The sequence below is a fragment of the Pan troglodytes genome, chromosome 12 (assembly GCF_028858775.2).
Source record: "Pan troglodytes isolate AG18354 chromosome 12, NHGRI_mPanTro3-v2.0_pri, whole genome shotgun sequence".
Classification (NCBI taxonomy): Eukaryota; Metazoa; Chordata; class Mammalia; order Primates; family Hominidae; genus Pan; species Pan troglodytes.
The window spans coordinates 108,099,291-108,387,648 of NC_072410.2; the positions used below are offsets into that span (position 1 = coordinate 108,099,291).

At 39.5% G+C, this 288,358-nt stretch overlaps 2 protein-coding genes and 1 long non-coding RNA gene across 4 annotated transcripts; 1 reads left to right on the forward strand and 2 right to left on the reverse strand.

The window, feature by feature from the left end:
* Positions 1–50,635: 50,635 nt before the first annotated feature.
* Positions 50,636–183,755, forward strand: LOC134807833 (uncharacterized). Its single transcript, XR_010149190.1, has 3 exons — positions 50,636–50,978; positions 57,351–57,463; positions 183,660–183,755. It is a non-coding gene; the product is annotated as an uncharacterized LOC134807833 (long non-coding RNA).
* Positions 126,174–128,189, reverse strand: LOC104004886 (uncharacterized). Its single transcript, XM_016947484.3, is given in 2 exon segments — positions 126,174–127,795; positions 127,797–128,189. Coding segments are annotated over 2 exon segments (669 nt in total). The 3' UTR covers positions 126,174–127,519.
* Positions 126,174–130,976, reverse strand: LRATD1 (LRAT domain containing 1). Of its 2 annotated transcripts, XM_009442023.5 has the most exons (3): positions 130,450–130,923; positions 129,559–129,801; positions 126,174–129,444 (listed from the first exon to the last, which is right to left on the reverse strand). In XM_009442023.5, the coding sequence occupies exon 3, from the start codon at positions 129,406–129,408 to the stop codon at positions 128,530–128,532; it is 879 nt and encodes a 292-aa protein (XP_009440298.1). In that variant the 5' UTR covers positions 129,409–129,444; positions 129,559–129,801; positions 130,450–130,923; the 3' UTR covers positions 126,174–128,529. The 2 variants fall into 2 exon arrangements, with proteins under 2 accessions (XP_009440298.1, XP_001161182.1); XM_001161182.8 differs by lacking the exon at positions 129,559–129,801 and having other exon boundaries at positions 130,450–130,976.
* Positions 183,756–288,358: the final 104,603 nt, after the last annotated feature.

A 288,358-nucleotide genomic window follows, 5' to 3' on the forward strand; every position in this document is an offset into this window, starting at 1 on the left:
GATACAATACAAGGCAAAGTCTGAGAAGCACTGAGATTCCCTTCAGCTCTTTCATGATTCTGTAATATTTGGTTGCTTCCTTGCTCAAAAATCTTCAATAGCTCCCCATGCAATCTAAATGCTTCAACTAGATAAGTGACCTCCTATGATGTTTCAGACTCATCATAATCCAACCCAGCCTTCTTTCCAGCCATTCCTTCCTTCGCGTCCTGTTCTCTGGAGACCGCTGTTGTCTCACGGATTCCTGAGCAGCCCTCAGTTGTTTTTGCCTGGCTGGCACGACTCCCCAGTTCTTCCCGGTCATAGACTTCAAAGTCCAGCCCAGACCTTAACTTGCCCCAGCGCACCATGCAATACTAGCTCATATCTTTTCTGCTCTGATTCATTACCTTTGGATTTCTTTTTCTTACCTCCCTACTTAGATTATAAGGTCCTTTAAGACAAGGACTATATCCTACTTAACCTTAAATCCCAAGTGCACACTCAAAAAACATGGTGGACATCCAATAATTGTTTATTTTCAGGGCTTGCTGGAATGAGAAACCAGTGACATGGGAGTCAAATGACATGGATTTTGTAACTGATGCTGTGACTTTCCCTGGGTCTTGGTTTTCTCATATTTAAGGGACTTTGGGGGGCCTTCCAGCTGTGATAGTCTAGGGCTTCGCTGGGGACCCAGTTTTAACCAAGTAATGGTTTCTGAAGATTGAGTCCTCAGCCCTCAGGTATTTTACCAGCAACTGTTTGCACATGTGAAGAGTTTTTAATGTTTGCAATTCTTCATGGCGGCTACAGATATGCCATTTTAGCCTGTCTTTGAAAATAAGCACTGTCCTGTGGGTCTGGAATATAAAGAAGTTAGGGCAAATTCAACAAGAATCAGACAACTGAATGAATGAGAAATTGCATAAATTTGGCCTGGTCTTTCCATTTTCCTATTTGGTTTTCAAGAAAATTTGTTTTTCTTTTTTTTCTCTTAAAATATAGCTTGGGATCACCTGGAAACATGATTTTTGTCCTGTGATTCTTTATGCTCTGAGTTACATAGCTATCTGGTTAACCATAAAAAACATAAAAACCATAAAAAACATCTTTTACAGCCCTTTGCAATTTACAAATTAGTGTTCTCATTTGGCCCCCACATAGCCCTGTGACAGAGACATACAGGGAGTAGCATCGTTCCAATTTGCAGTTGATGAAGCAGGCTCAGAGAAATGATTTGACAGTAATTTGCAGTGTGTTTGGGGGGACTGGTTTCTGTTGCGTCTCCCTCTGAGGCACCTAGGGATACTTAGCAGTCCTGCAGAGTCCTTGGCCCCACCTTAACTGGAATGTCTGGGGAATGAGGCCCAGGATCCTTCAAACTTCATAACACTCTGGGGAAATTCTTAAGCATAACAAAGTATGAGAAATGTTCCCTGCCTCTACAGAAAACGAATCTTAGTCTCTGGATGGCCAAGCTTTCTGGTTTCCACAGGCAAATGCTCTGAAACTGGGTGTATTCTCATAGCCGCCAAGGAGATTTTAAGAAAAGTCACACCACTTTTAAGAAAGAACACACCGCTAAGTGCCACCAGACCAATTGACAGTTTCTCCTCAGAGCAGCCCTGGAATCTTTATTTGGAAATGGTGTGTAGAAGGCCCTGATATTCATTAAGGCTCCTACGGCTCTGTTGAAACCAGACTGGAATGGATTTTCAAAAGGCTGCTGTCAGCAAAGAGAATAAATTGTAATTATATCATCTGACACATTCGGAATGGGGTCTCAGGGCTGCCTCTGTCTGACATGCAGTTTATCTCTGTGGAAAGGCCTCATTTTCCTATCGATAGCAGTGCCCTGAAGCACATCTGAAGTCCTTCAGGTCCTTAGAGGAGAGAGGAAGTCTCAGGGAGAGTCCTCAACATTCTGGTTTTCTGTCTGAGGCCCTGCCACTCACTGATGCTTCCACCTTAGCACATGCCAGGCTATACCTGGCCGTGGCCTTCACCGGTAGCTTTTGAGATAGGACCACCAGAATCCACTAGGAACAGCATCAACGTTAGATAAAGCAGAAATAACAAGCCTCGCATTTTACAGCACTTTTCCATTTGCAAGGCACATACACATCTTTTTATCTCATTAATCCTCACGACAAACCTGTGCGGTGGATGTCATTACCCACATGTTACAGATGATGAGATTGACGCCGAGAGAGATAAAGTACTCTGCTCAATCACGGCTAATGAATCACAGGGCTGAGCAGACACCCACGGGTTCTGATTTCAGACCTGCTGCTCTTTCCACAGTGCACATTAACTCGCCACATTCTCACAAGAGCCCTGCTGAAGCAGGTGTTTCACACTCACTCTCAGATGGCAGACTGAAGGTGGAAGCGGCAAGCCCGAAGTCATACAGTGAGCAAGTGGGGAGGTCGGGATTCAAACCCACTTATCTCCAATTCTAAGGTCAGCTGCTCTTTTATTTCATGATTCTGTCATTTTCTTTGAAGGCTAGAATCATAAATTGTGTTTCTCAAACATTTTTGACATCAACCTATGGTAAGAAACTATCATGGTTCAATGCATTCACACACACACACACACACACACACACACACAAAAACAAAACAAAAGCATTTCAAACTGATGACTCTACTGTCATCCATGCTGTTCTAATCCTTTCATTTACAAAATGCTGGTTATGACCCATTAAATTTGTTTCAAATTTGAAACAAATTTTCATAACCCACTGAAGGCCACAACTAATGCAGTTTGACAACCGCTCTTCAGAATGCTCAAATATTCATTTTTGGTATACTATTTGGTATATATATAAAATACTGGTATATAAAATACTTTGATATATATTTATTATATATATACACTTTGGTATATATATATTTGGTATATATATTTTATATATATATTTGGTATATATATATTTTATATATATATTTGGTATATATATATTTTATATATATATTTGGTATATATATATTTTATATATATATTTGTTATATATATATTTTATATATATATTTGGTATATATATATTTTATATGTATATTTGGTATATATATATTTTATATGTATATTTGGTATATATATATTTTATATGTATATTTGGTATATATATTTTATATGTATATTTGGTATATATATATTTTATATATATTTGGTATATATATTTTATATATATTTGGTATATATATAATATATATATATACTTTGGTATATGTATTATATATACACTTTGGTATATATATATTTTATATATATTATATATATATACACACTTTGGTATATATATAATATATATTATATATATATACACACTTTGGTATATATATAATATATATTATATATATATACACACTTTGGTATATATATAATATATATTATATATATATAAAATACTAGGTCAAAATCACAAATGTGGAGACTAAAACAAATTCGTTGGTGGTAACCATGAGCTTGACCAGCTTGGGCACTGCTGTCTGGTTCCACCTGCTTTTCTCTGGCCCCTGGGGTTGCCTCAGGCTCCTGGCCACCTCTGAGGCCGCAGTGGGGCTGTCAGACTGGCAGTGAGGCCAGCAACCCCGGGGATCCCTGGTAATGAACGCATTCTTCAGCGTTTACCCTTTCCTGACTACCGTGAACAGTAATAAAAATGTGGGCAAACAGAGAGAGTTTAGTGTGTTTATTGCTGCTATTGAGAAAATAATGTGATGATAAACAGGGCCAGTAATGGAAATTGCTTCTAAGAATAAAATTATGTTATTATGAGTTACACACAGCCATTGGAAAGCATTTCGTCTCTCCAAGTGGGAGCTGCCTGGCTGCTTGGAGCTGTTCCGGGGCCTCCCTCCTGGGACCATGATCCTTGCTCCACTTGCCAATTTGAACTTTTAGCCTCATTGACTTCTTGGCTTTGCTGATCTTTGGAAACCAGGTGGCCTGGGGGGCATTGCATTTTAATTAGTGCATTTAATCCCCTGGCTGGTGTGTTGAAGTCTGTTACCTTCCTTCTCAGAGTGTCATTAGGTCTGGATGAGGAAACTCTTCTTCAGTATATGATGAAGGAATTAACTGAGAGCAGAGTTTAAATGCTCTATGTGGAGGAGAATCAGGTTTGACATCAGCTAATAGCCAATCCTGTCATTAACACAGGCATAGGAGTAAAATTAAGCCTTGAGAGCTTAACTCCTGTACTAATTAGAAAGAAAATGACAGAAAAAATATCAGGCTTGAAGAGCTGCGTTGACTTTGATGATGCCCAGGCATTTGCAGGCTAAGCACAGAATGCCCTTGAAACCTTTTCTTTACACTCCATGCATCATTTTACCTTATATTCCTTTGTAAAAATCATGTTTGCTCACATTCACCTTTCTACTGGGAATCTTTCCACTTTCAGCTTCACCTGTCAAAATCTTGCTCATTCTTCAATGTCCATCCCAAATGTGGTGTCCTAGAGGAGGCCATGCTAACCCCCATGGAGCAATTCCTTCCTGTGTCATTCCCACATACCAAGGACCCTCTGTTAGGGAACTTGTCATGGCCTTCTGAGTATCAAGCTAATTGCATTACGTCCCTTGTCAGATCATAAGCTTGTCAGTTCAAACTCTGGTCCTGATTCATCTCTGTTCCCTTTACAGAGGCTGGCTCAGGCTACGTCAGAAGCCAGCTGGGTGTGTGGTAGGGCAGCTGATCTAAATCAAATGTAATTAACTATAGCATCTCTATTATGCATGATGGGGTTCGGACTGGGGCTAGGGTAAGGCAAGAGACGCACCTAGCATGCGAAATCTACAGAAGCACTTGCAGGACTCTGAGAGCATCTCCTTAAATTTTACACCCTAGGCATCTCTCTTGCCTTACCCCAATCCTGGCTTTGGTGAGTGAAGTGGGAAAAGCATGGCAGTCTCCCTTGAAGAGGCATTTGCTGGACTCCTTTTGCAATGATGGTGTACTCTTCTATTGTGAGGATTCTTATAATCAATTGAGAAGAGCCCCCTTGCCTCTGCTGTTGTTCTCTTATAGGCTGTACTTCTGCAGCTTCCCTCCTTATCCTAATCCCATGGGGTGGAAGGTAGTCAATTAGTCAGGTCCAGGTTTGGCAAGAGCTTTGGACTTCATTCCTAGTGGAACTGTAACACTTCACAGTTGCTGACCAGGAAGGCAACATGATTTGATTTGCATTTTCAAAGATCACTCTGGCTTATGTGTAGCCTGGATTGTTCACGACCCAGAATTCTGCGTAGCACTATCCACCCCTCACATATGTAACTACCTCTTTTAGACAAAACACAAATGTTTGTAACATACAGAGTGTGTAGAGAACTCCTCAGTTTGTAGATATTCATGTATTTTTTTTCTTGGCTAAAAACTTACCTTTAACTTGTAAAAAAGGTTCTGATTTTTGTTTGGAGCAAACATTTATGATGCTCTTAATAAGAGTTGTAAATTGTCTCCTTTTCCTCCTCATTGGTCATCAAGTTCATAGCACTTCCATGCTGTTTTACGTGCACACATTAAGTATTTTGGTTTTGGCTGTGCCCTTTCCCAAGAAAATTAAATGTACGTCAAGTGGCTGTAGGAGCAGGTGCCATTTCTTTGGATTTGTCACAGAGGAAAACATGTTATATACGGGTGTTCAATTTTATTTGATGTTTGGAATAGAAAACATCTTTAGGGACAAGAACAAACTCTCACAGACCTTGAACATTATCCAATATAAAATCCCCTCTTGGGGACTGTGATCTCTGGATCTTACTGCAGCCACAGTGGGGAGCCAGCAGAGATGGGTTTGGATGCCCTCCTGAATATGTTCCCCCTTCATAATCGCCTTCTGTAGAAACCTCAACCCCCAACCCCCAATCTTCTTTTCTTTCTCTTTTGGTCTAAGAAAGTAAGTTGAGCAAAGCAAAACTGAGTTATTTGGGTGGTAAGAGAGGAGTAAGGGGAAAAAAAGGCATATGTTTTGTGTGTGCATGTGTTTTAATTTCTTTCTGTGATGGAGATGAGTTTACCAAAGGGTGAGGCTTCTACTCTAAGATAGTGGTTATCTAACCAGGTTGACATTATCACCTGGGGAATTGGTTGAAAGGACAGTCCCAGATGGTTATGGGATTGAATTGTGTACCCTCCAAATTCTTATGTTGAAGTTCTTCTACCCCCCAGAACGTCAGATGTGACCTTGTTTTAAAATAGGGTCTTTGCAGATATAATTAGGAAAGTTAGTTTACGGTCACACTAGATTTAACTCAGCATGACTGGTGTCCCCAGAAATAGGAAATTTGGAGACAGGCATGCACTCAGGGACAATGCTTTGTAAAGACCAAGGCAGTCATCATGGTGTTAGAGCAGAAGCCAGTGATGCCGAAGACCACCGTGAACCCGGTGAGGGGAGAGGCCTGTGGGATGAGGGGAGAGGCCTGTGGCAGAGGCTTCCTCACAGCCTCAGAAGGAAATGAGCTGCAGACATCTTGATCTCAGGCTTCCCGCCTCCAGAACTGCGAGACAGGTTTCTGCTTTGAAAGCCTCCCAGGGTGTGGTGCTTTGTTTCAGCAGCCCCAGCAAATCCATACACCCTGAGCACAATCTCTGAGGCCAACCATCTGAACTCTTCAGGAGCCCTTCAGTGGCATATGAGGATGGGGGTGGGGGTGTCCATTCCTTCTGCCCTGGCTGCTGTTCCCAGGCAGCTGCAGACACCCTCACATTGGAGCTTCTGCGTCCTCCCTGACTCACTCAGTGTTTTCAGAGGTCTTGTGGGATGTGTGGACATTTTGCAACCAGCAGATGAGTCAGTCAGTCAAGATGAGATTGTTCACGCATTAAAATAGACTTTGTTGACATTCCTCTGGTTACCAAGAAAAAAAAAATGCTTGTGTACCATCCTACTACATAATGTCATGTACGAAAAAGCAAACGTACCACTTTGTTCTCAGCACCTAGTTTCCAAAGTTTTGTAAAGACAGTAGTATTTCTAATTTCAAAGAATTTGAATGTACTTTGAAAACTTATGGCTTCCTGGGTTGCTAGTTAACCACAAATGCCCATCAATCAATGAGTGAGTCGATAAAGAAACTGTGGTATGTATATATGATGGAATACCACTCAGCCATAAAAAGGAATGAATTAACAGAATTTGCATGACCTAGATGAGATTGGAGACTATTATTCTAAGTGAAGTAACTCAGGAATGGAAAACCAAACATTGTGTGTTCTTACTAATATGTGGGAGCTAAGCTATGAGGACACAAAGGCAAAAAGAAACTGCTCTTCATTCTAAAATCTCTACTAAGGCATTTAGTATTCTTTCTGACAAACAAGTCCCACCAGGCCCACTTTTGTTTCTTCTAGGACTCAGTAAGAAAAGGAGACAAACTTCTTCCCAGACAAGGCCAGTTAACAGTGTATACATAGAAACCGAAAGCTGGAGGGAGATTTTAATTTTTCTGCTGGCCAATCTGACCTCTGAGACCAGGCTACTTGTCCGACAGCACTGGCTTTGCCATAGTTATCATTGCAGTCTTTTTTCGTAAGTCTGTCCCAGCACATTTCAACATTCTTTGACTCACCCTTTAGGCTGGAATTTATCAGGCTTGTTCTGAGCCCAAAGGTGATTTTTTTTTCTGCTAAAAGTTTGGTAAATTTCTGCCCAGCCATTTTTATCCTGCTGAAGCATGAAACAGAGTTATCATGTTCTGAAAATTGTTTAGATGCTTTCCACCCACCTCCAGCCACATAACAGGAGCTGTTTTCCCTTTTTTTAAGCAAAAATTTTCCATGGCCTCTTCTGAGTACAAGAACTGCCTCACTGTGACACTGGGAGACTTTTTCCCTTGCCTGAAGCAGCCCAGGAGAAGGCGCATGGGCTTGGTAAAAGGTAGGCTTGAGTTTGAGTCTCACTTTTCCAGTCGCTAGTTGTGTGATCTTGGGCAAGGTATTTAACCTTTTAAAGCTTGGCTTTCCTTACTTATAAAATTGGATAATAAACACTTTTCAGACTGATCTTGAGTATTCGAGTTTATATATGTAAAACGACTGAGGATGTGGTTCTCAAACCTGTATGCCTGGAGAGCTGTTTTATGTTTCTGTTTTTGTTTTAATGGACTTTATTTTTCAGAGCAGTGTTAGGCTCACAGCAAAATTAGGTGGAAGGTGCAGAGATTTCCCACACACTCTCTGCCTCTACACATGTACAGCCTCCTCAGCTATCAACAACCCCCATCAGTGTGCACTTTTGTTGCAATGGATGGACCTACACTGTCACACCATTATTACCTACAGTTCATAGTTTACATCAGGGTTCATGTTAATGTTAATGTTCTGTGGGTTTAGACAAACATATAATGACATGTATCTACAGTATAGTATCATACAGAGTGTTTTCACTGCTCTACAAATTTCCTATGCTTCACCTGTTTATCTCTCCCCACAAATCTGGCAACCACTGATCTTTTTACTGTCTCCATAGTTTTGCCTCTTCCAGAATGTTGCAGTTGGAATTATATAGTACGCAGCCTTTTCAGATTGACTTCTTTCACTTAGTAACGTGTATTTTTGTTTCCTCCATATCTTCTCATGGCTGGAAAATTCATTTCTTTGTAGCCCTGACTAACATTCCATTGTCTTGATATACCATAGCTTATTTATCCATCCACCTACTGTAGGACATCTTGGTTGCTTTCAAAGTTTGGCCAGTATTCATAACACTGATATATATATCCACATGCAGGTTTTTGTGTGGATATAAACTTTCAGTTCCTTTGGGTAAATACTAAGGAGCATTAATGCTGGATTATATGGTAAGAGTATGCTTAGTTTTGTGAGAAACTACCAAAGTGTCTTCCAAAGTGACTGTACCATTTTGCATTCCCACCTGCAATGAACCTGAGTTCCTGTTGTTCTGTATCCTCACCAGCATTTGGTGTTATGCTCTGGATTCTGGGCATTCTAATAGGCATGTAATGGTATGTCACTGTTGTTTTAATTTGCATTTCCCTGATGACATACGATGTGGAGCATCTTTTCATATGCTTATTTGCCATCTGTCTGTCTTCTCTGGTGAAATGTCTGTTAAGGTCTTGGTTGGTTGTTTTCTTATCATTAAGTTTTAAAATTTCTTTGTATTTTTGGTCAGCAGTCTTTTATCAGATATGTCTTTTGCAAATATTTTCTCTCAGTCTGTGGCTTGTCTTTTCATTCTTTTGACAGTGTCTTTTGTGAAACTGAAATGTTTAATTTTAATAAAGTTTAGCTTATCATTTCTTTCTCTCATGTATCAGGCCTTTGGTGTTGCATCTAAAAAGTCATCACCATACCCAAGGTCACCTAGATTTTCTGTTAGGTTATCTCACTAGGGGAGCTTTTAAAACAAAACTGCCCTAGACAAGATGAATTTCATTTTCTGGGTAGTGAGGCTACACATCTGAATAATTTTTAAATGCCCCGAGACTCTGAAGCTCTGTGAAGGTTAAGGACTAGTGGGTGTAATAAAGATGAACTTCAGAAGCGTTATGCTAAACAAGAGAAGCCATATAAAAAAGACCATATTCAGTATGATTCCATACGTGTAATATTCTAGAAATGAAAAAACTAGTGACAGGAATCACATCAGTGGTTGTTGGGGCCAGAGTTGGGGAAAGGGATTAATGTAAATATACATGGGGAAATGTTTTGGGGTAAAAATGTTTATAAATTGATTTGTTAATACTCATTTACCTATATATCTCAAAAAGGTAAATTTTATTGTATGCAAATTGTGTCTCAATTAAAAAATGAGCTAGTAGGATAGGTTCTCCGTAGCCATTGTTTTGATAATGATGATGATGATGTTGCAGGAAGAAGGTAGCAGGTGTTTGAAAACAATTTCCGAAGGTGGTAATTTTGATGAGGACCAGCTTGAAATTCCTGAGGCATTACAAGATAGGTAGCTATAAATCCATAATTTGAAATGTGCACATTAAAATGAATGCTATTTGACATGTTTTAGTTCCAGATGTTCAGGTAAGCATGTCAAATGAGGCTTGCTGACTCTTTCACTGCTAATGAAGAATAAATATCAGATGACTGGAAGGAGTGTTAACATGAAGATGAACACTGGGGACATATTTGAGCCGAGTTATCTGAACTCCCTGAGGCTTCCAAGAAAACAATCACAGAGAGGCTGAGACTCTTGGGCAATGCTTCCTAGGTCCCTTTTCTGCTGGGACCAGAAGAATGGAGCTTTTAAAAACTCAGATTTGCAAAAAAAAAAAAAAAAAAAGTCTTGAAATGTGACATGTCTGAAGTGCAGAAATGTAGGAAGTGGAGATCAGCAAAGGCCCCTGGTGGAGGTTTCAGGCGGAGATGTGTCAGAGCTTTTGCTCAAGTGCTATTATCCAAACACAGGGTCCTGTTCTGCTGGTGACTAAAACTTGTGTTGCATATTGGCTTGCTTCTTTGGAATTGTGGTTCTCTAGCACAAAACAGGCCAAAGTGGTTCTCACCTCTTTTTTTCCAGTCGTAGCCTTTGACAAGTGATTTAAACTTTCAGAGTGTTAACTTCCTCATCTAAAAATGAGGAGGATGTTACCTACTCTGCAGGTTTATTTGAAGAAGTAGAGCTGATGAAGTACAAAGTGCTTGGCACTGTGCCTGGCACATGAAAACAACATTTTATATTTAATGAGTCAAACCATGTCCCAGGCACTGTTTCTCTTGGTTTACCTGAATTATTAATTAATTTTTTTACCACAACCTTATGAGGTATGTATCATTGTTATTGTCCCATTTTATTAATAAGGAAACTGACGCATAGGGAGGTTGGTAATTTGGCCAAGGGTGGATGGAAACAGCATAGCTCCACATCCTGTGCTCTTAACCACTCAACTTTACCCTCCTGGTGCATGTTGTATGTTTGCAATAAATGGTGGGAATATGCAGGAAGCTCAGTATCATTAATCTATCTTTGAGTAGGACTGATGCATCACGATTTGCTAGATACCATGCTAATCTGTGTACATGCATGCGTATGTAGTAGGTGCAGGCAGGAAGTTTTCACAAATGAAATGCATTGAATGTCACAGCAAGGCATAAAAACCTAGCTTGAATCCCCATCAGCCCTTCCCAAGGTGTGACATTAGGCAGGTCACTTGATCTCTTTGAGCCTTTATTTCATGTCTGTGAGACAGGAATATTTCTACCTATCTCTCCAGAGGGTTGTGAGAGTTAAATAAAACAATGTATGCAAATGTACCTAGCAGATTGTCTAATATACATAGGAGATTGGCAAATATATATTTTTAAGATTAAAACTTGAAGAAACTCTCAAGAGAAGCTTGTAGCCTAGCAAGATGAAGAGAGATCATATTTTGGGTGTGGTCTCGCAGTTTCTATTTGACTGCTGATGCTTCACAGTCATAGCTCTCATCCCTGTTCTGCTTTCTGTCCTCCAGAGTAAGGGAGGAGGATAGCACTCACTTCTAAAGTGAGAACCCTGGGCTTGCAAACAGAGTGGCCTTGCATTTGGTCACTGAGGCTCTGAGTCCCCTGGCTCTGTGCCCAGGATGATGCCTTGCATTGAGGATATGCCAGGGAAGGAGGAGGCATGATCCCTGTTCTCAAGGAACTTGTCAACCAGCTGTGGGTGGCAAGGCTCAGACTGCATTTGAGGATGGTTAGGCAGTACCAGTAGTTGTTCATCCTTGTATCTCCAGCACCTGGTCAAGTGCCCAGTATATAGTGGATGCTTCATAAGTGTTGAACAGATAGAGTCCTGCAAGATAGGGTGTCAGGTGCTCAAGAGGGCTGCAAACTGGAGATGCAAGATGCAAAGTGGGCTAAATGACTAAGCGTTTGGGTTTCTGGGCTTTGGGACTTCTCTTTATGGGTACAACCAAGTCTCCTCTCTCCTTGCCGGCTGCTCTGAGGTGCTACTTACTGCACTGGGTGTTGGCAATTTCCTCTAGCAGATGCTTCAGGAACAATGGAGAGGAAGTTTCCTTTGCGTGCTGGAAGAATCCCTGTCAGTGAACAAAGAAAACACACCCAGGCTGGTGACATCTGATTTCATGAAAGCCTTCCAGGCTGCACCTGTGGTGCTTGGAAAGGCCAGTGGGCAGAACGCCAACACACATTCAGAAAACCTGCATGTCATCACCTAGCTCTGTGACCTGAGGCAAGCCACACTTTGCAGGACTTCAAATGCCTCACCTCATAAATCCTGATCTTCCAGTGCTATGACCAGCTACCACATATTGTGGGCCTGCTATGTCCCAGGCCCTGTCCTAGGGCATTTGCCTGTGTTATGTCTAAGTTATTCTTAGACCCACCTCACAAATTTGGGGCCCCCATGTAGAAGGTGAGGCCTCTGGACTCAGGACAGAGCTCTTGGAGGAGAACCTGCCTCCTACTTCCCTGCTCAGCTTCCCACACCTGCAGTGGCCTTCTGAGATGACGGCTCTGCTGACTACGAGGGGGTGCTTCCTACACAATGACCTGTTCCTTCTCTCTGATTCACATACTCAGCTATTTATTAATGACAAGATATATCCATTTTGTGCATCAGAAGAAAAGCAAACTTTCATAAAACTTGTCATTCAGGACATCCCCGGGGATCAGCTGAAGAAGCCACTGTGGGGGGCTGGGATGAGGCCCTGGCCAGCCCCTGGCTCTGTGTTCCATCTTCTATGTGACTCTGGGTGAATCACTCTCTCTCTCTCTCTCTCTGGGCCTCAGTTTTCCCATTTATAAAGTGGTGATGATAATCTTTGCTTAGTTTTTAAGACTTCCAGGTTAGCAAAACTGAGACAGTGCTTCTGAAAGGTCTTGAGGTTTTAAAATAATTCTTGTGACATGAGCAGACTTTGGTGGCCTGGAGAAAGGGTCTTTGTTCCTTAAAATGCACCCTTTGCTCGTTATAGTCTGAAGTCTCCTTTCCAGAGGCCCTCATCCTTTTCTTTCCTCTCTGGGGAGAACTCACTCTTTAAGTGCCAATCTCACCTCCCTCATGCTAGAGGTGGGAATTGGGATCCCTGGAGGAGATGATTCTTGAACTGGGATTCCAAGGCAGCTGGTAGTGGCCTGGAGCAGAGGAGAATGCTGTTTCCCACACACTGAAGCTGAAAATTCTTAAAAAGCCATCCATCCACGACCACAGCAATATGTCTGTCTCTTTCAATTAGAATGTGAATTCCTGGAGGCCAGAGATGACATGTCATCTATTCCTGTATCCTCAGCACCTAGCGTAGGACCCTGCACAGAGTAAGCACTTTATGAAAATGCACGGAAAGGAATTAAGTTGAATGAAATCATTGAAACACCAAGACAGCTGCTGGACCGGGCAGTAAAAAAAGCCCTGCCAAGCCTGGGTGGAGATCATTCTTGAAAGCTGGTGCATGTGGGGGGTGGGAAGTGGAGGGAGGCTTATTCTCTCTGACAAATAGATGGAGACTGTTTTCCTATACCCTTGGGGTTTAATCTTTTCTTTTGAATCTTGCAAGCCCATGGCATTGAGTGCTGAAACCCATTACAGAGCAATTGTCCTTGGAGCTCAAGTTCCCTTACAATTCTTTTCATGGGAGGCTCATATGATGGGTGCCAACATTACTCCATGAATCATAGACACTCCTGCTTGAGGCTCTTAGAAATGTTTTTCACCTGCCTGGCTCCACCAAGCAATAGAACTTTATTCCCCTTTGTGCACTCTGAATGCCCTCATCTTCAAGAAAGGGGCTTTCCTCAAAAGCCTCCTTCTTAGAGGAGGAGTTTTTAATCAAATACAGAAAAGGCCATAGACCTGAGTTAGAGACACTGTGGGGACTGATGTAATTGAAGTAGTGCAAGAATCTGATTCTATGAATCACAGATTCAAGGCGTGCGAGGTCAGGAGGCAACTGTGGACAGGACTCGAGTAGCTGGAAAGCACAGCCATGCAGAAGTAGGTTTTAGCCAGTGCCTGAGATGAACCCACTGCAGTCCTGGAATCATGGGATTGTAGGGGTCCCTTTCTTCTCTGCCAATCCCATTCCTCACCATTTCCCCTATCTATGAGCCCCTGTTCCAGTGTTTCTAAGTGCACAGAGCTCCCTGAGTCTGGGCGCTCCTGTCATGAGTCCTTTCCTCCTGCTACAGCCTGGTTTGAACACCCTTTCTGGTGGTCCTTTGCCTGGAGAGCTCTTAGAAATTCTTTATTATTTAGATAAGATATCAGCCTGACTGGAAATTCTCTTGGACTTCCAGCCCGTCAGGGTGTTCCATCTTTGCACCTCTGTCTATCAGAGCACATTAAATTTATTAATTGGCTATTTGTTTCCCATAGTGAGTTCTGAAAGAGCTGGGAATGATGTGAACAAAGTTGATTTTTCAGAAAGGTCATTCTGCTGGCTTTTGCAGGAAGTATTGCTGCTAGGGTGAAGACCCAGGGCAGGGAGAAGAGATGGGAAGCTATTGGAGTAGTTCAAGGGGAAGAGCGAAAGTTTGCCATGAGGATATAAAATGAACAGCAGTGTTTGTTTGGAGAATGGTGCAGGATGAAGGAAGAACCTAAACACCTCCTACATGACGGAATGTTTTTAGGAAGCCTGCTGGATGTGCTACAGAGAACAGAATGGAAGGGACCTAGGGACTTAGGGGGTTTTCTACTGACAGGCAATGTGGCTGCAAAAGTTCTCAACAAACAAAACGAAAACACTTTATCTGATTTTTGCTGAGGAGTTTCTCTAGCCGAGCATAAAGCCCTGGCATAGTGAGTACCTTTGCTCTAAGGCTGCCGATCTCCTTTACTCTCCCAAAGTTCTCTTGCTTGTCCAAGCCAGATACACTACCATTCCCTTCCCAAGAGATGTGGGTGGACAACACGTTCCATCCAAAAGCCTCTGCTCCCACACTTCCCATGGCCTCTAGGGATCTATGATCAAGTTCTGCTTGTTCTTAAAGGCTCAGCCCAAATGTCTCCTCTTCTATAGGATTAGAAGTACTCCCTCTCCCCTTCCTGTGTCCATGTGTTCTCATTGTTCAATTCCCACCTATGAGTGAGAATATGTGGTGTCTGATTTTTTGTTCTTGTGATAGTTTACTGAGAATGATGATTTCCAATTTCATCCATGTCCCTACAAAGGACATGAACTCATCATTTTTTATGGCTGCATAGTATTCCATGGTGTATATGTGCCACATTTTCTTAATCCAGTCTGTCATTGTTGGACATTTGGGTTGGTTCCAAGTCTTTGCTATTGTAAATAATGACGCAATAAACATACATGTGCATGTGTCTTTATAGCAGCATGATTTCTAGCCCTTTGGGTATATACCCAGTAATGGGACGGCTGGGTCAAATGGTATTTCTAGTTCTAGATCCCTGAGGAATCGCCACACTGACTTCCACAATGGTTGAACTAGTTTACAGTCCCACCAACAGTGTAAAAGTGTTCCTATTTCTCCACATCCTCTCCAGCACCTGTTGTTTCCTGACTTTTTAATAATGCTAGATGACGAGTTAGTGGGTGCAGCGCACCAGCATGGCACATGTATACATATGTAACCTGCACATTGTGCACATGTACCCTAAAACTTAAAGTATAATAATAATAAATAAATTAATTAAAAAAAAGAAGTACTCCCTCTCATAGTGAAAAGTTGCATATATAGAATATTGACATTTTCACCTGCCCTGTGATCTCAGCAAGTTCCTTCAGCCTCAATTTCTTCATTTGTAAAATAAAAATAATCAAGAACTGCTACTTCATGGGTTGTCAGGATTAAATGGAAAAATATGGAGCATTTAGCACTCTGCCTGCTTATAATGGGCATTGAATAAGTTATCTACTTTATAAATATCGGATATTAAAAAAAGACGTGTTTTATTTCTTTCTTTGGTATCCTCAAAGCTGATTTTAAGCAGGTGTTAGTTCTTCCATACATTGGAGTTGTATAGGCATGTGCTTTAAGCTATTTCTTCCTCTTTGATAATTATTTTTGCACCCCACTCTCTAGAGCCCCAACCTGACAGAACACTTTTTTTCTAGTAGATATCTGGAATTACTCTTGAAATGAGTGACATAAAAATCTCAAGCCCAGCCTCTCTGTAGGAATGAGGGAAGATCATTGTTTTAACTCCTTTTTGCTAAGAAGAGCTACGGGGATTTGAAAATGTGACACATAAACCCAGATATACTCAGGGACAAGAGAACTAACAAAACAAATTAAAGAGTGGGAGTGAGGTGAATGTGTGTGAGAGATGTGAGTGTGGCTGTGTATAAGTGTGAGTGTGCACATGTGCATGTGTGAGATTGTGGGTGCATGTGAGCGTATGAGAGTGTGGCTGTGCATGAGTGTGGATGTGTGCACATGTGTGAGTGCAAGTGGGTGTGTGAGTGCATGAGAGACGTGAGTGTGTGGCTGAGTGTGTGGCTGTCTGAGAGTGAGTGTGTGCACGGGCATGTGTGAGTGTGAGTGTGCAAGTGTGAGTGAGAGTATGTGGGTGCAGCTGTGTATTTGTGCACACATCCGTGTGTGTGTGTATGAGAGCATGTGAGTGTGCATGGGTAGCTGTGTATATGATCGTGAGTGTGCACACGTGCACGTATGTGTGTAGCTGTGTATGTGTGCACATGCATGTGAGAGTGTAAGTGTGCATGAGTGTATGAGAGTGTGGGTGTAGCTGGGTATAAGTGTGTACACATGCATGTGTGTGCGAGTGTATGAGAGTATGTGAGTATGTGGGTGGCTGTGTATGAGTGGGAGTGTGCACACGTGCACATGTGTATGAGTGTGTGTAGCTGTGTATGAGTGTATGCACATGCATGTGAGAGTGTAAGTGTGCAGGAGTGTATGAGAGTGTGGGTGTAGCTGGGTATGAGTGTGTGAACATGCGTGTGTGTGCAAGTGTGTGTATGAGTATGTGAGTGTGTGGGTGGCTGTGTATATGAGTGTGAGTATGCACACATGCACGTATGTATATGAATGTGAGTAGCTGTGTATGAGTGTGTGCACATGCATGTGTGAGTGCAAGTGTGCAAGTGTGTGAGTGCATGTGTGGGAGTGAAAGTGCATGAGCGTATGAGAATGTGTAAGTGTAGCTGTGCATGAGTGTGTGTACATATGCATGTGTGAGTATGCAAGTGTGTGTATGAGTGTGGATGTTGCTGTTTATGAGTGTGCACGTTTATGTGTGTGTGTGAGTGTATGAGAGTGTCGGTGTAGCTGAGTATGCACATGTGTATGTGTGAGTATGAGTGTGCGTGAGTGTATGAGAGTTGTGTGTGTAGCTGTACATGAGTGTGTGTGTACATGCATGTGAGTGTATGCAAGTGTGTGAGTATAAGAGTGGGTGTAGCTGTTTATGAGGGTGCACATGTGCATGTGTGAGAGATCAAGTGTATAAGAGTATGGGTGTAGCTGTGTATGAATGAGTGTGAGCACATGCATGTGTGGATGTATGCAAGTGTGGGAGTGTATGAATGGGTGGGTGTAACTGTTTATAAGTGAGTGTGCACATGTGTGAATGCGAGTATGTGTATGAGTGTGTGGGTGTAGCTGTGTATGAATGAGTGTGCACATGTGCATGTGTGAGAGTGCTAGTGTGTGTATGAGTGTGTGGGCATAGCTGTGTATCAGTGTGTGCATATGCACGTGTGAGAGTGTGAGTATATGAGCGTGTGGGTGTAGCTGTGTATGAGTGAGCACATGTGCATGTTTGCGAGTGTGAGTGTGCATGAGTGTATGAGTGTGTGGGTGTAGTGTAGCTTTTTATGAGTGTGCACAGGTGCATGTTGAGTGCGAGTGTGTGTGAATGTATGTGTGTGGGGTGTGTGGAGGAGGAGGGACAAGAGGGTACCACAGGGAGCACGTGATCAACAGCACAGAGCTGAGCACAAAAGTGGCCCTCAAATACTTGTACATTGTCCTTCTTCCTCCCTCTCTGGGTGGAATCTTTAGGACTGTGAAAACAAAATGCCCTGAAAATACCTCAGCAGGAGAGCTGCTGATACAAGAGAAATTCAGCTGATAAAACGTGGCTGGGCAGCAGAGAAGCCACTTGGCGGAAGTCCTTGGATTCTTGCTACCCACATTGGTTCCAGAACTAGCCTCCTGTCCGAAGCTAAGATCTGACTCACTCTGGAATGGCCTCCAGTGACCTGTTCTCTGAATGTCATTATCCATTTTTGGTGCCAACCCTAGTTTTCAGAGGTCTGTTAACAGGCCTGGCCCAGCGCTGTTCTGGTTCTGCCAAATCACAGTGTGACACTTCCTATTTTCTTTTCATCTTTGACTCCTCCAAACTGTTACTCCCTTAGGAAAGTGGTCTTGGAGGAGCTGCTTAACCTCTCTTGACTTTAGTTTTTGAAAGACGGTGGGATGACCTCCAAAGTTTCCTCCTGTTCTGATAATCTTTGGCTACATCATGATCTCCACCACTGGAAGACTTTTTCCCACACAGAGCTCCTTTTCAGAGCAGAGCAGATGACTTCCCTCTGCAGAATGACCCAGGCCACCACATCATCCCCTGGGAAGCCTCTTGGCTTCATGCTGGAGAGTTTCTTCCAGTCTCGCAGTCCTCTGGCAAGGCTATGATGCACACCCACGGTCTTCTTCACTACCTGATTGCTCACAGGTTCTCTTTAGGAAATCTCATAATCCTGGCTCCCACACTTATAATGAGAAAATGCTTTCCAAGACAGAGTCTTTCCTTTAACCTTTACATGAAAATAAGACAACAGATGTGGGACGATTCTGAAATTGTCTCTTTGCCCTATGAGAAAAAGTGTGTGGCACAGATTGAAAACAAAGCTCTCTAACTGAGGCAACATAGAAAGTATTTCATTCTGGCTTCAGAGGCCCCTCTACCAGCAGAAAAATAAAACATCTTAGGAATAATTCAGTCATGTTTTTGAACTGCCTCTTAGCATTGCCTGGAACAAATATCCTGGATATCTTTGAGAACAGGAAAGTGCAGTGGGAGGGACTATCTTGAAAGGAGATCTAGTGTCCTAAGGCCCTTCTGTCCAGCAACTGGAGCCTGGATCCTGTGGAGATTTTGCTTTCAGAAGTGGTAGGTATTTTCTCCCACTCAAGTCAGATTTAGAGCAATAGAGAGTGTTCCAGTTCCCACATTGTACTCCTGCCATTAACCTATGATCACTTGGAATCCATTCTGCATCCCTTCCTCCATAGGATGGCCATGAGATCCTGAGAACTGCCTTTATCCTCAGCTTGAGGAATGGGCCCTAAGTTGCCTAATTCCAATACAGGCAATATTACTGCCTTAGAATAGTAATTGATATGTGCTACCCAGGCCTAAATCAATCAATCAGTCCATCCATCCATCCATCCATCCATCCATCCATCCATCCATGGCTGTCTTCTGGCCATGGGGATTAATTTTCTAATCACCTCATGATCCATTTCAGATCATTGAGAAGTGAGGGAGAAATGTGTTGGAGAACTTGGGGAGTTGCTTCCTTCTCTCTTTTAGCCTCTGGGAAATACCACAGTGATTTTGCCTCTGTGAGCCTGAAAGTGAACTCAGTGCATAGAGGAAAAGAGCTGAGTGACTCGCAGAAAAATAGCCCATGACGCTAGGCTCAGACAACCAGGAAGCCTGCTCTGCTTCTGGGCTTCCCATTATGCGAACCAAAACATTTTTTCATTATTTAAATTAGATATATTGTTTTTCTATTATATGCAACATAAAACAAATTAACTGATATGGGGGGATTATAAACTTTGTGGGGAGAAGGAAGAGTGAAATAAAGAAGACTTCCAAGGAGAGATGTAGGCATAGTGTGTTTTGGGAAATTGGAGGTGGTTCTACAGGTAGGAGTAATTCCAGTCATTCCAGAAGGACCGATTTGTACACTGAACATTGTGCTCCTTGAAGGCTCTGTGTCGTCATCCATGAATCTCTAGTGCGCAGCACAGGGCCTGACATACTTTGTGAATGAATAAATCAATGAATCAATCAATCAATGCATGTATGCCTCTTCTGTTGCCCCAGGCCTTGCAGATCAGCAGTTACATGAAAAGTTGAGAAAAGGCAGCAGTGAGTACATCAGAGCAATCAGTTGCCAATTTCAGGACAGTAGAGGCCAGAATGAGGTAATTCATAGTCCTCTCTGATGACAGAGACTGATCTGGAGAGACCCTGAAGAAACTGGAACATGATGGGACCTACAGTCAGAAGAGCAGAAGAGCAGCATGGAATAAATATTCGTAGAAGTAATGCCTGTTAAACCTGTTTTAGACATGTTTCATTAAGAAACTTGCAGGCTTGAAAGAATTGCAGATCTGCCTGGTGGGTATGTTTCCCTGGGGTGGTGGGATGGCTCAAGCCCTGTGAAGAGTGACAGTCCCATGAGATTTCCCAGAAGGTGGCTCCAGGAGAGCTCCGGCCCAAGGACTCCCAGAGTAATTATAGTATCAACTGCATTATCAGCATCAGCCAAGCCTCCTGAGAAGAATGAAATCAATCTCTATCATTTTGCTTTTCTATCTTTACCAACTGCAAGTGCAGAAACCAACTGGGGATAGCCTAGAATTTAACATGTGCTTACCTCTTTTGTGGGCATCATTGAAATTGGAGAGCTCAATTAAGACATCCAGTTGCCAATATAAAATTCACTGATTCCTGGAGAGAGGATTTGAGATCTTACACTTCCCTTCCATCACCTTTGGCATCTAACTCCATCAGTCATCTATTTTCTCTTCTGTTTCTGAGCCCTGTGCTCTGTACTAGTGCCTTGCTTTCAGTGCATGGATACACCTGCATCTCTATCTTAGCACACCACAAACTCCAATATTTCTTCAACCACATTTCCCTCTCGTTTATGCCTCCTTTTCCTCCTGTATATCATCATCTAAATTCATGGATCTAGCCTGGACCTAGACTCCAGGTGCATTGTCTCATTCCTGTACCTTCAAAGACTGTCTGCCCTTGAGCTTTTATTCCAACCACTCCCCAAAACAGCTCTTACCTGGGACAACCATAACCTCTGGGTTGCCTGGCTTACTGTGTATTAACATTGCAAAAAATATGTGGATGACAATACAATCATTATCAAACTGGGACACCTTTCAAAACCTTTCTCAGAGCAAATGAGGGCGGGCTCTGTAACATGTATAACATGACTCTCCAAGGAGAACTGGGATAAGGGGTGCTCTAACAGTGAAGTAAGTTTACAAATGTTTGTTCATTTACGGGTTATAAAAATGTGGCTGGGAGAGGCAAAACAACTTGTTCAAGGTCATAAGGCATGGATTAGGACTTGAAACCAGACCTCTGGACTCTAATCATTCATGTAGAGCTCACTGTATACCAGGCACTGTTCTAAGCACTTTACAACTATAACCCTCATAGCAACTCTAGAAAGTAGGTGCCGTGCCTCACATCCACATTTTACAAATAATAAAACCGAGTTAGAGATCAGTAAGTGTATTGCCCATGGCCACAGAGCTAACAATGGAAGAAGTTAGACTTGACTATAGAACCCACTGGTTAACTACTATGCCATGCAACCTTTCCATGGTCTTACTTTTTACTGTTTATCCTGGATCTTTCCAACCAGGGTATGTGATATGCCCCAGGTGGTTAAAGGTGTTCCCAGGTATTAATCATCTTTGTCCCAGGGACAGTTAGGTGGCGCTTGAGGTAGTTATAGCTTCTAGATTGGTCCCCTGTCCCTGGGAGCTGCCTTTACCCTTTACTCCAGTGGGCCACAGACATTTTACGTGTACTACCTGATGTGCAATAGTTTGGTAAGTATTGTCCATGGAATGGCAAAATTAAGATAAATGCTCTGCAAATACTTGTTGATTTATCCAAACAGTATGCTATTATGTTGTATAGGAACCTTTCAAAAATCTTATCATAGTCACTATAAAGTTTGCAATAGCAGTGGGATGAGGTGTAGGTAGGTATAAGGGAAAGAGGGGATGGGAATGAAGGAAGAGATTCTGAAAGAGTGTCCATTGCAAAGGAGTTTGTGTTCAGTTTGTTTTTATGTATACACCTCCTGCTGAATTTCCCATAAGAATAACCTTACTTTAAAAATGTTCCATTGAGGTCAAACTCACAATTAATTGTATAGAATCCCAGTATAAAATAAGATAAACATGCTTCTAAAACAGAACTACTAAATGCAGAAAAGGGGTCATACCACGTACTTATTTTATAACCTGGTGTTAGCTGATTTCCCCCAAGACAGAGATTTTAATAATTAAGAGTATTTCTGAAAGCATAAATTGTTGCTAATTAATATAATACATAATCCCCTTAATTCTCCCACATTCTATGCTAATATTACAGTAATAATACCACTTAATAATACTTAAGCCTTCAACAATGCCAACAGCACCTACATTTGCATGATAATTTGTAAAATACTCTCCTATCTAATATCTGAAATGAGGTTTTGGCATTAATGGGGATATCCTCCAATGTCCCCTGAAATCAGTAAGATGAACCTTTCTCTAAACCTTTCCATGAAATGAGAGTCCACAGATGCAGGGCTCAGACTAGCTCCAGGGACATTCCCAGGGCTCACTTTCCCAGAATTTTTAGGATTTTTCACTCAAACAAATTGAAGTAGCCTCCAAAGGAGGGCAACAGGAGAGCTCCTGGGGTATTGGCAGGAAGAAAGGGGATCTAGAGAGTCCAAGGGGAGAGAAAGGGTCACATGCTCATTCTTCTGTCTTCAAGCTTTGTTCCTCATCTGCCCACCCCAGCAAGAACTTTGCTCCTTTTAGAAGCCCTGCTATTTCCTTAACTGATGAGGATAATTTTTTGATGAACTACTCTTGAGCTTACTGAGGGATCATAGCCCTGGGCTTGGGGTTGGCTGGGATGTAGTTCAGTCTGATTATTGATAGATAGATAAGTTTCCTATGGCTGCTGTAACAAATTACCACAAATGTAGTGGCTTACAACAACACAAATTTATTATCTTACATGTCTGGAAGTTGGAAGTACAAAATGAATTTCCCAGGGCTCAAACAAAGGTGTCAGTAGAACTGAGTTCCTTTAAGGAGGTAATAGGGGTTAACTATTTCCTCGCGTTTTCCAGCTCCTAGAGGCTGTCCACATTCCTTAGCTCATGGCTCCCTCGCATCTTCAAAGCCAGCAGTCAGTGGTCAAGTCTTTTTCACATTGCATCACTCTGGGTTGACTTTTGTGTCTCTTTCTTCCACATTTAAGGATCCTCGTGATTATACATGGCCCACCTGCATAGTGTACACTACTTTCCCTATTTTAAGATCGGATGATTGTCAACCTTAATCCCATCTTCTACCATAATTCCCCTTTGCCATATAACATGACATATTCCAGGTTCCTGGAATTAGGACATGGACATCTTTAGGAGGCCATTATTCTGCCTGTTAAAGTGAGTGACAGGTATGGCAGTTGCAGCATGACTTCTGGCCTCACATGGTCCTGATACCATTCAGTCTTTTACTTGGGATAACTGGCACAGTTGAAAGTGACTGGTAAGCTTGTTGTCAGTTGACTGACATTCTTGATACATCCCAAAAATTCAACAAAAAGACTTTAATCTGTGTCCAGTTTGTTACCTGTACTGCATTCTCTGCTGCTAGCCATGTCTCAGCAAGGTAACCTGCAAAAAGCATTACTGCTACCTCCACTAATAATAATACCCTCCTCCTGCTTCTCTTCTTCCTCGTCCTCCTTCTTCCTTTTCCTCCTCCATCACTTCCTCTTTCTTCTAATACCTAACATTTATCAAACACGTACTGTGTAAAAGGAATCAGGTTAACTTCTTTAACAGAATTAGCTCGCTTAATTCACACAGTAATCCTGAGCTAGGTATTACTTGCCCATTTTATATACAAGGAAATTGAGGCAACAATGCATGTGCCAAGGATAGGGTTGATGTTGTCATCTAGATCCACACTCTTGCACAAAGAGATTAGGGACTGGGAGAAACTGACACGTGAGCTTAAAAGAAAGACAGAACCTTGCTGATGCTCTTCAACTGACTCTTTGAAAGTGCTACAAGAGGGGGACTTGCAGGGTCCAGGGGGCTTTCCTGCTCTTCAGCCACATACCAGTGGACATGCTTAGCTAATCAAAAAGGACTGGCAACCATGCCTCCTTAAACGAGACTTTCCTTTTCATATGTAAAGAAGGAATCCCAAATATTCAGGTAGATGGTGGTATAATTCTCAGTTAGTAAGCCTATAAGATCTACCTGGCATAAACTACTGTGGGCAACATAGACAAATGTAGGCAAACCACCCCAAAAAACAGTTTGAAGGGACCTCTCTAAATAGAGATGATTCGGAGCTGAGACTGAACAGTCAATGCAAGACCACATGCCAAAATTTATTTTCTGTAATAGCAATATTACAGGTGCCCTGAGCTCCTAACTCCAACACATTTGGCCGTGGGGTTATATAAGTTTAGGTTTCTAAATTTATATGGAACAGACGGTTCAGGTGGTAATGAAATGCTCTGGGTAAGTATAATTTTCTTTTCAAAAGAAAAGTGACAAAGAATTGCCAAGGTTTGGCGAGGATAATAACAGACTTTATATTTAGCTAGTGACAGCTCTCCAGAAAGCTCCAATTTCTTGGACACATATTACGGAGATACGAATCTTCGGGATGTCCTTGAAAGGTAAGCATTAGGTAACGCTCTCCTGATTCCTTCCTGGTGCAGTGAAGCATAAGGAGGCCGCCCTTTCTAAGGCAAATCTGCCATGTCCTCGTGGCAGGACATGGAACAGTGAAAATCTTCCAATGGCAGAGCATGGGCTCGTTGTGCATTTGATGAGGTTATATCATTACTGTTATTAATAGCATTATATTTAATAGTTCATGCTGATCTCCAAACAGTCATGGGCTTGCAAAAAGTAAATTCTGCCCAATCTCAGACACTTTCAGCTTCTCCACTTGGACATCTCTTATACTTAAAGTGCTATAAGGGGATTGTAGGAGCTTGCTAGCACTGCAGTGACAAAGTACCACAAACTCGGCGGCTTGACACAACTGAAATTTAAACTCTCTTGGTGCAGGAAGCTAGAAGTCTGAAATAAGTCTGCCAAGCCATGTTCCCTCTGAAGGCTCTAGGGGAGGGTCCTTTTTGGCCTCCTCCAGTTTCTGCTGGTCACCAGCAATCCTTGGCCTTCCTTGACTTGTAGCTGCGTCACTCCATTCTTTGCCCCCGTCTTCAAATATCATCCTCCCTGTGTGTCTGTGTCCAAATTCCTCTCTTGTAAGGACACCTTAATTGGGTCTACCTTAATCAACTATGACCTTATCTTGACTTTGTTACATTTCCACAAAAGGTCACTTTCACAAGTACTAGGGGTTAGAACTTCAATGTATCTTTTTAGGGAACACAGTTCGCCACTTTAAGGACTGTCTGACTTACTGAGACTCACTCATTTCCAGTTTCTCTTTTATGATAATTTGAGAGAGACAGTGATTGTAATAAACACGGTAAACTTGAATTATTTTGCCCAGTAACTCAAGTTAACACTCCAGACTCCATTCACAGAGCCAGTTGAGGCCTCAGAAGGTGCCAGCTTTGCAGCAAGATTCCAGCACATGTGGCAGTGACGTTTCATGGCAATGCCTTCAGGGGTGATGATGTGCCTAGGCAAAGGAGAAGGTTAAAAGAAAAGATGCTGGAGAGTTAAAAGGCTGAGAGAAGAAAAAAGAGAGAAAAGAAGTCCATGGAGTGAGGATTGCCCAAGAGAGGGCTCAGTTCGTGTAGTCCAGATCCCTCCCTGAGCCCTCTGTCTGGAATTCATGAACCAAGTCTTGTCCCCAGCCCTGCCGAGGAAACAAACAGTATTCGAGACAGCAGTGCAGCCTCATCTCTTCTACATCAATATCAGCAACCTAGTCCCGTATCAGATCAGATCACCAAAAGCTTAAGGTCTAAATACCATTACTCTCATACCTGTAAAACTGCCACCAGGGAATGGCTATTTAAGAGGATGTCATTTTCTTTTATTGAGGGGCCATATAAAAAATGACCAAATAAAACATGTTTCTATGCTTTCTATGAAAATGCTACGAAGAGAGTATTCCTTCCATTATTCCACATCCCTTACATAAAGATATCTGTGATGATTGCCTCTTAAAAGTTGCTGCTAGGAAAAAGTTTGCCTTTCCTGTCCCCCTATTTTTCTTGTTAGCAGGGAATGATAGCACTGACAATTTTGATGTTTTATGGTTGTTGTTTGATTTTTGCCTTTGTTGTCAGAAAAGCACAAGGATCTTAGTTTCTTGCTTTCTACCAGATGTTATGCTAGTTGCTTTGGTCTTGCAACCCAACTGTCAGAATAAAAGCATCATCTTATAAGGGGATTGGATGGAGAAAGGCCAATGGCATCAGCCTCTCAAGCCACCAGAGCTTGATTCTGACAGATAGGAGCTACCAGGTCCAGAAACCTCCATGGAACAACACCCAGAGTGGTTCTCTAGTATTCTAATATGACTAGAGCATTTGTTGAAAATGGCCTAACCCAAATTGTGGAACAGTGTACCCTTTTGGCACATAATTATATGAATTATAAATGACTTTTAAAAAAATGTATAAATAATGAATATAAGACTGACTAGGCCAGCAGGATTTTGGCCAAATGTCCTTGTGACACCAATTACCAAATGACTGATCTCTTGTTTATTCTTCCCAGATGTAATGACTTCATGCTGTCCAAAAATGCCCTGCCATTTAATGCCTCTAACTGTTCTTGTAGGCAACATTATCTCTACTAAATCTCAGGGCATCCACACTTCAGGACAGTCCCTTATGAGTACACACTCTTGAGGTGCCCTCAAAGAGATGCCCATAGGTTGGCTGCATAAAGACAGCCCCATGCCTGAGGCAGGACCTAAATCAGGCATCTACACTCACCCTCCTGTTTATAATTTAGAAAGGAAGTTTGTATTTGTGTATGCTTGTGTGTGTACATTTCTGTGTGTCCACTCACAGGCCATTTTCTCCCTGGTAATGAAACATCTTCAGAGTTTACCATATACAAGTTCATTACCTCCACTGTAGCTCACACATTGCATAGTATATAACAAAATTTACTCTGTCTAGAAAATGAACAAAATATGTTCTAAGTCCTCTGGGTTTGAAAGTGTGCATTTTGTAAAGAGCTATTTGGAAAATATCAATGAGAAGCTGAAAAAGGGAATGTTGAAGAAGAGAAAAACATCAAATGTCTTTAAAATTAAAGCAGTATAGATAACCTAGAATGTTTCATTCATTCATTCATTCATTAAACCATAATTTTATTGAGCATGCAGTAAGCACCAAGTGCTGCATTAAACATTGGAATTTAATAGGGAGCATAAATAGACACTTAATGAGGATGACAGATCTTGACTAATTAATAAAATATGATTAAATAATTGCATACATATACAACTACAACTGTAAATAGTCCTAGAAAGAAGAAAATGATATCAACAGGAATCACTAAGAAGAGAAGCGATTTACAAAGTGAGTTTGAATTAGAGCCTAAAGTGAACATGATTCTTACATGAGAGTTCATTCAAATGCTTTAGAAAGCATTTAAGAATGAGCCAGTCCATAAGCAGATGAAGTGTGTTATAGTCTCAAAGAATTCCAGAGATGAAAGAAACCTCGTGGAAGCCCTTCATTTCACAGATGAGCGGCTGAGGCCAATGAGGACACAGCAGGGGAAGTGTCAACCAACACCTCATCTCCCTTCCTTATAGTGTACTGCCAACATGTAAACATTATCAATATCTAATATATACATGTGTATATGTGTGTGTGCATATATGTATTTGAATATAAAACTTGTTTGGATGTTTATGGTTTACCTCTTCTGACCTGCATGTAAGCTCCACAAGGATAAGGATTTTTGTAGGTGGTGTGTGTTGCCTGTGACCTCCATGGCTACAGTAATGCTTGGCACACACTTGGCACTCACTAATATTTGTGGAATGCATGAAAATACTGAACACAGCTTGTAGTAGGTGTTTAATAATTGTGATCTCCCTGCCCTTTGTCATATCTTTGCTGAGATGATTGGGTAATGCCTTGTGTTTAGTTCTCGGTTATCTGGTTATTCCCATTAGTCCCCTGGGCAGTGCTGACCTCTCCACCTTTCAGTCTGAAACCAGTTCAGCGAGCCCTGTGCTGACGCTGGGAAGGTGGAGCCTCATCATTGCTGAGTCAGTCAATACAAAACACAGCATCCAACAGCATCCACATTAGAATGTCCATTTTTTTTTTTTTTTTTGACGGAGTCTTGCTCAGTCGCCAGGCTGGAGTGCAGTGGTGCAGTCTTGGCTCACTGCAACCTCTGCCTCCTCAGTTCAACGGATTCTCCTCCCAAGTAGCTGGGACTACAGGCGCGTGCCACCATGCCCAGCTAATTTTTGTATTTTTAGTAAAGATGGGGTTTCACCTTGTTGGCCAGGATGGTTTCAATCTCTTGATCTCGTGATATGCCCTCCTCATCCTCCCAAAGTGCTGGTATTACAGGTGTGAGCCATGGCACCTGGCCAGAATGTTCCTATATAAAGAAAGCATCAGCGGAGCCAGAATGGCCAGGACCCAGAGCCAGCTCTCTCCCTCAGTCCTGGCTTTGTAGATGGAGATGTGAGCACTCAGAATCACCCATCAGAGTTTGGGTTTCCTTTTAGATAGCACCAGAAAACAATAGAAAAAGCCAAACAAAAAACCAAACTGCAGTGGCAGAAAAACATTCATGTTTCTTGCATAGCATGAACCCCAAAGGTGAGTAGCCTGGGAAGGATGTTGCCCAGTGAAGTCCTCAGAGATGCAGCTCCTTCACCTTTCTTCTCTGTCATCCTGAGATGGGTGGCTTTTCTCCTCACTCATGCCACCTTGTGATTATACACTGGCTACTGCTCCTGGTGGCATCACATCTACATTCCAGGCAGGAGGAAGAGGGAAGGTCAAATAAGCAGAAGGCCCACATCAGACAAATCGGCCCCATTAGCAGGAAAGCAAAGCTTTTCCAGAAGATCTATCCAGTAAATGTCTGGGGACATCCCACTGCCAGAATTTGTCACGTGGCCACCTCCAACTCAGTCATAACCAAGTAATCATGATCCATCCCTAACTGGGGATGGAGTACAGGCCACTCTCCTGAAGGTCAATAGATCTTTCCAGCAATCTGAACAAATCATGGCACCATTAGAAAGAAGAGAGGACAGAGAATAGATTCTGCGCAGACTCTGATGGGGTCTGCCACAAGGCTCTGGCATCAGCCCCCACATCACCCTGCTGGTTCCTAACTCTGCCCCTCAACAGGGTCCTTACAAAACTTCTGCAGGCTCTGGACAAAACTCTGTTGCTTGTTGCATAGAGGACACCAAAATGGTCATTCTCATCTGTCTCCATAACCTCTTCTGAGGTTAGCTCTGGCATCTGTTGGATGTTCTCATTCTGAATGTCTGCATTGGGCATGATGTCATCTATTGTCTTAGTCAAGTTGCAATTTATATAAATAATTCTGTGGAGACAATATGGAGCTATGGGGTGCCCACTAGACTGGGGTAAGAAGCAAACCCACAAACCTGGGCAAGAATTCTACATGGGCCTCTTGCTGGCTTTGTGATACTGCACAACTAACATTCTTTCCGATTCTTGGTTTTCCCCTCATCCAATGGGGATGTTTTGAAGGATCAGATGGAGTAATGAGTTGGAAAGTGCTTTGCAAACTGAAAACACCATCATACAGTTGAAATCATATTTTACCTAAGTGTTGTGGTCTCAGTTGTAGTCTCCCTTATTTCACGCATTGAAGACTTACCTAACTCCCAGTACCTCAACATGTGACTGTGTTAGGAGAGAGGCTCTTTAAAGAGGTGATTAAAGATATGCACAGAGGGATGGAGATACTGAGAGAAGGTGTCCATCCAAGGCCAGGGAGAGAGGCTTCAGGAGAAGCCTACCCTCCTGGCACCTTGACCTCGGACTTCCAGCACCAGAACTGTGAGGAAGTAGATTTCTGTTTTTTAAGCCACCCAGTCTGTGGTATTTTGTTATGGCAGCCCTAGCAAACTAATACACCAAGCAAATAATTCTAGTTTCATACTGTGTTTCTGAATTGAAGTGAGCTGTTGGGGTGTGGTAAGGGCACTTGAGACTACTGCTGGAAGAGTGTGGGAACAGAACAAAGTGCTGAAGGGAAAGAGTGCTGGATTTGAAGTCCGGAAACCAGGGTTCAAGGCCCAGGTTTGCCATTTGAGGCAATGTGACCCTGAATGCATCATTATTCTCTCCAGGTCTCAGTTGCGTCCTTTGCAAGATAACCATGTCTTGCAGTAATGATGATGATGAAGTAAATCAGATCACATGAAAGCACTTTCGTAGGGCCTAGCACACAGTAGGTGCCCAATAAATATTTGTGAAGCTGCTGCTGACACAATGGGCCAGTCTGCAGCTTGTTATGGCTCAGAAAGTTAGAATATATCACTGCAGGTTCAGTGAGGTAGAGGAGTACAGGGAAAGTCATCTCATAGAGACCAGTCTTAATTATTGGGAGGAGAGGCTACCTTGAAAATAACCCACTTGTAACCCTGTGCCATAGTGGTTGCTGCTACTGCTTCCCGCTCCAAAAGACTTTAGTTTCCCTAGGTAGATCCCACCTTGTCCCCACATTTGTCTCGGCTGAACAGGCACACTTAGCAGATCCTGGACTCACGTGGTTGCTGATGACAATAAAACGTATGACCTCAGGGTCCAGTGAGGCCCTGTATCCCCTACTCCTTTGCACTTTGTCTTTATTCAGCTTATGAATTGTCCACACGTTGAGTATCATCTGTTCCTTCAATAGCAGCAGAAACAGTCTTCCCCATCATCACTTGCACTGCTGGGTTTCATTTTTCTTTTTCTCCTGTTGCTTTCAAGCAGGCCTTGCTGAGCTCCAGAAATGTGAGCCTGTTTCATAAATTGGCCACATTCTTTCTCTGCCACATATAGAATTAGCCTTCCTTTATGGACCCAATATCTTGTTTCCTATCATATTCCTCTAGATTCTACATGAGGATGCTTCTACTCTGAGATATGTGAAGTTAATGAGTTCTGGGTCTATGGAAGTTCTACCCTTCACACAAATCTCAATTACTCTCACCTTCCTTAGTCAGAAGTCTCCACCCAACTCCTATCCTTGCTTCAGTCAAAAATATAACATAGGACAAAACTCAACAGATATTTAAGAAAATCTAGTCTTTTCTAATGAAATCATTGAAACAGTAGAAGTGCCCTGGAAATACTAGTTGAAAGCCTGTAAGTGATTGTAATTTTACCTCAAAAGGAAGAGATGGAGAGTGGGGGGGCATTAAGTCTTGTCATCTTGAAATATACCTAGTGGTGTTTGACATTTTCTACACTGAGCTTCCCAGTCTTCTTGGTTGAGTTTGGCTCGCTCTATCTACATCTACCTGACATGGCTATCTTAATATTCAAGGGCTGATTTCCTAATGGTCTTTACCATGTGCCCTCTTTTACAGCTTTAAGAAGCATCTCTTAATAGTACACTGGATGTGGGCTCCTTGAGTTCTTGTCTCCTGTTAGGGGGACAGTATCATCCTGTCCTTTGTTGTCCATGAGGAAATGTTGACCTCAGAGGCATGGTTAGAATAGCACTTATAGGCTCCCTGGCCATTCCTCTAGGCCTTCCTACATTGGGGAAGAATGATTGAGCTCATTGATGGGATGTTGGGAGTCTGACATCCTTTGGTTCCCCCTTCTCATGTAGGCAAGGTTAAGGTGATTAATAGTAACACTCTTTCCAATACCTAAGTCTCATTATCTCTTGAGGAGCTGTCTTGACAGTAATGAGTGTTAGTTTTTGTTCTGTTCTTCCTTGTAAAAAACCTTGCAAGAGGCAGGTTCTGTCCCTGCAAGAGAGGGAAGGGGACAGCAGGACACGTTAATTTATCCAGATGCACTTCCTGTGCTTGAGTATGTAAGTTCAATTACTTAGCGTGTGGAGCAGGAATATAATAAAGAGAATGTGTGGCCAAGCTCAAAGCTGTATTCTCCAATCCAGATAATTTAGCAGTAACACTAATATTTTTGTATTTATAACTAATTTCTGTTTCACTTTCTCAGTTGGCTTCGAACTCAGAAGACGATAGAGGTATGATATTTTTACCATTTCAACCATAAGAAGTCTTTTATTTGCTAGGTCTCTTTGGATCTGAGTCTCCCATGCTGCTAGAGTAATGGCCGCAATGCCTCCTTTTCTATTTTTAAGAGAAGTGCTGTCCGAAGACTATCTCTTCTCCCTTTTCATTTCTGTTGAGCCTGGCCTGAAAGCTTACAACCTTTCTCAAAAGGAAACTGCTCTGTCCCTCCAGCTCAATCAAAATGTCACTCTTCATTTTTCATTTACTCTCCCACAAAAATTGTTCTGAAGCGGAGACAGAAAACCTTTTCCCCTCCTTTATGAATCAATATCATTCTTCTTTGAATCTGATTAAATCTTGTTTTTAGAGACTGAAAAATTCCAATGTTTACTTCCGTTGAGTTTCTCTCTGTCTTAGTTCAAGAAAGTGTTTTATTCTTTTATATGATAAGGTTCTCTATAATATTTGGAAAGCTCTTGAGTGAAAGCAACGCAAAACTCAACTTAATTTGCATTAAATACATTTATTGGCTCACATATCTGGAAGTATAGAGGAAAGATAGGCTTCGAAATTTGCATAAGGTGTGGCTCCAGCTCCATTCTGCCTCTCTTGACACTACCTTTCTCTTCGGATTGGTTTCTGTCTCAGTCTGTTTTCAGGTTGGGCTCTCATATCCATGTTTGGCAATGTCTAGAGAAAGAATAGAGTCACTTCCAGACATTTTTCCAGAAGAACAAGGAAGAACTTTTCTGGAAAGTTCTAGAACTTTAAACTTTTCTTTAGATAAAATTGCCCTGTATTGAGTCTTACATCTATTTCTGAACATTTTGGCAAAACCACTCCTGGACTTGAGAATGGGCTTTCCTTCTCCTGGGGCACATGAGGCTAGTGGGAAGAGTGAAGAGCTGGAGAGGGATTCTGCTTGGAAGGCAGGGAATAGGAACTGAATATAGGTAGGCAACTAAAAATCTCTGCCTCAGCCTCATTCCTTTAGAAGCATTTATTGATAAAATTCCCTTTACCTCAGTGGCTCAACACACAGTCAAGGCCACTGAAGTCTGTATCAACGACGAGCAGTTATGTCCAGGGCCAACCTTGACACCAAATAGTGGCCAGCAGCTTCTAAGAGGTCGTGGACAAACCATATATATCCAAGGGGTCCCAAGATACACTTCTTAGCATTGGAAGTGGTTTAAAATATGATGCAAAAGAATCTGTTTGATGTTGCTCACCTAGTCTCTTCTTTGTAGCACTAGTATTTTAAAAGTAAAATCTTTATGCTAGTGATAAACTAGTGATTAATCTAGATATTTGTGGTATATAGTCCTAGCTGAGAAATGCAGTCCGTTCATCAGAAAACAAAACGCCAAAACTCTGCTTTAAAAAAGGCTTAAATTTCCAAGAAGACATTACCATTTGAAACTTGTATGTACTATACATGTATACATACATACATACATGTGTGTTTTGTATGTCTATGCACCCCCCACCCCCCACCCCCAACACACACACATGCACATGTTTATCTCAGAGCTTGGACCCTGACTCAGAAAAGTCTCCCTCTATATGGATAAGTAAAGACAGAGAATATTGGCCCCTTCAGGCAGGCAGGTTGCCAGGCCCTGCTTGGGTAGTAAATGTTAATTTCAATCCTACCCTTAAGGTAAGAAATACTTTTTCTATTTTTGTGTTAGTCTGGGTTTTTTAAGAAGGAGACACAAAGAGAGGATTAAATGTGAAAGCATTTTATCAGGAGAAATGCCTGTGCAGAAATGGGTAGAGCCAGGGAAGGCCAAGATAATAGACCCCTATGCAAGTCTGACTTGGAATGAAATAGAGAAGAGAAGGTGGGGTGGAAATGTACAAGAATGCTATGCTATCTAAGGGAGTTTCAGCAAAGCTGACAGTCCTTGGGCCAAAGTCAGCTGACACAGTGTCCTGTGTCTCCCAGGAACTGTTTGCCATAGCAGCCCTGCTGCACTCTGCATCCTTGCAGAGCCAAGTGTCAGCTTAAACAAAAGGAAAATTAGTAATACCAACATTTATTTTAAATTTTAATATTTTTTCATTATAGATTTTTTTTGCATTAATTTTGATTAAATACCATCTATACTAATTATTGAGTTTTTTTGCACCTCCTTAATTTTATAGCCCTGGTGCAGTCCAAAATTTGTGCATAGCAGCCCTGAGGAGTTTTGGTCTCAGTGAAAACACTGTGTTGCATTTCAAGGCTCAGTGACTGAGTCTTTGGGTCAATAACTCTCCCTATAGCTGGAGGCCTGTAAGATGCATTCTTGTGGCCACCATATCTTCTCTTTTGGAGGAAACATTGAGAGGACTGGAAAATCACCCACCTGGAAGAACATTAGTAGCAGTAACCATCACTTCCTTAAAAATCAAAAAGGGTTAGTGACACTTCCCTTTGGATGAGGCAGGGCAGAAACGCAGGAAGAGACAGTGAAGAGGGGCGGGGATGTGGTATTTTGAAATACCTTTAAGAGGTTTCCAAAGGGGAATAAAATAAATTAGATACATATAATACTAGTATAGATTTCACTTTTGGATTTTTAGGAAGTTATCTATAATTAAAATCAGGTGCCTAGGTAAATAGAATCCATATTCAAGGGTTAACCCTTCTTTGTAGGGTGATATGCTCTCCTGAGAATGGGCCAGTTGACTTTTCTTTATAGGCAGTAGGATGATGCTGAAGATTTTTTACTCTGAAACTCTAGGATGGGCTAAATAGCTCTAATTTGAAGTTTGGAGTAAAAAGCATTTTGGGAGTGCAGCAAAATCAATGTGTGTGGTTCTTCTTCAGAAAAGTGAGCAATGACTTCTTCCTGGAAATCAGAGTAAGAGAAAACACTTCCTTCGGGGAGACATCATCTACTTTTGACAGCTACTCATGTGTATGGATTTGTTTTTCTTGTTTCTGATTGATATCTGTGTCACCAGTGCCCAGAACAATAGAGTGGCAATCACTAGACAATAAATACTCATTTACTGAATGAATATATGACTATGTGGACATTTGAAATGAATTTTAAATGGGTAAAGATTCTGGGATGAAATGCCACACAGAGGCAGCATTATGAGCAAAAGCATTGAAGTGCAGGAACATCTACCCATGTGGAACATAGTGACTAGTTAAAAGCAGGAGCAAAAAGAAAAGTAAGTGGAGGAAAGTGGTGCTAAAAAGGAAGCCTAGGCCAGATTGTGAAGGATCTAGAATGCCCAGGTTGAGAATTTTGAACTTTGTCTTGCAGAGAATGGGAATGAGGGGAGCTTGGTAGATTTCTGCCAGATTCATTCTTAGTGGTATCCCTTCAGTGTTGACAGTCTGTCTTGTCACAGGCAAGACAAGAGTCCTAGGTGGCTGTCTTAGTTCATTCTTGTTGCTATAAGGGAATACTTGAGGCTGGGTAAAAATTTTTTTAAAAGGAAGTTTATTTGGCTCATGATTCTGATATCTGGAAAAGTTCAAGATTGGGAAGTAGCCTATGACCTTGCTACTTCCACTCATGGCAGAAGGTAAAGGGGAGCTGGCATGTACAGGGATCACATGACAAGAGAGAAAGGGGAGGTGTCTGGCTCTTTTTAACAACTAGTTATCTTGGGAACTAATAGAGTGAGAACTCACCTAACCCCAGTCTCAAGGAAGAGATTAATCTATTAATGAGGGATCTGGCCCCATGACCCAAATTCTCCCATTAAGCTCTACCTCCCACAATGGAGATCCAATTTCAACACAAAATTTGGAGGGGTCAGATCAATCAAACTCTAGCAGTAACTGTAGTGAAGTCAAGTCAACTCTTCCTTCCCTAAACTTACAGAATGAGATGCCATATTCCATCTCATCTTGAAGTTTAGAACCCTGCTTCTTAGTCAACCTAATGTGCTCAGACTATGGACGTCCCTATACTGATTGAGCAATTTGCTGGAGTTAAGCAATCTTTGGATTAGAACTATAAAATAGACTTGAACCAAGCGAAGATGCCCTGTTTCCAAGTGATATGTCATGTTGCTGAATGATTTGTTCATAGCTGAGCATGCATCAAAACAAGGAAGAAAAGATGTACATATTTCTAACAGGTGTTAATACATATTCTTCCATTGTTTGAACTTGAAACAATTAAAAAAATACTTTAATTCCGTTTGAGAAACTAAACATTGAAAGAATCCTACAGCAAATTATTTGGCCTATTTTATGTCAGGATTGGCATGCTGCTCCCTGGCCACTCAATTTGTAGGTATCTGAAATAAAGTCCTGAAGCTTCTCTTCTCAGCTTCTGCCTCCTATTTAGCCCTCAGTTCAAACACTTATATATCCAGTCTGATCTCTCCACTTTTCATAAGCTTGATATCTAACACACTCAGATTGACAAGCTGTGTGGATAGTCTGCTTAGTTACTTAAACTTGACTTCTTTACATGGCATTTCTTTTCAGATCACTCCCTTGGTTTTGTATATCATAATCTGTGGGCAGGCGATGATTGACCTTTCATATTTTCAGATATCCTGGACATGACAAGTTATTTGGGTCCTCAGGACTACCAGAAATTTTTCATCTGGGAAGAGGAATTTAAAAAAGTGAAATGAAGTTTCTTAAAAATAAAGAATCAAAGAAATAATTTAGAGTTTCTCTTTTAAACACGATCCTAATTTCTAGATTTAAAAAAATAAACCTTTTTGGGGGAGCATGATACCAAAGGACATGAGGTGTTATAAACAGCCTTACTGAAAACTCCAAAAACTCCATTTGCTCATAGGGTAGTTGTTTTTCTCCTCAGAATTGAGCTGAGATGTGTCAGTGGATACTATATGTCAAACAATGGGGAACAGGGAATATATTGGTTCTAGTCTTTCCAAAAGCGGTAGAATACAGTCCTATTTCCTCTCATTCATGAATATAAAAACTGAGGTTCAGGAAAGATTTGTAATTTGTCTCAGGTCATTCAGCTGGTAAATGGTGGTTTGAGAATTTCAAGCCAAGGGTTTGACTTCTGAGTCTGGCTCTTTGCTCTCCTCTGTATTTCCCTCAACTGATTGACAATGAGGGACTTATTTTTCAGGGAAAGTTTTTCTATATATAAATTTATGTACACCATTGCTATGGTTTGAATGTGTTCCTCAAATTTTCATGTACTAGAAACTTAATCTCCAATGTGGCAGTATTGGGAGGTAGGACTTACTTAATAAGAGGTGATTGGATCATGAAGGTGAAGCCTTCATGAATGTATTAATATTGATATTATGGGAGTTGGTTAGTTTTCATGACAGTGAGTCATTATTAAAGGGACTCCCATGGTGTTCTCTCTGTCTCTTGTGCTCAGTTGCCCTTCCACCATGGGATAACACAGCAAGAAGGCCCTCACTAGATACCAGCACCAAGCTCTTGGGCTTTCCAGCCTCCAGAACTGAGAGAAATAAATTCCTTTTCTTTATAAATGATTCACTCTGTGGCATTCTGTTTTAGCAGCCACAAAGCGAACTAAGACAACTATTTTCTGATCACTAGATTTGAAGCAGTGAACATCCTTGTCTGAAGAGCCTACCTAAATAGTATTGGGGGTGGTTTCTTCCAGGACAGAGTAGTATTTGCTCCAAATTTATTGACCAAACACCACTCAATCAAGTTTTATAATTAAGCTAATTAGCACTACTGTGGCTGCTAATTCTTCTTTTTTGTTTCTTTTTTAAACCTGCAGCTGAATGTTATCTAAAACTGTTCAAAGGCTTCCTTTACCTGAAAAGAATAAAGGATAGACATTTCCAATTTGATTATTGCTAGTAAAACTCTACTAAAAAGGCAAGGCAGGAAACTAACCCTGGAAGTCACATGGAAAAATTAACTTTGTGTAACATAAATGGACTATATACAGGTTCTTGTGACAAGAGATGATAGATTGACCTTGAATTAAGACTAATTCTTAAGTCTTTCAGAATGGACTTTATTTTTTCATTTTAGAATGTTGCTTTTATGATCATTTCAGACACAGAAAATATGTCTTCCCTTGGGCTTCATGTAACTGGTGAGTAGTGTCATTTATATGAGCTGATAACAGTGTAATATATTGTGCTATTAAAAACGATATGTTCCAGCTAACCTCATGTTGTGCACATGTGCCCTAAAACTTAAAGTATAATAAAAAAAAGCAAAAAAAGATATGTTCTTAAATATGTATAATGAGAAAAATAATATTCAGCATCTTACATGCATTATTAACAACTTCTAAATACATCTTCTAGATCAATTACAGTGTGTATTGTACCCTTGCCATTGAAATTTACCTTCCCATTTAAGTTATTATGTTTGAGACCAAGAAATGATGGGTCCCCAAGGAATATTGTGACCCAGATTTAGTTTCCATATGTTCAGTGCTTTCCTGGGGTTTTCATATCCGTTCCATTGCTGACTACTAATATGTGTATTTATAGTCATATAAAATTAAAGTTTTCCATTATTGAGATTTCAGGAACATATGAAAAGAAAGAGAATGCTTGATTGGGATTTAGGCAACCTGAGTTCTAGTCTGGGCTTTGCTGTTGACTTGCTGGGTGCCTTAGACAAGCCCTTTCTGAGCTTCGTTTTCCTCACGTGAAATAAGGACTTTGGAATAGACAGCCTGTTTTCCCCCTAGAGCATGGTGAAAGTCAGGCCACATATCTCTCAGGCTGAAGGAAAGGCAGCTACAAGGAACTGGACTGAGTATGGCTGATGCCACATGGTGCTGTGAATGGACAATCCAAACTTTTGAAACTTTAACATATGCAAGTGCCATTTTCCTATTTAAGTTAGGGACAGTGGTCAGATTACATCTCTCTGGCTGAGACATACATAGTAGGAATGGATCATTTCATTTTTGATCATCCTGGAGCAGGAAATGAAATGGTTCTTAGAAGCAGGGAGGGAAGATTTCCTTATCTACCTGTGGAGAAAGAGTTAGGCCTAAACTGACAGATGTGGAGATGCTGAGAAAGTGTGTTGAGTAAAGGGATAATTGGCTCCTGACAAGAAGTTAGGTGAGAGTTGAGCCTAATTCTGAGGCTCTGTTTTTGTTTCGGGACCTAAGAGTGACCACTTCTAAAAGCTGCTAAATTATCTTCTTTGTTTATTTAGATCCTTGATCTTCAGTGATATCTTCTTAAGAAAATGGGGGTCTAAGTTCTGCTGGAGGAAATTAAGGAGAATGATCCCTCCCTCTGTTCCAGGTGAGGGTACCAGAGAGGCCAGTGATGTTAGTAGACATTATTGGCTGCCGAGGAAGAAGCAGTGAGACTCACCCAGGGGCCAGAATGGAAGGTCAAGAGGAACTTGTCCTAGTGTCTACGAGAGTCAACCTTCTGGGAAACTCTTAGACATTAAGATGAGGGGCAGGTGTATATCTAGGGTAGGCTAGATATGTAAGACCAGCTTATACCCACGCTGAAAATGTTAGCTTTGATCTAGGAAATGGGAGGCCATTGATGTCTTTTGAACCTGTGGTGATATGTCTGTCCTATTTGTGTTTCATGGAAGAAACCTTGGAGGAAATGTGGGGATGTACTTAGGGATGAGAGATAGAAAGTAGCTTCATGCCACTCTTTGCATACTATATCAGGCTTATTCAATGCCAGAAACCCAACTGGGGGCTTCAGATGTCTGGAGTAATTAGTCTGCGTATCTCAATCTCTTATCTTGGACTCTAAGTGGTTTAAAGCCTCTATTCCCTCTTAGCCCCTCTGTAGAGCAGAGATCAGTTATATCATAACTTTAGGTTTTCAGTTAACAGGTTGGTAACCATGACTATTTGAAGTCTTCTGAAAAGACAAAAAGGCAAAATGCAGTTAAATGTATGTCTGTGTGTGTGTGCATGTGAGCATGCCTGCAAGTCTGCACACCCCAGTGTGTGTATATTGATTGGATTTTGCAACATAAAATCCCAAGTGCGTGATGAAGAAAACACCAGCGCAAGAGTCAGCATGCCTGTGCTCTTGGTCTAGCCCTGTGTTAATTAGCTGTTTATTTCTGGGTAGATCACAGTTTATTTGGTCTCCATGTCCTTGTCTGTCAAATGAAGCTGGGAAGGGAACTAGAGCCCCAAGAACCTTATATCTAGTAAGATATAACTTTTTAAAAATAAGTAATCATTTCCAGCATTCCTTAGAACTGGTGCACTCTTTATAGATATTGTGAACCATTTAAATTCTGAGGCATGCTGTATGTTTTTATTCAAGAAAAAATGAGTAAGAGAAAAAGAGGGAAGAATATATTAAATTTGACCTTGCCAGTTTCATTTTTAAAAGTGTTTTCAAAATGGCATGAACAAGCAAAAAATGATCTAAGCAAACAGCAGATAGACCTTTTACCATGGAAACCATGAGACTGTAGACACTGTGCTGCGGAAATGAGTGAAACTGACAGTATGAACATGTAGCACACTGTGGGAAAATCTCTGCCTTGCAGAGGATTAGAAAAATACAGTCTTCTGGTGCCTGCTCATCAATAAAGAATGAACATCTAAATTCAGAAGTATGAGGATATTACATTCACTTATATTAAAACAAGACCAATTTTGATAAATGCCAGAGGAGAGATTTTCAATAGCAGCACTATTGACATTTTGGACTAAATAATTTTTTGTTGTGGGGGGCTGCTGTGTGCCTTGTAGCATGTTTAGCAACATCCCTGGCCAAGCACTAGGTGCCAGTAACATCACATGCCCCTCTCCTCTCAGTTGAAGAAATAAAACACATCTCCAGACTGTTGAATATCTCCTGGGGTATGAAATTGCCACTATTTGAGAACTGCTGTGCTGGAGTGAAGATTTTTTAAAAGAATAAGTAAGCATAGGCTTCAGAGACAGACAGACTTGGGTTTGATTCTTGGCTCTGCTGTTTACCTGCTGTTTGACTTCAGGCAACATACCTGTCCTTGGTAAGCCTTAGTTTCTTCATCTGTAAAATGGAGATAATGCTGACAACCTCACAATGTAGCATAAACGGGATAATAAATGTAAAGCACTTGGAATATAGGTACACATATCATGAAAATTTGTTTGCATTTATATATGGTTGAGAGAAACAAGATTATGACACAAAAATGTTCATTGCATCTTTAATTACAGAATAAAGAAAGAGCAGAGATAGTATTTACTGAGTAGCCACTGGGTATCAGATGCTGCTGGCCCTTTTAAATACACCACCTCCTTTAATCTCTCAATGCCCATTCAATGTATGACCAGTTTTAAGACATGATAACTGAGGTTAGAAAAATAAAGTATTCCATCCAGTGCAATATAGTAAGGTCAGGTTTGCTCAGTTTCAAAACCCATAATTTCATTTTCCCCAAAGATGAGATTGGCAGCCAGGGATACCTGAATTGAAATTATTATGTTTGAAGCAGGGGAGAATTAACATGAATCTGAAAGGCAATGACTTTGCCAGCAACAAATCTTGCTGGGATATAATAATTGTAGCAAAGTGAGTTTATTTCCAGACACTGAATTACAGGGACCGTTACAACTGGCCGGAGAGGTATGTGACTCAGTTTTCAGAATAGAGAGTGTGTTTTGTAGCATGTGAGCACAGCTAGTGTCATGCATTTAATTTAATCTAATATTTAATTAAAATTCAGTTAACGAGATTCTTCTTTGTCAGCTGTCTTCTGCAAAATCTGTGCCTGAAAGAAATCTTCCTCCCAGTTCTCCCTGGCCCCAATCTTTCATGCTGGTAGAAAGGAAAACTGATTCATGGGTCAGAGAATTGGGTTGTATTGCTTTTGAAATATTGGTGCACGGTAGGAACAGTTTCCAATTATGGTGGACTGAGTACACAATCCCCACACTGTTCTATTTAAATAACTGCTGAATTGCTAGGGCTGCTTTCCTGTTTCTAGCTCCCTGAACAAGTAAATAATGGAAAGAGAGAAAAAAAATCAGCATTTGTAATAAATAACCATACAACCTGGTGACGGGACCTCATTCTCTAGTCATATTTCCTCCCACACCCTATTTTTTTTCTTAATAGCAACTCTGAAAATAAAAGTGGCCTTTATATATAAAACTTGGAATCCAAACTTAACTTCTGGCTATACATTTAGGAATGTTTGCAGCAGCATATTGCATGGAGAATAAGACCATCTTTAGAGTCAGACAGACTTAAGGTTGAATTCCAGCTCTATTGTTATCAGGGAACATAATCTCTGTGAACTTCTGGAAAATGGGTGGGGCACCCTATAACTTGTGGGATGAGAATTGGTATAATGTATGTAAAGTTCCTGGCATAGGGCCTGATGTACAGCAGGCAATTAGTAAAGGGACAAATAATGTTCCATCGTTCATATAAATTTCTTTGTTTGACATAAACATGTAATAGATTATCATTTAATTTTTGTGATAAAAGGTACAGAACTGATAAAACACAAGTTCAGTTGATGTTATCAAGCAAAGCAGGCTTGCTGCCCAATGAACTAGCAGCCAATACTGTGACATGGAGTTTGTGAGAGAAGAAAAGCTTTATATTAAAAATTGACTTACAAGGAGACAGGAGTGTCAACCTCAAATCTGTCTCCCGGTGCTAGCTTTAAGTCTGTAATTTTATTAGAAAAGGTTTAGGGGGTGGTTACTGGGATTAGCAGGTGACTGGTGGAAGGAAAGGGGAGGTCTGAAATGTCTTTTGGCATATACAGTTATCTCTTCATGTTAACTCATGGGTCACATGTGTAAATTCATCACATGTGGAATTTACATTTTTTTCCTCTTTCTATTATGTAGATTATTTTTCCTTCTCTTGCAGTGACATCAACAAACTGTTCTGCACAAACTTCAGTCAGCCATCTTGGTTCTATCGGATTGCCCCCAGCTCTTTTATCTCATAAGCAGATGGAGTTTCAGTGTTACAGCAAGTTGTCTTTTCTTATCTGCCATCCTGCAAACTCAGTAATTTCTGTTAGCCATTAGTTTCTTTAACTCTTTGAAGCCAAGGTGAATCAATAGCAGATATATATATATATATATATAGATATAGATATATATATATAGATATAGATATAGATATAGATATATGTTTTAATTTGTTTGTTTTTGAAACAGAGTCTCGCTCTGTCACCTATGCTGGAGTGCAGTGGCACAATCTTGGCTCACTGCAGCCTCTGCCTCCCGGGTTCAAGCAATTCTCCTGCCTCAGCCTCCAGAGTGGCTGGGATTACAGGTACCGGCTACCATGCCAGGCTAATTTTTGAATTGTTTTTAGTAGAGATGGGGTTTCACCACGTTGGCCAGGCTGGTCTTGAGCTTCTGACCTCGGGTGATTCACCCAAACTTGGCCTCCCAAAGTGCTGGGATTACAGGCTTGAGTCACTGCACCCGGCCACATATGAGTTTTAAAAAGCAGGAGAATTATTTGTGGACCAGAGGCTGATATTCTTTTAGGAATGACACTGAGTTTGTGAGCTGTTTTATAACATGTGGGTGATGAGGCTTGTTGGTACCTATATAATCCAACACTTGATTACCTGGGGGAGATACAGGAGGGGTGTGTGTGTGTGTGTGTGTGTGCGCGCGCACGCACGTGTGTGTGTGTGTGTGTGTGTGTATGTGTGAGAGAGGGAGAGGGAGGGAGGGAGGGGGAGAGGGAGGGAGGGAGGGAGAGAGAGAGAGAAAAAAAAAGAACATGAACATGGAAGGATGGCCTTGCTGTCCACCTGCCCCTGGAGTCACCAAGATAGCAATAAGAGGAAAAGGCTTTTTTGATGACTCCTCCTCTGACTGATAGGCCCAGGAAGGCAGAGGCAGTTATATTCCACAGGCAATAGGTTGTAACAAAAGGACCCCAGAAGCCCAGTAGACAAATGGATTTAAAAAGAGTGCATAGTCCAGGCCCAGCTGATGCTTGAATCCCAGGTACAGGATGCCTGGGCATCTCAGCAGTTTGAGCTGGCTACTTGTCAAAGTCATTGGCTGTAAACATAGAAGAGACTTCTCTAGGTGGAGCTCAGCCTTGTCTGCCTGTTACTGGTTCCTAGGTTCTAGTTTTAGCCTCTGAGGGCACAATAAGTCAGTCCGTTTTCCCTTTCATGTGAGGCCTTCTAGATCTTAAAGGCATCTGTCATTTCCTTGGGATATCAGCACCTCCAGTTCTCCTTGATGGCTTGTAGGGACAGCACTGGAAGTGAACTTTTACTTGGAAATATAGTGAAAAGTTAGGAAGCTGTAGCTTTGGGTGACATTGGGTGTTGCAAGAAATCGGGGATCTCTGTATTCTGATATTCACTTTTGCACAAGGAGTGTGTTCAGCTTGCAGAAAGTGCCTGGACTATGCAGCTGTGTAGCCTTGCACCCATCACTTCACCTATGTGTCACTTCCTGTAAAATGGGTATAGTATTTTTAAAATTTGTGAGGTTCAAATAAAAAGAGGTGTGTGGAAATACTTTGTAAATTGTGAACCATTGTACGCATTATAGTGTATATAATGACAATGGCTGAAAATGTTTCATAGTTTGTTTGTCATTGTTTTTAATCAGTCTCAGAAATTTCATGGAAGCGTTGTTAGTTTGAGGAGTGAGTCTCCTGAAACTTTGGCCCTGGCTAAGATATTTGTATAAGATGTCATTCTGCGTACTTGTCAGAAACCTGCGGCTACCCAACCAGACCCGCACAGATAGATGGCTTTATCAACGCCCTTGCCAAGTGTGGCGTGAAATCAACTAAGCTGGAATTTAGGTCGATCTCCTTCCTTAATGATGAAACAAACAGATTTGCCATTTGAAACAGAAAAGGGTGTTTCTGTCATTGGCATTGGTCCATTTTGCTAAATATTGTTGCTAATGTAACAGCTTTTATCTTGACCTGGAGGTTAGCTAAAGCCAAGTGCCAGTTCTGTTACCATTTTAGTCCCCAAGGGACTCCCTGACTGCCGAGGATAGAATATCCTGCACCATCTCACACTCAAGCACACTCAGACCTTATGTTGGGGGGCCAGGGTTCAGAGGGACACACTCCAGAAGTTCCAATATCTGTGAGGGAATCAGTCATATAAACAATCACAGTAATCAAGTCAGTGCTAAAAGGCAGTTTACACAATTCTGTATTAGTCCATTCTCACACTGCTATGAAGAAATACCCGAGATTGGGTAATTTATAAGGAAAAGAGGTCTAATTGACTCACTGTTCTGCATGGTTATGGAGGCCTCAGGAAACTTACAATCATGGCAGAAGGCACCTTTTCACAGGGTGGCAGCGGAGACAATGAGTGCAAGCAGAGGAAATGCCAGACGCTTATAAAGCCATCAGATCTCATGAGACACACTCATTATCACGAGAACAACATAGGGGAAACAGCCCCCATAATTCAATCACCCCCACCTGGTCCCACCCTTGACATGTGGGGATTATAGGGATTACAATTCAAGGTGAGATTTGGGTGGGGACACAGAGCCAAGTTACGGAAAAAGAGTGACAACGTTCATTGCCAGCCCAGGCAGAGTTTTCTCTCCCTCCTCTGGACCCCACGAAGATAACCTGTATATGTTTCCATGGTGGTATTTACCATGTGGCATTTGATGGGCTGACCACATTCTCCTGTCTGGCATCAGACTTGGCACTCTCAAAAGCTGAGATGGGTGATTAATTTCTATATTCCTATTAACAAGCATGGTTTCTGACATAGCAGATAGTCAACAAATGTGTAGTGGCACTGAATGGTGAACGGATGAATGAAGTGACAATTTAGCTTGAGAAAATATTTCTTGAAGAAATTACTTGAAGCTATTTATTGAAAAAATGGGATTTCTGTGAGTGATAAAGGACAGTGATGACATTGCAGGGGTGAGAACTTTGAACAAAGGCTGGGAAGTGAGAGAGCTTGGCTTCTGTGGGGAAATATGGCAGCCTAGGAAGGCTAAAATAGGGTTAGTATGAAGGCGGCATGAGGGCTAAAAGATTTTAAAAGGATTTTGCCATATTATTAGGTTTTGGCTTTATTTTTTAAGCAGTGGAAAACTAGTGAAAAGTTTTAAGGATAAAAGCACACTTTGGGAGATTGCTATAGAGAAGCAGTTGGGTTAGGAGGGAGCTTGGCATTGGTGGGGGGGGGCAACTAGGAGGTTAATGCTATGATCCAGGTAAGAGGCAGTGAGCACCCAGACTACAGAGCAGGCAGCAGAGTGGGAGAAGGGGTGGACACAGCACTGAATTTGTCATCATTAGCATTTGTTGAGGGCCTGTCATGTGACATGGGCCATCATTCAAAACGCATTATCATCATACAAACCTTGGAAAGTATGCAGTATATGATGCCCATGTTTAAGATGAGTTCACGGAGACTCAGAGAGATTAGATAAATTTCTAAAGTTCACAAAGGAAATAAATGGCTAAGCTGTGATCTGAATCCAGGTCTGCCTGGCTCTGAAGGTCATGGCATCGCATGGTCACTGACAAGGCATCTGAGCTATATTCATTGGGAGTTCACTGCCCTCTCTAACTCCAAAGTTGGAGAACATGGTGCTAAGTCACTGGGTGATTCTAGGAAGGCTGCACCCAAACTGCATACCCTTCTGAACCCTGCCTCCCCCGAACACACACATCCTCCCTAACTCCCACATACACACCCTCATACTCCACTGCAACAGTGACATGCACAGGATCTTTCTCTGAAGGTTCCTCTCTTCTTCAGTCTCATCTTTATGCAATGCAGTATATTTTAGTCAGACATTGACTACACAGAGGGTGTTAAAAATCATCTAGTTGTGCACTTGTACACAAGAAAATAAGGTCTGGAGTGGAGAGTGCGCTGTCAGAGCCCCTTGCTGAGAGCCAGGGCAGGGTGAACCACAATCCAGGTCTCCTGACTTGTTGAATTCCAATTGCCTTAACATACCAAACAATTCTGGAGAATGTACAGTTTCACTTAAAAGCTGCTACAAAAGAGACTTTAACATATGGCAGGTATTTTTAATTGTAGAAATTAAGAGTGCTATCCTTAGATGGGGAAACTCACTTTGGGAAAGTGATTTCTATGTTGACAAAATATCTAACTCCACCCATCTGTTACTACATTTATTTACAAAAGCACTCATGCCTGGGTTTCCCTAGATTCTCTTCTTCAGAGTCATGCAGGGTGTCAGATCAATCCTGTTCCAGTGGGTCCCAGACCACATGTGCAGAAAAAGCAACCTATTGAATGAATAATCCTTGAGCATCTCTCTATGGGGGCTTCTGTTCAAGGACCATGGAGGCTGCATAATTCACCTGCTGCCCTCCAGGACCATGGTGTGTGCACTGAGCACTACAGGCCAGACACTGCAGTGATGGACATTCTCATATTTGTTATCTAATTTAACTCTCGAAGTGACCCTGTGAGATAGAGATTAGTTCCTCTATTTGCAGATGGGCACATGGCATTCAGAGAAGCTAAGAGATATGCCCAAAGTCAATAATCTAGCATCTGGCACTTTTTAACAGTTTGAAACAGGGTGAACAGAAGGTCAAAACCATTAAGATGGAACAGAAAGTGTAAGAAAGAGTAGGCAGGGGGTAAATTCAACTTCTTGGAAATAGGAAATAGGATATCAGGATGCTTCTTAATGCTGCTGCTTCTTACAAAGTCACTAAGAACATTGTTTCTATTACAAAGCAATCTCTGATAAAGTTTGCAAGAGAGGAGGTGGCCCTCTGTGTGGCAGAGGGGACATGAGGAGGAGAAGGCAGGCCACCTCTCTGGGGGCATTGCCTCAATGAAGTTGACATCACCTGGGTTCTGGTACCTAGGCTTCTGGGGCCAGAACCTATACTTTCTTCATATATCCACAGATAGCTAACACTTGGGGCCAAATATTCACTCATGTACTGAAAGACTGGTGTACAAAGGAGATGCCAAATTTTAAACAGATAATCAGAGATGTCCTTTTCCATGTAAGAAGGTGGCTGTCCCTTTAATCCATAATACCCCTTCATCTCAATATTAAGGTAATGTGAGAGCTACACTTGGCAAAAAGAGAGTAATTGATAAGCTTGGAATTAATGCAAAAGAAAGTAAACTGTGCAGGTTAGGGGCTGGAAAGTTATGGACTACAGGCTAAATCTGACCAGCCATCTGTCTTTGTAAATAAAGTTTTATTGAAACATAGCCATTGTCATTTATTTACATATGTCTGACTGCTTTCATGTTACAGCAGCAGAGGTGAGTAGTTGAAGAGAGATCGTATGGCTTTCCAAGCCTAAAATACTTACTATTGTCCTTTACAGAAAGAAATTGCCAAACCCTGATATACTCTATATTAAGCTTGATGCACCAGCCACATTTCTTGTTTCTGTGTCCCATAATTCCATTTTTTCAGGTCTCCCAGTTCTGTCCCACTTCGTCTCATTCCCAGTATTTAACTTAAGAACCTAAAAGAGTTGCAAATGACTAAATCCCAAATAAAAGAAACGAGCAGAAAAGGAGGGTATAATCAGCCTCGATGGCATGCCCAAGGCTGATGTGGTTTTATCGTACCTGGGATTGTAGAATCTGAATCCAAAAAGTTTGTTTTCCATCTCTGGACCCTTGTTGTGTTCAGTGTGTCACTTTTATTCTCACCTACTGTAATGAGGTCACTTCTCATTGGGAGAAATGTCTGCTGCCTGCTGTAGGTCTTAATAGGTAAAGGAGTTTCTTTCCCCCAGCTCAAGGCTGAAAAGTCTTGCAGAAGCCTTCTGACTGGTTCAGCTTTAGTCAGGTGCCCATTCCTGGCATGGCTCACTGTGGTCCAGGATGGAAGATAGTGAGGCAGCTCAGTGGGCCCAGTTTGGCTTCTGTGGATGTGGTCTGAGTGCAGAAAGGACACAGCAGAGCCTCCAGGCTGGGTGGCTACACCACACTGTCACTCACTCACAGCCGCTTTCCTCCATTGCTAGTGCAACCTCCTGATTTCAAACCTGCAGCGTATCTCTTCAGACCTGCTGCAAATAGCCTCCCAATCTCACCCAATTCTAGTCATCCTAAGTGCGCTGCTAAGAATATTCCTAAAAAGCAATTTGATGATACCCCTTAAATTTAAGCTTAAAAGGCTTAACTTTTGTCCATCCCCACCCCTTCCTCCGTGCCCGGTGTCCAGTAGGAAAACCTCATGACCAACATCAGATTATCTTTCTAAATCCATCTCTTATCACTTCCTGCCAAGCACCCTTCACTCCAGACACAGAGATCTGATCAATGCTCTTTATTCCTTATACTGTGTTCATGACACACTTACTGTTTTCCTTTCCCAGAATTTTCTGTTCCTAGATTCTTTCTTAAACCCTTGGAATGCTCCGATTGAACTGACGTCCGTCTGCTGGCTTCCCATGGCTCTCTGAGTGCCCCTCTCATTGTACTTATCACACTGCACCACAGTGGTCTGTTAGCTGCTTGCTTTATTTTCTGTGAGCTCCAGGAAAACACCTCCATGCCTCATTTATCTCTGCAGACTCAGACACAGCACCAAGCCTGCTGCAACTATTATTTGCTGGGCGAAGCATTTTGGCACCCACCTCCCTGCAAGGAATGGTCCTCTAGTTTCTCCCCCCACCAGAGTAATGGCAGTTTTCCCTTCTCAGTTTGTTTTTTGTGTTCACCATTCATTTAAAATGGAATATTCTTTCTTTGGATGTGCCAACATCATTGAGTAAGATCTGGTCCAGGAGCAGCTACGTTGGATCTGGTATCTTCTATATCTCCTAGTTCTTGGAGCCACACATCTCTCATCTTCGTTCTCAAGTACTATACAGATTTCCAACTTGTCTATTATGGTTTTGCTTGAGAAAATTTTAAAAGCTCAATAGTTTAATATGCACACACACATATATATGTTAAGGGGGCATGTGTGTGCCTGTATACATTGTATAATGTGCAGATTCAGTAATCCTCAAAAATATCTCAGGTCCAAATTAGACATTTTCAGGATAATTTTTTGCAGGAGAGTACAAGGCCTAACAAATGAAGTTAGAACCTGGGAACCCCAGCTGCTGAGCTGTGCCTTCTTATTGCTTAGACTTTATAAGTTCCAAGATTGGAAGAGAGCAAGATTTGTAATTGGAGGTCCAGGATTTGAGTCTTGGCTCTCTCTTTTTTGAGTAATCACAGGCAAATTTTACTTATCCTCTTTATTTCTGCACTTATATAATAATAGTCACCTTTTACTGGTTGGTGACTAAAATGAAAAGATAATGTATAGGAGAGTGATTTATAAATTAAGAAATGCAATACAAATAGCAATCATTACAAAACAGAAGTTTAAGAATTCAGCCACAATAGTTACTATGTGACTTCCATGGGAAAAATATTTAAACACTCTCCACCACAGTGTTATATTCCCCCAATAAAGTGTGATGTGGAGCATCATAGGTAGCTCAATTACCGGTGAGATGACAGCTTCAGCGGGGCTGAACAACTGCTGATGGAGAACTCTGGCAGGTTTGCTATCGAAACCAAACAGGAGCTAACAGATGTGGCTGACACTTCCTGGGCCCCATCACTGGGAAGGTGCAGCTGTGCTCTGCCTTTACTTCGGGTAGTTTGGGTTTGAAAGTGGCTGCGCCTTTGTGAAAATCCTATGACTGAAGCTTTATTGTCTTTCCTTTTCCTAGGGACGGCCATTTTCCTTGACAACTCCATGCTGAGGCACAGTAACAAAGATGTTCTGCTGCCCATTAGAGGCACCCAGCGAATGGCAGGGGTGGAGACACAGGTTTCAGACGTGCATGCACACCTGAGAGGAGTGAGCTGACAGACCCTGATAACGGAGGCAGCAATTGTCAATGAAGAGATGGCACTAATTGTTATTTGGTTTTGTCAGCAACACTGGGATATTTGCTGAACCGCTCAGGAGATTTTCTTTCCCCCCAGCTTAGAAGAAACCAATTTGAGCACTGTTTGGAAGAAGACGACAGCAGAGAGATGGCAGGTGAGAAAGTAAAAACTCACCAGATGTTTCTGGATCTCAACATTTACTCAACTGCGTTGATCATCTCACTATTTATAACTCAGGTGTTTATTTCAGCTTTATGCAGCACTTCCAAATCTACCCTGCACAGGGTAATACAGAGCTAACCATTTTGCAGAGTATTCTGGGAAAGTGTTTATTCTGTTCCTTACAAGTTTTAGGTTTTTCAAGTGACTATTATTTCACATTGTGAGTTCTACCAAGCACTAGGCAGTAGACCAAACACACACATATGCTTTGTGCCCATAAATATTAAAAATGCATTAGCCAGTCTAAGTTTTTCTTTTGTATTTTCCAAGACTTGTCAATTGCAAATGAATAGATCTTATTTGTAGAGAAAGAACAGATTTAAAATGACAAAATCAGAACCTTTCCCGGAATCTTGGGGAGGACTGGCACTTTAAAGAAGAAAGAAAAAAGAATGACAACAAAATTTCGAGTGAATTGTCTTGGATGTCTGTCAGATTTGGAGATGCACTGCTCTCTCGGAGCCCATGCATCCCAGATGGAGTGGTTTCTGTAGAAAAACAATCATAGTTACATTCAGGGGAGCTTACTTGGCAAGAAAATCATGATTGAACTGATGCTATTGTGACATCATGTAGGAGTTTATAATTGCAGTTTGTTATGAAACAGTTGGACTGAATCCTAAGGATGGATATTTTAGTGTTCCATGGAGAAAGTGGAGATAAAGGCATTGGCAAGGACAGATGTGACATTAGAATAAGAGTGGCCGTGGTGAGGCCTCACCGCTTGGTATTTACTTTGCTGAAACCACAGAAGTCTCAGATCTAGCCCTTCTAGTCCCACAGGTCAAGAAACTCAAACTTACCAATGTTCCAGAGTTGATCATATTTGGGAAGGTCAATTCCTACTGAGTAAATTTACTTATGTAAACCAGGAACAATGTTGTGCATTTACCAAGAAAAAGAAAACTGTCAGTCAGGCCTACTCTTCTTTTTGGTCTAAACAATACACTCCCTGTAGACAAAGTACACAGGAAGTCAAGGTTGCTAGTAAACTTGGAATCGGGTAAAGACTGGTAGTTTCATAAATTGAGTAAATTGAGTATGGCTTCATGCATCAGCCTTAGTCACCATGCCCACTGTCAAGATAGTAAATGCTTTTAAGGGTCCAACAGGCCACCTTTGGCCCACAGGACCCTTGGATGTCTACTTTAAAGTCTCCCTCACTAGCTCTTCCTTTCCTGACCTTCCACTGTTTATGTTCTTCCCAGTACAATCCCAGGATCTTTATTCAATTGTGATAATACAGCCAATTACATTAAAACTGGGGCCAAGCCAATGATTTGGTCTTGCTTCAAAATATTTATTTATTTATTTATTTTTTGAGACAGAGTCTCACTCTGTCACCCAGGCTGGAGCACAGTGGCATGATCTCAGCCTCCTGAGTAGCTGGGACTATTGGCATGTGCCACCATGCCCAGCTAATTTTTATATATATATTAGAGACAGGGTTTCACCATGTTGGCCAGGCAGGTCTCGAACTCCTGGCCAAGTGATCTACCTGCCTTGACCTCCCAAAGTGCTGGGATTATAGGCGTGAGACACTGAGTCCAGCTAGAATGATATTCTTTAAATAGTTGCTCACCACTTCTTGAGAGGAGAAATTGAGCTCTGCATGGGCGTGAGGTTGGTTAGGGAGGCAATAAAAGTAGAAGCCAATAGCTGTGCTCAGCCTCTGTTGTTCCAGGGGGTTCCTCTCTGGTCCAACCTTGCCTATCCCTCTTGGCTAAATAATACACAGCAGGGAAATGGATCTATCTTCCTAAGAAGGGAGTTCAGAGAGCATCTATTATTACTTGAGCCTTGCTTAACTAGTATTCCCTATAACCACATACTCCTCCATAAAATAGAATATTATAGATTAATTTCATCTTATAATATACACATGCACAGTTTTTTTTTTATTCAGAGATGTTTCAGAACACTGTTTGAATTGATGCTGTCGGCAGCTGCCTGCTGACTTTCTTCTTTGTCCAGCTAAATTCAGAGAAAATTATTTGCCTGGCCTGGGAACTGTTTGCTCTATTCATAATCTAAAGTAAATGGACTCTGTATCTCTAAAGCTTTACCATTCATTTTATTTTGTTTTTAATTGACACATAATAATTGTACATATTTATGGGATATAGTGTGATGTTGTGATACATGTATACATTGTGGAAAAATCAAATTAGGGTACCTATCATGTCTATCACCTAATACATTTATCATTTCTTTGTGGTAAGAACATTCAAAATCCTCACTTCTAGCTATTTTGAAATATGCAATATCCATAGTCACCCAACAGTGCAATAGAACACCAGAATTTATTCCTCCCATCTAACTCTACCTAGGGCCCATTGATCAATCTTTGCTTATCCCTCCAGTTCCCTACACTTTCCAGCCTCTCCTAACCACTATTCTATTCTCTACTTCTATGTGATTAACTTCTTTAGATTCAGTGTATGCATGAGATCATGCAGTGTTCGTTTTTCTTGGCTGGCTTATTCCACTTAACAATATTCTTCAGAGATCGTGCCACTGCACTCCAGCCCAGGCGACAGTGAGAAACTCTGTCACAACAACAACAACAACAACAACAACAACAACAGCAGCAACAACAACAGCAAAACAATGTCCTCCAGGATCATCTATGCTATGACAAATAACATGATTCCAGTATTTTTTATGGACAAATGGTATTCCTTTGTGCATATATATCACATTTTCTTTATCCGTTCATCTGTTGATGGACACTTAGGTTGATTGCATATCTTGGCTATTTTGAATAGTGCTGCAATAATTATGAGACTATAGATATCTCTTTGACATACTGATTGTATTTTCTTCTTTCTTTCTGCTTTTTTTTTTTTTTTTTTTTTTTGAGACAGAGTCTCACTCTGTTGCCCAGGCTGGAGTGCAGTGGCACGATCTCGGCTCACTACAAGCTCAATCTCCCAGGTTCACGCCATTCTCCTGTCTCAGCCTCCTGAGTAGCTGGGACTATAGGTGCCCACCACCACGCCCGGCTATTTTATTTTTTATTTTTAGTAGACACAGGGTTTCACCATGTTAGCCAGGATGGCCTCAATCTCCTGACCTCATGATTCGCCTGCCTTGGTCTCCCAAAGTGCTGGGATTACAGGCGTGAGCCACCGTGCCTGGCCACTGATTGTATTTTCTTTGGTTATATATACCTAGTAGTAGGATTGCTGGGTCATAGTTTTTTGAGAAACCTCCCTATTATTTTTCATAACAGTTGTTCTAATTTACATTACCACCAACATACTATATACACAATTTACCATACACAAAAAAATCAACTCAAAATGGATTAGGTACTTAAGTGTAAGACTCAGAGATTTAAAACTAATAGAAAAAAAGCATAGAATAAATGTTTATGACATTGGTCTGGACAAGAAATTTTTGGACAAGTCTCCAAAAGCACAGGCAATAAAAGCAAAAATAGACAAGTGGGATTACATCAAACTAAAAAGCTTCTGCACAGGAAAGGAAACAATCAACAGAGAGAAAAGACAATCTACAGAATGGGAGAAAATATTTGCAAACTACTCATCTGACAAGGGGTTAATATCTGGAATATATAAAGAACTCAGATAATTCAATAGCAAAACAAACCATCTGATTTAAAATGGGGAAAATATCTGAATAAAGGTTTTTAAAGGAAGACATACAGATGGCCAACATGTATATGGAAAAAAATTATCAACATTACTAATTATCAGGAAAATGCAAATCAAAACCACAATGAGACATTATCTTACCCCAGTTAGAATGGCGATTATAAAAAATGCTGGCATGGATATGGAGAAAGGAGAACTCTTACTCATTTTATTTTTAAAAATCGTTGCATCGCTCTATTACCTATTCATCATATATTAATTGATCATCTTCTAAGTCATGCATTGCATGAGTTGGTAAGTATATAAAGACAAATAAAACACAATCATTTCCTCTAAGACCCATGTCTACAGGGAGAGACAGGCACGTAAACAAATCATTATAGCTCAATGTGGTGAGTGCAGCAGTTAAGAAATGTATAGGGAGCTTGGGAATACAGAGGAAGGCAACCAACCCCAGACCCAGGGTGAAGACTTCAGAAAAGCTTCCTTGAAGAGGGGCTGCTTGAGAATTAATGGACTGAAGATGAATAGGCGAGGGTATAATAGGCATAGTAGACATCTGATCTCATCCATTCTGGGTTGATCCCATGGTTTAATTCCAAAGGCCACATGAGCTCTTTGAACTCTCTTGTTCCCTTTTCCACACCGGGGGTTTATCTCACCCTTGCCCAAGTACTTCCTGCATGAGAGAGTGAAAACAACACTCAGGAACAGAATCCCTGGACCTAATAATCACTGGTAAATGTCCAACACTTCATTGTTTGTTAAGCAACAATTCGTTATGAAGCATGCTCATTATTTCATTTGATTTCCAGAATAAGTCTTAAGGTAGTCATCCTCAACTGGAGCAATTTTACTCACAGGCAACGTGTAGAGACATTTTGGATTGTGATGCTGAGGGGCTGGAGGTTGTTCCTGGCATCTCTTGAGCAGGGAGAGGCTGCTAAACATCCCACAGTGCACACGACGTCCCCCCACAACAAATTATCATCCAGCCCCAAATGTCAATAGCACTGTGGTTGAGAAACCCTGTCTTGAGGTTATCTTCATATTTAAAAATAAATAAATAAAACTGAGTTTCTAGGTCTAGCTCTGTCTAATTATGTGATCTTTGGCAAATCATTTAATCATGAGCTCTAATTACCCTCTCCATAAAGTGAATATTTATTTTTAAATGAAATGATCTCTAAAGTCTTTTTCAAATCTAAGAGTCTGTGAGAGCAGAGGGTTTCATATGTTATAGATTTAAACTGAGAAATCAGTGAACAAAATTTTCCTGCTGCAGGTTACTGTTGCAATATATTTATTCTCAATGAGTACTTTATTTGTATAATTAATAAAGAAGTCACTAGGCTAGATCTTGGAGGTGCCTTGAATATATATGGCTGGGGTCCTGCTGTCTGCCCCCAGCTGCCTCTCTCCTGTCCAGCAGCAGAAGCTGTGAGTTCTAAGTTATCCTAACTCAGCACCATCTGGAAATTTGAGTAGAAGGACAGAGTAATTTACATGCTCACAAGGTGATTTCAAGAACTTGTTGAAATTATGGAAGATTATCTGTGGCCCTAAGCCCCTTCTCTCCCAGCTCCATCTCCTATCACCTGCACACCCTGCTCTCAGGAACAGGTGATGACTATGACATGATATTTTGGGAAAGAGGTGTGAGAGTAGCCTCTCTGAAGGGTGGACCAGTTGCTAAAGCACAGTGAACATAATAACCTCAATTTATTGAACTCTTCTTATGACAACCTTCTATATGACCACCCTGGAGGATGAGCATTATTTTTCCTACTTGACAGGTGAGGAAACTGAGGCTTTGGAGAGGTTAAGTAATTCACTTTTTGTTCAAGGGAATAACAAAAATTTGACAAATGATATGAATGTTACATTAGAAACTATTAACTTTGTGATCCTGATGAGATAGGGGCCAGTATTTTGAGTAGGCCTTATAAGACAACTCACCCATATCTATGTCAGGAATAGTAAGGCAGTGTAGCATGATGGAAAAAAAAACATGGTGTTTAAAGGCCTAAATTTCCTCATTTACAAAATTGTGATAATAACTCTTGCCTCACAGTGAGGTTGAATTTAGTAATATATGATGAATGCAAATTACAGTGCCTGGAATACAGTAGGTGCTCAATAAATAATGGTAGATATCATTATTACTATTTGTTCACTGGTACACTTGTGATCTCTAATATGTTTAAAACTGTAAAGAGGCAAGTAAATTAGAAGAATATGGAATTAGGCACAAGAGGTTGCTCAGAATCAGCATATTTTATATGGGGACCAGATGAATTCCATTTAAACCCTTAGCATGGGTTATTGATTCTGCAACACAAAGGGTTTGTTCCATGAAAGTGGTGTGGGAAATTCTCATTCAACTGTATTTGTAAATTGAGTCATTTCTTACCAGATCATCTGCCAATTTACTCAACTCTTTTTTTTTTCCCAATATAAGGTCCTTCTTGAAAGAAATGTCTCATATTTAGATTTGGTAAGAATAAATCCAGTTCTTTCTCTATACTAGTACTATGTAAGGCACTGTCATTCATTATTTGGGTTCCCTTGGAGATAATGCCGGTGGAACTACACAGTTGAGGACTCTTATTGAGTCCCAGCAGTTTAATGTCCTGTTTGAGAAAGAACCTGACATCAGTCTTTCTGTCTTCTTGTTGCCACAGGAAAAGTAAGAGCGGTGGAGAGAGAGGATACAGGCCTGGCAAACTTTCCTAGTCACTTAGAAGTGTGGTCTTCCAGTCAACACAAGGAGTTAAAGAAAGCTACAGCCACTGCAGTGAGTACTTTTCAGTTACCAAGGCAAGGCATTTTTTTTTTTCCACCACATGGCAGAATCAAAGTGGGTAGAATTACTTTGTGCATATATTCCAGTCATGTGTTTTCATTTTTCCCAAGAAAAGCTGTACTGGATTGAGTCATGTCCCACATAATTTAGGTTCACCCAGAATCTCAGAATGTGACTTTATTTGGAAATAGTGTCTTTGCCGATGTAATTTACGATGACATCAAACTAGAATAGGGCAGGCTCTGAATCCACTATCAGACTAAGAGAAGACACAGGGAACAGAGAAGACACACAGGTAGAACCCCACATGAAGGTGGAGGCCAACATCAGAGTGATGTGTCAACAAGCCAAGGAACAGGAAGGATGGCCCGTGGCCACCAGAAGCTGGAGAGAACCATGAAACAGATTCTCCCCAAGAGGTCCAAGAAGGCAGCAGCCCTGCCCACACCACGATTTCAGACTTCTGGCCTCCAGAACTGTGAAAAATACATTTCTGTTGGCCACTCAGTTTGTGATAATTTGGTATGGAAGCCCTGGGAGATGAATACAGAAGACTTGTTTATAAAATTTCAGTAAAGAACCTATTGAGGTGTTTTTGAACAAGAAATGATTGAATCTACATGGACCCAATTGGTCATCCAGAATTCACCATCATTGTCCCCCAGCATGGAGCGAGTACCCTTTTCTTTAACCTGCTAGGACCTCTTCAGTACAAAACAATATCACAGAAAACTTTGAATAAATATTAAGTCCTGGATGGCATGCCCAGTTAGTTACTAGCAAGTTAACACGACATGCTGTCTCAACTTAAAATTCTCTTCTGGTTGTTATTTGGCTTTTGTTTTGTTTTTCAGTTGACCTTTGTTCTAAATTGAACTTGAGCAAAAATAACTGAATTTGATATGACAATAAGATATTGGTTTAGTTTTCTATTACAAGGAGAATCCAATTCATGGTGTGAAAAGTGTCAGTGGTCTTGCTGAATGTGTTCTAATTGATGAATAATGTTTTAAAGGAGTGGAGATGTTTTAAAGGAGACACTTTATGTTTAAATCTTAGCCAGCCTAAAAACAGTGAAGAAAATGACAAAGCCATTCAGTGCATATCAGAAACACTGTCCTGCTGCTGGGTTTCAAATCTTTTTTCCTTTTGATTCTATAAAAGACAAAAAAAAAAAAAAAAGAAAAGGAAAGGCATTTAAAAGTCAACACTTAGGACAAATGGAAACCATGTGCAACCATCAAGTGCTTAAAAGGGTGGTCTATTAGGAAGTTGATAACCAGGGAGAGCATGGTAGTTTTGGAGCTGGCATTGGCAAAGGGATGAAAAGTCTAGGGTTCACACCATTCAACCCATAGCACTGCCTTTAGACTTTCCTGTGAAGCTAGGTGAACTCTGAGGAAAGATAAGGAATAAAGGAAGAGATGAGGTGAGTAATGTGCTATTAAAATCACCCTGGTTCTTATCTGGGGAATGAATATGAAACAAAGATGAGAAGGATTTAGAAAAGACTCCAGACTTTTTCACTTTTTTTCCAGCCATAGTACATCTGAACTTGACAGTCTTGCCTCTTGGTGTTTCATCAATGGAAAGTGTAAGCACCTATAAAGCACCTTTATACTTATTATTTCACTTTGCCCTCACACACACTCATACATACATACAAAGAACTGTAGGGAAGTATCTATAACCTTATTTTACCCAAGACTCAAAGAGCTTAAAACATTTTTCTAAGCTACGCAGCTAGTAAATAAATGAACTGGGATTCAACTACTAATCTAATTCCATATTCCAACTATTTCTAATGTATTATGTTGTCCTGTTGAAGAATCACTGGAAAGCTACTTCCTTCAACTGTTCTGAAAGTCTGATCAATCTGAATAGAAACTATGCGCTGGTCATGAATGATAATATAGCACTAGAAGATAAGCTAGGTGGGGAAACTATATATTCACTAAAATATATCAATTTTATAATCTTTTATGTTTTGAATGTCAACAAACACACATTTTAATTCCCAAGGAAGTCTGCCTCTTTTTCCAAACTTCTTTTCTAAACAAATCATTTAATAAATACAGAATAATTTCCAATGACTATTTCACTGAGAATGAGGGAGATAACCATATTAGTCTAGATTTCCTAAGAACTGGAGAAGGCATATTTCTCTATGTAATCCAACTCAAGATGGAATCAATGGTGTTAAAATCTTATAATGTCAAGCCAATGTCCAACATGTATCATTGAATTTCTCTCTGGTAATTTAATTAGTTTAAATAAATATCACTAATTAATATCTTTGGAAGATGAGCTCCAACCTACTCCTCTGAGTTGACCAAGTGCTTTATTAATATCAGATTAATGCTATTATGTGGCAGGTACTCTATGCATTATTGCCTGTGATTCTGACAAAACTTCATAAAATGAGGTTGACTTCAGATTTTTTTTAAAAAAAATTAAAAATACTTTAGATAAGAAATTATGAGCTTAGCAAAATTCAGAAACTTGTCCAAGATCCCATGGCTAGTCCTAAGACTTAAATTCTCATCTATCTGATTCAAAGATCATATTTTCCTGTCTCTTTTTGTGTGAAGAATTTTTTTATGATATCTAGGACATTGGAATTTTTATGTGATGAAAACTTTAGATTCCGTTATAGTATTCCTAAAAGATCTTCTTTTTCTGGTGGTTTTTAGCTGGCAATTTACTTGATTGGGCTCAAACTGTCTTTCTGTTGGCATTCCATTGGTAGCTCCAACCTTAGTTCAGTTCATTTGTCCTTAGCTTGAGAGCCTGAAGTTTTCCCTGTGTATGCAAAACTTGGAGTTCAGCCAGAGGTTTGGAGCAGAGTATATGCATAGAAGTTAGAGCTCTGCCTCTCATTTTTCTGGAAGTTTCTCTTCACTTTACAGCTGCTATGGTTTATGTAAATTCTGTTGTCTGAGTCTCTCTAGTCTAGAAAAAATGCAGGTTTTCTGTATAGAGTGAACTGGTTGAGGTCTTCTCTCAGGTTAAAACTATAGGACTAATAAATTCATCTTATTGTATTCTTCCAAGTTGTCAACCCCTCTCTAAAATATACCTCCTTTTGATTGTTTTCCAGTGTCTTTTCTTAATCCTACAGTGTGTTTTGTGCTTTTTATGAAGTTTATACTTGTTATTCCCTGGAAGATTGTTTGATAGGACTTTATTCAGCTGTATTAGGAAGTTTAGACATATATTTTTATATTATATATCATTTTATAAATATATGATGGGGCAAATGAAAGTAAGGAAATCGGTTAAATCATTTCAAAAATTCTATGAATTCACCGTTAAATTTTAAAAATCAATTTCTGACTAATATTTCTGGATACCTGTGTTTTTTTCATGCAATATCGTCTTCTATGTCATGGAAAGTATTGATGGTACTTTTTTTTTAAGTATTCCATTATTGTCCCCAAGATTTTCTTCCAAGTTAGTAATAATTGCTGTATATGTTTTAATGCTGACACATTTTTCATTTTTGTTTTTAATTTTATAGAAGCTTTATCCACCTGTCAGGAGAAGGCATTCACATACAACCTTTATTCATATTTCTTCCTCAAATTCCCATTAATGGTTTATTGGTTGAAATATTTAAGAGATGTTGTTATTCAATAAAGCATAGGAATAAGTGGCAAGCTTACACATGTGCAGGCAATGACAGCTGTGTCACAGTCATCACGTAGTCAACAGCGACTATGAGATGATGGAAATTTTAAGGACCATTCCATAGTCAAATATATTAAAATGTGAAAAGTGTATGTCTTATAATTAATTAAATATAGTATCTTAGAACCAAAAAAGTTGGCATTCTAACTCTGTGAACTTTGTATCTTTGAATTTTCTCCATTCTTTTCTATTTCTGCTTCTAAACTAGTCCATTCTTACTTGAGTTCATTTACTGTAGTGCCTTTAAAAATGTTGTCAACAGTGGCTAACACCCACTCACTCTGACTCAACTATTTCTGGCAGTTACAGCATACATTAATTCTGCTCATATGCCTTTGGCCGTAACTCCATCATACGGCCAATCTCAGTTGTAATGGAGAAATATTGTGTAGTGGTGTGCTCACGGGGTAGAGGAAGTGAGTGAAGCAACTGGCCCATAGTGGCTAAAGTTTGCTCATGGTACTACAGCAAGTAAATATCAGAGCTGGTATAAGGTAGTGGTTGAGACAATAAACTTTGGAATTAGCTAGATTGTTTCAGGCTTGGCTCTGCCTTTTATATCTATGTGATCTTGAACAAAGTACTTATCTCTAAAACACAGTTTTCTCAGGCATAAAATAGAAACAATAATAGTACCAAACCCATAAATCTGTTACAGGGGTAATACACAGAAAAGACTTTGTACCAAGACTAGCTCATGGTTAGTCCTACAAAATATTAATTAATTTGACTTAAAACTCTGCATTTTTTCCAGTACATCTCAAATCTCCTCATCTCCTTCCATTTGAATAAATACCACTGATTAAAAACATATTGTGTGCTAGGAATTTTGGTTACTTTTTAATATGCATTCAATCATTTACTCCTAACAGTTACATAAGGTAGACTTTATGATCGTCTGCATTTTACAGATGAGGAATCAGATTTGGAGAGGTTTAGTATCCATATTTCCCTTCTCTCTTATTAGATAATAAGTGTAATATGTGACACTTAGAGAGACTTTCACTCAGGTGCTCAATTTTACTTCCTCCTCAATTCGCTCTCTTGATATATATTCACAGCCCAACTCAAATATTTCTTTCCTTATGGAGCTTTACGCAACTAATCCAGCCCTTACTGGCCTCTGAGGAAATATTTTGTATAAACACATCTCCTTTGACTTGCAGAATACCTACCACTGTGTGGGATGTTTGAAGGGCTTAAAAAGAAAAACTACATATTCATTCTTCCATTAATTAACAAAATAGCATTGACCATTTACTGCCTCCATTTCATTGCAATCTTTTTAAAACACAAATCGTCTCATGTTATTCTTTTGATTAAAATCCTTCAGTAGCTTCCCATCACCTACTGGTGGAAACCCTGTCTACAGTTCTTGTTATAAAAGGTTCTCCATGATCTCATCCCTGTCAGTCATTTCAGCTGCACCTCTCACTGCTTCTACCTCACTTAGCTAAATCAAACTGTTGCAATTAACACAACATACAGTCCTGCATTTCCGCTGCTTATTTTCCTGTTACACCCTTTCCCCATGCTTTATCGCAAAATTAGGGATTATAATATTTATGAAACCTCTGTTGCTATTACCAAGTATTACTGATGTTAATTTAACTTAAATTTGACCTAAAGCTCCCTTCATACTTTGAATTCCTACATAGAAAACTGAAACCTAACTTAATATGTAAATAAAATGCAACCTCAGAGTATATTCTTGCAACAAACAGCCGAATCTCAGCCAATCATAGGAGTTGAGCTTCAGCCAATTAAAGCTGCCAACTGATCAGACCATTTCCATATAAGGCAAATGACAAGCTGTAACCAATTAAGCTATTTCTCTATCCCACATCCTTTTTCTGTACAAATACTGCCTGCCCACATTGCTGGGTGATGCTCTCTGAACCTCCCCTAGTTCTTAGTGGTACTCAATTCATGAGTCATTCTTTGCTCAAATAAACACCACTAAATTTAATTTGTCTCAAGTTTTTCTTTTAACATCAAATACTTGCTCCACCATACTCCTGCTCAACCCCATACAGAATTTTATAATAACATTCAGAAAATTTTATTGCACTTGATAATTTAAACATTTGTTTCCTCCCCTAGATTGTGAAGATAGGAAATGTGAATTCACTCATTTCTGTAACACTAGGGCCTAGCATCATGGTTAAAAACCGTTTTAATAATTAATCAGTTTTAATTAATGAGATTGTTTTCTAGGTATCCACTACCTCTGCCTCATAGTTTGAATATGCTCTTTCATATCCTGTCTGACATTTAAACAGAACTCCTATGGGTTCCCAGACCCAGAACGGAATGTCCCAACCTTCCGTGTGCATTGACTTTTTGTGTTGGATTCACCAGAGTTTTCTCACCTGTCACCCTGCAGGAAGAGGAGCCACCACCACTATTCCCTGCTCAGCAAAATACCAAACTACTTGCTGGTCTTTGTACCATCTCTATGTGCATTAGACTGGTCTCCTTGCTGCCTCTTGGTATATGGCACTTACAGAGACCTCCGCTCAGGTGCTCAATTTTACTTGCTCCTCAAATACTTCTTTTCACCTTACCTTTAAACAGATCCACTTCTTAAGATCTCCTTTATGTAGCATTTTTTCTCCTAAAGAATTTCCAACATTTGTATAGCACCTTATAATTTATAAAGATTGTTTTGTTTAATCCCCAAAGCAATCTTGTGAATTACTATGATTATCATCTTAACTATGGAGATTAATATCTTCCTTATAAATGTCACACAACATATGTTAGATAGCAGTGGTCTCAGAAGAAGAACTCAAAATTAGTTTAATTAATATTTGTTGAGCACTAAGATTCGAAAATCAGTGGGCCTGGTGCTATAAATCATAGAAGTGTGATGAAGTTATAATTCTTATTCTCAGCTAATATTCTTGTGGGAGGTAATAAAAACACAATGGTAGTAATACCAGTAATAATAATAACAACAACAAGTGGTTTATGATTACCTGCTATGTACCACTTTAGTACATTTAACATATTTAATTTATTTTGATCCTCGCAATAATCCTATAAGGTGAGCATTGACATGCAATTCTTATAGATAAGAAAACAACTGAATTCAAGAGAGGTTTACTGACTTACTCAAACTTCCACAGCTAAGGGGCGACAGAGCTGAGCTTATTAATCTATGACTCTCTGACTTCAGAGTGCCTGCTCTTTCCACTACATCATATTGCCTCTTGGATGCAAATAACTATAGTACAATGAAGCCTAAGAGATGAAGGACAGCAGAGAATAGAATGTTTAATTCTATTTAGAAGTAGAGAACTTTAGGTCTGAATTGAATCTTGATGCATGGATAACATCAAATAAGAGGGACTGGGGATTGAATTTGGGAGGGAAAATACCCAGGTAAAGAAAACAGCCTGAGGTATAGCCTGAGTGCATGGAGGAAGGAGGGATTAGTAAAATGTGAAATGAGTGTGGCAAAGTAGTTTCAGGGCAGACCAATTAGAGAATGGACAAACTTGATAGACATTGGAGAGGTGGAATCAACCAGAACTAAGGACTGATTGAATTTTAGGGAATATCTTAGTCCATTTTGTGTTGCTATGACAGAATACCACAGACTGGGTAATTTATAGAGAAAACAAATTTATTTCTTACAATTCTGGAGGCTGGGAAGTACAAGGTTGAGGGGCCCACATCTGGTGAGGGCCTTAGTGCTGCATCATCCCATGGTGGAAACCATAAGGACAAGAGAGTAAGAGGGGCTGAGCTTGCTTTTATAATAAGCCCACTCCAGCAATAAATAATCCACCCTCAAGTTAATGGCATTAATCCATTCATGAGGGCAGAGCCCTCATGTCCTTATCACTTCCTGTTAGGCCCTACCACTCAACACTGTTGTATTGGAGATGAAGTTTTAGAAACATACACTTTGGAGGACACAATCAAATCACAGCAGGGAGTAATGGAGAGAAAAAATTTCCTAAAATTTTAATTTGTAAATCTGAGAAAAAAAAATGTGTGTGTGTAGGTAGCAGGAAAAAAAGGCAGTATGTTTTGTTAGGGACATAAATATTAATTGATTTCTTCATTGATTATGCATGGAGATTGGTCAATGCTAGAAAATCATTGAGGCCAATTCTCAAGATGCCGGTAATGTGCAATTTAATGTGCAACACAGCATCCTGCAGGTGACCTGGCCTGATCCATGCTCCTCCTTCACTCTGAATGAAAAGGAAATTTTCACTTTTGTAATGTCAGTTCAAGGTTGAAATATTACTTGGCCTTTCTCCTCCTCCAGTGTTTTAATAAAGGTACTAGAGCTGTTCGGAGATTGGAATCATGCTTAGAAGACCTGTGGCTGCTTTTAACTCCACAGAAGTAATTGAGATTTATGAACTCCTTATTAGTGCCTTAAAACAAAATGAGGAACTTGAAATTCCCATCTGTCAAGATTAAGGAGGGAAGAATTTATTTTTGCTCTTAAAATCTTTAATGATTACTTTTCACCTTTCCCCTTTTATATCACTCAGGAGCAATATCCCCATGAAGAGTTAAAGATGCATTAGGAGTAGAAAAATGAAAAGCCTAAATCTTTATTTTCAATTCTGAAAATATGTTGAGCATTTGGTATATGCCAGAAATCCTGCCAAGCTCTAGGAACATAAAGATGAATACAACAAGATACCTGACCTAAGTACTAAGCAAAGTTTTGCTGACTTAAAATCCATTATGTTTTTGCTCCTACTATGTGTCACCAAATTTACTTTTTCTCACTTTTTCTTCAAAATTATTCTTCAAGGTCATTTTGAAGAAAGATTAACTAAGTTGCCCAAAGTCGAACAGTAATAGTTGGGATTAGATTCCACTTCTGATTCCAAAATTTTAGAAAAATGAGCTGTTATTTTGTTCAACATATATCATCACGATGGCTTCTGAGAACCTTTGGTCTTCAGCTTCAAGTCAAACCAAGTAGACTTGACTGGCTACTGAGAAAAAGCCAGTTGTAGGACTTCACCTGGGGAATAAGGTGCCTGCTCAGATCTGCAGTGTGTGTTTGTGTGTGTGTGTGTGTGTGTGTATACACACATGCATGCAGATTTGTAGAAGAATTTTCTTCACTCTCATCCTGCAGTGGGTTGTGGTCTTTCTTGTGAAATTTTTCCCTGGAGTCTATTTTGTGAAATATAATTGAAATCGAAACGCCAGTGATTTTTAATCATACTCCCAATTTATATCTCATGTAACCATATGCCAGTGTTCTCGGAGTGTTACAGGGATATGAATTATGCTGAAATTGGATTAGGCAAATACATATTTGCCTTAAAAAATAGGTACCCAGAGCAGTAACTTAATTCTTCCAACTCTAAAGATTCTCTCAGAAACACCCTGTGTATCTTATCAGCAGCTCATTGTGAATTTTCTTCTGGGCTACTTTCTCTGCCTTTTCATTTTCTTCTAGAATCTACTGTATTTAACAAACATTATCAATTGAAGGAAGTCAATTTATATCAAAACCATCCCTAAATGTAAGACAATTAGGTTTTCAGAAGAAAACCTATCAAAACCCTTCTTCCAATTCTTCAAATTGGGGGGAGCATAATAGAAGGCAATTAAGAACCATTTCCCTTCCAAGTAGATACTTTATGCTGCATCACACTTGAGTATCTAAATAGTAATTAGACCAGAGCTTCAGACTCCAACTGATTGTGAGACAGTCATTATCTTATTGTTCTGTAGCAGCATTATGTTTTGCTGAGGACACTAATATGGGCAAACACTACTGAAGGTTGCTAACTCTAGGGTATTATTACTCTTTATATTCTGTAGGAAAAATTTCTCAATACTAATAAAGGCATAGGTTTAAGCATATGACAGGTAAAGAAAGATTATTGGAGCAAAGATTCTTCTTCAAACAATTCACCAGTTCTCTTACATTTCTTCAAAAGTGACCACATGGAGTGTTTACAATTGTGGCTTCTGGCACTAAATGGCCAGGGTTTATACCACTGACCTGGTCCTTCCCAGCTATGAGATCTTGGCTAAATTATTTAACTTCTCTGTGTCTTAGATACATCAAAAGGTTGTTCTGAGGATTAACTGAGCTAACATATGTGAGCTACTTGATGCCTTGCATAGAATATGAATTCAACAAATGTTTGCTATTAACGTTATTTCAGCTTGGTTTCATTGTCTGTAATTGGGTTTGGTTGGAAATATGGTGACCCCCCACCACCACCACAAAATATGTTCACATGCTAATTTCTGGAACCTGTGAATGTTACCATACATATCGCAAAAAAAAAAAAGACTTTGCAGACAGAATTAAGGGTTTTGAAATGGGGCGATTACCTTGGGATTTTATTATTCAATATAATTACAAGAGTCCTTATAAGAGAAAGAGGGAGGCAAGAGGGTCAGTCAGAGAAGAAGATGTGAGGAAGGAGGCAGAGGTCAGATTGATGTGAATGCTGGATTTGAAGAACGGAAGAGGCCCATGAGCCAGAGGACACATAAAGCTTCCAGACGAAGGGAAAGGCAAGGAAATGGATTCTCCCCTAGAACCTCCAGAGAGAATGCAATCCTGCTGACACTGATTTCATGAGACTTCTGAGCTTCAGAACTGTGAGATCATAGATTTGTATTGTTTAAACCACTACCTTTGTGGTGGGGTCTTACACTGGCCCTGGGAAACTAGTACACTGGACTGTTCACAAACATGCTGTGGCACCTCACTGCTCCCTATATGAGCAGGTGCTACATTGCCAAAAGTTCGAGTTTCCTCCTAATATGACTTCTAGGCCACATTTTCTACTGCCCCCATTCATGAGCCCTGATGTACAGTGACCTAGATTTGTATCCTTTTTCTGACTTGCCTCCTAGCCTACCATTTCTTTGTAACTACATATGCATTTGGCTTTGCCTAGAAGGTTGTTTTTCTTTTCTCCCTATACCAAAATTATTTTCTATCCCGTAAGGCCACGTCCAAATGCCTTCACAGCATTTCTAAACCTCGTTGGCCCTTTTTCTTGGCTCGGAGATCTGTCCTTCAGGGCCTAGCTATGTGCAGACCAAGCTGACTGATAGAAAATAACCAAATAGTGAAAGCATGAGTATATTCAACATTCAATCTCTGTCATTGCCAGCCTGTGTGGATGCATGGGAGCCCATCACTGACCTCAAGCTCCTGGGGCATTCTCTAGTTTCCAGAGCCCAGAGGCTGAGCTTGAGTCATTGAGTTTATGGCTTCAGGGGCCCAGATCTGGACGTAAGCTATGTATCCCAGCCCCTGTGAGGCCAACCTGGCTGTTGCTGGTCTTCTTCCAAGCTCTGTCCTTGCCTGCCCCACCCTCATGCCTTTGTGCACCAGGAGCTCTTTATGAACTCTCACATCTGTTGATTTCTTTTTTTATTATTATTATACTTTAAGTTTTAGGGTATATGTGCACTGAAGCTGGAAAACATCTGTTGATTTCAACATGAAAATCGCTATTTTGTGTTGAGATTAAAAGTAATCACATTAGGAAAAAATAGAATCTTGACTGAATCTTTAAATCTGAACTTTTTTTTGGTAGATAATAAGGTCAGTCAAGGACAGAGGACCTCATGGCCTGTCTGTGACATCAGATTTAATGGAATTAGTGCTCCAAAATAGCCCAATCAGCTCAGAGAGCAAAAATGAAGAAACTGAAGAGAATGTACCCAAGGTCACACAACAAATTGATGATTAGTTCATGACTTAGTTATTAGTTCTCATTGACTTTCTGGTGTTACATAATGACTGACTCTTACTTTCTTTACTTTTATCTGATTCCGTCAACTCTTTTTCTAAGTGTAGCCAGGAAATGTCTAGCAGCATGAGGCCTCAAATTCCAGATTCTGAACTTGAAAGTGATAAAGAAGTTTCACATTTTGAACAGAATTAAATTTCCGTTAAAAATTATAAACTATATGAAGTATTAAAAATACCTTTTTAAAACACACACACACAAATTCTTTCAAGTTACTATCATAAATATAATTATCAAATGTATGTTCTCATTTAAAGAGGTGGAAAATAATGTGGACCATTTCTAAACATATCCAAAGTAGATGGGTACATACACACACACACACACACACACACACACACACACACACACAGAGCCTCTGATCAGTAAAGAGAGCAATAAGGCTATTACCTCTATAGAACTTCTATATTACTTCTATAGACGTAAACTCTATGTTTGTGTAGCCTAAGTTAGGAAAATGTCCCCTGAGATAAAAATTGCTTGTAGAAATGCTCCTCAAAGCATTGGCTTACCTTAGCCTGTTAGGACCCAAGTATCAATAAAAAACCACAGTAGATATGCTACTTCCAAATCTTTCTCCTCTTTTTCAGTGTCCTCCCTCTCTTTCTGGAAACTCAAATTGAATGCATAAAGAGAAATTAACTGTTCAGATTTAAAACTTTTTCCTTCACAAATATAGGTGAAAACCTGAATATGTTAGAAGGTTGCTAACCTATGACACACTGAATATTTTTTAGTAACATATCTGCAGAAAAGTGGCTGAATCTATGCTAATAAAAAATATTATATTCAGAATTCCCCCTTTCTTAGTTAGTGATTTATATTTGAGGAAGTTTAGCCACTAAACATATTTCTACTCTTAAATTATCTCACTACAGATCCAATAGAAGCCATCATACATAAGAGCAAACAGAGATGGCATAGGAATTCAGCTTAGCAAATATTTACTAAACACCTACCAGGAGCCAGGCACTGTGGCAAGTTTTGAAGAGAATGACATGAATAAAACATTGTGTCTGTTCTCAAGGACTCCACAGTGCAAGCCTGAAACTGCAGGTGTCTAATAAATGTTTATAAAATAAATGAAGGAAATTTAATCGAGGAGCAAGACCTATGAAGAACAGATTGTAATGCTGTTTGATTAGACCAGTGACCAAGTATATGCACAAAATACAAATATAACACAGAAGAGAGTGGTAGAGTTTTGGGAGGATGTGGAGAAGGTGACAGCAAAGTCACCTTCCAGAGGAGGTTACACCTGAGTTATGTTGTAAAAGATGAATAGAGATTTATCCTGCAGAAAAGGTGAGGAGTCCAGAAAATCTTGGCCTTCAGCAAACTTGACCTAATTGAACACCTCCTTTGATCCTTAGAAAGCTGCATCTGCAGATCATCCTGGAAGAAGCTACCCTATCCCTGTTCATGCATCTACTAATAAAATAGATACAGTACACTTTTTCCTTTGGCCACATGAAGAAGAAACTCATGCATACTTTATGAATGGGATTATAAATCTTCAAATCTCTTAAGCTGCCACTCTTTTGAAAGTTTTAATGTGTTTTCTTTACCAGTGAATTAATTTTTTTATATTCCACTTGATGGTTGAAATGTATTGTTTTTTTATTTCTAGAAGTTTCCAGTCAGTTTTACATTACAAGAAATCTGCCACAGATATTTAAACTTGGGATCATCACTTGTCTCATTATACTGGTAGTAAACAGGCAATGCAATAACATAAGAGTAATAAATGATAATGATGATACTAATGAGAAGAGTCAAACTAGTTATTTTCTTCAAGGAAGCCAATTCTTGTTTGTTTATAAAATTCCTTTGGACATCTTTCAAATTAGAAACAAACGTGTAATTAAGCCAGTTTTTTTCCTTTGAAAACTTTTACCTTGGTAATTGAGACTGTAGGGTCCAGATACAATTAATGGATAATTTGGAATATTAGACAAACTCTTAGGAATCCAGTGGGTCGTCAACAGATTGGTTCAATTTTAAGAAAGAGATTCCTTCTCTTTCCTGCAACTGGAGTAATCTTACATAGACATCCTCAAGTTGGCTTGTGCTGACCAAAACTTCTTTTTTTTTTTTTTTTAACATATAGCATTCCATCCTGGAAGTAATAGCTGGTAGAAAACCTTGTTCTTGATGTTCTCGTGGGTATTTTATTTTAATTCCTGCCTTTTTGGAGTCTTGATTCCTCAACATTCTTGTGCCTCTCTTCTTGCAAATCATTTAAAGATATGAGATCTGAACAAAGCAAGGCATATGCAGTCCTAATTTATACAATAAAATAAAACTGCTGCCTGCCTAAATCCATTACTTTATTTTAGTTTCCCCTACATGACCAATGTGCCAAGTTAACTATTGTTGGGTGATTTCCCACAGCAATGTGAATCTCATAAAAAGATTGCTTACTGTCATTAAAAGATTTAAATCAGTTATGTAAGCAATAAACTCACTTTATCTTCCAAATTTATTTTTCTCTACTTCTATCTGATTCCACCAACTTTTCTGAGTTGTAGCCAGGCAATATCCAGCAACATTTGATCTCAAATTCCAAATCCTGACCTTGACATCTCAAATTCCAGATCTCACATAGAATTTAGTTAAAAAATTATGTATGTACCTTGTTCAGTGACTGAGTTAAACAATATTTTTGTTATTCAATATTTCCCTTGTATATGTTGATTCTCTATTGCCATAGACTCCTGGATAATTTGGGCAACATCAAGGTACTTAAGTGTTTCGGGAAGTCAGGGACCCCGAACAGAGGGACCAGCTGGAGCTGTGGCAGAGGAACATAAATTGTGAAGATTTCATTTTAATATGGACATGTATCAGTTCCCAAAATTAATACTTTTATAATTTCTTACACCTGTCTTTACTACAATCTCTGAACATAAATTGTGAAGATTTCATGGATATTTATCAGTTCCCAAATAATACTCTTATAATTTCTAATGCCTGTCTTTACTTTAATCTCTTAATCCTGTTATCTTCGTAAGCTGAGAATGTACATCACCTCAGGACCACTATTGTACAAATTGATTGTAAAACGTGTGTTTGAATAATATGAAATCAGTGCACCTTGAAAATGAACAGAGTAACAGCGATTTTAGGGAACAAGGGAAGACAACCATAAGGTCTGACTGCCTGTAGAGTCGGGCAGAATAGAACCATATTTTTCTTCTTGCAGAGAGCCTATAAACGGATGTGCAAGTAGGAGAGATATCACCAAATTTTCTCCTAGCAAGGAATATTAAATATTAAGACCCTAGGAAAAGAATTGCATTCCTGGGGGGTGGTCTATAAATGGCCCCTCTGGCAGTGTCTGTCCTATGGGGTTGAGATAAGGATTGAAATACACCCTGGTCTCCTGCAGTACCCTCAGGCTTATTAGGGTGGGGAAAAAATCCCACCCTGGTAAATTTGAGGTTAGACCAGTTCTCTGCTCTCGAACCCTGTTTTCTGTTGTTTAAGATGTTTATCAAGACAATACGTGCACAGCTGAACATAGACCCTCATCAGTAATACTAATTTTGCCCTTTGCCTTGTGATCTTTGATTTTGTCCTTGCCTTGTTTTCTCAGAAGCATGTGATCTTTGCTCTGCTTTTGTCCTTTGAAGCATGTGATCTTTGTGACTTACTCCCTGTTCATACAACCCCTCTCCTTTTGAAATCCCTAATAAAAACTTGCTGGTTTTGTGGCTAAAGGGGGCATCATGGACCTACCAATATGTGATGTCACCCCCGGTGGCCCAGCTGTAAAATTCCTCTCTTTGTTCTCTTTCTCTTTATTTCTCAGACCGGCCAACACTTAGAGAAAATAGTTGAAATATTGGGGGTGGTTCCCCCAATACTTAAGACAGGTTGTGGCAGAGAATTCTTGTTATGACAGAGGCTCAAGAAAGTTAAATAAAAACTTAAGAGATTAGGAAAGTGAGTCATCCTCCTCCTGGGTGAATAGAAATGAAGGTTTTTGTATTTTTTTTAATAAAAATGGACTTTTTTTATTAAGTGAGAAGTTGAAATGTACAGGGCATATTTTTAAACCTTCTATTGCACAAGCTGAAAGCTCTGGAAATCTACTTTCATTTTTGTCATGTAAATTTTGTGAATGTACTAAAAGGTCTTTATTCCACAGGTAGGGCCAGTGGGTGCCCTTGCAGTCACATTAAGTCAGAGGAGAAAACTGCCTCAGGATGAGACAGATGTTTGATGTTGGGGTGGGGAAATATTTAAAGATCCAGTTTGACAGGAGCTCCACTGTGCTCTAATAGTGAAAGAAGTTTGTGTGCTTTGGGCTTTGGATTTTTGATTGAAGTCTATTTTTTCATTCTCAGATATTTTTTAATTTGATGCTTATATTTCTTACATACTTTGATTGTTGCATATCCAATTCTCTACTCTTTCACAAGGGAAATATTAATTTGGACTCTTTTATAGTAGATTCCTTCAATTCTAGGGTACTGTTCCTTTGGTTTCTCAAAATTGGATTCTTTAGTGATAGGGTGAATGTTTTAGGCAATGACAAGAAGCAGTCTTTAAATTGTTCTTCTATCTGGGAAAAAATACCTTGATGTAATGTAAATGGATCTAGGAAGTGGCCAGGGCATAGTTAATTTTTTTAATTTTATTATCATATGTGCCATTGATCCTGAGCTATAGCTTATATTTTTCAAAGATGTGTTTGCTTAGTTACTCTTGTATTTAATTAGAAAAGAGTATATTAGAAGTATGAGGGGCTTCAGAAATAAAAACAATCTAACTTCCCTTTCAAAATAGAAATCTCCTCTGAGAATTCAAATATAATGAGATAGCTCTGTGTTTAATAGACTTTTCTTTTTTGTGTGTGTCCAGTTTTTTTTTATTATACTTTAAGTTTTAGGGTACATGTGCACAACGTGCAGGTTAGTTACATATGTATACATGTGCCATGTTGGTGTGCTGCACCCATTAACTCATCATTTAACCTTAGGTATATCTCCTAATGCTATCCCTCCCCTCTTCCTCCACCCCACAACAGGCCCCAGTGTGTGATGTTTCCCTTCCTGTGTCCATATGTTCTCATTGTTGAATTCCCACCTATGAGTGAGAACGTGCGGTGTTTGTTTTTTTGTCTTTGTGACAGTTTGTTGAGAATGATGGTTTCCAGCTTCATCCATGTCCCTACAAAGGACATGAACTCATCATTTTTTATGGCTGCATAGTATTCCATTGTGTATATGTGCCACATTTTCTGAATCCAGTCTATCATTGTTGGACATTTGGGTTGGTTCCAAGTCTTTGCTATTGTGAATAGTGCTGCAATAAACATGTGTGCATGTGTCTTTATAGCAGCATGTTTTATAACCCTTTGGGTATATACTCAGTAATGGGATTGCTGGGTCAAATGGTATTTCTAGTTCTAGATCCCTGAGGAATCGCCACACTGACTTCCACAATGGTTGAACTAGTTTACAGTACCACCAACAGTGTAAAAGTGTTCCTATATCTCCACATCCTCTCCAGCACCTGTTGTTTCCTGATTTTTAATGATCGCCATTCTAACTGGTGTGAGATGGTATCTCATTGTGGTTTTGATTTGCATTTAGTTTTAGTCTTGGAGATTTTTGACAATCTAAGGAAAGCTTTAAACCTTCCCTAACAAACGGGCATTTGCATTCAAACACAGAATTTTAAGGAATTCACAGGCCTCTGAAATCCCATTCAGGGGCCACTTGGGGTTTCCATGGTCCCAGGTGAAGGTCTCTTCCTTGTCTCCAACAAAGTGATCATGAAATGCCACATAAAGAACCTATGGCTTCCTTGGGTATCTCATTCTGGTTTTGTTCACTGTAACATTCTAAGTTCTTCTTTTTATGGAGTGGAAACGTATCTCCCCTCAATTCAACCAAAAGTCCTTTTCTAGTTCTTGGAATCCTACAGAATAATTGATCTCTCTTCCTGACAATGGCTCTTTTGTTTTAATATTTGACAACAAAATTAAAAGTCAACCCTGGGTCTTGTTTTAAATGTAATCTTATTTTTACCTGATTTTCAACTTTTCTCACTAACCTTACTACTCTAGCATAGAAAGAATTTGCAAACACAGGGCATCAGTTGACTAGATGGTGGATCGTTTTTATAGAGAGAAAAGATTTGCAGAGGTCTTGCATCTTAAGATAAGCAGTGATCTGATTTCTTCTAAAAATGTTTCAAGATTCCCTACTAGGCAACTTAATAAGAATTCTGGTTTGGCACAGCTCTGATTTGTAAACTAGTATTTCTGGGAGATGAAGATAAAATTCTGATAACAGCCATGTTAAAGGTGAAATGCACAAGAAACTACAATGTATTTGTAGTCATTCTTACAGATATATAGTCCACATCCAGTGGCAGGCATGCCAGCTGACCCATAAAAGACTAAAAACGACATCTTTTGAAGGAAAAGGAAAGAACAAATTTTTAAACCAGGCAGCATGATATAGGATTAACATCCCAGGCTACTCCTTAGTAGCTCTGTAAAATGGAGCAAGCTACTTCACCTTTCAAATCCTCAACTGCTGTATCAGGACTAATAAAACAAAAGTGAAGATAATATTACTAATTTCTAAGGTAGTTATATGGTGCACATCAAATAATAAATATTACTCACTGGGTAGTTACTAATACCTGGTGGGATATAGAGATGATTATATTCCCTTCCAACTCCAAAGTGCTCTGTTACTTGTTCCTTCATTTGATGTGTATCTAAGAGATGAGTGGAGAAGGAATTGTTATCCATATTTCCCTGTGAGGAATCTGGAAACAGAGCTGTGATGTGCCTAACAAGCATATAGTAAATAATATGCTTACATAGTAAACAACATGCATATAGTAAACTATATGCTAAACATGCATATGGCAAACTATATGCCAAACAAGCATATAGTAAACACAAAATTTAATTCCAAGTCTATTAGGTGAATTAAGTCAGTTTTTTATAGATTACTGGCTTCAAAGCTCTTATAAGAGGAGGTTGAAATTAAAATTTCCCTACAAACAGTAAGATGAAATAAAAAAGTTCCAAAGCCAAACCACCATAGGCAGAGTTGACCAAATAAATGGTTGAGAAATACCTCTTGGATTCAGGTTCATTGGTTAAGTCAGACGTATAAATAGGAGTTAGAATGGCTCCCACTCCTGCCCATGAAGGAATAAACACCCTGGGAATTGCTTTGCCACTGCAAACAACTACAAGACTGGTCAAAATCTATGGAACATTTGTTTCAAGATGTTGGACAACCAGGCTGTGCAAGACTGTGTGTACGATCTCTAAGAGAATGGAAATAAGTCATGTGAGCTTTGCAGTCACCCTACCTCTCTGCCTGGAGGCAGTTTCCAGGCCCTGGCAGGGGAAAGAAAAGCCCAAGCAGGGCCCAGAGTTCCCCTGAATTGAGAAGATTGAGGTTGGCATCCTAGGCAGTTAGCATTTTGGAGACAAGCACTGGAGAGAAGGGAGCTGAAAAGGCCTATAGAGGATCCCCCAGAATCTCTGTCTGAATATTGAGGTGCACATGTGTGGGGTAAAACACCATGAAGTTGAACAATTCTAGGAGCTCATAGAGGACTAGGAATAGTTTGCATTTCCACCAGCTAAATAAAGAAACCTGATAAACCACACATAAGTGGGTAAAGTGCTCAGAAGGGCATAATCTTAGTATTTAGTACAGCCTCAGTTACTTAGTTTTAAACTAGAGGCTACTCTAGATGCACCCTAAGAGACACACAAATAAGCTTTAAAAGGATCAAGCTGATCCCAAGTAATGTATCTGCCACGAAATCCAGCACCCAACAAACAAAACTACACAGTGTTTGACAATATTTGATATCTAGTCATACGTTCCTTGGCATACCAATTAAAACAACTAGGAAAAAAACCTGAACTTATGATCATGAGTAAAAATCTGAGGCATTTTCTTGAGAAAGAGAAGTTGCTATGCTGTGAGTCTCTACCTTCTCCACACCCAAAAGGTAGGAAAGGGAATGGAAGAGATCTGCTTCACATCAAGCGGTGTGTGTGTGTGTGTGTCTGTTGGGGGGGAGGGGGATGTGTACCAATGGGACAACGTGGAAAGCTTGAAAGAATTCCCTATATTTTAGAGATTAACAGTCAAAAAAATTGAACATAGCTGACTCCATCTTGCTTCTACCCCCTATAAGCTAATTGCCTTTGCTCATTCTTGCATGTAGGCCAAGCTAACTACGGGAGGAATTTAGTTTATAGTTTACCTTTAACTCAAGAATGATAATAGTCCTTTCTGGAAACTAACCCTGGAGGAAATAAGGAGGGCATACACACAAGTAACAATGTTATGTTAAAAATTGACAGGAGTATTGTGTCCTGACCAAGGACAAAGAAATTTTGCAACCCCTTCAGACACCATCTGACACCAGAGGTCTGATCACCTCTCACCTCCTGACCTCAACCCCCTTTATGTTCCCCCTTCCCCAAAATAAAAAGAAGCTTGAGATTCATGCTTTTTAAGATGGTTCTTTGGGACCTTAGTCCACCATCTTCCCAGCTTTCTAGTTCTCTGAAACAAGTCACTTTCCTTGTCCCAACATCTTGTCTTTTGACTTATTGGCTATTCTGTGGCAAGCAATGCAAGCTTTGGACTCAACGAGACCAGAGGACAGATCCCTGAGACAGCTAAAGTAGCCCTTGGCAGTAGGATGATGGAGGCTGACTGCTAATTGAATTGTTCTCCAGAGTGTCCGAGTGATAGATGTGTGAATGTTTTTCTATGGATCAAATATGATGACATGAGAAAGAAACCCAGTGTTTGTCATTTTGGTTCCTGTTAAGCCACCCTAGACAGCCAGAGTGTTTCCCATTAGAGGTGAATGCCAGAGTGTTTCCCATTAGAGGTGAATGCCAGAGTCAGGAGCTGAGAATGAAATTGCAAGTGGCAAGAGATGTATCCATTATCCAAGGCCAAAGAATTGTTTGGAGAAAGTTCACTATCATGAGATTTGCCATCAAAAAGACCTCAAGAGAAAAACTTACCTTTATCAGACAGACTAGAAGGTGGGAAGTCACCTGTCAGGTAAGAATTTTTTAATACCTATCTCTTCTTCTACCAGATTAAACTGTCAAGGTGGAAAGAGTAGTTAGCTAGTAGTGATGGAGATGAGTGGAGAAAGAGCTGGTCCCAACACCTCACCTTCCTTAGAGGGAGGCAGCAGTAGCTACAGGTCTTAGCCTGGAGGAAGAGGAAGAAAAATCCAACCTTAGATCAATATCTTAAATGTGGTCCATTCTAACTTTTGAGTAAAGCTGGGTTTGTTATTTAAAGTGAGAAACTCTGTCATTTGTATGCCAGGAAAAGGCATGGAATCTGCCCAATTTCATTTTTGTATCAGGGGAAGATTAACTCTATTGAATACATTTTATAGGGGCAGCAAGAGACCAGCCAAAAGAACATACAACTCTGTGGTCAATAAATCAGTTGCACTTCTTATGATAAATCAGAGCTATGTCTGTCAGCACTTACTGGGACTTATTTGAATAAAGCTACTTATCAATCTATTTGTACAAAATGACTACTCAGTTCTGTTGATTTCAACACTTACTATGTGCATTCTAAACCTTTCCCTGTATGGGGTTCTGTGATAAGAAACAGTCCTTCCCTCAAGGATCTTTCAGTCTAACTGAAGAGATAGTCTTGTAGACAAACATGTAGAATATCTTCGATATGTGCAACAATAAAGTGATATTTGGAGAAATAGATTTTTTTGGCACCACAAAGTGATAGTTTTCATTATGATAAAGAATCAAACCTTGCTTTGGCAGAAGGAGTAAGAAAAGCTTGTGATTTTTGTTTATTTATTTATTTATTTATTTACTTACTTACTTATTTTGAGATGGAGTCTTGCTCTGTCACCTAGGCTGGAGTGCAGTGGCGCGATCTCAGATCACTGCAACCTCCGTCTCCTGGGTTCAAGCACTTCTCCTGCTTCAGCCTCCCAAGTAGCTGGGATTACAGGAGTTGGCCACCATGCCCAGCTAATTTGTGTAGTTTTAGTAGAGATGGGGTTTCACCATATTGGCTAGGCTGGCTTCAAACTCCTGTCCTCAGGTGATCCTCCTGCCTTGGCCTCCCAAAAAGCTGAAATTACAGGCATGAGCCACGGCACCTGGCCTTTGTTTATTTTTAAGAAGCTTAGTAAACAATTGTCCCCCTCTGCTGGTAGGAAAAGCTTGTCCTTGGGGAAGAGGCAAAACAAGTTTGTAAAGGAGTATGGGGTCCAGTGATGCAGAAGAAATTGCTGTTTCACTCTCTTCACTGTTTAGACTGAGTAAACTTTGGAGTTCTTGGGCAGTTAATAGGTAGGATGGGGTAAGAAAAGCCAGTGAGAAGAATATAAATATCTCAAGTGGAAGACAATGGATTTTTCTCAAGGAAGGGATTCAGAGGCTAATGGGAAATATACGAGAGATGTAATTATATTTGCACCCCAATCTGGGAAAGCAAGGTTGTAACTGTTATATACTGAGGTACACAGAGAAAAAATGACTAACATTGACCATGGCTTGAAGCTGAGAAGGCTTCCAAAGTACTGTAAGGTCAAAATAAGCAGCAGATTGCCTGCTTCTTGAAGGTAGGATCTGACCTAGGTCCTAGAGCTGAGCTAGACAGACAGGGACAAAGACACAGAAGCAAGGACTTTGGATTTTATACCAAATGTAATGGAAAAACTTTGAGGGTTCTGAGCAGAAAAGAAACCATGTAAGATTTATGCTTTAACAATAATATAAAATAACCTGCTTGCTAGGTTGATAATAGACTGTTGGGGACAATGCTGGAACAATGGGACCAATTATGAGTCTATTGCGGGATTCCAGGTAAAAGATAATAGTGTCATCATTCCAGAAGAATGATGATAGTGACTTGGCCTAGAAATATGGTTATTATACAGTTATATAAGAGCAAGAAGTCACAGAATTGGGTTGTATTTCAAAGGTAGTTCCCCTGGAGTTTGTTGATAGAAGTCGCCTGCGGTTTGTTGATGGCTTAGATGTAGAGAGTGAGAGAATAAAGGACAGTTGGGCTGAGCAACACATGAACATTTGGGCAACAGCAGGTTTGCAGGGGCTATTAAATGATTTCATTTTGCTGAACAGAATGGTTTTAGGATGGCAATTAGATAAGCAAATAGAGGTGGCAGTTTGACATAAGAATCTCAAGTTCAGAGGAGAAACCTGATTGCAGATATAAAATTGGAAGTTGCCATCATATTGAAGACATGGTATTTAAAGCCATGATTCTAGATGAGGTCACCTAAGAGTGTCAGCAGATTGGAAATAGAAGAGTAGGGGCAACAGGGCCTAGAACACCCCAACACTTAGATAGTAGGATAAGGGGATTCAGCAACATGTGGGTCAACAAAGTAGAAAGGACACTAGAAAAATATTTTGTCCAGAAAGTCAATAAAGAAATGTTTCAAAAAGGAGACGATCAATTGTGTCAAAAGCTGCTAAGATTTTGAGTGAGATAAAAACTGAGAATTGACCATCAAATTTGGTAATAAGGAAGCTGTTTCAGTGGAGTGATGGATTTGAAAGCCTGACAGGGATGCTTTCAAGGAAGAATGGAGAAAAATAATGTCGAAGATAGTCATAACAGACAACGGCTGCATAGGGGAACAGAATGATCAGGAGGTAGACAAAATCAAAGATATTTTTTGTATGGTAGAAGACCTTATAGTATGCTTATATCTAGATGAGGATAAACCAAGAGAGAGGAGAAAACATGATATACAAGAAAAAATGAGAATGGCAGAGTAATATCCTGAGTGGATGGGAATGGATGTGATCTAGTGCCTAAAAGAAGGATTGGCCCAAGTTAGGAGTTGTGATGGTTAATATTGATTATCAACTTGATTGGATTGAAGGATGCAAGGTATTGTTCCATGGCGTGTTTGTGAGGGTGTTGCCAAAAGAGATTAACATTTGAGTCAGTGGACTAGGAGAGGCAGACCTACCCTCAATCTGGATGAGCACCATCTAATCAGCTGCCAGCATGGCTAGAATAAAACAGGCAGAAGAACTTGGAAAGACTAGACTGGCTAAATCTTCTAGCTTCCATCTTTGTCCCAGGCTGGATGTTTCCAGCTCTCTAACATCAGACTCCAAGTTCTTCAGCTTTTGGACTCTTGGACTTACACCAGTGATTTGCCAGGGGCTCTCGGGCCTTCAGCCACAAACTGAAGGCTGCACCATTGGCTTCCTCACTTTTGAGGTTTTGGGACTCGGCCTGGCTTCCTTGCTTCTCAGCTTGCAAATGGCCTATTGTGGGACTTCACCTTGTGATCATGTGAGTCAATACTCCTTAATAAACCCCCTTTCATCTATCTATCTATCTATCTATCTATCTATCTATCTATCTATCTATCATATTAGTCCTGTCCCCCTAGAGAACCCTGACTAGTATAGGAGTATAGTTGTTCACTATTACAAAAGTGAAAGGAGTGTCTGTGGGTATAGACTGGGGTGATATTTCAAGGCTATGTACGTTTATGATAGTTCTAGTATGTTTAAAGCTGCCACCCATTCAAACAGATCAACACTCATGCTTATCAGTTAGTAAAACTCTGTGAAATCATAGTTAGTTATAGCTACTGGGTAAGTTTATAGTTTGGGGGGTTGGAGAAGGTAGGCACTTCTTGTGGTAGTTCTGTTTGTTAGTGAAATAATCAGTGAATGTCAGCAGCTGAGAGGGAAGAAGTACTAGAATATTTTAAGATTTGAGGAAGTAAGATAAAGTCTGCAACAGTGACCCTAGAGAATGAGAGAGTGAATGAAAATGTATTTGCATTTGGGAGAAACATTGAAAGCACACTTGAAATTTGTGGTCATAAATTAAAATTGAGATCCATAGGCATAAAAGGCATATTTTTGTGTTTTAAATCTAGTTTTATTTAGCTCCTTAAATGTGGGTATAAAGTAGAGTGAGAGTTGGGTTTAACCAGGGTTGGCATGTTACAAGGATAGAGAGAGAGGTACAGGAGAGTTGAGGGTTATAATGATGGACCAGAAATCAAAACCAGAAGTGAGGTCACTTATCATAGTGAAAAGGTGATAGGGCTTTGACCTTTTGCAGGGATCGTAGAACTTTTGGAGTCATGTGACTAAAAGAAATATGAGTGAAAGATAAGTGGATGCAGATTTGGTCACTTAAAAGAGAAAAGTTTGAAGAAATATGTTATCAACAATGAAAATGGCTAAGGGAATGACAATAGGAGTGAGTGATAAATGGAGTAGAAGTGCAGTTTTAGGGGTAAGAAATTGAGAGACCAGTTTGTCGGTTTTATCATTTACTTGGATTTTGAAATCATCATGAATGAAGGTAGAAATGGAGGTGGTGAGGCAGAGAGTGACCCACAAGTCTTCAATGGATAAATGGTAGTGAACATGGTCATCCATGGATGAACTCCTAGGGAAGTACAGTAATTGAGGCCATTTGCAACAAAGGAGCCAGGGGATTTCAGGCAAGCTGAAGGAACAAAATCAGGAAATGTTAACGGGGAGCCTGGAGAAAGTTTAATCTTAACTCCAAATCCTGTAATAAGTAGGGTGTAGGGGAGAAACAATACCAGTAGCTACTTAGGACCAAGGGTCTAGAATTCCTTTCAATGTGCTCAGTGAACTGCAGAGAATAAGCCAAAAGTTTGAAATTGCACAAACTCAGGCTCAAACCCCAGCCCCTCTAGTCACTAATGGTGGACAAGTTACTTAGTAATCTCACTCAGCACAGGCTCTGTGTCCGCCAAAATGGATGGAGGTGAAATGAGAAAATGTGTAGAGAACTGCACCCCAAATTGTGAGGCCCACTATCAATGGGAGAAATTAATCAATGGAGTTCCCCTCCTGCCTGCCCAAACACTGTTCTTAGTCACAGTTCAGGCCTCTCTCATTGTTTGAAGTATACGTTATTTGTGCATTTGATTATTCAAATGATTTACTTAACCTATTTTAAGCTGGGTCGTGTGAAGATGAATAAAGTTTAAATCTTCAAATCCCTTCAAGGTGGGGACCCTGTTTTTGATTATTATAACCCCTGATGTGTGTGTAACCATTTACAAAACATCTTCACGTATATCACTTCATCTAACCTCTATGTTACAGCTTTGGAAAAGGAGTTCAGAGTCTGACTTGCCCACAGTGATGACATGTAATGAACCTGGGATTCCGTCACAGGGTCCTGACTCCCCAGCCACTTCTCTTGCCCCTGGGAATATGGCTATTTATGTGTGTTTTACAAACATAGACTCCTGCCTTATGCATTTGCCTTCTCTCTATGCTTCTTTGTGGGGAACTTGATCAGTTCAAGAAACAAGTTCAGCCCTTGGAAATCTTTGGAGAGAAGTAGCAGAAAACAATGGTGCTCAATCAGATGGAGTTGGTGAGATTATGTGTGAAAAAGCTTTGTGAGCTGAAATGTATTATAAAAATGTAAGGTGGATTTACTTTATTTTATTTTAATTTTTATTTTAAGTTCTGGGATACATGTGCAGAAAGGGCAGGTTTTTTACATAGGTATACATGTGCCATGGTGGTTTGCTGCACCCATCAACCCATCATTTAGGTTTTAAGCCCCGCATGCATTAGGTATTTGTCCTAATGCTCTCCCTCCCTTTGCCCTCCACCCCCTGACAGGCCCCAGTGTGTGATGTTCCAGGTAGATCTTTTTATAGACATGATAGCAGAGGTTAGAAAAATCCAAACCAAACTAACTGGGTAACTTGGAAACACTCTCTTACCCTCCATTTTCTCTGTATAAAATGAAATCAATAATACATTCCCTGTAGGGTTGTCGTGTGGCTCAAATATAATGGACAAGAATATTCTTTTAAAATTGAAAAGTGATTTATCAATAAATGGACCTTAATAGTTCTGCACTTTAAGAGAAGCAGCCTCCAGACTGTCATACTCAGGGAGCTTGAAGCGACATGTGGTACATGTGGTGGGTAAGTTCTGGAGGAGCTTTCAGAGCACATAGCCCCCCTTGGGACCCCTGCAGATACACTATGTTGGTGACTATCCAGAGAAGAATGATTCCTCCTGAGCACTGATGACAAGTGCTAAGAGATGCAAATCGGCAGGGGCAGATTTGGCCTCCAGGGAGCCTAACTACAGCTTCTGCAATAAATGGCACTATGCCCCATGTTCTCTCTTCTCTCCTGTCTATTTGATAACTCCATTCACACAAAGAGGTAAAAGACTGATAGAAATTCAAGACTGGATTTGTCCATAGAGGATCTGTGCTTCACTGTGGGATACAGCCTTGATTTAAATTATTGCTCCTCTAAATGTAGACTTGAATTCATAAGGGATTAACATCAAAAGAGACATTTTGAGGAGGGATTGGGGGAGAGTGAAGAGACTTCTGGGATCCCTGAAACTGTATCACTCATCCTGCCTTTCCATGGTGCTGTCTCCATCACACAGCACGGATGGGAAGGGTACACAGCAGGTTCTCAATAAATAAAAACTGTATTCATTCTTAATAAATCTTTATTTATAATCTGTAAAGAACTCTCAATAAAAGAATCACCTTTGCTGTTGATTGAGCTAATGAAACATGTTTCCAGGGTCATTGAAAAGTAGCTTGGTAAAATTCAGGACACGATCCCTGTTGTAAGTCCACTGAATGGCTCACTGCTGCATTTTATGTCCTGTATCCTATAACAAAGTGGTCATTTCATTTTCTTTGTAAATAACTTAAATATCTTTAATTCACTTCTAGAGCATATTGCACATTACGTCTTTAAAAGTCTTTTGCATTTATTGTTCTTTTTTCTGGCTGCTTTTATGACTAAGCACAGGCCACCCAACACATTGATGCAGGATGTTGGAGAACAGTTTTAATTTTTTTTCCCTTTCTTCATTTCCTCACTTGGAGGCTAAATTTAACTTTCTCTTCCCAATACTCTGCTGTACACAGTTGAGCTTGGCACTTTTGCTGAAAACTATGAGTCATTTTTCATAAACAGGGGTTGTCATAAGTACTTGATTCACATTATAACAACAACAAATACAGAAAAAGACCCAAACTGAATAAGTTCCAAATTTTCAGATGTTCTACAAAAATAGGGGGTGGGGTGAATCACTGTCTTTGGAGAAGATTCTTGGCTCTGTAGGTCTCATGATTTTTAATGTGTAAAATTTGTAGGATAATAGGAGTATAATAGCTATATAGCCAGCCTCACAAAAACCATCTCATGGTTATTAGGCAATATTATTTGCAGGTGTGGCAATATTCTTCTACTGTTTTTGAAAATATATGTAGCTGTTAGTAGAGTCTATTTTATTTTATAGGTTATTTAAATCATTACACTTTTTAAATGAATTATTTTTTAGACAAGAACATCATATACACTGTGGTGAAGTTAGAATGTTTTAAGTATAAGTAGGACAATATTCAGTAGAGTAGACAATTTAATAAAGCAGCCAGACAAGACCAAGTTCAGACCGTGTTGGGGAATTATGCTTCTATTGGGAATGTGAAAGTTTGATAAATAAATAAAAACATACATTTATTATGTGAACTATAAACTCATATAGCTCCTTATCTGTATAAGAGTAGATAACCTAGGGAATGAGACTTCACCAACTGATTGGACAGAGTCAGATTACAAGGAGAATTCAATCAATCAAAATTTAACCAATCCTATGGGGGTTTCATACCACTGAATCAGAGTGCAGTGATCAACTGTGGTACGAGCAGGAAGCTAGTGGTATTTTAGAGGCAACAAAGGTAGGGAATGGTTGCAGATTTACCTATGGAATGTAACTGGTTTATGAATAAACAATGTAATATTATATGGCAGAAACCATGAGTTGCTTATCCAAAACCTACTCTCTCTTTTCTTAGCAATAGAACCCTGATATACAGAGCAGCAATGTACCCAACTAAAACGTCTTCCAACTGAACCAAATCCCTTTAAAGAGCTCTCCAGAAGTCCCACTCTTCGGTTGCTACTCACATATGGATATCTCTCAGTTGCAAAGAAAGTCAGGAAATACAGTCTTTTAAGTTCACATATTATAAAGTGGGAGAGGACATTGAAATCACACAGCCAAATATTCAATTTTATAAGTTGAGAAACTGAGACCTAGAAAACAAAAGCTACATTTCCTGGCTTTTTTTGTAGCTACAGAATGGTAATGTTATATATCTGGTGATAGTGAAATGGGGATTTTGGCCTTAGCCTCTTTCCATCCTTCTTTCTTCAAATCTAAATACAATAGCTGGAGCTCCAGCAGCTATCTTCTTACCATGAGGCATCCTTGAACATGAAAGCCACTTGCTAAAGATAGCAGACTAGAAAAGGAAAGGTTTCAGTCTCTCTGGGAATGTCAGGCAGCCTTACCAGCCATAAAACACCTGCATCTTAACTTATTTTATAAATTTCTATCTTTTACAGTCAATGTTTCATAAGGTTTTCTTATTTTAAATGCAGTTGAACCCATCTGAACTGACACATAGCCATGAATACAGTGAGTGAGAGAAAAAACAAGGTAAATATTTAAATTTATATTTAAATAAAAAGGTAGATGGGAGATCTCAGAAGAATGCTCTGCTCCAGCTCTTAGAAAGAACAAAAACAAAACAAAACAAAACAGAAAAAGCTTATAAAATCAAAAGGAGCTCTCCATGGTCCTGCCTTGGGAATTTAGGGTGGTAGGAACTTAAAAGTAATGGTGTTTATTTGGCACTTAGTGTTTTCTGTGTCCACTTTTTCCACGGGAATTTCTTGTGGAGGAGCGCTGGTCAAAGACAATTTTTAACAATAGCTACATTATTGAATACACATTTTGTAGAAAAACAAATACAGTGACCTTGCAGATAGAGGACTATGATTCATGATCTTTACAGCAAAGACAATCTGAGTGCCAGAAATTAAAAGTGTATTACTCCTGGTCATAATGTTGATAAGTAATAGATGTAAAATTCAAACCCAGATGTGCATGACTCTGTAATCTGTTAACAAGTTATCACAGTATATCATTGATAAACAAATCTGTCATTTATTATATAACTACTAGGCCCAGTAATGCATCAGACACTGTACAATGATTTTTAAGAATCCTGAGAGCAATATTGTAGATAATAAAACTGTAGACCACAGAGATTAGGTGATTTCATCAAAGTTAAGTGGACAGTATGTGGGAGAGGTATGATTCAAATGAAGCCCTTGCTAACTCTGAGATTGGGACTGGGGTCTTGGATTTGAGGCAGACACCCAGATGTGGCAACTGTGTGGCATTCTGGTAAGATAAGAAGGACGTGTCCACTGGTGCTGAATCCACTATGCAGAATTAGAGGTGTTTGCATGCTGTCTGCTTGGAAAAGCTGTGCAGTAGAAGAGCACAGGTGATATCAGTTAGGAGAGAAGAGAGGAGCTTATCTTTGTGTGTGTGTGACAGATATCACAAAAGCTCTGTGTGGAAGAGATCTCCTGGGTTGAAAATCCTAGAGAAGAGAGCCCCTGAGATCTATAGCCAGGTGGCACTCCTCAGCCTCAGCAAGGTGCTCTTAGGGAAAGGACCATCTTGGTCTCCCATTCTGAAGTCCATTTTCTAGTCTTTTCAAAGTGTTCAAAATAAATTTGAAAGCTGCTTGAATAATGTGAATAAATAGGCACTTACTGATAGATAGAAATCTGTATTATACTGCAGAAATAGCACTGGAGTGGGAGTTAAGAAACCTCCTTCTGCGCTCAGTTTGCCATTTATTTCCAATGTGACCTTGGACAACTCACTTTTCTCTGGGTCTCAGTTTCTCTATTTGTAAAATAAGACATTATTGGATGAGATGACCACTCCTCCCAGTTTCCCCAGGACTGTTCCAGCTCTAAAATTGAAAGTCCCACTGCGTGGCAGCCCCCTCACAGGGAAAACCAGAATGATTGGTCCCCCTAACATTAAGGTTATGTGATGTGGATGTTCTCTTCCCTCTCTGGTCTCGAGTTTCCTATCTGAAAATTCTGGACTTGGATTTACTGAAGAGGATGGAGGCCTGGGGTGACCAACCATCCTGGTTTCCTGGGAGTGATTCCAGTTTTAGCTCTGAAAGTCTCATGTTCTGGGAAACCCCTCAGTCCTGGGCATACTGGGACATTTGGCTAGCCTAAGGGCAAGGAGCCTTCCAGCTCTGCCCTCCCAGATGTGGAGCTGGCCTAATTTATGATGCAGGCCCAGCCAGATGCACTATAGTAGGCTTGACCTGACCTAACTGGCCTAATTAGCTACTGGCTCTCAAAACATTGTGAGCAGAAGGCTGGGCTGAGCTGGTTAAGAGGCTCACAATTAATACCCTCAAAGGTTCATTTTCTGAGGCAAATCTATACAAAGCTGTATAATACCACAACAATCAAACCAATGCCCTGATTTCACACATGTGTTTACCCAGGAAAAAAGCTCAGGCAGTATTCTAATGAGAGGCTTTATGCTAAGAAAGAGCATAAAGACTGACCTTTGATTATTATACAAGTTTAATTATTTATTTATTTTTGAAGCTAATTTTATGATTCTTAACCAAGTGGCTGATATTGTGAAGGGGAGTTGCATTAGCACTTCCAGGACAGGGATCAGTATTGGCAAGCTGGCTACCTTTAGAATTCCTTGGGGATGCAGTAGGAATAGCCTTGGATTTGGGGCAGAAAAGCAGGGATAATATACTGGCTCCACAAATTATTCAGCTTGTACCACTCAGTTGTTGTCTGTGGGCCCGAGTTCAATGGCCCTCAATACCCATCTGCCTATAGTGATGATAGTGTTGCTATGGTAGACTGTTTTATTGTTAAAAATATTCCCTGCTCTTCCCTGGAGCAGGGGTGGGGGGGCAGTCCTTGTGTGAAGAAAATCCTTTTCACCACCACTGCCATCAGGCTTAGCTGTGTGATGTGCTTTGTCCAGTGGAGTACGAGCAGAAGCTTTGGAAGGCAGCACCTGCTTTGTATCTCTGTTTTGCAACTGCTGCAACATCTCTTTCTCTCTTGCATCTCTCTGCAACAAAGCCAGTGTATCAGTTTGTTGGGGTTGCCTAACAAAGCACCACACACTGGGTGGCTTAAACAAGAGAAATTTATTGTTTCATACTTCTGGGGGCTACAAATCAAAATTCAAGGTGTTTGCAGGTTTTTTTCTTTTTTCTTAAGGCTGTGAGAGAGAATGTTCCATGATTCTTCCATAACTTCCGGTGGTTTGCTGACAATCTTTGGCATTTCCTGGCTTGCAGAAGCATCATCCCAATCTCTGCCTTCATCTTCACAAGATGTCCTCCCTGTGCCCATATCTGTCTTTATGTCTGAATTTCTCCTTCTTATTAGGGCAATGGTCAAATTCAGTTATAGGTTCACCCTAATGACCTCATCTTCACCTGATCAACTAAATATTCTATTTCCAAATAAGATCACATTCACAGGTACTGAGGGACAGTACTTTATCATCTTTTTAGGGAGACACAATTCAACCCATAATGACCAGCGATGTTGCAGAGAGAGCTGCTCTGTCAGCCTGAGTCCTAGATTGAAAATACTGTGGAACAGAGGTGCAGCCAACACATACTGAACATGTATGTGAACAAGAAGTGCATCTTTATTGTTGCAAGCCACACTGATTTGGGCATTTTTTTTTTTGCTTCAGCAAAAACAAAAATAACTTCATGATATGATGATGAAATGAAATTAGATAAGGTACCTGGAAGAGCTAACTTGCATATCCCTATATGGGAGTGAGGAGTAGTGCTGATTGTTTCTTCCAGCTCTCATTCCACATCATAATAGAATTCTGTCTTGTGTTGTTGAGATCCCCCTAATTGAATAGAAAAGAAAACCAGCCAGGTGTGGTGGCTCATGCCTGTAATCCTAGCACTTAGGGAGGCCAAGGCAGGTGGATTGCCTGAGCTCAGGAGTTCGAGACCAGCCTGGGCAACACGGTGAAACCACATCTCTACTAAAATAGAAAAAATTAGCCAGGCGTGGTGGCATGCACCTGTAATCCCAGCTACTTGGGAGGTTGAGGCAGGAGAATTGCTTGAACCCAGGAGGCTGAGTTTGCAATAAGCCGAGATCGCACCACTGCACTCCAGCCTGGTGACAGAGTGAGACTCCATCTCAAAAAAAAAAAAAAAAAAAAAAAAAAGAAAAGAAAAGGAAAAAAAAAAAGCACTAATTTCTGACCCTGGCTCCATCATTTCCTGGATTTGAGCTGTCTCTTCTTGATTCTGGGTTCAGGTTCCCCATCTGTAAAATGAGGGATTTGTACTTTTCACGATTTCAAAGGCCCGTTCCAACTCTGATGTTGTGTGTTTTGCTCACATTCCTCACTGTTGGCTGGATGGGTTAGATCTCCCTGGTTTGGCTCAGAATCATTTAGCTGCTGAATGTGCGGCTTTTAGAGGCATGCTGCTTTTCGAAGGGCAGCTGTGGCTGAATAGCTAATGGATTTAATCAAAGAGGCAACAAATACTGCCTCATGAAGATAGGACTATGTTGAAGAGAAAGAGTTATTTCAGAATGCTCCATCCCAGGAAATGAATGGAATTGTCTGCCTGAGTCAGAGTAGCTGCCGAGTGCCTGCCCCAGTGATTGGGGTTTCTTTGAAGAACAACTGGCTCTGGGAGAAGTGGCCAAGTGTGGTCTGCCTCAGAGAAAATAAGCAGCCTTCCAGCGCTCAGCCCTAGGGCCATCTGGGAGAAGTTTCAGCTCTGATTCGAATGATGTTTCTGACTTTGGGCAACTCAGCTTCTGGAAACCACAGTTTGCTCATCTGAAAAATGGGGCTAAAAACAGATGGTCACGGGAACCTCAGGAACTCAGGTACAGGGAAAGGTTTTGAAAAATTGACAGTGTGCAAATACCATTTTTAGAGGAGTACATGGTAAATGAAGTGAGCTTTGGAATAAGCCATAGGTTTTCATCCCAGCCTTCCCTCTTACCCTGAGCAAATCACTTAATGCTTCAGAGCTCAAGTTTACTCATCTGTAAAATGGGGATAATTATTCTTACCGCATAGCATTGTTGGGAAGATTAAATGACATTATGTAAGTATCTTAACAGAGCTCACTACACATAACAAATGATGAAATTTTTATATTTTATTGACTTTTCATAGACTTAAATGTAATACATAAAATTAAAATTAGAAAGGAATTTTTGACATTTTCAAGTACCTCATTTTACAGATGATAGCACTTAAATGCAAATGGAAATTGAATGTCTTGCCCAAGGTCACACAGGTATTAAATTACACAAGTGAGATTACAACCCAGGATTCCTGACAACTCTTTTGTGATCTTTCTATGTCACTACGCTTCCAGTGAATATACTTTACTCCAAAAAAATAGGGTCAAAGGGGCATAACACATACAAAACCCAGACACAGGAAACCTAGGCCTTAGCTTCAGTCCCTTTGGCATGTCACTCCAGTAGGTTGATTAAAAGGGATTAGCCAATATGAGAAAGTTAGAACTCCTCATGAGGTTGTGCTGATAGTTTACTTTGGTTCTAGATTTAATCTTCATGGAAATGTGCATTTATTACTTTGTCACAGAATAAATATTTTGTAATTTTTTAATGTTCCTTCATGTTTGGTCTTTACCTTTGAGATTTTGAAACATCTCCTAGATACTTGGTAGGTAGGCAGGTATAGGCTAGGGCTAGGATTACAGAGGATGTTACGCCCAACTGGGAAAATTTTTGTGAGGGGCCTTCACAAAGGATTTTGTGCTCTCTTTTCCCAACATCACCAGCTCCCCAACTCAACTCATTACATTCTGAAAGTCTCTTTTATGAAATCTATGCCTTTGTGGGGGACCATCCAGAAATTGCTAAGGCAGTCCTTACTTTGGATGGGAGTGAGGAGATGGATGATAGGAAATCATTTTCATGCTCTTTCTCTCCCATATGCCCACCTGGCTCATGTGAAAGCATCCACCATTTTTGGAAGCCTAGAGGAGACAATACCTACCATTTTCTCCAACTGACTCTCTCTGCCTGAGAGGAGAAGAGACCTATCTGATTAATAGAATTTGGGGACAGTGCCTTACAGATGCATGGCCCCTTCTCCTCCACTCTCTCTTGCTTGCGGGGTATGTGTGTCTCCAACTTCTCTTCCATGTGATAAATGACCAGAAAAAGCTCTGCCATGGGATGGGGTGCCCTAGATTCTCCTGAAACTCTGTATGTGACTAAGCAAGTAAAATCCACTGTGAGGGTGGAGTGGGGAAGGAGTTGGCAGAGGGGATACACCACAAAACCCATCTTGGCCTCTAGGCCTAACTAACTTCTCTAGTCCATTTTTACCTGAGATCAAGCTGATATCTTCATCCTGAATCCTGTACTGTATATGTTTTTCAATGGATTCAGAACCAGATGGGATGAGCCTATTCCCAAGTAGAATATGTCATCAGCTCCTAGTTTTCATTGAAATATGGTTTAAGGGAGAAAGCTTTGCAAGTCTATCGAGATTGCTATATTAGTGATTTCCCACATAGTCAAATAACCCATTTTAGGCAGCTGTGACATTTTATAACTGGGAGGTAGTTAGATATGAACAACAGGTAGCTCAGACATTCACCTTCCAGTTCCTACTGCCTTTGAAGTTTCAGCTCAAGAAAACCTTCTCTGGTTCCTTGAACAACATAACCACGCTTCTGAGACCACAGTGCCTCGTTCACTCTTCCTCAATGGCATTAATCATTCTCTCTTCTCATGGTTGGTTGTGCCTTTCCCTCAGTGACCTTCTGTGTACCTGGGTTTACATTCAGCAGATAATATATTTCTCTATACATCTTAGTTAATATGCAACTGCATACAGTGGGCATTTGGATTAAAATTGATATTAGAAGAGGTAAAAATCACAAAAAAAGACTACTAAGGCAAATAATTTCTTATCTAATTAGGAAAATTATAATATATTGCAGTTGATTGAGTAGTTTAGTAGTAGCTCAATAGGCAATCCAAGTTTGTTCTCATTCTATGCAACAGTATTAGATATTTTTCTCACTTGGAATGTAGTCATTTTAATTCAAACTTGTATTTTCTCTTGTAAACCCTCCTCAGCTACTTCTATAGCTACTTGCCCCATGCTGTAGTCTCTTCAACTATAAACAAAGTAAATAAGTTTAGAAATAAAAATGTTAAGAGACGGAGTTTTAGAATTTAGAGATGATCTGGTACAGCCCTCTCATAAAATACATTGAAAAAGTAGGACCCAGAAAAATGAATTAACTCCCAAACATGCCAGTAATCAGTCAGTTAGTTTACACCAGACTAGAACTAGAGCCCTGTTGTTTAATATAAAACAGTTCCAACTTTGTATTCAGTCAGAATATTTTTATTCAGTAATAGAAACAGACTTAAAAAAAAAAAACCTGTACCAAAAAATAACTTGTAAACTTCTCCTTCTACATTTTCCTTTAGCCTCTTTTGACTCCATAAGTTCATGCTGAAAGCCTTTCAGATATTTACTCATTCAGCCAATAATTGTTTGTCTACTGTGCACTACTGCTATAAGCCCTAGGAATAGAGAGAAAATTAAGACCTGATCCCTGCCATTAATAAAACCACGGTCTTGATTATGTACACAGATAATTAGCGAATAGGGTCCTAGGATATTTACAGGATGCTAGAGGTGTATAGAGAATGGGGGTACCTAGAGTGATTTAAAAAGCTAGGGAGGACTTCCTGTAGGAGGCCATCTGGAAGATAAAGTTAATTAGCCAATTAACTGGATACATAGGGATTGAATGATGACAGAATACTTTAAGAGACAGCAGTGTGTTTGAAGGCGTAAAGAGTCAGAGAGCACCATGCATCAGCAATGTTGCAAGTATTTCAAGATTGCTAGAACATAGCATATGAGGTTAGAATGTTCTCATTCAATTCAAATTCAGCTCAGACACTTTTTATATAAAGAATAATGACCTATTCTCCTCATCTCCTCAGGCACCTCTTCGCAAGTTTTCCCTTTGCTTCATTTCATTATAGTTAAGTTTATTATTTTACATGTTATATATCTGTGTGATGTACATGTCCTTGGCGTCTGTTTTTTGGTCTGAGCCTTGAAATCCTTCTGTTGATAGAGTGAATTATTGAACCCTTCACTCTTTCCTGTATCCATCTGTAGTTTGCTCCAAAAAAGACAGTGTATTTCCCTCTGACTATAGGCTTGGCCATGTGATTTGTTTTCACAAATGGGCAGTTGGTAGATATGATGTAAATATGCATGTGCAATGGGCCTGGCCCTCCTGCCCCTCCGTCACTGCCATGAGATCTTCCTCCGCTCTCCACCAAGTAGCTAAATCACTTCATCCTGCACCAAGAATTAGACACTTAGAGCAGATCTGAAGATCTACACCGGCTGGACCCACAGCTTGAAGACCAGCTGTCTAGGCAAGCCGAATTGCTATCACCCCAGCTGACCGGTGATGAGAAGCAAACCTAGCTGGATCAGCAGGGCCACTCACATCTGACTCACAAGTGAAAAATAAAGGCTTCTGTTTAGATGCCACTAATTTGGGGGTTGCTTTTTGGACAGAAAAGATTGAAATGCCCTCCATATACCCTTGGCCTACATTGTCTAAGGAATGGTTGTGCAAGGTTTCAAAGGGTCTATACCTAGGTGACCGGGCTTCCCATCAACACACTCATTCCTTGCCATTTCTGTCTCTGTGAATCATTCTACCCATCCCCAGGGCTCCTTCTCTCAGGAAACCCTAGTCGAGATACCTAGGGAGAACAGACATCATCAATGGAGCTCATATTCCAGCTGAGGAGATAGGAAGCAACATTACATACAGTGAAATATGGGAGACCTGCAGAAAGTAAAATGTGGAACAACTAGGGCTACACTGGGCATGGAATGCGTAATCCAACCAGCTCAGACTGTCCTGGGAATGTGGGTGGGACCTGGGCTCTTTCAAATGGATGATTACAAAAGCTGAAAACTGTAAGAGAAGGTAGAGAACGGGACCAAAGCTATATGCACGGGGAAATGAATAATAGTGAATAATTTCATTATTGAAATTCTTTGAATTGTTGAAATTATTATTGAGCTCATCTTCTTTTACTGTTTCTGTTATCTTTGTGATATTAAGCACAGAATTTACTTACTTCTTAATATTGTATCTATCTGATGCTTAATATTCATTTGTCAAGTGACGCAAATCCTTACAGACCACCATAATTTAAAATGGCTGCATGAAATAATAGATTAACAAGTACTTTGGAACCCCCCCCCCAAATATATACAATTGTAAGAAGCAATAATTGTTCTTATTAAAAGGCTTACCAAGCATTTGGAAAAATATATTAGAATTTTTACAAAGTTAGATACTATTGTTACCAAATTCAGTTTTAAATAATGCTTTTCCATATTAGTGCAGTACTGAACTGTTAACATGACCGACATTTTCTCATCCATTATTCAATTTGATCTAATTGACATCTAAAGAGCACCTAGTGTACCCACCTGGAGAGAATGGCAGGAGAAAACCTATCCTACTAAATCTCCTAGGAATGGGGAGGACAAGAGACAAAGTTTGTAAACAAAGTCATCTGTCATTGCCTGATAAGGTAAAATTTCACCACTCATCTCTAGTCAGCCACAGCACATGGGTACTTATAGAGTGGGTATGAGGGATGGAGAAGGATGGGATTAGCATTATAAAAGAATCACTCTTGGATTGAGTATTTGCCTCCCTTCCACATATAGAGAACAAATAGGCTTGAAAATGATATGTGTCTTAATCCGTACCCCTCTCCCCCACAAGATGACAAGATGTTAAGGCCTGCCTTTAATATTTGTAGGTAATAACAGTTAAAATAATTTAGGGTGTGTTAGCAAGTCATAAATAAATCCTTATTAAACTTTACAAAGAAGAAATCATATAGGTTATTATCTCTTATACCGATAGTGTAACACTAGATATTAATAACAATAGTTGAAAAACACTTTTAATAATGAAAGCAAAGATATACTAATTAGAAATTATTTAAAAGCACTACCTAAACAATTTCTATGTTTAAGTGGAAATTAAAGCCGCAATATGTTTATTAGAAACCTAGTAAAAATAAAGAAACTGTAACAGAAGGTAGAGAATGGGACCAAAGCTATACACACAGGGAAATGAATAATAATGAATAATTTCATTATTGAAAGCATCAAAATGTATACATGTGCCATGCTGGTGCGCTGCACCCACTAACTCGTCATCTAGCATTAGGTATATCTCCCAATGCTATCCCTCCCCCCTCCCCACCACAGTCCCTAGAGTATGGTATTCCCCTTCCTGTGTCCATGTGATCTCATTGTTCAATTCCCACCTATGAGTGAGAATATGCGGTGTTTGGTTTTTTGTTCTTGCGATAGTTTACTGAGAATGATGGTTTCCAATTTCATCCATGTCCCTACAAAGGATATGAACTCATCATTTTTTATGGCTGCATAGTATTCCATGGTGTATATGTGCCACATTTTCTTAATCCAGTCTATCATTGTTGGACATTTGGGTTGGTTCCAAGTCTTTGCTATTGTGAATAATGCCGCAATAAACATACGTGTGCATGTGTCTTTATAGCAGCATGATTTATGTATACATATGTAACTAACCTGCACAATGTGCACATGTACCCTAAAACTTAAAGTATAATAAAAAATAAAAAAATAAAAAAATAAAAAGAAAGCATCAAAATGAATTAAGTTAATTAAGGATGAATGTTATGAAATTTTAATGTGTAGGAATAACAATAAAATCAAATTGTAGGAAGAAAGGGCAAACAGGGATTATAAGCTAATGCATTTACGCAAAAAAGAGTAGCACTGACAAATTCAAAATACAGTTTTTAGTTTTTTTGAATTGAGAATAAGTCATGGAAGCTCTATATTAATACATTTCACTATCTCAAAACTAATTTTTTAATGAAAACATAAACAATCAAACATGTTTCAAGAAGAATGAAAAACCTGAATAAAACATGTAATTTAAAACATAGTAGAAAACCTATAATATGGAATGACCCCAGGAACAGGCAATGTTAAATATTTTATGGTGTTATGGAATAATTCTCATGTTACTGAAGTTGTTTCAAAGCAGAGAAAAGACAGAAATTTCCCAAATTTATTTCACCAAAATGTGACAACGATAGCACAGAAGGAACAAAGATCTCATCTGTAGTTTTGAAAATGAATGGGAAAAACTTTATGAAATGCCAAGAAATTAAGATCCAGAACTGTATTTAAAGATTGGTATACTACGACTATGTCGGTTTTATTCCTGAAATAAAAGGCTGTTATAAAATTAGTTGTATTATTTTAATAAATCTTCATGTATTAGAGAAGGAACATTTCTAATAATCTCAAAAAGTATGAGAAGTCATTTAATGAAATTATTACCCATTCCAGATTAATGGGAAATGAAAACACATATAACAGCAACGTGTAGTGAACTGGAAATTATAAAGACACTTCTTAAACATTATAAAGAATATCTAAAATCAAGAACCAACTGCATACTAATGTTGAATAATTAGAGACATTCCAATTAAAATCAGGTGCAAGTCAAGGTCCTAAAGGCCCATTATCACAACCTTTCAAGAAATTAGACCATTCAGTAATACATGAAAGAGACATAAAAGTTTCAGCGATTACAAAGGAGAAGTAAAATTATCATTGGTAGAAGATGACATGTTTGCCTATCTAAGACAGCAAAGAGAGTTGATTATCCAGGATATCCAAGAGAATCAGTAACCTGTTTGAATGAACACACAAGTTAGTAACATGGCTGGACTTTTAAAATATGAAAATGAACTGTTTATGTAAGTACCAGATATGGCTAGATAGAAATTATAGCAGAGAAAAATAAAATAACAATAGACGAAACACTGTTGAACCTCTACAAGACCCAGGAATAACAGGAAACATGCAGATCTGTATAAGAAGATTGTCAACTTTCACAGCAGAATGTGAAGGAAACATGAGTAAATGGGAAGCATTTCATGTCCTCAGTTGGGAAAATAAAACATTTTAACTCATTTCAGGTTTAATTATATTATAATTTTTAAAATTTTATGCATTATATTTTAGATTTCAATGTAGTTCTAACCTAAGAATAAATAAATAGCAAAGCATGTTTGGAGGTTGTGGAAATCTTGAGTATGTTTCCTACCAGATGTTAAAACATGTTTTAAAATGACAATGATTAAAACAATGTACTGTTATTGACTTACTTGAACAGATGGCACACACAAACCGGGTGACTTGAGGAGAGTTGAATAAAGGAACTGTTTATAAAAGTGTAGGCAGATTTTAGAGAAACGACTAAGGAATTATATGCAATACTCCAGGCCAACCTTAGACATGAAAGGTGGTGAGGAGACAGGGGCAGTTATAAATCCACTGATGGGAGAACAGTGGAAGACAGACACCTGGCAGGTGCCGAGCCCTTCTAGAGGGACAAACTGACCCATGGTCAGAAGGAAGCTAAGGCAACAAATGCTCCAACATACCTTACCTCCTTCCTCTGTCTCCTGTGATATATTTCACTGGTCAAATCCAACCAGAAGCCAGAGAGCAAAGGAGTCCGTGGATGCAGTCCCTAGGCATTGGCAGACAGGGGACAGATAAGAGTGGACATAGTGATTAGATCCAGAGAGGGCATCTCAAATAACCACAGAAAATAGCCCACAAAATGCCAGAATTGACAATGGACTAGATTAGATAGTCCAAATGTACACTCTAAAATATTCATTCATTCAACAAATATTCAATGCATAAGAACATTAGTATGTTATAAATCAATAGAGAAAGTAGGATTATTCAATAAATGGCACTAGAAAACTGAGCAGCTCTTTGGAAAAATTAGATTAGTGCCTGTGCAGGACTGTGCAAATACACTGATTTCAGCACCCACTCCCACCTCTTTCCAACTTGGCTTCTTGTACCATAGAAGCTGGGAAGCTTAAAACCACAAGCTGTACAACACAATGGTTGAAAGCACAGATTCAGGAGCTGGACAGCCTGGGTAAAAATTCTAGGTCTGCCATCCAACAGCTTTGTGATATTGGGTAATCACTTAACTCTGTGTCTCGGCTTCCTTGTATGCAAAATGGGGATAATAACAATACCCTTTCAGAGAAGACTGTAAAACTTAAATTAGTTAATATCTGTAAAAGCCCTTAGAGCAATGCTTGGCATGCAATAAGCATTGCATAGTGTTAGCTTTGTTATATTTTTAAGGCATGGGTTTTGCTTAGGAGATACACGTCTAGATGCATATCTAAGAGATCCCAGTTCACTACACGTTCTCTGCCCATTGGAAGGCAGAAATGGGCACCATGAAGTGATAAGAGTGCCCCAGGAAACTGGGCCTCTTGGTAGAGTTATTTAACTGTTCTGGGGCTGCTAAAGTGGGAGTTCTTCTCTCCAGTCCCTAGCATACAGCAGTAGTGGGTTTCCCCTAAAATGCTCACATGGGGTGATCGAAGATTTCTTGCTCTTGGCTGTGTGGCATCCAAGTTTTGTGCCCTTACCCTCCTGGTAATTCGGTGAATTAGCTTAAACTATGTAATAAATCCCTCTCACCTTAAACCAGCTAAAATAGATCCATTATTTGACCAGTAAAGATTCTTGCCTTATGCCAAAATAAAACCCAGAAATTCAAATACTTGATTGTAAAATTAAAACATTTAACAATCAGAGAATAAATGTGAGCTCTTAAATGACTTCAGCTCGGACAAAAAATATTGTAAATATAAAGTTACTGGAAAAAATCTTGAGAGATTTGATCACACTGTTTATATATTAAAGGTCATAATTACATATATTTATATATATAAATCTTTATATATATGTACATATGTTTATATATTAAAGATCAGAATGAAAATACATATAGAGGATCATGAAGAAAATTTCAACGTGAGAGTAGTCATACTCTTAACATATTAGTGTTTATATAGATCATTATAAAAATATTAAAGCAGCAATATAAATAAATCCAGAAGACATCAAATAATTTATATTAAACACATTTATATTTAGGCCAGTTGAGGTGGCTCACACCTGTAATCCCAGCACTTTGGGAGGCTGAGGCAGGAGAATGGCTTCAACCCGTGAGGTGGAGGCTGCAGTGAGCCAAGATCATGACATTGTGCTCCAGCCTGGGTGACAGAGTGAGACTCCATCTTAAAAAAAAAGTATACATATATATGTATATGTGTATATATATATATTTATATTTAATTATAATTTATAATCAACTTATATTTAAATACAATAAATATATTCCAATAAAGATATATAAAACATGTGTTTATTGGTAATTTAAAAATGCAAATTAAATGTAAAATATCTTTTTTTTTCCTTTACCAATTTGGCAAAATAAGAGAAAGAATTAAAGGATTTAATTTTTATCCTGGCAAAGAAAGTAGTGAGGAAGTACACACATTCTCTGTTGGTGGGAACATAGATTGGTGAAATCATTCTGGAGGACAATTTGGTAACATTTACTGAGGCTTTATGCATCCTACTCCTGGCTCTAAAAGCCATGCTTCAAGCTGTGGCTGGTACATAGAAAACAGCTTGAAAACAAAATCTATTTCAGGCAATTGCTCACAGCCACTCCTGCCTATTCCTGACTGTTGCTCTCTGCAACTCTCTCTTGCCACCCAGTTCCAGCTTCAAAGACCACTTCGGATTTGAGAGCTTTTGAACCCTCCTTTAATGCCAAACCGTTCAGACTTCTCGGGTCTCCGGATTGGATTTTACAGCTCACTCAATCTGAGGTCCCACTCTAGTTTCCCAGTGTCTCCTTCAGTCTCAGAATGAGATCATTCCAGTTCTCCCTACCAAGCCCAGCCACAGCCCCCACTGGCTGGCCCTGCCCAAGCTGGCTCCTTCACCCACATTTCTCCTCATCCTTCTTCAGTGAATATTTAAACAGTCCCCAACTAGATCCACAGTTGATACGTTTTCGTCAAATGCCAAAGTTAATATATACCTTTTAGAATAAGTATAATTGAAAAGGCTCCTTACACGCTACATAGTGTTTTTTCTTTATTTGATATTATTGTATGTGACTGAACCAATCATATGCTATCTCTTGTTGGCAACTTTCAACAATATAATTTCTTTGACTATATTTTCTGTAGCTTTGCTCTAAGCTGTTAGCAATTACTATTCTCCTCAAATATTTTTGGATTCTTCCTGCTCCGGGGAAGTAAAATTCTTCTCTTCTCATTTAAGAATCAATAGATTGTGTGAGTCATGGCTTTAGCAATTTTGAAACTTCCCATCTTCTTTTTCTCCAAATTTTGAGCAAAATATGAATTGTCTTTCAATGGAGAAAAAAATGGAAAAGCTGCTTTTATATTCCTTCTCTATTTCTCACTGTATCTTCACTTAATATGCGCCATTTTGTAACAGTTAATTCTCTGTAGAAATCAAAATGAATTTTGAAGAGATAGTGAATGGGTTAGATTAAATGGCAAGTAGAGTCAGCCAGACAGGGATCTTTACTTTCTCATTTCAGCACCTTAATAGCCTTTCAGAAGTATTGTATCGACTGTCCTGGGGGAGAGGCAGCCATTGTGTATTTATCTTAAGATCGCCCACTTTAGTAGTTCAAATAGGATAAGAGTCCCTTAGGCGTGACTTACCTTACCTTCTTAAATGCTTAAAACACACACACACACACCCCCTCCCTTGTTAAGATTATTATTTTATTTTATTACATTTCTCATCTTTCACTATAGCTAGCCCAGATTTGTGCATGTCTTAATTTTTATTATGCTTAAATATAATCCACAAGCAAGATAAATAAATGTTAGAAATAATTTGCAGTCAGAGTGCAGAAACAGGGTTTGTTCATTATTTCTAGAGGCGTAAAGTTTCATCAAAACATATTTGTCAAATATCTTCCATGTGACATTCACTGGGGGCGCTGAGGGTCTTAATAACACTATTGATGAACACAGGGGTGGGGGAGAGCAGGTGAAATTTTAAAATACAGTAAGTGTTGCCATGGCGATATGCATAGAATGTTATAGAGCCTTATCAGAATGGGGGGCAGTGATGCCAATCATTCCTGGGAATTCTGCAGGGCTCTAGAGCTGATGTTTGGGGTTGAATGAATAACAGGAGAAATCCATCTAAATAGCAGAAGAAGGAATTTACTAAAGAGGGCGAGAAGCTGGAGAGTAGAACTGGCAGGAGATATGGCTGAAAGGCAAAGAAGAATGAGATGTATTGGAATAATAGATAGTAATAAGTGCAACCTCTTGAAGGGCAAAATAGACGCACAGCCAAACATGCCCAAACAGTTTTATTCATTCATATCATTTCTGGAAGCCTATTTCAAAGAAATAATGCTAAATATGGGAAGAAAAAAAGTACAAAGCTATTTATAGCAGGTGTTTTTAATATTAAAATATGAGAAACAATCTCAAAGCCCAACTATCCAGAACACTTTAAATTAATTCAATTATTATAAAATTTAAAAACCCTGCAGTTTCATTAGAAAATTAGAAAGAAAAATTGTCCCAAATTATTCTAAAATGATGTGTCAGTTATGGTTACAGTTGTATAAAACTTAAGAGCAGAGGGATTAAAAATAGAAAAGGATCATAAAAATTGCCACAGCAGGTAGTCAAAATGAATACTTTTTTCATTTATAAGATTTTAAGATGATTTATTAATATATTTTTAAAATAATTGTTAATGTCCACAAAAAGAAAACTCCAACCTAGTGAATTCCAAACTTCTGCACTTGGACTTGTACCTTGAGTCTAAATTTCCAATTAACATAATAGTCCTTTTAGTCCATGATGAAGTACAAGATGACCTTGTAGAAAAGGCGGATTTGAGAAATTAAAATTTGCACTTTCAATCAAAATATATCCTAAGAGTCATAATTACTTCTGGCTGATACAGAGTGCTATGTCCTGCTAGCCTGGCCCAGGGTCTTTCAAGATAAATTTGCAGACTTGCCGTAAGCTACGGTTTAAGTCCCTCACCCTGGTTACTCAGATAAGAAAAAGAGCTGTTGGCTGTAATTTGACTATAGTTCATGCTGCAGCACTAACTGGCCTCTCTTTGAGGCTCCCTATTCTCGTCTGAGAACTTGATCAGAGTAATCTTGACCTTGTCTATTTCATTAAACTGGACTTAGTTAAGACTGGCTCAGGAGTTGCCTGATATCCCGTGTTGAAATCTCCGGAGTTTGAACTGGAATTCTGGGACCATCGGATGAACGACATCAAAATCACTTTGGCAGCTCTTTTGAAAGCATATAAAACTGAGCCTCACCCTCAGAGATTCAGCTGGTTTGGGAGACGACTCTGGCAACTGTACATTTTAGAACCTTCACTAAAGGTGACTTCCTGCACCCTGTAATGAAATGGCTTGAACTTGACTAAACTTTCAGCTGATAATAATTATAGATTGTGGGGCAAGGAAGAACCCAGCTGCTTGTAAATACAGATAATGATCCCAAAATGGGCAGACACTGGGAGATAATTCAATCTGTGAAAGAAGGAAATCACAGTGAGCAAAATCTGTATTTTTAAAACATTTTCCCTGATGATTGACCCAGTCTGCACAGCATGTGGGTATAGAGTTCAAGCATAAAGTAACCATATTACTAGGCTGGGAAGTCAAACGTTAGTATTAGAGGATATCACATTGCCTGAGAATTGAAGAGGAAATCTTAAAAAGGAAGGAAACATGGGGGAGCCTCAAAATCTGTATACAAATTTCCCTTAAAATCTTGGCTGAATCCTAAAATGCATAATGCGGTCAAGACTTCAAAAGGCCCAGAGGAAAACAACCAATAAAATATTGAAAGAGCTGAGCACAGACTTTAGCAGCTTCCAAGTACAGGGTGGACAGAGTTTGAAATTAGGTACTATCAAGCCAGGATTTATAACAACTATGATAAATATGCTAAATAATATATAGGGAAATGTGGCTATAGTGGGAGAAAAGATGAAGACTGTAAGGAGAGGTATGAAAATTGCAAATAACAGCTAACTGTAATTCAATAATTAAAATATATGCCAATGAAAATTCAAAAATTACGATTAAGAGCAAATTTTAATAACAGAACTGATATTGAAGATAGAGTAGTAAAAATAATACTAGCTGAAACACAGACAAACAGGTTGCAAAATATGAACAGAGCTATAATGATCTGTGAAACAAAATCAAGTGGGCTAATATGTATGTAATTTACTAAAAAGAGAGAGAGAGAATGGGGAATTAATATTTGAGGGAGATTGACTGGAAAGTGTCTAATTATCAAAATTGGCAAACCGCAGATAAGGTCTGCAAATCCCACAAAGGATAAATGCAAAGAATACTACACCTAAGTATATCATAGTCAAACTGTAGTAAATCACTAATTTAAAAAAATGTCTGAAAAGCAACTAATTAAAAAATTAGAACTGTGTGGTAAATGATACATTACACATAGGCTAAAAATAATCAGAATGACAACCGACTATGAATTCAAAATAATGGTGACAAGAAGAGAATGGAGTGATATCACATTCCTAAAAATTAAAAATATAGTCTATATCCAGCAAACATATGTTTTAAAAAGGAAGGGGAAATGGTGACATCTCACATAAGTGAAAGTCAGTAAAATGTGTTATTAGCAGTCTCGCACTACAGCAACTGCTAAGTTCTTCATACTAAAGGAAAATGATAGCAAATAAAAATAGGGATCCACGAGAAGCAATAGAGAGGAGTACTGTGGTAAAGATGTGATTAATATGAAAGTTCTTTTTTTTTTTTTAAATTCTCTTTTAAAAAGGAATTATTTAATTATTTAAAGACAAAAACAACAATGTACTATGGGTTTTATAGCAAATTTAGAAGTAAACGATGACAACACTAATACAAAGAATGGAAGGTGGTGTATGTTTCTTAATTATACACCAGGTAATATAATATTAATTCAATGCCAAAATTCCTAGATCAAACTATAGAAAATTATACAAAGCTAAAAATTCAAAAAAAAAAATAGGTAGAATTCTGAAGACATTTCATTAACTCAAAAAAGACACGAAAGAAACAAATAACAGAAGGAATAAATAGAAAAATAGCAAGATGTTAGACTTAAAACACAAGCATACCAATAATTACACTAAATATAATTGGACTAACCCCTCCAATTAGGACACAATATTTTCAGAATAGATTTTAAAAAGACATAGTTATGCAGTGTTTATGAGGCAAACTTTAATTATAAAGACATAGGTTGGAAGTAGTAGGATGCAAATACTAAGCAAAAGAAAGATAGTGTAGCTGTATCATGTCAGGCAAAGTAGACTTCCAGACAAGGACTGTAAGCAGAGATAGAGGGATATTTCAAAAATGATAAAGGGATATCTCTCAGGAATAGCAGAAATAAATAAAAAATCTTTAAGGACATGGAAGATTTGAGCAACACTCAAATAACTTGACCCTATAGGCATATATAAAGCATCATGTTAAACAACTGCAGAAAAAAACATTATTTTGAAGTGTATATGACACATGTACTAAGATAAACTACATGGACCATAAATAGAGTCTTAACACATTTCAAAGCATTGAATTCATGCAGTATATACTCTCTTTTTACACTAGAATTAAACTAGAAATCATAAACAATATCTATAGAACATTTGAAAATTAAGGGACATATTTTTAAATAATGCTTAGGTCAAAGAAAAAGATCTATAAAGCCTATACATTTCTAACTAGATTCATCATGGTAAAAAAAAAAAAAAAGACTGAAAACAAAAATTATCACATTCCTTGAAACTCTTCACAGGTGACTGTAGTACACAAAGTGATAATCTCTGGTCTAAAGGATGCCACATATTTCCTAATTAACTTGTGTCTTGCCATTTCTCTAATCCATACCATCATACCTCCAAGCTTTTTCTACCGCTTCAGAACTTAAAATCTTTAAGGGCACTCTCATTTGCCCACAGGGTAATGTCCTGGTTTCTTAATTTGATATAAAATATACTTCATGACTATTTCTTGCTTATCCAACCTCTCTTATTTTCACTTTCACCTGTATCTTGCATTCCAGCTATAAAACCAAAACATGTAAGTACATTTTTATTGATTCAATGATGCACATTTTTCATATTTTAACATCTCTAATATTGGGATGTATTTTATGATCAATAGTATCATATAAACAATTTGCATATTATTTTGTATTAGTGCAAATTAAAAATAATGTTATGCTTTTTTTCATGAGTCTTTGATTAAACACATAGAATCTTGCTTCCTCTTTTGTGTGCATCTGGCAATCTAAACACTCAACAGTGTTCACAAATGCTGCATCTATGTCAACTTTTTAAAAATAAAAACTACTATTTGAGTGTCTACTATGTGCTGGCCTCTATGCAATGTGCTTACAGTACCTCTTTCTAAGTTTTATGACCACATGATTAGCAAATATTATCTTAGTCTCAGGGAGGTAAATTTAATAGCACAAAAGTCACACAGCTAGCTAAAAAGTGACACAATTGGGATAAAACACAAGACTATTAGGTCCTAAAGCCTTTGCCCTTCCCACTTCCCATGAGTCCTTTCCTGGCAATGCTCCATTACCTGTCAATTTAGGCGTATGATTTTCAGAGCTCTCACAGTATCTCTTTCACTGTATTGTAATGATTTTTCTTCCATATCTTTCTTATTTATGACACAATGAAATAATTTATTTATGTATTCTTAAGACTTAGCAGAGTGCCTGATACATAGCAATACCGCATAGTATGAAGTATAAGAAATTAATCGATGAGGTATCCCAACACGGTGACTTTCCTATCCCCTCTTCCAACCATATCCGTTATAGTGTCAGTGACACTGGAAGGTCAAACAATCTGAAGATAGGATTATGGTCGGGAACTGAGAAGCCTAACCTGTAAGGCAGTGACAAGAAATGGTTTTCATCTTAGCACTTACTCTTAGTGTTCAGAAATACTCTGTACCTGTCTTAGTTCAGTGAGAAGTGCAGGGATTCATACCTGTGTCATCTTCCCTGGACATGGCTGGGTGGGGGATGGGGGAGTGGCAGCATTCCTGTGATGGTTTGCTATCTGTGCTTCAAAGAATCCTGTTCTCTCCACCCTCAGGGCCTTTTCTGTTACTGTTCCCTGTATTTGGAAAAGTCTTCTCCTAGATATGGCTCTCTGCCACTCTCTCACTTTATTCAAAATTCTGTTTAAATATCGATTGATCAGAGAGGCAGACCTCACCATTCATTCTAAAACAGCACATTTCCCCATCACATAATTCACTATGTATTTATTGGACTTTTAAAATTATTTGTTGCACTTATGGACACTTCATATTATCTGGTATATTTTTGTGTGTTCACTTATTGTTTGTCTCCCCTATGTAAGCTGCATGAGGGCAGATACTTTATTCTGTTCACCAGCCACCTGAAGAATGCCCAGCATATAGGAAATGTTGAATCAATAACAATTGAGTGCAGTATCTTCTGTGTCTTTTTCCCCTGGTGGCAGTAGTAGCAAACAATAAGTATGAGAAAGGATATCTATGTTCTTAATCTATTATCCATAAGATGGATCAATTTTGCAAAATATATTGTGTTGATGCCTTACATATTCTGCATCTCTAACCATTTATGCATTTCTCATTCTTCTCTAAATTTTACACCTCTCCATCTCTCTCTTTCTGGTCTTTACCATAAGAGACATTCGCTGTTTCTCTAAGAAGAGAGAATTTCAAAACACCTTTAACTATCCAGTCCAAAGAACCATGCTTTTTGTTTCCTTAATGAATGATATTAATGAGTTCAGATTATTGACCCCTACACTTTAAATTATTCTCTTTCCCAGGTATTTTCTGAAAATAGTCCTCCAAAAAGCCTAGACCGTGATAAATTGGCTCATTTGTTAGTATCTTAAGGTCAGTTTGAGTATCAGTCCCAGTGCTGAATTTTCTTGTTTTCAGTGTTTGGCCTCTTGCAAGATACAGAGCCAAGTTAGGAAGAGAGGAAGAATAGTCTTGTCTTGAATGTTAACATTAAATTTAAAAACTTTAGGAAAGAGGGTAGTGCAGTTGTCTAGTTCAATCTGCATATTATAGAAAGTCACTAGTAATGGTTCCAATAACACATGGTGCTTTGTTCCAATAACACATTTAAGGAGTATATTGGTTAGTATATAGTTTCAGCACCTGGTGACAAAAATTGAAAGTAACAGTGGTATACACAAGGCAGAAATTACTTTGCTTCTTTCAAAAAGCCTGAAGATGCCATGGAGATGGCGGCTGTGGGCTATGAATCTCTCAGGAGCCCAGGCTCCTTTTGATCCAGTTTCTCGAACATTCTCAGAGTTTTCTTTGTCTATAAAGCCATAAATTGTGCACTACTTCATCTCCATGCCCGTCAGCAGGAAAGAGAAAATAGAGTTGGGAGGGGCACACCTCATCCCTCCAGGGCCCAGTCAGGAAACCGAACATCACTCCTGTTTGCACTTCCTTTTTCAGAACCTAGTCACACCAAGGTGCAAGATAAATAATATTTATTCTTGGAAGCTGTGTAGAGAACTCAATATTAGACTTGTTCTTATTGTAGACAGGGAGAGTGTTTAAAGGCATATAGCTAATAGTTTTTTGTCACAGGAATAGTGGGTAGGATATTTTTGGTGTCTTCAATCCTATCTGATCAAGAACCATCAGTGGAAGACTTGGAATTCTTCTGATTGATTTCCCTTATGGCCCAGAATGTGGTTTTCTAAAAATACAAGCTGATTATTTAGATAGAGTCACTAGAGCTGTTTTTCAGTTTTGTAGGTACAAAAAATATACGGGCAAAGATTTGTGCCAAGCCTACTCTCTGCTATGTTCTGAATGTTTCTATCCTCCTAAAATTCGTGTGTTGAAGTCCTTAACCCCAAAGTGAGGATGTTAAGAAGTAGGACTTTGGGGAGGTGATTAGGCCTTTGGAGAGATGAATGGAATTCATTTCTACATGGAACAGGCCCTGGAGAGACCTCTCAATCCTTCTGCCATTTGTGGTTAGAGTGAGAAGACAGATGTCTATGAGGAAGAGGGTCCTTTCCAGACACCCAATCTGTCAAAGCCTTAATGTTGGATTTCCCAGCCTCCAAAGTATGAAAAATAAATTTTTGTTGTTTATAAGCTACCCAGTTCAGGGTAGTTTGGTATTTTAATAGCAGCCTGAATGGACTAAGATATTCTTTAAAAATGGAGCTAACTTAGAATGAGAAAAATAGCTATTGATTGGCACAGGCAGTTTGTGTTTAACAGGATCATATGGGAAGCTATTAGGAAAGCCAAGGGATAATGGGAAGTGTCTGAATGAGTATAAAGAATAACAAAAGAAGCCAGTTATTTCAATAAAAGTTCATAAAAATTATAAATATAAGTGACATCTGGAACAGGCCTTACAGACTTTTAGAACTTGGAGGATATTTAAAGATCATTTAATTCATTCTCCAACTTTGAGAAAAAAGGAACAGAGGTCCAAAGTGGAAAAGTGACTTGATGAAAGGTCTCATAGCTCATCACAGGGAGAATGAGGCAAAATGAAAACAAAACAAAACAAACATATTTCCTTGTTTCTAATACAAGAGTGTTTTTCAATTTAATTTACACTGGATTTCATTGATTGTTTCATTTATTGAATTATTCATTCAACAAACTTAAATATTTTGAAAACTTATTTAAATAAATAAAAACACAGCCATATAATTACCACCCAGATTAAGAAATAGAATGTGATCAGCACCTCAGAGGGCCCCTTAATATTTCTCCTATTCACTGTGTTCTATCCAAAAGTAACCACTATCTTTATATATAACACCATAGCTTAGTTTTGTTATTTTTAAAACTTGGTGTAAACAGACGAATATGTACTCTTTTGTCCAGCATTATGTTAATGAGATTCATCATATTATTGCATGCAAGAGCAATTCAATGACTTTTATTGCTGTAGAGTATGCCACTATATGAATACAGCACAGATTGTCTACTGTACTGTTGGAGATTTGAGTCTTCCCCAGTCTTTTGCTATGACTAATAACACTACTTTTAAGATTCTTGTACGCATCTTTTGTTACACCTATGTACACATTTCTAGGATCCATACCTCAGTGAAATTGCTGGGTCATAATGTATAAGTATTTCCAAGCTTAGCAGAAACTTCCCAAAGATACTGTTATCAGTTTAAATGCCCATTAATCGTGTATGTGAGATCCAGGGACTTCACATCCTCAGCAGCACTTGGTATTGTCAGTCTTTTCAATTTTACTTTGTGGTTGGTGTGTAGTGCAGAGTAGAAATAAAAAGAACTTCCTTAGCTTAATAAAGAGTTCCTACCAAAAATGTACAGTAAACATTATACATAATGTTGAAACTTTAGAAGCTCTTTCTTTAATATTAGGAAAAATATGAAAGTACTTGTTAACATGGTTTCTATTTAATCTTATACTGGATGTTCTAGTCAGTGTAGTAAAACAAATAAAATGAAATAAAATAAATAAGTAAAAATATGCAGGAAAATTCCGAAAAGGAGGTCCCGAGGGATGATCAGTCCTATTGGCTATTAAAATAATAACTAAAGCTACAGTAATTTTTATGGCATAAACCTAAAGCATTAAAACACAGACCAATGACAAATAATATAAAATTAAGAAATAGACCCACATATAGATGAAAAAATGTAGAATATGATAAACAGGACATTTCAAGTCAATAGGGAAAGAGGGCTTATTCAACTGTGTAGCCATTACAATAATAAATTTGGATCTATACCTCACTTCTTAATAACAGAATAAACTGCAAATAAATTAAATATTTAAATCTGAATTAATGAAAATATAAACCTACTAGAATAAAACACAATATAATTTCTTTAAAAAGGGCCTGTGTAGCGAGATACAAAATAAAAAACTGATACATTCTATTTCATAATGGTATGGCAAAATCACCAAAATATAGGCAAAAGTAATTGTAACACATTCACAAACAAAGGGCTAATAAGCCATTTGCCTTATTAAGGCAAAGAGCTAATTTTCCCAATTTGTAAAGAGCTTCTCTCAATTTCTAGGGGAAAAAAACAGATTTTATTTATTTATTTAATTTATTTATTTTGAGACGGAGTCTTGCTCTGTCACCCAGGCTGGAGTGCAGTGGCGTGATCTTGGCTCACTGCAACCTCCGTCTCCTGGATTCAAGTGATTCTCCTGCCTCAGCCTCCCGAATAGCTGGGAGTACAGGCACATGCCACCATGCCCAGCTAATTTTTTGTAGTTTTAGTAGACATGGGGTTTCACCGTGTTAGCCAGGATGGTCTCAATCTCTTGACCTTGTGATCCACCCGCCTCAGCCTCCAACGTGCAGACTTTATTTTTTTTAAAAATATGATTGAACTGACAAAGTTGAGAAACAAAAAGAAAGGTCCAAGACTACTGGAATAAAATCAATACATAAAAATTAATAGCATTTATCAAAAAATAAATTTATCACCAACTTACAATATGTACATTCACCTTAGATATAACAAAAAAATCTATGAATCAATCTATTAAAACCACAAGATTTTCTCAAAAAATATAAAATTCTATCAAAAATGTAAAATACATTATTAATATTTATGATAATAATGAGAAAAAATGAAAACCCTATCAGATAAATGGACAAAGATATAAACAGGCAAATCAGATTAGAGAAACACAAATGACTAACAAACATATGAAAAGATGCTCAAACTCCCTGCTATTTAAGGAAATACAAATGAAAACAACCATGAGATATCACTTTGCAACTGCCAGAGTGGGAAAATTAGGAAGATGGATAATGCCAAGTATGGATGGGAATTGTGGTTACAGAGACTCATATGCACAGCTGCTGAGAACACAGACTGGAGGAATCACTCTGGAAAGCAATAAGGCAGTACTTAGTTCAGAAAGGTGTATGTATGTCTGATGACCTAGCATTCTCTCTTACCCAGGAGGTGGCAAGGACTGGGGAAAATAATAGCAGCACTATTTGTTGTAGTGCAGAGCTAGATGCAATCCAGGGAAGTCTGCTAGTTAAGAGAAGTGTAGCATAATGGATGCATAGAAGCAAATCAGGCAGCACCCAGTAGTCTTAGACGGATCTATGATGTAAATAGATCTTAAAAACCTAGTGCTAGGTGAAAAAAAAAAGAAACAATATGAGATCCATAGCACAACATCATTTGTGTGCATTTATAGTACATAAACACAAAATAAAAATTCATGCTAATATGACCATGTACAAATAAAGAGATATATATTAAGCATATTAGACTGGGGTCCTATGATGAGGATGAGCGGGATGGAAATTAAGATCGTAAATAAAAAGAAATCAATCAATAAAGAATGTGAGATTTCTCATATCAATGATTGTGATAGGCCATGAACATAGGCATATGTTAGCTTTTTGCAAAACAGTGTGTGTATATGCACATAAATGTGTATGTGTGTATCCTAAAATCTTTCATGTTCATTTACTCAGTCACTCCATATCCAGAAATATATTCTGAGGAAATAACCCCAAATAAAGAAAAAAGTATCTATCCAAAGATATTTATTGCAGCGTGGTTTTCAATACTAAACAGTGTAAACAATACAAATATTTAACAATAAATACAGTGATTAAATAAGCCATGGCATATCCAGTTGATGTAATACTTTGCAACCATTAAATTGATGTTTACATGGAGTTTATATTGACATTGGTGATGCTAATAGCATATTAATAAGTAAAATGTATGGCATAAAATTGTATTTGTGTGAATACAATTAAAATTGAGGCATGCTTTGAAAGGTTAATAGAGGAAAGTACACATATGTGAATAGTGGTTTTATATGAGTGGTAGAATTATAGACAATTTTTTTCTTTCTTCCTGCATTTTCAAATGTAATTTAATGAATAGCTATTACTTTCAAAAATGTAAGACAGATTATACCAAGAAAAGAAAGCATTGCTTCTAGTTTAAATGCAAATATCCTAAGAAATACAACCAATTATGAGCTGTCAGTACTTTTCCTAAGAGCAAGGAAACAGAACAAATTATGAATCCACCTGAGTTCCTGGAGCTGGGAACAGCCAGTGAATGCTGGTTTCTTTAAATAACAGAGTGTTCAACTAGATGCTTTGACTAAGTCACTGAGACAGAAAAGAGGTGGAATGCTACAGTGAGAGCTAGAAACATCCACAGTATGATAATAAGAAACTGGTTTAGACAACTCTTAAACCAACATTGAGGAAATACAATGTCTGTTTGGGCTGCTGTAATATCATAAACTGTGTAGCTTATAAACAATATACACTTATTTCTCCCAGTTCTGGAGGGTGGGAAGTCCAAGATCAAGGTGCCAGCAGATCTATGTCTGGTGAGGGACTGCTTTCTGGCTTATAGATGGTGCCTTCTCACTGTGTCCTCACATGGTGTTAGAAATGAGCAAGTTTCCTTGGACCTATTTTATAAGGGAACTAATCCCATTTGTGAGGGCTTTTCCCTGAAGTTTTAGTCAACTCCTGAAAGGCCCCATCTTCTAATATCATCACCTGGGGCGTTAGGATTTCAACATATGAATTTTGGGAAGACACAAAGATTCAGACCACAGCCTACAGGGAGAGAGGATTTCTGAGGATGGTGGTGCACTGTCAGTCCACGCAGGCCTCCTGGGCATAGGATGGAGCAATTCTATCTCACCTCAGGCCTAGACCAAAGGGCTTCAGTAAACCACTGGAGATTCCTTCATCAGGATTCCCTCCCAGGATATCCAGAGGACAAGAGGCTGGCCAACTGCAGGATTAGCCTATGCTCCTGTGCTGGATATAGGCTACATGCAAGAGAAAGCTTGGGTGGGATCTCCTGATATTTCACCGGGCAGAGCTTCTAGGCAGAGGAATTGCTTCTCACCTTACCTGGCAACAGGAGGGAGGAAATGGTTGCTGAAAAGAGTACATTTACCCAGGTCGAGAGGGTCCAGTTGCAATACCAGGAGTTGGTGGTTGGTGGGTCTCCTAAGAGCATCCATGAGACAAAGATCCAACTCTAAAATTCTGCTAGGCACAAGAAAAACACAATGTTTTTATTTATTGAAAGTGCCAATGAAGTCATACATTTCCTGACTGCTTTACCAGCCTTCCTCCACCATCCTCTCTACATCCCCCCTCCCCCAACCCCTACATATGCTCATGCTCTAGAGGAGTGGGGTCTAGAGTTATCAACATAGGTCAAAAAGTAAAGACAGGCAAAGCTGTTCCCACTGGGAGAGAGGCAAGTCCCAGGACTTTGAATGAAGTTGTAAATTGACTCTTTGAAGGGTATAGGCTTTTCAAGCTCCACTTGAGATTTTGTTTCTGCAACTTGGAGCACCATAGAACTTTCTGTTACCTAAGAGAGAAGAGAAAAAGTTAATGAACTGGCCTGACTTTACCCAGTGACAGGGGAGAAACTACCTTCATGAATAAATGTGGGATTCAAAAAAAACAAGATAGTTTTGATTGTATTACTTCATGCCAGTTACATGTGTATTTCACTGATGTGGTGATTTGGCAGATGGACGTCCTGAGTACGAACACCAGGAGAAGCTAGTTGGAAGCTACTTGGAAAGCTAGGCAAGATCTCATTGCAGTGATTCTCAAAGTGTGGTCCTGAATCCTGTGGGATCCCGGAGACTCTTTTACAGGATGCACAAGCTCAAAACCATTTTCACAATTCTACCATTTTGGCTTTTCTACTCTAATTCTTATACAAGTGTTTACAGGAGTTTGACAAAGGTTACAGGATATGTTATATGAGAACAGTTTGAATGCAAAGGCAGACATAAGAATCCAGTTGTCTTCTATTAAAACAGTCATTTAAAAAATTTGCAAAAGTGTGAAACAATGCCACTCTTCTCACTCTTCTCTTAGGAATATATAGTTACTTTTACAAAAAGCATCACTATGTAACAGGTAGTAGTTTTGTGATTTGGAATTTTAAAAAGTGTTAATATTTTAAAACCTAGTATTATTTCTATCGTGGCAAATGTTGACAAATATAATTTCCATAGAAAAAAACTCTTTGGCCTCCCCAGTAATTTAAAGGCCCTAAGACCAAGAAGGTTGAGAACTGCTGTGCTAATAAAATAGGCAGAGGCTCCAAAGGGGAGACAGAGTCTATGAGGAACTGATGCCTCTACAGACTGAGGAACACAATATTTATACAATTTTCCTCTCACTTTTAAAAGTCTGAGTAAACACACAAATAAAAACATAACTTTTATAATAAAGAATCATGCGTGTAAGACCTTCCTCCAATATACAACAGAGATAAACCTTGCAATAGAGTTTTCAGTTGAAAGGGCAGAGAAGTTAACTGTAAGCATTGGGAAGTCCTTAAAAGCAGTGAACATAGACGAGAGTGCAATAGTTCTCAGTGAAGGGTAGGAGGATAATGCCTGGAGAATCCTCTGGCCATGGGAACACAGCTGTGGGTACTATTTTTAGACTTTCAGTGCAGCTTAGATGCAGTCATTGAATAAAATATTAGGAGGAAGTATTTGTACTTCCTTTAATAGAATAGTGTCATAGTCCATTTGGGTTAAAATACCATGAACTGAGTGACTTATCCTCACAGTTCTGGAGGCTGAAAATCTGAGATCACAGTGTCAGCATGATCAAGTTCTGGTGATGGCCCTCTTAATGTTACAGATTGCTATATTCTCATTGTATCCTCACATGGCTAATAGAGAGAAAAAGCAAGGTCTTAAGTGTCTTTTTATAGGGGTACTATTCCAATTCATGAGGGGTCCACCCTCATGACCTAACAGCTCCCAAGGGCCCCATCTCCTAATATCATCACTTGGGGGGTTAGGATTTCAACATATGGATTTGGCGAGGGTAAAATTATTGAGTCCACAGCAAGTAGTTCATATATTCGTTCTAAGAAACACCCATTTTCATTGTCCTCAGAGCACCTCTATTTGGATAAAATTTTAGTTGCCCTTTGACTTTTATCAAGAAGTGTTTGAACTACTTCATGTTTGAAATTCAGCTAAGGGGGTTAAAAAATAAGTAAGAGAAGACCCATTCTCTCCAAAGATTTATCACCTATAAAGACAAATAAAACACATTCAAAAATTAGGAAACCTGCAATCTCAGTGATAAAAGAAAATTCACTTAGTATTTTAACTTAATTCAGCTAATGTCTGCTGATTGCCTTTTATGTACAAAGGATTGTGGGTGGACAGATTTATAGACATTTAGTCAGCTTCATCCTAACATTGTGAGTTAGGGTTCATAGTCTCCTGTTAAAAGGCTGAGGGATAGAGGCTCAGGGCAGTGACTTGTCCAAGAAGCAAAGAGTTGGATGTGTAGCCACGTGTTTTTCAAGTCCGATGTCCTTTCCCATATACCATCTTTCTCTGAGACTATTTACTGAGTGGGTTTCATTTATTTGGGTCTATTTTGATCTCCAGTGAGTTCATGGTTCATGAGGAATAACTAATCTCATTTAGAAATGGATACCAGATATGTTTTAATGAGAATGGTCATGGGTAACTTGTTTTACTGCAGCATCTCATGGTAATGCTCTTCCAGCTAAGTTAAATAGGGATCTTTACATGTGTAAATAGGTCCTTCATCCAGATTAGTGCCTGGCCTGTCTCATGTCATTACCCTGCTGTTAGGCCTGGCCAGTCACTAAACAGTTATTATTTTGTACAACTATTGCAGGTTGTTGCTGGAAAAATTTTAATTAAAATTACAAATACACTTTTTATCCAGAATATTTAACTTCTTATTAAGAGCATGCTATGTATTGACATTTGTTCTTGTTCAGCTTATTTTTGAAAGACATTTTTCCCAACACATGATCAACAGCATAGTATTTATTGATGAATAAATGAAAAGTCCTTTGAGAATTACCTTGGACCCCTGGTTACCGACACAGATGCCTTGACTATTATCCAACAGATGCACCTCTGTTTCTAAGGTTGAGGATGAAAAACAAAAGAATCTGAAAATTAAGGCTTGATTCCATTTTGACATTTGGACATGTACTTGAGACTTTCATTCCAGGAGGTTGGACATCAAGTATAGGTGGTTGGTGTGTGTTATACAATTGGTCCAGAGTTTGAATGGATTTGCCTTTTTGAATACCCTGATACCTACCTCTCTAAGGTAGATCATTGTGAAAAATTAAGAGCTCATCTTCATTAACTGGCCACTACGAGAGCTTTGATATAAATACCCCGCGCATTCACTGAAAACATTAAATGGGTTTTGTTCTATAAGAAAAAGGTGGAGGGAGACATTTGATTATTCCAGGAAAATCTTACAAGGGACAGACAGATGTTAACGTTTTGGATCAGAACCCCTGAGTTAAAGTGCTGGGTGTACTAAATGCAAGATATGTGATACTGAGTTGGGTGTTTCCCCCTTCCAAGCCTCAGTGTCCCTATTTGTATGCAGGGAACAGTAAGACCTGACAGACACAAGGTTGGTCATGAGGACAATTGACTACGTAAGCTATACATTTCTGAGCAAATGTCAATAATTATTCTTCTGATGTTGTAGACTTGGTTGCCTCCTTGCGTTATTTCATCTTTATAAGCAAATATGATATTCAGGATGCTATTGTAAGTAATAAAAGTTTTTTTCAAAGGAAACGAAATCATTGTGGCCCTATAAGGTTGGAGACTTAAGATATTATATAAATATTTGTTACTTAAAATTACCCTGATGGATGGATTCTTCCTCTGAGCAGTCCTTATTAAATTCCAAATGTAATCCTATTGGAAAAGTAGAACTACAACATCAGCAATACTCCTTGAAAGTTCTTGTCAATTTGACAGGCAGATAAATTTAATTTATTAAAAGATTCCGCCTAGCATTTTTAAAAGACAAGGGGTTTTTACAGTGTAAATGGACTGTTTTCACAGCCTTATTAAAATAAATGCATAAAGTCAGCTGTTTTTCTTTGGAATTCATTAACATTGAGGAATTGCAGTCCAGAAGCTGATGGTTATATACCTGGATATTTTGGCAAACTTATCAATCTTTGTATATAATCTGGAATTTCTCCTTCTTAAAGTAAATGGGAATTGCACACAAGAAGGAACATTTCATTTGTATGATGTGCTGAATTTCATAGAGATATTTACTGTAGTTATTAGAGGCATTTAGAAAGCCAAAGCTATGTGCCAAAGGCCATTGGAAACACATGAGCAAATTCAAGATTTCTTTGGACAAGAGGCTCAGATTTGTTTTTCTTCAAAGAAATTCAATTATTTATATTGAAAGAATACTGTCAAAGTTAACAGGTTTTCTGTTTTGCTTTTTCCTTCAGAAGGCCATTTTAAATTAAACACAATATGCTTTAAAATTGAAATATTTATATAGATTGTGAGCCAATACCATGTTTTAGAGTTGTTAATTCCCTTTTAGCAACTGTTGCACCTCAATTATTATTTCTACTTTGGAAAAGGGTCTTGGTCCTGAAACATTCTGCACACTGCATCTGATAGTTGTCCTCATAGCTCCAACATCCTGCTTGTTCTTTCTCTTTATAGCTCCCCTAGCTCCTCAGCACTGGCCTATGACCCTGTCTTCCTGTCTATCAGCTCGGCCTCTCTCCTTGGGTGAGACTATCCTCTCAGGTCATCACTGCTTTGGGTCCAGCTCCACTCCAAGAAGCTCTTGTATTTTCACAGTTACCGATTAAAGAACCTGTTCCAACCCTGTGAACTGAATCTTAGGCATCCAATCAATCTATCAATCAAAGACAGTGTCTACAAGTATACACTGGGAGGTGAATTAATTGTTAAATCCAATGCTAATAATCTGCTGATCTTGGTAGTTCAACATCAAAAGTACTTCGCTTAAACACATTTAAACTGTACTTCTACAGACTTCATAAGACCAAACTCACTCTAAAATAGTATTTAATATAAAATGACAGAAGATAGTCTATTATATTTAAATAACAAGAAAGTATATTTATCTATATTTCCACCTAATAATAAAAAATTAACAAAAATGTGTAATTATCTCAGAAACATCATCCAAATATGCCATGCCAGTCAATGACTGATTTTTGAAGTTGGTATATACCTTCAAGTGATTCTTCCTTTGACCTCCTATGGTATTTTTTAAAAAATTATACCTGGGTAATTACCTATATTCCAGGCTATAATGGATTATAGCTAATAGTGGGCCTGTCTCCTTTGTCCTGTCTCATTCTTGAAATCTAGACTATGCTTTGTATCCACGTGAAATTAAAAAAAAAATGCTTGCCTTTATTAGGGACCCAACACATGTTTAAGGAGTTTATCTCCCACTAGGACATTAATTTCAAAATACAACTTACTGTTCTTGCTGTAGAACAGTTGTTTTTGAATTAAATTAGGTTCAGAGAATTAAGTCAGTATTGATCGAGGACCTACTATGGACCAGATACTAGTTACTAACCAATCAAAGATCAAAGTGCCAAGACACCTTCCTCAAACTTATTTCAGAAGGCAATCAGGTTCTCATTAACTTAAATAGATTATGTTTGACATAGTTTAGGGGCTGAAAACTGTAATATTAAATGGACGGCATGATCATTAAATGTTTGGAGAAAGTGCTACACCAGAAGTTCAAATGGGAGAGGATGAATTTGGCCAGTTTTAGCTGTTTTTGTAGGGGGTGTTGTAGGAAAAGGAGAAGCTTCACAGAACAGCTGGTGAGTGAACAGCATTCTCACCAGGACTCTGGATGAGGAGGACTTTTACATGTGCCAAGTAGAGGAGAAGAATGTTCCATACAAGTGAAATAGCTTGAGCAAAGGCATACAATTACTAGGCTTTTGGGGAAAGGTAGGTGGTCCAGTACAGATGGCTCCCAGTAAGAATGCACTGTGAAGATCAGGGGATGAAGCTTCAGAGGCTGGGTGTTGAGGTTGGAGGAGGGGAGTACCGGACAGACTGGAGCAGAGCTTGCGTGCTGCCAGGGAGTCGGTTTTATCTTATGAGTTACGGAAAGTCCTTAAAGGCTGTAAGGAAGTAACATACGCAGAATTAATCTGGATTTAGAGCCTTTGTTTTGTTGGCCTATAAAGGATGGAGTAACTACCTCTCCTCCCATTTTCTTTCATAGATCCTGTCTTATAAAATTATACACAAATAAAGCAGACACATGCAAGGGGCACTGATTTCTGAAATCAGAATAGTGAGGCTGCATAATGCAAAATCTCCTCCACTGTCTACTCTGGAAATTGCTCTCGGGGCATAAGCAATATTTTACCAGAACCTCTATTTACCTGGATTTTGAATCCCAAATTAGTAATAATATTTCACTCTAAAGAAGCTCTCTAGAATTTTGACACTTTTTTCCTCAACAGGATATTGTGGTTTAAAATCCCAAATTAAAGTTAGCTTGTCTTAGATACAGGCAACCTTAACCATGTCCAGAACCAGATTAAACTAAATTAAATGTCCAGAGGTGCTAAGAGAATAATAACTCCCTATAAAAGTAAGGGGTGCTCCTCCTAGGAGTTCCAAGGAACACATCAGTATAAAAGCATATATGTTTCATAAGACATTAATCTAGTTACATTCTCAGTGCTCAATTGCATTTCAAATTATTCTAGCTGTTCAACCAGCCTGGAGGTCCAACCGTCAATCAAAGGAGGCTGTTTTTCTTCTGCTCCCCCTACTGGAAGGTCAGGCAAGGTGATTTTCTGCCCCCACCCCCCAACCCCATACATGCTGTAGGTGAATGTAGATGAATTTGCTTAGTAAGATTGGGAGAGATTTTACTTTCCAAAAGGTAAACAATACTTAGGTTTTCAGTAGACTCTTTCTCCGCTGACTGAACATCTCGGGCAGTCTACAGCCCATTCACTACAGTGGTCTATTCAAGAAATGTCTAGTCTCATCTTTAATTCTTGCAAATCAAACCTCAGGTGCCTTCGAAATTTGCAACACCCACAACTACCTCACCTGGGCAGAAATTAAATGACCAAGAGGAGAAAAATCTATATTTCCATAGTAATGAAACTCATAAAGTTCATTCAAGAAGAAATGTTTGTACCATTATACCCTGGACAGAGAAACCTTTTAAACTCTGTATAGCTAATCTCCCATCACTTGCAGTATAATATACCACAGTGAAGGTTCACATCATTCCAGCTTATTTTCTAAACAGAAACTAAATTTCTACTGTATGGTTCTTAAGGAGAATCTCGTATAAGTTGATACACACCGTTAGCCCATTCCTACCGTGGTTTACCTCCTAGATAGACGCTGGGTGGTATTCCTCACATACCTTCCCCAGTTCCTCCATTGAGTGAATAGACTCTAATTTAGCACCTACTGCAAGTGTTAGACTTTCCAGCAGCAAAAAAGAGCAAGTCACAGAGCCTTCCCCAGTAGACCTAGGAAGAGACAGACATAAATGGTATTTGTAGTTGAAGAGAGAGTCTGGGGGTGCTAACAAACTACAATGGGAACTACAAAAGAAAATGACTAAAGCCACCTGAGGGGCTAGCATGGAGCTCGGCCATAAAGCATAGATGAATAAGAGTTTGCTGTTCTGGAATTTAGAATGGTAATCAGGTTAAGGGGACAACATAGAAAGCCATGGAAGTATGAATGAAAACTACGTGTTCTACAAAAAGTCCTGTGCTGCCCAAGTATAAGCTGAGAGTTGAAGGAAATGCAAGTTGGTGAAGATAAGGGCCAGACCATGGAAGATGCTGACTGCCCCACTAAGAAGCTCAGCCTTTACTTGGGTGTGATGATTCTGTGGTTAGATACATCACTATAGGCACAGGTGTTTGGATAGAGGAGCTAGAGGGGTAGAGACAGGTGAGGAAGCTATAGAAATAGCCAGGTGTAAAGTGACAATCCAGATTGGGATAAATAGGTGGGATAAAAAACAGTAGTATACAGTATTCCTGACTATACCTAGGAAAGTATTCATCATATCCCCAGGTAAAGGATGGTGTCTCTTATAAAATAGAATCAAGAGAGTACAAGAAACACCTACCCACCCGCACCTACACATACACACAACCAACTCTCTCTCAACGATCATGGGGGCTGTGAACTCTTCTGAGGCTTCTCCTGCACTATGTGCTCATTCCTGGGACTGAATTTGACTCTGGCCTTAAAAGACACATGGAGAATCTCACAGGACCTCAGTGTTGTGGGTAGGGGGTGTGTCCTTAGTTCGCCAGCTCCAAAAAGTCAGGGGGCTCTATTGCTTCTTAGAGTTGATAAAATTATCCTTGAGAAGGGTTGCCAGATAATAAACTGGACATGCACTTAAATTTGAATTTCAGATAAACAGATAAGTTTTAGTACAAACAACCTAAATATTGCAGGGAACATATTTATCCTAAAACAATAATCCTAAAATCAACAATAATTTATCTGAAATTCAAATGTAACTGAGCATCCTGTATTTTTATTTGCTAAATCTGGCAATCCTACCTCTGAGCCTTGCCTCCCTCTAGCTCAGACCCCCTGGGCAGACACTTGCACTGAGAAGTGAAAGGTGGGAAGAAATAAAGTGCGTGTGCTGTTGGGAGTTGAGAGATGTTTTACAAAGTCATCATGGGTATGATCTCCCTAGATCCGCTCACCCCCTTGCAGAATCTGAAATCTACAGTGGACTTGGAAGTGAGCAAAGAGCTGGTATGTCATAGGGCTGTCACAGGGAAAATAACTGAATTTAGAATAATAACTTATTTGCTAAAGTAAATGTCAGTGTACTTATAATAAAGAAGCTCTCAAATAGAACATTAATGCCTGTATCACCCATTGATGGCAAGAATTTCCTTAGGATACATATAAGCAATAGCCTTATATGATCTTTTTCAATTTTCTGAAACATTAAATGATGCTCAAAGTAACTTTTGAAGCATTCATTTTGTGCTTGAAATTTAGGACACTGACTCTATTCATACCTAGTATTTCATAAGTATCTATCCTTTGGACAAAATAAAGTTCAGAACTCATGTTCATATTAAGAACTGGATTATAAAAGCCAAGAGGCATAACAATTATTTTAATATATAAATGAGTAATGTGTATTTAGAAAAACACCCATGACCAAACTCCATCAAATCTAATTTTCCCAGAGTTAAGTGTACATCTAGTAAATCTATTCCCATATACCAAAGAAAATTTTTAGCAAGAGCTACAATAAGCTTCCTTCTGAAGGAATAATCTTGTGATTTCATGCGAGAAAAATCTCTCCTTGAGGTGAATGAGAGATGAAGTTGTGAAAGTTACAGTTGGAACTATTTTACTTTTCCCTTCACTTTTCCCTTTCTGACCAAATGACAAGAGAACATTTTCTACTTTTCCTGGATTCTTTTATTGTTTTCTCTGCTAAAAGCAAATCAAATATTACAAATACCCTTCAACTCAAATTAGCCTTAAGCCCCATAAGGTATATTTCCAAGAGCCTTTTGTGGTGGAAAGACCCTGCCAATTTTGGTTAGAGAAATTTCTTTAGGCTCGCCTTTGCAGGCAAGGCAAGTGACGGGCTTTCTGGTTTTCCTGGTAACCAAGAATCAGTGAGAAGCACTTGTACTAGACAGCTGCCATAGTCTTACATTTATGGAGTACCTACTGTGTGCTTTCTACTATCAGCCATCAAAAAGAATGATAAAAGTCCACAGCATAGGAAGCCGTTCATCTGAGTGTTCTGCCAAAAAACACAGTAATTACAAGTAGTGTCACCATCAGTGACAAGGGCAGGGAAGACTATTTTTCCTTTTTTTCCCAACTTATTCAAATACTTAAACCTCTTCTGTTTCGAGTTCAAATGAGGTAAACATACAACCTCAAAGGTAAACTTTGAGTTATGAAATAATGGGATTTGATGAATTACTAAATGATTGAAAGACAGGATCTTAGCTTCTCTTTAGTGTCTTCAGTTAGAAGAGAGAACAGGTGTCCCCTGTTGAAAAGTTTATTAACTCATTATATGATCTCATAGCCTCCCCACTTTATCTTGCTTCTTATTTTTCAGTTACTTCCTAATATTTACAACTTTCCTTTGCATTTTTTCCTTTTAGTTAGAGAAACCAGGAACATATTCTTCCAAAGAATGAGAATAAAACTAATTGCACAACTCCCACATTTTCTTTTTATTGTTAGCTTTAGACATAGCTGCTTGCTGTGCAGTTATACACTAGCTATATGACCTCCAGGGCTTTCTTCCTGTTTTTGTATATCTCAAGTCACTCTCCATTTTGTTTTTAAGTAGCCTGTGTGTGTGTGTGTGTGTGTGTGTATCTGAATGAAATAATTGCTAGCTATAGGCAAAAATGTATGTGTACACAAGTATATATACATGTGTATATATGTATATGAGTATGTACTTACATATATGTAAATGTACATATGTGTGTATGTATATGTATACATGTACATATATGTATATTATACCAATAGCTAGTAATTTAAAAAAAAACATTGACTTGAGTGTTAGATAACCATTCTCTAAATTCAGTTTTTGATGTTTCAAGAAACCCAAAAGCCTGTCTTTTCACCTACAGACCCTTTGTGCACCTGGCAAATCACCTCTGAAAGGCAAAAACTAACTGGATTCTCTTCATTTGTTCAAAAAAGAGAAGAAAGCTTTAAAGATATGCCTATAAATAAAAGAAAATTAGGTTGCTGTATTATGATTGTGCAATAAGTATTAATTTCATTGAAGTTTGACCCTGTTCCATGTATTAGATGACTAAGACATTTAACTCTTAGGGATGTTGAAAGCGCACCACAAAACATAAGTAATCAATAAAGTAATGTTTGAAGACTTTTAGTATATACTGCTTATTCAGGTAATTAATTATTTTGTAAATACTAATAGCATATTTTTCCAAGAAAAATAAAAAAGCCATGTTCTAACAAAAGTGTTCACCACAGAAAAATTAAACATAGGGGAAGGTAAACATTAAAGTTTCAAAAAAAACAGGTAAATCATACAGCTGCTTCTGTGCTTGATGTTCTAATCTGGCACAAGTGTTTCCTAACTATAATATACGTTATTATTTTTAAAAAATACTGTCATGACAACAGCTTACATTATTAAATATTGAGGAACACTTTATATCAATTTAACTCATACTTAAAAATGTAACATATGTAAATTCTAAATTCTATAGTTTTTTTTTTTTTTCTGGAATGTACTTTGAGAATAACAGCATTTCAGGACTGGTTTTGTTTAAAGTATACCCAGCCCTCCTCCTTATTTTATTTGATTTTTGGTTTAAATAAAAGTGTAGCAAAGCACTCTTTGAAGTAAAAGTACCTGTCTTTTCTTTTTTCTTTTTTTAAATCATAGTTTGTTTTACCTGAAAGTTGAGAAAGAATGCAGTATAAATATAGCTTTTCTCTACACGGGAGCAGGGGGAACAGAACCAATCCCCAGCTTAGCCATACCCAACATCATGGAAATTACTGTGAAGCTGTTGTCTCTTGAGGACAACTAAAACCAAAATGAAATCCCTAACATTATTAAAATGTTAGGAAACTTTTCAGGTAATTGCTGTAACTCTGGTAAAATACAGAAAGATTACATTCACTCATAATAAAAATCAAGTGTGCCCATGCCATCTGCAAAGGGCACTTGCACCATCTTGGTTTCACTCACATTGTTAACAATGCCCTAAAAGTATACACCTTTTTCAGGATAAAACCATTAGGTAATATCTTGATCATATCCTCTGCATGATGAACTATCACTCAAATTATTCTGTCATGGGTTACCTTACTAACACTGACAAAGAGATAATAAATGATAATTTTAACAGGGATAGGAGAAACCTTGCAAACCTTTCAAGTTTCTTTCATAACTATTGTTTTATTATTGCATATTTGTAGAGGTATTATCATCAACCCGATCCTTTATAGGCCAATATAGTAACGAATGCTAATTTAACTGCCCAGCTCATTTTTATTGTCAGTCTAGCCTCAGCAAGTATAAAACTGACAAGACATTCCTCTATGAGAGTGACCCTCTTAGTGAGAGAGAAATCTATGCACCATCAGAGGAAATAAATCTTAGTATTCAGTGTGATAGAGACTAATTCATTTCTTTTGATGAAGTCCCACTCTCTGAGTGACTTTGAGGGGGAAGACAAAATGTCAAGAAGGAGTCCTGCAGGAACAAGTGCTTAAGATGGTGTTTAATACAGCAGGGAGCCAAGATACAGTAGTAGGACACAGTAAAGAATGTGGAGTGTGTAGATACAATAAAGAATTCATTTTATGATCTGCCACCTGTTACTTGAAAGAGGAGTAAGTTAGGGAAATAAATGACTCAGTTCTTCATACATGCAAAGGTAAGTTAGTTATTACAAAAGTTTTTGCTGTTGTTTGTGCTGAAAGAAAAGCATATGCATTTAAACATTTTTTAAAAAATAAATCACTCAATAGGCTTAAGAAAAATACTTTAGTTCATAGTTCATTGATCTGACCTTTTGATTTAAGATCAGGGGATGAATCCAGGATGAAAACCAAAGAAAAAAAAAGAAAAAGAAAGAAAAATATAGAAGTGAATCATTTACCATGAAAAAGGCATTTCCAGTCTCAGCTAACCTCAACTAGTTTTTATTGCATTATTTTTGAAATGCCAAGAAACTGGCTTTGGCCATAATACTTGCTGTCCAACAAAATCACAGCTGTTAATATGCAATTGCTTGCAACAATTAGCTAAACAGCATTATTTGACAAATTCCCTTGAAAGAGACATAGATGCTATAAGTGTCTAGCACACTGAATCAAGTAACTATCAGTTAGGCTGGGGCCGCAGCTGGAGGGAGGAGAGAAGTTTACAAATCCTTGTCCAGAGAAGGTGTTTCACACTTAGCCTTAAGTTTTTGAAAAACACACATTTGTCCTGATCCTACAAGTTCATCATCCCTGTTTTCAGGAAGAACTGAACTGTGGAACTGGCTAAAGAGGAGGGGGAAAAAGCCACCAACTCTAGATTCATTTTTAAGGAGATCAGGAGGAGAGGAAGAAAAATAGAAATGCATATGTGAAATGGTAATGATATACAACATGGAGAAAAAAATAACATCATGGAACCTGCTAGCAATTTCCACCAATTTCCACCAAAGCAGTGAACCCCTTAACTGACAGAAATTCAGTACAATATACACATTAATTAACAACTCCACCATTACTAGGGCTGCTGTTGAAAGCCAAAAAATTAACTACAATATTCAAAAACAGAATGCTTACAATATTTGAGAAAAATAGAGTGAAAAGGCAATGTTAGCTAAGCTCTTAGCTACATCCACTCTTAATGGCCCCCAGTATTTAAACTATCATGGATTAAAGCCATGAAAATAAAAATTTCAATTTGAAATTTTATTAGCATGTTGCTAAAATGGTCAATAAAAACATCAACACGATAGGCTTTGTTGACATAGTTGGAAAACTGCTCTCTCATTTTTAAAACTTTATTTCCACTTCCCCACCTTTGAAGATTTCTATGTTAGGAAAAGCCAAACTAAATATACTGGCTATGGTGTTGTAACAATGCTGGTTTCTGGAATGGTGCCATGTCCTCCCCCTCCCTCTCCTCCAACTCCTTTAAAAATATGACTATTTTTGAAATGCAGCCCGAGGAGGGAGCAATCAAGGGTTCAGAACAATAAGCGCCCTTCACACATTCAAGTTCCCAGACACCAGGTGAACGAGCGAGCTCCTTGTCGGGGGCGGGGCCGGCTGTCCTCACCGAATTCGCTGCGCCATCTTCCTCCCGGGACCGGGCCGGCTTCCCTTCTGCCAGCGAGGGAGACTCGCAGGCAAAGGCGGGTGGGGGTGGCGTTCGCTTCCCACGGTGGAAAGAACCGGAGGCAAACACTGTCTGGCTTAGCCCGCAGCCTGGAACACAATGTCAGGAGACCTGGGGCTGGAGAGCTGGAAAAGTCCCGGGCAGCCTCAGGATAACCCGGAATCCCGAAGTGCTGTCTTGGGGAATTATTCCCAAGTGCACAAGGGACAGGCTCGATTTCTTGGAAATCCTGCGATCTGGGGACGCATCCACAGAGGAGCTGAACTGTGCCCTGTAGAGACCGGTTCTCGCCTCCGACCGGTCTGTGTGCGCACGCTCGGGGCGGTGATGGTCCCTTTTGAGAAGAGGGTTATTTTCGAGTCGGGCCACAGTCACTGGCCATGGACTCGCGGGGAAGGCCATGTCCTTTCTCCCCTCAGCCCCTTCCCCGTTCCCGGTTTACATCTCAAGGGGAAAGCGCACGCGGGGTCTCCCAGCACCGTCACCACCGCTGTGGCTGTCAGCCAGGCGCTCGCAGCGGCGCCCTTTCGGCCCTGGGGCAGTTCCTGAGACTTCCTGCCGCTGGCTTGGGGGCGCGGGGGTGCAGCCCGGGCCCGGGCCACCGGCGGCGGACGCGCGTGGTGGGGAGCAGAGGTTGAGAACCGCTGACTGCGAAGTCCGGGTGCGGGGAAGGGAAGGGAGCGAGGTGCGGGGAGGCAGAGGGGCCGGCAGCCCCTAGGCGGCTACTCCTTGTCGTCCACGAGGTCGGCGAGCTCCTGGAGCACTCGCAGGCGGCCGCTGGCGTCGATACGGCGCTTCTCGCGGATGAGGTCTTCCAGGCTGTGAAACCTGGCGGTGTGGACCTTGTTCTCTCCCAGGTGCACCTTGAGATAGTACTGCTGCTGCGGGGGCTGCGTGCCTGCCGGCACCTCCCCTCCCGCCTTGAACTCCCGCTTGCCAAAGCGGCACCAGGCGGCGAAGCTCTCCGAGTTGGTCCAGCAGATCTCCTCGCTCTTGAGGCCCAGGTGGCCGCAGGCGTTCTGCACCACCAGCTCGGCCACCAGCGGGCGGTAGCGGTACCAGCTATTCACCACCCGGCCCACGTTGGCCGCGCCCGCCTCATACAGGCTGTCCTGGCGGATCTCGCCTTGGTGCAGGTGGATGATCTGCCCGCCGCCCACGTAGACGGCCCAGTGTGGGGCGGGCGCGGGCGGCTCCGGCGCGGGCTGCAGCCACAGCAGCTCCAGCAGGTCGCCGGGTTCGCAGAGCGCTGGCAGCGCGGTGACCGCGTAGACGCTCAGGTCGGCGCCCTGAGGGCCACCGCTCACTTTGGAAAAGATGCATTCCTGGCCCCGAAAGGCGGAAAACTGAGTCTCGTTGAGGACCAGCTGGTGCAGCAGGTGGTGGTGGTGGCGGCTGGGGCTCTCCGGGCAGGGGGTGCAACCCGGGGGGGCCTTCACGCCAAACTTGTCGGGCTGCCCGCGTTCGTCCAGGTCTTCCTCATCATCCGAGAAGAAGTAGGCAACCCCGACCCGCAGTTCGTCCTTTTCAATCCCCGACGGGTCCCCTGTGGGCAACTCGCTGTAGTTGAGGTGGGTGATGCGGTCCAGTTGGTTGCCCATCAATGAGGTGGCGAGGCGAGGGCCAGGAGCGGGGATCTGCGGAGGCACAGAGAGGCAGAGACACCGTCAGAGTCCGGCTGCCCCTTTCGGTGTCCCTCCCCAAGACGTGCAGTGCCCCTGGGACCTGCCGGCTAGCTTACGTGCCCTCACCGGAGTCACCCTTTCCAGCCGAGTCCTCCGTGCCTCCCCAGGGGTACGAGGGGCGGAGAAGCCGCCACAGGTCTGGCGAGAGCAGACGCCACCACACAGCCTCCGACCCCTTCCGGGAACTCGGTCCAACTCCCAGAAGAAAACACCCAGGCTGGCTGGAGAGCTTGCGGGGTCCCGGTGGGGAGGAGAGTGCTGGCTGTGGCAGTGTGGGAGACGGACACCCAGGAAGGACCGAGGGGTGGGCTGAAAGGGAGAAGGGAGCCTAAGGCCAGTGAGCTGGGAGCAAGCTCCCATTTCTGTCCCCACCCTCTCCAGCCCACCTCCCAGTTTTGCACTAGGTTGCCTTCCTCCCCTTACAGCGGCTCGCACAATGACAATCAGACACATTCTCAGGCATTCACTTGACACCAGCAACATTTTGGACACTTGGAAGTCCAGACACTGGCAGCCTGGTATACTGGTGTATGTCACATGCACCCACAATGACAAACCTTCGCGACGACACACTGGCACACTTAGACCCCACACATTCGTACACAATTTCAGCTCCACGCTTGCACGCTCGCCGTTGCACGTACGCCCAAGCACCCGGGCACACCTGCCCTCACAGGCAGGTGCACTCTGCCCCTTACTTCTCTTGCCTTGTCCCCATCAGGGCCAATGGGACTGCGCCAGGGCGAGGCTGCTCTGTCTAAAATAACCTAACAAAGAGGCAGGGGAAGGATGGAGAAAGCCAGTGCAGTGTATGTGTGTGGGTGTGGGTGGGAGCGTGTGTGTGTAGAGAGGTTCACTTTTAGCCGAAAGACCCCTCTCCCTCCTACCCAGCACAGGATCCAAACAATCGGATGAAGAAAAACCGTTTCCAAGGCAAAGAAAGCCGCTTCTCCCTACCCGTGATTTCCCTGCTCCCGAAACCCCAAACTCCTTTAAAGTCTCCTGGTCCCCATGGGTGCTGAGGAAGCGGCGGTGGCGAGTGGGTCCTGGGCTGCGCGTGGGGCTGCGGCTCCGCTCTACCCCGAGCCGAATCGTGCGGTGCGGCGCCCGTGCGCCTCCAGGTCTGCGCTGGCCGGGGCGCCTGCTCCCACTGGACAGTCCCGGCTCGGCTCTGCTTTCCCACCGCCGCGCCGACGACTCTAAGTAGCCGGAGCAGCCGGTCCCAGGGCCCGCCCCAGGACACGCTCATTGGTTGGGGCGGGCGCCCGAGCTGTGTCAATCTCCGCCGGCGGGGGAGGGGAGCAGAGGCGGGCCTCCTGTGTGCGCTTTGCTCTGCTCCGCTCTGCCCCGCCCCGTCCCCCGCACACCCGACCGCGCGCCGCCCCGGGGAGCGGAGGTGTGCGCACCCGCGGGGGGCGCGGCGCTTTCTGCCAGGTGCTGATGCCCGCTTGCGCCCGCGCCCCCCAGCTCATCCGAGCTGATTGTGACTGAGAACACAGCCCGCCCGCGTTCCGTGTTCCAGGAAGACAGACTCCAGCGGGGAAGCTGAGTCTGGGTATGGAGAAGAACCCCCAGGGCACCCCAGTATGGCCCAGGCACTGCGAGCGGCCCGGGGCAGGCGGCGACATTGCCCGAGGCGGGCGTCTGGGCCCTGCTGGGATCCCCCAGAGCCTTGGTTCCCGATGGCCCCTAGGCTGGTCCTTGGATCGAAGACCCTTTTCCTTCCCCAGACGTCTTTGAAATTGCTCCTGCGACGTTTGGCTCCTCTTCTTTGACTGGAGTGAGGCTGCTGACCCAGAGCTGATGCCCGGTTTAAAAGGAGCTTGGGGTCAAATGCCACCCAAAAGCCTGAGCTTTGGCCGGTGCATTCCCTGGCTGTGCCTGTGATATTGGCCTCCAATTTTCTGAATATAGGAGGAGTACCTCACAACTCATGTATGTGAGTTCATACATGCAAGCAGAGAGTAGGAGGTAAAAGTGTTTTCCAAGCCTCAGAATTGGGATTGCTAAGCAAGTTTTGTTTGGTTTTGTGGGAAAGGAGGCTCCAGCAGTAGTTAATGATTACATTTCTGGATGGAAAGTTAATGAATGAATGTGTTCTGAATATTGGATGCTGAAAAAATGAACTTCATATATACAACCTTCCAGACCAATAGTTTCAAAAGTTCCTAACATTAAGCCTCAAAGAGTTCTTAGACATCTGGTTCTGGCCCCAATGCTACTCATCTTTAAGCCTGGGCTCCAGCAGCTTTTCTATGAAGCCTCTTTTCTTTCCCAATGAGGAATTTGATACTTCCTATTTGAACCCCCCACCTCTTCCCTACAAAGCGAATTCCTTGAGAATAGACTTTGCATTCTGCACAACCTTGTATTCTGGGCCTCTTTCCCAATGCTAGTCATGCAGTGTGTTCCATCAGTAATAGTAAAAATGAAAACAGCCTGTATTGACCACTTATACGTGGTCAGACACTTAAGAGTAAATTAAGTAGACAATTTAATCATTATTCCTCTGTAGGGTACTCACTAATATCCGAATTGTAACAAACAGGGAAACAAAAGCTCCAATACTAGTACCAGCAATCCATCCAAGCCTACGGGATACCAGATCCAGTCTTTCACTAAGTTATAGTGTTTATTGAATAAAATCCTGTTTCATAAAATGAGAAAACTGGTGTTTCAGAGAAGTTAGATGATTGGCTCAAGGTTACATGGAGACTGATCCATATTACAACCCCCTTTTTCTTTGCTAGACTTTTCTGCTTGAATATCTTCAAACCGCCAAGCCTCCAGTTTATGTTTGCTTTCTGAAGGTCTCTGTACACCCCCACAGCCTCCAAATGCAGTGATTTATCAAATTAGATGCTAAAATATTGCTGGAAAAAATGGTTTTAAATGACCATCGGTATACAATTGATGTACCTAAATCTTTTTGGAAATTTGGCTATTGTCCATGTGCATGCAAGTTGTCAGAAAACAAGTTGCCATTCGTGGAACTGACCACAGGTTGAGATGGCCTTTTTTATACTTGCCATAAGTAATAAACAACTCATTTTGGCCCTGAAGTCAAGAGAATTGAACAAGTAGCTTTAGAGATAAGGAGTGAGTTATTGGTCTTGTTATAAACTGGACTTCAGGGCTGTCTGGGATGAGGGTATCTGAAGAGTTCATTATTGATGTCTGAGAAGAACTCTTTGAAAGCAACTCAGCGTTTGAATAACTTAAAAAATATCCTCCCTCCATCCCCAAGATCAAGCCTTGTGCACAGACATTTACAACTCATTTGTTGTGTTCTGCCCTACGTGTTCTATTTCATTCTGCTCCAGACTACAGAGTAAGCAGGTCGTTCCTCTTTGTTTAGTATTCCAATACTATAAAGCATAATTAAGATAAAATGTTGTCAGTTATTGGAGATATAGTGCCTAAAGTTTAAAATTTTTGGCCTCTCCGTTTCCTCTCATTCCCCCTGCTAGGCTAAACAGCTAACTGCTTTTGTAATCACATGGGAGAAAAAATACCCTGGAGCCCCCTTGAAACATAAGGCAGGGAACGCATTGACTGTGAGGCTTGAAATAAAGAGAGCTAAAAGTAAACTAAGGAAAATACATCTACACTTTGTCTTCTTTTGGCACTTACCAGATAATAAAGTAAGACAATCAAATGAAGGATGCTGATTGTAGAAAATGTTTTATGTTCATCACAAAATATTGTTTTCAAATTGTTTTGACTTTTATTTTTTACTCCATCCTGCCTGCTTTTACAATGAGAAAATACAGTGCTGTCCAAAGTAGAATATAGTTGTCCAAAACACAAACTCTGAAAGCCAACTAATTTAAACTCTTTTTCAACATTTATTGCTGGGTAACCTCGAGTCAGTTATTTAACCTTTGTGGGCATCAGGAAACTTCCTTATCTGTAAAAAAGAGATAATAATAGTGGTTACCTCACTGAATTGTTGTGAGTTCATACATGTAAGCATAGTATCTGACGCACAGTGAGTTTTCAATCAAGGCTATCTTATTATTTATTCTTGGTGGAAGAGAGAGGTCTCATACCCTACTTGTTTAGGACAGCTGTGCAGTTCTCTTTCTCCTTTGCCCCAGGCAAAAGGTAGCAATAGATAGTGTCCAAGGCTTTCCCTGATTGGGGTGTAGGACTGCTTCTGTGTTAAGGTGGTGAGATCCCTGCCTATCCTTCAAATACTCTGAGACCTAAAGCTCTGTATAGATTTCAGCATGTGAGCCCCTGGGCTGATCATGTGGTAGCAGGGAGTGGGGTGGGGGTTCCCTGAAGGATTTTTAATTGTTATAAATGAACATTTCCGGTGTGAGGAATTTGTGTGGGGAAAAAAGTTACGGGGGAGTGATTAGGAGTCAATCAAATGTATGTGATCTTTTCTGCTGGTGCCATCTGATGTATCCTCTCTCTCTCTCTCTCTCTCTGTCTCTTTTTTTTTTGTTTTTGGTTGCTTCTTTGGCACTATTTGAAAAGCTTTTCTCCAAATTTTACTGAACAGGTCCTTGGCTCAAACTGCCATCCTTTAAAATTGGCCTTGGAGCTTGGAGTAAGGGTTCAGGAAAATTATATGCCCCACTTTATCCTTTAATGAAATGAACTGTTCCATCTCCTGTCCTTCACTGCCTTAGGCAGTTAACATACTCACCCTGGTCTGAGCTAAAGAATACTCTGTGTCCATCTGGATTAGAGATGGTTATATGGCTTCACCAATCCCATTTCCCTTCCTTCTGGGCACCCAGCTAAATGACAAGTCCCAGCATGCCTGCAGTCATTTGCCCCATGCCCTGTGATTGAGTTCTGGCAAATGGAATGTGGGTGGAAGTAGAATAAGCCACTCCCAGGTGCCGCTCCTGAAAGCTCCTGAAACTGAAACCATTATTAACACAATCTTCCAGAGCTTTCTTTTGCCAATTTGGCCATTTGTAGAGGATTCATGGTAGGACTCCTAGGATCTAAGAGATGGAGGAGCCACTAGATGGAAGAAGGCCGGAGCTCCTGAATGACTGTGTAGAGCTGATAATTTCCCCTCCCAAGAAAACTGCATTGGACTGTGAAGAAATAAATCTTCTTGGGTTAAGCCACTCCAAAATTGTGTGGTTATTTATTATAGCAGTTAGCCTGTACTGACTGATATACTCTCCTTCATTTTAGACCTATCTCAGAACAATAAAAATCTCCCCCACTGCCCCCGTCCCCACACACACCTCCTACCTCCTTCTCTCTTTGTATCTGTTCTCACTGTCAAGGCTAACTTGCCTGAAATCCCTGCAGCATTTCAGCAGGTTCACATCACCTAGAATGTAAAGAAATCACTAATGAACACTTCTGTCCCCTCTAGGTACTACCCCATATCTCCCTACTATTTGTTCTAGAAATTTTCACAGCTTCCATGTGACTAACTTACCCAGCTCTCTGAACATCTTACCTGCTTTCTACTTTTGTAGACCACAACAATGGCATGGGAAACCCCTCCCAGTAAACTTCTTGCAGCTGGTATCCTGCTTCCCTTAACCTGCATGCATGTATTGACACTCTGGCTATCAATTTCCTCTTCAGTGCCCATTTCCAAGTTTGGCTTCCACATTTCCATGTTCTCTAATTTCCTTCCCATAACTGAGTGTTCATATTAAAGTGTCTTTTGTGGCTTCTTATCAGCGAACCATTAAAGACTCATGAATGCTCCCTGGGAAAAACCTTTAGCACTAATTGGTTTAATATTTTATTTTTTGTGGATTATACAAAGATATCTTCACCTAGTATTCATTTTTCTCTGTGTTCTCTCCCAATTTTAGGATAGTTCATGCCTTTTGTGTGGGCCCACTTCCCCATATGAGTGATGGTTGAACTTTCCTGGGTAGGCATGGGTCACTATTACAGACACACTGCTTACTCTTCTTTTTCTCTGGAATGTCTTTCCCTGCCTGTCTGATCTAACCTCCACTCAAAATTAATAACCCAAGTTATCAAGTGTCAGCCCCTCCAATATATCTGTCCCCTCAGCCCACTCTAATTGAGACCCTCCTTTATGCTTCCATAGCACCGTCTGTATATTAGACACAAGATATGTCAGAAATTTGTCAAAACACTTATCAAATTGAGCTGGCATCATGGGTTGACTTTCCTCTTTTTCTTTATTAATAGACTAAAGAATATTTGAAGAAAAGTCCAAAATCTAATTCAAGTCCATATTCTCTTTGCCAAGTATAGGGTTTGGTGCAATGTGCACTCAATAAGTACACCTTGCCTGACTCAAGGCGCACGTGAATAATGGTCTCTGTTTTAGTTAGTGAGGTGTCGGTATTTGTGTTTGTTTCAGCTTTCTCTAATTTGAACGCTTCAATGCCCAACACATGTATTAAATTAGACAATGTGTGGGAAGGTGTGCTATGTGATGTATAGTGTTGGGTTTCCAAATGGTCCTCTAGCATCATCAGGGAACCTGATAAAAATGCAGATTCCCAGGCTCTATCCCCAAGCTACTGAAACTTAATCTTAGGATTGGCTCTAGGAAATTTGCATTTTGAACAGTCTTTCCAGGCATTTTGGATGCTGTGTAGTAATTACAAGTCAAATGCTACTCAAATGTAACAAAAAAATATTCTTCTTAAGTACAGGGACAGCCCTTGAGGAGTAGGCACTTAATAAATACTTGGAATTTCATTCTCTAGACATCCTCTGGTTCATTTCAACAGCAGTGAGACTCATTTTAGACTTGCTCATACGAAGCTGGTAAATAAAGGTATCAGTTTGCATTGTGAAGTCAAGTGGCTTGTTTAAAAGTCATATTGCAGGTTCATGGTAGAGCTGAGGCTTTATCTTTTTTTCTCCTTGCTCAAACTCCGTGCTCCCGCACACTGTGCTCATAGGCTGTGGTTAGAGCAGAAACCTGCATAAACAGGAAAACTTTCTGGTCCTAGGTATCAAATTCCCTTTTAGGCTACTGATTGACTTATTATGAAAATCTTGGTTCTGTCTCTGCAAAGAGTAACTTTTATGCTCTTTGTGTTGCATCTGGATTGCCCTTCTGTTAGTGCCTTTGCTGGCCCCATCCTGGCAAAGACAAGTCCATCAACCTGGGCTCTGAATGCCCTCTCAAGGACCTCACAATTTTAATAAAACCCCTCTCTCCACCTTCGTATATAACCCCACCTATTCTCCTAACTGCTTCCCAGTTGCATGGAGTCGTATTTGTCTCTCACATCGTAAAAACATCTCCTAACTGTACCTCTCCCTTGAGATACTCTCCCATCTTGCAGTTTATCCCAATCCACCACAGGCTGTCTTGTGCAACCATCGCTCCATCACTGAGCAGCTCTCACCAAGGGGAACAGTGATCTCATCAGCATTGAATGTGATGGATGTTTTTGGGTTCTTACCTTACTTCTGAGAAGCATGTGCACAGATGACAACTTCTTCCTTGTTGAGCTAGGCTCTTCCTTTCCTTCCATTGTACTACATTCACTCTCCTGGTTTCCTTCAACCTCTCTGGCTATTCATCTTACAACATTTTGTGGACTCATTTCCTTTAACTTCTTTCAATAGTGGTTTTCTTCAGGACTTCTTCTGTTTCCACATTCTCTTCTCAATGCATCCTCATTGGCTTTTGGAAAAGTCATATTGAAGGTGATCTTGTCTGCTTCTTTGGCTTTCATCCCATGTCTATCTGATAACTCCCTAATGGAACTATAGACCCAAACATCTAACTGCCTAGAAGACACATCCTTGTGGCAGTTCCACAGACATGGAAAGGCCAGGATGTACCAAGCTCTGAGCACTTCTTTTGCTTTTCTTTTTGTCTTTCATTTTGCTGATAGGCACTGTTGCCGTCCCAGTTTTGCAAGCCAGTGCCTGGGCATTATCTATCACTTTTCCCTTACCCCAGGCTACATATGGCCATGTCCAACTCCTGTTACGTCTCCCTCATGCATATTCTTTCTCATCTGTCCCCTTTAGTCCCTTCCTACAGCTCACCTTAGTCCCAGGCACCAGGCACTCCCATCTACGTTGCTGCAGTTGGCTACGAATTATTCCCCCAACCCCAACATTGTTGTTCCCCGTGGTCATCTCCCTGTACTGTATACAGAGTGATTTCTAAAATGTACATTTTTTAGGTCACTTCCCTGCTTGAAACTCTCAGTAACTCTCTGTTGCCCTCAGGAAAATATTGAACAACCATATGGCAGATTCATGATCTTGCCCTTGTTTACTGCTCCACCTTATCTTTTGCTACCTGCCCTCTTGCTTCTTGCTTCAGCCTTTCTGATTAAGCTTGTTTGTTTGTTTGTTTGTTTTTGAGGCAGAGTCTTGCTCTGTCGCCCAGGCTGGAGAGCAGTGGTGTGACCTCGGCTCACTGCAACCTCCACCTCCCAGGTTCCAGCAATTCTCTTGCCTCGGCCTCTGGAGTAGCTGGGATTACAGGTGCCCATCACCACTCCCGGTTAATTTTTGTATTTTTAGTAGAGACAGGGTTTCACCATGTTGGCCAGGCAGGACATGAACTCCTGACCTCAAGTGATCTGCCTGCCTCAGCCTCCCAAAGTGCTGGGATTATAGGCGTGAGCCATCCTGCCTGGCCTATTTGTTTATTTTTAACTATACTCTGCCTCATTGAGAGCCTGTGCTGTTTCTTATGTTACTGCTTATGTTTCCTCTGCTGAGATTCTTTCTTCCAATCTTCTTTTGACAAAAATTTCTTTCTTCATCTCGGTTTAGATTTCACTTCCTCCTGGCAGCCTTCTCTGACTTACAAAATCTGCCTTGGGTGCCCCGCTAGGTGTTCCTACTGTTCTCTGTCCTTTCCCTGTAATATTGTCACTACCTAGCTCTGTGTCTGTATCCACTATGAGACTATGAGCTTTTAGGGGAGGGACTGTATCTATGATGTTCCCACCAGTATTTCCATCATTGAGCATGATCCGTGCTGCAAGGTGGAAGTTTAATACACATTGATTGAATACAAATGAATTTGAATTGAGAGTGATAGCTTTGGGAGTCAAAGGTGCTTTCTCTCTCTCTTTTTCTATTTCCTCTACCTACCTCCTCCTCCTTACTTAAATTTTCCTGCAACCAATAGCACAGGGTAGGGAATCTATGGAAAACTTGCAATAAATGCATTGCTGATTGATAGAGATACCTTCAATTTTTTTTTTAAAAAGTAGATACGTGCTTATTTAAAACAGTAAAGTGCCTGCTTAGATATGTGTTTCACTTGTTCTTCTAGGTGTTTATTTCTGGTGTCATGGCACTTTTTTATAGCTACCAATGATGATTTATTTTGTTTTCCTTCCTTAGTAATTATCTTTATCATAATGAGGTAAATTTATCATAATGAGGTATTTATTTGTTTTCAATTTGTCAAAATGAATCTAACTACAGACATAGCACATAGTTAATAAAGTATGGTTTTTATTTTAAAACATGTACTTAACATGCCACTCCTACCAGCAAATTCTCAGCCCATTTCTAAATTACTAAGAGCAAGGAGCTCAATTTACTCATGTCCTCATGTTTCCATTCCCTCATCCCTCTTGCTCTAATATTGTCTTAGTTGCTCTCTGTGTCTTTGCCTTTGATCCTAGTGTCTGAGCTTGTTCTCCTACCGCAGGTCAGCTTTAGTCTCAGGGTTCTATTCTGAGTGCCTGGATTCAAATTCTGGCTCACCTACTTATTCACGGTATGGTTTTAGGGAAGATGCCTAGTTCCCATGTGTCTCAGTTTATTTATCTTTCAAATATGAATAATAGTATTTTTCCTTAAAAGGTTTTGATGAGTATTAAATAAAATAATATATTAAAACGCTTAGCACAGCATCTAACCCAGAATAAGGTGTTAGTAAGTATCAGACCTGTTTTTTTTTTGAGACGGAGTCTTGCTCTTGTTGCCCAGGCTAGAGTGCAATGGTGTAATCTCGGCTCACTGCAACCTCCGCCTCCTGGCTTCAAGCAATTCTCCCATCTCAGCCTCCCAAGTGGCTGGGATTACAGGCATGCACCCCCACACCCGGCTAATTATTATATTTTTAGTAGAGACAGGGTTTCACCACGTTGGCCAGGCTGGTCTCGAACTCCTGACCTCTTGACTGGGCTGGTCTCGAACTCCTGACTTCAGGTGATCCGCCCTTCTCACCCTCCCAAAGTGCTGGGATTACAGGCGTGAGCCACCATGCCCGGGCACTATCAGGTCTTATTAAGGAATCCTACCCTACTGAGTCAGTAACATTTTCTTTTTCTATATTCCTTCTTTTTAACATTCCGTAGTATTTCATTATTATTACTCTAGAGCACATAGTAATAAGCTTAAATGTTTGATTTAGAATATAGCTTAGATACTATCCATAGTGTTAACTTTCACATTTTATTTCAAAGCATTTATTGAGCTTCTGTGAATCAGAGATAGGACTTAGACCTGGGTTGCAAAGGTGCAGAAGACACATTCCCTGTTCTCAGTGGAGCTCACATTTTATGTGGAGGGGTGGCTAAGATATGAACAAATGCAAACTAACGGAAGCAATAAAACTTTTTAAAAGCACAGAAGAGGGAATTATTAACTCTGGAAGAGATAAGGAGGAGGCTGTTTTATAAAGAAGTTTAATAGAATAAATATAATTTTTCTGACCAGGAAAGAGTGGAAAGTCCTTTCAGCTATAAGGAGCAGCATACATAAATTTCAAGAGTCATAAAAAATGTGATATTTTCACAAAAACACGAAGTGGTTTGATATTAGTAGAATGTGAAGTAGGCATGAATCAAGTCAGAAAGGGGTCCTCATGATATACCTTGGGCCCATAGTGTCAGGTTTATACTAAAGAAGAAAGAAGCCAGGGGCAGGGAGACCACCGAAGGGGATGTGGTAAGAGATCAGGTATCTTAGCCCATTTGTGCTGCTATAAAAATACCATAGACTGGGTGCCTTAAACAATAGAAACTTATTTCTCACAGTTCTTAAGGCTAGAGGTCCAAGATCAAGTGTGGGCCTAGTTGGTTTCCGGTAAGGGCCTGTTTCTTAGTTTGCATACTGCTGGATTTCAGACTTGGATGGAGCCAGTAGCTCCTTTGTTTTGGCCAATTTCTCCCATTTGGAATGGCTGTATTTACCCAATGCCTGCACCCCCATTGTATCAAGGAAGTAACTTGCTTTTGACTTTACAGGCTCATAGGCGGAAGGGACTTGCCTTGTCTCAGATAAGACTTTGGACTATGGACTTTTGAGTTAAGGCTGAAATGAGTTAAGACTTTGGGGGACTGATGGGAGGGCATGACTGGTTTTGAAATTCGAGGACATGAAATTTGGGAGGGGGCAGGGACAGAATGATATGGTTTGGCTCTGTGTCCCCACCCAAATCTCATCTTGAATTGTATTCCCATGATTCCCACGTGTTGTGGAAGGGACCTGGTGGAAGATAATTGAATCATGGGGGCGGTTTCCTTCATACTGTTCTTGTGGCTGTGAATGAGACAAGATCTGAAGGTTTTATGAGGTGGTGCTACTTTTGCTTCTTTCATTCTGTCCTGCCGCTGACATGTAAGAAGTGCCCTTTGCCTTCTGCCATAATTGTGAGGCCTCCTCAATTATGTGGAACTACGTGTTCATTAAACCTATTTTTCTTCCCAGTCTTGGGTATGTCTTTATCAGCAGCATGAAAACGGACTAATACAGTAAATCTATCTTCTTGCCGTGTGCTCACATGGTCGGGGTAAGAAGTCATGAGTTTTACACTTTCCTTATAAGGCCACTGATCCCTTCATATGAGCTCTGCCTTCAAGACCTAATTACCTTTCAAAGGTCCTATCTCCAAATACCAAATTCCAACACACTGGGAATTAGAGTTTCAACATAAGAATTTCGCAGGAAAACAAACATTAGTGCCTAGCACCAAGTAAGCCAACTTAAGGTGCTGGAATAGGGCACGGATAGTGGGGGAATAGAGGAGTGTATGGGTTTTAGATCTATGTAGAAAATAGAATCAATAGTGATTTGTGATCCTTTGGATAATTTTGATAAAAGGATGAATTAGGGAAAGTGATGACTTCTAGTTTTCTTGATTGGACATCCAGGGCATACCTAGAATACCTGGACAGTCATGCTTCACAGACCATAATGCTACTCTACAAAAAAGGTATTTATATTCCTCTCTAAAATTCAAAATAAGCTCCTCCCCACCTGCTTGTGAATACTTGTCTTTCATTATTCACTAACAGTTTTTCGGTAGGGAAATAACACTGCTCTCTGCCTTCAGAGCTTTGGTTTTGAAATTCTTTCCCTGTGGCATGTGCTCTGTTTTTTCTACCTAGTCTATTCTTGAAGGCTACTCTAATCTTACCTTCCTGGGAAAACTTTCCTTGACCACTCGGAATGACACCACTCTCTTCTACTTCTGATTTTCCCATACATCTGATTGACTCTCTGTGGCAGATACGATGCTTTGTTATGGTCACCATTTCTCTTTCTAGATACACAAGGAGGTTACATATCTCCAGCTTCTGCATAGTTACAGTTCTAACCCCATATTCCTGAGTTCTCGCTGTTGGGAATGTGAGCAGATGTGATGTGTCATGTTAAGCCTGAGGCAGTTCTGAGTGTTGGGAGCTCTTCCTGCTTTGCCTCTCTGTTCATTTGAAAGGAGGAGCTCTAACACCCTAAGTAGAAAGATGGAAGCCATCAGAGATGAAGTAATCTTGTAGACATAATTGACTTCAAATCAGACCAAAAACAAACCAAACCAAAAAAGAAGCTTTATTTTGGTAAACTACTGAGATTTGAGGATTAATTTGTGAACACAGCAAAGCACAGTCTATTCTGACTAGCATGACCAGATATCCTCTTATGGGGTAGATACAAAATCATGTTTTGTTTTGTTTTTTTAAATTTCACATTGATATTCTTGGTTCTTAATATCTTTTGAATGAATTGCACATTTTTTTGATAACTAAATGAAAACAGACATCTTAGATTGGAGATAAAGTTATAACCAAGTGTTGATAGCCCCATCTACCCCTGTTTTTCTCACACTTAAAAAAAATTACCTTCTTTCAATTAATTCATAATCTTGTGTACTTGACTCCATTTCCTGAGTTCAGAAAATGGACAGTGTTCATTGATCAGAATTTAAGAATATCTCTTAGTCATGTTCCACTGAATTATACTTTGTATTGAATTATACCATAAATAGAAGAGAGATAAAAGAAATGAAACTTGTCTACTTCTGATTATTACTGTAGTCCTTTGATAGAATTAGGTATGTGCATGCATAGTTTTCCTTTCTTTCTTTGTTTTTTTTTTTTATTTTAGGGATACAGAAATTCTGATCCCAGCCAAAGTGTTGTTAAGTGTTGCTATGTTACCAATGAGAATGGGCCCCATTTTTCCCTCTTATATATAACACAATCTTTTATTGCATTTTTTCTTAATATCTCTGTTTGGGTGTAATGCCACCAATTTGAAATGTGTATGTATTGCCTCCTGCCCTCAAGGACCTTCATTGAAATGGAATGTTTTAACTAAAATGAAACACTAACAATTTCCCCCTGCCCTGCTGTTTCATTTATAATAAAAATGCTGTGCCTCTATAAGACTTTGATTTTTCAAGTTTATTATCTCAAAAGTGATAGTTTAAAATTTATAAATAATGATACATGATTGAAAAGCAAACGGGAAATTCTATCCAGATGACTGCAGCTATTCATACTTCTTCCACATTGAATATTGGCAGAATCTCTCAACTAATTCATAGAACTGGTTTCAATAGAAAATTTGAACCATAGTACTTTCCATTTCTTTATATTTTCTTGTTTTTAAATGCAAGCTGCATATTCAGACAAAATCCTCTTTTCTGATTATGATAAGTATGACTCTTAAGGCTTTGAAATATATATTTACAAATACATATTATATATAAAATATAGTTATATATATTTTCTGCTGCAGTCTCTTTATAGAATGGAGTATGATTAGTAACAGGAGTTAATTTTCCTTTCTTTTGTCAACTCTATTGTTCTAAAAAGAGGAATACAGAATAAGAATCAGGAGACTTGAATCCTTTTTTAATCATGAAGTCTCTGGGTGACTTTTAAACAGCATATATTTTCTTATTGGACCTCCATTTATCATGTGAATTAGATAACAGTCTGACTCCATTATGGGTCTCAACCAGGAGTACACATTGGAATCAACCAGAGATCATCCTTAAAACTTGCATTGCTGGGCTCCATTCCAGACCTACTGAATCAGAATGTCTAGGAGGGGGCTTGAGGTATTTTTAGTTTTCAAAGTTGGCATGATCTGTAAATCAGCTTCCTGTGGACACATAAAGTTTTGCTGGATAATGAGAGAAGCAGGAGTCTGGAATAGTGGTTCAGGACAGGAAGGTTGACCATGGAGTGAAGCCTTGCAGTAGGGACCAGGAGCAGTCCGTGACAGTCGCAAGCAGCTGGATGGCTGTGGAAACAGACCAACACAGTGCATGCAAGCTGATGAGCGGTCATGAAAGCTAAGCCACACCTCCTTTGCCATCTTGATTAGGCTCTGCATTTGCTTGCTTTTGTCTGTTTTACAGTGTGCATATGTGTGTCTGTGTTTTCAGTGATCATGATTTTTTAAAAGAATACATTTCTGGGGGATGCTCTGCAGCTTCCCAGTAGCTCTCTGGGTGGGGGAAAATCCTGGCCTGGCTTCACTCAGTTACACAACTTAGCTTAAATGGATCCCTAATAGAAGAATTATAGGGACATAATGAGGGTGTAACCACACTGTGAAAACTGGCAAGCCTGTCTTTTGTCAGGTGGTCAATTTCATTCAGTTCAGTCTTCATCGATGAATATCTCTGAGTGCTGCCATGTGCAGTTAAAACATAGGTGTGGATGGAAGGTAAAAGAGGGAGGAAACAGTGAATAAAACCTGGACTAGCAAGGGAGCAAAGATAGATTTACAAACAACTGTACGAAAAGGGAGGGGAGGTACAAATACCAAAGGCAGTGCAGACAGAGCAATGAAATTCGTAGAAGCCACTAATTGTGACTGGGTTTCTAGAGCCACCGTGCTCTGTAGACAGTGGGAGGCTTTCTAGAAAACACACTGCCTGCTAGTCTAGAATTCTCTTATACTGATTTTGGCAGGGGTGGGGGTCATGGAGGAGGAGTCTCATTATAATTATTATTGTCTCCTTTATTTTGTTTTATTCCAAAGCAGTGGAAAATCCTTCCTTCTAATGGATTAATCTAGGAATGAGACATTACTTTCCTGCCATCCCTGAGACACTTATGTGTACTCTTTGAGAGTCATTTCTTTTCTATTTTATTTGTGTCTATGTCATTTTGCGTTGGAATTGTCTGTTTTCTGAAGGCAGGGACTGGGTCTTCTATGCCCCTTCCTCTCTTCATTGTGCTGGGCACACAGTAAGTGCTAGTTGAATAAGTAAAAGCATGATTAATGTAGATCAATGGAATAGTAATGAGAAATTGATGAGGATGTTAATAACTAAAATGTATTTTATTTAGAAGAGATCAGGGTATGTTAATGTCTACACATATTTTTTCGTTCTAGGATTACTCTGGGCTAAATACAAAGCAGTAGAATATCCTCTTTAGAGGTAGAAAAACTGAGGCAAAGAGAGGTGCAGTGGCTTGCAAAGATTGTACAGAATGCAAATCCAAGGATAAATCCTGATAATAACCACTCTCACTTGCATGTCAGCCCCACACGTGAGGTGGGAAGCAAAGAGATTATTTGCATTTTATAGATGAGGACCTCAGGCTCAGAGAGGGGACAATAAACGGGAAACATTGACAAGTACTGGTAGGTCCCTGACAAAATGCTCTGTGTGAATTGCTTAAGCACAAATCAGTTTGGGGGATGCTCTATAAAATACAAGGGGGTTAGGATGTGTCAGTGGGGTAGAAAGGACATGGAGTTGGGGCTCAGGAGATACTGGTGTTTGTCCTACCTCGCCCATGGATTTGTTATGTCAGCTGGGAAAAAATGACTTCCTTTTTCTTGGTTTTAGTTTCTTTAACCGCAATGAGAGAGATGGGCCAAGATAATTTGTGAAGTTGCCTGTAGCTCCAACATGCTGACTTAAATATATGTTGAGTATTCCTTATTCAAAATGCTTGAGACCAGACGTGCTCTGGATTTTGGAACTTCTCATATTTTTTGAAACGTGCATATATATAATGAAATATATTGGGAATGGTACCCAAATCTAGACTTGAGATTTGTTTCATATACACCTTCTACACATAGTCTGAAGACAATTTCAAACAATATTTTAAATAATTTTGTTCATGAAGCAAAGTTCATGTACATTGAACCATTAGAAAGCAAAGCTGTCATGTCAGCACTCAAAAAGTTTCAGATTTTGGAGCATTTTGGATTTTGGATTAGGGATGCTCAACCTGCGTATTCAGATACCACATTGGGAAATCATGATGGGCTGAATCATTTTAGGATAATATCATAGTTACTGATATTTATAACTCTAAAAATTCTTTATTTAAAAAATTCTGTTTAAATCAAATTATCTCCCCTGAAATCCTTGCATGTTGGGGGCATATCGAGGAGAGATGATTGGGACACAGAGTTAATAAGTGGAACATTTTGTAATAGTTTTTGGTGTCATTTAATCACAGGGTGAGGGATGAAGCACGTGACACTGTCTTCTGGGCTCTCTTCTTACCTGTCATTAAATACTATGATGAAATAGAAACCAGTAACCCCAGCTCTGTGTGTTTTATGGGCTCAGATGAGTATTCAGTTTCTTCATTTAAAAATAGGAATGGGCCGGGCGTGGTGGCTCACGCCTGTAATCCCAGCACTTTGGGAGGCTGAGGCAGGCAGATCACTTGAGGTCAGGAGTTCCAGAGCATCCTGGCCAACATGGTGAAACCATGTCTGTACTAAAAATACAAAAATTAGCTGGGCATGGCAGTGCACGCCTGTAGTCCCAGCTACTCGGGAAGCTGAAGTATGAGAATCGCTTGAACCCGGGAGGCAGAGGTTGCGGTAAACCAAGATCATGCCAGTGCACTTCAGCCTAGGTGACAGAGTGAAACCCTGGCTCAAAAAAATAAAAAATAAAATAAATAAATAAATATATAAATAAATAAATAAATAATAAAAATAGGAATAAAATGAGCAGCCTTGACCCTTTCCAGAGGATCCTTATGTTGATCATATGGGATAATGTCTGGAAGTATTTTGTAAACTGTAGAGAACTGTTCAAAGTCTCCTGCGGATGTGAGGGATTATTACTGACTCACACAAGCCAATGGCCTTGAGTATATTCATGTGGGGACAGTGGTGACCTACCATTGCCTGAATTACTTGACTCTGGCCTCAATGTTGGGCTTAGGAAAAAGAAAGTGAACCGATTCTTATTTAGTTTTATCTAAATCCCTCGAGTTACCTGGCTTGCTTCCCAGAACCTCATCAAAACGGAGCATGAGCCAGCTGGGTTGTCCATCCTGGAATGGAAAGGAAACACCATTAAATCCTCACCTTCGCTGGGTGCCTGTCATGTTTAAAGGAATTTTATTCACCTGACCTGATTATCCACCACTGTGCATTATCACATTTGTGTGACCTTGAAGAAGTCATGTCCCCCCTGTAGGCCTGAGTTTCTTGCTCTTTCAAAGTTTAAGAGGTTTGACAGGATAATTTCTGAGACGCTATCCAACCTCTTGGTTTAACAAGATTTTTAAATGAAGGGTATGTTCACGTGGAAAACAGCATCAGAGCCTCTCCAGTACTACTGTACTCAAAGCTAGCATTTCACTGTGCTGGCGGGCGAGGGGCTGCGCCGGGTGACCTAACACTGACTTTTTTTCTTTTCCGTTTTCATTTTTTCCAGCTGAGTCAAATGGGCTGATGTGAACATGAGTCCCGCTGTGCTCTCTGTGAGATGAAGCTGGTTCAGGAATTCTGAACGTGAGCTGCTTAGCAGCTGCGAATCAGAAAGCTCTGGGCAAAAATTGGAGTTGCTTCCAAGACAAGCGGGAGCTCTGAACAGCCTGCCCCAGTAAGGCTACTGGGCCTCAGCTACCCATATGTTCCAGGCCATGGCAATGAACTCCGAGACATCATCAGATGTCTCATCCCTAACACATGATGGTCATTGCATACTTACCAGTTATGGAACTTTGATAATTAGATAAGAAAATTCATGAACATAGGATATAAAACCAAAAGAAAAGCAAGAACATTGTTATCATAACATCTGGATAGGGTTTCTAACGGGTGGGAGAGAGAGAAGGGACATATGGGGGGCTTCTGGTTCTGATAAGATCCTTTTAATTTGGGTGGCATGTACATTGAGAATCATTTTATAATTATTCATTAAAATATACATCCACTATTTTATGAATCTTTCTGTGTCCATGTTTACTGCAGATTTTCAAATATTAAAATATGAGATAGTGCATGTGAAGCATGTAATGCACCTGGCAAAACACAAGCATTTAGTAGATGTTTTTATTGAGACAATTGCAGCCAGGTAACAAAGCAAGTCAAGAAGGATACCTCCAAATTCAGAATCAGGCCCTGGGGGACAAAGGAATTCAGATGCAGAAGGAGATGCCTTCAGAGGCAGCTATGTGGTCAGGCAGGGTTCCAACATCTGTCCCTGACTGTTACTGTCAGTGTGGAAAATTTATTCCTGAGACTCTTTCTTTTTTCCTTCCTTCCTTCCTTCCTTCCTTCCCTCCCTCCCTCCCTCCTTCCTTCCTTCCTTCCATCTTTCTTTTTAATAGGTTATTAAGTCCCTGCTATATGATTAATATCATTAGGTATAAAGTCAAAGATGAAAAGACAAAGTTCCTTTCCCCCTTTTTGAGAAGTCTGTCTGGGTAACAAACATGTAAGCAGATTGGTACTCGAATGTGTCAGAAAAGCCAAGCTGTAATTTTCGAAGGTGCTGTTTTACAGGCATATGGCACATCCTCAGAAATTTTAGTTGCCATCAGAGGGTCCTGTCAACTCTGTGGGGCCCTGAGGTTCTAAGGTGGCTTCTGACAAACAGGTGTGATGTTAATTGACAAAGCAGAGAGTCAGAAGACTATTTTAAATCCACAGATTTTGCAGTTCAACTAAAGTGTTTCTTTCCCCCCAGGAATGCAGAAGGAAGGGCTAGTGACTTAGGCTGAGCTGGGAGGGCAGGTTTATCTTGTGTGGGAAAGGTGTGCTTACTTGCTCAGGTACACCAGATGTCCTTTAAACTGTGTTTGAACATTGTCACTTTATGAAAAACCTCTTGGGATTTCAGAATAAACCAATTTCCTTGATTTTAAATTTAAAAAATAAAATGACTTTAGCCTCCCTCAGAGATTGAACTATGCGGTAGCAGTAGTAATTGGTTGCGGGTTTCTATCTTTTGTGAGGTAACATTTCATTTCTATACAATTTTTTCTTTAAATGTTTCATTTAGTTTTCCATGGACATTGCTGGATTTTTCTACACAAGAGTCTCACCCTTTTACCATCCCACCAGTAAAGAGCAGATCTAGCTTTTAGACACAAGGATACTATAAGGGATAATTTATTCAAACTTAATATGTGAATGCTAAATGAATCATAGCACTCATTTTTAAAACATTTCTTTGTATATGCTAATCCTTAGTTCTAGAAAATGTGGTCTAAGTGTCTGGATGCATACCAAACCTCTCACTAGAGGCTTGGTGGAAAGCAAACTCTGGAGGCAGAGCATCAGCACCCAGGAGTGGATAAGGGACTCTCCTGAGACTCTGCAAGATGCAAATGCACAAATGGTTGTCTTCTAGATATTGCTGCTCTCCTTTGTTTCTGTACTCTGTTTCCTGGTTCCCTTCCTGCCACTCTCCAAGACATTCACCTCCTCTTGCTGGACCTGTTGTCCCAGAGTCCATTGCTCCAATTGCTGAACATCTCTTCTCTCCCAACTTCTTTTCTTAAATTCCTTTCTCAATGACCTATTTTGTCCACTTGCCTATGCTATGCACTTAACAGATGTTCTGGAGGATCAGATCAGTCAGAGACATTTTGTAGAGGAGTCAATAGACCAGCAAAATGAAAACTTTTTGACAATCTGCTGAAAAGTATGGACCCCCCCCCCCACATGAAAAATTATACATCCCACCTTAGAAAGTCCTTGTTATCTTGAATCATGGTGCCCAGGATAAGAAGGCTTTTAAGAACTCAGTAATACAGGCCAGGTGTTGTGGTTCATGCCTGTAATCCCAGAACATTGCAGGGCTGAAGCAGGTGGATCGCTTGAGCTCGGGAGCTTGAAACCAGCCTGGGCAATATGGTGAAACCCCATCTTTACCAACAAATTACTTAGGGTGCACCCATGATCCCTGCTACTCAGGAGGTTGAGGTGGGAGGATCCCTTGAGCCCAGGAGGCAGGGGTTGCAGTGAGCCAAGATCGTGCCACTGCACCCCAGCCTGAGTGACAGAGTGAGACCTCATCTCAAAAAAACCAACCAAACGAACAAAAAACCCTCACCTGATAGAAATACATAGTGGTAGACAGTTCCGGCACTTCTCGCTCAACTAAATTCCTATTCACTCAAGGTTTAGTCTTTGAGTTACATAATAAAATATAATGATATAAACATAATACAATTAAAACCAATGAGATAAGGAAATGGAACGTTCTTTGTAAACTAGCATTCATTGTATTAGATAACGTTTCATTATTATAACCAACAGGTAGTTTCGGTACAGACAAGTGAACTTAGTCTTCTCAGATAAACATTACCAGTATTTATCATTATCTGCTTCCCCTTCTCTTCTTTCAGGACACAAAAAAGACTGAATATCTTAGTCTCTTCATAGTTGAACGGGACTATATGATTAGTCTTGGAAGTGACATCTGTCACCCCAGGCTGAGATGGTAAAAAGCCCACTTGGAGTATTTCAGCCTGAAAATTATCCTCCCTGTTAGGGAAGAGGCTTCCTGTTAAGATGATGGGGCCACACAATTGAAGCAGAGTACATTGCTCAGAAACCATAGGAGCATCACTGAGACTTGCAGTGAAATTTGCATGAATGAGATATAAACTTTTATGTTATGCCACTAGGAATTTGGGGGTTGTTTATTACTGCAGTATAACCTCATTTATCATGACTAATGCATCCCCCAAGTGTCCTGGCATTGAAGAAGAGAGGCATGTTGATTTTCACAGAACTCTGATTTTGTTTTTGAGCAGTACGTTCTTTCTTGTGTATGTCTCTTATTGTCCTCCTCTACAAAATATAGAGCAGAATAAAAATGTCAGCCACATCTATATGTCAAAATAAAAATAGCAACATTTTAACCTTTCTTGTCAGAAAGGTTGGTGACTCCAATTTTAAAGGAATAATTGGTTACACGTGCCTTGTGGCCATTGATAAAAATGTGTGTTTTGCTTCTTTCCCTAGGAAATTGCATGAATGGCATGCAGGAGAGAAGAGGGTCAACCCGTGATGGCTAATGTGATTAATTAAAGGGCTGAGTATAAATGGCCAGTGGTATTTAGTGATACCTTAGAGAGATTAATACTGGTTAAACACATGGGTAGAGGGGGCAGATTAATGAATGTTTCAGCGGCTGTAAAAGATGTTGTATTATTTTTCAGTGGAGCAATGAATAAACATCTCTACCTCCACATTACATGTGAGGGATCTCACTTTAATCCTTTAAATGCTTTCACCATCTGTAATTAGGCAATTAGTTCACGGAGCAATGTAGCACCTACATAAGGAGGAAGAAAAACAACAAATGTGTATGACTAACTGTTATTTACTTTATATCAAATCAGTACTTCTATTTCTTTTCTTGGTGAATAGCGATCATCCCAGGAGCCTTCCTGCCCCTCCACAGGGATGGGAACCTAGTTTTTCCCTCTGCTCAAAAGCCCTGCAACTAGCACAGAATTGGAACCTATTGGCACTTCATTAAATAAATTTCTCTTAGTTGATTTCTAAGCAGGCATCAGAGAAGAGCTTAAGACTGGGCCCTGGAAGGCCATTCATAAGCAGACATACCACATCTGAAAAGAGACCTTGGCCAATTCTCTTGGATAAAGGAATATTGAGTCACTGCTTTTTATTCTTGCTCCTTCTCCCTTCCTTCAATTATTTCCTTTCTTTATTCCTTCCTTATTCTGTGACCTTTCACAGCAAGACTAGGTGCTATGAGATGCTTAAGATTTTGCCTTTGAGAAGTTCATAATTTATTTGGAGCTTGAGAAATAAGGCACGGACCTATGATGAGTTAACTAATTATAAGGCAATACAAGTTTGTATTAAATTACTGGGGCATATGATGAGGTTTAAATAGGTCTTTAGGTCATTGGTTTCTGAGTTGTGTTTTGTCCTTCTTGCTTCTTCTAATCTTCCTCAACACACACTTGTATTTTCTTCTCCAGACCCATGGTCTATGCCTGCCACAGTTTAGCTTTGATCTTTGGTGATAATGAAGGTACAGATCGTTTTTAAAAGTATTTTGTCTATGGAATAACTAACTTAAGGAAAGGAGTTATCAACCTGGAAAGATACTTTTCAAGCAGATGTAGTATGATAAAAAAAATGGGTGAGTGTTCCTTTTTTGTTGTTTTATAAGTGTCAAAAAATGGGACATCTTCTTTGGAAGAGTGAACAGAAAGGCTAAGAGAACCTACAAAATAGAGAGATTACAACAGTTAGAAAAGCAAAGATCGATGGTGCATAATTCACCAACTCATACCTAATGCTTGGCACAAGTTACTCAGTTATTTGTCAAATAGTAAATGAATAGTGAGAGTGGAGTAGGAGAAAAGAGACAAAGGGCCACCGAGGTGGGTGTCAGAGACGGCTTTTGAGGTAGAGAGTTAGGGGAATTTCGAAAATGAATCACTATTATTGTAAAGGATATTAAGAAGGGCATCAATAGTGAAAGAGAAAGGGTAAGAAGATACATTTATTCTGTCTTAAAAGGGTATTTTCTCAAGAGACTGTAGAGATTTTAAGTGCTGTACTTCATAATATTTAGTTGGTGGTAGTAAACCGTGTTTTTAATTTTTTTCTTTGTTTTCTTTGGTTTGTTTATTTATTTATTTATTTTTTCTGAGGCGGAGTCTTGCTCTGTCGCCCAGGCTGGAGTGCAGTGGCATGATCTAGGCTCACTGCAACCTCCGCCTCCACGGTTCAAGCATTCTTGTGCCTCAGCCTCCCGAGTAGCTGGGACTACAAGTGTGAACCACCACGCATGGAGCTAATTTTTGTTTTTTTGTTTTTGTTTTTTTTTGAGATGGAGTCTTGCTGTGTCGCCCAGGCTGGAGTGCAGCGGCGCAATCCTGGCTCACTGTAAGCTCCTCCTCCTGGGTTCACGCCATTCTCCTACCTCAGCCTCCAGAGTAGCTGGGACTACAGGCGCCAGCCACCAAGCCCGGCTAATATATATATATATATGTATTTTTAGTAGAGACAGGATTTCACTGTGTTAGCCAGGATGGTCTCGATCTCCTGACCTCGTGATCCGCCTGCCTCGGCCTCCCAAAGTGCTGGGATTACAGGCGTGAGCCACTGCACTTGGCCTGTTTTCTTTGGTTTATAATGTGATCTTGCTCTGAGATGGAGCCTTGTGGGGCTCTAGGATTCATTTGGTTTAGGCTACTGTTTATGAGAGCACTCTTTGCCAGGCAACGCACCATGTGTTTTATGAGTATTCTCTCCTTGAATCCTCATCTCAACCCTCTTGGGTAGCTATTACTAGCTAGATATTATTTTATCCTTTTTAAATAAACTGAGGTCAATAAATTTTTAGCAATCTGCCTATGGAGATATTCTACATTAACTGTACACTTAAGATTTAACCCCATACTCAAAAGACCATTACCTTAATCCTGCTTTATGAACCTATGGCCAAATTTATGTGTGCTGTAGTGTGTCAAGGAAATGAGAAAATTAGTGAATGGACCTGATTCTCATTCTCCACTTCCCTCTCTGTTATTTCACCTGTTTGGTTGCTAGCCTTTTGTTTTCCTATCTTGTTTCTATTCCCAATCTAAGTTTGATTTTTGTATTTTGACTCATAGTGTTCTTTTTGGACAGATATTTCCACTTTTCAACATTTTTTTTTCATGTATGATCTCACAAACATGTATTAGCACTTATGCTAAGCCCTGGCATCACAGATATGAAGGAGATATCGTGCCTACTTTCAAGGAGGTCACAGGCCATGGACAGAAAAAGACACATGGACAGATCATTACACTGAGGTGTGGCTAGTGTCATGCAAAATGAAAGCACCAGTCGTTGAAGAGGCTCAGGAAAGGCATGCTTTAAGGTGGACCAGAGCAGAAGCTGGGCATTGAAGGGTGGTGAGAAGTGACACAACCTCAGTTTAGAGGGATCAGCTTAGTGCCCAGACCTCTCTGTTTTCCTGCTTCCATCACCGCAGGTAACGACTTCACCTAATGAAACCCTTGGACTCAGTTTTAGCCTGACCTTAGGTGACTTGAACAGCTTTCGTTCAAGGTATACCTGAAAACCAATGAAGGAGTGTTAGGAACATTTTAAAAGTTTTAAAATTTTGTATTTTGCTGCTAATATATAGAAATACAATTGATTTTAAAAATAAAAACCTTATATCCAGTAACCTTGCTAAATTAACTAATTCTAACAGATTGTAGTGTTTTTTTTGTGTGTGTTTTCTACATGCACGATCCTTTTACCTACAAATAGACTGTATCCCACAAGGCCATTATATTCTGTAGGTTTTTTTGTTTTGTTTTGTTTTTTCAGTTTTTTCCTCTCTAAATTGTAGTTTGAATATTTTCTATTAATCAGTCCTCCAGTTCATGAATCCTGTCTTTTTCAGTGTCCAATCTGTTGTTAAACCCACTTATTGAGTTTAAAATTTTATTATATTTTTATTAATATATTGCCCATTGTCCATTGAAATTATTTAAAATTTTTAATTACTTATGTAAGTTCTCCAGTTTTTTTAGTCTATTTTGTCCATTTTTGTTGTTGTTGTTTAGGAGACGGCATCTCACTCTCTCACCCAAGCTGGAGGGCAGTGCCGTGATCAAAGCTCACAGCAACCTCGATCTCCTGGGCTCAAGTGATCCTCCTGCCTCAGCCCAAGTAGCTGGGACGACAGGAGGGAGCCACCGCACCTAGCTTCCATCTTTTTTTTATTATTTTCTCCAATATATTCATCATAGTTATTTTAATGTATATATCTGCAATCTCTAATGCTCTTAACTCTGCTTCTGGTATCTTCTTTTAGTTTTTGGTCATACTGTACTGTATATTCACATCCCCATTAATTTTGATTGATGGCTAGACATGGTATATGCAAATTGGTAGGATACCCAAATGATGTTTTATTTTATGAATTGCTGACCACTTTGCATGACTGAGCTGGGACAAGGCAAGGTGGGTAGTGCTTGTGAGACGTAGTCTGCCTCTGGTTTGCCCCTGTTGCTGACGTGTCACCCACCAAGATTGTCACTTGAGAGCCTGGTAGTTGTTTGTATGCTCACAACTGAGAGACTGGGAATTTCCCCTCTGCCTTTTTGAGAGGTGCTTGTCTCACCTCTTTAGGGAGCCAATTTCTTCAGGCAGAGTCCAGCTTGGGATCTTTAGGTCATTCACATCCCTTCCTTTGTTCCGTTCTCCCAAAGTAACCACAAAAGTTCTGATTTTTTTTTTTTTTTTTGAGATGTAGTTTCACTTTTGTTGCCCAGGCTGGAGTCCAGTGGCATGATCTCAGCTCACTGCAACCTCCACTTCCTGGGTTCAAGCAATTCTCCTGCCTCAGCCTCCTGAGTGACTGGGATTAACGGTGCCTGCCACCACTCCCGGCTAATTTTTGTAATTTAGTAGAGATGGGGTTTCACCATGTTGGCCAAGCTGGTCTCAAACTCCTGACCTCAGGTGATCCACCTGCCCCAGCCTCCCAAAGTGCTGGGATTACAGGTGTGAGCCACCATGTCCGGCCTCTGATTTTAATTTTTTTGTGGGTGTTAAAATAGTTAACATTTGTTATTGCTTACCATGTGCTATGCATTGTTTTAGGAGCTTTATATGTCCTTTATTTTCTTTTATCTTTTTTTCATTGTAGCAAGAACACTTAACATGAGATCTACCCTCTTAAATTTTTAAGTGCACAATATAGTACTTTATAGACACAATGTTGTATAGCAAATATCAAGAAAATGTTCATAGATGGATAAATAGATAAGGAAAATGTGGTATATACATATAATGGAATATTATTCAGCCATAAAATGGAAGGGAACCCTGCCATATGCAACGACATGAATGAACCTGGAGGATATTACGCTAAATGAACTAGCCAATCACAGAGAAACAAATACTGCATGATTCTACTTCTGTGAAATATCTAAAATAGTAAAACTTACAGAAACAAAGAATAGAATAGGGGTTGGCAGGTGCTGGGGGGAGGAGAAATGAGGACTTGCTGTTAATGGGGTAAGGCCTCAGTTCTGCTAGTTTCTTTATATCCCAACAGCAGCCTTTTGCCAGCTCTCCCCACATGGGCAAATGTCCCCTGGAAAAAAGTTGTTGGAGGCCTCAGTGAAAGTCACCAGGTCTCAAGACATTCCCACTCTCATCTGTGGTTCTCCTGTAGGTTTTATTTCCTTAGCGTGGGAGACTGCAGGGAAGTTCCATTCTGCTGTTTTGAAAATTTGACTTAACCTTTTAGTCTCCTGATCTATGCACTTTTAGTGTATGTTTGAATGGTATTATGTTTGGGATTTTGTACATGTTTGGTTGATGAAAACTGACTCTTTGAGGGCATGCCAATGTCTAATTTGGTCCCTGCAATCCTTTGTACTGAGATTAGCTCCACTGGTTTCTGTCTCACAGCAGAGGCCCCTCACCTGCCTCTAATCAGATAGTCCACTTTCAGCTCACACCCAAGATCCATGACCACATCCAGCTATTGCTGAAAGTGCCTCTTCAAGGGGCTTCCTTCTTGGAGGAATTACAGTCTTCATTCTTCATTGCTTCTCTGATTCTTTGAAATACATGTTTATTTGTTTGTTTGTTTTCATGTATCTTGCTGTTCTGATTGCTTTTTTGTGGAATAGTTGCTGTGTCTTGAAGATCTCCCTCTTTCTTAGAAGCAAAAATCCTCAAAATGTATTTCCAAGTTTAATGGAAGTGGAGATTCAACATTATTAATTGAAAACACTAGGTGGGCCATGTGGGAAGAGACAACTAACCAACCAACAAATAAATAACTTCAGGAGGCATATTAGTCAGGGTTCTCTAGAGGGACAGAACTAATAGGAGATATATATGTATATATATATTATAATAGGGTATCCATATATATATATATAATATATATATAATAGGGTATCCATATATATATATTATATATATAATATATATATTTATGGAAGTTTATTAAGTATTAACTCACACAATCACAAAGTCCCACAATAGGCCATCTGCAAACTGAGAAGCAAAGAGAACAAGTCCGAGTCCCCAAACTGAAAAACGTGGAGTCCGATGTTTGACAGCAGGAAGCATCCAGCACAGGAGAAAGATGGAGGCTGGGAGACGAGACCAGTCTACCCTTTTCACGTTTTTCTGCCTGCTTTATATCCTGGCCGTGCTGGCAGCTGATTAGATGGTGCCCACCCACATTAGTGGGTCTGCCTTTCCCAGTCCACTGACTCAAATGTTAATCTCCTTGGCAACACCATCAAGGACACACCCAGGATCAATACTTTGCATCCTTCAATCCAGTCAGGTTGACACTCAGTATTAACCATCACAAGAGGGTAGTAAAGATCTTATAAGCAGTTACAGTGCAGCTAACTGGATATTTCTAAGACAAAAAATAAAATAACTTTCTTTATACAGCATGAAAAAAGGTTTTTAAACCCAGTTGCAGAACTGTTTTTATTAATCTCTGCATTTGAAAGAGATTTAATGTATTTGCTTCATTTTTTTTAAGAGGAAAAGATTGAATACCAAATGTCACCAGTTTCACCAGTCATTTTAAAACATGCAAAAGGAACACACACATGAAATTAAGCTACCAAATATTTCTTGGAGGAAAACAATCTTTCTTATTTCCTGATTCCTTTAAGACCCATTTCTTAATTACAATACTGTCCCAACTTTGTGATAGATGGTTAGAGTCATTTCTTGAGGAAAGGTAATTTCATTTCCCAGTCTTGGCCTCAGTGTCTCTGTACCTAAAATGATGAGATTGGATTAAATGATAGCTAAAGTGTAATTTCTCTGACTCCCTTGTGAGATTGGCTTTTGAGATATACACTTTTCCCCCCAATACATTTCAATAAACTGATATGTATAACCAAAATTACCATTAAAAATTGCACGTTAGTGAGTACAGTGCTTCCTCTATCCCCAGCAGATTTTGTTCCTTGTCTAGAACTCATCTAACTTAGTAAAACTATGTTCCTCATATAGAAAATCACATAGAAAATCATCATTATCATTTATTCTTCTCTGTATGACAGGATCCACTTCAGAAACTTTCTGGGGCTATTCTAACAGTCACAACTGAACAAACCTTCATTCATCCAAAGCTAAGCCAAAGTTGATTTAGACTTCAAGGTTAAGTTGTTGCCGTGATTAATCGGTTCTGTGGAATAAACATTGAATAATATGTATTTTGGTGTTTAAAAATTGTAATTTATTTGGAACATCTTGTTGTGCATTATCTTTTCTTTCTAGAAATTTTGAAATGGTTTTTAAACATCAGAAATGAATTTTGGATCTTCATCCCCTGTGATCAACAGATGTTTATCTGTTAAAAAGATTGTTGGAAGTTTCCTTGTCACGGTCTGGACATAATGCAGTGCCACCTGGATAATACAGGTTTTCCAGAATGTATTATGATCCTATGCTGTTTTTCTCAACAAACCTGAGACAATATGCAGTGGATTAAGAGTTGTGAGGCTTAGATTGTAGTGAAGGCCTACCACCAACCAATCCAAAGACTATTCAGAGTCTTTCCCCCGCCTCCCCCCTTGGTTCTGACTTAATCTTGTTTGTAAAACTGGGTGGGTTTTTCAGAAGGGGGTGAGATGTTGTAGCTTCAGTAGTTCTCAAGAGGAGACAGGAAGAAGAAAGGAAGACAGGACCTCTAGGAAATCATGAGGGCATTTTCAGCTGTCACAATGAATGGTAGGTGTTAAAGGCACTTGAAAGCCTGAGACCAGATATGTCAAACTTCCCACAAACTAAAGAACTGTATCAATCAAAATGCTAATGAGTCTTTCCCCTCTGAGAAACACTAGCAAATGACCTCTAATGTTGTTTTCTCTGTCACTACGATTCTTCAAAAGATTCACCTGAACCTTGTCTCGCCTTTCCCTAGCAAGTTTACAACTTTTCCTTCTTCCCATTCTGGATAGACTTCTCTAGAAGTTAGATTCAGGATGGTAGTGTATGAATTTCTCATCTTTCCTTGCTCAGACATCTCTGAAATTATAAGCCAGGGCTCCAGAAAATTTTGTCTGTAATTATGTGGTGACCATATATGTAAAATAGCTTCATTCTCTGGCCATTTTTGTTTTCAGAGTCAGTTTACCACATTTGAATTTTCTTTCTTTTTTTGCTAAAGAGAAAGGTCATGAGAAGCACTTTCCTCCTGCATCAGAGCTGTCTTAACCAAGCTAAATGCCATTTATTCTCACAGTCCTTTTCAATGCTCTTTTCCACCACGAAATCTTCTGTGGTCTGTCTGCCCAAGGGGCTTAGAATGAGGTTCGAGGAAGATGGGTGGGAGATTGAAGGACTGGGTTGCAAGTTATAGAGCCAGAAATTCTTTCTCTATTTCTTCTTCCTTAGCCACTTAACCTTTTATTAGTCCACTAACATTAAAAAATTCTTTCCAGAAACTTCCAACCAGTATGTACTTGTGTAAAGGAGTAAGGAGCAAAACAAAGGACATAAAATTGGTTGAATCTGTCAATACCAACCCTTAACAATATCATGAGAGTTTCTGTTCTTCTTCCCACTTAGTGCTTCCTTCCCTCCCCTCCCTTCTCCTGCCCCAGCCTGTGGTTCCCACGTGTTTCTAAATGCTCTGAGTCTCCTTGGGAACATTATCTTGTTTGCTTCTTTCTATTAACATTCATGCCTCAGATCATCCCAGCTCCACTCCTTTTCACACATTCCATCTTAAAAGTTTAGAGCTGCAAGGCAACTCTGAGGGAGTCTTGAACAGCCACCTCATTGATCGATCAGGCTGGGGCTGTCAATAGAAATATAAACCAAGCCATGGGATGTAATTTTAATTTTTCTAGTAGCTACTTTTAAAAGAGAAACAGATAACATCAATTTTAATTACATATTTTAATCAATTCAATACATAAGGAATATTATCATTTCAATATGTGTTTAATATAAAAATTATTAATAAGTAATTTCTTCATATAAAATTTAAAAGTTGATGTGTGTTGTACATGTACAATATATCTCAATTTGGACTATCCTAATTTCAAGTGATTCATAGCCACGTGTCTAGTAGCTACTGTAGGAGACAGCTTAGGTTTAGAACAACAAAATTTTAGAGAAACAAAGGACTTACCTAGGGTCATACAACAAGTTGACAACAGAGCCAAGTCTCTTGATCTCTGCTCTACTGCTTTTCCTACAGATTATATGAATCTACAGTGATACATTGGTGAAAAAATAATGATCAGCTGAAAAGGAGGTTATGCCTTCAAGAACATCTGTTTCATGAAATTATTATTATGTGAGGAAAACTGTGACCAGATATTTTCATTTCCAGTGCTTTTGTAGGACAAAAGAAGCTAACTTACGTTGCAATGTGAATATCTTTCTTTTTCCAACCTCTTTGTTAATCTAATAATGTATTTTAGTATCTAGACATCGGTATGTGTGCATTTCTATTAAAATTTATAAAAGTCTCCATTTCAACAGTTGTTCTTATGCTGGGGGAGATTATTCTACATGGCTCATGTCACTGTGGGGGCAGGTAGCTCCACCATCTATGTGTAATACTTTAACCTTGCAGCCCAGACTGGGGGTTTTGCCCATTATATTAGCCAGTTTCAGATCCAGGGGTGCATGTGGGTCTCTATACATAAGATCATTCACCTAATCCTAAAGTATGAAATTTGATTTAGGCCAAAATAAGCATTTCTAAGATGTAACTTGCATTACATTCAAAGTGATTAGGAGTTATAGTGAACAAATGCCTCTGATACTTGTTTTGAATCCTCACTCTTGTTTGCCACATGCTCTTGAGACTTTGAGGAGCATGTGGCTTTCAAGAATTACTTTATTTCTTTAGTGTCTGTGCCTTTATTTATAAGTGGTGGAGAATGGTACTCTGCTATGTAGAACTTCATTTTCTAAGATGTATTTCAAGGAATTCTAGTCCCAGGGGATGAAGTATCAAAAAGGAATTTTATGGTAATTTGAGTTTAAAAAATTCTGCATATTCTTAGAGACTCAAAATGCATAACAAGCAAGATACAGTGACTCATGCCTATAATCCCAGCACTTTGGAAGGCTGAGGTTGGAGGATCACTTGAGCCTAGGCGTTTGAGGCTGCAGTGAGTTATGATAGCACCATTGCACACCAGCTTGGGTGACAGAGTGAGATGTTTACAGACCTGGGTAGCATTAAAGAAAAACAGTTTGCCATTTCACTTGTGTTCTAAATTATTTCTGAACAAGGAATCATTTTATCTTTTATTTCCCCACTACCGAGTTCGTGGAACATGCTTAGAGAAATGTCATAGAGTAATTTGAAGGCATGGTGAACAAAGATGTGAAAACATTTTGATATTTGATGATAATTCTCAAGCATAGGTTGTTAAAAAACTCTAATTACCATACTTTTAAGAGCATCTTGCTGGCAAATATCAAACTAAAGCTTCCCTAACACTTGACTTTCTCCTAGAAGCATATACATTTTCATACCATCATTCTATTTGATCATCTACTTTTGACACCAGTTGAACAATGGGTATAACATAAGAACATTAGAACATTTTGGCCACAAAAAATCCGAGTTTAAGATAGTAAAACCATCACCTCTTGAGCATTTTACCCCATACTCCCCTCCTACTCTGGCTCCTCTCCTGCCTCTCCCACTCTCTCCATCTCCTCTTCCTTCCCTTACTTTACTTTCCCCCTTTTCTTCACCATCTCTGACGGCCTGACATAGTCTTTTGGTCCAAGCCAACCAAGTTTTACTGGGACTTTATGTTTGAGAAAAGTACTATGCCAATACTGGGATCCAAAACAGGTAGCACCTAGACTTGGCTCTCAAAAGTCTTACTTTCTGGTAGAGATGATGTATATGGAAAAAATTCATGTAGCTAAGAGTGACTCATGAAATAATGAGATTCTCTGTAAGGTACAGGAAGTAACCCAGAAGAAGGAGTGGTTAATCTTGCTGGGGAATGTGGGAAGGGAAGCTTGTTAGTTAGGGTTCTTCAGAAGGAGAGAACTAATAGCATACATGTATGTATGAAAGGCAGTTTATTAAGGATAATTGACTCACACCGGTATATATGAAAGGGAGTTTATTAAGGATAATTGGCTCACATGATCACAAGGCAAAGTCCCATGATAGGCCGTCTGCAAACTGAGGAAGAAGGAAGCCAGTAGTGGCTGAGTCTGAGTCCAAAAGCTTCAAAAGTAGGGAAGCTGACAGTGCAGGCTTTGGTCTGTGGCCGAAGGCCAGAGAGCCCCTGGCAAACCACTGGTGTAAGTCCAAGAGTCCAAAGGCAGAAGAACCTGGAATCTGATATTCAAGGGCAGGAAGCATCCAGCACAGGAGAAAGATGAAGGCCAGAACACTCATCAAACCAGCTTATCCCACCTTCCACCTGCTCTGTTCCAGCCATGCTGGCAGCCAGTTTGATGGTGCCCACCCACACTGAGGGTGGGTCTTCCTCTCCCAGTTCAGAGACTCAAATATTAATCTCCTCTGGCAACATCTTCACAGACACACCCAGAAACAATACTTTACCAGCCATCTAGGCATCCTTCAATCCAATCAAGTTGACACCTAATATTAACCATCACAGGAAGGGTTCACTGAACGCTTCACAGAGTAGGATATGCCAGAGCAAGTGAGTTGGTGTTTCCTGGGCAGTCAAGGACAGCATGGTGGTTCTAGTAGGGATAGTAGATTGTGAAAAGCCACAGAGGCAAAGACAGAGAGAGAAAGAGAAAGAGAGAGAGAGCGAGAGAAACAAGTTAGATGACATGCAAATCTGAAAATCATCAAAATGAGTAGTGGAAATGTGGAGAGAAGCTCACACAGCCCTTTGGGCAGTGGCTTTCTATCATTTTTAAGCTTTGAAAACTCCTTGGCTTTTTACCTGAAAGCTCAAATTTTACTTTGCACCTTCTGTAGCTGAAACAAGGGAAGAGAACTTCCACTAGGCACTGTTGGAAATCCATGGCTGTAGAACATGGGCATATTTGTTTTCTGGTAGCACTCAATAAATTTTTAATAGTGGCATGAAAGGATGAAAGTTTACCAAAACTAGAGAAAAGAAAAGGGGCAAATGAAGACACTTTATTGGATTCTATTTCAGATGAAAAACCAGGATCCATCTGTTAATCCAGTAACACATGTAAGCAGCTTTCAAGAAAAGGAAGTGCTGATGTACATTAGCTCCTTCTGCTATTAAACGTGCTGGAACATATTTAAAAACAGTTTAGAGCTAAAATTATACCCATTTATGTCTTCTATTCCTTTGAGGTCTTTCAGTGATAGACAAGTCCGAACTACACTTATTCACGTGGGAGAAGAATTATCTTTGATTACCAAGTACTTTCTGCTTGGATGAAAGCTATAATAAACCACTGCTGGGTATGTTGGGGTAGGTGTGTTTCTGTAAAATCAAGATGGGGAAAGTTTGAGTGAAAGGAAATTTATTGCAAACATTAGAAAAATTCAGTTGACTTCCACCTCCCTGTTTAGCCATGGCTCTGAATTTAACACGAATGCATTAGGAAAGGCTTTGGGTTATTTTTCTTGGCATACCTAGGTTGGTGTCCCTAAAGGGACAGCTTTATCCTCACATGGGTGTCTTCTATCAACACTCACCTGGTGAGAAGGATATTTAACCCTTTAGCTCTGCCCATGGCAATGCCGTGCTAGAGACAAACAGAGAAGGATATTCTGACCTGGCTTTAACAACCTTGTTATTTATATCTTGGCTCTTTTTTCCCATGGAGACAGAAATGCCAAACCAAGGCTCTGTTATGTTTTATCTGTTTTATTTGTAAATTACTCTTTTTTCACAAAGGAATACATGTTCACTACTGATACATTTTAAAAACACAGATATGCAAAGGGAAGAAATTGAAGCTACTGGTGATGCTTGACTCCTAGAAATAATTACTATCAACATTTAGAGTATATCCATATATTCATCTTGTCTTATACACTTTACAATGCTTCAATGATGTTACACAGATTATTTTGTAACCCAATTTTTGAATTTTAAATATATCAAAACAAAAATACTTTTAAATTCAGTAAATATAGTTCTACAACATGGCTTTTATATGGCTGCATGCTATTTCATTATAAGGATACGTTCCAATTCATTTAAACAAACAATTCATTTTTGAACACTTGGCTTCTGATCTGGAGCCAATATAACAGTGCGGCTGGAAATATACTACTCGCTAAAATTTGCACTCATTTATACTTGCCTCCTTAGAATAAATCCACAAGTGGAATTTCTGGGTCAAAGGCTATGCACATTGTCACTGCTGTTGACATACTTTGAAAAACTGTCCTCAAGAAGGAAGGCTATTCTTGTTATGCTCCAAAAATGAATGCATGATAACACTTATTTCCAATAAATATTACCAGTTCCAGTAAATACTGTTTCAGCCAGTTTAATATCACTTAAAATTCCTAGGGTTGATATCCTCCTCTGTACATTGGGTACAATAAAACGCATACTCAAGGGAAAGTGGTTAGGATTAAATGAGATAAGTGAGGCAGAGGAGCTTTCCACTTGGTAGGGGCTCAGTAATGCATTTGGAATTGATTTAAGTTCATTTTGAGAATCCAACTCACAGATATAGCTCTTTGATGGATATTACATTTTAACTATTGAAGCTTTAGGATAAGGATTAAGTCACTTACAAATAACCGTGATTTTATGCACCCTAAGGGAGGTTCCTTATCAGGTAGCGAGAAAGAGGTGCCTCAGGATAGGCACTGGAGACTCAGGAGAATGTAGGCGTGGAGGATGAGAAATCACTTAATGGGCACGATGTACATTATTTGGGTGATGGATACACTAAATGCTCAGACTTTACTGCTATGCAATACCTTCATGTAACAAAATTGCACTTGTACCCCTTAAAGTTATACAAATTTAAAAATGAAAGGCACAACAAAATTAAAACTACTCTTAAAATCAACTTGAAATCAAGGAGCCAGGTGGGCTTTAGTGATGTGGGCACTCCAAAAGGGTAGATAATTTTAAAGAAAATATAATTATTGGTTAAAGCTTGGAAAATACTTAAAATATAGAGGGTAAAGTGATCTCCTGTAGAGCTGTTGTCACTGATCTGCACTTTGGCATGGTGCCATTGGCTGATAGGGTAAATTGCTTGCTTTCTGGATTGAGAAGCGCTAGAGCATGGTGGTGAACTGTGCTGGGTGTGCGGAGTTGGAATTCTGGGTCTGCCATTTGCTTGCTCATTGAATCTGAGCCATTCTCCACACCTGTATCGGGTCTCTCAGTGATAATAATGATATATTGGAGGGTTGTGTGAGGATTAGATGAGCGAGCATGGGTGAATCACTTAACATAGAGTCTGGGAATTGGTAACCATCCACACATGTGGCTGTTGCTATTTTACTTATTTTTTGGCACTCCACTGCTTGGTTACAGAGAGGCCACCAGGAACAACTCTAGGTGACTCCCTGGGTTATGGAGGGCAACAAATGTTACCCCCACCATTCATCATTGTCCACAGAGTCCTCTTGAGCAGAGAACCATGGGAGAAGTTTCCTTCCTATTTTCCGAAATGGAATAATGTTGCTTGTTGCTGTTGTTTTCCTGTTAATGCTTCATTTTGTCCTCATGCATCACATAGTCTCCTGTGTCTCCCTGTCTGTGTTGGTGGCTAGAAAGCTTAGGGGTGGATTTGTGTCCAATCTCTAGCTAATATGTAGGGCTTCTTGGAATACATTTCATACACTAGTCACCCTGCTGGCTATACCTTATCTTTCTTACGTTCATTCCACATTTCTTCACATTTTCTCAAATTTAAGTTTTTCTTGCATGTATTTTATAAATAACTTCAGACTGATTTTAGAAAAAGACAGATGTAACTAAAGAAATAAAAATTAAAAAGAACATAAAACCCATCCCTGGTACACCCACTGTGGTAATTCTTGCTTATGGATTGCTGTAATTTCTTCCTCCTTCCCTCTCCCTCTCATTGTCTCTGTCTCTGTCCCTCAAATGTCCATCCATCCTTCCAGCTTACCTGCAGGCATGCAAGGTATGATTTTCATACAACTTTATGTCCTCGACATTTTCTTTCATTATAAATTTCTTCATAAAATGGCTTTTAATGGCTATCTAGCCTTCTATCATATAGATAAACCATAGTTTACCTAACTATTCTCCTGTTGTTAAAATTTAGGTTTTGTTTTTCTAAATTTTCCTTTGTTGTGTAACATTTATCCTTATAACGCTTATCACTAACTTTGCATATAAATTTATATAATGCTTTTCTGTTTTTAAACACTTTCATATATTATTGGCAATACTCCTCCTCCTATTAAAAATGAAATTAAAGCATATAATAATTTCTGTCTGCCCCAGCAGAGTCAGGAAGCAGGAGAGTGTTGTTCCCTGAGCCAGCCCTTTATGCATCAGGCAAGTTTATAAAACAAGGAATAAAAATATCTTCTCCTTTTGGCATACAGAGGGCTTCATTAGAGAAGTCACTGAGGAATAGGAAGGCTTAGCTAGTAATTCCTGCTGCGCCTGGCTTCTTCTTTCTCAGACGCCCAGAGGCAGTCTCCAACCATCGAATCCGTGGCCTGAGAAGCCGGAGAAGTCCTTGCTGGGGCCTTGCTCCTGGTGGGTCTGGAGTTCACAGGCATCATCAAGTCTTCCTCAAAGACTGGACCCTTCGTCACTTGGTTTTCAGCAAAATGCAAGAGTCTGATATCCCCAGATATGTTGAGGTTTTGAGTTGGATGTTTTCCCAACTCAGTTGGCCAAGTCTGAAGCCATGTTTAATAGAAGATGAGATGCTTGAGCTTTCAGCTTTTATCTTTAATTAAAGATTATAAGCAACATTTTAAATTCCCCTGTCAAAGAACTCCCTGCCTACAGCTCCCAGACCTTGTGATCCATGCCTGAGGCCTTTATTTTGCCTCTGTGGTTGTGGCGCCATGTTCTGTCTCAATCTACCGACTATTTTGTTTCCAGAATGCTGTTGAAGTCAGGCTCAGACCTCCTTCAAAAACAACCGTGTCATCTGTATAGATCCTCCTGAGTTTTGGATATCTGTGTTAGCAAACATGGCTCTTGTTTACGTTGTTATTCAAGAAAAAGGCCTGGGTTGACTCTAGAATCTAGGCTCTGTCAGCTGAGCCACTGTGAACACCAATTAGAACTTCAGTTTTTATACCTATATCCAGGAAAATAATTCTTTCCTCACAGAGTCACTGTGGAGACTGAGCTGTAGGAGGTTAGTAAATACATTGTTTGAGGACATTGCTAATACTTAATCAATGCCTGTTTCATTACAATGACCTGATTTTGATTCAAGAGTTTGACCTGGGCACAATTGGAAGGAGTCCTGAGAGAAAACATTTACCAAGTTCTTGGAATATGCCTGTTACCATCCTCAGTACCTTACCAACAATCCTACAAGGTAGGCACTGTTATCATCCCCAGATCCACAGAGAAGTTAAGTGGCTTGTTGAGGTTTAGAGCTAGATGGAAACAAAGCTATGATTCGAACTCAAACAGTCTGGTTGTAGAATCTGTTCTCTTGGCCACTCACTCATGCTGCCTAAAGCCTAACACATTGGTTAAGAACGTGTTCTTTTTAAAGACTAACAGAAGCTGTGAATGTGGTTAGGCATTGGGACCCCTGGCTGGGCATTGCATCTTACTGCCAATAAATACCCACCTTTGCCTCCCAGCCAGTCACAGTCCCCACCTGAGTCTGGTTCCTGTGACTTCAGCTCTGTTTATTCCTAAAAGAGTGGAAACAGTGTATGACTTGCAAACCTGCTTTGCCACCAAGAGGTTTACATCGCAGTAGATCCTGGACCAGAGAGACCCAAGGAAAACAACCTCTTGTGTCCCAATACCAGAGAAGAGGGGCTGTGACCCAGCATGTGCATTGTATAAACTAGGTTTTGTTCTACACAGGAAAATCCTGTGTGGCTCCTTCCAGGTGAGACTGTCAAATTTTTTACTCAACTTCAAATTATGGCATTTGGGGGCTAACCTTTGTCCCACAGAGCTCTTAAGCTTACACAGCAGTGTGCAGTGTATGAAGCATTTTCACTGCTTTGCCCTATATAGTTGCCATAGCTAGTTCATGAGGGAAACCAGCAGTTTTTTCTTCCATCCCTGGCTCTCTAGTCCCTCCTCTTTGTTTTATGGAGTTCCTGTGGTGGGGTGTGTTTTGAGAATTAAACAACAAAAGACAAAGCTCTTCCCTCACTTTCCCATTGAGTCCTCATGGATAATAAATGGGGGTGTGCTTTAGAATCTGGGTTTCTTGATGGGAAATCTAGGGCTTGCTCTTTCCTCAGCTTGTCTTTCCAAATGGCCACCAAACTTGATTAAGCACTGAGTGCTGACATATCAGTAACACAGGGCTGATAGTGAACCTGTTACAGAAACTGTGGGCTCTAGGCCTGATCTTCTGCATCCTTAGGAAATGGCTGAGATCCAATCAGCTTGCATTTAATAAATCCTTTTTGAGGTTGTAGCCAAGGCTGACATTAGCTAGTGGTGTTAATGCTACATCTTGCAGAAACAAGAATGGTTACAATCAAGAACTAATGTGCCCTAACCGCACTTTTAAAACAGGACAAAACAACTATGAACATACTAATTTCTTAATCCATTAATTAATTAACTTGTTCGCGCTGAAATGGGGTGACTCCTACATGGTAAAAGAACACACTTGTCATGTCCATTCTATCTCTAGAATACCAATGATCAGTCTCTGCATGCCCCACAAACTCTCCCATCAATAATAAGCAAAAACTCTATAGTTTCTTTCTCCTCTTTGTCTTGGGTCTTGAGGATGAAGGTGGCAGGAGAAGGGCATTCGTTTCTACTTCGCAAAGTGGTGGCTAAGAAAGAGGTCAACTTGGTGAGTTGCATCCAGGCACAATAACTGTTTCAAATACTTTTCCCATAGTAGCTGCAGAGTCAGGGCATCATCAATTTCTGCTGTAATGAGACTTCAGCTTGGGGCTGCCCACTCGCTAGTACTTAGAAAGAGGTGACAATCAAACTGGCAAAGGCAATGTAGTTTAAAGTTCACTCAGCAGAGATTTGGGTGAAGGAAGGTCAATGGTAATGCTGCCACTTACTAGGCATGGTGCATTAGGAATGTCGGATGGTATGTAGGGAGGTGGCGAGCAGGTCCCTCTAGCAGAAGACTGAAGTTATCAGGAGTCGTAGCACCCAGGTCAGAGACTGGGTCTACTGCTGGTCCTATTATATTCCTGTCTCTCATGTCATCTGTCAGAAAACAGAGTTATAGCTCTACTGATTGACCATTTCAGCCTTCCCACATGGCTACCTCTCCAAATGGCTGAGCTAAGACATGTTCAGGCACTTGCTACATCAAGAACCCATATTCTCCATCCTTTTCCCTTCCTGAAGATAATATTTCCTTTTGAAAACTTTAAAATGCAAAGGTTCCCATCAGGTATTTTTTTCCTCAAGAAGGTGAATCTAATGACCACCCTTCTGAGTAGGTCACCCTTAGGATTCCAAAGTGATTCTCCTTCCTGCCAATATTGTAAGATGACCTGTAATTGCACTCTTTAAAAAAAAATTCTGTCAGATAATCTGCCTCCCTCCATAGATTCATTCATTCCAATGCCAAACTCAAGGGTCCAGGAATTTGTAAGTAAGTCATAGATATTCTAGACCTGCGTCTAGCAATAAACTTGATTTATATATATTTCTCTAATTCCCCAGGATCTGCCTGGCTCCTGACATTTGGACTTTGTTTCCTGTTACTGGCTGGAGGACAGCCTTCAAAGCTGATGGCTGAACTCAGTTTCTCCAGCTTGGTGTTGGGCACCCCTAGGATATGGCTGTGCTCAATTCCTTGACCCTGGCACTCCTGGCCCCTCTGTCTAACTCCCTTTCCATACAGCCCTAGACCCATCCTAGGGCTTATCCTCCCCCCTGCCCATCAACCCCTTAACACCCTGGAGGGAACACTGCTTACTACACCTTGTCTGTTACAAATTGTTCAGAACTCAATAAATCCTAGACAACACTCTTTCTGATTTAATTTATTCCTATAATGTGTCTTTGTAAGTCATCTTCTCATGAATAACAGGGCTAGGGTTTCACTTGCCTTGTTGATATATTGTTAAAAATAAATAAATTGTATTTGAGTAAATCTGAAAAAAAAAAAAAAACTCTCCCTCCTTTCTCACCCATCCTGCCCCACTACTGCCCAGTGTCAAAAATGTGCTTGATCTGAAATTGCTCAGTAAACCAGGAACGATAAAATAGAAATAATTTCTCTCTATAAAAATGAGGATGAATTAGTTATTCTTTAAATAACAAACTTGAAAGAAATCTACCCTGAGAACTTCTTGAAGACCTGCCTTTGTCACCAACTCTCTGGGAGGCCTGCTGTAGTCACTAACCTCTGGGACCCTCTTGTCCTCTCTTTATAAACGGAAGGCACAACATGGATATTCTGTTGTCCTAAGAGGATGGCACATCATTAACAATGTAACGTGAACAAATGGTGAGGCCTTTGGTTATACATAATCTTGTTTTTACTATATGGATAAACCTTGATATTTAGAAAGGAGCAGAATTAGGTTATTCTCTGTATAGCCATCTGAAGTTAATTAGGCAGTGAATCTTAATTACCTATATTAGATGAGCCTGGAAAACTGAAATGAAACAGTTTCTGCATACTGTCTTCCAATCTGCCATTAATAGCATAAACAAAGAGCCAAATTCATACATTTGGTCAGCAACCACTGACTTCAGGGTGTCTTAATTCATGGTTACATTTTTATCCCAGGTTAACAGAGTTTCCAGATCCCAGATAAGCCTCAACATTCTCTGTTGAAATGAAGATGAGAGAAGCATAAGAAGTTAGCCTCTTTGGGCTGCTATAACAAATACTATAACTGGGGTGCCTTATAAGTAACAGATTTATTGCTCACAATTCTGGAGGCTGGGAATTTCAAGATGGAGCTGCCAGCAGATTTAGCGTCTGGCAGGAGTCCATTTCCTGGTTCATAGATGGCATCTTCTCGCTATCTTCCCATGGTGGAAGGGGTAAGGAGCTCTCTGAAGACTTTTTTTTTTTTTTTTTTTTTAAATAAGGGCACTGATCCCAGAAGTTTTATCTCTCTTTTTTTTTTTTTTTTTTTTTTTTTTGAGACGGAGTCTCGCTCTGTCGCCCAGGCTGGAGTGCAGTGGTGCGATCTCGGCTCACTGCAAGCTCCGCCTTTCGGGTTCACGCCATACTCCTGCCTCAGCCTCCTCAGTAGCTGGGACTACAGGTGCATACCACCATGCCTGGCTAATTTTTGTTGTATTTTTTAGTAGAGACGGGGTAGTTTTATCTCTTAATACTATCACATTGGGATTAGATTTCAACAGATTAATTTGGGAGAGGATAAAAAATGTCTAGACACTAGCAAGGACTGTGGCTATTCTTAACCTTACTCAGGCAATTAAATTGTTCTGATTCTATTAAAATTTATTTTCTTCAACTCCTAACGTCTTGTATGTGCAAGTGTCTCAGCCTGAAATTTTTGTCAAAGTAGTGAAATATCTAGGACTAAGATCATCCACATTAGAATAAGACCTGCTTCAGACGATCTGGATTTGAATGTAGCAGTTCATGTCTCCTTTCTTCACTATGTAGAACAAAAGGATTTTAGAAACCACCCAATTCTCAGCCACATTTGGCCCCTTTTTCTAATAGGAAAACTAAGTCTCAGAGAGGTCAAATGTTTTGCCCAAAGTCATGTAGCAGCTAGCAGCAAACCCAAAACTAGGATACAGCCTTCTGACTTTTAATCAATGATTTTAAAAAAAGTGTATATTTGGTTGATTTAAAATGCTGAGTGTGGAAGGAAAATAATTTCAAAAGATTAACAACAATTACAACTTTTTTTTTAAATGAATCCCAATCCCTTTGATGCTAAAACATTGGAAAAAGATGAAGTTTCCTTTTACAGCTGTGCAGACTTAGACTTCTCCTTTGTACCTGGAAACATGATGCATTATTCATGCAAACAGAATGTATTTGTTCTGAGACTCTGCAGAGGAAAAGAAAAGTTAATGGCAAAATTAAGCGAAGGAGTGATCTCTGCAGTGCTTTGACAGAACAGCTATGAACAGCTATCTAAAGTTAGACATGGAAGCCCTCCTTGGGAAAGGAGCCCACATAAAGACATTAATGAAAGTAGATTTATCGACACGTCTGGAATTCTACTGACTTTGTTCCTTCACGTTCAATGGTGTGCCTCCTCTGGAGTCCTTACCTTTCAAGTTTTAAGGCATTTAAGTATTAGACACCCCAGTAAAAAATGCTGTGGACTCTATTTGTCCTCACTGTATGTTTTAGATATGTAAAAAATAATATTTGCATGTTGTGAGATGTCGGAATAAAGAGGGAGGTTACAGTGTTTTATAAAAAGTAAATATCCAAAAGTGGAAATGATTACTGTGGCATCACTCAGTTAATAGGCACTTGCTAAAAAGTCTAGTGTATGGCAGCCATCACAGTTATTAAATATGGAGAGCAAGATTTTTTAACAGGTGATCTACAGACACCTGCAGCTGACTAACTTGAGGCCCTTGACAAGATGTATATGCATAGGCCAGTTCCAGAGCTGCTGTAGCTGAATCTTTGGGGATAGACCTGAACCTCTGCACTGCTAATCTGCTTCTGGGGGCTTCTGATACAAGAAACTGCTGTCGAGGCTGAAGATTCTTTACTTCTTTTGCTTCTTTATTCAAAGTCGCTTATTCCATTTGAGGTATACAATAAAAGATGCATTTAAATTAGGTCGAGAAGATGTTTTGGGGCAAGTTTGTGACTGATCTTTTTTCTTCCAGATAGTTTAGACTTTACCCCATAGGAAATAGGGAGCTAACCACAATCTTTTAGTAAGACGGAATACCCGATTTGATTTTTAGGAAAACAATCCTGGGAGCAACAGGGACACTGCACAATAGTGAAAAGATTAATTTGATCATTCAGGTTGTTTCTAAGTGAGTTTCTCATATGTTTATGTTGCTCCAAGATAATCTAATAGAAAGGAGAAGATCTGATATTCACAATGTAGCTAAGAGGATTTCTCTTTCTCTCTCCATGAGGAGAACATCTTGGAGTGGGATTCTTTCTTGCCCTGCTCATTCCTCTTTACTTGTGCAGAAGTAACTAACCTGATTAGTATAATTATGGCCAGTGGTTCTCCAATTTTGGTGTGCACAAGAATCACCTGGAGGGCGTGTTAAACTAAGGACTGCTGGGCTCAACCCCAGAGGTTCTGATTTGGTGGGTCTGGGTTGGGGCCCAATAAATTTGCATTTCTAATGAGTTGCCAGGAGATGCTGATGCTTAACGAGGGGCTACACCTGGAGAACTATCTTTTTAAGTCAAAACGTTCTTTCCCTGGAAGTCTCTTGAAATAGTAAGAAGGGCAGTGGGGGGTTCCCCTTTGCTTTATTTTTCAATGAATTAAGCTCATCTGAGCTGGTCCTATTCACACGGTGGAGAGACACCCTGTTCCAACTTTTCAGTCTAAGACCACAAGTGCATGTCAAGGTGAGCCTGCTTGTGCATCCAGATGCATCACTTAGGTGAGGCATAGATTAGGCTGTTCTGTTTCAGCAATCTCAAATCCAAGTTCACCATCTCATCCTTCTATTTACTAGATATTTAGACAGAAAGACAGGAAGAGGGAAAGTGATAGTATTTGAACATCAACCATCTTTGTCCTCTTTAGGAAGAAAGTTTCCTTACGGAAAATCTACATATTTGCTCATATGAGCTGATGTGCCAAACCTTGGCACCCCTTAGGCCAAGAAGTTTGCAGTAGCTTGTGTGTGGATGCAATAGCATTGCAGTGACAGGTAGACATTATATTACTGGGACTTTAAGTTACAAACGTGCAGCTAAATTGCACCTATAAAATATTATTATGGATGTTTTAGCCCTGAGATTGTTAATACTTGGGATTTGACAGAGTACTAGAGTAGCATTTTCAAATATTGTCTCTGTTTTGTTTTGAATTTCATCCGGGGAGAAGAGGAAACTTTTCCTAGGAGACTTGCACGCATGTGGCTTCCAGAGGTGGAGTCACGCCTACCCACATGAGCCCCAGGTTTGTTCTAGATTCTTCCCTTCAGAAGCCCTAAACATGAATGTGGGTTTCAGAGATCCGCGCTGAGATCAATGACAGAGAAATGTTGCATTTTTAGTCAATGAGAAGATAAAAAGAAATAGGATATCTTCCTAGATCAGTAATGTGTCATTTTGGTGGATTGAGATGGAAAGCCTATGAAATGGAGAAAAAATTAAAACAGCCCATGTGTGAAACAGACTGTTTTCAGGAATTGGAGCAGAATTCATTTTAAAAATGACAGGTTTTTGTTGTCAAGTCAGAGAGGAGCAGTGGAAATGTGGGAAAAGAAATGAAGGAATCTGTGTTGATTGAAATGGAGCAAGAGAGGCATTTTCTTAACCCAAAGACAGAACTTATGAAACACACAGATACAAATGGGAAAGGATTTTGCTGTATCTAACTGCTTTCAGAGGAACAACTAAAAATGAAGAGGATGATTCAGTTGTTACTAGAATGGAGGCTATATTTCTCCCCTAAATTTTGGCAACTATTAGGCCGTATCTTCTCAGAGAGGGAACTAGAATGTTTTCCCAGAGGAAGGCTGCCTTAAGCACCATTGAGAGACCTTCACTTAGTAGTAAGTGGGGAACCAGTCATAAGAGCAAATGAGATACCACCCTAACATCTGAGACAGCTACATGAGGAGGTTAAATGAGATGGTCAGATTGTTAAGGTGAATACCAGCAGAGCATACTTCAAGGTAGCACAACTACTTGTGAGGAAACAGGTATGGCATGTGCTATGAGGGATATGGCTAGGAAATGTATGAAGTTGATGGATTCAGGGAAGATTGCATTCTCAGTTTCAGCAAGAAATGTCAATAAGATTTAAACTGGGCCTAGATTTGCTGTAGGCTGCTGGGAAGAGACCATCCATGTGGTGGGCTGCATTTATTTTTGGCTGATCTGGAACAGACTGAATTCCTCTCTCTCATGCTGGGGACATCATGAGACAGAAGCTGGAAGCATGTGTGCCTGGCCCAAGAGCAAAGAGAAAGGAAGGAAAGCAGAGTGATCTAGCAAACAGGGTTAGCTCCACATGTGGTTAAGAAGAAAGAGAAGCAACTTAGAAAGTAGGTTAAACATTTTAAACTTCACTCAGTCTGCCGAGAAGGAAGAAAAGGAAAACAGAGGAACCAGAGCTCTCAGAGACAATCCTTCTGTGATTAAAAAAAAAAAAAAAAAAGGGAAAAGAAAGACATTTTGCTGCCAGGAAAAGAGAACAAGTTAGTCAAGGCCTGAAAAATTCAAACTCTGAGAGAGGAGAAGATTTTCAGGGAGCGCACATGGTCTGGGGCATGTTGATCATTGCTGGCCTCTGGAGGTGCACATGCTTTTGGAAGTTCATGAATTTGCTAAAGGTGATTTTGAACAGAGAGATGTGGAGAACAAGGAAGACTACCTTTAAGAGATGAGCTTCGTATGTCTAGGTAACTCAAGAGCAAGAGGTAAGATCAGTAGCCACTAGTACATGAAAATACAACATGCTTTGGAATCTTGCTGGGGGTGAAGAATGGCTCAGAGAAAGCAAGGCAGTTTGGAGAGCTGACTGTTTATAAAAGTTATACATGTGAGGAAACATCCTCGTGAGAGACTCACTAGACAGAGTCCACCACAATTCGGTTTTGAGTTAAAGAACATACAGCTCAAAATGGTGATGGAATTTCAGAGGGAAAGACCCTAAGAGGGAGTATCCACCTGCAACTGTCTAAATCTTGCAAAAAGTCAGGATAATCCCAAATGCTACTCCTAGGGAGGCTGTATGATAGATGGATATTTTTTTTTTCTTTCAAGAAATCAGAAGGTCACAATTAACCTCTCAATAGAAGATTTCTCCTTACTGGTTTTAAATAATGACCCCAGGACAGACACAACAGGCTCCAGGCAGAACTAAAGCCAGAACTATTTCCTCCTTTTTCTCAGTCAGTGTTAAGCATTTGTGGCTGGAGATTGCACCGTGAGCCTTGGTCACTCTTCGAATTACGCACTAGGATCTGAAAACATGACTCTGCATGCAGTAGGTGATTCGGAAGCTGAGGATTTATTTGTGACATCTAAACAATGCTGGTATGAGTTTGGCTCCATGATACTCCTATGTGTACTTCCCACTGATACTACAGAAAATGGCAATCATGAGAAACTTGGAGTTCCACTAACTCAATTTTGGAGGAGCTAAAGGCTGTAATCATTTGGCAGAAGTGGACCAAGATGCTACTTTTGCTGAAGACAGACTCCGTCAGAGTGACACTCACCTGTCTGAGGAAGAGCAGAATAAGGAAGTAGGGAGTATATTATTTTCTAGGCTGCTGTAAGAAAGGTTGATCATCCCTAATCTAAACATCCAAAATCCAAAATGCTCCACAATCTGAGACTTTTTGAGAGCTGACATGAGGCCACAAGTGGAAAAATCCACATCTGAATTTTGTGCATGAAACAAATTTGTGTTTCATGCAAACGATTAGTAAAAATATTGTATAAAACTACATTCAGATTATGTGTATAATGTGTACGTGAAACATAAATGAATTTCTTGTTTAGACTCAGGTCCAATCCCCAACATGTTTCATTATGTATATGCAAATATTTCAAAATCCAAAAAAAAAAAAAAAGAAAAAAAGAAATCCAAAACACTTCTGGTTTCAAGCATTTCAAGTAAGAGATACTCAAAATGTACCACAAACTTGGTGGTTGAACCCAACATGAATGTATGGTCTTATTGCTCTGTAAGTCTGAAATGGGTCTCATTGGGCTAACATTAAGTTTGGCAGGTTTTCTGTTGCCTTCGAGAGGCTTTAGGGGAGAATCCATCCTCTTGCCTTTTGCAGCTTCTAAAAGTGGCCCACCTTCCTTGGCTCATGGCCCCTTCAGATACCTCCAGAGCCAGCAACACTAGGCTGATTTCTTCTCACACTGCTGTCTCTGTGGCTCTGAGTTCCTCTTTCCCTTTTAAGGTTGGGCCCACACAGATAATCTAGGATAATCTCCCTATTTTAATTAGCAATCTGAATTCCATCTGCAACTTTAGTTCTCCTTTGCCATGTAAGGTAACATTTTCACAGATTCTGGAGATTAGGATGTGGACATGGGACAATTATTCTGCCTAATACAGGGAGCAAGAATTTTTGACTTCAGTTCTTTAAACTTGAATGTATGAAGCACAGATGATTTTTTTAAATTTTATACCCTTTCTTAGAATGTAAAAATGGGGAGATCCACATATAAATTTAGGGCATCTTTATGTTACTCTTCATTGTATATCTTATAAGCAATATTTGAATGATGTGGCAGGGCATAATTTGAAATAAAAGAGTTAATGAATTTTTGGTGTAGGATGTAGCATTTAATGCTAATTTCATTAATGTCCTCTTCTGGCTCTTCAGCTGAACTGCCCATATCACAGAAGGGCAGTTGTTGGTCTGTCTCATATGCAGAAGCGGGAACCTTTTTTACACGAATGATCTTTTTCCCCATAAAGAAAATGAGTAAAGCAATACTCCTGGCTGACCAAAGCCTTGGCCTTTGAACCAAATGTTAAGAAAGAACAAAAGTGAGGGAGAGGAAGGAGAAACACGTAACCTTCTCTTTTATGCTGAAGAAGACTCTGCTCTCCTTTATGTGAGTGGGGAATTGCAGTAAGCAGTGAGCAGTTTCAGATTTTTCTCTCCAGTAGTTTGCTTGGGCCCATACTGTTATGGTTGCTGAGAGTCATGGTTCTCTCTCTCTGCTTGTCTCATGGTTCAGTAAAAGGGAAGTGAATTGTTTTCTGCTTTCTGTCCAATGTGATAAAACTATATGTACCCACTGTACAAATGCAAATTTTTAGCTTGTGACTGGTGAGAAAATCTGGTAAACTTTGCTTCAGGTCCCATTACCATAAGAGAGGAGGGCAGTGTCCATTTATTCTCAGGCCCAGGTAGTACTTTCCAAACCAATTTTATCAAGAAACCCTATGTCAAGGGCTTGTATGCAATTTCGAAGATTAACAATGCTGTTATATTGATCACCATTAACTATCAGTTCTTTGAAATTGGGATGGAGGGTTGATTTCTTGACACCCCAAACTTACATGTCTAGGAGATAAACAGAAATCCTTACAAGCAGAAACTTAAAGATGATGTTACAACACCTCTCATTCTACTGAAGCTGTGACCTAAGTCATTATCCACAGTTTAATAAACACATACACTTTTATGGAGTCTTAACCCACAATGCTGTGATCTTCATCATTATCATCTTCATTAGAAGCAGATGACAGCAAAGTGTTGACTGCACATTTAGAATAATGTTTAAATAATTCCTGGGTGGGGGGTGAACCTGGCAACCTAATCAATTTTTGAGAGACTGTAGCAGGAGCTGGGGATGGGGGATTATTTAACAAACAATGTCTTCAAGAAACTGATTTATGGTCTAAGATGATGAAGAAAGTATCTTAAACTGAAAAACAGATCACTTTATAAAAAAGCAATCAATATAAAAATCTCCTCAATATCATTGGGATAAATTTTTGAAATATGACATTGTTATTTGCTTTTTTCTCTTCTACAAACACTTAAGATTTAGTATAGGATATTTGGAAAATAATAGAAAAGTGCAGTGCTTGCACACACATATCTCAAATTTCACTTCTGAGGAGACATCACCGTTGAGAATTGTAGTTGAACATGTTTTTGTTGTTGTTGTGTTTTTGTTTTTGTTTTTTGAGATGGAGTCTAGCTCTATCGCCAGGCTGAAGTGCAGTGGCACCATCTTGGCTCACTGCAACCTCTGACTCCCTGGTTCAAGTGATTTTCCTGCCTCAGCCTCCCAGGTAGCTGGAATTACAGGCCTGCACCACCATGCCCAGCTAATTTTTGTATTTTTAGTAGAGATGGTGTTTCACCATGTTGGCCAGGATGGTCTCGATCTCCTGACCGAGGCCCGCCTCGGCCTCCCAAAGCGCTGGGATTACAGGTGTGAGCCACCATGCCTGGCCTGAACATGTTTTTATTGTGTCAAGCAAGCCTTATCCCTTCTACTCAAATGGCTATCCCCAAAACTCCCCTATGTAGACATTCCAGAGCTTCTTGGAACAGTCCCCAGTACTTGGTTGTGCTGGTGTCTTCCCATGTCAGTCTTCATGCTTTGTTTTCAACTTCCTTTCTTTTGAAAAAGCAAATCTCAGTATTCTGGAACATTTGTTACACTCTTGTTTCCTCCCTTAGGCCAGGCAACCTTGAAGGCAGGAGCCATTCCAGTATCAGAAGGGAGATACTAACGAGGAGGGTGCAATGTTGCAGATCTGCTGAGTATGCATCTTATTGTCTGAAATCACTATATTTTTCCAGCTAGTTTTTTCTCCTGATAAAGGAAGACAAACTCTCTCTGTGAATCCTTTATTTTTGTTTCTAGAGATAGAAAGATTAACAGGTATAGCCTGTGTTTATAATCCTTTTATATAGACAAAACTCAGAATCAAAATAAACTGACCTTCTCCTTCCCTCCCCTATCACCATTTTATTTTTCCTCACAATAGTTTAAAACATGATCAGAAAGATTTTTTTGTGTACTATTTTCAGGGCCCAAATACAAGAAAAAGTAGCTGCTGTAACAATTCAATTTTAAAATAATATTTCTAAGAAATGCTCTGAAATGAAATGCATTTTAAACCATTGTGTCATTTAATGTCACCAATTTTTTTTTTCAGTTTGTTTCTTTACTCATTGTCCGGGTATTTCAATCCTTTCCTTTAGAAGGGCTTTAAAAATTATTTATAATAAGCTGTAGCTATTATTGTAATGAAGTGGTATTATCCCGGAAAAGTGAATATATATTATTTTTGTAGAGCAATCGTTTAGGAATCATAGTGTAGACAAATCAGTGGTTATTTCTCTTTACTGGGGAGGAAATCAACTCACAGGATGTTTCATAACTTTATTTCCCTCTCTTGTTGAATACATCTCTGGCTTCTTATAACATACATAAACCCTTGAGTTACATCAGGTGTTGGTTATTGCAGCGACCTCAAGGCCGCACAGCTAGTGAATGGCAGGCTTGAGGCCAGAGCCAAATATTTAGTACCCAAGTCCTTTGCCCTTGGCACTGACTTCACTTTCTATCCAAAAAGATTAAAACAGTTTCCATTTAGGTGACTAAAAATAAATAAGAGATCCTTGACTGGAAGGCTTTTAATGTACAGAAAATTTCTTTTCATGTTTGAAAAGCTTTAAGCCCCAATTTCATTCTTCTGTATGTGGATATCTAGTTTTCTCAGCACTATTTATGAAAGAGACTATTATTTTTCATTGCAAATACTTGGCTCCTTTGCCAAAAATTAATTGGCCATATATGTATGGATTTATGTCTGAGCTCTCTATATTATTCCCTTGGTCAAGTTATCTATTATTATTATTAATGTTTTGGCCAGTACCATGGTATTTTAATTACTATTGCTTTGTAGTATTGCTTGAAATTAGGTAATGTGATGCCTCCAGCTTTGTTCTTTTTGCTCAGGATTGCCTTGGCTATTCAGATATTTTTGTAGTTCCATATAAATTTTAGTTTTTTTTTCTCTTTCTGTGAAAAATAATGTTGGAATTTTGATGGAAATTGCATTGAATTTATAGATTGCTTTACGTAGTATGGACATTTTCAAAACATTATTATTTTCAATCCATGAACACAGGATATCTTTCCATTTATTTGTGTCTTCTACAATTTCTTTCATCAAAGTTTTATAGTTTTCAGTGTATAGGTCTTTCACCTCTTTGGTTAAATTTATTCCTAAGTATTTTAGTTTTTGTAGCTCTTCTAAATGCGATTGCTCTCTTGATTTCTTTTGCAAATCGTTTGTTGTTAGTGTATAGAAATGCTAATGACTTTTGTGTGTTGATTTTGTATCCTGTGACTTTACTGTATTTGATTATTAGTTCTAAAACTTCTTTGGTGAGAGTTTGTAGAGTTTTCTATATATAAAATCATGTCATCACCAAACGGTGACAATTTCACTACTTCCTTCCCTACTTGGATACCTTTATTTCTGTCTCTTGCCTAACTGCTCTGGCAAGTTCTTCCACTACTGTTAAATAGAAGTTGTGAGAGTAGGCATCCTTGTCTTGTTCCAGGTCTTAGAAGTAAGGGTTTCAGTTTTTCAATAATGAGTATAATGCTAGCTGTGGGCTTCTCACACATGGACTTTATTGAGTTGAGGTACATTTCTTCTATATCTATTTTGGTGACAATTTTTAATTATGAAAGAATTTAGAATTTTTGTCAAAAGCTTTATCTGCATATAATCAGATATATGGTTTTTGCCCTTCGTTCTGTTAATTATCTCACACCATATACAAAAATCAAATCAAAATGTATGAAAGACGTAAACATAAGACCACAACTGTAAAGCTGCCAAAAGAAAACATAGGGGGGAAATTACATGACATTGTATGGGCAATGATTTTTTAGATTTGACCCCAGAAGAACAGGCAATAAAAACAAAAATAGACAAATGGGATTATGTTGAACTGTAAAGCTTCTGCATAGCAAAGGAAAGAATCAACAGAGTAAAGAGACACCCTACTGAATGAGTGACTATATTTGCAAATCATACCAGTCCTAAGGAGCTAATTATCCAAAATATAATGTATGAGGAACTCAAACAATTCAATAGTAAGAAAACAACACAGTTTTAGAAATGGGCAAAGGACCTAAATAGATAATTTTAGAAGAAGCCATACAAATGGTTAACAGGTGTATGAAAAGGTGCTCCACATCACTAATTATTAGGGAAATACAAACCAAAACCACAAGAAAATCTCACTTCATGCTGTTAGAATGGCTACTATCAAAAAGAAGAAATGTAAGTATTGATGAGTATGCGGAGAAAAGGGATCCCTTGCATGCTGTTGGTGGGAATGTAAATTAATACAGCCATTATGGAAAACTGTGTGAAGGTTCCTGGAAAAACTAGAAATAGAATTGCCATATGATCCAGCAATCCCATTTCTGAATAGTTACCCAGAAGATATGAAATCAATTTGGCAAAGGGATATCTGCACTTCTATGTTCCTTGCAGCATTATTCACAATAGCCAAGTTATGGAATCAACCTATGTCCATCAACAGAAGAATGAATAAAAAAAAAAGTGCTATGTACGCAAACCGGAATACTATTTGGCCTTAAAAGAGAAGGAAATCCTGACGTTTGTGACAACATGGATGGAACTGGAAATGTTATGCTAAGTGAAATAAGCCAGGCACAGAAAGACAAATGCCACATTCTCACTTATATGTAGAATCTAAATCAATTGAACTCACAGAAGCAGAGAGTAGGACGGTGGTTACAGAGGCTGGAGGGTGGGGTAATGGGGGACATGATGGTCAAAGCGTATAAAAACTTAGGAGAAATACATTTTTGGGTTATGTTGCACAGCATAGTGAATATAGTTAATAATAGAGTATTGTATATTTCAAAATTTCTGAGAGTAAATTTCGAGTGTTTTCACCACAAATAATCTTAACTATTGGAGGTGCTGGATATGTTAACAAGCTTGATTTAATTATGTCACATTGTATTCATAACTCATAGCATCACTTTTTACCCTATAAATTTATAAAATTATAAATTGTCAATTTATAATTCAAGCAAAACAAAAGAAAAGCTTTGAGCTGCAGGGCTGGCTCCTACTTTACAGCCAGGATGAAACCCTTAGCACAGAGCATGCTGGGAGGATGGAGAAGAAAGATGGACGCCGTCGTGCTTTCCCAGGGCCGATAGGGTCTTTATTGGGATGTAATTTTCTATAGCTTTTTATTAATTAATGTAACAAATGTTTATTAAGCATTTGCTCTGTGTCAGAGATGTTTAGGATATAAAGGAGTGAACAAAATGAACAAATAGTGCTGTCTCCTGGAGCTCACATTTTAACAATTGTCTTAGTGTTTTATTTCTATTAATATTCCTGTTAGAAGTCTGTCTTTAGCACCAATTATCTGAATGCTATCTCTATAATAGATATTTTTGGTCGCAGAACAATTGCTACTCTCTACTGGAGGCTTGTAACATTCCAGACACCATGCTAAGCGAGTCATACATTATTCAATTTAAACTACCCATCTTTGAGGCTGTTCTTATAATTTTTACTCTATATAACCAGTACATGGTAGATCTAGAATTTTAACATAGGTCTGTTTGACTCCTAAAGCTATTCTCTTTATCACAGTCTACGCTAGTGTATCTTAATAATTGTTGTCTTAGATCAGAGGTTAAAAAAAAAACTAAAACATGAAATTGCTTTATTTTTGTAACAGATAAATTCAACATAAATTAGCTTTCAAATCAGAAGAAAGCTATCTGTTCTTTAAGTCCCATTGTGAGGTGGTAAATTAGAAGTGTAAACTTCAGGATGGACAATTATGTCTATTTCAACACTTGCCTAGCTTATCGTACATGGATGTGTTACTGCTGAAAATTATACAGACAACCATTATCAGCAATTGTCTTCAGTTCTTTGTACTTGACCAAGAGTATACAGTAGATCACATTACATGGTTAAAATGATTGCCACTAATTTTTTTTTTCTGGGACAGGGTCTTACTCTGTGATCCAGGCTGGAATGCAGTGGCATGAGCTCATCTTACTGCAACCTCCATCTCCCTGACTCAAGTGATACTCCCACCTCGGCCTTCCAAGTAAGCTGGGACTACAGGTGCCTGCCACCATGCCAGGCTAATTGTTGTATTTTTTGTAGAGGTGGGATCTCACTATGTTGCCTAGGCTTGTCTTGAACTCTTGGGCTCAAGTGATCTGCCCACCTCAACCTCCCAAAGTACTGAGATTACAGGTGTGAGTCACTGTGCCTGGACTTTTGCCAATAGATTTTAATAATTATTGTATTTATCTTCAAAGGAAAGTATGGGTTGTAGCTTAAGGAAGTATGTATTCAAAACATTGGCTCCATACATATACTCATTGGGGCAAAAGAGTTAATAGTGGCTGATATAAATGTATGAGTTTATGCAGCTTTTCCTCAACTCAGGTCTTTGATAATACATATAGTCTTTGACTTCCAGTCTTCTTGTAACTTTCAAATGCTTACCTGTTTTCATAACTCTGTTTCGTTCTCTTTCCCTCTGTCCTTCTTGGATACCCTTCCTTCTGCAAATATTCATTATGGCTGCTCCATGTAACTTCTACAGCATTAGAAGTTCAAAGCTGGGGCCAGGCTTTATGATTACGACTACACTAGCTGTGATTTCAGCATGATTTTGAAAACCACAATGAATTCTGTATGGTTAGAGGAAGCAATGATTACCATAGATGTGCAAGCAAGTCTGATACAATGGGGAAATTAGAAAATAATATCTGGTGATATTAATATTAGCAGATGCTAACTATTGAGAGATTATCATATTCCAGGCAATCTTGCTAAGTGGTTTGTATAAATCATCTCATTTAATCCTCACAGCAGGCCTATGTAAAAAGTAATTGATTGCTGAGAGAGGTTCAATAACTTGCTCATGGTTTGCACTGCTTGCAGATAGCCAATCAGAACTAAAGTCCATGTAATTTTATTTCTAGAATTAGGATTCTTCTCTAGTATGTGATAGGCTCAAAGATGGTGAGAAAGCCTACACAGAGGCAACACCGCTGTACTTAAGTAAAAATTTCTACTGACACTTCAATCCCATTTACATCACTTTACCATTTCGGGTGTAACTGGATAGCATCAAACATCCCTTATTTAATCAGATTAACTAAGCCATATAGCATAAGTAATTATAATTAGTTATCTAATCAAACAGTTGTAATGACTGAACTTTACATATTCCGTGTCTCAGCACCATTCAGATTTGTGCACATTTCACTACAGCCCTGTTAATTTTTTCTTCTCACTACCAAAGAATGCTTAGATTTGATTTAAAAATCATCTCTTGCTTCTTGTATTGTGCCTCAGATTCTAGGATTGTAACCAAAAAGCAAATATATGAGGTAAAATTTTATGGTTTTTTCAATCAGGAAAATCATAGATCATGAACAAAATGCACAGGTATTTGAACAAAGTCTTTGGACATCTTGGTCTTTATCATGAAAGCTTTTATTATGAAGTCAATTAGAGACAATAATCTATCTGGCCTAACCACGTATACCCATCATGTGCCCAAAGCTGTGACTCATCTTCATTGTTCTTTTACATGAATTAAAAAAAGGTGCTGCTTCTGAATTGGTATTCAGCTAGGCAATGGGAAGAGGATTTGCTAGGGAGAAGCAGGCATTGCTTCATAGAGGTGGATGCAGCCCTGAGCCAGGACACAAACTTGGCAGGTGAAGAGAGGGATGAATTGCAGCCCATACTTGCCAACAGAACGGGAACATCTGTGAAGTAAACAACCATGCACATTGGTTCTATCTGCCTGTCGCTATAGTGGAAATTACAGGTAGAATGCTGAATACCATGTATTCCTTTCTTATGGTCTTAAGACCATCTTTAAGGTCGGTAGTGAGGAAACTGACTAAGAGAAGCTGAGAGCACACAGCTATTAAGTGTGGGAGCTAGGATTTAGACTGAGGTCTGATTAATTCTAAAGTCTGGCCCATTCTCTCTGATACACAAATACCTTATTTCTGCTCTGAAAGAATTTCCAAACTTGTGGGTGGCATAATTAGCCCTGATGAACAAAAAGCAGCAAGTAGAATCCTGTTTCTTGTGCACATCAAACATTTACTCATCTCTTTGCCTTTGTTTAATCTCTTTCTTCTACTAGGAGTTCCCTTTTCTTCTCATCTTCATGTATTAAAATCTTGCCTATTTTTAAAAATGTCAATAAAATACTACTCTCTCCATGAAGCTTTCCTTGATACCCTTTAACATGAAAATAATCTCCATCCTCAAAATCACCAAAGCACATTCCTTACCACTCTGATGGAACTGACCTTGTTGAAACTTTCATATGGCTATATGTGTACCTGCCTCTTTTTTTGCCCCTGTAATGGACCATAAATTCTTAGATGCTGATGTCATATAAAAACTTTTTATCACCACTTCTTGGCATAGTATAGGAGCTCAAGGTTTTCGTAACTGAATAAATCAATGATTGTATAAACGATTGAATGAATAAACCAACAATAATTAAGACTTATTTTCAATAAAATGATGGGCGAACCACTAATGCTGCTGGAAATAATGGAAAAATCTTGATAAGAGAGTTTTGAAAATCTTAAATAAAGAGCTAACGTGATGTTACCAGCTGAACTGAATCCCCCTCAAATTTGTATGTTGAAGTCTTAATCCTCAGTACCTCAGAATTTAACTTTATTTGGAAACAGGACCACTGCAGATATAGCTAGTTGTTAAGAAACTAGAGAAAAGCAGTGCATTGCCTACAGAAGAACAACAATTAGAGTGGCAGTAGAATTATCATCTGAAATCATGGAAGCCAAAAGAAAGTGGCACAAAGCATCAAGTGCTAAAAGAAAAGAACAATCAACTCTGGATTTTATATGCAGCAAAAATACCCTTCAGGAATGAAGGGAAAATGCAAGCCTCCTGAGATAAAGGAAAACTATGAAAATTTGTTGCTAACAGAAACATCCTTAAAAAAAGACTACAGGTGGCTGGGTGCAGTGGCTGAGGCTTGTAATTCCAGCACTGAGGCTGAGGTGGGAGGATTGCTTGAGCCCAGAAGTTCAAGACCAGCCTGGGCAACATAGTGAGACCCATCTCTACAAGAAATAAACAAAATGAGTCAGGTGTGGTTGGTGCATGTCTGTAGTCCCAGCTACTCAGGTGGCTGAGATGGGAGGATCCCTGGAGCCTAGGAGGTCAAGGCTGCAGTGAGTCGAGATCTCGCCACTGCACTCCAGCCTGGGCGACAGAGCGAGACTCTGTCTCAAAAATAAAATAAAATAACAGCATGGCTGAATCCCACATTCCACGCAGAACCTATCTCGCTCTTTATATCTTAGGGTTATTGGTAGGTTTAGGATTTTTCTGGTCATCTGATTCCCACACGACAGTTCTCCAGGTGGTCTTGAACCAACCCAGTTTCCCCTTTTCTTGTTTGTAGTTTTCAACAATAACTGTAGAATGTTCTGGGAATGCACATCCTGATATAAGCAGAAGCTGTCTGGAACAACCTGGGTTCTGTTACAGTCCCTCCCAGAAACAGGATGTCCTTCAAAGCTTTAGCACAGTGTGTCATGTTCCCTGGGGTATAAACCCTGGGGCACTTACAGAAGAGGCTACATCTGCCCTGGGCAGCTTTCCTGAGCTTTGTCCTGAAGCAAGCTTGCCCTGAATGCCGGTTTCTGTGGTCCCTTGCTACCTATTTGTAAGTAATAAACCTGCTTTCTATAACTTGGGTATTTGAGCATTCTGTCTCATCAGACTCTTGCTCCATATATGAATTGTGTTATTCCTCCAGAATAAAGAAGCAGTAGCTGCAGCCGATGTCCTATTTATTAAGCATTTTTTAGTTCCTGCTAAGACATCATACACAGCCCTTTGATACCTGTCCCCTACTTCCCTCTCATTCTCTGTGTGGGGCATCCTGAATGGTATTTAGCATCTGTGTGGCCCTGGTCGTCTCTGAGCCTTTGCCTGTTTTCTTCTCTTTCCTTCTGGGGAACACCTTATCACCAATCTCTTTCCCAGTTAACACCTTCCAAAAGTCAGTTTTTAGGTTAATTCCTTCACAGAGGCATCCCTGATGCCCTGGATTGTGTTAGATATTCTTGGAATGTGCCTTCAAAGGATCATGTATTTCACTTACCATGGAAAACATCCCATTCATTGGAATAAGCTGCTGGCTCACCAGGGGCAGGAGCAGTGTTATCTTTGCCACTGTCAACCTGTGTCAGGTACACTCTTCGTGCATCATAAAAATCAATAAACATCTGCCATAGAAATGAAAAACAAGTTTATGATTCTTTTCTGAGAGGTTCAGAGGAAGCTTCACTGTCCTCTGCCAATAGTGAATCAATGATTACCAATCACTGATGGACTGTATTTGGTCCCATATTGGATAATTTCTTTCTTTCTTTCTTTCTTTTTTTTTTTGACGGAGTCTCGCTCTGACGCCCAGGCTGGAGTGCAGTGGTGCGATCTCGGCTCACTGCAAGCTCCGCCTCCTGGGTTCACGCCATTCTCCTGCCTCAGCCTCCCGAGTAGCTGGGACTACAGGCACCCGCCACCACGCCTGGCTAATTTTTTGTATTTTTAGTAGAGACAGGGTTTCACTGTGTTAGCCAGGATGGTCTCGATCTCCTGACTTCGTGATCCGCCCGCCTCGGCCTCCCAAAGGGCTGGGATTACAGGCGTGAGCCACCACGCCCGACCCATATTGGATACTCTCTAAGTCATTACCCATTTCTGCTGTACTAATATTCTTCTGTGCTAGGTAATTATTATTTTAAAGTCAGGAGAAAAAAATGCAAGAAATGAAAAAACAACCTACTGTTTCTTAGTTTCCAAGAAAAATAAATACAGAAGATTTAAGCCTCCCCTATTAGATTAAATCATTTTTCTAGGACATGCTAATTTAAGCTAGGTTGTAAAATATTCCAATTACTACATTTAGCAAAGCTATGTAGCATGAATTTTCTGTCACATTTTCCTAAAATGGGCTTCATTTATATCCTATTTTACTTTGCCTCATTTGATTTAATTGTTCTTAAAATTCTTCTACAAACTTAGATCTTGAGGGCATTGCCCTCATGCATAACAAATTTGTTTTTTACAGTCTTAAGGATAAAAGAACCTCAACCCCATTATTTCTTTCAAAAATCTTTGATGAGATATTTTAAAAATGTATTTTGTTACTTTTAAAATGCTATAATATCATAATACCATGCACTCTTTGAAACAATTTCCAAGTTATCTATGATTTTAAGGAGTTTTTATAAAATACTGAGAGTTTAAAATGCTTTAGATCACAAAATTATTTCAGATAACTCATGTAAGCTTCACCGCTACGTCAATCAATAGGAGAGTGCTGTCACTTTTATCCACGTTTTACAGGGGACAGCATGGTAATATGTAGTTTTAATCCAAGATTCACATTTGTGATTTTCTTTGATATGTAGAACACATTAAAAATAACAACAATAAGTAAACTATTCAGAAGATATAGTTCTGTTAAGCACATTTATGAATGAGAGATAAAAACTTCAGAGCATAGTAGCTGAGTCCTTACAATGCAAATGTACTGAATACTTTTAGATTCCTTTGCCATCAAATTAATCATTTGGCTAAAGTGGAAAAAATATGAGTCGATCTTCACATTTAAAGTTGCTCTTATCAACCTGCAAACCGAACATTCAGTTAAAAAAATCATTTTTAAAAGAGTCTATAATAAAAAAGATAATTATGGGTTTGAAGCATCTCAAATTATAGAATTCCATAGAATTTTGGAGCAAAAAACACTCTTTCAGATCTGCTAGTATTCTGAACTTTGAAACAATTACATTATTCTAATGCTTTTTAGAAGTGCTGTAACCTGAGTTCCCAAGTACAATGACATATTTTGGTTCTGATGCATGAGGAAATTTTTATCAATTCTGAATAAATGAAAAAAAGTCAAATTTTTATAAACTCAGTTATATTAAATTTAAAGAATTTAATGTTATCTAAGATTTTAATTGTTTCATGTTTTTAAAGTTCAAATAATATTTTCTCATTTTATTTGGAGAAATAAAAATTGACAATCCTATCTCAGCCTCCTCCTCCCCTTCTCTGACTGTGTATGGGACATTTTATTAGTCTGTGATACCAAATAATTTGAGTTCAGGAATTTTAGCCACTGCTGCTGCTGCTGGAAGTATAGATGGATAAGGTAAGGGCTAGAAGTGTTCAACAACTTGCTCTAGGTCTCGGCTTGGAGCCTGGGTCCCCTGACTCCCAGGCCAGGTCTCTCCAGCTCGTTGTGCTGCCACAGAAACCACAAAATAGCTGCTTTTCCCTTTTCTTTGCCAAATCCAAGAGTGAGAAGCTAAATTGCGCATTAAAATTCTACTCACCAATTCATGATAAAGCATTAAAAATTTAAATTCTATCCCTTTTGTCAAGCACCTTTCCTTTTATTAATGATCTAATCCCAACAGACTCAATTGATAACCCTTGTTACATGAATCTTCAGCTTATTGATAACGTCCATCTGGGTACTATCGTGCATATGAAGGCAAGTGTATTTAAAAATTATTAGAGCATTTAAAATTAGGGTAAATAAAACTAGCCCAGTCTCAGCAGAATTGTGAGAAAATCATGAGGGGGGAAAATTACTTTCAATGGTAATGTTAAGAAGATTCACTCCAGCACTGAGCCTACAGAAGATAACATCTTAAATACAAATTTCATTCTCTGATGACAGAGAAACTGTTAAACAGCTGGAGTCCAAGAAGGAAAATAGCCTAGAGTAGGGTGAAATTCCAAACATGCTATAAAAACAAATGCCTGATATTTTTATTGATGTAATTTATTTTGAAAGGGAGGCGAGTAAATATTTAAAAAACAAAGTCAATAATTTTCCTTTTATTTGTTCAGACAAATGAAAAGGTCAGTAACTGGGCTCTTGATATGTGCTCCCAGGAAATAGGACCACAACAGTGATTTTTCAGCCTTGTAATTACTGCTGGTTTACAAAGAGCATACATATTTGCATAATATAAAACAACATGTTATGAATACAACAAAATGTAGGATACAACAGCCAGTGCTGGCAAAATTAACTGGACCTAAGGGGAAATCAACTCTTTCAGCCTCCCCTAAATGTTCCCAATACCTCTAGATAGTGGGCATTTTGGAGGTAGATGTTGGGAACAGATGTTTCCTATGATGCCGACCATTTCTGCAGATGGTACATACAATGTGTGAGAAAAACTGAACAGCAAGAAATTAGAAATAATCCTTTTTGTTTGCATGATGATCTAATATTTTACAAAACACTTTGCATATGGGAGAATGAGGTTCAGAAATGTCAAAGAGTTTGTTCAAAGCCACTCAGGTAGAAACGGCTGAAGAGGAATGGAAACTAGTGACATATGATTCTGGATTCCACTTGTCTGCCACATTCTACTTCAAATCGACTCTGCCTATCACTGAGTGTCTTAGAATATGCTTGTGTCTTAACCTGTGCACCATAAGCATGTTCATTTCACCTGGGAGATGGCTGTTTCTCCTGAGTTTAGTCACTCCTTTGTATTCAGGGATCTTGAGATTCAGAGCTGGGGCCTTGCAGATGAGGGCGTAAAGTTAAATGATGACCCCAAATCCAGCTTAGGTCAAACTCCATGATCTGGCAGTCATGTCACCTGGCTCCAGGTTGACTGTTCTTTCCAACACAGCCCATTCTGGTTCTTTCCAAAGTTGCTTAGTTTTACAAAGGGGCTTGTCACAGTAGCCTGGTGTAACTTTAGGAGGACTGAAAAATTACATGATGTAAATATAATAGCTTGTAAGTGTTTAGAAAGGTACAAAGACCTAAACTAGTACTGAGCAATACTAGGATCCCCATTCAGGTCTTTAGGAATCAATCGAGTGGGCTTCTAGTTATAAGTGGCTTAATTTTTTTTTTTTTTTTTTTTTTTTTTTAACAGAATCTTGTTCTGTCGCCCAGGCTAGAGTGCAATGGCAGGATCTCAGCTCACTGAAACCTCTGCCTCCCAGGTTCAAGCGATTCTTCTACCTTAGCCTCCTGAATAGCTGGGACTGCAGGCACACGCCACCACGCCCGGCTAATTTTTGTATTTTTAGTAGAGACGGGGTTTCACCATATTGGCCAGGCTGGTCTTGAACTGCTGACCTCATGATCTGCCCGCCTCAGCCCCGCAAAGTGCTGGGATTATAGGTGTGAGCCACTGCGCCCGGCCGTAGATGGCTTAATTCTGACCATGTTGAGATTCATCTGGCGCTGATGTTTTGTCCTTCCTCTTCATCTAGTCCAACTTGAGCAACATAAAGGAATGTCTTCATTTCCATGATCTAGTGAGGTTTTCTGTTCAATTTTGGTGTCTATAAACTTCTGGAGAAATCTCCTTTACTCTTGTAATTGCCTAACAATGCCATAACCTGGAAGCTGACTTATATTTGCATTTCATTCATATTTTAAAACAAACATGAATAATGTTCAGCATTTATTTCTCCAATTCCTTAAGATGGCTGCCCTCTTGTTCTGTCCTGTAATTCACCTGTATTTCATGTTGAATCATGACACCAGTAAGGATTTTGAGAGAGACAAATTGTTCAAACACAAATACTTCATTTAAAATATTCTCAGCCCAGCACTTTGGGAGGCTGAGGTGGGTGGATCATCTGAGGTCAGGACTTTGAGATCAGCCTGGCTAACGTGGTGAAACACCGTCTCTACTAAAAATATAAAAATTAGCTGGGTGTGTTGGTGGGCACCATAATCCCAGCTACCAGGGAGGCTGAGGCAGGAGAATTGCTTGAACCTGGGAGTCAGAGTTTGCAGTAAGCCGAGATGGTGCCATTGCACTCCAGCCTGGGCAACAAGAGCTAAACTCTGTCTCTATCTATCTATCTATCTATCTATCTATCTATCTATCTATCTATCATCTATCTATGTATCTATCTATCTATCTATGTATCTAATCCATCTATCTATCAATCATCTATCTATCTATCTATATCTATCATCTATCTATCATCTATCTATCTATCTATCTATCTATCTATCTATCTATCTATCATCTATTTATCTATCTTTCCTCTCAGTTAAGAATGCTTTGATTTCAGCTGAATTTACCTAAACATTATCAGAATGAAGAAGAAAGAGCATGAGACTCAGAATTTGGATCCTGAAGCTCCAATCCCAGTTTCACTGCTAGGTTGCTTTATCGGCCTTGGCAAGTCTCCCTTCTGTGAGCCTGACTACAGTGAAGGATTAAATAGATGGTGCCTAAGTTCTGTCCCAGGCTGCAGTCATTACATTATCCTGAAATCTATAATGGTAGAAGGGCTTCATCTGACTTCTTGACAGGCATCTATTGCCCCATAGCTATGGGAAACAAGCTAGACTGAAACATACACAAAGCATTCTCCATTATGTTCTTGGGAAAAATAATGGATCAGGTTCTCAGAGCATTTTAACAAGTCTCAGGTAGTGGTACTTCATCCTGATCCTGCAGGTTTGGAAAGGCTCATCAGCTATATTCTCATTTATTTGTGGCTATTGGCTGGTTATGGAGTGGCAGACATCTTAATTATACATTAATGAGGAGTTAATTGCAATTAAGTGTTTTAATAGCAGCTAGTGATTATTAGGTTTTGAAGAAAAGGCAATTTTAGTTTAAGTAGGTCCCATAGCTTTTTAGGCTGAAAAACGATGGACAATAATAGACCTTTAAAGCAGAGAACCTATGTACAGCAGAGAACAATCTTTAGGAGAGAATGTACGCTTTAGATGAGATCACTCATATGACTTGGATCTCCTCTAAGAGGGGATCAAATCCATGTCAGGGCATTGGAAAGATTCCTATGGATTTAGAGTCAGGTTTCCCTATCATACCAGCTTAGACAAGCTCTGTGTTTGAGTTGTAGGGTCCTCACTTGTAAAATCAATAATTACTACCATACCTACCTCCTTGGGTGTTGTAAAACTCAAATAAGATGAAAGATACGAAAGTGCTTACAAACACGTGTATATATTCATTACTAGCTGTGCTGATCATGTAAAGTCATCTCTCATTATACTCTGGAAGACATTTAATCCAAGACAATTTCTATACAACCCCAATATGAAACTATTACAGAGGTAATTCACCGATAGATGAAAGGTGCATGGGACAGGGTTATTACTGAAACATCAAAACGGCAGAGGAAGTTTCCAAGAAGAAACGACTCATGCTGAATCTTGAAGAGACCTGGAGGAAATGAGGTCTCTTATCTGGCACAGTTTATGGGCAGGCAGGGCTAGATTCCTTCCTTCTCTGTGATTCTAGGCAAAGGATCCTTACCCCAAAGTGCTTTAGACATTTTCCTTCTGTCTTCCTACATTTCCCACTTTCTCTAAAAGAGGACAGAGTTCTTATTATGTCCATAGCCCAGATGTGCAGACAATTTGGAGATGAGCTTAGGGCACAATTTCAGTTTGGACAACTAAACTCTCTCTATACTCTGGGTTCATGTCAACAGAGGAGCTTCCAGTGCTTCTTGTCTTTCCCTAGGCTAAGGAAAAAGATTATTTTTCCCTCTAATCAGACACAGAGATAATGAAGAGACCAGACTATTGAAGGAGTTCCTATCCCCCCGGTCCACATATCCTGTGTGTTGGAAGCGATTCAGTCCTGAGCCCCGACTGCCATGTCTGTGACTCTTTCCTTAACTGTCCACTGGCCCCTCTTTTGGACCCCTCTCCTTGCTCCCTAGGTCCTGCCATCTGTAGAAACTAGTGGTATCTCCATTGCTGGATTTTTCATTCTTCTCTTCCCCCTTCTTCCTTTTTTTTGGCTTCTTCAAAATAGTAATAATGACGATTACTATAGCAAAATGTATTTGGCTAAGAGTTTGTAGATCTGTAACCTGATATCACAACTGAAAGATATGAAGGTTTCCATTTTATAGAAGAGGAAACTAATACTCAAGGTTGCATGATCAAGAAAAGACTTATTCAAAGTTGACATGGCTACTTAGAGAGAGTATTAGAATTTGTGTCTGTAGGTTCAATGTCCTGTGGTGTTTGCATCACACCGTGTTTCTTTACTTGTGTACCTAAATTTATTCTAAACAGAAATCAGATATTAGTCAAGCATATGTTATTGAGAATGAAAGTGTTTTCTTCTGTTTATGGAATTACTTGTCCTTTGGTAAGTTGATTTCTCATAAAAATAACACTAGACTGGACAGTCGGAATTCCAGGGTTCAAATCTCAGATCTCCCGTTTCTGTAAGCCAAATCCAGGACTCAATGAGCAGTTTTCCTACTTTTCGCTTAAATGTATCCAAGGCCTCTCTGTTACACAACTTTAGGTGTTGATGTTTACTTTGTGTCCCATGGCAGGGATGTTGTTTTTGTGTATGATATTTTGGACTCTAATGGCATTTCAAATGTAAAAACCAATAATTTATTTATTTTTCACTTGGCCTATTTGTTTCATATTATGGCACTGATATTTTGGTTGTACAGAATGTGTAAAATCTGTATTAAGTGTTTCTTTGTCTTAAATACATGTTAATTATAATGCCAGCTGCATGACTTTCCTCAAACTATGTAACTTCCTTGATTCATGGCTTCTTTGACTATCTAGAATGGTCTCAGGCTGGATTTCTAATATCTTCTAACCTACAGCTGTGCTGTGCAGATTTAAAAATATGCTCTGAGGAATGAGTTTGTGTATTTCTCTCTCTCTCTCTCTCTCTCTCTCTCTGTGTGTGTGTGTGGGTGTGTGTGTGTGTGTGTGTTGAGACAGTTTTGGAAGTGTGGCCAGGAGCCCATTTCTCTAAACTATTTCTGAAGCCAATAGGATCCATTGTTTTCTTTGTACTGATAGCCAGCCTTAGCTGCTGTAGGGGCATTCAGAGCTTGAGTCATTCACTCATTCATTTATTATTCAACTCAACAAATATTTATGAAGGGCTGACCCTGGCAGGCCCTGTACTATGATGAGTCAGACCCTAACCCTGTGTGAAAGAAACTCATGGATCAATGTCAATATAGACAGGCCAAGAAACTATCAGAAAGCAATACTGTATGAGCTATGGTAGGAGCACTAAGGAAGCCTTCCAAAGTTATTCAAGCAGTAAGGGCAAGAGAGACTTCATTACTGATTTACCTATTAAGGATGAGTTTTTCAGCAGAGTGGTGAAGGAATGGGTAATGAGTTGGGAAAGATTTCCTGGTAGAGAAAACAGCATGACCCAAGATATGGTGATGAAATTGGTTAATATATTTGTTTATTTAATCACTTAATCTATCCCGATATTGTGCCTTTACTTGGGACAGGAGCAGACTAGGGCTGTAGCTGGAGGCTGAAGAGAGCCACTTTGTCATAAGAGAACAAGGAAAGCAGAAGCAAATTTCTAAAAAAAAAAATTTCTTGAGACATTGAGTTTTTCGCTAACAAGCCTAGTTCCTGAGCTCTGAGACTGAGTTCCCCACCCAGCTGGACCCATGGCACGATGACTGAATCCTGAGTGACAGATGAAAGAGAGACCTGGGATGCAAACCACATACCAATTTAGCAAAAGAGCCCTCTCAGGATTTCCTCTAAGATTCTGACTGCAGAGAAATGACCATTTCCTGGCTTTAAAATGTAATTTTGAAAACCTTTCTAGTAACCTGCTCCATTTGTATTGATTCACTTAACTATGCATGGGAATTGTCTTTGGTGGTGATGGAGGCTGTTTTAGGGAGACCTCAGAAGGCTTTTTTTTTCTTTTTTTTTTTTTACCTCCAATAGGCTCAAATTTCCTATTCTGGGATATAAAACCATGCTTTTCACATGGTAAGATAATGCTTAGAAAGCCAAGCTCCAGCAAGAGCTGACACAGCAACTCTGCTCAGGTGGGCTGTATTCTGCAAATCAGGGGTCCTTGACTCTGCCACTCACTGGCACAGCTCTCTGGAATGTAGTAAAGTGAGAAAATTAAACTATATGATAACTACATAAACAGTTCATCTTCCAGAGCAACTTCTAGTAGAGCTTGGGTTGGCTGGAAGCATCTGACGGTGGCTAGAAGGATATGCCCCGTGGGTAAGAATGGACCAAAATGGGGGAACTACCAACCATGACTGGCCCTGCTGGGGGGCAGGCCCTTCGTTTTGGATCCTCGGGGCTGAGTTCCACCCATCTAAGTAGTCCAGTGTCAGGTGCAGATACCTGTATTACAGTTGAGCTCCCTACATGCCTCCATCCATTCTTTGGTGTTGGCCATTTCCCTGCCTAGATGTGCTTCCAGAATCCATCTCTGCAGTGGATCAACCTACCCAGTGTGTGTCCCACACAAGTGAGCAGATTCTGTGTCCAGCTTTGGCTTTCTCACTGTTCCTTCTTTTCCAATTCACCTGCTTGATCCTTCTGGGAGTGAGCCAACATGCCATCTGCCCAGGGCTCCAGATTGGAAAAGAGAGGGGGCACAGTTTGAAAGGAGACCTCCTCATTTATACAAGACAGAGGTCATTTCATGGTAGAAGCAGTGTGTAATTTTATTGCTTACAAATAGCCAATTCAAGCCTGAAAAGAAGGCCATGGAAAGCGAAGATACACTCAACAAAAATCAAACCCTTGAAACTTACTTTGAACATATAACTTTAGTAATAATCATCATCTGGATTAATTAGGAAATTATTATTGATGTTTAACCAATGAAATTACCTCTAAAAACTTTTATGCTTTTCCCCTTCCTCTTCTTGAAATAGAGAATAAATCCAAAATGATATTTATCCCAGTAAAATGCCCTGGTTTCAAAGAACAGCCAGCCTTGCTGCCTGTTGATTCTTCCCAGGTGAATGCCACCCCCAGGCTTTCTCTGACATGCTTGAACATTATGCATGAGCAATTTGACTTGTAAAACCAGTTTGCAAATAAATGAATTTCAGAGATCTGTTTAACAAGAAGGCAAAATAGTGATCAAAGTGTTCAGTTGATTAGAAGAGGAATATGAAAAAGAGGAAGACAATAAGAGACAGAAATGAAGAGAAGGATGTATGCTATGTGTATATATGATCAAACCTGCAATCTGACAGCTCTGCGGCCTCAGGAGGACTGACACATTCACTCTCAATGCTGTTGGGAGCCTGAGGACTAATGAGCGCTGATGGCAGATGTATTGTGCCTTTCTGCTTACAAAGTTCTTGCAGTTATGTTAACTCCTTTGATCTCAGCAATCTCCTCAGAAAGCTAGACCAGAAGACCAGAATTGCAATTCCCATTTCACAGATGACATTGAGAAGAGAAGTGACTTGTCCAAGGAAATAATCTGTTTTTTTTTTTTTTTTTTTTTTTTGACGGAGTTTCACTCTTGTTGCCCAGCCTGCTGGAGTGCAATGACGTGATCTTGGCTCACTGCAACCTCTGCCTCCTGGGTTCAAGCGAAAATCATTTGTTTTTAATAGAGCCGTGATAGAGTCAATTCTTGCCAATGAGCTACAGAGACTCTATACATTCTTTGTCATGTCCACCTTCCTCAAAAATTCCTTCCTCATTGCTCTGCTGTTGTAAGATAACTTGAGAAGTACCCCCATGTACATGAAATGGCTTTAGTGCTCCCCATTCCTGATGTCTTAACTCCTCAGAAATTTCTCTCCAGAAATTATATTTTTGACTTCCTAAGTTCTCTTTGAAAAGGCAACTATTGCTGGAAGGATTCATATCTTAAAGGAAAGAAGGTGGATTAGACGAAAGGACACTTGGAAACTGCAATGGGCACAGATTACCTGAAACATCATTCAGCCCTGAGTGTACAATTACACCCAAGCATCTCAGCTTGGCACTAAAAGCCCTTCACTTTGATTTTTCAGCTTTATAATCAACTTTATGATCAAGGCATGTGCTAGCATTTGCTGCTTCCTAAACACACCCTGCACTTTCTCATCCCTTCCTAATAGGAAGCACTCACTTTCAACAAAAAGTTCTCTTCTTTCAATTTCCCTCCTTCCCCTCCCTCCTGTTTCTTCTTCTTGAGACTTCTATAGTAATTTTCATAACAGCCAGCATCGATTGTAGTGTGGGCTAGTTTTCTGTTGCAGCTGTGACAAATTTCCCCACACTTGGCGGCTTAATATAATGCAAATGATCTTACAGTTCTGTAGGTCAGAAGTCTGACATGGGTCTCAATGGACTAAAATCAAGGTTTGGATAGGACCCTGTTCCTTTCTGGAGGCTCTAGGAGACAATCTGTTTCCTTATCACTTCCAGCTTTTAGAAGCCGCCCCCATTCCTTGGATCCAGGGCCTCTTCTTTCATATTCAAAGCCAGCGACATGGGAACAAGTCCTTTGCAGGCTGCTGTCTCATTGCTCTCTCTTCTGCCTTCCTCTTCTACATATAAGGACCCTGGTGATTACATTGGAACCACCTGGATAAGCCAGGCTACTCTCACCAACAGAAGGTTATTTGGTTAGCAATCTTAATTTCCCTTTGCCGTGTAAGATAACATATTCACAGGTTCCGGGGATTAGGACATCTTTGGGGGCTATTAGGCTATCTGCCACCCCGTGCTTAACACACATTCAATGTGTTTTGTAAGTATCATTTCATTTCATCATCTGAGTAACCATTTAAATGTACTCATTATTCATATTTTCCACATAAAAAATTTAGGTTTCAGAAGATTATATGACCTGTTCAAGCACTAAATAACCCTCTCCAGGTCACAAAGCCAGAAAGAGGGGTAGATGAAACTTGAACCAGCATTCTGACTCTAGAGACACCTTTCTTAGCTCAGTGAATGGAAATGACATTCATCTGGTTGTTTGAAGCATGAACCTAGGCATCCTGCCTAACTTCTAACTTTCCTTAACTTTTACAATTTTATAACCCAAACATCTGTTTGAACCTCTATTCTATAAAACTTGAATAAATCCACTTTTCTCTAGCCTCTCTGCTACTTCCACAGCCTGGGCCGTCTCCCAACCATCACCTGCAATAGTCTAACTAGTCTTCCTGCTTTGTTTTGTCCCACTAGGCTCTTCTCTTTGCAGTAGTGACTTTTTTAGACATGTATCTGTTCTGATTAAAACCCTTCAAAGTTTCCCATTGATCTGCAAATGCTTCCAGTTACCCTTAGGTTAAAGTCCTCCCCTTAACATGGCTTGGGTCTGGTACCTTTTACCTCTCACCTCTCCAGGTTTATCTCTAAATAAACCCTGCACTCTGTGCTCCGACGTATTATATAATCCAAACTAACTTCTAGCTAGCTTTGCCTAGAATAAACCACCCTTGACTCTTTCATCTGTTTGCCTCCTGCTCTCCCTTCATGGGCCACATCAGATATAACCTTTCCTGGGAATCCTTTCCTGACCACCTTCACCCCTTATGATATGAACATGTAACATGATTCTCCTGCTCTCTCTACCACACTCTCATGTAATGGTCATGAGTTGTAAGGATCATGTGTATCTTCTTCATCATATCAATCTTTTTTTTTTTTTTTTTTTTTGAGACAGAGTCTCTCTGTGTCATCCACCCTTGAATGCAGTGGTGCGATCCCAGCTCACTGCAACCTCTGCCTCCCAGGTTCAAGCAGTTCTCTTGCCTCAGCCTCCCAAGTAGCTGGGACTACAGGCACCCACCACCACGCCCGGCTAATGTTTGTATTTTTACTAGAGATGGGGTTTCACTGTGTTGGCCAGGCTGGTGTTAAACTCCTAACCTCATGATCAGGCTGTCTCCACCTCCCAAAGTGCTGGGATTACAGGCGTGAGCCACTGCTCCCGGCCCATCATATCACTCTTAATACAGAGCAAGAAGACTGACATATATTAGGCGGAGATATTTGTTAAATGAAGGAATGAAATGCCTTTGCCATCTCAAGTTCTCCTCATGTGTAAGGGCTCAGTCTTTGTGTGGCTTTTTTTATTTCAGATGTCTCTAATTTTGGAAGTCCCTAGGCTTGCTAATTTTGGTTCTTTAGTTACTTTCCCCAGAAGATCTCCTTTAATCCCACTAATGGCTTCCACATTTATGGCCCTAGTCTTAGTCTCCCCATTTAGCTCTGAAATCAAATATCCAACTACCTGTTGGATAATGCTGCTTGAATGCTTAATTTACAGTCTACACTTAACATGGTTAACAGAGAATTTTTTATTCTCTTCTCTGAGCTACTCCTTCTAGGTCAGAGGCAAGCCATTTATTCAAATTGCTCAGTACAAAGACCTAGGGTCTTTTTTGTTTTTTACGTTTTCTTTTTCTTTCACCATCTACAGCCAATCCATCAGTAAGTTCTCTCTACCATCAAAATACATCCCAAGTCTTTCCACTTCTCTCCCAATCCAGTGTGCTCTATTTAATCTCCTTCATTTTTCTCCTGAATGACTCCAGTAGTCCTTAAATTAACTCCAGTCTCCTCTCTCACTCACTCTGCACATACCATTTTCTATGCAGTAGCCAGATTGATATTTTAAAAACACAAATCAGATCACATCACTTCCTGGTGGAAAACCTTCCAGGGAACTCTCAATGCATTTAAGATAAAATCCAAACTCCTCATTTGGCCCCAAACAGCCCTATCTGAGCTGGTTCTTCCTTGACATCATGTAGTGTCACCAGTTACTGTGGATTTCTTTATGTTTCTCCAAAACCCAAGCTCATTTCTCTGCCTGGTTCTTAGTATTTGCTGCCCCTTCTGCCTGAAATTTTAGGCTCCTGATCTTTTCTTTGCTGACAATTTCTTGTCATTCAGGTCTTAGTTCCAATGTCCCTTATTCAGTGATGGCTGCCCTCAGCTCATCATCTGATTGCCATCCCTCCCTATTCACTATCCCATTGCTTAATCCCATTGCTTAATTGTATTCAGTATTGGCTTCTTTCTTTTTAGTTTATTTATATGCTTAAGTTTAGCACACTGAAAGCAGGGCCCTAATCAGTCTCATTTACCATTGTAACCTTAACTCACAGTAATGACTAAAGGCTCAGTGCATATGCCATCTTCTCGGGGCCATTTTTCTTAACTTCCGGACCTGGTATTCAGTGCCATATTCTTCGTTAGGTTGTCAACTCCTCAGGGGCTTTGTCCTGGTCTCACTCTCCAAGTTATGCCTCAAAGCACTCAGCTCAATGCACACCCTCAACTGTGTGTAATACTGCCTCCACACACACAGAAGGGGCTCCCCAGAGTCTAGCATTGTTTGATTGACTTTGTCTACGTTCTTATGGGCTACTGATCCAAATAAACTTTAGAATGCTCTTTATAACTCTCTTTTCCTGCAAGTGTGATCAGTGTTCCTAAACAGGTGAGTATTCAAGAGCTTTTCTAATTCTTTCCTGAGCCTCATCATCCTCCTGATTCCTCACCAAAAATAACTCCTGAACCCAGAACTTAGGAATTCCAAACATAAGAGGCCAATACTGCGCTGAAATGCCTAGTCGATGTCCTGCTTAACATTCATAGGCTTGTATTTACTGCTTGCCAACTGCCACCCTTGGGAGTCCCAGACTGAATGCTAATTTTCTTCTTGAAAGCCCTGAAGACAGACCTTAAGGAAAAGCAATTACAAAAATATATTACCACTGCCACCCCTAGCTTCCTTTCAGCCATTTTAAAAATCAGTTTCCCGTATCTTACAGAAGAACTCACATATGAACTTTGTCATTCTAAAGGCTTGGGTTCAAATTACAGAACGGCCATTTCCTAGGTGTGTTATCTAGAGCAAGTTACTTCACACTTCTGAGCAGGGCCCCCAGCACAGCTCTACAGGCCATTCACCGTACAGCCTCAGTAGATGCCACCCACATAGATGACGATGAAAACAACTCCCCCTGGAGTTGTACACTGCTGCAGCCCCATCTGAGCTTCACTATACTATAACACATTTGATTTGAACAACTGCCATGCATGCTGGTTATGGGGGTGGATTGAAAAGAATGCATCTAAAATACTTGGCATACACTGTAGTCACAATAAATATTAGTGAAGTGTTTAGTTTGAAGCTAGCTCTTGAGATGTTCTCATGAACACTGGACTGGAGCATGTTTTACCCAGCCACTAGCCGGTGGGAATTTTCAGCCCTTTCCATCCACACAAACATATAATTTGGCTTCTGATGGACTGGGGTTGATTATTGTTTACAACTGAGTGTTGTGCTTTCATCTGCGTAGCCTTCATTAGGCACAGAGAAAGAAACAGGTGCTGTTCTTTTGAGGTTATCACCAGGCAGAGCTTCCTGACTCTCTCTCTTGGGCTTGGGTATAAGGGAAAGAATGTTCTAAGGCAAATGTCATTGTCTGAGTGACGTTTCTAAATCTTGACTCAGAGCACATCGCCTTCCACCTATTCAGCTCATTTATTGTAGCAAAGAGGGCAACTCCATTTTTAAAATATATGATTCTAAAGGAGCTTTATTATGGTCATATATTAGAAGTGTACATTTAGAGCTAATTCTTTGAATATTTAAATATGTTCTTTATGTTTTGACATACACAAAAGGTCGTTATACTGGATAACTTTATCTTGTTTATCTAATCTTTGTAATAATTAATATGCTAGGCTTTATTTATTTTAAAAAATTATTTATTTATTATTTATTCTTTCTAATAAACTTTCCACCCTAAATTTCCTCTCATGGAGACTGATGATGATACACATGTACAAAGATGGTATGAAAAGATGTATAACTCACATTATGGAATTTTCTAGTGGGGGGAATGGCCGGGCACCTAAGGTGCTGGGGAATCATCCTAGTGAAGGGACGAGCAAGTGGCTCTGGGTGTTATTATGGCTAGGGACTGGGGCCAGGGTGAAGGGCCCTATGCCACAGACCAGGGACACATTTAAATGACACATTGTAATTGTATGTATTTTTGAGGTACAATTTCATGTTTTAACACATATCTATGTTGTATTATGGTTAACAAATACTGTGTATTACAAAATACCTAGAAAAGAGGCTTTTGAAAGTTCTCACCACAAAAAAGTAATCAATGCATGAAGTGATGAATACATTAACTACCCTGACTGGGTCATTATACAGCATAGATATGTGACTCCATTTTTTCTTTTTTCTTTTTTTTTTTTTGAGACTGAGTCTTTCTCTGTCACCCAGGCTGGAGTGCAGTGGCGCGATCTTGGCTCACTACAAGCTCCGCCTCCCGGGTTCAAGCCATTCTCCTGCCTCAGCCTCCCCAGTAGCTGGGACTACAGGCGCCCACCACCATGCCTGGCTAATTTTTGTTGTATTTTTAGTAGAGACAGTGTTTCACCATGTTAGCCAGGATGGTCTCGATCTCCGGACCTCGTGATCTGCCCTCCTCGCCTCCCAAAGTGCCGGGATTACAGGTGTGAGCCACCGCACACGGCCGTGACTCCATTTTTTTCTATGTGACCACTCACAGTGTTCATGCTCTATCTCTCTCCCTTCCCTCTTGCTCCATGTCTGAGTAAGCTGATTAGAAAGCCTAGGTGTACCCTCCATTTGCACCAGAAGGAAGTTCTAACCATGGAATCCCTGGCCTGAGGTATAGGGCCATTCACCCTGGCCCCAGTCCCTAGCCATGATAACAGCCAAAGCCACTTGCCCATCCCTTCACTAGAGTGATTCCCCAGCAGCTTGGGTGCCTGGTCATGCTCCCCCCAGAAAGTTCTATGATGTGAGTTATAAATGTTTTTGTACCATCTTTGTACATGTATATCATCATCAGTCTCCGTGAGAGAAAATTTGGGGTGGAGAATTTATCAAATCCTCCATTGGGCAACAATAAAACATTTTATTTGCCTTTACAACCATAAAACTCTTACATACCAGGTGGCAGCTAGGATAGAAAGAAAAGAGAATTGGACATGAGGGTGAAAGACGAGTGTGAGTCTTGTTTTAGCCAGTTATCAGCTGTGTGGTATCAGAGAATGGCTTACATGTTTTCACTCCATTGAAATGGGCATCATGAGTCGTCAAAGGATAAAGACTTCAAGTGCCTAACCCCGTGTTTAGACATAGTAGTTGCTGGGATATTATGCGGATTCAGTGGGACAATGACTAATGTGCTTAACACTGTGCCTAGAATATAGTAAGTGTTCAACAAGAGCTAGCTTTCTTCCTTTTTTACCCTCTCTTCTGTTGATTCTCCTTTATCACCATGAAGAAATTAAGCAATAGATCTTTACTTCCTGCTTAGCTATACTCAGTGTCCTGTCGAGCTCTGCCCTTGCACTGGATTCCCTATCTGAAATAAACTCAAGCCAAGGGAAGGATTTCATGATCTTAAGAGCAGAGTAAGCCTAGGAGTTGTCACTCCAGGTCTAGACAATAAGGACTTGGGACTATCAATGGCCATTTCCACTAAGACCGTGTAAAAAGATGTAATCATATTTTGGGGGATTTGCATCAAAAAAAGTGTCCATCTCATGATAAAGTAGAAGTGATATAGGTAGATTTAATAAAATACAAATTATAGATTCAGACTTTTATGAAAAGGCATTTTGGAAAGAAAGGAATGAACATCAAAGAGAGAGGTCAGACTTTGAGGTAAATGTGGGTGGGGAACTTAGAATGAAGGGCAATGGTTAAGAAAGTAATCTTGTAATATTTGTAGGTGGTTATGGTTACAACACGCCCTATAATTTACAGTCTTGTAATTTTGAAGACAACGTGAAAGGTAACATGAACTGCTTTTGCCATGAGGCAATAAAGCTGTAAATGATTATCTTTTTAGTTCAGTTTTTTTACTCCATAACTAATTCCTTGTTGTTTTCAAAGAAAGATTTGATAACCTTTTTGTTGCCCCAAATATAAGGTGACCTTTCTTCAACACAGAGAGAAATATTTTCTTTCAAAGGAACAGTTCTATTTTCTGGACAACTCTCCTTTGTGAAATATAGGATTTTAGGTTGTCAGATATATTGTATCCTTAGAGAGAATGATAAGAAGTCCAACCCCCTCTGCTAAGAGATGAGGAGACTGGATTCCCTATCTTAAATAAACTCAAGCCAAGAGAAGGATTTCATGATCCTAAGAGCAGAGTAAACCTAGGAGTAAGACCCAATAAGGTTAAGTAGCTTGCCCAAGATCCTACAACAGGTTAGTGACTGAATATCTTGTTTTTTTTCTTGCATGGCAGTACATACTATACAATTGACTATTTCTCATTATTATGAGAGACATTACCAATCCATCTATATATTTAATGTGAGCTTGAGTTTTATCCTAAATTTCTATCTGGGTCACTAATAATGCATTTTGAAATTGATCCTGCCATATTTTGTGGCCTTTGATCAAATCTTGAAACTAGAGGAAAACTTAAGAGTGATATGCCTTAACATCTCCACAATGTGGGAATTCCCTTTATAACATTTCTGATAGGTAAACATGTAGTTTTTCTTTAACAATTCTAGTGGTGAAGAACTAACTGCCAGAGGAGCAAGTACAGGCCCTCACTTGCTCTCTTTTCTCTTAGTCATGTTTAACACAATACTCTTTTTTTTTTTTTTTTTTTTTTTTTTTGAGACGGAGTCTTTCTCTGTCACCCAGGCTGGAGTGCAGTGGCGCCATCTCAGCTCACTGCAACCTCTGCCTCCCGGGTTCAAGCAGGATTCTCCTGCCTCAGCCTCCTGAGTAGCTCAGATTACAGGTGCATGCCATCACGCCTGGCAAATTTTTGTATTTTTTAGTAGAGATGGGATTTCACCATGTTGATCAGGTGGTCTCAAACTACTGACCTCGTGATCCGCCTGCCTCAGCCTCCCAAAGTGTTGGGATTACAGGCTTGAGCCACTGCGCCCGGCCTAACACAATACTCTCTATCCAAGCCGGCCTATCCCTTCTTTGCTTTTCTTTATCTTATTCCAAAACTTAAATTCTTTATTCTTAGGTCACAAACATTGTTCTCAAGCCTTGGTTCCTTCTCAGCTTTCCTGACCCTGTTTTATTGGGTGTGACCACGTCATCACTTGTTCAAGTCTTTTAAAAATTGGACTTTATTTGAGGAACTTGACAAACTACTTGTAAAAATAAACAATCTCATCATTTTGCTTTTCTTTTGGTGATTTGTGATTGTGTATTTTCTCTTCGTAGCATCCCAGCAACCTCATGGAAGAGGCAGTTCAGGGAATATTGCCACAGATGGTAAAACCAAGACTAAATGAGGCTACTTGATTCACAGATACCCACACAACTAGTTGAGAGACGGATTTCAGACTGACATATTGGTCTCTGCCACTGAAGCTCAGTTTTGTTTTTAACACTCTGTGTGTTCTCCCTATTGAATCAATGTCTAGCACCTGTGATTATATCTGGGGATGAGAGGCATTTCGGGGGAATGCAGGGAAATTCCTTTTATTCCTAAAATTAACCCAGTACCATAATCCCCCACTCCATATCTTATTTCTGATAGCCACTACATATTGCACAATTCTTATTTTTTTCATTTTGTCTATTTTGAGTAGCTAATCCCCTTCCTTCCTACTCACATGTCTGGCCTAGGTCTCCTAGAATGGAAACACAGCTTCTTCTGTATTGTACATAGCTTCCCAAATTCATGACAGCCATTCTCCTGTGATTTCCACGCTGGAATCTTGCCTGTGAAATGTGTCCAACTGTTCCTAGGTGGCTTCTCAGTTTTAGACTAATTCTCATCATGTTGAAACAAAACAGACTTGTGAGACATAAGCTCAGATTTTAGATTTTGAGAACTGGTATTTTATCATTCAGTTCTAGAATTAGAAATGACAAAGGAAAGGATAGAGAAGAGTAGGTAGCTGGTATGTTAACAGGCAATGAACACAGGAGAAGAACAGGTACGTTACTTTACTTTCTCTCTTGATTCTCAGGATCATCACTGGTAAGTCAGACAAGCTGTCATCAACCTGCTCCTCTTCCTGTACACCCATGAGACCACACATATGAAGTGCCCACCACTGGTGCTAGAAACACAGTAGGCTTGCAACCAGTGGTGATTTACTCTTTTATGACAAATGAGATCAGGCATAAAAAAAGTCAGCTTCAAAGGTTTCATTATTGTTCGTTTTTCTTTGGGTGCTTAGACTTTCTCTCTTTAATTAGGGGCTACTCCATTTCCCTTTTGGAATACCATTAAATTACAAAGGCTGCCTTTGATCTGCCTGGATAGGTCACCCCAGGTTTGTAAATACAGTTATAATCTCTAATCATATTATAAATGCTGACAGCTTGCTGCCTAGAAGGGAATGAGTATAAACAAGGATCTTTAGCCAGTACTTCAGTTTCTCCATTCCTGGGTTAACCAGATAAGAAGTGTGAGAAAGAGCTCTGACTTTCCTCTTTTGGGAATCTTCCCGCAAATCAAGTAATTCTGGTCCTACTTAGTTCCTGGGCCATACACAGACAGCAGAAAACAGAAATCAGCATAGTATTGAAAAGCATGAACTTTAGAATCAGGCAGATAAGTTGATTCAAATCTTAGATGAGCCATTCAACTGCTGTAAAGTAACTGGCAATTTTTTTTTTTTTTTTTGCCACCGTAAGTCCCATTTATAAAAGGGACATCATGTTACCTACTTATTGAGTTGTTGCGAGATCAACAGAGATAATGTGTGTGAGGCATTTGGCACATAGCAGAGGCTAAATACGTGTTAGTTGTTTTATTTATTTATTTATTTTTTCCCCAGACTTTCTGTAAATGCACTGATGTCTGCCTCCTCAGCAGAGTTTGTCTTTCCACGCCCAGGAAGCTGCCCCTGTCACTCCCAAGCCGTAAGTGTTTTTACTGAAATGGTTTCACAGCCTGCCTAAAAGGCCAATGAAGAACAACATATTCCTCATATACCTATTCATTTACTTATGCCCTCTATTAACTTCCACTGAGATCCTCATATATGAGATGCAAGTAAATTGGAAATTATAGTTTATGTTAAAATATTAACCAATCTCCTTAAGAAATACATTAAATCAAGAGTAGAGCTTCTGAGATATAATTTAGAAACTATGGGCTGGATGCGGTGGCTCATGCCTGTAATCCCAGCACTTTGGGAGGCTGAGGTGAGCGGATCATGAGGTCAGGAGTTCAAGACCAGCCTGGCCAACATAGTGAAACCCCGTCTCTACTAAAAATACAAAGGATTAGCCAGGTGTGGTGGTGGGCGCCTGTAATCCCAGCTCCTCAGGAGGCTGAGGCAGGATAATTGCTTGAACCCTGGAGGCAGAGGTTGCAGTGAGCTGAGATCATGCCATTGCACTCCAGTTGGGGTGACAGTATGAGATTCCGTCTCAAAAAAAAAAAAAAAAAAAGAAAAAAGAAAAAAAAACTATATAGTTTACATACTTCAATGAAACTTGCATTTAAATGATTAACTTATATTTCCATACATCTTGATCACTTGCAAAACTTTTATTTGAATACCCTTAATCTATCTATCTATCTATCTATCTATCTATCTAATCTTAGTTTGTTAGGGTTACTATAGCAAAATATTATGAACTGGGTAGTTATCAAAAACAGAAATTTAATTCTGTTCTGGAGGCTGTGAGTCCAAGAGCAAAGCACTAGTAGATTTGATGTCTGGTGAGGGTCCCCGTCTTGGCTCATAGACAGCCATCTTTATTTATTTATTTATTTACTTATTTATGAGACAGGGTTTTGCACTGTTGCCCAGGCTGGAGTGCAATGGCACAATGTTGGCTTACTGCAACCTCTGCCCCCCAGGATCCAGTGATCCTCGTGCCTCAGCCTCCTGAGTAGCTGGGATTACAGGCATGTGCCAGCATGCCCAGCTAATTTTTGTATTTTTAGTAGACATGTGGTTTTGCCATGTTGGCCAGGCTGGTCTCAAATTCCTGGCCTCAAGTGATCCACCCGCCTTGGCCTCCCAGAGTGCTGGGATTACAGGTGTGAGCCACCATGCCCAGCCTATAGCCATCTTCTGGTTATAGCTTCACATCAAGGGAAGGGTAAACAAGCTCTCTTAGGCTTCTATTGATAAGGGCACTAACCTCAGAGCCCTCATGACCTCCCCACCACCAAAAGCCCACCTCCTAATACCATCACATTGGGGGTTAGTATTTCAATGTCAACAAGTGAATTTTGGGAAGGCACAAATATTCAGACCATCTTTGTAGCTATCTAATTTCCTTGTGCACAGTAGAACTATGTCATATTTTAATTACATTGATAGATCTCTAGAAACAAAGGGGTAATCTGTCATTTACTAACAAAATACTTCCAGATATATTTTATTTAAGAATTTCTGCTTTTTTCACTAGAAAGAAAACAGAATGAACCCATCTCAGCATTATTTTATGTAACAAAAATTTATAAAATAGCTATAACATGGCAAAGACTGCATGATTCCCCTCCTCTGGCTGCTTGGCCCCATTGGGTTTTTCCTAAAACTGTGTCCTCAGGCAAAGCTGAAGTTTGCATATCGTTAGTATGTTGTGGAGGGAATGTTATACATCAAAAAGGAGATGTTGGACCTAAAATTACTTGTTAATTTAAGGGGGTAGTGCTCTTGGTTGGAATTAATGAAGTCAAGTAGAGGATGAGAAAGGGGTGGGAAGAGAGGTGGGAGAAGCAGATTGGGGAGCAGCGTGTGTGATTAAGAAGGAAAGTGGTATCAGTGGATTCTAAACAGGGAGGGCCAATGCCTGTGACATTGTTCATTTTTATTTAGTAGATTCCTCCACCTCAAGGAATTTGTTTATTTGCTGGGCCCATCTTAGCATCATCCAGGAAATAGGTCAAGGATTCATCTTGTGTGATTCATCTTTATCTAACGTAGGCATACATGTAACAGTCAGGTACACCTTTATGCCATTTGACACTTGTGTTGTACAATTGCCTCCTCTCTTTCTGATTCTTCATACACACACACACACACACATATACACACACCTGACTAAATTTTGATTTACTGTATAATTCTTTTATGGGAAGAAAAAAATTGCTCAAAATATATGAACAGCTGTTCTCTTTGACAGTTGTATTTTTCATTGTAAATTAATAAAAGATAAGATGCGGGTCCAACCCTGACAGACTGATTATCTCTTTGAATCTTTGGGAACAAAATTGGGAGCTGACCTTGGATCAGTGAGGTAACTATTTATTATAGGTATGGAAACCAAGAAATTATTTCTTACCATTGTGCCCACTTTTTCTCTGAGGAACTATAGACCTGGACTTGTGTGGGAAAGAGTGGGAAGAAACGTGGGGGGCTTTGTGGGAAGCAGTGAAATGAGGTCTGGTCACGACTCAGAAGTATCCTAACTCTGGCTCTGTCACAAGCCCACAGCGCATGTGATCCCTGGCAAGCAGCTTGAAACACTGTGTAACTGTTCTCCTGATCTGCTACGAAAGGTAATAGTATCTAGTCCTCATCCAGAGTCTTACTAAGAAGAGAAGACTAACTCATGAGAAATAACTAAGGAGGAGCAGGAACATGTGTTCACAAGAATGACATTTGTGATTATTATCCATGACAGTGCGTGTCAGAATTTATTTATTTTTTTAACAATGTCTTGCTCTTTTGCCCAGGCTGGAGTGCAGTGGCATGATCACTGCCTTGACCTTCCAGGCTCAAGTGATCCTCCTGCCTCAGCCTCCTAACTGTGACTACGGGCACATGCCACCACACCCAGGTAATGTATCTTTTGTAGAGACATGGTCTTGCTGTATTGCCCAGTATGATCTCAAATTCCTGGCCTCAAGCAATCCTCCCATCTCGGCCTCCCGAGTGGCTGGGACTGTAGGTGTCTGCCACCATGCCTGGCTAATTTTTTAATGTTTTGTAAAGATAGGATTTTACTATGTTGCCCAGGCTGGTCTGGAACTCCTGGGCTTAAGTGATCTTCCTGCCTAGGCCTCGCAGAGTGTTGGCGTTACAGGCATAAGCCACCACTCCTGGCCACTTATGGTAATTTTAAAAAGTAACAAATACCTAGATTCTACCTCAGACTGGAGTTATTCGGTCACATTACCTTTGCCCTCACTCCCCCATTCCCTTCTCCAAAAAAAAAAAAGTGTATAAAACTGATATGAAAGGCTGGGTGTGGTGGCTCACTCCTGTAATCCCAGCACTTTGGGAGGCAGAGGTGGGCGGATTACCTGAGGTCCAGAGTTCGAGACCAGCCTGACCAACATGGTGAAACCCATCTCTACTAAAAATACAAAATTAGCCGGGTGTGGTGGTGCATGCCTGTAATCCCAGCTACTCAGAAGGCTGAGGCAGGAGAATTGCTTGAACCTGGGAGGCGGAGGTTGCAGTGAACCGAGATCAAGCCATTGCACTCCAGCCTGAGCAACAAGAGTAAAACTCTGTCTCAACAACAACAACAACAGCAACAAAATGATATAAAAAAGAGACATAGTTGGAAGAGATCCTCCTTAGGTACACACATAAAACATTTTCAAATGAAGGCTGCCAGACCGTGAAACGCTGGAAGGCAGCTAGTAAGAAGAGTATCTTATCAGCTCTGTGCCCTTCAGCCTGGAATGGGGCTTTAGCCACAGTTAGAGAGGGACAGAGGAGGGAGCATTGGCTGGGGTCAGGGATGTTAGGGTTTTAGTCTCTGCTACTCATAGCTATGTAACTTTGGGCAAGTCAGTTTCTCTCTCTGATCTTCAATTTTCTGACCTGCAAAATAAGGTAATTACAGAGTGGTGGCCCTCAATCTTTTCCAAAGCATGGGCTCTGTGGAGACAGATTTGGGCTTGAATCCTGGCTTCAACACTCATTTCTGACCTTGTGCAAGATACGTGGCACCTAGATTGTTAAATATTTTTCTGTCTTCTTCTCCTCTCCTTCACATAATTACGTTCCTTCACATAATTTATTACGTTCTCTGTGACTAAGACACAGACAGCACTGTGTGTTCCGTCTGGTCTACCTCTGGCTTATCTTGCTTTCAACTAATTCTACAGAGTGAGGAAGAGGGAATATGTAATACATGGAGGGACGCTTAAAGCTGTGGATATGTTTGGCTGTAAAACATCTGGAAAATTCAACTTCTTAAGGCAGTGTCTGTGGGGAGATATTGGGATATTAACCACCCTGACAAACTCATAGTAACAAAGCACTTTCAGAAATGATATTGAACATGATAGCATGTGAGCTTTCCAGCAGTCCTGTGAATCAGCCAGGCATGGGTTGTTTTCCGCTTTTGCTGAGGATACATCTCAGACCAAGGAATTTTAAGTGACTAAGTTACAGGTTTCTTGTTAATATGGCAGGAGTGCCCAAATATGGATGACGTGTTCTGAATGCAACCTACCTTCTCTACCCTGCTGCTTGTTTATATCAACACTGACCATGACTATTAATATAAGTAGTGTTTATGATGTTTTTCAGCATTCAAACTCTTTTCATATACTGTCATATCAGCTGTAAGCAATACCTGGAGGCATATTTTAATTTTACCCACCCATTTTACAGCTGAAGAAACTTAATCCCAGAGATTTTAAAATATCTGCCCAACTTCATAAAATAGCAAGTAATGGATTTACAATTCAATGTTTTGAAATCTTTGTTTCAGTACTTTGGAAACCATATTAATAGTTTCTTTACTTAATTCTGTATTTCCATAGATTCATAATCCTTTCTGAGAGAATTACTTAATAGAACTGACAGAAATTAGACAACAATTCAGAAGGGCTTTCCAATTTGTATTTATTTCATTCTTCTTGGAAGTGCTATCAAGACATACCAAGACAAAGATTATCTCACAAATCTAAAAGATTCTTAAAATTGAGTTCCATTCATTCCACCTGAGCCCAGATGCCACCAGCTGAAGTCTTCAAATGTGTGGATTTCTGTGCTGTAGACCAGTTTTTCCCCACACAGAGTGTCCAGCTACTTAAATTTGATATTCTAATGTGCATATGAACTCTGGGTATTGGGGAAGTTAGTGATCTGGATTGCATGACAGCTGCTTAATTCCAAAGCCAGTTACAAAAATAAACTAAACTTGAAAATTAGCTAGTTCTATCCCAGGCTCATCCACATTTTCCCCCTTGTCTCTAACAGTGAACTAGTCCATCTTATAGCTTCAGTTCTTATTTAGCTGTGCTTCTTTTTAGTCTTTCCCAAAATGTGTTACTAATGAAGTTAGATTTTCTGTATTAATTTGGTACCGTATTGTACCAATATACATTAATTATCTATTATATTTGTATTTTACTTTATAAAAATGTCGATGCACATTAATTTAACTCCTATATAACTTGTGATACAGGAATAATATAGTGTGATTCTCATTTTACACATGAGAAAAAGTATCGTGATTACTACTAATAAAAAGAGACTTGAAAAAAATGTGACTTTAGTTCTGCTAAATATAGGACTAGTACTTTCTTTATGCTACATATATGATATCTACTTTAGATATCACTTCTTTGGCCACTTTTTAAAATCAATAGATCTACTTTCTAACTGTTTGAGAGTTAGTGGACATTTACCTTATGTCTATACGCTCAGTGGCATAGAATAACTGGATTTTTTGTTACAACTAAAATTTACAATAAGATATTCTATAGTGGTTTGGCAACTCTGAAAAGAAAAATCATCTCAGCTCAATTATGTTCCCTCATGTTTAATCCATTTAATCCAGCTTTCTTTTTATGAGTTTCTGCTCTTGCTTGGAGAATTCTCTCTGCTGCTCTTTGTTCTACTTATAGGTGTATTTTGTTAAGTCTCCAAATACGTTAAGTCTCCAAATAAGGAAAAATACAAGGAAGAAAAACCATTTATAGGTTATGATTTATTGTCAAAATGGTTATGTTGGTGAGTGGGGATTCACTCTAGTTTATGAATAATATATTTATGCTATAAAGTCTCCTTGAATTTATAAGACCTATGGTCAAAAGAGAGACTCTAAGTATGATGAATTGCTACCACATAAGGTAGTCAATCTCTATCAGCTTCCATTCAAAAAATGAGCTGGAAAGGTTGCAGAAATGCTCTGAGAGGTTTCCAGCTGGGGCTGTCTGCTTTAGTTTTGCAATCTCTTTGGGAAAAAAAATATTGAGCAGCCGACCCGAATTTTCTGATAACTTTAGTGGGCCCAGAAGCAGGGTATGCTGTGACTTATTAATACAGAGGGGAGGCAAAATCTATGATTCTGTTAGAATTGGGGCATTTGGAGTGACTGAGGGGTTGATATGTCAGCATTTGAACATGCAAAGTATTCAAATAGGCCATGAATTTCATGTAGGTTCAGACTGGTGTTAAATAAATGGATGTAAGTGGAGCCAGGAAGCATAAGTTTTCTGTACAATTGACTTTTTGTAGCTAACAATATTAGAGCATTCTGGTATCTTTATTCAACTTTTATTGATTTAGTGTCTACTGTGACCCAAGCATTGCTATAGGTATTTGGATACATCAGAGAATGAAACAGACGAAGTCCTTGCTCGTAGGGAACTTACATGAGAGAGGCCAAAAGTAATTAATAAGCAAGTAAATATTTATGAAGTCAAGTGACAAAAATGACCATGGAAAAGAGCACCTGCCCAACACATTGATTCAAGTCAACCAAGATGCATGCAAATAAGGTGGCTTGTGAGTTCAGAGGATAACTTCTTTTTGCTAAGGAAAGTAATAGAGCCTCAGGAAAAAAGTGACCTTTAGTTTGGGACTTGAAGGATAAATGACATTGCAGTAGACAGAGGGGATGGGCTTGGAAAGTCCCTCCAATGCAGAAGGAGACTCATACAAATATATGCGTATGTACCAGTGCATGGTGTGTTTCAAGAGCTGTGAGTCAGCTACTGTATCTGGATAGTATTGTTCATGAAGAAAGGCAGTAGATCATAAGACAACCAAGGAGAGTAAACTTTATCTCCGGGCAATGGAGAGCCACCTAAAGACGTTAGCATGATGGGAGTTGGGTGCTGTATAAGATCACTTTGTTTTAAGGGACTTGTTCTTCCCAACATCTCTACATTGATTTAAATAGATGTGCACTTTGAAAATACTGAGCCTGAGAGTCATGCCCCATAGACAAAATCAGGGGAATTGAAAAGCCCGCATGATGCAAATTTAACGTCCATTGGTGCTCACTGTATGTTAGAAACTCATCTAAACCCCCTATACAGAGATTATTTTATTTAATTCTTACAAGGAGGCTATCATCATGGTACTATTATTAGTTTAACATTACAAATAAGGGAAGAGTGAAGGAACAGTGTTAGAATCATATAGTTAGGCTGCAAGAGGCCATCAAGGCTATGTATTACATTCTCATTAGGTGGGGAAGAAAATGGAAAGGGGAGGTGCTCCATCCATCATATCCCTGCAAGTTAGTAGCAGAGCTGGGACTAGAGATCAGTCCTCTGGCTCTGGGTTCTGCAATGCGTACTACAGGAATCATTGAACTACGCATGAGCCCGTGCCTCCTAGTGGGTCTCCATGTCCTTCTGTCCCTTTATTCACTATGAATTATACAGACACTGTTTTCTCTGTCACCTGAGAGGCTCCAAGAAACCACCTCAATAACAATGGGCATGTCACCATTAGTGGTGAATTCATTTGCATAGATCATTTCCTGCCCCTCATTATATCTCTGAAATTAGAATGAGCCCAAATGGGGAGTCATTTTAAGTATTCACTATTTTTGAGTGAGTTGGTCAAAAGTTTTTATATCTAACCCCTCCCCAATCCATAGGTGGAAAATGTTGGGTTGCATTGGCACCAGAAGCTAGTGGTGTAAAAAAGAAGGGGCTCCAAGGGAAGAATGTGTAAGTACAGCAGGGGATTTGGGGTTAGTTTTAAATTTGGAGCTGACATTTGCCTTCTCCTCTTTCATGAATTCCAACTCCCGCCATTCTTCTGTTATTACCTTGTACTAAGGCCAAGCTAATGTGCATTTCTAGCCTGCATGATATTTTGGTGATAATTTTATATAATATCTTAATTACATGCCATTCTTTACTCTTGTGGCTTTCTTTCCATCTTTGGGTTGTGTCTTACCCTACTATTCCCAGGAATCCTTCCTGAATCCACCCCAGCCAGCTCTAAGCACGCCTTTGTACTGAGTTTTCTTCACTATTCTGTACTGGGTGGATGCATTTACTGTATCTCTTTGCATACTCATCTGTGTATGCTGCCAAGTAGGTAAAGTGACATAACAGAAAACTGGATTCTGGTTCCAGCTCCCCACTTACTAATCTATGACAAGTTCTAGTTTCCTCCTCCATAAGGTAACTCATCCACCAAGAGATGGGAGGCTGTATCAAACATCCCTTCCGAATCTAAAAAGCAAAAGCCTAAGTTTTTGATACATTGCAGTCTTCTCAGTATGAGAGTGAATTCCCTATTTCTCTTGGAGTCTGTGCTCTACACTGAATAAGCAGCAAATGGCACAGTGGAAAGAACATTTAACCTAAAGTCATAGGCTTGTGTACAGATTTCAGCTCTGCTATTACCTTTCTGCATGACCTTGGACAAACCTCTTTGACAGTCTTAGCCTTGGTTTCCTCATCTACAAATTACGGAGGATGTATAACTCATATAACTGTAGGGAGGATTAAAAGAGATAAAGTGTAACAGTGCAGCACACACGATAACTTCCAAAAATGTTGAGTTGCAGCCACACAAAGGGGATATTCAGCTTTTGTTGTTACAAGTGAGGGTTTATCTGGTTGAATTTGACATAAATGTAACTATCACCAGACCCTCTTTTGTCCAAAATGAGGAGTTCTTTTGTTACAGAGATAGATTAGAACAAGTTTAACTCAGTGGGAAGGCTACTGCTGTGCTTGAAAGCAAGGGCATCCTGGAAGGTCCATAACTAACTCTGCGTTCTGTAGAATCTCATTCATACCTTGAAATATTTAGCACAATGACGTATACAGCTATATTTGCAGTTCCAAGATTAAAAAACAGGGTAAATGCCTTCATAAACAGATCTATAATCATTGAGATGTTTCCAATAAACTGCAAGGAAATTTATTGTTATTTTACCTATAAGACTCAATAGATTTGCAGATGGATAAGGATCAGCTTAGCTCATCTCATTCTGTGAAATTGCCCATTCAGAGCTGCCAACTGCAATGTATTAAGGAGTGATTTGTAGCAAATTAGCTCAAGTGACTTCACATTACCACCTTTTTCTAAAGACACTTTCCTAATGGGTCCCGTTTCTTGCTGGGGTTTCAAAGTCTTCTTTTGCTTTTGTTCTTGAATTTCAGAAGGGCCTAGGACAATTTAAAGGAGGCAAATATAACATAATAAAATTGATTAAGAAATGTAAAAAAAAATGAGCTTCAGGGCCAGAAAATTAAAACTTTAGTGTGCTTATAGCCAGGTAGAAAAAGCAGTGAAGAGCATGGCAAAAGTATGTGTATTCCACAGACACTATGCTACATGTATTTATTGGCCACCTACTGTTTGTTAGAAATTAGAATACTAGCTAAACTTACCTTCAACATATCCCTCTTGAGAGAGTGATGGGAATTAGCATTGTGGTGGGAAGTGTATGAAGTATATGAAGAATTTGATGCTGGGGAGATGTATTTGTTTCCTGTGGCTACTGTAACAAAGTACCACTAACTTAGTGGCTTAAAACCACACGTTTATTATCATGTAGTGCTGTAGGTCAGAGTCTCCCTGGGCTGAAATCAAGTGTCAGCGGGCTGCATCCCTTCTGGAGGCTCTAAGGCAGGGGTCCCCAGCCCCTGGTCCATGGCCAGTACTGGTCTGTGGCCTGTTAGAAACAGGGCAGCATAGAAGGAGGTAAGCATCAGGGGAGCAAGCAAAGCTTCATCTGTATTTACAGCTGATTCCCATCACTCACATTACCTCCTGAGCTCCTCCTTCCGTCAGATCAGCAGCGGCATTAGATTGTCATAAGAGCACAAATCCTATTGTGAACTGAACATGCGAGGGATCTAGGTTGCGAGCTCCTTATGAGAATCTAATGCCTGATGATCTGTCACTGTTTCCCATCACCCCCAGATGGGACCATCTAGTTTCAGGAAAACAAGCTTAGGCCTCCCACTAATTCTACATTATTGTGGGTTGTATGATTATTTCATTATATATTACAACACAATAATAATAGAAATAAAGTGTGCAATAAATGGAATGCACTTGAATCATCCTGAAACCATCCCCTGGCCCCCAGTCCATAGAAAAAATTGTCTTCCATGAAACTGGCCCCTTGTGCTGACAAGGTGGGTGACTGCTGCTTTAAGGGGATGATTCTTCTCTTTGCCTTTTTCCAGCTTCTAGAGACACCCACATTCCATGGCTTATGGCCCCTCCCTCCATCTTCAAAGTTCAGATTTAGTCGTTCTCACACTGGGTGACTCTCACTTCCTCTCCTGCTTCTCTCTTTCAATTTTGGGATCTGCACTAGTTTTCTGGGTCTACTTTCACAAGATACAAAGCCCCAAATGGAGTGGTTTGTACAACAGAAATTTACTGTCTCCCAGTTGGAGGCAGAAGCCTGAGATGAAGGTGTTGGAGGGACTGGTTTCTTCTGACGGCTGTGAAGGAGAATCTGTTTCCTCTCTTCTGGTGGTTTTCTTGCAATCTTTGGCACTCTTGGCTTGAAGAAGCATCACCATGCTTTCTGCCTTCATCTTCATAGGGCATTCTCCTTGTGTATGTGTCTGGGTGCTAATTTCCCCTTTTTATACAGATACCCATCATATTAGAGTAGGGGTCCATCCTACTCCAGTATGATCTGATCTTAACAAATTATATCTGCAATCCCTCTATTTCCAAATAAGATTCCATTCTGAGGTAACTGGGGGTTTGGATTTCAGCAGAAAATTTTGGGAGGACACAATTCAACTCTAACAGAACCCTTGTGATTATATCAGGCCTGCCCAGATAATTCAAGATAGTCTCCCTCTCACAAGATCCTTACTTTAGCCGCATCAGCAAGGTGATATATGCACAGGTTCCATGGATTAGGACAAGGACATCTTTAGCGGGATGTTATTCTGTCCATCACAGGAGGCTTCTGGGATCAGATATGGAAGGCCCAAAGGATGAAAGGAAATTCATCAGATGCAGGGGAATTTTTGGTGGAGGCACCTCCAGATAGAAGGACCTCCAGCCCCTGCATCCTATGGAAAACAATAGTGCATTCAGTAAACCACACAGATGCGTGCAAGCTGGAAAGCTTTCACTCTCAGGCTTCATTTTACTCAATGTGACCTGGTCAACTATTCTTTCAATCTGATAGCACCGTCTCCAGGTTTCCATGACACCATGACCTATTTGTTTTCTTTCAACTGCCCTCACTACTATTTTTCAGCCTTGTCCAGGAGGCAGCAAGCCACAGTTGCTGGCCAAACCCTGCTCGCAGCTGCTTTTGTAAATAAGTTTTTTTCTTGGAACACAGCCATGTCCATTTGTTTATAGATTACCCATATATGCTTTCATGATATAATGGCTGAGTTGAGTAGCAGCAGGAGAGACAGTGTGGCCTTTAGAGCTGAAAATATCTTTTGCCTGGGCTTTTATAGAAAAAGTTTCCCAAAGCCTGGTCTAACTACTTTGCTGGATTCTCCTCCTGGTATTAGAGAACCTCATCTCTCTTCTAGCCACATTCTGTAAGCAATCTTAGCCAGTCCCCTGACTTTTACTACCTCTCTGCTGATGACACTAACATTTGTATAAACAATTCTTATCCCGCCCCCATGAGTTCCAGACACACTTACCAAACAGCCTTCTGAACATCTCCACTTAGAAAATTAATAGGTATCCCAAATTTAATGTTTCCAAAAATAATTACTGGATTCTCTCAAATTCCCTAATCTGTTTCCTCCTTAGGAAGCAGGTCAATATTGAGAGCCATCAATATTCACTCAGTTGTTCAAGCCAAATGTCTAAGAGAAAGCCTTCCTTTTTCTCTTCCTTTCACCTTTTTATCTAATTCATCAGCAATCCAGTATCCATTATTTATAATATATACACAAATCTCAACCTTTCTCATGACCTAATATCTGCAGCTACCCTCCTCATGCACATCAGCATTCTCTTTCACCTGTGTTGCTGTAATGACACTTAACTGTTCTCCTTGCTTCTACTCTGCCCCACCCCTCCCTACAGTAAATTCACTAACCAGCAGCCCAGTAATCTTTTCTAAAAGTAAATCTGAAGAGATTATTTTCCCCATTGTGTCTTCTTGATGCTCTTGTCAAAAATCAGTTGATCATATGTGCTTGGGTTTATTTCTGGGCTCTCTATTTTGTTCCATTGTTCTTTGTGTCAGTTTTGATTTCAGTACCATTCTGTTTTGATTACCATAGCTTTTTAATATAAGTTGAGATCAGAAAGAAAGATGCTTCCAACTTTGTTTTTCTTTCTCAAGGTTGTGTTGGCTACATGGGGTCTTTTTTGGCTCCATACGAATTTTAGGTTTTTTAAAAATAATATTTAATTTTTAAAAAAAAAATTCTCTGAAGAATGACATTGGAATTTTGATAGAGATTGCATCAAACCCATATATTGCTTTGAGTAGTATAAACATTTAAACACTATATTTTTTCCAATCCATAATCATAATCACTGTCTCTCCTGCCAGTTCTCCCTGGCTCATTGCACTTCTGCTGCCCTGGCTTTTATTCTGCTGCTTGACCGCACCAAGCACTTCCCCATCTCTGCAACTTTGTGCAGTTATTATTCCTTCTGCAGGGACTCTTTGCTCTGGAACTTCACATCTTGCTCTCTTATCATCATGACCCCAGTATAAATTTCAGTTCCTCAGATAGTTCTCCTCTGACCATCTTTGCTCTAAATATCCCTCCCCCATAACCCTCTCTTATATTGCACTTTGGTGAATTGGTTTTTTTTTAATTTTCTGAATGTATCATATTTTATTATTGCTTAATATTTCCACAAAACTCACTCCTCCCCCTTCCCTTTCCCACAACACTGGGATACTAGTTCCATGATAGAAAGGGCTTGGGCTCAGTTAGCATGCCTTCAAAGCTGGAGCTGCCCAGCTGATCTGCTTCAAGGAGGAGAAAAGGTGGCTACAAGTAGAGAGAAGAGCACGTGTGGCAGTACAGGGATATAAATTAGAAATGTAGGGAAAGTATTCCAGAAAAAAAGTTCTCAGTGATATTTGGTGGGAAGAGGTGGCAATAACGTTGTGTTTATCTCTGTACTTCCAGCTTTTTCCTCCATTGACCCTGGCATAAGAGGCCTCTTCCCTGGGGTCTTTAGAGATCACTCTCTGGTCATCCACTGGTGATGGCCATCCCAATGAGTGATGTAATGCCCATAGACTATTTTATGGATATACCATGATTTTCTTAACCATGATGAGCATTTAGATGAGCATTTAGTCTTCTGGTTTTACAAACCCACTGTGGTCAAGTCCACTGCATGCATTTTCAGCTCTTGTATTTGTATAGGACCAGCTTTTCATCAGTATGCACAGTAAGGCCAGGGAAATTATTGTAGAAACGTTACACAGAATTGTCCACAATTGACCACTTTGTACTGGTTAGTAGGGACCACTAAATGCCTCAGGTCTCAGCTTCCTTGGCTACCCAAGACTCTTTCCCAGGACCCCTCGAACTATCCCAGCCTCGAGCTAAAGGTCAATGCCTGGCTCAGCAGAGTCCCTCTGGAATTCTGTGGCAGGTCACTTCCATTCTGTGCTCTGCTATAACACTTTTTGAATGTCTGAATATAAAACCTCTGTTCCATGTGCCTTAAAATTAGATAAGTTGTGCATATTACTCATTTTGATGCATAATGTCAAACTTTACTCTAGAAAATTGGTCTCAGTTGAACATTTATAAATCACAAGTATGGGAATATTATTTAATTGTAATTTCATCAACACTAGGTATTGGCCATCTTTAATTTTTGTAAATCTTATGGGGAAAAATATATCTCATTTTAAAAATTTGCATTATTTTGAGAATTGATAAATTGAACATCCTTTTTTATTTTTATTGCCAATTGATATCCCTTTTTAAATAAATTTTCTGCTTATTTGTTTTGTCCTCTTTTCTTTGGACTGTACGCACATTTACAATTTTTTTTCTTTTTTTTGAGACAGGTTTATTGAGGTGTAATTAGTTTACCAGCTTTATTGATATATAATTTACAGACCATACAATTCATCATTTAGTATATTCATAGATTCGTGCAATCATCATCACAGTCTAATGTTAGGATATTTTCATCACTCCAAGAAGAAACTCTTTGCCCATTAGCAGTCACTTCTTATTACTCTCCCCTCCACTAGTTCCTGACAAGCATTAATCTGCTTTCTATCTCTATGCCTACTATAACTCTTTCATCTGAATAGAATCATACAATATATGGTCTTTTGTGACTTGCTACTTTAACTTAGCATGTATTTTCATGGTTTATCCATGCCATAGCCTGTGTCAGTACTTTATTCTTTTTTATTGTTGAGTAATATCTCATTGGATGAATATGCTGCATTTTATTTATTCATTTATCAGTTGATGGACATTTGGGTTGTTTCCACTTTTGGGATAATATGAATAATGCTTTATGAATATTCATGTACAAGTCTCTGTGTGTACATATATTTCCATTTACTTGGGTAAATAACCAAGAGTAGAACTGCTGAGTCATATGGAAACTCTATGTTTAGCATTTTGAGGAACTGCCAAACTGTTTTTGAAAGTAGCGGCTGTACCATTTTACATTCTGACCAGCAATGTATAAGGGTTCAATTTCTTCAAATTCTCAACAACATATACTATTTTCTGTTTTGTTTTGTTTTATTTTAATGTAACCATCCTAGTGGTTATAAAGTATTATCTCATTGTGGTTTTTGTTTCCATTTTCCTAATGTCTAGTGATGATAATCATCTTTTCATGTGCTTATTATCTATTTGTATATTCTTAGAGAAATGTTTATTTCATATAATCTTTCAATTTTTAATTTGGTTGTTTATCTTACTACCATTGAGTTGTAAGCATTCTTTATGTATTCAAGATAGAGTCCATTATCAGATAAACACTTTGTAAATATTTTCTCTCATTTTGTGGTGTCTTTTCAAATTCTGGATGGTGTCATTTGCACCCCAAAAGTTTTTAATTTTGATGAAGTTATATATATATATATATATATAGAGAGAGAGAGAGAGAGAGAGAGAGAGAGATGGAGTTTTGCTCTTGTTGACTAGGCTGGAGTGCAATGGTGCGATCTTAGCTCACTGCAACCTCTGCCTCCTGGCTTCAAGCGATTCTGCTGCCTCAGCCTCCTAAGTAGCTGGGACTATAGGCATGCACCACCACTCCTGGCTAATTTTGTATTTTTAGTGGTGATGGGGTTTCACCATGTTCGTCAGGCTGGTCTCAAACACCTGACCTCAGGTGATCTGCCTGCCTTGGCCTCCCAAAGTGTTGGGATTACAGGCATGAGCCACTGCACCTGGCCAAAAGTGTATACTTTTTATATGCAAGATTATATTATCTTCCAAGTATAATTTTCATGCAGTATCATTTGCTTTTTAAATGTAAAGTTTTATAAATACATTATTGTCATGTATCCACCACAATAATCAAGATGTAGAACAAATCTATCATCCCTCAAATTTTTCTGGACTACTACTGGTCTATTTCTCTCCCTAAATTTTTGCTTTTTCAAGAATATTATGTAAATAATGTCATGGACAATAAAATACCAGATATGTTTTAGTTTTAGTGAATTAAGTTCTAGCAAGTAGTTCTTTATAATCAAACTTACATATTTTTTATTGCCAATGTTATGATCCCTGCTTTCCTTGCCTCTGCTTATGGTTTTCATTTTAAGATTTCTCTGTCACTTAATTTTAGGTGTGACTACTTTATACTGCATATATAGCACATCAAAATCTTCACCTTCTTCTCAGGTATGCAGATTTCCTGGAAATAAAGTCCTGAGTTAAAGTTGCAAAAAGTTGATACAAATTAGATCAGTAATAAAATGAAAAATTGCAATGAGCAGCGTGGTTATTCTCCAATTTTTATTTAAATAGGAGAATATTTTATTCCGATAAAATTTTGCATTGAAGCTAAAGATGTAAACACATAAAAGCAGAGTTTCTCTTTTGAATTCTGAACAGAAATTCTGCCCACATCATCTCTGTTCCTTCAGAGCATAGTTTGAGTATCAGGGGCCTCCCTCATGAATTACTCTGTGTTGACTGATCTACTAAGAGCAGCGTTAAGACATTGGTCAGCACCAGGATCAGTCTCAGGATGAGGACAAGGGAGAAACTTGAGAAGCAATGAGCCTAATCCCAGGGTTCCGATCTCAGGCAACGGTGTTTCCACTTTGCTCTTCCCTGCTCTAACCTCACAAGAGGAAACAAGAACACTCAGGGACAATGACAGCCGTCTTCCTATATAGGAAGGGCTGCTATCTGTCAGTCATAAGAATTTTTCAAAATTATTCCAGAAGAGAGATCTAGGATGAGAGTGATTAAATAAGCAAATAGAGGGAAGGACATTCTAAAAACAAGATCAACAGTGGAAGAGATTGCTTTTGAAATCCTTCAAGGTCAATTTCCTTGTCCCATCTTAAAAATTATAATAGAGAACACACTATTCCACCCCGCACCACGTTCTGTGTCTGTGGCCATTGTACACACGTCACTCTTCTGTGACAGTTGCTTGTTGTCCAGCTCTTCTCTTCTATCTTGCCACATCCCACTATCTGTCCTGGAGGCACGGAGGGGAGTGTCAGAGTGGCCAGTGATGGGGATCCCTAAAATGGATTTGTCTTTAAACTATTTTCAACTCCAACTTTCAAAAAGCAATAACCCCTCAAATCAGAGTTTCTAACGAAACAGCATACATTTTCCTACTTTCAGGCATCTTTTCTGTGATATGAGACATCTTTGTAAGGGAACCAAAAGGAAACTTATAGTTGTTATGATGTGTATGCATATCATTTCAGTGTGTGCAAAGGCAAAGTCGGCCTTTCGATGATATTTTTCCATTGTCTTTGTCTTTCTATAAATATTCCCCTTCTTGCCCTCACCTGGGATGTAGAGTTGCTGACTATACTGATCACCTCCACGAGATTGTACCCATTTATTCTTTGTGCGCTTATGCATCCAATTGGCTTCCAAAGTGTCCACTGGGACCCTATTAGAATTAAATAATGTCCGCCTGTCAGTGCAGGGCTACGCCAACTTGTTTCTTTAAAAGGCTGCATATGGTAATGCATTTTGGAAAGGAATCTGGGACTAACTCAAAAGAGCCAATGTTCCAAACCTCAAGTTAAATTCAATATGATTTTACCAACCTGACCATTCTATATTCGGTTTGGATTTTGGTTTCATTTTGCTGTTTTGTATTATGTGTTTTTATTTTTACCCCCCACCCAAGGTCATCAGCTTGATTGTTTCAATTTGGAATACTTTTGTAGTTTTTCTCAGTAGGTGTAGTATGATTGATCAGTTGATATTAAAGCTCTTGTGGGTCAGGAGTCCAGACGTGACCCAGTTGGATCTTCCACTTGGTTCTTACAAGGTGGCAGTCGAGGTCTTGGCAAGAGTGTGTTCTCATCTGAGGGCTCATCATTTCCAGGCTCATTGGGGTTGCTGGCAGAATGAATTTCCTTGTATGAGTAAGGGCCCCAGTGTTTTCCTGCCGGAGGCCAACCTCAGATCCTAGAGGCCGCCCACAGTTCCTTGACACTTGGGTTACCTCCAAATGGCCACTCTTATTGTTCAACCAGCAAGGACAGCAAGGACAGGCTCTTACCTCCCAGAGGGCCTGGCCTCTCTTTTAAGGTCTTCACCTAAGTCAGGCTGACTCAGGTTCATTCACTTTGTATTAACTCAACATCAACTAATTTGAGACCTTAATCACACTGGCAAAATATCTTCAACTTGGCCATATTCTGATGGCTAGAAGCAAGTCACAGCTTCCTCACACAGTGGAAGGCAGGCGTGATAAAGGGTGTGAACACCAAGGGGTGGCTATTATAGGGGTGACCTTAGGGTCCATTCACCAGAGGTGTAAATGAAAACCCCATTATGGGGAGCAAGAGGAGAATCTCAAGCTGTGATGTACGGAGTCAAGGGGGGTATTGTAGAAATGAAGTCCTATGAAAGCCAATGTCAACTCTGGGAAGGTTCCAGAATGGAGGCTGCTGAACTGAAAAGATCAGGCAGAAAAGCAGGAACTGAATTCTGTGGTCAAAAATCATCAGTGGGGAGGATTAAGAGTACTAAAGTGGTCAGCAAGGGCACAGTGGTGAAACTTGTGTGCAAAAGTGCAGAAGGCTCCAGTAGCTGTGGATGCTGCCCGTCATCCTCCCTTTGTGGGCTCATCAGCTGCTTTGAAAGGTTTCATCTGGAAAAATTGTGCTAAGCACTGCCCTCATCATTCAAATACATTCTGTCATTTCCTTGTGTCTCTGGGAGGTAAAATGAGAGTGTCTTGTACTTGCAAAATGAAAAGCTCTGTAAAAATGCCAGAGGTGAAACTTTGTAAAACTGCTTCTGTGTTGATGTTAGGCAGCTTCCTTTGCTGTGTCTTGATGCTGCTCTTGTCTTGTGCCCCAAAGCTCCACTGTCTGTTCTCCTACCTGATGCCCTGGTCTCACAGGAAGGGACATAGTACCTGTTGCTGAATCCCCACTCCCAGGGGATCTTGTTCAGAATGACGAGGGGATGTGCATACTTAGGGCCCAGTGGATTTGGCCTACAACAAGTAGAAGTGCAGTCTATTGTAAGGAGGCTCTAACTTCAACACCTGAGCGTGTAAATGTCAGGATGAAGTTTTTGAATGTGAGGATCAGGGCAAGCTAGGGCCATGCAGTAGTTAGAGACTATGAAATAGTAATTAGGCATTGTTTAATGATGCAGTTGATGATATTGGGGCACTCAGGTAAGGAAGCATATGGGGGTTGACGAAGGAAGTGGGAGAACATTGGAAAACAAGAATGGCTAGAGAGCCTACCAGAATGGCAGGGTACCAGCACCAGGGATATTTGGCATGGGTATGGGAGTATGAGAAACCTAGAAAAAACAATGGAACCAGCTTTATTGAATGCTCACTGTGAGTCAGGCATTGTTCTAAGTACTTTATACTAATTAACTTTCATTCCTCATACCATCGTATAAATTGTATCCATTTTACAGATGAAAAGCTAAACCATAGAGTGGAGAATAACTTGGCCAAGACCAGACAAGTGTAAAGTAGCACAATGGTTGTCTCCCCATTAGAGCAGTGCACTGTGTGTCTGCTTAGCCCACAATCTCATTCTCCCTATCTTCCACCTCCTCTGTGAGTGATAGCAATCCAATTGAACTGGCCCTGAACTGGAGACTCAGAAATGGGGAGACACATTCCCGAAGCAGAGAATGGAATGTGCCTCTAGGCATGCATCTAGGCTGAGCTCCTGGATTTCTGGCTTAAGGTTGCTTCACAGGATCCTCCATGTAGGGTCAGGGCCCAGCCTGTTGGAGGATTCTGCGAGCACTGGAGGGCAGCCTGCCAAGCAAGGCAAGGCAATGCACTAATGAGCACTCACGTGTCCAGGCCTGTTTGGGGTGTGAAGAATTAATGGAGGAGTGATCCTCCTGCCCTGGGACTGCTCCCAGTTGAGTGCTGCTGCTGCCTATTCTGTCTACACGAGGACCCTACGCTGATTTTAACCCCACAGAAACCAGGTCATTGCTCTAACTACAGATTCTGTCAAACATTTTATGACAAAATAGGACTGAATGTGTAGAATAATGGTTTTAAATTTAAAAATATATATTTTGCAACATCTCTTACTAGATATTGATGATGTGACCTCACTCACTAACCCCCATTTTTATTGAGTCAGGAAGGGTAATGTCCTAGGGAAGGAAGGGGTGGACAGCTGAGAACCCAGGTCACTAGAGAAGAAGCAAGATATGGTGGAGTAGAAGTCCCTACTAGACAGAAAACAGAAATAAAAACCCCTTTATTTTAAGGAAAAAGAGAAAGGAAGATTAAGACAAAAGGTGAAATTCTGGAGTCCTGTCTCCTTCGTGGGGCAATGAATATAAAAATTACTAACCTCAGGCAGCTACAAGAGAAAGGTAAAAACAAAAGGGGTTTCGCCCCACTTTACCATATAGGACTCTGAGTGGTGGATCCCCCCCAGGCTGTCCCTTAGCAAAACACAAATGCTAGAAAAGTGGTCAGCCAGGGAGAGGACAGTGATAGTGTCCCTGCCTCTCTGCTCCGGGGTGACATGAGGCTGCTGCAGGAGTTCTTGCTCCACCCCACTGGGGAGCAGAGGATGCTGAGTTGAGAGCCAGAGGTCTGGCGTGAGTGGAGAGTGGCAAGGCTGCTGTGTTCACCTTCTCTGCTGGGACCTAAATGAGGATGTGGCAGGGGCTCAGTGGGTCCATAGCACCAGTGAAAGCAGGGAAGAGCTGGTCAGCTGTTTAATAATATTGGGGAGTCAGGTGGTGAGGCTATCCAGCCATAGAACAAGCAGTAGAAGCCAGTAGACCATTCAGGGGCCAGGAGGAGTTAGGACAGCGCCATGGGCTATGGGAGCCATCAGGACTAGAACAGCCCAAGACCACATGAGGGTTAGACACTCAACCGCTTTGTGTCCCTCTTGAACCGAACACCTTGGAATTCAGGGGAGAGAATTAACTTTGAATTGATTGACTGTCCTAAAGATCCTTTCTTAAATGTGAAAGTTGAAGACAGCTTTAATTAACAAATATTATTTCCTATCATCTTATGTCACCTTGAAAAGTGAGAAGTTCAGATGAGCTACAGTAAATTTACTATGGTAAATTCAAAGTGTGTAATTGTTTGTTTGTTTTTAACATCACTGAGCTGTAGTGTGTAAAGCAAATCATGAGAGTCCAAACAGGCAGGTTATACATGTATGCTTCGTAAAACATCTCACATTTTCACTTGTATTTCTGAGTTGATGGCTTTAGCAAAAGACTCCTCAAGAAGAAAGCGAACTTTCTTTTTTTGTTGTTCCAGTTAAGGAACAAATATCAAGTCACAGAAGGGATTATCACAGCAGTGGCAACAAAGTCTAGAGAGTTGAGGGCCACAGAGTGCTTGCCACAGTCCTGGCCTCCTTGGAGTTCCAGGTAGCCCGACACATCTGCATCACTTACTTTTGGGCTGGTGAATGATACAGGGAGGGAGACAGGAACCAACCTTTAGAGAGAACCTAGTATGGGCTTACAACTTTGCATGCATGGCCAAATTTAACCATGCCAGCACCCAGAGGGTAAGTTATCCTCATCTTACGAAAGAAGAACCTGGAGCTAAGGAGATTCAATGCCTTGCTCAAGTTGCAAAACTCCTAAATACAGACCTTGGATTGGAATCCAAGTCTTTGTGATTTTTGTTCTCTGCTCTTATCCCTAAGCCACAATGGAAACTTTGGCACATCTGACTGCACTGTTTCTGTTTTTATTTTTAAATCCAGCCAAAGCCTCTTCTCATTGTTGTATCAGTTGTCTCTGGGTAACCAGGATGTTTGATAGGAGGAGTAAAGGAAGTAGGCCTACTAGCAGAGGGAAGGCAAATTTGACAGTGTCCCTGTGATGTGATTATATAAGGCTGATTCACAATCTTGCACCAATAATTTAAAGGCATGGGGCTTATTCACAGTCTTGCACCAATAATTTAAAGGCATACATTTTATTGTAATTTAATCCATTTCAATTTCATTAAATTCACTTTAATTCAATTCAGTTCAGTTCAATTAACAAGGCTTCCCTGTAAGAGGCTTTAGTTTAGCCTCTAGAAACATGGAGATTAATTAGATTGTTCCTGTCCTGTCCTCCAGAAGCTCACAATCAGATGCAAGGACAACAGTCAGGTTTTAGCTTAAATACCTAATTATATAATCTTCATAAACAATTTTTTATGGAAAGAGTATATTTCAAAATTCTGCATTAATTTATTAACAACTAACTACCAAATAGTTTTCCTGGCATATAAATATTTAAAAAGTGCCTTGTTCACTATTTATTTCCACAGCAGCATATAATTACTAATTTTGAAGATGATTCAATGATGTAGAAGAGTATTTACTCATATTTCTATTCGGAAGCAATCAGTGTATCTAAGAAAATATGTTGTTTGTTTTCAAAATCTTTACATAAAAACAACTTCCAACATGACTTGTTAAATGTAATTGTGTTGTTTATCTGAATGAGAAAATTACAAAATGAATATATTGTAACACATTTTAGTAAGAAAAAGAATGGTCAAATACTGAAAGCTAGTTCCTCCTTGTCAGCGTTATTTAAAGCTATTGATTTGGGATTATTTAAAATACCATTTACAAACATTTTACAAATAATTCTCTACAGTTATAAAAATACAACTTTTAGATAAAACTCACTTGTAATCCATGATGGTGCAATTTTGTTTTTTTTTAATTTAGCTGGATTATGTTTTGAAGTTTAATATAATTAAGTCTTATTTTAAGATCAAACTAAGTTGAATTGAGGCTTGTTTAATAGACATTTGAATTCATGGTAGTCACTAGAAAAGTCAAGATTTAAAAACCATTGACATGCTAAATACAAAATTCAGTTATAATATCCAACCTTTTTCTTTCTTTTTTTTTTTTTTTTTTTCTTGAGACGGAGTCTCTCTCTGTCGTCTGTGCTGTAGTGCAGTGGCACCATCTCGGCTCACTGCAATCTCAGGCCATTCTCCTGCCTCACCCTCCTGAGTAGCTGGGACTACACGTGTGTGCCACCACACCTGGCAAATTTTTGTATTTTTAGTAGACATAGGGCCTCACCATGTTGGCCAGGCTGGTCTCGAACTCCTAACCTCAGGAGATCTGCCTGCCTCGGCCTTCCAAAATGCTGGGATTACAGGTGTGAGTCACCATGCCTGGCCAATAATATCCAAACTTGATGAGATTACTTGGGTTGGTTTATAAGTGGTATTTGTAACAAGTTAATACGATAGAACTGTTAAAGATGACAGCACTGCTCACACCGGCCTTTTCAGCAAAGGAATATCTTAATATACTTCTTGCCACCACGCTGAACTTGAACAGTTTTAAGTTGCCTAACACTGGGGAACACTGTGCTTCCCAGCATCTCACCTAATGTTGCCTTATCACTATCACAAGAATAGAAACAACTGATATTATCATTATTTTTTGAGACACACTTTTCCATAAAAACATCCATTGCAATTTTAATGAAACCCAAATGGAAATTCAATTGATTAAAAACCCATCCTTTTTTTTCATTTCCTCATTGTCAATGTAATTGAAACATTAACTTGAGTTGAGAATAGAAAAAAATTAAAAACTCAAAAAAAGTATTAAATGCAGTGTGCTGGTAGCATCCTGCATGTCATGTATTTGCCATCTTTGGTCCATGGAGAGCTGATTCTGGCAGTCCACAGTACCACTGGAGACCTAATCCAGAACCATAGGAATCAAGCTCCCATGCTGATCGGGAACAAACTCCATTGTGTGCACATTTTTCAAAAATAAATGTTTTCATGGACCCTCCAATATGGAATTAGAGTATCTTTATCCTCATATTACTTAAATATGCATAAATATAAAATTGGATATAAACTCTTTGTGCTTTTATTTTTTACTTTTATTTTGAGACAGACTCTCACTCTGTTGCCCAGGCTGGAGTGCAGCAGCATGATCTCGGCTCACTGCAACCTCCACCTCAGGGGCTTAAGCTATTCTCCTGCCTCAGCCTCCTGATTAACTGGGATTAGAGGTGCCCACCACCATGCCCAGCTAATTTTTGTATTTTTAGTAGAGACAAGGTTTCATCATGTTGGCCAGGCTGGTCTCGAACTCCTGTCCTTAGGTGATCCGCCTGCCTCGGCCTCCCAAAGTGCTGGGATTACAGGCAAGAGCCACCGCACCTGGCCTCTTTATACTTTTAATTCATATCACTCTGAAGTTAAAACAAATTTACAAACTAAAACCAAACAAATTACAAAACATAAATAATTTAAATTGTCAAGCGTAATTCATTTTGCTGAAACTAAATTTCTGCTTGCACTTGGGCTGTGTCATGGATTATTCCTTTAATTTTAAGATGCTTATTCAACTTTGTTGGACTGAAGTCAATTTTCTCACCACTTTTATACTGCCTTAGAACCATCATCCCTGCAGTTCACAGTGATGTCATTTGGAGTTCACGTGGAAGGAATGCATCATTTGCTAACTAAATCTGTCTCTGTTCTTTTCTCATTAGCCTGGAACAATTAAAGTAGTACTATTTGATTGGTGACAACTCATTTATGAGTGTAATTACAAATTTGGACACTGGAACTGTGAGAAAGGGTTTGGAACTAAAGCAGTCAATACCATCAATTCAGAGTATGCTATTTTTAATTTTTTAAATCTTTAGCATTGATGTTAACAAATTTAAAAAGTCTGATAGGAAATGAAAAGACCTCTAAAAACTTGTCCTTGAACTTCTGTTTATAAAAACAGTCCTAAAATAACTCTGATAGGGAGTTATTTCTCACTTTATATCCTTTCTATCCTCCTTCAGTCTAACTATGGGTGGGGCAGCAAATAACATCTGAAGGCTGGACATAAGGTAGTCCTGACTAGGTACGGTGGCTCATGCCTGTAATCCCAGAACTTTGGGAGGCTAAGGTGGGTGGATCACTTGAGGCCAGGAGTTTGAGACTAGCTTGGCCAACATGGTGAAACCCCATCTCTACTAAAAATACAAAAAAAAAATTAGCTGGGCGTGGTGGCACATGCCTGTAATCCCAGCTACTTGGAAGGCTGAGGCAGGAGAATCGCTTGAACCCAGAGCTGGAGGTTGCAGTCAGCCGAGATCATGCCATTGCACTCCAGCCTGGGCAACAGGAGTGAAACTCTGCCTCAAAAAAAAATAATAAAAAGAAATAATAAGTAATAAAATAAACTCCGTTAAAACAAAACAAAACAACAACAAGAACAAAAAACAAAGATAGTCCTGGAAGGAGATAGATCAAGATGACTTGGAGTCTTGGCATCTGAGTCATCAACAGAATCAAGCGGAGCAAATGAGAAAACAAAACTATATGTAGAGTGTGGGTTCTTCCTAACGGCTCTATTATGAAGGGGTCTCCCTGAAAATCACCCTTTGGGATTCTATGTGTGAGCCAATGCTCACTCATAAGTTAACATCTGGAATCATTTATAAGTTCAACATTCTCATGTATTGGTGGAAGATTCACACCTTAAGGTGAGCAGTCTTGATATACGATGAGCTGTTATCAGGGCATGGTTAGAGCTTAAAAAATAGGCACTCGGCAAACTTCGATGACTCCTGCCTGAGCTGCAGAAGCCTGCTAGTGCGTCAGGATGCTGTCAGATTAGGGATATCATATGGCTTAGGCCATAAGAGCTCTGAGTTCCACCTTGGTCCCTGCCACTTTAGACTAGGATGACCACGAGGATGACCTTGAGCAAGGAGTGGAGCCTGTATAAGCGTCAGGTTGTTCTGCTATCAAATGGGAATAGTAGAAGCACTTCCCTTATAAGGCTGCAGGGAGCAACTAAATGGACTAAAGCAGGGAAAGTTCTTAACACCTACCCAGCACAGAGCAAGTGCTTAATAAATGGAACCATTATTATTTACATTAATAAAAAATTCAGTATTTTCATGTAAGCATGGGGAAGGATGGCTCTAGAATAGTGGTTCTCAACCTTGTGTGTTGAAGAGCTGTAAGAAATAGTAACAGGCCAGATGCGGTGACTCACGCCTGTAATCCCAGCATTTTGGGAGCCTGAGGTGGGTGGATCATGAGGTCAGGAGATCAAGACCATCCTGGATAACACGGTGAAACCCTGTCTCTACTAAAAATATATTTAAAAAATTAGCTGGGTGTGGTGGCAGATGACTGTAGTCCCAGCTACTCCAGAGGCTGAGGCAGGAGAATGGCGTGAACCCAGGAAGTGGAGGTTGCAGTGAGCCGAGATGGTGCCACTGCACTCCAGCCTGGGTGACAGGGCGAGACTCCGTCTCAAAAAAAAAAAAAAAAAAAAAAAAAAAAAGTAGTAACACCTTGATCCCACCCCAGAGATTCTGGTGTACTTGGTACATGGCGTGGCTGTGGCTGGGACATGGGGATTTTAGAAAGTTCCCAGATGGTTCTACTGTACACCCAAGACTGAGAATCAATTGCTTCTCTAGAAGAGCTCATAGTAGGGGTAGTCTGGTGTCATGCATACTGGAAATTCAGATCCTCGGTCCCAGTCTGACTGTTGATAATTGATGTTGGGGCAAGACACTTTCCTACTTAGTTTCCCATTTATCTAGAATAAGGGCCAGATTCCAACTAAACTTCACAGATTTAAAATTTTATGCTCCACCAGCTCAGAGAAGAGGGAAAAAAAAGGCCCCTTGGTTATAGCTCTATCTCTAAGCTGCTTTGGAAAAAAAAGTCAAATCAATGAAGCAGTTATTTTTAAACTGTTCATCTAAAGATAAGCAAGCATGAAAAAAAAAGTAATCCTCCTTTTTACTTTTTTACTTGTTGATATTTTATAAACATCCCACAATAGTTGATATTTGGAGACACAAAACACAGAATGTTAAATGCATAGCAGCTAGAAGTTGGAAAGTGTGTATATTACCATGATTTTCCATTGGCTACTTTCTTTCTACCACTTAACCAAGAAAAACAAAGATCTGAGAATGTCTTCTATAGCAGCCCTGGCTCCTGGGATGTATAAGGTGACTCTTATATTAGATACGCCCCTGACAGGAAGGTCTGCATGTATTCTATGGGCAGAAAGGTTTAGGGGGAGGACAGATTGAAGTTCATACCTACGTTGGTGTTGAATCTCAGTACCAGGCCCAAATTCATAAGGATTCACCCCAGTTCCTTGGCTGTCCATTCACAACCACCTCCTAGTAACTAGGCTTTAGAAAGTACACTGAAGGAAAACATCAGTGACCATCGTGAGATGTACAAGTAGCACAATAATGACCATGTGCATAGCAATTCATAGCATACAGAATACTTTCATATAAGTCATTAAAATTTTAGGAAGTAGCATTTACTTCATAAGGCTGCAGAGGGGAACTAAATGGACTAACTCAGGGAAATTTATTGACACATTCCCCAGCACACAGCAAGTGCTAAATTTTATCTTAAATTTTTAAATGAAAAATGTATTGTGGGCCAGCTGTGGTGGCTCACGCCTATAATCCCAACAATTTGGGAGGTTGAGGCAGGCAGATCACTTGAGCTCAGAAGTTCGAGAACAGCCTGGCCAACATGGTGAAACCCTGTCTCTACTAAAAATACAAAAATTATCTGGGCGTGGTGGTGGGGCATCTGTAATCCCAACTACTCGGGGGCTAAGGCACCAGAATCTCTTGAACCTGGGAGGCAGAATTTTCAGTGAGCAGAGATCGTGCCACTGCATTCCAGCCTGGGTGACGGAGCAGGACTCAGTCTCAAAAAGAAAAAAAAAAAAAACATATGCACACACACACACATTGTGTATTAGTGTTCACAATAAGCCTGTGTGGATAAAATATTTTTATTCTAGTTTTGCAGAAGAGGAAATTGATGCATAAAGAGATAAGGTGATTCATTTGATGGTATCCATATTGTATAGTAGGTGTCTGAGCAAGGACTCTGTCTCCCATGACAAATTCTGGGTATCTCCACTGGACCGGGCTCACATATGGAGTGGGAACTGTGAATCTTATAGAACCAGGAAGTCTCATAATCCTTTAACGGCTGTGACAGGAGCACTTAACTCTAGAATATCTGAGATTTGTCCTTTCCTCTATCTTCCCCTCTAATATCTTCTTTCACACCTGCCTTTCTCCACTTTCTTGTATTCCTTCTCGTACTTTCTTTATCTTCTCTTCCCTTTTTTCTCTTTCTCTCAAGAATCTGGTAACTTCACAGAGCTGGAGCCTCTTTTCTTCTTCGAAATATATCTATAATTCTTCTTGAGCTCCACTTTATTTTTCCCAAGGGAAGCCTTTCCTTATCCTGATTAAGATGAGTGTTCTACTCTGGTCCCTGTGCTGCTTGGCTGGAGCCAAACACCCTTCTGAGTTCATGCAGACTTCATCTCGCAAGACACCGGATCCAGATCCCCATCTACCACTGGACCTGAGGGACAGAGGAAACTATTCCTTTCCCCTAGCTTCCCTTCTAATATCTTTATTCTTCCCTGCATTTCTCTACGTTCTTGTATTCTTCGTCTGGCTTTCTTTATTTCATACTCTATTGTTTGCTCTTTCTCCCAAGAATATGGTAACTTCACAGAGCTGGAGCCTCTTTTCTTTACAGCTTTGAGCCCATTCCCACTTGGCACTAAGGTTCTTGTGTCTGCCAGGCTCTACCTGACATCACCCTTGAACATCCCCTGAATGCGTGCTTAAAGTTTGCATGTACTATGCATACTCTTCTTTTGTCCTGTCAATGGAGGGCTGCTCTTGCCTCTGGTTTCTGCCTCCTTCCACCCAAGCCTCGGCTGCTGAGGCCCATACCCTCGTAAAGTATAATATGTTCTCCTTCTCCTTCAGGGGTTCTGTATCCTTATCAAGGAAGCTTGGTGAGGAACTGAGAATACCCATTTTCTTTTATTGATTAGTCTTCAACTCTGTGAAATTTTAACTGATTCAATAAGTTTAATTATTTTAAGATTGAGGATTATTTTTTTCTGTGAAAATACTATAAAATCATGCTATTGATATCAACCTTTAGATTTAAGGGTTAACGATTGTTTTCTATAGAACTCTCAATTTCATGCTAAGTTTTTCTTTTTAAAGGACATGTTTTTCCACATGGTAAGATTGGATAATAATCATTTGAACTAGACCAGAATTTAATTCTGATGTCATTCATATAGAAGATTATTTTTGCTTATGAATAATTTAAACCAATTTTTGGTTTGCTGTGTTCAGTAAAGAAATCCAGTTGAGTATATATTTCTCTTCTCTTTTCTATCTTTGTTAGTCACCATGTGTTTTTAAATTTAAATTAGTGTATGTATTATTAGATGTGTGACATAGAAAATGCCTAACCTATATGGAAATTCAGGGTTCCAAAAGCTATGTAATTTGAGTTAGATAATATAAGACCTTGACTTGTTTCTTTATTGCTGAGTTCTGGTATATTTTTATATAAGCCATTGCTGCATAGCCTAAAAGAGAATTGCTTCCTTTATCAACCTCATTTTACTCGACAGTAACTAACTAAATTTTAACTCAGTGATGGCCAATGGCTCTTTCAGGTCTAACATCTTTTTCATGTTAGTCCCAAATCACCAACCTTACATAAAACATGTAAGTAAAACTCAATTATTTAGTATAAAAATCTCAGATATCTTGTATTTTTTTACGTTACTAAAAAGGACCACAAGATAAATATATTTCCCTCACTAGGTGAATAGTGGCTTCTCTAGTCCAAACAAAAGCATAGTTTTCTTTCTTTATTTCTTCCTTTCTTCCATTTTCCTCCCTTCCTTCCTTGCTCCCACCCTCCCTCCTTCTCCTCTTCCTTCCTCTTTCCTTCCTTTCCCTTTTCTTCTTTCTTTTACCTTACTTTGTTTGATAGTGTCTTGTGTGATTAAAATGTCTATATTGGTACAACCTCACAAGATTTTAGATGGATTAATTTCTTTTAAAACTAAGTTGCACTTTTAGGGTAGATGCTTAATCATTCCAATATATAAGGATATTTGCACTTCCAGATACAGGCTCCCAAAACTTGGAAACATTATTCAAATGCGTGCACATTTAAAAATCTTCTCAGACATTGTTACTTTATTTCTACCAGATGGCTCTGTGATTCATTAAAGCCTGTGATTCCATTAACTGGGGGGCAGCTCAATGGGAAACTCTGACTGTCTCCGATTGTTCCACCACCTTACCTTGAATCTGCCTACCTACATTTCATTAAAGCAATAAACCATGCCCTTGCATATTCCTGTGGTTTAATGTTTAGGAGACTCAGATGGCTGATCACTGAGTAAGAACACACAATCTTGTGAGCCATCAGGGTTGCTCAGAACTCTTTCAGTTCTCAAAAGTCCTTAATTTGAAGAGGCAGTTCGCTAATGCCTTAAACAAGTTCCCATGACCTCTCCATCTGCTTGCATTAAAATAAGGTAAATTGCTCGCTCTTCTTTCACTTTCTCCAAAAGTGACATGGACGTGATTACTGTCTCCATCGCCCAAACAACAAGTCATCTGATAACCCTCCACTTCTTCCTTCAGAATCCACAGCACGCCACCTCTGGAAGAATGGTGTGGGGGAGTAGAGCATACAAACCTGCTATGTGAGTTGAAGGAGCTATTCACACACCTTTGCATTTCTCTTACTGCAGGTATTTAACCTACGGCAAGTGTATTCAGACTTTCCACATATATCCAAACATTCTTACTGACAGGTGTCAATTATAATTAATATAAATATTTTTGTTAAATATATCTAGCAGTCCATTCTATACTCTTAGAGCCTGCTGTATCCAGGACATAATGGTATTATTGTCAGTTTAATCATCTCTGTCTCTCTCCTATAAAACTCAGATCTCTTTGAGGTCATCAGCTTTGTAATATTTGTTTACTTCCTGCAGATTCTGGTACAGTTTCTGTGGTTGAATGACTAACTCATTGACCACTCTTGTTTGATCACATCCAGGGGAGGAATATACTTAACCAGATTTTTTATGAGGGAGGCCAAGTGTTCAGACCAAGAACTCTAAACTAGTAATTTACTTCATTGAAATTAACCCCACATATTCTGGTACTTTGTTATTTATACTACAACATTTATTTATGCAACACATCCCATACAAAAGAAGGATACATTGGAGGAAATGAAACTGAATTTGAGGCTTAACAAATTGGTATAATCAAATCCCATCAGTGTAGCAAAAATGAGAGAAAATCCTAGACAGTGAAATCTAGGAGATGGAGATGAAGGGAAGAAGTGAATATGGGTTTAGAAAAGGGTTTGCCTTTCTTTCTTTCTTTCTTTTTTTTTTTTTTTTTTTTTGATGGAGTTTCTCTCTTTTTGCGCAGGCTGGAGTGCAGTGGCACAATCTCAGCTCACTGCAACTTCTGCCTCCCGGGTTCAAGTGATTCTCCTTCCTCAGCCTCCAGAGTAGCTGGGATTACAGGTGCGCATCACCACACCCGACTAATTTTGTATTTTTAGTAGAGACGGGGTTTCACCATGTTGGCCTCGCTGGTCTCGAACTCCTGACCTCATGTGATCTGCCCGCCTCAGCCTCCCAAAGTGCTGGGATTATAGGCATGAACTACCGTGCCCGGCCTGCCTCTCTTTTACTTACTCTTAGAACTGGAATCTTGTGGAACAGGCTGTGCAGTTTTGAATATTTACTGCCTACATTTTACATACCTTTTTCAAGACGTCTACTGCAGGAAAAAAAAAACCTATCATAAGAGATAAACACTCAGACAATATAATACCGTGTTTGCTCATAGCTTCTCTCCTAAAGTTAACTGTCAGTTAAGACTGTCTGTTTTAGCCATGAGAAACCCACAACTGGATTGTGTAAATCTTGTGCTTTCAGGCACCGAGTGGGGCTTTGCCACCGATGCCTTCATTCATACTCCTTAGGTCAGCTGGTCACTTAGTTGGCATGTTGGATCTGCTTGGATTGCAGTAAAGCTGCAAATATCATTCCTGGACTCAAGAGACTGGTAATTTATAAAAGGAGACAAAATTTTAGTGTAACATACAGTAAAGTGTAATAAGTGACTCAAACTACTAGTCTTGAACAGAGAAATTGTAAACGAATAACACAAGAGCTTACTACTTCTGATTTTCTGCTCATATAGGTATGTCTTGTTTTAAAATATTTCTTTATGCCCCAAATTATGCACAAATACAAACACACAGGCACACTACAGCATGATGATATGTTCCAAACACAGAACAGCTGTGAAGAACATTCTTGAACTCAATGAACTCCACCCTTGCTAAAAGAGAAAAATGAACAGTGTTATCCATGAATATATATTATCCTACATACATACACTATATGTATGTATGTATTTACACATATGGCTAGTATTTCATAATATATACACATACATACATATATTAATATTTAGGGTATAAAAATTCTCACATTAGGTAAAATATTGCTAAAAAGCCTAGAAACTTCTCTCAAGTGGATAGATACTAGATCCATAAATTAAAATACTTTTTTTGAAAAGTCAGAGGAAAAATATTCTGATACTTTGAATGGCTACTCAAATAATTACAAGAATAATTAAAGTTAACATTTTCTTGTCCTGACTTTGAATTTGTTTGGGAGGAGTAATAGTATGTATTCAATTCTTCCTAATAATTAGTGTCAAGAAAAAAATGTATCTTCTGTTCATTCCTCTTTTGGACAAAAAGCTGACTGGTAGCTGAGGACTGGATAAGGAATGTATTAGTCTGTTCTCATGCTGCTAATAAAGACATACCCAATGCTGGTAGTTTATAAAGGAAAGAGGTTTAATTGACTCACCGTTTCACATGGCTGGGGAGGCCCTACCATCATGGTGGAAGGCAAAGGAAGAGCCAAGTCATGTCTTACATGGAGGTAGGCTAGAGAGTGTGTATAGGAGAACTCCCCTTTATAATACCATCAGATCTTGTGAGACTTACTCACTATCATGAGAACAGCCTGGGAAAGACCCATCCCCATGTTTCAACTACCCCCCACCAGGGTCCTTCCCCCGACATGTGGGAATTATGGGAGCTACAATTAAGATGAAATCTGGGTGGGGACACAGTCAAACCATATCAAGGGAAGTATGGTGGTTCGAATATTAGTACCAGACAATGTTGTTACTATAACTCAGCAGTCATTAATTTATCCATTCAAAAAATATTTACTGAGCTCAAGGCCAAGCTGGGAGTAAAGATAAAAAACACACGCAAGACAAAATCCATATTCCACAAACAATAGCAGAAATATTTCCTGTCCCACATGCTCTTCCAGAACTTTTTATGAAATCTATGCCCTCTCCTCTTGAACTTGGTCAGGCTTTTGTAACTGACTTGACTGTACAGCAACCCTGACTTCTGAGGCCAGAGTCATAAAAGGTAATGCAACTTCTGGTTTTCTTGGGATACTTGCTTTGAGGGCCTTGAGCTGCCATTTGAGAAGTCTGAGGTTGCCATCTTGTGCGGAAGCCCAAACTCACGCGGAGCAAACACATGGAGAAGAGAGATGTCCAGTCAGCCCTTAGCTGCCTTCCACTGTTCCAGCTCTAGTCACTATCTGCAGACTGCAGAAGACTGCAGATCTATGCAGATATGCCCAAGACTGAACCATCTATGACTACAGAAGAAACTCCAAGCCAGAATTGCCCAACTAGATGATTCTCAAATTTCTGACCCCTAGAAATCATGAGAGATAAATGGTTGTTGTATTTTAAATAACTATTTTTAGATTATTTGTTACACAACAATTGATAACTAGAACAGACCTGAAGTATATTCTAATTTCATGGGAGATATGAGCCTTAATACTTTACATAAATTTCATAATAAATTATATATAGATCACAATGTAAGAGAGAGAGACTTATAAATATCACAAGAGAAAAGTAATTAAAGCACCATATAAACTCAGAGAAAGATGGAATGAAGTACCCCTGAAGCTAACATTGAAAACCCTGTCGGAGAGCTGGTGAATGAACTGGGCCTTCACTTAAGGATGAAATTTGGACATGAAAAATAAGAAAATTTCAGGTAGAAGGAACAAGTTACTCATCAACATATAACTGGCTTTACATATAATACCTTACATGTGTCTCAATTATAGTGGCCCATTCAAACCTTATAGGACAAGATTACCGTTCTATGGTGCCTTATGCCATTTTGTCTTATGGCAAAATCATCCTTATGTTTTTACTTCTACTCTGGAATTCATATCTGTTTCATACAATATGTGTTATTTTGAGAGTTGCTGGGATTTATGGCATCCTCTGTCTTCATCAAAATCACATTGTCAGAGCACCTGCTATGTTCTTGTCCCTCTGGCTGGCTTTGGAGAAAAGGGAGGAACAGGACATTATCTTTGCCTTAAAGGAGCTCATGGCCTAGTCACAGTGGCAGTGCTGAGAACTGGGGGATTAAAAGAACGGCAAGTTAAGAGAAAACTAGTGGCACATAGGAGGGAGTAAGCAACCGTGCAGAGGAGGTGACATTCTAACTGAATCATTAAGGATGGAACTTTGCCAGACAGAAAGAGAAGAAAGAATTCCCGGCAGGGTGGTGGTGGCATGTACCTGTAATCCCAGCTACTCAGGAGGCTGAGGCAGGAGAATGGTGTGAACCCGGGAAGCGGAGCTTGCAAAGAGCCGAGATCATGCCACTGCACTCCAGCCTGGATGACAGAGCAAGACTCCATCTCAAAAAAAAAAAAAAAAAAAAAAAAAAAAAAAAAAAAAAATTCCCGGCAGAGAAGACAGGAAGAGAAGCAGCGCCAAATGTAAAACATGGTATGTTTTGGGAAATACAAATAGTTCAGCACAACCCAGGGCATAAGATCTAAATCGGGAACCTGAGTGTTGAGCTAGAAAAGGAGGCAGAAGGCAGCTTACTGAGGGGCCTGCATTCCTCATTTGCTGAGAGGTTTGGCCTCATCCCAAAGGTGACAGAGAACCTTAGGAAAGGTCTCATTGTGTTGAGCTTATACATTCAAATTGTAATTATTTCTTACGTAACTGTTCTCTCTATGTATGGTTTTTGGAGACAGAACATACTTTTTGTTGAAAAACCATCACATTTCTGCCTACTTTAAGATTCTGACATGCATTTTCCCAATGGGTAGTATTCACCCTAATGATTAGACCTAATGTAGCCTGAAGAAAATGCCACCTTACAGGAATCAGAGGCAATGTATTCCAAAGTGTTTTCCACTCACTGCTCTTTCTGGAAATGTGGTTTCTCATGCCATGAAACTTGCATGATGCCATAAAGACACTGATTGTAGTAATTTATGGACCCTGGCTCTGTCAGATCCATTGATCTCCTAGAGACAGATTAATTACAATTCAAGGACCCCTACCCCCATACAAAACACACACTACTGGTCTTTTCCCACTGTCAGGAAATTCTGGTGGTAAATAATTCAAGAAAAATGCAACCCCAGTGGGAACTGCAAATGCCTGTATTTCATGACCCATGATATCCCCTATGATGTGTGATGCTGTGCCAATGAGACCACAGGCTCATTAATGAACCCTCACACTGCTGTATTGTTCCGCTCCCTTTGGCTCAGGTTATCTGATCTGCCCAAAGTCTTTTCATTCATTGTCCTCTACAAAGAAGGGCAATTCCTCCACAAAACCCATCGTCATATTTTTTTCTTTTCTGTAAGGCTGATGGTGTTCTAAACGCCTTATACATGTTTTGCTGTTGTTGTTGTTGTTATTGTTTTCTATTCAGGTCTTTTAGAGTTTCAGGAAGAGACTTTAAAATCAGCCACCATTGTCCATTGAAGATATTTGTTTTTTAGCTTTATTCAATTGAAAATCATACTCCCTAGGCAGTTAATAACTCTGGTTATATATTTCATGGTAAACAGCAGATATGACTTTAGAGCTCAAAGAATTGATGGTCTACCTCAGTATTGTTGGTAAAAGAGCAATGTTTAAAAAAGCAGTCTTTTACAAAAAATTAGCTGAGCATAGTGGCGGGTGCCTGTAACCCCAGCTACTCAGCAGGCTGAGGCAGAAGAATCGCTTGAACCCAGGAGGTGGAGGCTGCAGTGAGCCAAGATTGTGCCACTGCACTCCAGCCTGGGTGACAGAGCGAGACTCCATCTAAAAAATAAAAAAAATGTCTTAGAATGGGCAAAACACTCATGCATAAGGTCCTTTGAGCCCTTTTGGATGTTGGTTACTTGGGCACACCAATTAGCTTGGGGTACATTCTGTTCCGTTCAGTTTTTTCCAAATCTTTTTCTTAGACTTTCCTCTCCTGTCCTTCTCTAGGGTGAGTACCTTTAATATATTTGTTTCTAAAATCAGCAATTCACATTCCTGTGTCATTTAACTCATGACCACCTTGGAAGAGAAGTACTGTTAATCTAATTTTCCCAATGAGGAACTGACATTTAGAGAAATTCAATAACATGCCCCAGGTTACACGGCTACCCAGTGGAAGAGCTCAGCTCCCAATCCTCAACTGTCTGACTTCAAAATGCTTTTCTTATTCACTGTTCTAAGTAAGTTCCCTTCCAGATATCTGCCTAAAATAATTTCTAGAAGTTTCCTTCTGCTTAGGCCTTTAAGAATATGACAAAGGGATTGCTTGGTGCTTATAAAGTTTTGTCATATAATTTAGTTATTTTAATTATAATGAACGGAGGGCATATCTAAGCTTCCATCCTTTGCCCTTTGAGATTAATATAAAATTGACTAGGTTTTTGCTTGCACTGATGCAGTAATATCCAATCTTTTGGCTTCCGTGGGCTACACTGGAAGAAGAAGTACTGTCTTGGGCATAACATAAAGCAGACTAACACAGGAACAGAAAACCAAACACCGCATGTTCTCACTCATAAGTGGGAGTTGAACAATGAGAACACATGGACACAGGGAGGGGAACATCACACATGGGGGCCTGTCAGGGGGTCGGGGGCTAGAGGAGGGATAGCATTAGAAGAAATACCTAATGTAGATGTCGGGTTGATGGATACAGCAAACCACCAAGGCACATGTATACCTATGTAACAAACCTGCACGTTTTGCACAGGTATCCCAGAACTTAAAGTATAATAATAATAATAATAAACAGACTAACACTGATGATAGCTGATGAGCTAAAAGAAAGGTCCGTGTGTAAATCTCATAATGTTTTGAGAAACTTTATGAAGTTGTATTGGGCTGCATTCAAAGCAGCCCTGGGCCACATGCGGTCCACAGCTGTGGGTTGGACCAGTTTGGACTGAACTCTCTTGTCTGTTGTTTGTTCTTCCCTTACACACCCAGAAATGGAATGCAATCCCTGCTCTATAATTTTTAAAGGCATTTATATGTACAAAACAGACCTTAATAAATATTTGGGGCAGTGATTGGGTTTTATTTAGTAGCTGTGCAAACAATGTAAAATTAAATACTAGGTGTACCATCAAAAGTGAATATATAAATTCAATTACAGGATTAATACAGTAGCCAGAATTCCTTGTAAACAATACTAAAATAGAATGAAAATAAAAGTTGCTGGTAGGGTGCAGTGGCTCATGCCTGTAATCCCAGCACTTTGGGAGGCCGAGGCAGGCGGATCATGAGGTCAGGAGATCAAGACCATCCTGGCTGACAGTGAAACCCCGTCTCTACTAAAAATACAAAAAATTAGCCAGGCATGGTGGCAGGCACCTGTAGTCCCAGCTACTCAGGAGGCTGAGGCAGGAGAATGGCGTGAACCGGGGAGGCGGAGGTTGCAGTGAGCCAAGATCGCGCCACTGCACTCCAGCCTGGGTGACAGAGTGAGACTCTGTCTCAAAAAAAAAAAAAAAAAAAAAAAAAAAAAAAAGAAAGTTGTTTTTACTGTAGATCATTTATTCTATCCTTAATGTGTCATATGCAAGATGCCTGTCTTTCTGGCATCTTACCACTTGAAAACCCTTCCTTCCCACTACTGATTTCCTCAGCAGCATCAGCATCAGCATCCAGCCATGTCAGGCTCTTCACTCTACAAAAGTGGCTTGCAGCTCAGTTCCACTCTTTTTTATTTTTTAAATGTAGACTTATCTAGTGTTCCAACTCTCAAAATGACTCATCAATGTGCTCTGCAAAACAGAGGACCATTTCCTCTTTTCATCTCTTTGTAGCCTGGTAAACCTGCTTGCAAATACTTAGGAAATTTAGTCATCTTCCCCCAAAAGTCTTTAGCAATGTAAAGCTATGAAATGGCCCATTCCCTTTCTTTACTGTCCATACACCCACCTCCAAAATATTCAAACTGTTAAGCTTCTACAATCAGATCTGGTTTCATGTATCTATTTTTAAAAAATGATCGTGCTGCACAGTCACATACTACAAAGATACACAAATTGTATTACAAGTTTATACCTGGTTATCAATTTCCGAACAGCTCCTCATTAAGGAATAAATGAAAATGCTACAAAAATTATTTTCTACCTCATTTTTGGTATTTGTTCAGTTTTATTGATTCTTTTTTTTTTTTTTTTTTTAGATGGAGTCTTTCTCTGTCTCCCAGGCTGGAGTGCAGTGGTGTGATCTCGGCTCACTACAACCTCTGCCTTCCCTGTTCAAGTGATTCTCTTGCCTCGGCCTCCAGAGTAGCTGGGATTACAGGCACGGGCCACCACACCCAGCTAATTTTTGTATTTTTAGTAGAGACGGGGTTTCACCATGTTGGCCAGACTGGTCTCGTACTCTTGACCTCAAGTGATCCACCCGCCTCAGCCGCCCAAAGTGCTGGGATTACAGGCGTGAGCCACCACACACGGCCTGATTCTTTTATATGTGTTTTTTATTGTTCCTACTCTAAATTAGCCTATGCATACTTATTTTCACTTTTTTGGGTGATTTGAAGAAAATATTTAATCTTTTTAGCTTACTTTACTTAGTCCAATGACATAAAGTTTCACAGTGCAGGCTATGGTTGAGCATTGGACTCTAGAGTTGGACAGCTGAGCAGCAACTTGACTCTTACTAGCATACGAGCTGTGCAACATTGAACAAGTATTCAACCTCTCTTAGCTTCAGTTTTCTCATCTACAAAATGGGGAAATAAATAATAATCACTTTAAATGTTGTTGTGAGTATGAAAAATGAGGTCATTTTAGGAGAAGAATTTAGCATGGCAGTTGCCATATAGAAAACTGTCAAAATATGCAAGCAGCTATCCATGTTTTTTTTTTATTTAATTTTATTTTTTAAAGGCAAGGCCTCACTCAGTCACCCAGACTAGCATATGGTGGTGCAATCATAGCTCACTGCAGCCTCTGGCTCAAAGGATCCTCCTGCCTTAGCCTCCTGAGTAGCTGTGACTAAAGGCACCTGCCACCATGGCTGATTAGTTTTTAATTTCTTTTTGTAGAGACGGGGGCTGCTATGTTGCCCAAGCTGGTCTCAAACTCCTGGCCTTGGCCTCGCAAAGTGCTGGGATTATAGATGTAATCAACTGTGCCTGGCTCCATGTTATTTTTGTTCTTTTCAAAAATAATTATAAATGTTTGTCCCTAACTGTTGTTAACGAATTCACTGAGAATGATTTTCTTTTAATAAAAAGGAAAGAGATCATGCCAGGAAACAGTTTGCAAACTAGGAAGGTGTAGCCTTTGGTATGAAACAAAGATGCACTCCCAGAAAACAAAGACAGAGGTTGTCTTTTATAGAGAAAGTTCCCGCCCTGCTTTCTACTCTGATCTGCTATGAAAAAGAGGAATGCAAACTTGTTTAGTTTTGATTGGTTAAGCTTGCTGAAATCTGATTGGTCACACAGTCTATTTGTTAGATCCAGGAGGCAAAATGGGATTTTCCAGCAGTCATTGATACAAGCAGCACGAACAAGAACAGATAGCTATAAAGTCCCAAAGTTATGTGAGCATGTAGGTTTTCTGGGAACAGAGAGTACTTGTGTGACCTCTAGTCAGCAAATGGCTGCTTGGCTCTATTTTTGAATTTATGCTTTTAGCCACTCTGGAACCATCTTAAAAATTGTCTTTTTCAGGATTCACACTATTTATTACCTTGGGGATAAAGTTTCCCCATTTGCCAAGTCCCTCAGCCCCTCATCTCTTCTTTGAATGTGCTGCGCTGCAATCAATTGCTTATGTCTTCTGTGCCTAAAGGGGGCATATTTTTCTTTTAGACAGAAATGAACTGTTTGAGCAGAAAATTGATGCCATGACCCTCCCTATACAATGATATTTAAATCAAAAATTTATTGTCTAAATTTCCAAAGACCTGCCCAGTTTGTAGTTTTAGGTGCATCACTGGTTAGCCATTTCTGCATGATACTGTGTTTGCTACATTAGTTCATGTTATTCCTGCTCTATGGAGAAAGAACTGAGGGTGGGAGAGGTTGGGTCACATGTGCAGTGTAGCCATGTAGCTTGATTTATAGAAGCTTGATTTTTAGAAGACTGAAGCTTGATTTACAGAAGGACGCAAAACGTGTTTGTTCATTAAGTTATTCAACAATTACATATGGTGCAACTAGGCAATGATTAAATAAGTCAATTCTCAGAGAACTTTTTCAATGATAGGTCTTCACTGTTATTTAACTGAAGGAGGGCAAAGCTTGTCTTTTAGTTCCCAGTAAATCTTTGTCCATTTCTGAAGTACTGTCAAGCAATTAGCAAGCAAATGTGAAAATGTACTCAGGTAGGTTCTTATGTGCCTTCTCCTACCCTTCCTATAACAGGGAAGTCCAAGGAGTTTTTCTCCCTGGATAAATAAGCAAGAAACACAGTGTGACTTGTGTGCAATCCAGTGAGAGAATGAGAACATTACCCCAAATTTTCGCTGTGGCTCCAACATAAAAAAACTCTCACTGACTTCATTTGGAATATATAATCTCCTCCAGAAAGGCTGAGGATGGCTGCAAAGGCTCAGACAGGATCTAAATAAAGTCTCTTCGGAGGAGGTTTGGAACTTCAAAGCAAAGCAATTGAGTCTCAGAGAAAAAAGAAACCTCTGGGGTCACCTCAATGTGCTTCTCCACAGGCACCAAGCTGCTCACAGAAGTTCCTCTTATCCAGGAAAAGGTTGCAGTCCTGCTGTCTCAGGAGGAGGCCAGCTTGACTCAGAGATTCTAAAATTTCCTGAATGTTTCTTAATTTGTTCCATTCTCTCCATTGCTACCAAGTAACCTTAGCTCTAAATCTTCATATATCTTCTCTAGGCTCTTGCATCAGCCTAACAGGTCCCTGCCCAATGTCTAGCCACAGCCCTCTTAATTTGCAATCGCCAGAATTTTTTTTTTTTCAACTACAAATGTGGTCAGGTTAATTGTCTGCTCAGAATCTTTCAAATCCTAGCATTTTATGCAAAGATTAGATGTTTTGTCCTGTGCTTATCTATCTTACTTCATTTTCTGTTTCCTTAGTACTAAAGTCACAGTTCCTTGCATGGTCTGTGGAGGCCAACATCTCTGTACCTTTACACATGCTGTTTTCTGTAACACCTGTCCTTCTGCCTTCTCCCAGTTGTTCAGTTAGTAAGTCTTTCCAAATGTATACCTCTTCTAGGTACATATCTAGGCTGGATAAGGGCCCTTATTTTTCCCAAGTAAGCACCCTAGGCTTACCTTTCCAAATGAATGCTTTCTCCTTTGAAGAAATCATCATTGGAGGCTATGCACATATTCTGATGTGCGTTAAATATATTGTTTTAAAGTCAATTAAAGGCTGGGCCCAGTGGCTCACGCCTTTAATCCCAGTACTTTGGGAGGCTGAGGTGGGCAGATCACCTGAGGTCCAGAGTTCGAGACCAGCCTGGCCAACATGTTGAAACCCCGTCTCTACTAAAAATACAAAAAATTAGCCAGGCGTAGTGGCGCATGCCTGTAGTCCCAGGTACTCAGGAGGCTAAGGCAGGAGAATCGCTTGAACTCAGGAGGTGGAGGTTGCAGTGAGCTGAAATCGCACCACTGTACTCTAGCCTGGATGACAGAGTTAGATTCTGTCTCCAAAAAAAAAAAAAAAAAAAAGTCAATTCAAATATTTTCAAGCCTTGTTTCTCACTAGATGGCCTTTGACCTACAACATTGGAGATAGTTTGTGTCATGTTTTAACACATGTGTTTTCAAATCAGGCACATTGGGCTCAACTAACAATTCTGTCAAGTACTAGTATGTGTCCTTGAACAATTTCACCAGCTTCTGAACATTATTTTTTCCTCTTTAATATATAGGAAATACAGCCACATAAAGTTTTTGTGAAAATTGTTTTTATTTATTTATTTTTTATCATTTTTTTGAGACAGGGTCTGACAGTATCCCATGCTGGAGTGCATTGGTGCAATCATAGATTACTGCAGCTTTGAACTCCTGGGTCCAGTGATCTTCCTGCCTCAGCCTCCCAAGTAGCTGAGACTACAGGTATGTGCCACCATGCCCAGCTAAAAATTAAATAATGCAATGGATAAGTAAGACATATCTAGCACAATAAATGGTGCATATATGTTGGTTAATAAATATAAAAGGTTATATATCACATTTTTAAAAATATTTTTTGACCTTCTCAGTTGCATGTTCTCTGCTTTCTGTTCTCTCATAGAACTTTCTTTCATATGTGATGCAATTAAGGCCCATAATAGGACATATTATACAAGAGGGATAATATGTCCTATTATGGAAATAGAGAGGAGGACAAGCAGGCACTTTTAATAGTACACCAAAGGATGTTGTCCTGAGTTCTAAGTGAATTCATAAATGTAAAATGGCTGACACATATTGGGTACTCCATGAATGTTTAGATTACCTTTTCACTGATGGCAAAACGTGGTTTAATGAAGTTATTTATGTTCTTGGAAAAATATTGGAAAAAGATCTAAAGCCAAACTATGGTAGTCAGAATCATGGCCACCCCAAAAATGCCCATGACCTAATCCTTGGAATTTGTGAATATGCACTCTTGCAGGCAAAGGGGGATTAGGGTACCTGACGCCATTAAGTTTGCTAATCAGCTGACCTTAAAATAGGGAGATTCTCTAGATTATCCAGAAACTGTTAATGGATTCTCCCTCAGGTCTCCAGAAGGAATGTGGCCCTCCTGACACTTTGATATTAGCTCAGGGAGACCACAGTCTGAAAGGATTGTGTGATAAAACTTTGTGTTGTTTTAAGTCAATAAGTTAGTTGTAATTTGTTACAGCAGCATCGGCAAAGTAATATACAAACTAAAGAACAAATATGAACTTCTGATGGCTAGCCAGGAGCCTGGAGTTTTGTTATAGGGTACTGCATTGGTAGTTAAAACAAAATTGCCTATAAAGTACAGAACTGAGTTTCTTTAGGAGCTCATGAACTCTCTTGGCACATAAATCCTGAAAGCTGATGTGGTTCTCATCGTTTACCTTTATCTTATCAGTAAACTGCAGAGAAAACCAGCATGTCTTCGGTAGCCGGGAAAGTGTTAGGGGCTGTCACATTTTTGATCTCCCTATGTATGAGGGTAGTTGACTTAATGCTGGTGAAGAAGGAATGCAGTGGCAGCTGTTCTGTAAAATGCTGCACATTTGTTAATCATGTTCATCATCATGATGACAACAATAATGACTAGTAGTTGTTCAGTATATTTCAGAAGTTGTACATATGTTTTTCTAATCTTCACCCAAAAAAGAAAGTCATACAAAGTAGCTATTCATGTATCTATCTATCTATCTATCTGTCTATCTATCTATCTATATATTTTTTTGAGACGGAGTTTCGCTCTTGTTGCCCAGGCTGGAGTGCAATGGCACGATCTTAGCTCACTGCAATCTCTGCCTCCCGGGTTCAAGCAATTCTCCTGCCTCAGCCTCCCAAGTAGCTGGGATTACAGGTATGCACCACCACGCCCAGCTAATTTTGTATTTTTGTAGTAGAGATGGAGTTTCTCCATATTGGTCAGGCTGGTCTCGAACTCCCAACCTCAGGTGATCTGCCCGCCTTGACCTCCCAAAGTGCTGGGATTACAGGCATGAGCACCATACCTGGCCCATATATGTATTTTTAAAATTAGGGAATTGAAGCACAACGAAGTGAGTTGCCCAAAGATGTAGAACCTGTACATCACGGTGCCTCTACCAACATCTGGTCTTGGAGACTCAAGCCCGTGCCTTGTACATTATGTAGTGCTGTCTCCCTAACAAGCTGCACTTCTCTTTTTCACTTTAGAATAAAAAAGCAACTGACATTATTCTAAAATTTGTATCATACCTTGGTTTGTGAAACTCGCCCCCATGCCCCCTGCCATGAAACCAATTCTGTACACAGAACTATTTGATGGATTTGATATTCAATGTCCATTCTTTCTAATAGATGTTGCATGTCAATATGCTGCTTATGGTGCTGAAGAGCTATTATTTCACTGCAATATCATCATATAAAATGTCATTGTATTTTCCCAGGCACAGTGCTGTGATATGCAGTAACATTGAAATCAGAGGCTATTAGGACATTTTCCCAGAACAAAATGTGTCCCAGAAGAAACAATGTGATGTGGCTTATCCTGGTGTGTTATTTTCTCCCAAGTAATTGTCTCCTCCCCCTGCAAGCTCACATATTTTAAGCTTCACAAATAACACTTTCAAGAAGACTTTGAAATGAAAGGCCCACACAGTTATAGAGAACTCTAGGGACATGCGTGTGTGTGTGGTGTGTGTGTGTGTGTATTTGCTTTTCTTAGGCAGATACTGAAATGGCACAGAATGTGGGAGGTGTTATGGTAGGTTTCCTGAGGCCTGGGGAGCATGAAAGAATCCCTTCATCAGCCTTATTGTTGCAGAATTTCAAAGCGAGGCCAAGAAAGAATAGGTGTATGAGCAGTCAGGCTAGAAATTCACCATCTCCTCTGTTTCAATTGTGTTTCAAGTCCATTGCTCAGGTGACCTTACACAGTGTTGGGAACTAACGAGGGTGGTAAGCACATCAGCTTTTCAAAGTGTTACTGATTTAAATTGCCATCTTGGATTTTGCTTCCCTTCTGAAGCCATCTGCTCTCATCCGGAAGGGAAGGTGGTGAACTGGGAATTAGTAAGGAATAGATTCTTATCTTTTATGATTGACCTATACATTTTATCCCCAAGAAGCTGGAGGTGGGAAAATTCATGTATTTATTCATTCACTCGTATAAACCATTTTAATTAAAAATAGCCAGTGTGCTCAAAACACAAGTGCAGCCTGTTTCCGAGAGCATACTTTTTTTCTTCCTTTTAGACCGTACCACTTCATATATCCTTTGAATTATATAAACACACTTAATAACTGGTTCCTACCCTTGAGAAACTTGGGGCAAAGAGACTTTCACATGTAGAAAATCCATGGCTCTTTAAGGCACCTACTGTTAGCAAAACACCAGGGGTTTGGTCAAGGTCCTGCTGCTCCAGGCACAGAAAGCCAATCACTGCGACACCCACTGAGTATTACCAAGGAAGAAGGCTTTAATCAGGTGCTGCAGCCAAGCAGATGGGAGCTCAGTCTCAAATCCATCTTTCTGATGGACTAAAACCAGGGGTTTTTATAGCAGGAAAGAAATGTAGCAATGTGTAAGAAAACAAGAACTAGGGAGATGCAGGAAGTGATCATTGTGAATGAGGGGCCTGGCATCTGGTGTAGTGATCTGGTGAGTTTTAATTTTTTGATACTTTTTTGAGAGACTGAAGGTCCTTTCCTGAGGAACGAACTGAGACAAAAAACAAGTATAAGTTTCAAGACTTAAGACCAGAAGGGTGGGCCAGGCACGGTGGCTGATGCCTGTAGTCCCAGCACTCTGGGAGTCTGAGGCAGGTGGATCACCTGAGGTCAGGGGTTCGAGACCAGCCTGGCCAACATAATGAAACCCTGTCTCTACTAAAAATACAAAAAATTAGCTGGGCATGGTGGTGCACGCTTGTAAAATCCCAGTTACTCATGAGGCTGAGGCAGGAGAATCACTTGAACCCAGGAGGCAGAGGTTACAGTGAGCAGAGATTGCACCACTGTACTCCAGCCTGGGCTACAGAGCAAGACTCTGTCTTAAAACAAAACAAAACACAAACAAAAACCAGAAGGGTCAAGTTCTATGTTTATTTTATTTTATTTTTTAAGTTACCTATAGGACTATTGGGTGTGTTTCACTACCATGCCAGCTTACCACATGAAGGGCCTGAGCAAGTTTTAGCTATAGAAGAGAATCTGCTAAGTTGATGACATGTATAATACCTGCCATATTTCCAGAGGGGCTGCTACCACTTTAAGCCAAAACTACCTGGGAATGTTTTAGAGAACAGCTATTGAATAAGCAGGCTTTGAGGAGATTGGTAGGATTTAAGGGGTAGAAGAAAAGCAAGAGCATTTTAGGTGATAGTGCTGCTACGCGTGTGTCCCCGTATGGCCCTAAATAGGCTTGGATGAAGTTATGGCTTTTTATGGGAAGAATGGGAGAGCAGCTGAAGAAGAAGGCTAGGCAGGCCTTGAGTGCTCCAGTAAGAGTTCACACCTTTTACAGGTGAAGGTAAGGTAAGCATTTGACAGATGGCTTTTGTTTCTTTTTTTTTTTTTCTTTAATCAGTGGAATGGCAGGCTTACATCACTAGTTTAGCATTAGTTTAGGTGGTGAGTATGATCTATTAGGAGACAGAGAGGCAAGTAACAGGTGTGCATCAGGGAGGGTTGTTTTATTTTTCCAGAAGTGAGAAAAGGGAGCATGGGAATCAATGAGAGGCAAGTAACAGGTGTGCAGCAGGGAGGGTTGTTTTATTTTTCCTGAAGTGAGAAAAGGGAGCATGGGAACCAATGAGGGTTGTGAGCCCGGAAGGTGCCAAGTGCCTCCCATACATGATCCTAGTTTATCCTTGGTGCAGTAGACACAATGATCCTCGCTTTAAAGATGAAGAACTAAAGCTTGGACAAGTATGATAACATGCATGAACTCAAAAGAATACTATTCTATAGAACTTTTCTTGGCTCTATGTCTCCTGTTCGTTTCACTTCATCAGGCTGCTGGGAGATCATGAGCACAAAGTTACTGTACATCCTGAGTTAACCTCCACATTACAATTGCCAATAACACAGCTCATATCCTCCTTACAGACACACAATCATGGTCAAAGCTTCCACTTCCACCCTTCCCAAAAGGCAGGGAAAGGGAATTAGAAGTGGAGGGTGATATATTCTCTCAGTGGGAAGAAGAATTCTTCTCTTTTTATTAACTGAAGTCATCTCCTTGCTTAATAAATTCCACTGGGGTGATCCACAAGATCTAAACACATGGAAGCCTGTTTTTCCTTTTGGGGTGCTCTGGGGAAGATGTACTTCATAGCATTTGCCTTTTGGAGTTTGAAAGGACACGTTATACTTAGATCCCTTTCTTGCCATGATATCATCTATTCATGTCCTATGTCCTGTACACAGCAGTCTCCCAACAATGACTGTCTTATACTGGAATGATCTGCCTTGTCTCCCTTCCATACCAGATTGAGGTCTTTGAGACCAAGAATGGTTGCTTTTTTAAAAAAAAAAAAAAATCTGTTTCTCTAAGTTTTAGATCCTGAGAGAGCATCTTGGCATATTTAACTAAATTATGTGTTAAGAACTCTGACTAGGGAGGGAGCCAAGATGGCCAAATAGGAACAGCTCCGGTCTACAGCTCCCAGCATGAGCAACGCAGAAGACAGGTGATTTCTGCATTTCCATCTGAGGTACCGGGTTCATCTCATTAGGGAGTGCCAGACAGTGGGCGCAGGACAGTGGGTGCAGTGCACCAGGCGTGACCCGAAGCAGGGCGAGGCATTGCCTCACTCGGGAAGCCCAAGGGGTCAGGGAGTTCCCTTTCCTAGTCAAAGAAAGGGGTGACAGACGGCACCTGGAAAATCGGGTCACTCCCACCCCAGTACTGCGCTTTTCTGACGGGCTTAAAAAACGGCGCACCACGAGATTATATCCCGCAGCTGGCTTGGAGGGTCCTATGCCCACGGAGTCTCGCTGATTGCTAGCACAGCAGTCTGAGATCAAACTGCAAGGCGGCAGCGAGGCTGGGAGAGGGGCGCCCGCCATTACCCAGGCTTGCTTAGGTAAACAAAGCAGCCGGGAAGCTTGAACTGGGTGGAGCCCACCACAGCTCAAGGAGGCCTGCCTGCCTCTGTAGGCTCCACCTCTGGGGGCAGGGCACAGACAAACAAAAAGACAGCAGTAAGCTCTGCAGACTTAAATGTCCCTGTCTGACAGCTTTGAAGAGAGCTGTGGTTCTCCCAGCACGCAGCTGGAGACCTGAGAACCGGCAGACTGCCTCCTCAAGTGGGTCCCTGACCCCTGACCCCCGAGCAGCCTAACTGGGAGGCACTCCCCAGTAGGGGCAGACTGACACCTCACAGGGCCGGGTACTCCTCTGAGACAAAACTTCCAGAGGAACGTTCAGACAGCAGGATTCGTGGTTCACAAAAATCCGCTGTTCTGCAGCCACTGCTGCTGGTACCCAGGCAAACAGGGTCTGGAGTGGACCTCTAGCAAACTCCAACAGACCTGCAGCTGAGGGTCCTGTCTGTTAGAAGGAAAACTAACAAACAGAAAGGACATCCACACCAAAAACCCATCTGTTCATCACCATCATCAAAGACCAAAAGTAGATAAAACCACACAGATGGGGAAAAAACAGAGCAGAAAAACTGGAAACTCTAAAAAGCAGAGCGCCTCTCCTCCTCCAAAGGAATGCAGCTCCTCGCCAGCAACAGAACAAAGCTGGATGGAGAATGACTTTGATGAGTTGAGAGAAGAAGGCTTCAGACGATCGAACTACTCCGAGCTATAGGAGGAAATTCAAACCAAAGGCAAAGAAGTTGAAAACTTTGAAAAAAATTTAGACGAATATATAACTAGAATAACCAATACAGAGAAGTGCTTAAAGGAGCTGATGGAGCTGAAATTCAAGGCTCGAAAACTACGTGAAGAATGCAGAGGACTCAGGAGCTGATGCGATCAACTGGAAGAAAGGGTATCATTGATGGAAAATGAAATGAATGAAATGAAGCGAGAAGGGAAGTTTAGAGAAAAAAGAATAAAAAGAAATTAACAAAGCCTCCAAGAAATATGGGACTATGTGAAAAGACCAAATCTACGTCTGATTAGTGTACCTGAAAGTGATGGGGAGAATGGAACCAAGTTGGAAAACACTCTGCAGGATATTATCCAGGAGAACTTCCCCAATCTAGCAAGGCAGGCCAACATTCAGATTCAGGAAATACAGAGAATGCCACAAAGATACTCCTCGAGAAGAGCAACTCCAAGACACATGATTGTCAGATTCACCAAAGTTGAAATGAAGGAAAAAATGTTAAGGGCAGGCAGAGAGAAAGGTCAGGTTGCCCACAAAGGGAAGGCCATCAGACTAATAGCAGATCTCTCAGCAGAGACTCTACAAGCCAGAAGAGAGTGGGGGCCAATATTCAACATTCTTAAAGAAAAGAATTTTCAACCCAGAATTTCATAATGACAGGATCAAATTCACACATAACAATATTAACTTTAAATGTCAATGGACTAAATGTTCCAATTAAAAGACACAGACTGGCAAATTGGATAAAGAGTCAAGACCCATCAGTGTGCTGTATTCAGGAAACCCATCTCACGTGCAGAGACACACATAAGCTCAAAACAAAAGGATGGAGGAAGATCTACCAAGCAAATGGAAAACAAAAAAAGGCAGGGGTTGCAATCCTAGTCTCTGATAAAACAGACTTTAAACCAACAAAGATCAGAAGAGACAAAGAAGGCCATTATATAATGGTAAAGGGATCAATTCAACAAGAAGAGCTAACTATCCTAAATATATATGCACACAATACAGGAGCACCCAGATTCATAAAGCAAGTCCTGAGTGACCTACAAAGAGACTTAGACTCCCACAAAATAATAATGGGAGACTTTAACACCCCATTGTCAACATTAGACAGATCAACAAGACACAAAGTTAACAAGGATACCCAGGAATTGAACTCAGCTCTGCACCAAGTGGACCTAATAGACATCTACAGAACTCTCCACCCCAAATCAACAGAATATACATTTTTTCAGCACCACACCACACCTATTCCAAAATTGACCACATAGTTGGAAGTAAAGCTCTTCTCAGCAAATGTAAAAGATCAGAAATTATAACAAACTGTCTCTCAGACCACAGTGCAATCAAACTAGAACTCAGGATTAAGAAACTCACTCAAAACCGCTCAACTACATGGAAACTGAACAACCTGCTCCTGAATGACTACTGGGTACATAACGAAATGAAGGCAGAAATAAAGATGTTCTTTGAAACCAATGAGAACAAAGACACAACATACCAGAATCTCTGGGACACATTCAAAGCAGTGTGTAGAGGGAAATTTATAGCACTAAATGCCCACAAGAGAAAGCAGGAAAGATCCAAAATTGACACCCTAACATCACAATTAAAAGAACTAGAAAAGCAAGAGCAAACACATTCAAAAGCTAGCAGAAGGCATGAAATAACTAAAATCAGAGCAGAACTGAAGGAAATAGAGACACAAAAAACCCTTCAAAAAATTAATGAATCCAGGAGCTGGTTTTTAGAAAGGATCAACAAAATTGATAGACTGCTAGCAAGACTAATAAAGAAGAAAAGAGAGAAGAATCAAATGGATGCAATAAAAAATGATAAAGGGGATATCACCCCCAATCCCACAGAAATACAAACTACCATCAGAGAATACTACAAACACCTCTACTCAAATAAACTAGAAAATCTAGAAGAAATGGATAAATTCCTCGACACCTATGCCCTCCCAAGACTAAACGAGGAAGAAGTTGACTCTCTGAATAGACAAATAACAGGCTCTGAAATTGTGGCAATAATCAATAGCTTACCAACCAAAAAGAGTCCAGGACCAGATGGATTCACAGCCGAATTCTACCAGAGGTACAAGGAGGAACTGGTACCATTCCTTCTGAAACTATTCCAATCAATAGAAAAAGAGGGAATCCTCCCTAACTCATTTTATCAGGCCAGCATCATCCTGATACCAAAGCCTGGCAGAGACACAACCAAAACAGAGAATTTTAGACCAATATCCTTGATGAACATTGATGCAAAAATCCTCAATAAAATACTGGCAAACCGAATCCAGCAGCACATCAAAAAGCTTATCCACTGTGATCAAGTGGGCTTCATCCCTGGGACGCAAGGCTGGTTCAATATATGCAAATAAATAAATGTAATCCAGCATATAAACAGAACCAAAGACAAAAACCACATGATTATCTCAATAGATGCAGAAAAGACCTTTGACAAAATTCAACAACCTTTCATGCTAAAAACTCTCAATAAATTAGGTATTGATGGGACGTATCTCAAAATAAGAAGAGCTATCTATGACAAACCCACAGCCAATATCATACTGAATGGGCAACAACTAGAAGCATTCCCTTTGAAAACTGGCACAAGACAGGGATGCCCTCTCTCACCACTCCTATTCAACATAGTGTTGGAAGTTCTGGCCAGGGCAATCAGGCAGGAGAAGGAAATAAAGGGTATTCAATTAGGAAAAGAGGAAGTCAAATTATCCCTGTTTGTAGATGACATGATTATATATCTAGAAAACCCCATCATCTCAGCCCAAAATCTCCTTAAGCTGATAGGCAACTTCAGCAAAGTCTCAGGATACAAAATCAATGTGCAAGAATCACAAGCATTCTTATACACCAATAACAGACAAACAGAGAGCCAAAGCATGAGTGAACTCCCATTCACAATTGCTTCAAAGAGAATAAAACACCTAGGAATCCAACTTACAAGGCACGTGAAGGACCTCTTCAAGGAGAACTACAAACCACTGCTCAATGAAATAGAAGAGGATACAAACAAATGGAAGAACATTCCATGCTCATGGGTAGGAAGAATCAATATCGTGAAAATGGCCATACTGCCCAAGGTAATTTACAGATTCAATGCCATCCCCATCAAGCTACCAATGACTTTCTTCACAGAATTGGAGAAAACTACCTTAAAGTTCATATGGAACCAAAAAAGAGCCCACATCACCAATTCAATCCTAAGCCAAAAGAACATAGCTGGAGGCATCATGCTACCTGACTTCAAACTATACTACAAGGCTACAGTAACCAAAACAGCATGGTACTGTTACCAAAACAGAGATATAGATGAATGGAACAGAACAGAGCCCTCAGAAATAACGCCACATATCTACAACTATCTGATCTTTTACAAACCTGAGAAAAACAAGCAATGGGGAAAGGATTCCCTATTTAATAAATGGTGCTGGGAAACCTGGCTAGCCATATGTAGAAAGCTGAAACTGGATCCCTTCCTTACAACTTATACAAAAATTAATTCAAGATGGATTAAAGACTTAAACATTAGACCTAAAACCATAAAAACCCTATAAGAAAACCTAGGCATTACCATTCAAGACATAGGCATGGGCAAGGACTTCATGTCTAAAACACCAAAAGCAATGGCAACAAAAGCCAACATTGACAAATGGGATCTAATTAAACTAAAGAGCTTCTGCCCACAGCAAAAGAAAGTACCATCAGAGTGAACAGGCAACCTACAAAATGGGAGAAAATTTTCACAACCTACTCCTCTGACAAAGGGCTAATATCCAGAATCTACAATGAACTCAAACAAATTTACAAGAAAAAAACAACCCCATCAAAAAGTGGGTGAAGGACATGAACAGACACTTCTCAAAAGAAGACATTTATGCAGCCAAAAAACACATGAAAAAATGCTCACCATCGCTGGCTATCAGAGAAATGCAAATCAAAACCACAATGAGATACCATCTCACACCAGTTAGAATGGCAATCATTAAAAAGTCAGGAAACAACAGGTGCTGGAGAGGATGTGGAGAAATAGGAACACTTTTACACTGTTGATGGGACTGTAAACTAGTTCAACCATTGTGGAAGTCAGTGTGGCGATTCCTCAGGGATCTAGAACTAGAAATACCATTTGACCCAGCCATCCCATTACTTGGTATATATCCAAAGGACTAGAAATCATGCTGCTATAAAGACACATGCACACGTATGTTTATTGTGGCACTATTCACAATAGCAAAGACTTGGAACCAACCCAAATGTCCAACAATGATAGACTGGATTAAGAAAATGTGGCACATATACACCATGGAATACTATGCAGCCATAAAAAATGATGAGTTCATGTCCTTTGTAAGGACATGGATGAAATTGGCAATCATCATTCTCAGTAAACTATCGCAAGAACAAAAAACCAAACACCGCATATTCTCACTCATAGGTGGGCATTGAACAATGAGAACACATGGACACAGGAAGGGGAACATCACACTCTGGGGACTGTTGTGGGGTGGGGGCAGGGGGGAGGGATAGCTTTAGGAGATATACCTAATGCTAAATGACGAGTTAATGGGTGCAGCACACCAGCATGGCACATGTATACATATGTAACTAACCTGCACATTGTGCACATATACCCTAAAACTTAAAGTATAATAATAATAAAATAAAAATAAGTAAATAAAAAAAGAACTGATTATGTCTAACTGTATAATACAATATAGTCTTCAAAAATGTTCACAAGACAAGCAAATCAGTAGATTCTATTATTTACAATGATCAAACAGTTGAACTCATAGACGTAATGTGAATGATTTCTTGTTGTGAAGGCTTAGTGCTTACTTGCTGTGTAAAATGAGAACCTGTCTGGGTGTGTTGGCTCACGCCTGTAATTCTAGCAGTTTGGGAAGCCAAGGTGGATGGATCACCTGAGGTGAGGAGTTGGAGACCACCCTGGCCAACATGGCGAAACCTCTCTCTACCAAAAATACCAAAATTAGCTGCCGTGGTGACACACAACTGTAATCCCAGCTACTCAGGAGGCTGAGGCAGGATAATTGCTTGAACCCGGGAGACAGAGTTTGCAGTGAGCTGAGATCTTGCTACTGCACTCCAGCCTGCACAATGGAGCGAGACTCCATCACAAAAACAAACAAACAAAAAACAAAAAAAGAGAACCTACAAGTACTAACAGGATACCAAATATGTTCAGACCTATCTATTTTATATATCTATTCCTAATTATCTTTGCAATGAATTTTTGTTATTTTAATAACTTATGACTATTTATTCTTAGATTATAACATAATATGGATTTATTTTACATATATTTATATATCATATATTTTTACATAATGCATTTTTATATTATTTATCCTTTTTTTAAGAGACAGGGACTTGCTGTGTCAACCAGGCTGGAGTGCAATGGCCTGATCATGTCTCACTGCAGACTTGAACTTCTGGGCTCAAGTGATCCTCCTGCCTCAGCCTTCCAAGTAGCTACACCACTGCTCATGGGCTTATTTATCACTGTTTAATTAGTTATTTGGTAATTCATTTTGTTTTTTTCATGGTAGTATTTATAAAGTTCCTGTTTCAACCCATCAAAAAATTATATAACAGAAAGGCTACCAGATCAGAAAACAAGTGACTGGGGTTTTAGTTGTCCTCCACTACCAACTGATTTTGTGATATTGGGCAAATCATTTCTCCTCTCAATGCATCAAATTCATCATGTGTACAATGAGCAAGTTGCTTATATAAGTGTTACAGAGTTTCACCAACTCTCAAATTTCCAGGTAAGAAAAGGTGTTTTGTTTGTGTCTGAGGGTCAGTGTGTTGACCATCAGTCTTAGAGTCCTCCATAAATCAAAAAGCAGCTGATGGATTTGACCTAATTGCTATTTTTCGTGGCCTACAATCTAATTTTGGCTGTCTATTTAGCTCCTGGCCAAGCTGCCTAGCAGCCCTCCAAATACACATACACTCCAGCTAGGTGGATGGATAGAACTTTATAAACCCAGATGGTCTTGGAGTAAGTACATATCTGAAACTGAAGTCTCTGGCTCCCAAATTTTGACAGCTAAGAACTTTTTTGATTAAGTCATTAGCCTTCAAATTATTTTGCTTTTAAAGTTTTGCCAAGAAAACTTTATTATTTATCTAATGATTATCAGTGCCTGTTTGCGTTAACAAAGTGATATTAATCTGAGCATCTGATAAAACTGTGATCACCAGAGTCACTCTTCAGTTCAAAGCAAATAAACTTTAGCTTTTATTCCATATGATCTCTTTGCAGGTAAATGTATGATTTCCAATTGGGCCAGGGCTTCACATAGAGGTGAATAAAAAAATATCTAGAACAATATATGGGGTGGAGGAAGAATACAGACGTCATGGGTCATTCATTAGAGAGAGCTGGAGGTGAGATTCTCAGGCTCTAACTGAGCTGGGTTGTGGTTAGATCAAAAGGAGATGCGCAGCAGAGTATTTGGATACGTAGGGAAGCTTGTTCACCAACAGCATGTAGATTCAAATGAAACAGCAGAGAGAACACGAGAAGGTTCAGAGAAATACAGAATAATGCGAAGAGAAGATATTTGACCTTAAGAACCTACGGTTTGTAGAATAACATAGGATGAGAGTTATGGGTAGAGTAGCCCCAAGATTTGAAACAATATTCTGGTATAATGTTTTCACATAATGGTGACTCCATGTGAGATAAGAGAATTCCACCAAGTGTGGGACTCTGATCTGCTGTGGCTGAAGTTGGTACAGAAGCAGGCCCTGAGTAAATGGATGAGGGTTTGGTTGGTCCTGAGGGCAGATCTCAAGTCTTCAGAAGCCTAAAACATAGCTATTGAAACATAGAAGAATGTTGGTTAAATTGTACTTTAACCAACATTTCAAAAATATTCAATTCATTCAAATGAATGAATGATCTACTCCATTTTTAAGGACGTAGATAGACGTACCCAAGAAATGTCTTAACAGGAATGTATGTGAGCTGGAATGGGATAAAGAGAACAGATATCATGGGGTTAAAGCCAAATATGATATTCTCCAGGATTGGGGTGTGTATGTGGAGGTGGGAGCAACTTGTGGAAGAAATAAACACCGAAGCATTGTGTAGATGGAAACTCTAATATGTGGTGGTCAAGAGGTAGAGCTCAGAGCCAAACAGAAACCAGAGAAATAGGATTCTAATTTGCTATGAGATCCTAGGATAGTCTCAGAATAATATTGTATACAAGCAACAAGGTTCCTCAGAGTCTTTGTCGATTATTAAATCATTCAATTTAAATTATTAAATCAGCACACTCTTCAATTTATGTTTGAGGAAACTAAGGCTAAGGGGAGTAAAGTGATTGGCTCAAGTTGACACTGATGGGGGCAGAGCCTTGTCTGGAGCTGCCATACTTCTTCCCACTCCCTTGCACTGATTCACCAATGAACAAAAACCCCAGACATGCCCTGGGTCTATGGCAGGCTCAGAAGTTTCTGCAGCAGCGCTCTGTCAGATTGCCTACCCCTGCAACATCTGCCAAGCTGTCCTGCCACATCATGTTCTTTTCCCTCTTCGAGTTGTTAGGAATCTTCTGGTCACATCTGACAAGTGGAGCAAAACTCATAGGCTTTGCAAAGGCCTTTCACTAGCCAAATCCAGGAAAGCCTCATTAAGAGTGAATCAGTGAAGGCCTATCAAAGTAAGATCTTTGAGGCAAACTAAACTGTGACCTATTTATTGTGAAGAAGCGCAAATAGAAATCTATTGAACTACAGCACCAACATATTCTAAATATTTTATTAGGCTTGTCTCTAATAAAAGCCTCTTTATTGTGATAAAGCACAAATAGAGATCTATTGAACTATAGCACCAAAATATTCTCAAATATTATAATAGGCTTGAATCCCTTGCTACATCAGAAATTAATTTGAATTATGCAATATTTAAACACAAAAGCAATTTCAAATTTCTTCAGTTTACATAGTCACTGTTCTTCAGCAGTCATATAGTGTTACTTAATGAAAGTTCTACTGGCCTTCACTAGAGACTCAATTCAGTTGTATGGGGAAACATTCATATTTGTGTAAAAAATGAATACTCTTTATCTTCCTTCTATTTTCCATCCCAAAATTAATGGATTTTATGTCAGAAAAATTTAACTTTAGACTATACAGTTGGATGACTTTTAACATCATTTCTAAAGTTCTGTTTGCAAATCACTCAACTAACAAATTCAAACCATTTTCAGAAAAAAATTGCATTACATTTTACTTTATGTGGAAAACTAAAGATTGATATGAGGTTGTTTGTCAAAATTCTTCTGCATCTTGACATTGTTTGAAGCACATAGGTCAGGAAACTTACTGTAAAGGATCAGAATAAATATCTAGTATTTTTGAGACAGAGTCTCACTCTGGCATCCAGGCTGGAGTTCAGTGGCATGATCATGGCTCACTGCAACCTCCGCCTCCCAGGTTCAAGCGATTCCCCTGCCTCAGCCTCCAGAGTAGCTGGGATTACAGGCATCTGCCACCATGCCTGGCTAATTTTTGTATTTTGTTAGTAGAGATGGGTTTCACTATGTTAGCAAGGCTGGTCTCAAACTCCTGACCTCAAGTGATCCACCCACCTCGGCCTCCTGAAGTGCTGGGATTACAGGCATGAGCCACCTCTCCCGGTCAAATACCTAGATTTTAAAGGCCACAAGTGTTCTTTGTATTATATCTTCCTTTTTCTCCCTCAACATCTCTTTAAAAATGTAAAAAGATATTCTTAGCTCATGGGCCAGGGACAGGTTTTGTCTATGAGCCATAGTTGGCCCATCCCTGTGTGATTCTTCGAGTGGCAAGCCTTTAGATTTGTTACCAGATATATCCGGTCTTCTCTTGATACAGGAGTCTATAGCTGATTTACTGGAGATGTATCACTCTGGATTTAGAGGTGCTTGCAAGTCGTGGTGCTTAACTTTTTGAGAGGTCATAGACACGGACATAAACACACAATTTGGCATAAACCATGAGCACTGTGCATATAAACATGTACTGTTGCATAAACTCAAAGGGCTCACAGAGATTCTATGTATATATTCATAAATCGTAATTTAAGCATGTTCGAAATATATGGTTCTCTTTTTTTCCCATGAATTTGGCAATGATTTCTACATATTGCTATAGTCTAAAAGAATTTTGTGTAATATCAACAAATTTCTTAGTATATATTATTTTAAATGTCTACCTAATATTCCTTTTGGTGTGTTTGCCAATTTATTTATTCATTTTGTTATATGTAGATATTTAGGCTAATTAAGTATTAAGTATTTTACCATTAAAATAATAAGGTAAACAGCTTTTTGCATAAAGCTTTTTCTTTTGTGGGTGTATTTATTTTATTTTATAAGTGGAACAGCCAGATCAAAAAGAATAAAGCTTTTTAAGAATTTCAATATAAATTTACAAATTAACAATGCTAAATCAATACTATACTCTTTCTTTTCTTATTTATTTATTTGTTTTTTGGCTTATCATAGGAAGTCTTCAGGTATTGTGCAGAGTGCAGCATTTGTTTACCCCAAATGACACTTTTGATTTAACTCTTCTATAAAGGGCCTGGGAAATATGCATCCTACTCGCCTTGCATCTTGAGCACCAAGAATCCTAATTTGCTGAATGCTTAGTTTTGCCTCAATGAGCATCCAGTCATGGGATCGTTGTGATTAGATATTACTTTGGTAGATATCAATTGAATTTTGGGTAGAAATTAGTTTGTCACAAATTACTTTGGTTGAATTTTCATTAATCTATCCATTTACTCAACAAATATCATCTATGAGCTGTTTTGTGCAGTAATGTTTGGAATATAGGGACTACAACAAAAGAAGAATAACAATAATAATAATGATAATATCATTGGCAACAATTAATAGTGATAAAATAATAGCAGATATTTACATAGGGCATACTATGTGCTTGTTATTTTTAGTGCTTTTACATATATTAACTTATTTAATTTAGTTTTGTGAGGTAAACAACTTTAGCATTATATTTTACAGATGAGAAAACTGAAGAAGTTAAGTAATAATCCCCACGTCACCTAACTAGCAAGTATGAGAGCTGATATTTAAGCTCAGGCAACCAAGATATAAAGTCCTTGCTTTCATGAAGATCTCATGCTAGTATGATGAGAATATTCTTTTTTTTTCTTTTTTTTTTTTTTTGAGATGGAGTCTCACTCTGTCGCCCAAGCTGGAGTGCAGTGGCGCGATCTCGGCTCACTGCAACCTCTGCCTCCCGGGTTCATACCAGTCTCCCACCTCAGCCTCCCGAGTAACTGGGACTACAGGCACCCGCCACCATGCCTGGCTAATTTTTTTGTATTTTTAGTAGAGACGGGGTTGCACCATGTTAACCAGGATGGTCTCGATCTCCTGACCTCGTGATCCACTCATCTCAGCCTCCCAAAGTGCTGGGATTACAGGCGTGAGCCACCGTGGCCAGCCAGTATGATAAGAATATTCTATGTTGAGTGAATAATTTTGCATTTTAATGCTTTAAGTTATCTCTATAGATTTTGTTTGCAGGAGAGATGAATAAGATGAAGACGTGGTACTGGATCATGAGTTTATGTTTCTCTTTTGATGAATTTAAGTCCAAATAGACTTTCCCTCCTTTCCCCATGCCTTAGCCTGAACATACTAACTCAGACCATGTAAGCAGGAAACCCTATGGTCCAGACTCAAGTAACATCAGACTTTTCAAAACATTTACCAGTTAGGGTGTTTGTCTTCCTGTAGGCATAACCCAGGAAGGTAATTTTTCATTTTCCCAAGTCTCTTTACCTTTGGCTCTATTTGTTGTGGTTGTTATTCTCTGGGCATTGCATACATTCCCAGGTCCTTATGCAATCTCACAACAGGATTTGAACGGTGTGAATGTTCAGTGACTGATACTGTTCGATATTCCCATTTACTTCTGCTAAAGAAACATTTCAATATCAAGAGGAACTCTATCCCCCACCCCCAGGCCATTCTCAGCTTCCAGACACTTCCTAATACAGCTGTGACCCTAACTGCTTGGTTTATTCTAGAAACTGCCACACAGAGTAGAAGCTCATGTTTTAGAATCACACAGGCCTGAGTTAGACTCTCATTTTTATTCCTTACTACCCGTGTGACCTTGGACAAGGCATTTAATTACTAGCTTCCTTATCTGAAAACTGGTTATAATTCCCAAGTTGAGAGGTCACAGATATGAAGAATAAATAATAACATTTATTAGCTGGGAGGCACTGAATAGATAGCAGTGTCTTTCTCTCCTCAAACTTAACAAAATGAATGTTGGTGGTGAGTTGGTGAAGCGAAGAAAAAGTATAAACTACTGAAAAATTAAGTTTTTAGGAGATGTGCATTAAAACAGGTCACGGAGTCATCAAAATGATTTCCACGTTGTTGAATTCGTATTTTTCTCCACATTAGCATCAGAATAATCTTCCTGAAACACAGCCCCTAGTATTTCATTCAAGTCCTCATAATCATTCAATGACACTTCACTGCCTGCAGGATCAGTTCCAAGCCTCTTGGCCAGACTTTCAAAACCTTACATAACTTTGGACGAAATTAAAATAAAATTCTTATTTCTCACCACCCCTACTGGTGTACTATTGTCCGGAAATCTTGAAATATTCACTATTTCTAGATAATGCTTTTCTGAGTCTTTGCCTTTGTTCATCCTCTATCTTACTCTTGGCATGTGCTTTCTATATTTCTGCCTGGTTATTATTCCATTCTTTAATGGCTCTCTTTAAAAGCAATTACTCTAGGCTTCCACAACCTCATGTTTCAAGAAGACACAAATTATTCTGTTCACCTCCCCACGATATTTAGTGCCTCGTCTCAAAATTTCCCTTATTCTATCCTGTATTTTTTGGGTGGTGTGGTCAAATGCCTCCCATTTTCTTTCCTACCCAAGAGCAGGGCTAAAAATTTATTACCTTTTACCCTCAAAGAAATTCACACAGTGCCTGGCACAGTGGTCTGTTCTCAGCAAGCGTCGGTTGAATGAATGAAATACGTAAACTGAATATAAAATATTTGGCCTCAGAGTTGGGCACCTGGATTGTAATCCTAGCTCGTATATAGGTGATTTGGGGAAAGTCTACAGCTCTAGTTGTAAATTAACTCATCTATAAAGCAGAAAATCTGGTTAGTGGTTTTCAAATTAGGCTTTGTTTAGTGGAAGTTCAGTGAAATCCTTCTGGATCCATTTTTGGGAGGAAATGTAATTCTATGCTTCCTCTCTGCTTTCAACTAGCAAAGCTCACCTTTTATCCATTTACATCAGGATGTCAAATGAGCTATGTTCATTTAAACAACATATTCCATACATCAAACAAATTAAGCCATGAGATTGGCTAATATATGAGGCTCTTTCTCACTGATTTTTGACATGACGATATGTATTATTACATGTATATATTAGAGACATTAAAACAATTACTTTAAAAGTAGCATCAAATCTTATTCTAATTCAGAAATGAAGGGGCAGAGAACTATAATTTTTCAGCAATTCATGTGTGTTTTAAGCACCTACTATATTCCAAGTAAATTCTAGAAATTTTAGTTTATCTCTAATCTCAAAAATCTACAACATAAATAAAAAGTTTCACTTTACATGTGGGTAAGCAAACAGGGTACAAATGTCTGCTATAAAACAGCCAAGTGCAAGTGGGAATTTGAGAGAAAGCAGGTATGACTAGCCTCAGAGCTTGGGCTATTTTCCCAGTACGAGTCGTAATGCAATAAAAATTGATTCTGGGAATTACAATGCACAGACATATACTCAAAACAATGGAGTGGCTTTGAAAGCACATCTCTTCTCCTAGTCTGTAAGATGTAGGTTGTTTGGTGAGTAGCAGTGACTCAGACAGTCTCATTACAATTTCCCATTAAAAGTTCAGCTCAGACCAATGAATGGAATGATTACAAAGCCTTTTCCTGTGCTATGCAACTCCCATATGCTAAGCCATGAGTAATTTCCACTGAGCCGGCTTGCCCATATTGGAATTTCATTTGCTGCCCAGAAAACATGCAGTGAGGCTTTAGCTACAGAACTGAGCAGGAAACAAAAGCCCAAATTGGTGCTGGAGAAAGGGAGGTGACATGAGCTTGAAGGGGTGTCTGAGGTACTCAATTGCTGATAGGAGCTGCAGGATGAGTGTGCTGAATAAAGCTTATTAAGGAAATTTCAGATATAAATTAGTAGATTTAGGCAGATAGTAGAGTATAATTTTGAAGGTTTTAACTTGAGACTATTCAAAGAAACTATTTTTTAGTATTTGTTCCAAAACAGTTGCCCTGAGCAGCAGCAGCCATGAAGAAGAGAATCATGACAAACTAGAGATCATTTAGTGCTGAAATGTTGAGCCGTTTTGATTGTATTTCATGTTGATGAGGAAGTACCTTAGACATCACCTATACCATCCCTTTTTCCAGTTGAAAATGAACTCAGTTATAGCAATGAAGTCATAATAAAAGCAAATCTTAGAGATTATCACACATTTGCTATAAAAACAGGGCATGAATAATTCAGGTAAGATCTCTGAGGGCAGTGATTTTGGATGATTTTGCTCAGTGCTTACTTCTATGCTCAGAACAGGGCCTGGCCTAAATGATTGCTTGGGAAACATCTTGTGATGGAATGAACCACAGTAAGAATATGTTTTAAAATCTAGTTATTCGACAAATTGAAGCTCAGATTATACTTGATTTAAATTTGCATCTCCATACCTTATAGATTTAATCAAACAACCTGCAACAAATATTGACAATAACAAAGAGTAATTAACAGAAAATTTTCATTAAAAAATCAATAATACTAGTAATAGAAAAGCACAACCAAGTCAAATCAGCACTGATGCTTTTTATCTGACAAAGCTTCCTTCCCCACAAAGTGCTGGTACTTCAGTTATTCACAAGTACACTTCCTCTGCAAGAACATCATGACTTTGCCAAACATAAGGTAAGATTTTTTGGTAGAATTCTGAATTTAGAATATTTATAAAACTCTAGAAGTCATTACTTTTGATTTCAAAATACTGTACTGTATTTTTATTCACATAACAGATTATATCTATTTTTTTAAGTAAAATGAATGACCATTGATGAGAACTCTTAAATACCCATGAAAGTGCTTATGTTCTATTCAGAGATTCAACTTCTTCCTGGTTTAGTCTTGGGAGGGTGTATGTGTCGAGGAATTTATCCATTTCTTCTAGATTTTCTAGTTTATTTGCGTAGAGTTGTTTGTAGTATTCTCTGATGGTAGTTTGTATTTCTGTGGGATCGGTGGTGATATCCCCTTTATCATTTTTTATTGCGTCTATTTGATTCTTCTCTCTTTTCTTCTTTATTAGTCTTGCTAGTGGTCTATCAATTTTGTTGATCCTTTCCAAAAACCAGCTCCTGGATTCGTTAATTTTTTGAAGGGTTTTTTGTGTCTCTATTTCCTTCAGTTCTGCTCTGATTTTAGTTATTTCTTGCCTTCTGCTAGATTTTGAATGTGTTTTCTCTTGCTTTTCTAGTTCTTTTAATTGTGATGTTAGGTTGTCAATTTTGGATCTTTCCTGCTTTTTCTTGTGGGCATTTAGTGCTATAAATTTCCCTCTACACACTGCTTTGAATGGAAATTGTGGCAATAATCAATAGCTTACCAACCAAAAAGAGTCCAGGACCAGATGGATTCACAGCCGAATTCTACCAGAGGTACAAGGAGGAACTGGTACCATTCCTTCTGAAACTATTCCAATCAATAGAAAAAGAGGGAATCCTCCCTAACTCATTTTATAAGGCCAGCATCATCCTGATACCAAAGCCTGGCAGAGACACAACCAAAAAAGAGAATTTTAGACCAATATCCTTGATGAACATTGATGCAAAAATCCTCAATAAAATACTGGCAAACTGAATCCAGCAGCACATCAAAAAGCTTATCCACCGTGATCAAGTGGGCTTCATCCCTGGGATGCAAGGCTGGTTCAATATACACAAATTAATAAATGTAATCCAGCATATAAACAGAACCAAAGACAAAAACCACATGATTATCTCAATAGATGCAGAAAAGACCTTTGACAAAATTTAACAACCCTTCATGCTAAAAACTCTCAATAAATTAGGTATTGATGGGACGTATCTCAAAATGATAAGAGCTATCTATGACAAACCCACAGCCAATATCATACTGAATGGGCAACAACTGGAAGCATTCCCTTTGAAAACTGGCACAAGAGAGGGATGCCCTCTCTCACCACTCCTATTCAACATAGTGTTGGAAGTTCTGGCCAGGGCAATCAGGCAGGAGAAGGAAATAAAGGGTATTCAATTAGGAAAAGAGGAAGTCAAATTATCCCTGTTTGCAGATGACATGATTGTATATCTAGAAAACCCCATCATCTCAGCCCAAAATCTCCTTAAGCTGATAGGCAACTTCAGCAAAGTCTCAGGATACAAAATCAATGTGCAAAAATCACAAGCATTCTTATACACCAATAACAGACAAACAGAGAGCCAAATCATGAGTGAACTCCCATTCACAATTGCTTCAAAGGGAATAAAATACCTAGGAATCCAACTTACAAGGGACATGAAGGACCTCTTCAAGAAGAACTGCAAACCACTGCTCAATGAAATAGAAGAGGAAACAAACAAATGGAAGAACATTCCATGCTCATGGGTAGGAAGAATCAATATCGTGAAAATGGCCATACTGCCCAAGGTAATTTATAGATTCGATGCCATCCCCATCAAGCTACCAATGACTTTCTTCACAGAATTAGAAAAAACTACCTAAAAGTTCATATGGCATCAAAAAAGAGCCCACATCACCAAATCAATCCTAAGCCAAAAGAACAAAGCTGGAGGCATCATGCTACCTGACTTCAAACTATACTACAAGGCTACAGTAACCAAAACAGCATGATACTGGTAATAAAACAGAGATATAGATCAATGGAACAGAACAGAGCCCTCAGAAATAATGCCACATATCTACAACTATCTGATCTTTGACAAACCTGAGAAAAACAAGCAATGGGGAAAGGATTCCCTATTTAATAAATGGTGCTGGGAAACCTGGCTAGCCGTATGTAGAAAGCTGAAACTGGATCCCTTCCTTACACCTTCTACAAAAATTAATTCAAGATGGATTAAAGACTTAAACTTTAGACCTAAAACCATAAAAACCCTAGAAGAAAACCTAGGCATTACCATTCAGGACATAGGCATGGGCAAGGACTTCATGTCTAAAACACCAAAAGCAATGGCAACAAAAGCCAACATTGACAAATGGGATCTAATTAAACTAAAGAGCTTCTGCCCACAGCAAAAGAAAGTACCATCAGAGTGAACAGGCAACCTACAAAATGGGAGAAAATTTTCACAACCTACTCCTCTGACAAAGGGCTAATATCCAGAATCTACAATGAACTCAAACAAATTTACAAGAAAAAAAAACCCCACCAAAAAGTGGGTGAAGGACATGAACAGACACTTCTCAAAAGAAGACATTTATGCAGCCAAAAAACACATGAAAAAATGCTCACCATCGCTGGCTATCAGAGAAATGCAAATCAAAACCACAATGAGATACCATCTCACACCAGTTAGAATGGCAATCATTAAAAAGTCAGGAAACAACAGGTGCTGGAGAGGATGTGGAGAAATAGGAACACTTTTATACTGTTGATGGGACTGTAAACTAGTTCAACCATTGTGGAAGTCAGTGTGGCGATTCCTCAGGGATCTAGAACTAGAAATACCATTTGACCCAGCCATCCCATTACTGGGTATATACCCAAAGGACTAGAAATCATGCTGCTATAAAGACACATGCACACGTATGTTTATTGTGGCACTATTCACAATAGCAAAGACTTGGAACCAACCCAAATGTCCAACAATGATAGACTGGATTAAGAAAATGTGGCACATATACACCATGGAATACTATGCAGCCATAAAAAATGATGAGTTCATGTCCTTTGCAGGGACATGGATGAAATTGGCAATCATCATTCTCAGTAAACTATCGCAAGAACAAAAAACCAAACACCACATATTCTCACTCATAGGTGGGCATTGAACAATGAGAACACATGGACACGGGAAGGGGAACATCACACTCTGGGGACCGTTGTGGGGTGGGGGCAGGGGAGAGGGATAGCTTTAGGAGATATACCTAATGCTAAATGATGAGTTAATGGGTGCAGCACACCAGCATGGCACATGTATACATATGTAACTAACCTGCACATTGTGCACATGTACCCTAAAACTTAAAGTATAATAATAATAAAATAAAATAAAATTAAATTAAATAAAAGAAAGTGCTTATGTTTTTGGATTGATTCATAGAATTTAGGAAGGATCTTCTCAGTTCACTGGTGGACTCAGAACCAACATGTGAGAATGGCCTTGTTTGTTTAGTAGTTATATGAGACACGTTAGTGGAGAGGGGGAAATTTGGGAGCCACCATGGAAGATTTGGGCCTCAGTTAAAGCCAAATTGCTCTATTTTAAAAACCTATTCAAAACCTATCTGATAAAGCATTTTCTTAAATATATGGTACAATTTCTTGTTGGGTGCCTATTTATAAAACAGTGAGCCAAGTTCTGTGACTATGATATCTGGAGAAGGGTGCTTGCTGGTAAGAGTTTATTTTCTTAAGGAAGAAATGGGAAAGAACATCACATTGCATGGTGATGTGGAGAGAGGGGTTGAAAAGGTTCTCCTTCTCAATCCTGTAAATGCATCTTTTTTTTTTTCCAGCTCTTCAGCCAACATCAGGGTAGCCAAGAGTGCAGAACACACACGAGGGTGGCACACATTAGAGAGACCCCCATTGTGTTGTAGCAGAGCTGTGGCTAACACCTTGCTGGAGGGCCTGGGTGAAGACAGAGGGTGCAGTATCCTACAGCTTTGCCAGCAAGGTAGATTCAGAGACCTGGAAAGATTTGGGATACCCTACATGGCAAAAAGGAAAATATAAAATATTGGTAATATAACTTTATTCTTAAAAGCATGAGCTGGTGTTTTGGAAAGTTGAATCCCACAGAGATAATTGAAACTTTTAGAATCCTAGGGTAAAACTGAAATGCAGATGACAAAATCAGTATCATTCATTGAGAGCTTTGGGCACATCAATAAGATGATAAAACAGAAACAAATAGAGACTCTTTCATTCATCAGTTTAAGCTTATCTGTGAGCTCCATGTGGTGGCACAGCCTGAAGATGTTGAATCACCAATTTGTGCTTGGGATCCGGAATCAGAGGCACACCTGCCTGTCTCCCATCCTTTTCCTCTGCCCTCCAAAATACAATGTGCTAGGTGCTCAGTGTGTGGATGTCATGGAACTGGGTTAGAACTACTTCATATATGGAGTATCTTGGTTCCTGTTTTCATGGAGATAAAAGTCCAGTGATATAGAAGGGTGTTTCTCAAACTTTAATGTTTGGGTGAATCATCAGAGATTCTTTGTTTCTAATAGAGTTTTAGATCACTACAATAAAACTTTCTGCAATGATGAAAATGTATTTTGTGCTGTCCAATATGGTAGCCACTGGCAACATGTGGCTATTGGGAATGTGAAGTGTGGCTAGAGTGGCTAGGAACTAAATTTTCAATTTCATTTGATTTTAATTATTGTGAATGACCACATATAGCCATTGGCTAAAGTATTAGAAGCCAGGGCAGCTGGATCACTTGAGGTCAGGAGTTCAACACCAGCCTGGCTAACATGGTTTAACCTCATCTCTACTAAAAATACAAAAATTAGCCAGGCATAGTGGTGCATGCTTGTAATCCCAGCTACTTGGGAGGCTGAGGCAGGAGGATCACTTGAACCTGGGAGGTGGAGGTTGCAGTGAGCTGAGATCACGCCACTGCACTGCAGTCTGGGTGACAGAGTGAGACTCCATCTCAAAAAAAAAAAAGTGAGCTGGATCCTTGTTAATCATAACTTAGACTGTTGATCAGCTCATATGTATTACCGAGGAGCTTATTAGAAGTGTCTCATGTCCCTTTCAAGAGCTACCAAATTAGAATCTTCATTTAACAAGATCTCCAGATGATTTTGATACACATTAGAGTTTGAGAACCACTGGTATTCAACAGTGGTTCTTAAACTTAAACATACATTAGAATTACATCGAAGCCTTGACAGATTGCTGGAGTTATAATTTAGTAGTTTAGTGAGGGGTGTACATGAATTTCCATTTCTAGCAAGTTCCCACATGATGCTGATGATGCTAGTCCCATGATCGCATTTTGAGAACCACTGCTGTACAAGATCTTCCATCCATTTTTCACACTCTTTTCTTCAGGAATTGATGGCACTATCTGTAGACCTTGGGACCATTGTGTAAAGTTGCAAAGAGCAAAACTGAAAAAGCATAGGTAGAAGTGACATGAAATCCTCTTCTTCTCACTGTTGACTGTGGTCTGGGGCAAAACTCTCTGAACTTCAGAGTTTTCTTCTTTTATTTTATTATTTGTAAAATTTTTTAAATGTAAGTAAAATATACATATAAAATATACCAACTTTACCATTTTTTTTCAACTTTTATTTTAGATACAGGGGGTACATGTGTGAGGTGTTACAAGGGTATATTGCACATAGATAGTGAGCATAGTACCAAATAGGTAGTTTTCAACCCATGCTTTCCTACCTTCCTACTCCTCTATTAGCCCAAGGTATCTATTGTTCCTATGTTTATGTCCATAAGTGCTCAATGTTTAGCTTCCATTTATAAGTGAGATTATGTGATATTTGGTTTTTTCTTCCTGCATTAATTCATTTAGGATTATGGCCTTCAACTCTATCCATGTTGCTGCAAAGGACATAATTTATTCTTTTTTATGGCTGCATAGTATTCCATGGTGTATACTACATTTTCTTTATTCAGTCCACCATTGATGGGCACCTAGATTGATTCTGTGTTTTTGCTATTGCGAATAGCGTGGTGATGAACATTAGAGTGTATGTGTCTTTTTGATATAATGTTGTATTTTTCTTTGGGTCTATATCTAGTAATGAGATAGCTCTGTCTTAAGTTCTTTGAGAAATCTTCAATTTGCTTTTCACAGTGGCTGAACCAATTTACATTATCACCAAAAGTGTATGGTGAAGCTGTGGGGAAAACAGAATCCTGGTTTATTTTTTAAACCTTTAAGTTTAGGTGTACATGTTCAGGTTTGTTACATAGGTAAATGTGCGTCATGAGGGTTTGTTGTACAGATTATTTCATCACCCAGGTTTTAAGCCTAGTACCCATTAGTTACTTTTCCTGAACCTCTCCTTCCTTTCACCCTCCATCCTCCGATAGATCCCACTGTGTGTTGTTCCCTCTGTGTTCATGTGTTCTCATCATTTAGCTTCCACTTATAAGTGAGAGCATGTAGTATTTAGTTTTCTGTTCCTGTGTTAGTTTTCTAAGGATAATGCCTTCCAGCTCCATCCATATCCCTGCAACAACATATTCTAATCCTTTTGTGTAGCTGCATAGTATTTCATGGAATATATGTACCACTTTTTCTTTATTCAGTCTATCATTGATGGGCATTTAGGTTGATTCCATGTCTTTGCTATTGTGAATAGTGCTGCAGTGAAATACACATGCATGTTTATTTCCAATAAAAATATTTATATTCCTTTGGGCATATATCCAGTAATAGGATTGCTGGGTTGAATGGTATTTATGTCTTTAGGTCTTTGAGGCATCACAACACCTTCTTCCACAATGATTGAACTAATTTACACTTCTACCAACAGTGTGTAAGCATTCCTTTTTATCCACAACCTCACCAGCATCTGTTATTTTTTTGACTTTTTAATAGCCATTCTGGCTACTGTGAGATGGTATTTCATTGTGGTTTTGATTTGCGTTTCCCTAATGATTCAGTGATGTTGAGTTGTTTTTTTTTTCGCATGATTGTTGGATACATTTATGTCTTCTTTTAAAAACTGTCTGTCTATATCCTTTCCCCACTTTTTTATGGGGTCAGTTTTTTATTGTAAATGTAAGTTCCTTATAAATGCTAGCTATTACATCTTTGTCAGATGCACAGTTTGCAAACATGTTCTCCCATTCTATACGTTGTCTGTTTACTCTGTTGATAATTTATTTTGCTGTGCAGAAGCTCTTTAGTTTAATTAGATCCCATTTGTCAATTTTTGCTTTTGTTGCAATTGCTTTTGGTGTCTTCTTCATGAAATCTTTGCCCAGGCCTACTTAGGTCTGGCCTAGATTATCTTTCAGGGTATTTATAGTTCTGGCTTTCACATTTAAGTCTTTAATCCATCTTCAGTTAATTTTTGTATATGATATAAGGAAGGGGTTCAGTTTTAATCTTCTGCATGTGGTTAGTCAGTTCTTGCAGCACCATTTATTGAACAGGGAATTCTTTTCCTATTCCTTGTTTTTGTCAACTTTGTTGAAGGTCAGATAGTTGTAGGTATATATTCTTATTTCTGGATTCTCTGTTCTGTTCCATTAGTCTATATGGTCTTTGTTTTTTTGTTTTTTACCAGTACTATACTGTTTTGGTTACTGTAGCCCTGCAGTATAGTTTGGAGTCAGGTAGCATGATAACATTGAATCTATAAATTGCTTTGGATAGTATGGCCATTTTAACAATATTGATTCTTCCTATCCATGAGGATGCAATGTTTTTCCATTTGTTTGTGTCATCTCTGATTTCTTTGAGTAGTGGTTTGTAGTTCTCCTTATAGAGATCTTTCACCTCCCTAGTTAGCCATATTCCTAGGTATTTTATTCTTTTTGTGGCAATTGTGAATGGGAGTTTGTTCCTGATTTGGCTCTCAGCTTAACTGTTGTTGGTGTATAGGAAGTCTAGTGATTTTTGCATATTGGTTTTGTATCCTTAAAACACTTTTGAGCTAAGACTATGTGGTTTTCTGGATATAGAATTATGTCATCTGCAAACAGGAATAGTTTCACTTCCTATCTTCCTCTTTGGATGCCCTTTACTTCTTTGTCTTCCTTGATTGCCCTGGCCAGAATTTCCAATACTATGTAGAATAGGAGTGGTGAGAGAGGGCATCCTTGTCTTGTGCCGGTTTTTAAGGGGAATACTTCCAAGTTTGCCCATTCAGTAAGATGTTGGCTATAGGTTTGTCATATATGGTTCTTATTGTTTTGAGGTATTTCCCTTCAATACCTGGTTTATTGAGGTATTTCCCTTCAATACTTAGTTTATTGAGGGTTTTTAACATGAATGGGTGTGGAATTTTATCCAAAGGCTTTTCTGTGTCTATTGAGATAATCATGTGTTTTTTGTCTTTAGTTCTCTTTATGTGAGGAATCACATTTGTTGATTTGCATATGTTGAACCAACCTTGAGTCCCAGGGACAAAACATAGTTGATCATGGTGGGTAAGCTTTTTGATGTGCTGCTCGATTCAGTTAGCCAGTATTTTGTTGAGGATTTTGGCATTGATGCTCATAAAAAATATTGGCCTGAAGTTTTCATTTGTTGTTGTGTATCTGCCAGATTTTACCATCAGAATGATGCTGGCCTCATAGAATGAGTTAGGGAGGGATCTCTCCTTTTTTTTTTGGAATAGTTTCAGTAGGAATGGTATTAACTCTTCTTCACACATCTGGTAGAATTCAGTTGTGAATCTGTCTGGTCCTGGGCTTTTTTGGTTGGTAGGCTATTTATTACTGCTTCAATTTCAGAACTCATTATTGGTCTGTTCAGGGACTCAGTGTTTTCCTGGTTCAGTCTTGGGAGAAGGTACCCATTTCTTATAGATTTTGTAGTTTATGTACATGGAGATGTTCATACTATTCTCTGATGGTTGTGTGTATTTCTGCCCGGTCAGTGGTAATATCCCCCTTGTAATTTGATTGTGTTTATTTGAATCTTCTCTCTTTTCTTCTTTATTAGTCTAGCTAGACGCTATCTATAGCACTAATTTTTTTGAAAAAAAAAAAAAAACAATCTCCTGGATCTGTTGATATTTTGAATGGCTTTTTGTGTCTCTGTCTCCTTCAGTTCAGCTCTGATTTTGTTTGTTTCTTGTCTTCTGCTGGCTTTTCTTTTAAAAACTGGATCAGCAAAGCTACCTAGTGGGGAGATCATGAGTATCTTAGAGACTGAATGTAAGCCAAATGCATTCCACAGTGCATGGCACACTGTGGGTTCTGACTGAATTGTAAATATCTCTAGATGAAACTGGAACCAAAGCATCACTCCTTAGGAAATCTCAGCTGCTGCCATGTGGTATCTCATCTTCTTACTTCCGTGCTGTCTTCTTTTCAGTTTTCTCTGTCTCTGTCATAAAATTTGTATTTCCCAGTTTTATTCTGTAACTTATTTATTTATTTATTTTGAGACAGAGTCTCACTCAGTCTGTTGCCCAGGCTGGAGTGCAATGGCACAATCTCAGCTCACTGCAACCCCTTCCTCCCCAGTTCAAGCAATTCTTCTGCCTCATCCTCCCGCGTTGCTGGGATTACAGGCTCATGCCACCATGGTCTGGCTGATTTTTGTATTTTTGGTAGACATGGGGTTTCACCACGTTGGCCAGATTGGTTTCAAACTCCTGACCTCAAGTGATTCGCCTGCCTCGGCCTTCCAGAATGCTGAGATTACAGGTGTGAACCACCACTCCCAGCCTTTATTCTGCTTATTCTTTGATTTGTGTCTTCCCCCCACTTTTTTTCTTTTCTTTTCCTCATTCCTCTATCTCTCTTTCCCTTTCTTCCTCTCTTTCTTCTTTGTCTTATTTGTTTTCCTTTTGTCTCACTTTTTATTCCATTGGACCCCCTGTATTCTTTAAGATAATTACTAGTGGATACTAAAATAATTTATCTTTTTATAATAATTAGGAGAAATAATCAAATGGATTATCAGAAAAGAAGCATATATTCCAATTTCCTTAAATCACTAGTGATTAGTAGGAGGTTTTTTTGTGTGTGTGTGTGTAAAGTGGAAATGTTTAGATCCTAAAAGGACTGATTGAGAGGTAGTATAAAGGGTGCCCATTTCCTTTCTCTGTTTCTCAGAACTGTTTCTACTTGCTCTCTATCTTAAAAGCTTATGAATCTGTATACCGCTCCATGGGTTATACATTAAAGGATTTTTAGGTTGGAAGTATGTATTCTCTTCAATACCATGTGCTTATTGCATTTGTGACCATTTTGTGGATATTATTAGCAGAGCCCAGGATGGGCATTTTCAAGAAACAAGATTAGTCCTATGAATGTCCTCATCTCACAGAGTATTACATCTGAAAGGATTATTAGACTTCACCTTCTCCAACCTCTTACTTATTTATATTGGTAATACAAGCCTAGGTAGAAATGAAGACTTACGCATGGTCATACATATTTAGATTTCGATGGTGTTCAGTTTATTATTCTAGGCTCTTGTTTGCAGGTGACCAAAACACAACTTCAACAAGCCTCTGCTAAGAAGTGCCTCTATTGACTGTGAATTTCAAGGAAAGATTGAGCAACAGGTCCACGAAGGGTAGAGATGGAGCTAGTCCTCAGAATTAGGGATGGACCTGCTGCTAAATGTTTGTCTCCATCTCTCATTCCTGCTTCTTTCAGTGCACTCTGGTGTTTTCCATGGTCATCACTGCTTTTAAATATTGACCAGTTATGATTTTATTCCTGAAAAAGGTTACTTGATGTTCTAGGACAAACATTTAGAAGAACACCTTGGATCAAGTGCCAACCCTTGGATCAGTGAACTATGACTAGAGTGTGGGGTTTTGTAACAGCATAACAGGTTCCATGCCAATGGTTGTAATAGAGGAGAGACAGTTCCCAGAAGAAGAAGCATGCTGCTTCTGGAGAATAAAGGGGATACTGGGCAGAGAAAACAATAGGTAATGTCTATGATTAGTGATAAGCTTTGGTGACTGTGATTGCATTGGTTGGCAGCAGATGGCAGTAATCAAAAGCTTACATATTTTGGTTGGCCCTGTGAACTAAATGGTGCAGTGATTACACTCATTTATTTGTATATTAGTACTTATCATGTGCTGTGAGGGTAATAAAAGTCAGTGTTCTTTCATTATATAGGTAGCTCAGGAGATTTTATCCTTTAACCTGAAAGATTAAATAACACTAGTTTAGCATTGTGGTATCATTGCTAGATACACACACACAAACACACACACATATACATCTATACCTGTATCTATAGTCACATCTATCTATCTATCATCTATCTATCTAATCTATCTATCTCCCTACATACCTGTTTATGAAATTAGACGAATAGAACTGTTTAGGGGTTCATATGTTCATGTTTCTGTAGTATGTTCATATGTAATATGTAGATCATAGTAGGGTTTCATGTGTTCATGCTTCCGTAGTATGTCCCATAAGGAATCTATGAGATTTCTCATTTTACTCCTCTTTGAAAATTACAAAATAAATGCCTGGGTCTATTGTTTTAATTAAAGTATCTAGAAAGACAGTATAAGGTTTATTTTAAAAATCAGTGCCCAAATTGTAGCAGAAATTAAATATAGCTCACTAAATTATCTATATATGTGTAGACATGCATCCACATACAGATATAGACACATATAACTACACGTCTGCAATGTTTATTTGCCAATTTTAATCTCCATAGAGTAGTTATAAAATCATTGACAGATATTAACTAGGTTAGTGACTCTTGTGATCTTGATACTGCGTTTGTTTGCTTGTTTGCTTTTGATCGTTTATATATTATCTTTCTATTTGTTTCAGATCCCCACTGACCTACAATAAACTGGCTTCCTTATTCCAAGGCTCATATCATGATTGTAGGGAATGCAACATCTTTCTCCAAATGCCTAAAGTTGAGTTTCCCCCCTCATTTAAGACCTCTAATAGCTAAATGTGGATACTGAAGGTGGGAATGCTTCTTAACCCTGAATGAGAGTATATTTGTGTGCACATGCATTCATCGGAGTACAGAGAGGTGTCAGAAAAGTTTCCAAGAGTAAGTGACTTCCAACTTGAATAATACATAGAATTCAGCCAGATGAGGGAATTATGTTCCAGGCAGCAGAAACAATGCACTCAAAGGTTCTGGGCATCAAGGAACATGTCCAGTAAGTATAGGCAGTCACACATGTAGGCCTAAGCATCATGAGAGAAATCTTAGTTAGAGACAAATATTTTGAAGTCATCTGTATTTAGAGGGTAATCTAAGGTAAGGAGAGATGAAGAGTGCTTGGAAGGAAATTCTGATAATAGCTGAATTTGAAGGATAGCCAAGAAAAAGAGGAAATTCACAAAATTCTGATCTGCGGAAGCCTAAGGGAATGTCTATTTCCAGAAAAAAAGGACTTGTCAACAAGAGTCCATGTCACCAAGAGGTAAAAAGTCAAGATTGAGAAAATTCTTCAAATTTAGCGAGAAAGAGCTTGGTTATTTCATGTTCCTCCTGTTAATCATTCTCCTGACCCAGCAGGAAAATTTAAAAATGGACTTCTCTTGCCTGATTAGCGGTTTGTAATCTGATCTCCTCAATGTATGGATTACATTGTCAGGGGACCCTTTGAATATAGACTATTTTGTTATTTTAAAATAATAAATAGCTATTACTTAATAAGCATTTATCATAATTCAGACATTTAAGAACATGATCACAAATACTTACACCTCTATATTTTATGGGTAAAGAAACTAATGAATTTCTCTAATTCATATAGCTACATATTCAGGAGTCTGTTATTTGAATTTAGATCTCTTTGACTCTCAAAGAGCTCAGTCCTTGGAACTTCACATCCTCTTTCTCTTCTTTTTATAAATCTAATCCTATCCCCTTGATGAGTTAACCATTTTCCTGGCCTTTAATGCCATCTCTATGCCAACAACTTTCAAACTTATACCTCTAGCCCAGACCTCTCTTCTGAACTACATACTTCTTTATTCAATTGCTCATTTGAAATCTTCAGTTAAATATCTACAAGGCATGAAAAAAACCTTAACATACCTAAAGCTGAACTTCTGATTTTCTTACTTTAAATCTACTTACAATCTTCTCCATTTAACCTGGTGGCAACTTCATTCTTCTGTTTGCTCAAAGTAAAAACCTTGGAGTCATCTTTAACTTCTCTTTCTCTCATATCCCAAATTTAAATCATCAGTAAGTCATACCCCCATAGCATGTACAGAATCCAATCACCTCTCACCATTTTTGCTATCATCCAAACCACTGTCATTTCTTATCTGGAGAACCATAGCAATCTCCTTTTTCCACCCTTCTATACCTGCACTGTGTTCTCAACTCAGCCACCAGAGTCTTTGAAACAAACAAAAAAAAAAGCATATGCTTAAATATGCTGTTCTTCTATTCAAAACCTTTCAGGGGCTCTCCATATGCCTTAGAATAAAAGCCAAAGTCCTCATAGTGACCTATAAGGCTATATATGATTTGAGTCCTCCAACTCCCTTGCTTACCTCATTTCACTTTACTATCAACTTTGTTCACTATGTTCTCTGCTGGCCCCACTGGCCTCTTTGGTGTTCCTTGAAACCTTCTGCAGTAAAACCTTCACACTGACCATTTCATTTTCCTGAAATGCTCTTCCCACAGATATGTATGCCTAACTTCTTCAATACCTTCAAGTTTTTGCTTAGGATTGTCATTTTAAATGAGATTTACCATTTCCAGACTTCCAGTTTGAACACAAAAAGAGGTAATTAAGGAAACTATCCCTTTCATTTTCATTGCATTGTAGACTTATCCTGAAGTTCAAAGTAGTTCATACGTGAGTCAGATAGCATGCATTTTACTTGTGCTCATTTAAGCTATGTGACAAAGTATAACATACAAAATGCTCAGTGAGTGTGATTTGAGATAGAATGTTGGATTGAATTCTTTTGTTCTTGCAATTGCTGAATTGAACACGTAATCAGGACCCAAGAACAACAAGGCAATAGAGCTCTGTGAAGAATGGAATTTCACTAGCCTCTCTTTTATTTGACAAATATTTGTTAGGCCAACACTCTGTGTTAGAAACTGGGATTTATTATAAGGGGGAGGGAAGGAAAGTAATCTATATATTGAAAGAACTCAGGGTTCAGATAAATAATTAGACAAGAAAGGAGCTAAGAAGGTCTAGGTTAGAGTGAGGCATGAAGAAAGGCATGATCAGTTATATCTGGGAGTGAGACGGGAGGGAAAGTAAATGAGATTAGAAAAGACTTCACAGAAGAGGTGACAATTTGAATATTGAAAGACATACAAAAGTTTGGTACATAAGCAATAGGAAGAAGAGCTGTCCAGGGAAAGGAAAACCAAAAACAAAACTATGGAGATTTAAGAATAAGTGTCATATGTTCAGATAATGTAAGTGAATTTCCAAATTATCATTTTCTCACCCATAACGCAGTAAGTATACATGGATATTTAAGTGATCTTTATGTGGAGCTTAGAAATTTCACAAATTTCTAATAACTAATGGATAACTCCCTTAAGTCAAAGGAATTCTCAAAAGGAATTTAGGCACAATGCAGACACATTCTTTAACACAAAGCATTACTGCTTCACATTGTGTCATTACACAGTTACGTCCCTATTGGACTTCTCCTAATCATTAATATTTCTGAACACTCAATGAAAGTAAGATTTAATCCCTTCGGTTTGTTTGCTGCATGCATACCAGATGGCAAAGAAGATCTACATAGCCACTCCGAGAGTAACCACATATTGATAAAAAAATCTGTGAGAAACTCACAGGTGAAAGTCAGTACAAAGTCAAATTCATAGTACCCTATAACTGTAATTGTGGTGTGCAAATCAATTATATCTTTTTTTTTTTTTTTGAGATGGAGTTTTTCTCTTGTTGCCCAAGGTGGAGTGTAATGGCATGATCTCGGCTCCCGGCAACCTCTGCCTCCCAGTTTCAAGTGATTCTCCTGCCTCAGCCTCCTGAGTAGCCGGGATTACAGGCATGCACCACCATACCCAGCTAATTTTTTGTATTTTTAGTAGAGATAGGTTTCTACATGTTGGTAAGACTGGTCTTGAACTCCCGACCTCAGGTGATCTGCCACCTTGGCCTCCCAAAGTGCTGGGATTACAGGCGTAAGCCACTGTTCCCAGCCAATCAATTGTATCTTTAGTATGAAGGTTAAAAGGTAAAACTACTACAATATGGTAGTTTGTTAAGGTATACACGATAAAAAACAAAAGATGTAAAATGTGACATCAAAAATATAAAATGTATGTGTGTGATAAATGTTTGGATGCTTTAATGTGATCAAGGTTAAGTTGTTATCAGCTTGTAATACTCCTCTTGTAACTGTAAGATGTTTTATGTAAGCATTTTGGTAACTATAAGAGATACACAAAATATTTACAGTAAAAGATTAAAGCATACCAGTAGGGAAAACTGTCTAATCAAAAAGCAAGAGAGCAGACAGAGGAAGAAAGGAACATAGGATCCATAAAACAATCATAAAATAATTAACAAAATGGTAGTAGTAAGTTCTTATCAATAATTACTTTGAATGTAAATGGACTAAATTCTCCAATCAAAAGATGTAAAGTAGCTGAATGGATTTTTTAAAAAGAGGGACAACTATATGCTGCCTATAAGGGGCTCACTTCACCAGTAAGGACACATAGGTTGAAAGTGAAAGGATGGAAAAAGATATGCTATGCAAATGGAAACCAAAAGAAAGCAGCAGCAATGTCTTAGTTCATCTTTTGCTGCTATAACAGAATACCTGAAAATTATTAATTTATTATCAATGGAAATTTATTGGCTCATGGTTCTGGAGGCTCAGAAGTCCAAGATCAAGGAGCTGCATCTGGTCACAGCTTTCTTGCTGAGTCATAATATGGCAGAACGTATCACGTGATGAGAGAGATAACAAGAGACAACCAAATTCACTTTCATAACAAACCCACAGTCATGAATTATGAACCCAAACTTTTTAAAAAAAATTGTTTATTTGAGCAAATGGTGCATTGTCAATTAGGAAGCACAAAACTGAATGAAGTCAGGCTTTTATGAGATGAATGCAGAAGTAAGAGAAAGACAATATTTGATCCATTACTTTTATACAGTTGCCCTATTTGTTCTTTTCCAGTAGAAAGTCTCTAGTTATATGTTACCTGGATGCTTCTGATCGGCTGAGCTTGGGTTTTTAAAAATAAATCTATATTAACCATTTTGCCATCATAATACTCTGGGTAAAAATGTACTGTTACAATGGCAATTTAATCTGAAGCAGAATTTCATGTATTATAGGTCCTTTTTTTTTCAGCCTTCATTTTAGGTTCACGGGGTACATGTGCAGGTTTGTTATGTGGGTGAACTGTGCATCATTGAGGTTTGGTATAGAAATGATCCTGTCATTCAGGTATTGAGCACAGTACCGAAAGGGTAGTTTTTCAACCCTCACCCCCATCCCACTCTACCCCCTCTAGTAGTCCCCGTTGTCTATTGTTCCTATCTTTATGTCCATGAGTATTCAATGTTTAGCTCCCACTTTTAAGTGAAAACACATGGTATTTAGTTTTCTGTTCCTTTGTTAATTTACTTAGAATTCTGGCCTTCAGCTGCATCCATGTTGCTGTGAAGGATATGATTTCCTTCTTTTTTATGGCTACACAGTATTTCATGGTGTGTTTGTACCACATTTTCTTTATCCAATCCACTGTTGATGGGCACCTATGCTGATTCTATGTCTTTGACATAATGATATGACAATTTATATTCCTTTGGGTATGTATCTAGTAATGGGATTGATGGGTTGAATTGGTAGTTCTATTTTAAGTTCTTTGAGAAATCCCCATACTGTTTTCCACAGTGGCTGAACTAATTTGCATTCCCAAAAACAGTGTTTAAGCACTCCCTTTTCTCTGCAACCTCACCAACATCTGTTATTTTTTGACTTTTAATTATAGCCATTCTGACTGGTGTGACATGGTATCTCACTGTGGTTTTGACTTGCATTTCTCTAATGATTAGTGATGTTGAACATTTTTCCATGTATTTGTTGGCCACATGTATTTCTTCTTTTGAGAAGTATGTGTGCACGTCCTCTGCCCATTTCTAGAAAGGGTTATTTGGTTTTTGCTTGCTGAATTAAGTTACTATTTATAGGTTGTGTATATTAGACCTTTGTCAGATGCATAATTTGAGAATATTTTCTACCCTTATGTAGGTTGCCTGTATACTTTGTTGATGGCTTCTTTTTCTGTGCAGAAGCTTTTTAGTTTAATTAGGTCCCACTTGTCACC

Bases quoted from the DNA above. Each gene is read 5' to 3' on its own strand.
- LRATD1 (XM_001161182.8), bottom strand. From the start codon at position 129,408: ATGGGCAACCAACTGGACCGCATCACCCACCTCAACTACAGCGAGTTG.